Source organism: Cupressus sempervirens, unplaced genomic scaffold, assembly GCF_028749045.1.
Source record: "Cupressus sempervirens isolate cs-2001-9-10 unplaced genomic scaffold, ASM2874904v1 CseChr00s100001_01, whole genome shotgun sequence".
Taxonomy (NCBI): Eukaryota; Viridiplantae; Streptophyta; class Pinopsida; order Cupressales; family Cupressaceae; genus Cupressus; species Cupressus sempervirens.
In genome coordinates, this window is record NW_028322205.1 from 7,543,804 (window position 1) to 7,832,161 (window position 288,358).

Below are 288,358 nucleotides of genomic sequence, written 5' to 3' on the forward strand. Positions count from 1 at the left end.
CACCTTTCTTTGATAAAAGACTACTTATATTCAAGTAGTAAATCCTATGGCAATTATTTTTTTATGACTTATTTGAATGCATCAATTTGTTGCTCCGCTAATAACCAAGGAAGGGCACTTGTATTTATGTAGTCTCCATCGCTATTTGATTCAATGAAAAATTTTAGTGCATGATTAGATTCATGAATGTTATTACAAATTTTGATTATTATTTTTCTATCACACCTTCCATCCAATATTTTCCATAGTGTCTCTGTCACATTCTTTCCAGAACACATAGCATCAATCCAATGCACAATTGGGAGATCCTTGTAGTATAGTAACCTATTAAATTGAGTAGTATAAATTTTTATTACTCTAGGAAGTTGGTCATTAATACCTTGATGACCTTCATGAGAATTAATTACATCATTACTAAATAAAAGATAATATCAAAATATAACTTTCAAACTTCAAACCACAAACTAGACATTACCTTGGTGATTTACTCGATCGTATTCCAATTTCCATATATGAGGTGTCATTCTTCATGGCCTTGATGTTGTCTCTTCTTCTCTATTAAAAAGATATTTTTTTTCAATAATTTGATACTTATGGTTATTGTGGAGAAAGTACATAAACTCATTGAACACCTACTTTCTTAAACTTCTTGAATGATGAGATTTCATTTTTGGACCACATACTAGACATGCAAATTTCCCCTTTGTTTGAATACCTAAAACATCATTTACAATTGGATCATATACAATTATCATGCACAACTTAAACATACAAAAATAATGTTTAAGCAATATAACAGACCAAAAATATGTGACCTAAAAAATATAACATATTGCAAAAATGATTTAGGCCATGGGCATGATGTATTGTCCATACAAGCGTTGCATAGAGTTGAAATTGTCTTTTTTCTATTAGTCTAGAGATGTCATACATAGTGACCCCATTCCATAACTTCAACAACTCATCAATAAGGGGCTCAGTTTACATATTCATATCTAACTTGGTACTTACCTAGTAATTGAATGAATAGAAACATTACATAATTATTATGACAAATTGATGCACTATTTATAAATTAATTTAGATAATTATTAAACTAAAAGATGCCTAGTACAATCATTGACAAAATTATGTGGTCCCTCTTTATGAACATTGAAGGAGGAATGCTATGTTTAATAAAAATACAAGCTACACTAAGTAAGCATATCTCATATCTCCAAATGAATTGACACCATCCACTAACAATTCAAGCTTCAGAGTATGAGTTTCTTCTTTAAAGTGTGGCCATATTTTTTCTATCTCTTTAAATGCTAAACCATTTTCAAGCATTTTTATAATTTCATATTGACCTCTATTGCATGCATGGTAATCCATAAATTGTTTCAAGCTAGTGCACCTGAATAATCATTTAAGATGTGGAATAATGAGAATGTACCAAAGAACTTTGTGAGGCACCCTTTTTCTTATTTGATATGACTAATATCTACTAATATGAAAATCAAGACATTTTTTTGCAAATTTATGTTGTTTATTATATAGAATGTGATCATTGGGAGATGCATATATTGTCTAATATTTAATTTCAATTTGATTCATAATGGTAGATAATTCTTGACATGAATGAGGCAAATTTTTTTATGGTAGTAATAAAACATCACCTATCAACCTACAAAAACAAATCTGAATTGTTAATGTAATGAATAGTAATGGTATGCCAACATTGAAGATGAAAAAAATGGAATACCTTGGCATACATGACATTGCTACGTTGGATAAACCATTCATAACCTTCTAGTAAAAGTACAAAGTTGTGTCACCTTTTAGGCTGACTTATTAGAACAACTGAATTTGAGTATTTCAATCTAAAAATCAATTTTGTGAAAACATATGATCTATATAAATTTATTCTAGCTAAGTTATATATGGTCTCACAGCTTTCCAATTGGAAATGGCTATTAAATGCATGTTTTATACTAGTTTGTATCCAATTACTAACGAAATAAAATTATTTCAGAAAAGTGGTGTTTTAATAGCTCTTACTATTTTTTATGATATTTTTTTAATAACATATAAAGATAATTTTATAGATCTTAGAGTCAATAATATTCTCATATAGAGTTTATAGTATTTTAATTACATTTAACATGTTTTAATTAAAGAATTCTACAAGCATGTATTTTAATACTCGAAAAGATGACATCTTTGAGAGAGAAACAAATATTAACTAATATCAAAAAAATCTAAAAACTATATGATGTTCTAGAGGAGAGAGTGCTCTTATAGAATGTATAATTTTTCTCTTGGTTAGAATAGATTTGTTTTGGAAAATGTGGTGGGAGATGAAAACTCTTGGTTTGAGGTTAGTTGAAATTTGAATCATTATAAAGGAGAAAATATAGGTCTAAAGCTAATTTTTATTTTTTATTATTTTAGATATATATGTTATCTATAACATAGTCTAAGATCAAAATGATATAAATTAATTTCCCTTTAGTTTTGTGGTGGGAACTAGACTGACAACTTTTAGCATTTTTTAGTAGCTATAAATTGTCTTTAAAAATTAAGAAAATATATCAATTCTAATTTTAAATAATTATTAAAAATTATGATCCTAAACTTCATCCATTTCAACACATTTCATTAGTTTACTTCACTTTCAAATTCAAAATAATAATACCAATATTATGTCATTGAAAGTGAACAATTGTGCTTTTACCCCTTCAAGTTCACCAATAAAACTATAGCAGAGAGAAGAGTTGTTTAGAAGCCTTGGTATAGTGGTTTGTATGCCTTCACAAGTATAGGTATATATAGACCATCTTCATCATCATTATTAGATGCACTAGTACCATCATCATGAGCATCAAGTCATCAGTTGTTTCAATATCATATTCTTTAATCCCGTCCTCTGGCACATTATCATCTTCTTCCATGGGAGTTTTATCCTTAGCTTGGATATTCACCCCTCCATGTTCCTCCAGTTGGAAATCCACATTCACCATTCAACAAAAATCATGGGCCCCTTCAACGTGACCATGTTTCCTATAATGACTTTGGGCTATTGTGATTACAATTCTTTGATTCTCTAAACTCTTTTTTTTTGCAATTAGAATTAGATTTATCAAATTTTCTTCGAGAATGAGACCACAATATAGAAATTTTCTTGTTATTTTTTTCTGGGTTCATATTGCTAGGCATGGTCTTTCTTCATAGGAAAATATATTTGCAAAATGATTTGACATGTTGTACTTAATGTTTATATATGTAGACATGGTTTTGAAACAAAAATTTGGTGTAATTAATGTGCATATCTGAAAAAATATTTTCAACATGTTTTAATTTATGTTTATATTTGTACATATGGTTTTGAAATAAAAAATTGGTTCAATCAATGAGTATATCTACAAAAATATTAGACATGCTGTACTTACTATTTATATCTGCACATATGGTTTTGAAAGAGAAATTTGGTCACCCCAATCAAATTCATCCATATTATAATCAATAAAAAGTTGTTTGCTTACAATGCATACTAAGGATACTGATTTTTGTTTTGGAATTTTTGGAATTTTTTATTATGAAATTTTGACATCAGCAACAAAATCTAGGCACAATGTGATGGACTTTAGACTTCTTCTTTTTAAAGTTCTTTTTTGGACTATTTTGATCAACTCAACCCTCCAACCCTAAAATAAGCATTTAAAAAACAATGAGTTATCCCAGGACTAGTAGATATGTACTCTCTAGTACAACATATTCATGATTAATTTACAACATATTGCAATCTAAATTCATGGATGATCATTGGAGAGAGGTCAAAATCTTAGGTTATTTGAAATATGATTGAATACATACAATTTCATTTAAATGTTTGATGGTAAGGATAAATAGAATTGAATCTGAAACTTGTTTGAACTGAAAGACTTGCTTGTTCCAAGATATCAATGTCTCAAGACTTGCAAGAAATGAAGGAAACCAACTTCCACTTGGAGGAAATCTATAATTAATCCATTCTAGCTCAATATGTAGTTCATTTCAAGATCCAATATGACTATTTCTGTGAAGCTTGAATTAATCCATGATCCAAGGCTTGTTTTGATACTAATGCAATGTAGTCCTATGAAAACATCCATAGTTTATCATTCAATAAAATTGATTCTTCCCCTCCTTGTTTTTCAATGTCAAAGATGTAGGGTCTAGGAGGTGGAAGATGGAGATGATATTACAAGCTCATGTCCAAGACTTCGAACAAGATCAAGCTACATGAGGAGTGCTTCAAGTTTCAAAATGTCCAAATGAGTGCAAGATAATTTATCAAAGTGCAATTTAGGTTCAAGATCAAGCCAGGTACAATCACATGAAGACATCTTCAAATACAATCAAGTTCAAATTAGATCGAGATACAAGTTCAAGATGCAAATTCCAGTTAAGGCATGAGAAAGATCTCAACATATAGAGAAGACTCCCAAGATGAGGCATTTGAGAACATGGGCCAACACATTCATCCTCAAGAAGTTGATAGTTTTAGAAAAGCTAATTAAAGTTAGAAATTTTGAGAGTTACTTTCTAATAATTAACAATGAAATATTTATAGTTTTAATAGCCACATTCCACAAACTAGCATTCAAAATACATCTTCTCAAATGGAGCTATAGGATAAGGATGACGAGATGGCACCAAGTTGTCTTCTCCAATCATAAAACTCCAACTCAAGTAGAGTTAATCAAATTATACCAAGTGTAATTATCTCATTAGCTGAAAAATCATTGTAATTTTTTTATTGGCCCGCAATGTAGTGTGCTCATTTAATTGGTTGTAAAAGATATGCATTGATAGAATCAAATATGCTTAGAGTGTCACTAGCTAGTTAGAAATAACTACTATATTTTCATGTGAGAGAAATTACCAACATGGATATCTCTAATATATTTATTTAAAAAATTTATCTTTCTTCACAATCATCGTAGCTATTTAGGGGTTATTTTAGCAAATGCTAGTGTTATTCTTCCACTCACCGAAGTTTGATTTTTGTCATGCTATCATTATTTTATGAATTTATCTATGAAGGAATGATTTATTGTTTAATCATATTTATATCATTAGAATATTATTTAAATAGTTATTCATTTAGGTAAAATCATATTTTCTTATTTATTCAAACATTGTTAATTATTTGTTTTTAGTAAATAGAATTTTATTTTTCATTTCATTAACTAATTTATTTAAAGAATCTTTAATATGTGATTATGATATAGATCATGTTAATTGAATCTATGGTAGATCATTATAGTATAATCCACACATGAACAAAGTTCCCATCCTTGTTCATGACACTCAAGTGACTTCATTTTTGCCAAGATCATATCATTGATAAGTAAATTCAAATAATCTAAATTCCCACTCTCTAGCAATCTATAATCACAAATATAGATAGTAAAATCACTTTCTATTCTTCCAATTTTGAGTTACACACCTCTTATAGAGTTTTAGGTGTTTTTGGTGCCTCCTCAAACAATCCTTGAGACTCAATAGATTCCTTACATATATAGGTGTATCTTTAGAATCTATTGCACCAAAATGGTATGTCTTGACTGCTACTCCACAAGAAACAATCTACAAAAAAGAGCAATCAATCTCATTCATTATTGAACACAAATCATAATCCCACAAATACATAGGCATATTTAAAGAAAACAAGAAAATTATATTCCTCAAAATCCTTCTTCCATTAAACATACATGAAATCTTTCTAAACTTAAAGTTGCTTGTACATTGCAAGATAAATTTCTTTGAATTCCTCTTTCCCAAAAAACAATACCGTCATCGAAGGGCACTGCACTGCTGATGTAGAGCAGCAAGGGTTCCCTAAAATTATATGGGGTGATGCTGGTGCATCTTGTGGTGGAAAATTTTTTCACTAAAAACTTGACTCTCACTATCCCAATGTTGCCCGACCTACCTCTGCTCCCGGCTTAAAACTTCATAGCATAGTCTCACAATACCAAATCATAATCACCAAAACTTTTGATGATCTTTCTAAGAATAATCATTCAAAGTATCATTCACTTACATTTGAAATCCTATAACTTATAATTTTCGTTTGAAATGGTATGGGGTCAATGACTTACCAGAGAAATGAGATTGATCCCTCCTCTCATGCCTATGAGTGATTAGCTCATAGTGAAAATTAAACCTCCTATGCTCTTTTCTCTCTTGTTTTGTTTATAATCCATTTTGGTCAAAATTTTGACCTAACATACTCATGTTGGTTGAATTTTTGACCAACTCAAGATCTTAACAAAAAAAAGTTAAAATCAAATGGAAAATGACATAAGGTCAAAAATTAACACCAAATCTACTAGTGTTCTCAAAAATTCTCTTTGAATCCATGCCTAGAAACAATAAAATATTGTTTCTCATGAATTAAATTCTCTTTCTCATTAATACATATCCTTCATGGACTTTGACCAATCTCAAAATTTAACTATGGTAATCAAGAATCTCAATACCTTCACAAACTATGTTCCTTGGACTCAGTCATCACTAGATAACTTAATCAATACTAACTTCCTTACTCATCTTATATTGTCTTCACTCTATTTAACTTCTATGATACTTATTATGTATTGGTGCTTGATCAACACTATATTTTCTTGGCTTCTACTATTCACACAATCAACATTAGCACAACTCGATTTAAACTTTAAGCTCTATAATCTTACTCTTTGTTGCTCATTTTATCCTATGTACTGTGTCTTCTATTGATTGTCACTACTAGGATTCAACTCAACTATCTTCTCCACTTACTATAATGATTAAAAAAAACATTATCTTGCCAATCTAATAAATAATGATGTTCCCATTGTAGTTTCACATAACTCAACCTTTCCACTAGGTCTTCTTGTTATCTCTTCTTTTCAAATCCTCTTCATCAATAAAATGTTATGGAACTCTATTGAGGTACAAAATTATCTCACCAATAAGGTTTGACATCAATAACAATATAACAATTGTCAATTGTAGTATCCAACAATCTGCCTCTTTCACCTTGATGGAAATGCCTCAACTTACCATGCAATCTAAAATAATTGACTTGCTTCAATCAACTCCCTCTATGTATAGTAATAGATCTTCTTTAATATCCTTAATTTCATTTAGACTCTCATCTTAGTGTCCAACAATCTCCCTGATTTCATGTTTTAGTTTCATTTGATTCTCATTTGTAGAGCTCTAATATGTAAGACATCAATTGTATAAATAGTTGTAAATAATTATTAACTCCTATTATTTTAGAACATGATTATGGGTACCTACAAGAAGCTAGGTCACAATTCCATAGAAGTCAAATCCATGGAATAGTTCTTCTTAGAAATGGGTACCCGATTTAAAACAAATTGGGTACCCATTTCTAAAATCATGATTTAGGTAGCCGAGCCATGATTCAAATATTAGGTACCCAAATATTGAAAAATGGATCAGGTGCCCAAACCACTTAAAAATTGGGCGCCCGATACCTTTACAAATTGGGTACTCGATTTCTAAAAAATCAAGTACTTGATTTGTAAAATATCGGGTACTTGATTCTTAAAACTTACAAATACCCAATTTCATGCATTTTGGGGGTCATTTTCACATCTAGAAAATAGGAGCCTAATTTGAGAGCGATACAGGAGCCCATTTTTTACCTCTATCGACTGGCCCCTACTGCTATTTTTTGATATACTAGGTATTTTAATTTGCTTTGTACTATTTTACTTAATTATTTTTAGTTTTACATTTTATATGTATGTCAATTTTATTTTTTTTCAGTTTTAATATACATAAAATTATAAATTTACTTTTTTAATGAGTATTATTTTATCTGTTAATTTAAATAATAGTTTCATAGATGTTCATTTAAAAATTATTATTTTAGATGTTTTGAAATGTATTTAATTTATGTATTTATTACAATGTTGAATGATTAGATTAGGTGTAAATTCATTGTTTAAACATTTAATTACAAATAAATATTGATTTTAAATAACTAGTGATTAATTATCTAGATTTGTTAGTAAACCATTGTAACAAAGAAAGTATTCAAACTAACTATAACCTCAACCTAACCATATAGTTATGTACAATAAAACCCTAAACATATAACTAAGTATTTAATTATGTAACACTCCGCCAAGGGATCCAAACACAAAAGTTAGTATTTAATAATTTTACTTATTGTATTGTACTTTGTTTAATGGATTGAAAATGGATGATGTAAACTATTTTATAAATGTATATTCTTTCAGCCTTTCATACCCTGTGACATGTACAATGGATGATTGTGCATTCCAAATTAATTTTCCAACTGACATTTGGAACAAATGCATATTATTTAAACGGATTGAACTCAAGTAGTTATTCTTTTATGTGGATGTGTTATTTATTTTATTTCTAGTACTTATAATTATTTAAAAATGAAATATAAATGTGCTCACTAAGGAATGTAATCTCTTATGTTTTTTATGTAAATTATTGTACATGTTATTGCTTGCTTATTAAAACTTTAGATTAGTTCTTTGATCCCTTGGTTGGGTGTCATTTAGGATTAACTATAATACCAATTTTAACCAAAACTCTAATCATAACCCTTACTGTCATCCTAACCATAATCTTAATTTGCTAAAACCTACACCCTTAATATATAAATAATTGAATAACTATCCTAAGAACCAAGTACTAATTATAAATGTCAAACCATAATCATAACCTTAAATGATAAACTATTATCCTAGAGGAGCATCATATCTACATCTACATGTCATATGAATCTAAAAACATTTACATATCTAATTACATCATTTATTGCATAGGAAGGATTTAAATTTTTTATTATATTATCCATACATATCATATCAAAACAATCATATAGAAACATGTCATTTACTACATTTATCATAGATAATCAAGAAGGGTACTTAGGTAAATTTATATATAACATGATATTATAAGAAAAGAAAAATGCCATATAGGAGCATCTCATGTATAAATTGGAAAAATTGATCATGACACATGTAGTGATATCAAATAATATTTTTAATAATTGCCTATACTATTAATGCATGGGGGTGATATAATCAAAATATTAAAAAATGAGTGATATTGGAGCATTATCAATATCAAGGTCTCAAAATGATACAAAGACAATAATACATCATAAAAAAATTAGAAGAGAAGAAGGAATCATACATCTAATTAAATAATCCTCCCTCACCATCAAGAGGTGGAGTTGGAACATCAATGTGAGTAGGAGGGACTATACACCCTTGGATGCCTAAGAATATATAGAGAAGTGAATAACTTGTTCTTCTACTGGAATAGTTTTTGAGTATTCATCATAATAGTAACCCTCTCTAGAGTTATGATAAGTGGCCTCACCCTATGTAATCCTCAATTGAGAAGTTAGCTTTGCAATCTGCCTATCATGATCAATTACCATGCTAGCTCAGATGACCACCAATGTCTAGACTATCACCTGGTACTGTGATACTCTCAATATTTTCTAGAGTCCCCTAATGACATCTTTTTATGTGGGCTCTCCTTTGGCTTCCTACTCTAGAGGACCATTATAAAACATCAATAATTTAATATAAAAATCAATTTTAAAATAGGGGCATTGATTCATTAATTAATTCTAACATAATTAATCAAATCTAGTTTTTAAATCCTATGGGTAGAACTATTAATTAGATGAATTAATTAAAATGATCAATTATCCATATCATCACTAATAGAAAATGAAATTAATTCCCACCAATAAAGCTTAATCATGTATTGATCAATCAAGGATTCAACCTCCACCACTCATGGAGAATGAATCCAAACCATTGAACTCCCAGAGATTTCTATAAATGTGCCATCAACTCAAGTTTTTGAGATATCTAAATTTTTTGTAATAAGGTTATGCAAATCATTATAGGTGATTTGCAAGTGCTTTTGAGTGAATTATGGGCATCTGAGAGCTAATCCATCTATTACAAGATCATAATCTCATTATACTTTATAGCTTTCTAGCATCATGTAGGGTTTATTTAGTGTGACTTGAATTCATGATTACATCCATTTTATGATTACATGCGCCTAATTTAAAAAATATTAAAGCTTGACATTAAGTTCTAAATTATAATTATGTCAAGTCTAACCCTTATCCTAAACCTTTATATCCTAAACTCTTAACCCTTAGACTAACTAAGCTATGGACTAAATGTTAAACCTTTTATCTATGTCTCTTCATACATACTTCTATCTACCTCTATATCAAATAATATATCTCAAATTCTTTAAATTCAATATACTATAATATTCACCATCTAAAATCAAATAATATATCTTAGATTCACTTGTGAATTGAAATCATTTAAAAAAAATAAAAATACAGAACAACAACCAACTTAGCAAACATATAGGAATTTCTCATTCTTCTTTGATGAATCGAAAAGTATAATAATTCACCAACATGCAATTACTTTCCTTTGCCAATCCATTTTTCAAGAGTGTGATCAATTTATCTTATGAAAATGCCTAATAACCTTCAGGAGACTAATCTTGTGTCAATATGGAAAGTGGAAAATATTTCCAATCTTTGGAAGTTGTGAAGACTGCACAAGACTATATCAAGGTGCATTTTGTAGTCATTTAAGTTAGGAATATAAAGATGAACATGCTAGTTGGTCATTATGGAGAAAATGGAAGAGTGATAGGAAATAAGGTAATGAGTCCACCTCAACATCTTCCAAAGGGAGATCATTGTCATTGGTATTATTTTCTATAAAATTAGCAATATTATTAGTTTCATGACAACAAAGTTTAACATTGTATTGAGATAATTTATGGAGATGAAAAGTAACCTCATCCAAATAATATTAAAGCTTATAAGAATAATTTATTGTATAAAAAAGTGCATGATAAATGACCATATAATCTCCCTTGATGATAAATATTTGATATATGATGCAAGAGAAGATGAAATAGCTAATATTAAAGCTTCTTATTTTATCCACATTATTAGAAATTAACTACATGAAGTTTATTAGAAATTACTTTAATGATTGAGCTGGAGAAATCCATTTTTACAAGATGATCACAAGAAAAACTAGGAAAAACCCTGAAAGAATCATTCAAAAACTTATAATTCCCTACTGGGGAAGGAGACCAAACAACTTGGGCCAAAGATTCATACTTATTGACTTGTTTTCTAGACCATTGAGAAGGTTTGGATTTTAAAGAAGAAAATTTTTGTGAGTAAAGTTATCTTAATGTATGGATGTCTTAGGATGATTAATATTTTCATATACATATGTCGTGACAACCTTAAAGATATATTGCTCAATCCTATGAATGACATTAGATATTGTTGATGATATTTTCCTGAAGAAACCTATTGTTTCTATCGAGCCAAATATTCCAAATAACTATGGAGGGACTTAGCTCCTAGATAGAAACAACAAATGACACCTTATACAAAAATGGTCAACTCTTAAATAATTACATAAGGCTAGTTGTCATAGCTGATGACCACCCAAATATAAAACTAATTAGTAGTAGTTGTCCATTGAGAAGGAGCAATGTAAGAATTTGTTTTTCTAGGATTCCATTAAGTAGCCACCAAAAGTAGGCATACAATGCCCATAATAAACATAATGCCCATAGTAATCTAGAGGGCTACAAGTCAACACAATTCATCACCATGTTGAACACACAATTATATTTGATTGTATACTTCTTCGAATGTTATTGGATGGAAACAAGTTCATTTTCTAGAGGGTTTAAAATAACCATGTTCTCTCATTTAATTCTAATTCTAAGGCACATGTAAGCTCATAAGGAAAATTGAGGGCATGAAAACTATAAACATAACAAAATTGTAAACCATAACCTTGCCATAATCTTAACTTTGTTTGATCCTAAGATGAAAATATAATCCATAATGAGAATGCAATTCCTCAGTGTCACAAAATAAGTGTACATGAAAGCAATTAGCTAGGTGGCTCTTGTTTTTAGAAAAGAAACCTTGAAGTAACCTATATAGTTTTTATGGAGTTTTATTTTATGATTAGACTTAAATTTGGTATTTAATGTTCAATTAGACTTAAGTGTTTAACTTTATTTATTTAATTGATATGATTTTAAGGATCTACACATTTATATTTAATTGATATTTCAGATTTAGATTTCATTAAATAGTAATTTTGTCATTTTTTATGTTGTTTAAACATATATGCAGATTATATTTGATGGACCCGCCACCACCCCCTCCCCCTCCCCCACCCTGACCTCTGCTCCCTCCATCTCCACCTCCACCTCCAACTTCACCTCCACCACCCACCATAGATGAAATCCATGAGAGCATCAGGCATAACCTTAACAACCTCATGCATGATATTGAGGCTATCTGATGTGAGACCCACCCCCCTCCTCACCTACTACACCTTGCAGATAGCATGCAAGGCATCATTCACTCCTTACAACATTTAGATTCTGATATTGGTTCATTTAGATTATGAAGGAAAAATATGTGTGGCTTCTATTCTGAAGGCTTATCATATAGAGAGGTTCATAACCTCAATATATGTAAAGGAAAATTTAAAAGCTATTTTCTAAACCCTAAAATAGGTGAGGAGATTAATGAGAAGAAGCCTCACATTTCTATTAAGTGGTGCACACATCCATGTATAGTAGCACCTTTTTTGGAGTGGTGGTGGATGGTATTTGACCATCCACCACATGCTAATCATGAGGTACCCATGTACTTCCTTAGGAAGCTATGGGTTGAGTTTGAATTGGGTTTCAAACCCAATTATTTTGATATGAAAGAATTTTAGGGGGTTAGTGGAGGGAGAATTTTAGGGGGTTGGTGGAGGGATGCCTCAAGATAGGCTTGGGGAAAAGTTGAGTGATAGAATGAGAAAAAATAGGCAAGCTTAGCCCCTTGTACCTCTTCCTCTGCCTATTGTACTAGCTCCACACCATCACCAAGTAGTTTCATCTTCTCTTACCTCTTTGAGTGCCCTTTTGGGAAATTTAGTATAGTAGTGGATGCATGTCTGACATGTTTGTCCACTTGGACATATTTGTACAAGCTGTGGAGGCATATGCACATGCACTCAAAGTGATGTTGATGCAGTGCATGATGACCATTATGTTGAGGGTGCTGATTTTGATGATGAGGTATACATTGCCCATGGTAATGGTAGTGATGAGATTGATGTGTCATCATTTGTTGACCTCATGCAGTAGGGAGAGCTGGGAGAGAGTCAAGATCTGCTAGTAAAATTTTAATTTTAATTTAAATATAAAGTACACATAGTTATTTACTTGCTACATACATGTGTAATTTTACTAACCATATTATTTGTACTTTTGAAATAATAGAGGATGGATGATATTGTTACTCCTAGGAGGCAGTATAGTCTTTTTTTGAGACCTACAGACATTGGCATCCCTCATATGGTATGCACTTTGAATTACACTATAAAATGTACATTCGAACTTGAATTTAATGACATGTTCTTATATGTTCTTTTTATCTAATTTTGGAGGGATTGTTTGTAGCTACACAGTTTGATATCAGTACAAGTCCTGGTCCAGTTACCACTGAGGCACAACCTCAAATACATATATTATGAACTTTTGATTGAAGACAAATAATTTGTATGATTTTTATGTATGCACATTGTTATCAACTTATAATCTGAACAATTTTGACTCATGTATATATATTTTATGTGTTTTAATTTGAAAAATAGGAGATGGACCTATTGGAATTATAGATGGAGTAACTGAGAGGGGGGGTGAATTAGTTACCACAAAAAAAAATCTAGATCCCTTAGATATCTTAAATAACCAATTACTGTTGAAACACGGTAAACACTTCACAAAAATGTTGTAACTCGGTAGATTAACTTGTTACTGATCTTTAAGCATTCATAATTATTAACATGCATGCAAAAGTAAATAACATGAACACAAGAGACACTAGATTTAACATGAAAACCCAATATGGGAAAAACCACCAGGTAACTAGCTACCAATTTTCACTCTTTTGAACTGAGCCCTATTAGGATCCAACCTTGTTAAAGGTTACAAACTAAACTATTATGTGTGACCCTATTAGAGGATTTAATCACCCTGTTAAGAGTGGCCTTACTAGAGGTCTTTAGAAAAATTCAACTAAATTTTCATCTTGTTAGAGGATTTATAAAATGGCTATTAAACCAACTCTATTAAGAGATTTTGAAATCACTACAATGGTTAGAAAGTAACATTGAATTGACCTAAATAAGATGCAACAAATTTTTTTAATTACAAATCTCTATTTTCTACCATTAGATCCTCCTTGATCAAATATAGCTTGGCTACTCAATGATCTTTGGTCATCCTTCAAAATTCAATTTCACAATAATCAATCCTCCTTCACATTCACATCACATAAAATCCATCACACACTTAGAATTCACAATTTGACCTCTTATATATACCATTTAGATTATCAAGTTAGCTTATTCACAAGTTACATTTACCAATAAACCATACATCAATTGGCTACAAATATTATATTAAACAAATAAATTGTATTTCACAAAATAATGAAATCCTTCATTTGCCAACCCTACTTGGTAAATACTGCTCTAGAAACAATTTGTTGAGTTAACCATCTCAACTCGGTTAACACTAAAAAATCTACCAAATGCTTTGGATGCCAAGTGAACTTAGTAAGAACTGAATTTCCTCCGCTAACCATGAGAGATCGATAAGAACTGTTCTCTACCATATTTCTTTTGATGACCAAATAAGCTTGGTAGACACTAAATTTCCTTTATTAACCTTAATAGCTTGGTAACAACTGTTTGCACAAGGTAAAATCTGAGAACACTCAAGAGACACTGTAACCATTCTTCCAAACCTTTTAAGCTTGGTAGACTCTATCTTTTACCTTGCTGACCAACTAAGCTTGGTAGACTCTATCTGATAACTAATATGACATTTGTGTAATATCAAGGACAACACACAATTGAACAATTGTATCCAAAAATCTCCCTCTTTGGCATTGATGTCAACACAACATGTCATAGCAGAATGAAATTTGAAAATAACTCTTTTCTATCAAAATGCTACTCCCTCTTACACTTCTTTGCACAAGACTACTCAAATATAGTAATCTCCCTCTTTTATAGTAATCTCTCCCTCTTGCATAAACTCTCTTTTTCTTGCAAATTTTAGAAAGATATGATAGTAAATTGTCACTCTTTGACAACATATGCCAAAGACAACACAACTCAAAATGAATTTCATTGTACCTTAAGTACTGATTCATATGCAATGTCTTCATTGCTTTCCTACATCAACTGATATATCTTCAATTATGTTCCTATTGATGCATCACTAAAACTATATTCTTGTGAGCTTTTGATAGGGGAATGACCCCTAACTTACCTCTTAGATACAAGAATGCATCCTTAGGTAAAGGCTTTATGAATATGTCAGCAATTTGTTCCTTTATATGGACATATTCCAATATAATCTCCTTATCTTGCACCAATTCTCTTACAAAGTGATACTTTACAATAATATGCTTGGTTTTTTAATGCATCACTAGATTCTTGGATATGTTGATTGCACTAGTATTTTCACAAAACATAACAATAGGTTCTTTGATTTCTTCCTTCATACCTTCTTATAACTGTTTGAACCAAACAATGTTTGAACAATTTATTGGTGCTACAACATATTTAGCCTCTACTGTGGACTGGGATGTACAATTTCTCTTTTTACTTGTCCAAAAAACTAACCTTTTTCCAAGGAAGAAAGCTCCTCGACTTGTACTCTTTCTGTCATCAACATTTCCTGCACAATCTACATCAGTAAACACTTTTAAATCTAGATTTCCTCCTCGTTTATACCATAATAAATAATCTTTAGTTCCTTTCAGATATCTCATGATCCTTTTGATTGCCATCATGTGATTTTCTCTTGGTTTTGCTGAGCATCTTGCTACAATACCTATTGCAAGAGCAATTTCTAATCTTGTATGCACTACATACTACAATTTTCCAATCATATATCTATACAATGTCTGATCCAGTTCTTTTGATTCATCATCCTTGGTAAGTTTCAATCAAGTATTCATAGGAGTCCCAACTAGTTTGCAGTCTTCCATACCAAACTTTTTTAGTATCTCCTTGATTTATTTTTATTGAGTGATGTACATGCCATTCTTATTTTTTTGAATTTGAAGACCAACAAAGATTTTGATCTCACCAAAAATTGACATGTCAAATTCCTTTTTCATTTGTTCTAAAAATTATTTGCAAAGATCATCATTTCCTATGAACAAAGTATCATCTAAAAATATTTCTACCAAAACAATCTTATGATCTGGTCCTTCCTTGATATATAAGCTACTAATATCATTAGTCCTTTGAAAACCAATCTGAATAAGATAGTTGTGCAGTCTTTCATACCATGTTCTAGGGCTTGCTTTATACTATACAATGCTTTATGTAATTTGTAGACCATGTCCTTCTTGTCTATATCAACAAAACATTTAGGCTATTCAATGTAAACCTCATCATCTAGTATACCATTGAGAAATGCTGACTTGACATCCATCTGATAAACTTTGAATCCTTTACATGCAACATATGCAAGTAAGGTCTTGACATCTTCCAATCACACAACAAGAGAAAAATTTTCTCCATAGTCTATTCCTTCTTCTTGAGAATATCCTTTGCATACCAATCTAGCTTTGTTCCTTGATACCTTGCCATCTTCATTTAACTTGTTTTTGAATACCCACTTAGTTCCAATCAAATTTTTTTCTTTAGGCCTAGGTACATGAGTCCATGTTTTTTTTTTCTCTATCTACTCTATCTCTTCATTCATAGCCTCAATAAAACTTTCATTTTCTAGTGCATCTTTGACACTTCCAGGTTCCAAATCAGCATGTAAACAAATACCATTTAACTTACTTCTTGTCATAGCTCTTTTAGATTTATCTCCAATGATCTAATCTAGTGCATGATGCCTCTTGACATACTTGGCTAGTATAGGCTCCTTGCCTTTTGAATGACTTGCATTGTTATCTTCTTCTGTTTCAATTTCTGGTCTTGGTTTTTGAGGCTCGGTAGTTGTTGATTTGGTAGCTTCTGTTTGCAAATTAGATCCTTACAGCTTGGTAGGTATTAGCTTAGTTTGAACTTCCTATAACTTAGTTACTAAAGACTTTGGAGTAGAATATTTTTGATTCACAGGTGTATCTGGCACTGTATCAGGTTCAATGAAAACAAATCTCCTGTAGTCTTTTGGTTCCCTTTTACATTCTTCTTCAGTTCTTTCTATAAACTCATCAACTTTCACATGTGCACTTTCTATGACTTTGTGAGTAGAAAAATTCAAACATCTATATGCTTTACTCTTACAAGAATATCCCAAAAATATTCCTTCATCACCCTTCATATCAAATTTACCTTTTCTAGACTCTTTCAAAATGTAACATTTGCTTCCAAATACTTTTAGGTAACTTACATTGGGTTTGTAGCCATACCATAACTCATAGGGGGTTTTGAATGAGTCCTTCTTTACCTATACTTGGTTCAAGGTATGAATTACAGTGTTGATAGCTTCCTTCTAGTATTTGATAGCAATGCTCTTTTCAATCATTAAGGTTCTTGCATAGTCTATGATAGATCTATTCATTCTTTCAACTATTCCATTTTGTTTAGGAGTACCAGGTCCTACAACCTATCTTTTGATTCCCCTTTAAATGAAAAAGTTATTGAAATCATGTGAAATGAATTCACCACCTCTGTTAGACCTCAAGCATTTTAGTCTTTTTCCTATTTCCTTCTCTACTCTGGCCAAATACCATTTGAACTTTTCAAATGCTTCTGATTTCTCTCTTTGATACATGACAGTTATCATTCTTGAGTAATCATAAACAAGAAGAATGAAGAACTTTTCACCATTATAACTTTCAATTCCAATAGGTCCACACAAATTAATATGAACAATTTCTAAAACTTCTTTAGACAGATAGTTTTTACTTTTAAAGCTAGTCTTTCCCATCTTACCAATTTGAAAATTCTTGCGTAGACCAACCTTAGGTTTCTTTATGTTAGGAATGCCTCTTACTGTCCTAAATTTACTTATTTTCACCAAGTTATCAAAGTTCACATGACATAACCTCCTAAGCCATAACCAAATTTCTTCAACTTGAGAAATAAAGCACACACATTCACCAAGTTCAAGATAAAATAAGCTACCTTTTGTTTGGGTGCCTGATCCAATTAGCTTTCCTTTACCATCCAATAGTCTTGCTTTTCCATGCATGAATTCCATTTTGAATCCATTATTTAGTAGTTGTGCCACACTTAATATATTGTGTTTTAGTCCTTCTACCCAATATGCATTATCACATACAAGTTCTTTGGTTAGTGAGATTCTTCTTTTTCCTTTTATGCAATAAGTTTCATTATTAACAAACCTTACACTGCCACCATCATAGTCTTCAAAATGTTCAAACTTAGTTTTATCACTAGTCATGTGATGAGATCAACCACTATCTATAATCCATGTATCATTTCTATTCACATGAGAAATAAGTTCCATTTCCTCATTATTATCAGACTCATCTTTTATAGCAATGTAAACTATTTCATCTTCTTCTTCATGATCAGAATCATTAGAATCTTTAGGCATGAAACATGTTTTCTCACCTTTGTCCTTGAATGATTTGAAGTCTTTCCTACCATTGCACTTGTGACCTTTCTTCTCATCCTTTTTCTTCTTATTTGGGCACTTAGCAACAATATGTCTAATTTCTTCACAAGAAAAATAGATTAGAGGAACCTTACTTTTGTATTTCACTTTGCCTCTTGAATGTTTCCTTGCTAGCAAAACTTCAACCACCTCAAGATTAGTCTTTGAACTTTGTTGTGATTCTTCATCACTATCTGACTAAGAATCCTTTATCTTCTTGACTTTCTCCTTGAGTGAAAGCTTGGCTTCAAATGCTGATTCAATGTTCTTGGTAGCTAGAACATAATTATAATAGTTGTCTAGCTTGAATGCAGTCAATCTTCCAACTATGGCCTCTAAATTTATCTTATGATTTGCTTCACATCTTCTTTCTTGAATTGCAGAAACTTTGATTGCATAAATGGGAAGTAGTGTTCTAAGAGCTTTACTTATAACTATTTCCTCCTTGATATCTCCTCTAGATGCTTTGATTGCACTAACACATTCTTTAACTCTTTCAACATATTTTGCAATGTTTTCATCTTCTCTCATCCTCAGTTGATCAAATTGACCTCTCAAACTTTCTTCTTTGGCTCTTCTCACATTATCATCACCTCCATAGATCTATTTCAACTTGTTCCACATTTCAAAGGTAGTTTTGCAATCCTTGATGTAATCAAATTTTTCATAACTTAGGGCAGATGGAATATCTATCATCATGTTGTTGTGAGTCTTTTTTTCAGCAATATGATTGATAGATGATGTACAAGGAGCTTTTGTATATTTTTCATCAAGGTACTTCAACCCTATATCACCAATAGAAGCAAGATGAAGTCTCATCAATCCCTACCATGCTAAGAAGTTGTCCATGTTAAGTCTTGGAATTTCCCTCTTGTAAGACATCCTAATCTTTATCTTAGATCCTTGAAATCTTTCCCTGCAAGTACCAAAAGCTCTAATACCGATTGTTGGAATTATAGATGGAGTAACTGGGGGTGTGGGGGCATGTTAATCAATTATCATAAAAATAAATCCAGATCCCTTAGATGTCTTAAATAACTAGTTATTGTTGAAACACAGTAAACACTTCACAAAAATGTTGTAAGTTGGTAGATTAACTTGTTACTGATCTTTAAGCATGCATAATTATTAACGTGCATGAAAAAGTAAATAACATGAACACAAGAGACACCAAATTTAATATGGAAACCCAATATGGGAAAAATCACCAAGTAACTAGCTACCAATTTTCACTCTTCTGAACTGAGCTCTGTTAGGAGCCAACCCTATTAAAGGTTACAAAACACACTGTTAGGTGTGACCCTGTTAGAGGATTTAATCACCCTATTAAGAGTGGCCTTGCTAGAGGTCTTTAGAAAAATTCAATTGAACTATCACCTTGTTAGAGGATTTAGAAAATGGTTGTTAAACCAATTTTGTTAAGAGATTTTGAAATCACTATTACAATGGTTAGAAAGTAGTAATGAATTGACCTGAATAAGATGCAACTAAATTTGATGATTACAGATGTCTATTCTACACCATTAGATCCTCATTGATCAAATATAGCTTTTCTACTCCTTAATGATCTTTGATCATCCCTCAAAATTTATTGTCACAATAATTAGTCATCCTTCAGATTTGCATCACATCAAATCCATCACACACTTAGAATTCACAACTTGACCTCTTATATATACCATTTAGATTATCAATTCAGCTTATTCACAAGTTACATTTACCAATAAAACCTTCATTAGTCAGCTACAAATATTATATTAAACAAATAAACTTCATTTCACAAAATAATGAAATCCTTCATTGGCCAACCCTGCTCGGTAAATACTGCTCTAGAAACAATTTCCTGAGTTAACCATCTCAACTAAGCTAACACTGCAAAATTTGCAAAATCCTTTGGTTGTCGAGTGAACTTGATAAGAATTGAATTTCCTTCACTAACCATGAGAGCTCAGTAAGAACTATTCTCTGCCATATTTCCTTTTATGACCAAGTAAGCTTGATAGACACTAAATTTCCTTTATTAACCTTAAAAGCTTAGTAACAACTATCTACACAAGGTAAAATCTGAGAATGCTTAGTAGACATTGTAAACCTTCTTGCCAACCTTCTGAGCCTCGTAGACTCTTCTGTTTGCCTTGCTGACCAACTGAGCTTAGTAGACTCTATCTAATAACTAATATGACATTTGTGTAACATCAAAGACAACACACAATTGAACAATTATATCCAACAGGACCATACTCATCCATATAGGCCTCGATATAGTCTATTTTTGACTCCATCTTATGATTATCATGCTAGCATACCTATAAACACATCCATGTCATTGGCTAGTACTCAGCTATGATATATATACATGTTAAATTTATAGTGTATAAGAAATGTAGTGTACAAATTATGTACTTTTTATTTTTCATAATTTGTAATTATTCATGTATATATAATTCTAACTCAACATTTATGTATCCATAATTTTAGGACTATTCCACCATGAGTGTTGCTGAGAGCATAGGACTTAGCTAGATCGAGGTACCTACATCATCATTTGAGATCAATATTGTGATTTATGTACATAATGTATAGTTCACTATGCTCTAAAATCAAATTTTAATAATGTACGTATTGTAAATTATAGGACCTCACTACTACTGCATTTGGTAGTTTCCATAGTGCACCTCCTCCTATTACCGAGGGATACCCATCTCATGTGGTATTTATTTTATTATGTAGTGAATATTTAATTTATTTGAAAGCTAGATTTTGAAACCCATTTCATTTAAGAATGTACATGATGTGAAATGCCTCATGTTACACAGGATGATCCATCTGCCTGACAGGATGTCCCACATGATGAGATGACTCGTATTACACAAGATGATCCGTCTGAGTGCTCTTCACATGGAGTAAAGAGGACATTCGATCAGATAGATTAGGTCTTGTTGGCACTTGTAGATTTTCTTTTTATGACACATTGTATATTTTGATACATTTTGTGTTAGGATAGTTAAAACTATATTATATATGTATTTTTTAACTTTATAGATCATGTTATGATGTATGTTAGACCATGTACTATTTTTTTAATCACTTCTTATCATGCTTGTGTATGTAGTATATATTATTATGTTTCATCATGTTTTAAGTATTCAAACCATTTCTTGTATTGCAACATATTTTTTTCATGAACATATGACACATTTTGTAAGTATATATGCTAGATGAACAATAATTTTAACTATTTATAGAGCATTAGTACTGATATAAAAAATATTATTGGATAAATATCACATCAGATTTATGCATTGACATTCATACAAATAAAATTGACCTCCTATTAAATAAATATTTTTCATCCTAAAAATTTAAATTTATAAAATTTAGGTAAAGATTGAATTTTTTTTAATGAAATGATAGATGGTACCCTTCCTTTCGCACATTATTAACCCTTATGATACATTACAATCATTAACATCCCATTTGTCTATCCTATAATAGCTAATGTGTTCTAAGGGGCTCTAATAGGCCCTAAGATGTCCTAGGACCACTAAGAACCCATTATGACCCTTCATGATATATTAAGACCCCTTAGGAACTATTATAATTCCTTTGGACATTAGGACCTAGTAGGACTTCCTAAGTCCTATTAACACATATATGAATCAGAGTACCTAGAAATGTATCATAAGGAGTCCTTATGTGTTTTATGTTAATGTAAGACTAATCATTATGTACTAAGACATGTTAAGACCTATTAGAACCTATAGCACATATTAGGACTGAGTAAGACTCTCTAGGTCCCCTTAATACAAATATGGATCTAAGTACCTAGAAATGTATCATACGGGGCTCTTATGTGTTGTTTCGTAATGAAAGACTTATTATTACCTAATAAGACCTATTATATCCTAATAATACATTTTAAGACTTATTAGAACCTATAAAAAAATATTATGACCTGTTAGGACTCCTATGTCCCCTTATGACACACATGTATGGATAATGTACCTAAAATTAATCTAAAATTAGGACCTAAAGTACTAATCCTAATTGACATAATTTTAACTATTTATAGAGAATTAGTACTGATATCAAAAAGATTCTTGGATAAATATCACATCAAATTGAGGTAGTTTTAATGTGTCCTAATTGGTCCTAATATATTCTAAGGTTTTTTAATGGGTCCTGGGGCCACTTACAATCCATTATGACCCCTTATGATACATTAGAATCATTAACATCCTATTTGTGTGTCCTATTATAGTTAATGTGTTCTAAGGGATCCTAATAGACCTTAAGATGTCCTATAACCACTAAGAACTCATTATGACCCTTCATGATATATTAAGACCATAGTTTAAAATCCAAGAGGAAACATTAGGACTGATTACAACCACTTAGGAACTATTATAATGCCTTCAAACATAGTAGTGTATCATATGATGGTGAATGTGTCTAGAGGGCTTATAATTGGTTCTTATGAGTCCTAATGGCCCCTAATATATTATAAGGGTTCCTAACGGGTCCTAAAAGGTCATGGGATCACTTAAAACACATTAGAACCCCTTAAGACACATTAGAACCCATCAGGGCATATTATAACCCATTAGTGTGTCTTAAATGCCTATTAAGATTATCTAAGAGGCATTAATGGACTTTAATATGTTTTAAAAGGTCATAATGTGCACCCTAAACAATATTAATGGGATTTCAAACCACATAGGACCAATTGTGATCCGTTGTGAGATATTAGGACCACTTAGGGCACATTACTATGTCTTGCAATGGTTAATGTGTTATAAGAGGTTTTAATGGGGTCTAATGGGTCCTAATGCGTGTGAGTGGATCCTAATGTGTCCTAAAGAGACCTAATGTGTACTAATGAGTCCTAAAAATCCCCAATGTCCCTTTAGAACATATGACTAATATGACTATAAAGGCTCATAATGAGTCAGAATGGTTCTTAGGAGGTTGTAATTAGTCTCAAGGATTCCTACAACCACTTAGGACCCACTAAAACTCCTTAGGAAAAAGTAGGATTGAATAGGACACATTACAACCCTAAAGTGTATCCTATGATGGTTAATGTGTTCTAGCGGTCCATAAAGTGTGTTAATGGTATGAATGGGTTCTAAGGAGTCATAATGGGTTCTAAGGTTTCTTATGACCACATATGACCCATCAAAACCTCTTTGAAATATTAGAGTGTACTAGGACGCATTAGAAAAGATTACTTTTAGGACTACAATTATAACTAATGTGTTGTAAGGGGTCCTAAGAGGTGCTAATTTGTCCTAAGGTTTCGTAATGGGACCCCTTTTTGATAAATTACAAGCACTTATAACCCTCCCCATATCCCTCCCTCTCTCTCTCTCCCTCTCTTCCTCCTTCCCTCCCTCTCACTTAACATGGTTAACATGGTTAAATATACATGTCAATTATCAACATAATAGTAGCATATAATCAATACAATGAGTAATGATCTTTAAATTATCATGTAGAAGTGAAGGGTTATTAATTACAATCAATAGTAATTTGAAACTTCAAACAAACATTAATTTAAATATGCTTGAATATTAAATTAATGGAAAAAAATAGGAGGCCATTACTTAAATTGACAATTAATTTATAATATAAAGTGCACACATTTAACTTTCAAATAGAAGTAAACTCTTGTTTTTAAATTTGTTTGTACAACATATTTCAAACTATATGTAAGACAATGTCAATGATAAATATATAGAAGCACGAACTCAAAATATAAAATTGGTTCAACACATCTCTTCAAATGAGGTCCTGTAAAATAAAATTGTAAAACAAAAACATGTGTTAATAAACACATAAATTAATATGAGCTAGTTGAACTATGTAAATATATGTGTAATTTTTATGTACTCACCACATGGAATTGCACAAGATGTTGATGCTCAATCCACTTTAACACTTAAATTTGCATAAATTGTAATTGAGACCTAAATTTGCATAAATTTTAATTGAGACCTAAATAAAGGGAATATATATAAGTACATATATAAAAATAACACAATAAAGAAAAAACTTACGTGTGTTTGATTTAAATGTAGTCATCCCACTGTGCCATCTTTATCCTCTCTCTTTTGCAATGCATCTATGATTGTCTCATGCTCATCCATTGAAATTATCCATAATACCTTATTGGCGGGTCTCCCTTTGTATCTTTCTAATTTTATATTCATTTCCACAACCAAATAAGAATAGTGTAAAATCGTATTTTCAGTTTGGTAGTCTTCAAATGTTGGTAAACCATTTCTTCTTGTTAGGTATCTACATAGCTAGGTGCTAGCTATAATGACAAACTCAACTGGATACTCAAAACCATCATTGTCTACTTGATGACATATCAATTTATCCTTAGGTTCCACACATCTAGCAAGCCAATACTTAGTATGTTCATCATTATTACTAGGCACAATAACAACATAAACATGTCCAACAAGATAAGATAAAGTATAGAAACACTTTAATCACGATTACATATGCAAATTATATAAATTGAAGCATGAGATCACAACAAAATCTAATTAAATTGTGCATAATAGGTTCTATGACATCTAAAATATGATCATAGTCTTCTAATGCAAAAGTAACATTTTGGCCTTCATTTAATATATCATCTTCAAAATGTATGTCAGTAGGTGCTAATGATCTTTGTTGCCAATCTTCAACCCATTCTATATTCTCACATTCTTCCCATTCACCTACAAGACAAAATTGACAAAAACAAGCAAGATCCCTAGTCCATATAGTCCAAGTGTTAGAATCTATACTCCTAAATGAAGGCCATTTAGTTGACCCACTAATTGTATCATAGTCATATCTTGAAAGGATATTCTTTTCTTCAACTAGGTAGAAGAAACATTTGATTGTAGAGTTCTAACTTGATCTCGTGTATAAACATTTGTTACACCATTTGACAATCTTATGTGCATTTTTGAATTTAGCTTTCTACTCAAATTTTAATTGTTCTCTACTAAGGGCTCTCTTCACACATGCACCAGCACCATCATGTTCTCCTTTACCATGTCTAGCCTCAAAAAAACTTCACACATGTTGGATGTTAGTTTGCCTATGTGTCCTACTCAACCAATAGAACATTCTAGAATTGTCGTATACAATTATTTGACCATATCCAATGTTGTGTCATTTGAATTTTTCTCTCTTTTAAATTATTATAAAAGACCTTGAAACAATATTGGAAAAAATCACATGAATGTAGTTTATTATCACTCACATAAATATGGTACTATCTCAATATTTTTCGATCCTCCTCTATACTATCAGATGCATGCCTATAAACTATATGAACATAAATTTTTACTTGGACTAAATTGTAATATTGTGGTTGTACCTCTTCCTGTAGTGCAAGTGTGTAGTTCTCTGCAAAGTCAACAACTGAAAGTATAGTACCAATTGGAAATTTATTCTTACATATGTGAAATTATCCATCAAGTCATCTAGAATATTGAGAGTGTTTAACATATTTTGGTATGATCACACTCTTAAAATCATTCATAAATGCATGACAACTAACTTTATTTGTAACTAGATCACATCTTCTTTCAATGTTCCCATCCTTCAATGGATTTTCAATATTTTTGAATCTTTTTACCTCAACTAATTGTTGTCCAAAGGTAGTCAAAGCATTTTCATGCAAATACTCATCTAACAAAGAAATATTACTGCACATATCACATGTACTAGAAAGACATGCATTGAAAAGAAAGTATTGATCATTAGGTGGCTTATAAAACAAACCTGATATGAAAGCCTTTATATTTTGAGGTGGCATTTTTATACCATATTCCTGCAAAATTTATTTACTATGCATGGTACCATGTATAGATTGAAATACATCATAATGGCAACAAAATTGAATATGCATTTTACAATAACATGTGATTCTTTTCTTGTTAATCCTTACATAGCATGGTTTACACTTTTCAAAAGATCTTTGACTAATGGTAATATTTAATTCCTTACCATCTACAAATTTTTTAAACAATTCAATTTGAGTCATGTCCAAAAGGTCTTTAGGATGTGGATCATGCATTGTTGACCTAATTCTCAATTTAATAACATCTCTTGAATTAGGTGATACTCTTGTATTATCATGCCAAAAAATTTCAATCAAACTTTTGACTTCATTAGTAAGTTTCATATCACATCTCGGGAGTCTACCACTAGAAGTCCATAAAATATTTGTTGGATCACATTCAAAGTTATCCCTTCTCTTTATAGCTATTTCTAAAGTCTTATGATTCACATTAATATATCCACTTATGTTGCTAATCAATCTTTTGTAAGATGTTGATTTGTTAGCTAAAGCTATTGTTATTACTTGTCATGTTGTATTCTTATCTTTAGACCGACTTCTCTTTTCAATAACATGAAAGGCACTAGCAACAATGGATACAACTTGTTTTAAAGACTCATTTTTATTCTTGAGTTTTTCATACATTCCCAAACTTCTCATTACTTCTCGCATTTTAGACATTTTAATTAGTTGTAACATTAACTGACATTGAAACCCAAATTTCTTATTATAAAAAAATGTCTATACAATCTATTAGCGTGTGTCCTAATTTTTCTCCATGAAACCAATCCCTCGAGATTATCTAACACATCATTAGGAATATGAAAACTATATTCAAACACTTTACTATCATTATGACATGTTTGTTCAATAGTTGGTGTTTCTATGTCTACATTCATGCAATTTTTATTTTCAATTGACATTTCATTTTAACTATTATTTGGGATTTGAATCTCATTTTAAATGTATCCTTGTATTTTTTTTAGGGAATGCATTTCAATTGGAGTTTTTTGTGCATGATCATTTGACAACTACTTCTCATGAAGAAAATCTAAATCATTTAAATTGTAACCTGCTTTTAAAAAATGACCAATTTCATCATGAGAGAAAATTTGAGGGTTTGGAGACACAACTATATTGAATGAATGATTAGAATGTGCACCTGAATTTTCTTTTATTGGGTTCTCTTCTTTGACCTCTTCATCCATTGTGGTATCCTCAATGTCTTTCTCCTTTGAAACATTGTTCAAGTCTCTGATTCTATGTCTTCTCTCTCATTGATGTCATGCTTCATTATCTTTATTTGCTGCAATCTCCTCATCTATCAGAACATTTTCTTTCTTCTTTCTTCGTTGTTTTGATCCCATGTTTGCACCAATTTTGAATTTGAATCAATAGCTTGAAAATTGTATAAGAAGACAAGAAAACATAATAACTATGACATAATTTGTTGTTGCATATCAAAATTGTTATTCAATCATTTCAATCATTGAAAGCCGGTCTATGGGGTAGCTTTTAGGGCCCAAAGGGTATATTAGAAATGGGTACCTGATTGCTTAAAAATTGGGTACCCAATTTTAAAATGAATTGGCTATTCGATTTTTAAATAATCAGGTACAACGATTGAAAGCAATCAGGCACCTAATTTTTGAATTACAAATCGTCTGCCTAATTCTTGAGACATGAGAGGGAATTTGATATGGTAGCTAACTGTTGCATGGGGTTTTGCCTTAGGGAAAGGCATGGCATAGGCTTGGTCCCACCAAGACATGCCTTTATGATCTTTTTTTTTAAGGCATTTAATCAATAATTTCTAGTATTGTCGTAATTTTTTTATAGTCGTCCCCATTGAATTTTTTGATGAAACAAAAACCCATTATATGTCTTACCATTCTGATTCCAAAAATGTAAATTTTGTAGTGTTATTTGCTATTTTTGTATTATTTATTAATCAAAAATATTTCTTAAATGTTAAAAAATGACATTCACTAAAATTTTAATAACTTTTTTATTTTATAATTTTTCTTAAGTTAATTTATATGTCATCAATCCACACACAATTCTTTTGAGGTTTATTTTTTTTCTTTTTTCAAAGCTGTGAGATTTTGATCAAATTATGTGGTCTGTAAATGAGAGGTTTTAAAATTTACATTTATGGCTAATTAATAATTATTAATAATAAATTATTCAATAAAAAATTAAGGAAAAATATTGTCATTAATCTTAGGTGTATTAGGTAACTCCCTTTAAAAGGATTTGCAAAAATTCATTTATCTGTGTCAAATTATGGTGTCCATACATGACTGTGGTATGGTCCTGAAACATGCATTTTGAAAAAGTGGTTTTTAAAGATCCATACCAAAAGGATAATTTATCATATGGGTACACAAATAAATTACATATTCAAAAACTAGATTCTGAACACTAAAATTTTTAAATTCGGAGTTTTTTTATATTTAATTTCTAAATGCTTCAAATTTGACATCAATTGACAAAAAATTGCAAAAATAGGAAAAACACTTCCACTTTTTGGCCAAAAGTGAGACCCAACTTCTTACACTGACCCTTATGTTCTTATGTGTTAAATGCTTGACTTCTCTTATGCTATATGGTGACTATACATATACTCCCTCTTTCTCATTATTGATGGTAAGTACTTAACTTCTCTCCCTCTTTGACAACAATGCCAAAGACACTTCAATCTATCTCATACATCTTCAACATGTAGACAAATCTTTATCTTTTCTATGAACTAGATGATCCCTGTATCATCTTTCTTATGAATGATTCAACATCTAGTTCTTATCTTTTCATATCTTTAGCAAGTTCCAAAAGTGTGAAATCTTTGAATCAAGTTCTTGGATATTCTAATCAAAAGATTTCATGCAATTATCCATCTATAGCTAGGTAGCCTTAGTTAAGGGTATAACTCCCAATTTACCTCTTAGATATTCATGTGCATCCTTAAGTAAATTTTTTGTCAATATATTAGCTATTTGTTCCTTTTTATTCACATACGTCACTCTCACTTCTCTATCTTGTACTAATTCACTCAAATAATGATACTTTCTAGAAATGTTCTTGGTCTTTGTGTGCATGACTAGATTCTTATAAATGTTTATAGAACTTGTCTTATCATATAATATAACAATAGATTCAATGATCACTTCCTTGATTACTTTCAATAATTTCTTGATCCACACTATATTTGAACAATTAACTACTAGTGGTACATATTCAACTTCTGTTGTAGATTGAGAAATATATTTTTGTTTCTTGCTTGTCCATGAAACTAGTCTCTTTCCTAGAAAGAAAGCTCTACCACTTATACTATTTCTATCACCAAAATTTCTTGCCTAATCTACATCAGTATATACTTTTAGTTAAAGCTTGTCAATCTTTTTGTAATGTAATCCATAGTCCTCTGTTTCTTTTAGGGATCTTAGTATCCATTTTACTGCCATCATGTAATTCTCCTTAGGATTTGTAGATAATCTAGTAACAATCCCAACTACTAGTGAAATATCCGATGTGTTATGAACACCATATTGCAATTTTCTAATCATTGATCTATACAAGTTTTGGTTCACATAAGAAAAATCATCACTATTTGAAAGTTTATGTCTAGTAGCCATAGGTGTATGAACTGGTATTGAGTCTTCCATTCCAAAAGTCTTCAATTTATCATTAATGTACTTGGATTGAGTAATGTATATTACCTTCTTAATTTGATACACTTGCAAACCAAGAAATTTTTTTATCTCTCCAAACATAGACATGTCAAACTCTTTCTTCATTTTATTTGCAAGTAATTAACACAATGAATCCTTTCCTCCAAATTTGATATCATCCATAAATATCTCAGCCAACAGTATCCATGTTCCAAATTCCATCTTTAAATATAGATTACCATTATCATTAGTCCTTGAAAAACCAATATTTACCAAATATGTGTGCAAGGTATTTCATACCATGCTTTGGGGGCTTCTTTCATACATTCTCACATATTTTTCTAGCACAAGTTCTTGTCTTCTTATTTTTTGGTGTTTCTATTTAGCTTCATCTTCTATAGTCACTTCAAGTATCACTTCATGTATCTCACCTTCTCCTTCTTGTTGTTCATAAATTTCTTGTTCATGCTTAGCATGCTCTTCCTAATGCTCGACACATTGCTACTCTAACTCAAAATTCACTAGCTAATGATGGTCGATAAATTTTTTCTGAGGTTAACATAAAGTGATGGGATCTCTTTCATCAGCTTATATGATCTTTTTGTAATCTTTAGGTTCCTTCTTACATTCAACTTCATTATTTTCTATATATTCATCAACTTTCACATTTGCACTTTCCTAAACTTGCGTAGTGCTAGAATTCAAAAACTTGAATGATTTTATTTTAGTTGACTAAACTAGGAATATCCCTTCATCACTTTTTGCATCAAGTTTTCCATGTCTATTGTCTTTTAGTATATAACATTTTCTTCCAAATACTTTAAAATAGTTCAAATTTGGTGTATATCTATACCATAACTCAAAAGGTCTGATAGTTGTACCTTGCTTCACTTGTACTTAGATCAAAGTAGAAACAACTATACTTACAACTTCTCTCTAGTAGTTTGGAGCAACATTCTTCTCCATCATCAATGTCCTAGTATAGTCCAAGATTGACCAGTTCCTCTTTTCAAATATACCATTTTATGGAGGGGTCCTAAATGCAAACACATGTCTCTTGATTCCTCTATCATTACAAAATGTGTTATATTCCTTAGATATGAATTCACCTTCACTATCAAATCTTAAGCACTTCAATATTTTACCCATTTCCTTTTTAATTCTATCCAAATACCACTTAAATATTTGAAATGTGTAATATTTCTTTAATAAATATCACAGTCATTGTTCTAGAGTAATCATCAACAAATGGAATAAAATAATTGTCATCATGGTCTCTTTGCACTCCAACAGGTCCACTAAGGTTAGTATGAACCAACTCTAAAATATCATCGTAAGTATTAGCCTTTCTCTTGAAACTAGACTTTGTCATTTTTTATAATTAACACTATTTACACATCACATTATTAGGTTTCTTCAATTTGGGTGATCCTCTCACTCTTTTCATCTTACTAATGCTTACCAAATTATCAAAGATTACATGACATAGTCCCTTATTCCATAACTGAATGTATTCATATTGCACAAACAAACATGTATCATCAGATAGGTCTAGGTAGAACAAGTTACCTTTTGTTTGATCTCCACTTCCATTAAGTTTACAAGAACCATCATCAATCTTAGCTTTCTTGTGTCAAAGTTCAACTTTGTAACCTAAAGTGTTTAAATATGCAACTCTCAAAAAAATATAGTTAAGTGTTGCAATCCAATAAGCATTATCACATATGTTCTTCTCAGCCAATATTATTGATCCTTTCCCTTTCACAATACAAGGTGCATCATTACCAAAATTAACACAAATTCCTTTAAAATGTTATAAATTTTCAAACTTATTTTTATCACCAGTAATGTGATGTGGGAAAAAACTATCAATCATCCATCCATCACCTTTACTCACATATGAAATAAGTCCACTTTTGTCATCTTCATTAGAATCATCTTTCATTGGAAGATAAACAACTTCTTGATCATGACTATCAAAATCATTATTAGTTTCTTCTTCAAGAATGTAGCAAGATTTCTTACCTTTTCCCATGTAATATTTGTATCCTTTATTGTCTCTTCCATCTCTTCTTACAATACGATCAACTTTTTTGCATGAAAAACAAATTATAGGAAGTTTACCTTTGAATTTTCCTTTGCCTCTTGGTAGTCCTCTAGCCATTAATGCTTAAAGATCCTTAAGATCATCATTAAAAGATTTAGTATCACTAACCTCATCCTTTCCTTTCTTCTTCTTAGACTTATGAAAAACCAATTTTGTCACTTAAAACTAGATTCAATAGAAGGGGTAGTAAAAAATTTAAAACATGATAATTAAAAACTAGTAAGTCTACCAACCATACTATCCTAGGTTAGATCATTACCAAGAGTACATCTCAGTTCTTGTATTCCATAAACTCTAATAGAATAAATATGAAGTAAAGTTCTTAGTACCTTGTTGATCATAGTCTCATCACTGATATTTCCTTCAGCTCTTCTAACAGAATTCACCACTTCTTTGATTCTTCCAACATATTGAGAAATATTCTCACCTTCTACCATCTTCATGCGATCAAACTTTCCTATCAAGATTTGTTAGAAACAATAGTCCACCAATATAATTGAGTGCGGGTGGGGGTGAATTAATTATGTGACAATTAAAATGATTATCCTCTTTAAAAAATCTTGATCAATCAACTATTGTAAAAAATAACCATAAAGAGATGCTCATACACAATTACACCAGATATGTTGACTAGGGAAACCCTTGATCAGAGGGAAAACCCCATCAGGAATGATGCCCACAAATTGATGTACTAATATGAATATACCTTGTTAGATGATGGACCCTGTTAGGAGTCTATTAAAACATTTAGTACAAAGAGTCCCTATTAGAAGACATTGAATCCCTATTAGTAGTTGTGCCAACCCTGTTAGGAGTTGTGGAAGGTAGTTGAACCCACTATCCAAAAAGCTTCAAGATCAGATCAATGAACCCACTATACAATTAAAATCGGTATTATTACTTTCAAAATAATAGATGTGTAATAGGATTTTACTTCTTCCTCTATCTATTATGTTAGACTTGTTCACCTTTAGATCATACAATCAGATCTAAAACTCTGTGATTAGTAATAGTAACCCTTAAGGTCACTTGTATGCATTAGTATGTCACTCTTCTCGGCTTCTTATTAATTCACAAGTCAACTTCTCTTCTATATCTAAAACATGGAAAACATCGTTCCTTTATACCACACTTAATTAATAAATCCTTGAGTCAGATTTATACTTCATTGTCATATGTTAATTAAATGAAATACACATTTAATTAATGTTATCGGCTCATAGTTATACACAAACTTTCACACATGCAACTTCCATACATGTGCACTCCCTAACATCATTATGTTGGAAGTATTCAAGATATGACAAGCTACTGAGAGGGGAGGGGTGAATCAATAGCTTTAAAACTTTCCATTAAATTTATCACACATCCATCTATACTACTGCATACATTAGTACTAAAGGATAAAACATTGATCACACAAAAGAACACAATATTTTGGTGACCCAAAAACCTTCCAAATAGAAAGTAAAATTGAGGTGGAGATGATACCCACAAAACTTCAATATTGCAGCATAAAGTTGGCCTATTAAGGCTTACATTGACCACTTCTAGTGATCTTCCTTGTTAGGAGCACAAAGGACTGCTAGGTCCACCTTGTTAAAGGATTTACAAACATACAATAAAGTATGCAGTTGGTTAAGAGATTTATACAAAGACTATTAAGTCTACCCTGTTAAGATGAAGCAATGGTCTACTTACAACTAATTGCTGATAAGATCATTTATGCACTGATCACCTCGTGTGATGGATATAACTTTTTTACCTCTGTACTGACCTTGTTATATTCCTTGAACTGTTGCTGAAAATCCTTCACAAACACTTTTCAAGATTACTTCACATTACTTTTCTATTTCTTCTTACATGTGATATCTTACACTACACCTTACATATATGCCTTTCAAATTTACAAAATAGCAATGTCATCCAAAATACAAGTGAACAAATACATCACAAATTTGACCCAATAGTAAATAACTCGAGTTCATTGAACTGACTCAGTGACCTTCTAATACATGGTGTCCACTTCATTACTTAGCATCATCATGCACTCGATAGATGTGAAGGCTCAATCCATACTAATCACTCGATGTAGTTCTGAACTTAGTAAACACGAGTGACTCAGTAGATGTAGTGTCACTCGGTAGATACTGCATACTGAGTTTACCTTACTTCACTTGGTAAAAACTAGTTAGTCCAATGCTCATTTTACACTGAGTCTCCATGACACAAGCTTACTACTCAGTAGAAATTGGTTAACTACTAAGCTTACAAGGTAACCACCGAATACTTGGTATAAACTATAGATAGAGTGATGACCTTGGTAAGCATTTAGAATTGAATAAGTGTTGTTACTAATGAAAAATACAACATAATGCCAACAATCTCCCCCTTTGGCATTAGTGACAAAAACACTTATGTTAACTGACATTCTGATTTGGATTTTTCAAAATTGATCTTTGTAAAGTTGTTGTATATACATATCTTTCATATCTCCCCCATACATATGGCATAATATATACATAGCTTTTATTTGTACATATGTCAATTTATTATCTTTCCTATTTATCCACAAGTCTCTTTTACTCCCCTTTCTCTCTTCTCTTGTTCATCTCATACTCCCCCTTTTTGACAATAATGCCAAATAGTATATACAATAATTTCAAATAGAGACACTAAAATTTGAGAGAAATTCAGAGTGTACCTAGAAAATAAGAGACAATGTCTTATCCCAATTATCTTGCAAAATTTTGCAGGTGGAGAGTGCCACTTGAACTTCTATAGAAATTTCAATCATATGATCTACTATAGAAAAATTGTTGTCTTGGATTAATTTTTTTGAATAAGCAATATGTTTTTGCATTTGGTCCATGACTAGAAAGATCATATTCAAGATGTCAATTAGTGTAGACCTGATCCTGGCTTCTTCTCTAAGTAGTTTTGCCTGCATTTCTGACAAAAATTTCACTTTCATGTGATGTGATGAGCTTGAACTATGGTCAAGCTATAACTTTTGAGCACCAACCTTAATGTCCACATCAACCTTATTTAATTTTTCTTTAACATCCTTGGTATACTCGATAACATCACAAAGTTTTCCAAAAAGTAATGTTACATTTGTAAAAGATTGCTCAAGGTTGCTCAAAATTATGGATAATTCTACCTGCTTTATTGCAATGTGTTGAGCAATGTGCTCAAGCACCTTATTATCAAATTTCTTCTCTATCTTTTCGATGAGCTTCTCTTGGCCAGCAGTGTCCTCATTGAACTTATTTACAACCTCTTCTACTCGTAACAAAATGTGTTGAGATGGATCAACATCAACACTTATAGCTTCAGTAATTATGTTTTTGGCATTCTTGGTTATTGAGAATTCTCTGTCCCTCTCTTCTCTTAGTTGTTTTTGCCTTGCCTTTTTCTCTAAAAGCTTACTAACCAATCTCATTTCGTTGGCTAAGGTAGTGTCCAAATCTATCTTGGGAATAATAATTTCTTTATCCGATCCTATATATTCATCAATTTCCTTACTAGTAAGAAATTTTTTTAGAGGAGTCTTTGGTTTTACTTCAATGCTTACTTCCTTGGATTTAGAAATAGATGCAATAGTTGATATAGATGGACGAAAAAACTTGAATTGGTCCAAGTGGAAGAAAATTGAGAGTACCAACTGTATCCAAAATTGATGTGCTTCCCAAAAATGATGTACCAATAGGTAATGTCCAAGTCCATTCTCTCCTCTTTTGCTCTAGCCTTGGGCATCTTATTTTCTTATCTTTGATGCCATGCCACTTGCGGCATCACATCAAAGAGAGGCAAAATGTAGACACCTAAAATCCTTTAGAAAATAAAGTTTTTTTTTTCTTTTGAAAAATCCCTGATGACACCATCATTTATTAATTAATTAATTATTTTTTTAATTAATTTATTTTTATGCCATTAAATACCTTTATCTTAATTAAAAATATTTAATTAAGGAATCCCTCCCAAAAATGTTTAAATCTTATTTAAACATTATTTCCTTATTTATTAATTATTTAATTAATAAATTGACCAAAAATCACAAAATAAATAATTTATTTATTTTTTGTCCAAAACTTGGCCAATTTACTTAAGACCACTAACCTCTTTCAAAATCTTCTAATCCTTCTTTAATTTTGATTAAAGGCTAATCCCATCATTTCCTACCCCTAATCTCAACTGAAAATATTTAATTAAGATTAAATATTAATCCTCATATTTATTAAAAATATTTTAATAAATATCTCCTCAACCCAAACCCTTGAAATAAATAAAACTTTATTTATTTCCTAAAAACCTTATTTATCATCATCCTAGGAAGTTCTAGACTCTTCTAGAAAGTCTTCATCCTCATCCAAAGCCTAGACTCTTCTAGAAGATGTCAATCCTTATCTTTAATCCTAATCCTAGTCCCCTCCTAACCTTGTCACATTCCCTAAACATGGGTTAAGACTTGCTAACCCAAGCCAAAGTTAAATAATCTCTCCTCCTTCACACACCCTCATTAAATGCCATCCACTTGCCCAACTCTAACATCCCTAATCTAATCCTAAGCCATCTATAATCCTACCCTTAATCATTAGCACAATCTTAAACAAGCTTAAGACTTTCCTAAGCCAAGCCAAAGTCTATCCCCTCAAAATATCCCAACCATAAAACTTTATGAAGCCCACAAAGCCATAAATGACTCTTACAAGCCCACTCATTTCTCTTACAAGCCATTATGAGGGTCTTTATGAGCTTTGAGCCTCCTTTGTTGACCCCTCACCCTCTCTTGCTCTAACCAATGATCCTGTGACATGTGTCACTCCTTGATTGGCTATAAGGAAGCACAATCCATGTGCTCTCCTCTCATTCAATCTAAACCTTCCATAAGCTTTCTCCCATCCTTGCATCTTAGCCCTTGGTACCTCAAGCCCTTTACCTATTTAAATAATCCTCTCCCAATCCATTTTAACACAATCTAGAAAGTAAAGCCATAATGCCATTTTGAGAAACCATTTTTACATCAAATCCATTCACCAAAATCTATCAAAAACCCTCCATTGAAGCCCATTTGAGCATTTGAGCATACATACATAATCAAGCCATCTTAGCTACTAGACACACCTCTACATCAAGTGATCATCCTCATTGAGAGAGCCTATCCATGGCTTATATTCTCGTTTGAGGACTTCACTTTGTCTCTCATGAAGTTATGTTAAATTAGTATGCAAATGCTTTTGATTGTTTTAATTTAGTGTTTCTAACATACTAAAGTAGCATATACAATGTACAAGCTAGAATATTTACAATTGAAGAACTAACAAAAATTGGTGCAGTTAGAGTTGTGGTAGAAAAAATTGTGGAATGGGCTAGCGGACTTACTATACATGAAGTAGAAGATGTTGACACAGCTGTGGAACTGATAGTTGTGCACATTGCTATGATGGATTGCTTAGGTTTGATGAAGAGGGTTGCAACTCGGTAGATGAAGTAACTAATACTTCAATAAAAGATACTTGGAGCTATGAGGTGGTAGGAGTAGATGATATTTCTGATGTAGATGTAATCAATCTTATTGAAGCTTACTCGAACCCTAATGATTTTTCTAGCTTAGGTGGAGAGTGAGGAAGGGAAGCAATGACTTTTGCTGAAATCTTCATTGGATCATCTTCTTCATCCACTTCCTCCTTGTCTTCCTCTTCAACTTCATCCCCTTTCTCTTCATCATCAGTCCTTAATGTTTGATAATCTTCAACATAAATAATAGCACATGGAGTGTTGTCATCTTCTTCATCATCTCTATCACCATCATCATCCTTGATCACAACTGGATCATCACTAGGCTTATGCAGATGATAGATATTCTTCTAAATGTTTGTTGAATCTCTTACAACATGCTCAATGTCCTTAATTAGAATCAAACATGTGTGAAATCTAATCATCATTTTACCTTCATTATTCTTTAAGGCTACCTTTACTTCTACCTTAGTGAGATTTGGCAATAATTTCTTCAAGGATTGTTAATAGATGTCCTTGGCTATTTGTGTGGCTGACTCCCACATCTTCTCAACATCAGTTCTAGTTTCAAACTTTAAAGCCTTGAAGTTTGTGATGCTAGCTCCTTCTTCCATCTATTTTAGCCTTTCTTTGAGGGTAAGTTGGGGCTTTTTGAATACTACTTCACCTTTATCTTTTCCTTTGCCTCTCTTGGTAAAAATAGCTATGGAGGCCTTTAGAGATTTAGTAATGATAACACTCCCTTTCTTATTTGCTAGCTCTACCTCCTTTTCTAATTCTTTCTCTTCATCTTCTTGTTCTTGTTCCTCTTCTTCATCCTCTCCTTCTCCCTCAGTAAGCATTAAGGGACTGGTGGTAGTTTTCATCTTAGAAATCTTCCTCTCACATTTGCTAATTGCTTCAGGAAGCTTAATTTACAATTCAATTCTTTCTTTTACCTCATCATAAGTGCCAAAGATTGGTTGCTTGGGATCTATAGGCTCATTTACCAGTGCATCAATGATGTCCCTAGTTTCATCAATATTGACCTCATAAGGGAGAGGTTTCACCCATACAACTTGGGGCTTGACTGCTTGAATGTATATTCTATCATAGTCTATTATGAAACGTACATCATCTTTATAGTCTTCAACAAGTTTAGGAGGAATCTTGAACCTGTTGTTTATTCTTTCTTTGAAGTCCTCAAAATAATTATCCATTATACTATCAAAATTTACACCCATTTCTACTATAAACTCATTTATCTTATTCAAAATAGGAACACCCTTTCTCCATACAATAGAACCTTTAGATGGAAAGAATTTTTGCACAAAAAAGAAGAGACATGTTAATAAAGAACCAAATTTGCAAGGATTTTTCTTTGATGACCTGAAGCTATCCATATTCTTGTTTAGTTGCTTCAATAGTAGCTCTGATAGGTCAAATTCCAAGTTTTTCTTCACAACTCTTAATGGTAACTCTACTACCTCACATGGCACACTGTTTAGATGTCTGGAACTGTAAATATTGAGGGTAACTACATGAATTTTGAACCTTACTCCACATCAATAATGGTTCTAATTTTCAAACCTCTGCCATCCCACTCAGCTAGGGTTTTCTTCTAGAGTTCATCCTGGCCTAGGTTTTTGGTGGATTTAGCTTTTCTTAGAATGAGAACGCCAGTAATCTTGTGAATCATCTTTTTGGTGATCAATACAGGTTGCTCCAACCATAACTGACCATTATGCACACAACTAAGAATATACCTAATCAATTTTATCTGAAAGCTTCTTGGTAGCTGTGACATGTGTGTCAACCCTTTTCTTTCCAAATTTTTGTGCTCAGGTTTCAATGAGCCATAAACACACATTTCTTCTAAAGCACTATCCATTTCTAGGGTTCCTATCTATTGAATTGAACACTTAAAATGAGTGTGGATATTGTTAATCAGAAGTACCTTTGGTGAAATTTTTGATTGCATGCAATTAGGGTCGAGTGCCTCTGCCACTGCTAGAACTAACTCAAAATTTGGTGCTTTCCACTCTACACCCTTGACACTCATCTCTGATCCTCTTTTTGCTTTGATAGTGTTGGTGCTTTTGGATTTTGTTGCTGCTCAATAAGTGATGGAAGTCTTCAAACAAATTACCTAAGTACAAATTCACTCAAAATTGCTTGGAATTGCTTGAATGCACTTGGAAATCTCTTTTCTCTCAAGACATGGTGAAAAAAGGAGTTGAATTTTGCCCTTTTTGATGAAATTTTTTCCATTAATGATAGGTACCATACTGACATAGTGCATGACAGACTTTCATTCACTGACCTAACTCAACAGACGAACCAAATTCATTTTACTCCTAACCTCCCTCGATAAGTTCTACTACCAACTTTCCTTGGTGGAGTTTGATGCAAATCAGTGAAAGATAACCTTTTGGTGATCCTAGTGTATCTAGAATACTAATTGGGTCATTTTCTTTCCTCATATTTCTTGGAACTGCTTATGATTTTCTTGCTAAGTATAGCTCCAACACATGTTTAGGAATTTAGTTTGAGGGGATGGAGTCACCCACTTCTTGAGTGACTTCACTTCCATGATTTGAGCTTGTATCTTTAGTAGATTTAGGAATCCATTGCTGCTTCATTTTTTTTCTTATGTTGTCAGCCCTTTCTTTTTTTTCATCTTCAATTTTGCCTATATTCATGGAGTTTTTAGCTATATGATCAAGTTCAGCGCATGTGTAACACCTTATAGTAGCATCCTTCTTCCTTAGGTGATGCCTTGCATAATTTATACCAGTGTGTCCATATTCTCCACAATAGTGACATTTGCACTAGGTATTGTAGTCCCATCCAAATATTTCCTTTACAAATTATTCAGCTGGATTAAATGATTTGGATATGCATTGAACCATACTTTTTACATTTGTGATATTTACCTTCAAATTTTGATTTCTCCTTGCATTCATTGGCTTTGCAACCATGTTGATTGTTGTTGTAGCACTTTCCATTGAATTTTTCTTTTCCATTGCTCCAACATCTATTTGATGTATGACCAATTTTCCCACAGTGATTACATGAGGGTTTGTGATTCCTTTTTGTACCTTGCTTGGAAAATTCACCTTGTTCTTCATTGTATCCAAGTCCTACTTTTCCTTTTTGCCTATGAAAATTCTGCTCATTTTGTTGATTCAATTGATTCATATCTTCTTGTGATTTCAACATTCTTTCATTGATTTTTTTTAAGAATTTAAATCATTCTTCAAATTTTCAATGATTTTCTTTTCACATATTAGTTCTCTCATTATTCTTTCATTGATTTCCCTTTCATAATTTCGATCACTTCTTATTCTTTCATTTTGTGCTTTGAGAATTCTGATTTCTTCATTTTCTCTAGTTAAAAATCTCATGAAAACTATGAGTCCTAAATGGTAGCACTTTCCATTGAATTTTTCTTTTCCATTGCTCCAACATCTGTTTGATGTATGACCAATTTTCCCATAGTGATTACATGAGGGTTTGTGATTCCTTTTTGCACCTTCCTTGGAAAATTCACCTTGTTCTTCATTGTATCCAAGTCCTACTTTTCCTTTTTGCCTATGAAAATTCTACTCATTTTGTTGATTCAATTGATTCATATCTTCTTGTGATTTCAACATTCTTTCATTGATTTTTTTAAAGAATTTAAATCATTCTTCAAATTTTCAATGATTTTCTTTTAGCATATTAGTTCTCTCTTTGTTCTTTCATTTATTTCCCTTTCATAATTTAGATCACTTCTTATTCTTTCATTTTGTGCTTTGAGAATTTTGATTTCTTCATTTGCTCCAGTGATTTGATCAATGAGGTCTTCATGCTAATTGGATTGTTTTCATTCTTCATTGTTTCTTACCTCCAAGTCTTCATTTTCCTAATTTGTTTGTTCCAAAATTTCACATAGTCTAGTTGATTGGATTTCTTATTCTCTTTTGAGTTTCCTTACTTCTTCATGCAGAGAGCCATTCTTTGCTAGGAGTTCTTTGATTGCCTCATCAGCTTCATCTTAGCTGCTTTATGGGAAAAAGTATTCAATCTTTTCTTCAACATACTAATGGTCTTCCATTTGTCTTTCAAGTTTGTTTCTTCTTTTTATGGATTGGGAAGGATGCTCCTTTCCTTCTTTGAGTTGAGCTATGGCCATCTCCAGATCTAGCTTTTCATTCTCAATTGCCTTGTCAAGTCTAAATATCTCCATTTGTCCTTAGATCTTTACTCAAGCTACCAAAATTTTATCCTAAGAATCACAATGCTCTGATACCAATTGTTGGAAGCATTCAACATATGACAAGTTACTGAGAGGAGAGGGGTGAATTAGTAACATTAAAACTTTCTATTAAATTCACCACACATCCATCTATACTACTACATACATTCATACTGAAGGATAAAACATTCATCACACAAAAGAACATAATATTTTGGTGACCCATAAATCTTTCAAATAGATAGTAAAATTGAGTTGGGGATGATACCCACAGAACTTCAATACTGTAGCATAAAGTTGGCCTATTAAGGTTTACATTGACCGCTTCGAGTGATCTACCTGTTAGGAGCACAAAGAATTGCTAGGTCCACCTTGTTAAAGGATTTACAAACATACAATGAAGTATGCACTCGATTAAGAGATTTATACAAAGAATATTATGTCTACCCTATTAAAGGATTTAGAAGTTGATTCACCTATTAAGATGAAGTAGCAGATCTACTTACAACTAATTGTTGATAATATCCTTTATGCACTGATCACCTAATTTGATGGATATAAGTTTTCTACCTTTGTATTGACCTTGTTGTATTCCTTGAACTGTTGTTGAAAATCCTTCATAGACACTTTTCAAGATTACTGTACATTACTTCACTATTTCTTCATACATGTGATATCTTACAATACACCTTACATATATACCTTTCAAATTTACAAAATTGCAAGGTTGGCCAAAATACAAGTGAACAAATACATTACAAAGTTGGCCCAATAGTAAATAACTCGGGTTCACTAAACTGACTCGATGACCTTCTGATACATGATATCCACTGCATTACTCATCATCGTCATGCACTTGATCAAAGTGAAGGCTCGGTCCATACTAATCACTTGATGTAGTTCTAAACTCGGTAACCAGTAGCGACTTAGTAGATGTAGTGTCACTCAGTAGATACTGCATACTGAGTTTACCTTACTTCACTTGGTAAACATTGCTTCTTCCAATGCTTAGTTTACACTGAGTCTCCATGACACAAACTTACTACTTGGTAGACATTTCTTAGCTGCTAAGCTTACAAGGTAACCACTGAATGCTTGATATAAACTATAGATAAAGTGATGAGCTCAATAAGCATTCATAATTGAATAAGTGTTGTCACTAATGAAAAGTACAACATAATGCCAACACATTAATGGTCAATAACCTATCTCCAGTTCACTGCGAAATCCTTCACTACAATTGTAATGAGCTATAGCAATCATGCAATAGGAACTACTTTCTTGATACTCTATTTCTATATTGTCCTCTATAAATCAATCATATCTTCTATAGATTGTTGATTCAGGTTTTGCACACTTGTCCATGTAGTGAATACACAATGTAGTATGTGCTAGTAATTGTGCATAAGTAGATAAGTTATATAATGTTCTCAATAAAAAAATCATAGTTTTCTACTCTATTAGTCTTTAATAAACTAATTTTTATGTTTTCATCTATGAGAAACACAGTTATAAATACATCATAATAATATTCTCCAATGCTCAACCATAGCATTAGCATTCATGCTAACAATCTTTCCCTTTGGCAATGATGGCAACATAGATGAAAAACATCTAGTTCCAAGAATAACAACAAGTCCTCTTTACTAATCAAATATTGCTTCATGTAAATTCTTCTTTGCAACACTTTTACCCCATAGTACAATGTTTTTCATGCCATACTTCTCTCCCATTGACATAAATATCAAAGATAGTACAAAAATGGTTCAATTTTCTTGAACATCTAATCAACATGACCACAAGATAGTCTGTTGCTTTACAATTCTATATATAAATCCATAAATAACTTAGGTGTCTAAAAACACTTCTATATACCAATTTTGAAGAGTCCTTTCTTGACTCTGTTCACCATAGACACTCCTTCATTAAGGAAGCATCAACATTTACTCCAGTCTAACAATGATGCTATGTACCTTGGACTGATGCACTTTTGCATCTTTTATTTTGAAATAGGTAGGGGCATAACCACAAGCATACCTCTTAGGCACTCAAATGTATCCTTTGGTAAGATCTTTGTGAAAATATCTGCAATCTATTCCTTAGTGTCAATGTACTCCCATGTGATTTCTTTCTCTACAACTTTCTCTTTCAACACATGATACTTTATAGAGATGGGCTTAGTCTTAGAAAGAAAAACATGATTCTTAGATATGTTAACTGTGCTTGTATTATCACATTAAATAATAATAGGTTCTTTGAATGTAATTCCAATATCCTTCATCATCTGCTTCATCCATATAACTTGATTACAAATTTTTGCTATTGCAACCTTTTTTGCCTCTATAGTACTTTGTGAAGTGCAATCTTGTTTCTTGCTTAGCCAAGAGACCAATCTTCCACCAAGAAAGAATGCTCCTCCATTTGTGGTTTTTTTGGCATCTGTATCTCCATCCCAATCAATATCAGTATAAGTGTAAATGGTGAAATTATTGCTTCTTTAATACCAAATGCCATAATTAGATGTCCCTTTTAGATATTTGAATATCCTTTTTACTGTTGTGTAGTGATATTCTTTAGGATCATCCTAAAATCTTGCCATAATTCCAACTGCATTTCTATATTAGTTCTACTGTAAGTTAGACACTACAATCCTACAATCATAGATCTATACTTCTTTTGTTCAATAGTAGGTGTCTCATCCTTGGTTGATAACTTGTGACCATTTACCATAGGACTTCCAAGAGGTTTACAATTTTCTAGTCCAAATCTTTTCAGAAAATCCTTCAAATACTTGGTTTGAGAAATAAAGATTCCTTCTTTTTTTTGAACAATTTTCAATCCTAAGAAGATTTTTATTTCTCTGATCATGCTCATCTCAAATTCATTCATCATACCTTCTGAGAATTTTTTATTGGCTTCATTATTTCCTCCAAACATGATGTCATCAACAAATACAATGATTATGAAAAAAATCATTTTCTATTACTTTGAAGTACAAGTTGTTATCTATTGTTCCTTTAGAAAATCCAAGCTTTGCTAACTATTTATCTAACCTTTCATACTAGGTTCTAGGTGCTTGCCTCAATCCATACAAGGCTTTATTTAATCTACAGACCATATAATTCTCTTCTATCAAAGGAAAACCTTTTGGTTACTCAATGTAAACTTCTTCTTCAAGTTCTCCATTCAAGAATACTAATTTAACATTCATCTAATATACCTTGAATTTTGTTTTGTGTTGCATATACTAAGAACTTTCTGACTACTTCCATTCCTCCAACAGGTGCATATGTTTCCTCACTGTCAATTACTTCTTGCTGAGAGCAGCCTTTGCAAACTAGTCTTTCTTTTTTTCTTATTACTTCACCTTGTTCACTCATTTCATTTCAGAATACCCATTTTGTGCCAATCACATTATTGTCCTTACTTCTAGGGACTAGTTCCCATGTGTCATTCTTTATTATCTATTGAAGTTATTCTTTGATTTCTTTCATCCAATGAACACCCTTGATTACTTAATTTGCACTTTTTGGTTCTACTTGAGATATTAGGCACAATTCCTCATTGATTCTACTTCTTGTCATTACTCCTTTTTCTTTACTTCCTATTATCTAATCAGCAAGATGATTACTTATCACATTCTTATTTGGGGTAGGAGTTGCTGCTTCAATTCTAATTTTAGGTATTACGCTTTATTAATTCTCTTACTTCTTTAGTTTGCACATTATTTTGCAGGTCATTGTTAGTCTTGAGAAATAATTCATTGCATCTATTGGTCATCCCAGAATAATCATCTCCATCAGAGTTATAATCCATCACTTTCTCTTTGGTGCGAAACTTTTTCATCTATTCTCACATTTGCACACACTACTAAAGTTTTTTTTCTATAGTTGAAACATTTGTAAGCTTTACTTTTTAATGAATAGCCAAGAAACATACCTTCATCACAGCTTGGATCAAACTTACCAACATCATCATCTCTTCTAATGTAACAATTTCTTCCAAATATTCTAAAATATTTGACTGATGGTGAGGATCCAAACAATAACTCATAAGGTGTTTTTCCATACATTTTATGATCTATACTTTTTTTAGAATGTATACTATTGTATTGATTGCTTCTCTCTAGAAAGTCTTTGGTACATCATTTTTGAATAACATAGCTCTTGTTTCTTCAACAATCGATCTATTTCTTCATTCAACAATCCCATTTTTCTTAGGTCTATGTGGTGAAGATAGCTGTCTCCTGATTCCATGCTCTTCATAGTAGGTATTGAATTCTCTAGAAGTGAATTCTCCTCTTCTATCAGATCTTAAGCTCTTGATTTTAACTCTAGATTCATTTCCTGCTTTGTTCTTGAATATCCTAAATTTCTCAAATGCCTCTAATTTTTCTTAAAAAAAGCTACTGACATCATTCTGGTAAAATCATCAAAAAAAAATCATAAAATACCTTTTCTCCTTAGAATCCTCTTATTCTTATAGGACTACTCAAATCTGTATGAACCAATTCCAACTTTTGTGTAGTACCAAACTATTTGCTAGGAAATGAAACTTTCTTCTACCTAGCCAAGATACATTTCTTACAAATAATGTTAGTTGGTTTAGTGATCTTAGGTAAATCTCTCACAAAAAGTGTATTCCTAGCTTTCACAATGTTATCAAGTTTTATGTGATAAAATATTATGTACCATAACCAACCGTTGTCAACTTTAGCTACTAAATATGTAATTTCAGTGGTGTTTAATTGATATACATTACCTGTAGTTTTTGTGCTAGTACCAAGCAATTTTCCTTCCTTGTCCTTGATGATGCATGTGTTATTACCAAACTATAATTGATAACCATTGTCCATAATTTGTTAAACAATTAACAAGCTATGTTTTAGCCCATCAACAAAATAAACATCATCAATATTTGTTTTACCATCAAGTGTGATAGATCCAAATCCTATAATGTGACAGGCTACATTGTTCCCTACTCTGACAATTCCTCCATCATTGCTTTTGAATTTGACAAATTTTCTCATATCACCAGTCATGTAATTTAAACATCCACCATCAATGATCCAGTCTTTCCTTTCAACTTGTGAAATCAAAACACTTTCTTCTCTAATTTATCTATCAAGATCATCCTCCTTTATAGCTATGAATCCTAATTCATCTTCACTTTTTTATTTATTAGATTCCTCTTCCTCTTCTTCTTCATTAGCATATAAACAATTTCTAGGTCTTCTAGATTTGAATCTTCCCTTATACTTTCTTTCTCTTTTGGGACACTTAGATGCATAATGACCATATTCATTACATGTTCAACATTTAAAGATATTCTTACCATCTTTTTCTCTTTCCACAAGAAGAGCCACCCCTTTTTGGATATTTTCCTCAATAGACTTGTTGTTGCTAGCTATGTCTCCTTTGTTAGGATAAACCACAAACAGAAATAAAAACTACATGCAAATATAACCAATAACAAAAAAATAATAGAACACACAGAAATGAACACAAGGCACCAAGATTTAACGTGGTTCACCCAATCCCTGGGCTACGTCCACCAAACAGCAAGTCCGATCTTATTACAATCTAGTGATTACAACCTGATTACAATCCGTAATCCCTTACAGCTCAATACCGCCGCAAGAACCAATTTCATATCACCACACATAAAAAATACCAAACCCTGAGCCCTTTTTATACAAGTATTAAACCGCTTTAGGGTTATAACATGTCAGCCATATGTCGGCCATAATATGTCGGCTACCATGTCAGCTACCATGTCGGCTACTTCCAAAAATATTTATGAAGTATGTACAGTACTTTCCTGATCAGTCACCACAATCTAACAATCTCCCACTTGGGGACTGATCAGGCTCCACACTAAACAACAATCTCCCACTTGGAGACTGATCCTGTAGCAATACAACTACCGCATGGGGCTCCCACTAGATCAAACCACCCTGGACTCTATTGTTCTTTTATTCACATTTAGTCTAAAAGACCAACTGAAGCTGAAGAGGAGTTCAACTTCTCCCTTGTGACAACCTTTGTCAACATATCTATTGGATTTTCATTTTGGTATGTATCTTCTCCAGCTTTAACTGTCCATCCTCCAAAATTGACCGAATGAAATGGTACCGCAACTGTATGTGTTTGGTCTTAGAATGCAGAGCTGAATTCTTAGCAAGATGAATGGCACTCTGACTATCTATGAACAAATAATTATCCTTCTGAGGATGTCCCAATTCTTCCAAGAAGAACTGAAGCCATATCATCTCTTTGTCTGCCTCTGTAGCAGCAACATACTCTACCTCTGTAGTGGAGAGAGCATTAATCTTCTGTAGCCTAGAAACCCAGCTCACGGCTGCCCCACCAACAGTAAAGACATAACCTGTAGTACTCTGCCTGGTATCAATATCCCCAGCCAAATCTGAGTCAACATAGCCTTTTAAATCAGTAGTATAGCCCCCAAAGTGTAAACACTTATTGGATGTTCCTCTCAAATATTTGAGAATCCACTTGATAGCATTCCAATGCTCAAAACCTGGATGACTCATATACCTGCTAACAACTCCCACTGCATGTGCAATATCTGGCCTAGTGCATACCATAGCATACATCAAACTTCCTACAGCTGAAGCATAGGGTACCTTGGACATCTTATCCTCCTCTTCCTGTGTCTTGGGACACATCTCCTTAGTCAATTTCAAATGACCAGGTAAAGGTGTGCTGACAGCTTTAGCATTCTCCATAGAGAAACGTTGCAACACCTTCTCAACATAATCAGCTTGAGATAGCGTCAATGTTCTATTCTTCCTATCTCTGCAAATATTCATACCAAGGATTTTTTTTGCTGCCCCCAAATCCTTCATAGCAAATGCATGTGCTAACTGGCATTTTAGCCCCTTAGTATGATGCATGTTAGACCCAGCTATAAGCATATCATCAACATATAGACATAAAATAATGTAGCTATCATCATCCAACCTCTTAAGATAAACACAGTAATTTGAATGACACCTGTTATATCCATGCTCATGCATAAAACTGTCAAATTTCAGATACCATTGCCGAGGTGCTTGCTTCAGGCCATATAAACTTTTCTTCAATTTTCACACTAAGTTCTCCTTACCTTTGACCTCAAAACCCTGTGGCTGAGCCATATATATTTCTTCATCCAAATCACCATGAAGAAGGGCTGTTTTAACATCCATCTGCTCTAAATGCAAATCTTCAGTAGCCACAAGACTTACAACAGTACGAATAGAAGTCATTTTAGTAACAGGAGAAAATATCTCATCAAAATCAATTCCCTTTTTCTGTGCAAATCCTTTTACAACTAACCTGGCCTTAAATCTTTTCTTACCTCCTTCCTCTTCTTTCAACCTATAAACCCATTTATTCTGTAAAGCCTTTTTACCTGCAGGCAACTTGCACAAATCCCATGTCTTATTTTTCAACAAAGAGTCCATTTCATCTTTCATTGCAGACTCCCACTGAAGCTTAGTATCCACCTGCACAGCTTCATCATAACTTTCAGGTTCACCAGCATCAGTAAGTAAAATAGAATACAAAGAGGGAGAAAACCTTTGTGGAGGTCTAATTGGCCTTGTTGACCGTCTAACATTCACTGGTGTGTGTGGTATTTGTTGTTGCAGTTGTTGCACATCATGAGGAATGGCTGGAACATCAGCTTTTGGAGTATCATCCAGCACTACATAATCATCTTCTTTCTTCTCATGTTGCTGCAACAGATCTTTGTACAACACTTTTTCATTGAATATGACATCCCAGCTTCTTATAATTTTATGATTTTCAAAATCCCAAAGCCTATAGCCAAATTCATTAATGCTATATCCAAAAAAGACACATTTCTTTGATTTTGCTTCTAGCTTGGTTCTATTTTCAGAGTGTATATGAGCAAAAGCTTCACAACCGAAGGTCTTGAGAAAAGAATAACTCACCTTCTTACCAGTCCATGCTTCCTCTGGAATACCACAGCCCAAAGGAGTAGAGGGACCTCTATTAATCAAATATACTGCAGTATTGATAGCCTCCGCCCACATGTGTAAGGGCAACCCAGCATGCAACCTCATGCTCCTTGTGCGCTCCATTATAGTCCTGTTCATGCGTTCAGCCACTCCATTTTCCTGTGGAGTTCTTGGAAAAGTTTTTTGTCTATGAATACCATTAGTGGAGCAATAATCTTCAAATTCATGACTGCAATACTCACCACCATTATCAGATCTGAGACATTTTAATTTCTTACCAGTCTCATTTTCAACCAAGCATTTCCATTTCTTAAAAGTTTGAAATACATCAGATTTCTGTCTAAGGAAATAAACCCATACTTTTCTAGTTGCGTCATCAATAAATGTAACATAATAATGAGACCCACCAAGGGAAGATACCTGAGCTGGTCCCCATACATCTGTATGCACAAGCTCTAATTTCTCCTTTTTGTTTTCCTTCCCTGTCTTTACAAAACTCACTCTCTTTTCTTTTCCATACACACAACTTTCACAGAAATCCATATTCACTTATTTTTGACCTGGTAAAACTTTCCTTGAATGAAGTACTTTCATACCTTTCTCACTCATGTGCCCAAGTCTATTGTGCCACAGCGTTGTATTAGAATCTACAGCAGCTATTTGTTCTCCCTGCTCAACTGCAGTAATTGTTCCTGAATATTCATTTTTCTCTGAAACAATCAAAGTAGAAGGAACAATATGACCTGTACAAAGATATAAGGTGCCTACTTTCACACCTTTTTCTACTACAAGGGAACCTTTTGAAACCTTCCAATTTTTATCATTAAAAATAATTACACAACCCTCATCACCGAGTTGCCCTGCTAAAATTAAATTCCTACTCAACTTTGGAACATGTCTTACCTCATGTAGTAGCCAATGATTCCAATTCTGCAACTTAATCTTAATTTTTCCCTTTCCAACAATCTGACAGGGTTCATTATCCCCCAAATAAACAAGCCCAAAATCCCCTTGGACATAATCAATGAAATAACCTCTATGAGGTGTAGCATGAAAAGAAGCACCAGAATCTAAAACCCATGAATCATCAACACTCTCTAAAGACAGAAGCAAAGCATCCTCTTCAGATTTATTACTTACCACATTTGCCTCTTTGTCTCCATCTGATTTATCTCCTTCATTTTTCTTTCGAGTCCAGCAATCTTTCTTTTTAAGCCCTGGTTTCCCACAGTACCAACAATCATTTGGTCCTCTCGATTGAGACCTCCTCCCCTTTGACTTTCCTCTTGATTTCCCACGATTTCCAGAGTTACTTCCTCTTTCAGTCGTTCTGCCCCTGCTTTGTGCATTTAAAGCACTTCCTGATGTAGATCCACCTGAGGATTTTCTACGAGTTTCCTCACTTAAAATAACACCGATCACATCATCATATTTTAGGGTACTTGATCCAGGAACAGAATTACTCACCGCCATTACCAAGCCATTCTAGCTTTCAGGCAAAGAACACAAAATCAAGAGAGCCCTAATTTCTTCATCAAAATTTATACCCATAGAAGATAATTGACTAGTAATAGTATTAAACTCATTTAAATGATCTGCAATAGATCCACCTTCTGCCATTTTCATATTAAATAAATGCTTCATGAGAAATACCTTATTTGAAGCGGAGGGATTTTCATACAGTGTCGCTAGGGTTTTCATCAAATCTTTTTTCATCTTTGCTTTTGTAATATTAAATGCCACCGATGGTGCCAAGCATAACCGAATGCTTCTGAGTGCCTTTCTGTGCAAAAGATCCCATTCAGCCTCTGACATAGTTCCCTGATTCTTGGCTTTTCCTTCCAACGACTTCCATAAATCCTTCTGATATAAATAGTCTTCCATTTGCATCTTCCATAACTGGAAGTTTTGCCCATTAAACCTATCAACCCTCAGCTTACCATCATCTGCCATTGCTCCCACTCAACCGTGAGACTCCCACTTAACCGTGAGACTTTCCTGCAGAGGATAACTGAGAAACAACTAAGCTCTGATACCACTTGTTAGGATAAACCACAGACAGAAATAAAAACTACATGCAAATATAACCAATAACAAAAAAATAATAGAACACATAGAAATGAACACAAGGCACCAAGATTTAACGTGGTTCACCCAATCCCTGGGCTACGTCCACCAAACAGCAAGTCCAATCTTATTACAATCCAGTGATTACAACCTGATTACAATCTGTAATCCCTTACAGCTCAATACCGCCGCAAGAACCAATTTCGTATCACCACACATAAAAAATACCCAACCCTGAGCCCTTTTTATACAAGTATTAAACCGCTTTAGGGTTATAACATGTCAGCCATATGTCGGCCATAATATGTTGGCTACCATGTCGGCTACTTCCAAAAAAAATTATGAAGTATGTACAGTACTTTCCTGATCAGTCACCACAATCTAACATCCTTGGGCTTTTGTGTTCCTTGCTAGACCATGTTTAATGTTAAATGTATTAAATGCTATCTTAAATTTTGTTAACTCTCCAAATTATTTCAGATTGAATTCTTCAGCTTCTAATCTACCAAGCAATGTTTCTTTGGTGAAATTAGTGGTACAAGGTAACATTGCCCAAATCATCTATCTAATTGTCTTGTAAGGTGGTGTCATACTTTTCAAGATCTTCCATATGACTTCATCATCAGATTTTTGATGAGGAGAGGGCATATTGTAATCTTCAAATCTGTTTAAACCATTTCCATTACCATTCCTTCAGACTGTCATGACATAAAACAAATCATTTACATTTCTTGCAAATAACAATGGAGAGAAACTGATTTATGTTCACTATTATAACCTTCTTGATAGAGATCAAAAGCCAACACAAGGAAACATAAAGACTTAATAAAAATACATTTCATTTAATGTCAAAGTCAACAAAACATCAATGGCTCTCTGGTTAAAACTACAAAGCCCAATTTCCTCTCAAAACATATTCCTTTTTCCTCTAACCACTCTTTCAATCTCTTTTCGCTATTACAATAATGTCTTTCTTTTAAAGACAACCTAAAATAGTTACAACCGTTTACCTTCCCGTGTCCCTTCCTATCCATATTCAGATTTTCATTACAAATTTCATATGATCTTTGATTAAAATAACATAATAAATAAACCATTTCACATTATGGTTCCAATGACTTAATAAATAAATCATTTTAGAGATGAATTTAAACAATATAAAATTAATAAAGGGAGGTGCCCCTGCACCATACTCCCAAACTTCAATGTTTTCCTTGACCTCATGGAAATGCATCGATGAGAATCTATGCCTCTTCACCATCATTTCTTCAATGCCTCCTCTACTTTCTTTATCTCTTTTAACTGAATTCTATCAATGGAGTTATGTTAGTCATCTCCAATGGTGTCTAAGCCATTGCACAATCCACTCGTCCATGCTACATCACAACCTCCTATCCCTCACCTGGGATTCCCATCATGCTCTCTCCCTAGTCTATTATGAACACACAAAGGACCATCCTATTTGGCCCTGGATCATCTCCTATGATACTTTGGTAGACCTCTTCTATCCACCTAGTGCAACTGAGCGAACCAGTACCATTCTATAACCACAAACCTCAAAACAAGAATCCAAAACAATCCAAAACTAATTTGATGTAGATCATCTTCCATCTACATGCTTAGAACCTTTTGAGCTCTGATACCAATCTAATAAGGAGAGGGCATATTGTAATCTTCAAATCTATTTATCACATTATCTTTTTATATAAAACCATTTCCATTACCATTCCTTCAGACTGTCATGACATAAAACAAATTATTTACATTTCTTGCAAATAACAATGGAGAGAAATGGATTTGTGTTCACTGTTATAACCTTCTTGACAGAGATCAAAAGCCAATAGAAGGAAACATAAAGACTTAATAAAATACATTTCATTTAATGTCAAAGTCAACAAAACATCAATGGCTCTTTGGTTAAAACAAGAGAGCCCAATTTCTTCTCACAACCTATTCCTTATTCCTTTAACCACTTTGTCATCTCTCTCCACTATTACAACAATGTCTTTCTTTTAAAGACAACTTGAAATGGTTACAACCATTTACCTTCCCATGTCCCTTCCTATCCATATTTGGATTTTCATTACAAATTTCATATGAACCTGACTACAATAACATAATAAATAGACCATTTCACATTATAGTTCCAATGACTTAATAAATAAATCATTTTGGAGATGAATTTAAACAATATAAAATTAATAGAGAGCGGTGCCCCTGCACCAATTTCTTTCCACCAAGAGATGTGATTCCTACAAGAATCTCAAATATTTTGCCAATATAGCTTCTTACAGATTCATCTTCCATCAATTTAGCATCTTGGAATGTAAAATATAGATTTTGTAATCTAATTCTTTTTGCATGAGTATCACCCTCATAATTAGTTTCTAAGGTTTTTCAAATTTCATGAGATGTTTTGAGTTGTTTTACCTAGTGATACTCACTTTCAAGTAGGGCTAACAATATTGCTTCTATTACCCTTACGTTGCACATGAATACTTCTCTTTGTTCCTTGGTACAACTTTCAAGATTTTCTTCTTCTATAATATTTTTAGATGTCCTGGTTACGAGCCAATGACCTAGACCCATGCACAAAAGATGAGTCTTCATTTTATCCTTTCATTTATCATAATTTGTGCCATCAAATCTCAGATTTTCTTTTCTAAACACATTTTTCATGGATCTCCCAAAGTTGTTAGACTTTGTCTTCAAGGACATGATGCTCTAATACCAATTGTTAGAAACAACAGTCGACCAATATAACTGAGAAGAGTGAGGGGGTGAATCAGTTATATAACAATTAAAACAATTATCCTCTTTAAAAAATCTTGATAAATCAACCAATGTAAACAATAACCATAAAGAGATGCTCATACATAATTACACTAGATATATTGACTAGGGAAACGCTTGATCAGAGGGAAAACCTTGGTGGGAATGATGGCCACAAATTGATGTACTAATATGAATATTCCTTGATAGAGGATGGACCTTGGTAGGAATCAATTGCAAAATTTAGTACAAAGAGTCACTGTTAAGAGACTTTGAATCCTTATAAAGAGATTCTAACCTTGTTAGGAGTTGTGTCAACCCTGTTAGGAGTTGTGGAAGGTAGTTGAACCCACTGTCCAAACAGCTTTAGGATTAGATCAAGAAACCTATTATTAAATTGACCTTAGTACTATTCCTTTCACAAAAATAGATTTGTAATAGAATTTTACTTCCTGTTCTATCTAGTACATCAGAATTCTTCACCTTCAAATCATGCAATCAGATCTAGAACTCTGTGATCACTAATAGTAACCCTTAAGGTCACTTACACACATTAGTATGTCACTCTGCTCTATTTCTTAGTAATTCATAAGTCTTCTTCTCTTCTATATCTAAAACACATAAAACATCTTTCCTTTATACCATACTTAATTAATAAATCCTTGAGTCAGCTTCATAGTTCATTATCATAAATAAATTAAATGAAATGTACATTTAATTAATGATGTCAACTCATAGTTATACACAAACTTGCAAATGTGTGACTTCCATACATGCACACTCTCTGACATCATCAATGGTTAGTAACCTATCTCCAATTTACTGCACAACCCTTCACTACAATTGTAACAAGTTCTAGCAATCATGGAATAGAAACTGTTTTCCCAATACTCTATTTCTATGCGGTTCTCTATAAATCAATCATATCTTTTGTATACTATTGAGTCAAGTTTTGCACACTTTCTCATGTAGAAAATTCATAATGTAGTATGTGTTGGGAACTATGCATAAGTAGATAAGTGATATAATGTTCTCAATACAGAAATCATAGTTTGTTGCTCTGTTAGTAGTTTACAAACTTACTTCTATGTTTTCATCAATGACAAAGGCAATTAAAACTTCATCATAACAATATTCTACAATGCTCTGCCATAGCATTAACATTCATGCTAACAAGATTTCTAATTTAGGGCTTAGTTGATTCTTGTCTCCTCCATGAATTTTTCTACTATTTCCCACATTTGCTTTGTAGTAGTGCACTCTTTTATATCATCAAACTCTGATTAACTTAGGGAAGATGCAATCTCCAACATTTCATGATTGTGTTCCTATTTCTCCTTTATCTACTGGGCTATCATAGGTGATGGTACTACTATGTAGTTATATTTTAAGAAGTATCTTTTTGAAAGGGGGAGGGAGTGAATTAGTTATCTTTGGGTCTACTTGTTCCAAACAAACTTTTAATCCCTTTTAACAACTCAAATTTATTCATTGGTCAACTTGATTTCTATAACAGCTTATCAGTAACATAAACTTATAGTTCATTGTCTGAACAGTAACCTACTTCCATAAATTTAAACATTAAACATCTCGAATAATACGAACACACGTATAACACTAATATTTAATATGGAAACAAATTTTGAGGAAAACCACTAGTAACATGCTACCAAATATTTATTTTTCTAAAGTGAGCTCAGCTACAAACCAACCATGTTAAAGATTACAATACATAATGTTAGGTGTCACCATGTTAAGGGATTTATTCGCCCTATTAGGAGTGACCTTTTTAGAGGACTTAAACTCACTGCATTAGAATATCAACTTGATTAAAGGACTTATGAATAATTGTTAGGTCAACCTTGATTAAAGGATTTTAACTAATATAATGGTTAGAAATTAATAGTAGGTTGATCAAATAAGGATAACTCTACAAATATAGATCAGAGTGTAGCTCATTTTTCTATCTACATATTGTCCTTCACTAATATCTCAATCATTGATTAAGTTGGAAATGCTTCAATAAATCACACTTCACCTATGCTTAGCTCTTGAAGCCTTTTGCTCAAGTTTTCTAATCAACAAAATTATTAAGAACTAATCAAACCCTTCCAACTTGTCATTATGCCTCCTTAAATATGTAGCTTCAACATTTTCCTTCTTAAACATCATTGTTGATCTTATGGCTAGGTGAGATTCATAAAATCCTTCCATCATTTCATTTTCTACTTCTCCTTGTAGATACTTCTCAAAAATTCTCTTTGAATCCATGCCTAGAAAAGCTTCAACATGGTTTATCATGAATTAAATAATCCATCTCATTAATAATTATCCTTCATGTACTTTTATGAATCCAACAATTCAATTGTGTTAGTTGGGAATCTCAATTCCTTCACAAACTATGAAAGACAAACACTTGAGCAAAATTGTGCTCCTATATCATCACTAGATAATTGGGATAATATTATCTTACTTGAATTATATTATCTTCTCTCGATCTAAATTTTCTAATATTTAGTCTTTATTGATGCTTGATCGATATTGCATTTTCTTTCCTTCTACTCTTCACTTAGTTAACACTAACAGAACTCAATTTCAAATCTAATATCCCTAATCTTCTTTTCTATTGCTCAATTTAGCTTATGCATTATGTCTTATATTGATCATCACTACTAGGATTCATCTCAAATATCTTCTCCACTTAATGTAATGATTAAACAACAAATTATATTGCCAATATACCAACTAATTAGGTTCCCATTTTAGTTTCACATAACTCAACGTTTTCACTAGGTCTTCTTTTTATCTCTTCTTTTTCAAATCCTCTTAATTAATTAAATGATTGGTAGTATACTTAGGTAGAAACTAGATCACTACTAATATTTGGCATCAATGAAAACATAACAATTGTTCCAATTTTAGTTTCTATTGTAGTTTCACAATGCACGCCCCATTTTTAGATAAAAAATGGGGAACCCCCTAGTTTTTTGAATTCCTCTTTGGGGCTTGTAGTCAAGAACACTACTCACTTTTGACCTCCCCTATGTCTAGGTTAAATCCCAATCTTAGATAGGGAAAGATTGGGTAGTTAGAGAGAGGGAGAGAAAATCAAGATTTGGAATTAATAGTGCTTTATGTGCACACATGTGCACTTGCCTACATGCACACATTAGCATGTCCACTAAGTGTGCAAATATGTATTACACCTTACTCTGTAGATGTGCACATGCACATGTGCACACCCTCAGAGGGTGCATAGCTTCAAAGGTTTGTACCCATTGGGGTACACATTTTCCACACCATTGGAGTCTATTTATAAACCTCAACCCCTCTCCCTCTATTACTTCATTCTCTCTCCCTCATCTAACCAACCTCCTCACCTCCTCTAATTGCAAAACTCCACTATTACTCTTGCTCATTCAAAGACAATATAGACCTTCATGAAGGCGTAAACATGTGTTCCCCCATGAGGTGTGCATGCACGCACATCTGCACTCAAATAAAATACCCTAATTCATAATCCACTTTCCGATGTGCATAGTTATGCATAGGCAGATGTGTGCACCTTACCAGGAGTGCATGTGCACTGGTGTGCAACTATGCACCAAGCCATTTCCAAGGCTAATTAAGCACACTAGAGAACCTATAAAGATGCACTAGGTGTGCTAAGATGTACAAAAAGCTATTTTGGGGGGGGGGGGGAGGTGGGGGGGGTGGGGTGGGGTGGGAGAAACTACATTTTTGTCTCTTCCAACAGATTATTACCTATTTTGGAGTCAATCTAGGTTCTTTTTAGGTCCCATTATTGTTCCTTTTTTATATTCATAAGATTAATGCTTGCCTCTTTCATGCAGATGAAATTACATCATCATCATCATCTTCCATGTATGAGAAAATGGGATTAAAACTAGTTGCTTTCAAATACCAATGAGCACCTAAGAAATCAAGATTCCAAGATGGACACATAGAGATCTGAGACACTAAGTTCAGCCACATTGATTGGAATGCTAACCATTTGCAACAAACTAAGGGAGTATTCAATGATGGTATCTTCATTAATTTAGAGTGAACTAGTTGACATTGTATCACATCCCACATTAGTTCAATCTTCTAAATTCATAATGACATTGGTGGAACATTATGTGACTAAGGAGAAGGTCGTAAAGAGTGTCACCAGAGAGATAGATCTAGACCTCTAACCCTAAAACATAGAGAAAGTGTTTCACCTTCCAAGGGGGGAAAAGTACCTTAAAATATCATATGGAGGATTAGAAAGGTGGTACAAAGAGAATGAGAAAGAGGTGAATGAACTAATACATACCACATTTTTTATCAATAGGACACCTCTAGGCCGAAAAGTAAGCAAGGTGGATATGACTAGAGGATATATGAAAGATTACATCGGATACTCAATTATCCTCCTCAGAAAAGTAATGGGCCTTCCTAGAGTGGGTAACCTTCAAACATCGATGGTTCATTTCATTAAATTCATAATGGCCATATAGATGCCCATTGATTGAGCCTCTATCCTAAGTGGTAACTTGGAAGAGTAGCTAGTTGTGGTTAAGACTAATCCTCATTTCTACATGATCTAATACATGGTGTATCTCCTAGTGGCCCAAACCATTGACTATTTAGGGTTATATAGAAAAGGAAGCATGCAAGATGAAAATGGTTGTCCTTATTTGGTATATCTAGAACTAGTGAAAAAGAAGCTCCCACTATAGAGTTTGAAATATAGAGTGGTCAATGATGGATTCATTTTTTCTATCATTCAATTCATTGAAGAATATTATGTAAAAAGAATTTTAGTAGAGGTGGCAGCCAGAATCACAAAAATAGGAGCATACTAAAGTCAATTCATGACATTCATGTATTTTTTCGTAGCTAGTGCTTTTTTGTAGCCCAAAAATATCCTAAGATAATCTTTGGATCAATTAATGCTCCTAGAGATAGCCCACCAATTCAATTCTTTTTATGATAGAGTGAGGAAATAACATAAGAAGTCATGGGTATGGAAAATCACAATTCGTAGGTTTGAGGTAAAGAAAAAGTAGGAAATTGCTACTTTTCACTCTCAATGGGAGCATTATCTTTTGGAAGAATACAACTCCCCTCGCCCATTTTTTGACAACATTAGCATGGTTTATCATCTAGTAGAGAAATAATTTGTACATGTTGAGGCCCTAGAAGATCATTGGATGAATTCAATAGATGACTATGATGTCTATATAAGGGACTATTTTAGGTTGAGTCTATATCTAGCTGAAAATGTGCTAAAAATGAAGATTCCTCTAAATTTTGTAGTAAAGGGTACCCTAAAAGTCATGTATCCTTTGTATACCAATGATAAAATCTATGATAGGTCAATAATGAATGTTGAGATAAGGCAAGAGAAAAATTCTTACATAGATTATCGAGCTAGTCATATAGTAGAGCTAATAGGGAATGGACGTAGAAGCTAGTTTTGATGGATCCAATTCCCTAGGCCATATCTCTACAATCCATGACCAAACCTTTAACAGGTAAAGGTGTTAAGGTTAGTGTACCAAAATAGCCTTCTCAATCCCTAGTAAGGATGGAAATGACACATAAACATGAGTGGTAAGTTGAGTACTTTGAGGCAGATAAGGGTAGAAAGAGGAAAAAGAACTACCTAAAGGAAAGAAATAAGTGATTGAGGCCCAAATATTACTAGCTCAACATGAGAAAGGGAAAGATGAAAATCAATTTGAGTAAGAGAAACCTATTAAACAAGTGCAAATAGAGTAAAAAAATGAGGAACAAATAGAGGGACAAAAGTTCCCACTACTAATAACTTTAGAGGAAGAAGCCTCCCCCTTAGCTCTGAAGAGAGCGAGAACAAAAATGACTATGGTGGTTGCTCAGAGGAGAATATTGAAAAAAGAGGAATACTCCCTCCTGATAGGTTCTAGAGACAATCCCCAAGCCTCAAGAGAAGGAAGAAGGGGAACAAATAGAGTTTTTCCCCTTGAGCTAGAGAACCCGCTTGACCAAAAGCCATAAAGGAAGAGACAATAAGAACCTCTACATAGACACTTTGATCCACTCCAAGAGAGCTTGTCCAAGTAGAAACTTTGGAAGATAAACAACAAAAGTGGATAATCGAGATGGAGAGGGAAGGGATATATGTCTTTGACCTCTCAAACTTGACCAACACCGCCAAATATAGAGGCCCAATCATTATCCAAATAGATAACATAAACTCCTTCTAAAGATCTTCCTTGACATGAGAAGACTCCAAAAAGAAGTAATAAGGGAAAGGAGCCTTCATTAGGACCAACCTCTTTAGCCAAGTACATGTCACCTATGGGGATCACACATTCATGTATGAGGAGGAAGGTCATGTTTTGATTGAAGAAATAGTCAGAGATGACTGAAGAGAAGGGAATGGAGGAATTGATCAAAGTGATAAAGTGGCCCGAGCCACCTAATGGTAATGCTAGAACACTTTCCTTCATAATGAAGATTAAAGACCAAGAGATTCTTTCTCACATAAAAATTCCTCCTCCTATTGCTAAAAATAAAGAACTAACTCCCAAAGAAACCAAATCAAGGAGGTCATGTTGGGAAAGCTCACGGTGGACATGACCAAAGTGATAATCAACAAAAACATGAAGGAGGTGTTTTGACATATGAATTAGGAAGAATCAAAGTTGATAAAATTGTGGAAGTTGAACAAGCTATTCAAAGGCTACGTCAATATATAAAATCTAGAGACCATTGTTGGAGCTTCATTGGGTAGATAATAGACAGGCCTATAGATGGAGTCATTTTTGGAAGCATGTCTACAATGGCATGATAATTTTGGGGAGAAAGGAGTATATATAATATAGTGAAATTTGAAACTATTGCACCAGATCTAGTCAAATTCTAGTAATTTAATTTCTATAGTGAACCAAGATTTTGAGTTGATAGATGAAGTATGTACATGGTCCAAGGACTTACATGCATTAAGATCAATAAAGGGTTAGAGGTAGTAGATGCTTATGGAGGTATACATTATAGAGCATCTTGATAAGCTTGATGATTTGATAGAGAAAACATTGACATATAATAAAGTAATGGAGGTATTGCGTGAGGAAATCCAATAGATTAAAGACAAAGCTCAAGAGAAATTCGTGGAAGTAGAGAGGTATTATAATGCCACTAGCCTTGAGGAGTTTGAGGATGAGTCTAAGACCAAGCTTTTTCTGGTATAGTTAGTAGTCCAACAATTCAATGGAACATTTGAAGAAGCTTCATCAGATGATGATGTAAGATAAGCATTCAAAACCAAAGAAGCATTATTGGACCTAGACACCAAGCTTGAAGATTTTGTGGAAATGAGAATAAAAGTCAACAACTACTAGTAATTAGTAAAGAATAAGTCTGAGGATTTAGATTTCCCAAAAGTTATTCAAGTAGTACATATGATAGATAAATTTAGGAGCATCCAAATATCATTTCAGTGTAAGGAGGGAAAAACCTAGATGCTAGAAATCTAGTTTTGACACTTAGAAGATTTTTTGGTTTTTTTAACCCTATCAAGCAGGTGCATAGGTGCACTTTTTACAGAGGTGTACCAAAATTTTTGATGAAGAAGTAGTGCATTGATAGTTCATATCTAGTTGCTATTTTACATAATTCCATGCATTAGAAATGCATTTTGATGGTAGTTCAACTCCTAGAAATGCCTAGAAAAGGATGACCTTCCATTTTTAGAGCTCCTAGAGACTTCTAGATCATCTCACATCTTCTATCTTTTAATATTCTCATTATTTTTTGTTATTTTAGCCATGCAAAAGCCTATGAACCCATTATTTGGTATAAACATGGGCACAGATGTACTTATCACCATTTAGAGAGTCAAAACATGCATATAATTAGACTTTTTAAATTAGTTTTTAGAATAAGTTTGCATTTCAAAAGCTCTCACTCACAACACAAATGGAGGAGATGAATTATTTTAAATACATGGATGTAATATGTACTCTAGGCCATTATTTTAATGCAATAATATATGCTATTTGTGCTCTCATTCTGAGTGTAGTTATTCTTGTTAAAGTTTATTATTTTTGTGATTGTATGTTCATGAATTATAAAGGAGCCAATGGTTTTTATTGTGCAATTTTTTAGTTTTGGTGCTCATCTTGTGTTAATAAATTCTACTATTGTGACGAATTGAAGAAAGGATTAATATTTTTTCTTACACAGTTTCTTGTCTTGCATGAGTGCACTTTTTGTGGCCTAGTGATTTGATGAAACATGAAAAATCTTTTGGTTATTATTGAGTTCCCATCAATGATTACATCAACGAGGTTTAGGAAGTTTTTCTCCTAATTTCATTAGCTTTGTACTTAATCCTTTTGATAATTGAATTCATAGACATGTTGTTACCTTGGATTATGTCATTTAGGAATTTCACTCTCAATTATTTGATTTAATATCTCATTACTTTATCTTTGTATTTATTTTCTAACACTTGGTTAAAATAGGAATTCATATAGTTGCATCAATAAACTGCATTCATCATAAAATAGAAAATAAAAATATATATCTCATTTGTGGTTACATTTTTTACAATAAAATATGTCTAGATTGATTTGAACCAGCAAATGTATCCTTGTGAATATGCACATTTATCCTCAGATTGAGTTATCCAGTCAGTTCAGAAACCCACCCAAAACCTTGGAGTTGGTCCTCGATGAGATTTTCAAGAGAGGGATTCAAAAGGATCCCTACTATTAAGCATCATGAAAAATGATAGCTCAACACAAGTAGCACTATAAGGAGGTCATGAAAAACCATTACAATTAACAAAAACAATTCTCTATTTGAAAATTTTGCAGTTTTTTAACATTCCCAAAAAAATTCATCCATTACTATTAGAAGCTGCACATGTGTACTTTTCAAAATGTACATTTTTCAAAGATGCACTTTTCTAGAACCACCACAAATTGGAATATGTTGATCCATCTCGATTTCAGTGAGCTTTATGGTCTTCACCTAGTGGACAAGAGTTCCTAGAATTGACTCATTTTTGCAAGCCTCAGAGTGATAAATGACTACCAAGAATTATACCACTTCCATTGAAAATTTCATCATCTTCTTGAGTTCCACCTCCAAACTTAGCTCCACCTATCATTCCACCTAATCCTCCAAAAATTGCCTTTTTTGAAAATGTAGTAGATTCACCAATCAACTTATAAGGTGCACTCAATGAATTTCTAAAGAACCTTTAGAAATTTTACCTAGGGTTCATCTATGGAGAGACACAAATTATTGAGGATCATATAAAGCTCTTCAAATAAATATGCAATCAAAAATATCTTCAATAGGAGAATGTGGTTCCCCATTTATTTCCATACACATTGGGAGAAGTTCCCTTTAACTAGTATGTGAATCTACCACTAGGATGTATCCAAAATTGGGAAGCCTTTGAAAAATTGTTCTTAGATCAATTCATACCATTTTTATCCTAGTTGTGATACATCATCAATTTATGTCAATCAAAAGGGATCCAATGGAGACCATTTCATGTTTTATTCACTTCTTTCACATGGCATACAACAAATTGAAGATACCCTACACTATACTAGTTGAAGTTGTAATGCAGATATATCTTAATGCTATGGACCACCTCACTACTAACTTCCTTAATAGATTTCCTACTACAAACATTGATACATTGGAAAATGTCTTTGAGGAAACAATTACCTTTACTAAAGAAGGAAATCCTAATATAGCTGGACTGATGGTTTCAACTCAAGCTAGTGCAATAGTGCTAACATATTCTACTAGAGTACAAGTAATGCCTAGTCAATTCATTCTAATGACTCCAACTCCACTACATGGGGAACTAGTTGTGCTAGTTTCAGCCATAACCTATCTAAGATATGAACCTCCAAAAGCTGTTTTCTTTGAAGAAAAAGGCAACAACATTTCCTAAAGAAAAAACTAACATTACAACAGAGTTAAGCAAAATGAATAAGACCATGTCTCATATTACCAATGAGCTAACTCGATTGAGGTTGTCGCAAGGGAAAAGTCACAAATTTCAAACAATGAACGTAGATCCTTACTACAACAACTATGGTCAGAATTAAAACAATATTTTTATTAGAAATAACCATTCAGGAAATAATTACAATCCTTAGGATTGCAACAATGGTTTCCAAAGACAAAGTCAACAATGGAATATCTGTCCAAACAATGGAAGCATCCCTATAAAAAAACAATAGTACTTAGTTTTTGGACATCAACCAACTTGGTAGTAGTTAAAATATACCCAGCAATGATGACTTAATATTTTAATGGAAATCAAGAAGTCAACCATAATTCACAAGGTGGTGACAATGAGCCCCATATGCGGTTCAATACTATATTATTAGAGTCTTATGATTATCCATAGAATTTGGGAATGGAAGAACAAGTCAATGAAGATTTTATTATTCCATTTAGTCAAGAATCAGATCCTTGACTAGAAGACATGATCACTTTTTGAAATGATAATAGAAGTACACACAACTTATGGAATAGAAGGGAACCCATGATAGATGAAATTCCTCCTAGCTTGCAACCAACTCCTCTAGATCCAAGAGTGAATAATAATCTAGTCCCTACTAGACCACCTTATGTTAGATTAAAAAATTAGAACCAACAAAATATATCAATAATAGAACCCTTCTTGTTCAACTAAAACATACAGTACAATTAAGGATTGAAAAAGGGAAAAGAGAAATATATCCTTGTTTGATATGCTACAAAATTATCCTAATCAGAGGGAAGAATTTCTGAAGACTCTTGATCATATCAAGGAAACTCCTTCTACAGGCCACCACAAGACAATATCACAAGAAGTTAACATTTTTGTGGAAATGCCCACCATGTATAATGACAAGGTCGAAGTGCCTCCTTTCTTGCTCAGTCTTAGAATTTTTGGGAGAAACCTTCGTAATTGTCTCATAGATTTAGGATCTTCCTGTAATGTTATGTCACTTTTGATAGCTCAAAGGTTGGGAGTCACCCTCAACCTATGAATCAAGTAGTGATTCAACTTGATAAAATGCAAGTAAAATTTATTGGTGGTATTGAATGATGTTCAAATATAGTTAACTATAGAACCCAAAATTTAAGACAAAATAGATATAAATGTGGTGGAAATTCTTGTTGGGAGTTCATTTTGCATGAGGTCAATGGTAGGAATCCATAATGTAATTCCTCTCTTGAAAATAAAATATTTTTAAGGATCCACTCCAAAGTTCAGTATTTGTCTTGCGACATACCAAAATCTACTTAGTAGAAGATAAATGTGAGTGTTCATGAGGAGGCCTTTGCTGGTTCTTTAAAAAAAAGTCTTTTATCTTGGAATTGAAGTAAAATTTGTTCATTGTCTCAAAATATCACACCAAAAGAACAATATTTTTGTATTTTTTTTGTTTTTCAATGTATGCAATTCTAACAATGCAGCTACTATGAGGTCCTATTCTAACAAGGGGTTAACAAAGAAAATAATGAAATTGAAAGAAAATAACATGAAATCAAATAACTTGAAATTGAAATTCGTAAATTGACATAAGCTATAGAACACAACACGCTGCAAGTTAAACCTTTGAAGAAATCGGTAGAAAGGAAATGAAAATAGGAGCAACACTTCCTAGAATCCACTAATGCAATCGTCAATGAGAATCTTTAACAAATAAAATGATGTTTCACTCTTCATCAAATGAAAAGGCCACAAAAAGTGCACTCATGCGAGACAAAAAGCTATGTAGACACAATCGAGTGATCTCTTCTCAAGTTCATTACATTAGCAAAATTCATATATCTATAGAAAACACCAAAACTAAAAGATCACACATCTAGAAACAACACAAAAAACCTTTGGCTCAATCACAATATTATAATTAAAATCCACAAAACAATGACACATTCAGGAAAGAATAACTACACTCCGAATGCTAGCACCAAAAGCATAACTTTATTACATAATAATGGCGGCCCTTCTTACATTTTACAATGGGGTATATATAAGAAATCATCTCCTCAATTTGTGTTGAGAGTGAGAGATATCTTGATGCAATAAAATGCTTTAAAAACATTTAAACAAACTAAATATATACAAATTGATAATCTGACTGGTGCTTAGAGGGAATCCATCCATATTTTATTCATTAATTGGATGCATGAGTCCTTTACACATCAAAAATAGAGAAACCATGAGAGAGAAAGTAGGAGGAAGCCATCAATGGAATTGGAAGTGCTTGGAGGCATCAAAAATGGAAAATGGCCCTTCACTAGGAGTGTGTCGGAGTTAACTTGCCATCAGAATGTGCTCTTGATGCATGGAAAGTGCAATTTTTGGAACTAGTAGTCAACTGTTGGTGCACCTTTGAATTACAGACCTATAGACCTATAGAGTTGGTGACCTATGGATCTACAGAGCTACAGACTTGTGAAGCTATGAACCTCGACTAGGTCAATATTTCAAAATTTTACTAAGTATAAAAATTGAAATTTTGGGATCTGGGTTTTGCTCATCTTAATCCCAAAGCTATGTTTGGACGTTTTCCCTTGAATTTCTCTATAATCTCAGTAATCTTAGCAAAATCCAAAAGATCCAAAGCCTCATACTTGTCTTTGACCCTCTATCTATAGTTTTCCATCTCAATTCAAGTTTTTGCAAAATCTTCGAATTTGGTGTCCAACTCTAACAGTGCTTCCTCTATCCTAAAGGCTTGTTTGATGTCTTCATCACTAGATGATTCCTCTAAATTATTTCTAAAATTTTCCACAACTACCTCAATTTTCAAAAGCTTCTCTCACTCTTCATCTTCAAAAATGTCCAAGCATGCATCACTATACAACTTTTTTGCTTCCAAAATTTTCTCGCAGGCTTGGTCCTTGAGCCTGTGTATCTCATCATGCAATGTTTCCATCACTTTATTTCCATCCACAATCTTTTCTATCCAATCATCTATCATGTCTAACTCCTCTCTGGTATATACATCAATCATAATGTGGTACCTTTTCCCTTTTATGGCTTGTCGAGTTTGTAAATCCTTGTTCCATACTTGTACCTCATCCATGATGTTGAAGTCCTGCCTCAAAATTGCCACGATCTTGTCAACATTCTCTTGTGTAGCATGCAATAACTTCAAACTTCCTATGATTATAGTGACACCCTTATCCTCAAGGCTATCTCGCTAATCTTGACAAGCTCTCAAAAATGAACTGAGTCATACACCTTCCTCTTCTCTAAGAATGGTATTCAAAGTCTCCTCAGGGCATTCGGAATCAAGACGACCAATAACTTCAGCTAGATATCCCTTTAAGATCTCAACTTGCCTTCAAAGTGTTTTGATTTCAATCTCATCCTATTCCATATGGGTGAGAACCTGCTTGACTCCCATATTCATCATCTATTGGGATGTATCCTGTGTAGGTTTTCCTAACATGATATCTTTCACTTCATAGTCCTAAAGGCTAACAACTTCTTCATCTGTACCTTTCAGAGGGTGAACCACTTGTGCAAATAAGTCTTGGTTTCGGGTAGTAGTAATGAATGCAAATGGTGTTGCATAATGTAATAGAGACTTAAGCTTGTTCAAAATCTCTACAATGTCACAAATATCATCCTTTGAAGCACGAAATTGATGCTTGGCACTTCTCATTATTTCCTTCTGAAACTATCTTGGAATATGTCTTTCTATAACCTTGACTCTAGATGATGAAAGGATGTGTTCAACTACCTCCTTCCCTCTATCACTCTTGCTTGGAGTATCCTATTGTAAGGATTCTTCTTCTATAGTCTCAATTTTCGTAGATCCTATAGTTTGATATGCAACTTCCTAAGAAGGTTGTTGTATACATTCTTCTATCTGTGCCTCTTTTGATGGATCATCGGTAACCCTCTATTCTAGTTGCCCTTGTAATGATGGTTCCTTTTGAACATATTCTTCTAAACTCAAAGGTGGAGGCATTACTGAAACCTTATCTACCATCATAACCTGAGGTGAAGATGGGAGAGTGAGATGAGGACCTTGTATCTTGGGTGGCATCTGCATCCAATCTTGCTATTGAAATTAACTTGTAGGGGTATCTCTGATCTTATCTCCAACTAATTCTATACCCACTGGCATGAAATAAAAATTTGGGATGGAGAGAACATCATCACCTAGCTCCCTTTGCTCATTTACCCATCATTGTACTTCATATTTTGAAGAACAGAGTTCTATTGTTTTAGCTTGGGTGGGTGGTGGGGATTTGTGACACTCTTCCTTCTTTCCAATTCTGTGGCTTTGGCTAGCCAAGTTCTCCTTTGTAGAGGCACTTGCTCCTCCTCTTCATCTGATTTTGTTTCCCCCTCATCTAATTCTTCCTCTTGAATGGTTTTAGGAATAGATGGATTAGGCACTAATATTTTACAAACTCTTTGCCTCTTGTTCATTCTAACCTTGATCCTCTTTTGTTTTTATGGAACCATAGAGAAGTGGGCTCTTTATGTGCTAGATGAATGGATGTCTATGGAATCTCTCCCTCTTCTTGTTGACTTGACAAAATAGGAGGCAATGGAAATTCAACCTAAATATGAGGAGCTCCACCATCTTGGGGCTCTTGGGGACTAGATTCCTATCACTGGGAAGGGGCCTATTCTTCATTATGCTCTACCCGAAACCTCTAAGGAGAGGCTTTCTTCCTCTTTCCCTTCTTCTCTAAAGGATGGTAGTATCCCACTAGATGATCTAGCTAGTAGACTATTTTTGGCCTAATAGGATATTGGAGCGCAAAGATAGGAACTGTGACTTTCTTTCCCTTTCCCCTTTCTGGGCGAGCATGTGCATGGAATATCACTGTATCCAAAATTGGATCAAGTGAAAAGGGTTTCTTGATCCAACTCTTTGTCATTCAGATGACATGTCTCCCTCAATGATTAATATCATCTCCTTTCTCTCTATCAATTTTTGCATTCAAAATGGGCCTCTCACCAACTTTATCTATATTGAATAGGGGATCCAATAGCTCCTGCTAGTCCTATAGCCTTATCTCATCTAGGATGGTCAAATGGAGAGCCTTCTCTACTAAATACAAAGTCATTCTACAATAGTCTCTAATATGAACATCATAATCATTTGTGGCATTCATCCAATGATCTTCAATGGCATCCTCATGGTAGAACTCTTTTCTTGCCAAGTTTTCCACTTTACCAACATTGTCGAAGAATGGTCGGGGAGAGTTATATTCTTCAAGAGGATAATTCTCCCATTCCCACTTGAAAGTCAAGATATCTTGCTTTCTCTTTACCTGGTATGCTCCTATTACAAAAGGCCAATCCCAACAAGGCCTCCATTATCTTTTGATCCTCTCATAAGCTAACTCAATCTACCAGGATATTTCCATCATAACCAACTTGTCACTTGGGTACTTTGGGAGTTTCTTTGGATTGATGCATGCACCACTAGCTTGAATGTATTTGAATATCTAGAACTAGATGAAATATGCATCGAGAGATATGATCTGCATCTTGGCTTCATTGAACAATCTCTTCCCATAATCCCCTTCAATGAATCAAATGATGGCAAAGAAAAAGGCATCATTCACAATTTTGTACTCCTTTCTCTGTGGTGAGAGCTTCTTCATCACTAGCTGAGGATAAACTATATATGGCCATGGATTAGAGTCCTGCATACTTCCCTTCTTGTACAATTTGGGATAGTTGGTTGCCCTTGCTGCAAGTAGATACACCACATAAGAAGTCATATAGAACTTCTTCTTGTCCTTTACTATTTGCAAGTGGTCACACAAGTTCTCACTAGGTGTGGTGGCCCAATCTAGTGGCATCTTTGCATGTCTAATGGTCTTAATTAAGTTGACCATGAATGGAGTGAGATGACCTGCTACATGCAATCCCATAACTCTAATCAGGAGAATGATTGAATATCCAATGTCATCCTTCATGTATCCTCAAGTCATATCGACTTTGGTAATTGTCTTCCCCTAAGGTGGCTTCTCAATGAAGTATGAGGAATATATGATGTCGATGACCTCCTAGTAATGATTTTTATGCCACCTCTCAGCTGCTTCATATGAAAGTTTGATGAACTGATCGACTCTGGGTAGAAGAAAAACAATCTCAAGATTATTAGGTCATAGATCCAAGACCACTTCCCTAGTTATGCTCTTTACCTCCCTTTCATCAAGAATGAAATGCCAAGATAGGGTCATAGTCAATTCAACTGACTGTACGATCCTAGGATGTGATGTTGTATTTACTAATCTAGAATAGATTAGGGTGGATCTCAAGGATGATCTTTTAGTTGGATTGTTACAAACTCTTAAGAACTCTCCCAAGTCCATGTGTCTGAGGTCTGTGTCTTTGATCTTAGAGTACTCATTGTGTAATTATAATTTTGTGATTACACCTTGGAACTTGTAAAAAACTAATTTTACTGCTGATCTAGATGTGGATGCCATCTGATTATATTACCTGCACATCACGAGAAAAAGAAAACATGATTTAATATTGTATATCAAAAAATGTAAAAAATAAAAAAAAGTCCCACTTAGGGACTTATTATTATTTTTTATTTTTTAAAAGGTTGACAAAGTGGATGCGGGTGCAAGGGTTTGTGCGAGGGCACAGGTGCCTTACATGAGCCTAAAAAGGGGCATGAGTGGTGCTACCATGTAGGTGTCACATGACCTAAAGGGGCACACGCTAGGCCATGCAAGCGGCACCAAGCGAGTGCCATGCGCACACCCAAATAGTATGCATGTGGTGTCGCATGAGTGGCACCGAGCGGGCGCTACACTACATACCCAAAAAGGGTGCGCGAGTGGCACTACTTAAATTTCTTATTTTACTCTAAAATTATAACTAGAATACTAATTTTTTCTCCTGACTCTCAAATAGTGAGTCCGAGAGTTGAAACAAGTAGGTGGTCCTAATTTCTAGTAAGGAATGGGGTGTGTGTTGTGGACACCACAACAATTCAAAAAACATATGGGTTTTTATTGAGTAGAGAATGGACCTAGTGCCTAAGAGGACGTTTCTTGACTTAGTTTACTCAACTATGGTTACCATGGAAAGGGTTGAATAATTAGATCAAGATAGACATTGAGCCAAAGCTAAAGATAATGATCATAGAATAAAGTGTCGCAAATGAAGTAGCATTTCTTCAATTAGACCTAGGTTTTTACAAGGTGATGACTCTTGATATAGCTCCAGTTAAAAGAATAAGAAATATGAATAGAGAATACATGAACCCTACCCAAAGGAAAGATATTGTGACTTAGTTTATAGATAGCATGGTTGCAGATTTTCTTTTTTTAGGAGAAGTAGACCCAAATTTTTTACACCTTCTAGGATTTTGCAAGTTTCACAAAGAAAATTCAAAATTTGAGTGCTCACATTGCCAAGAAGAGATTTCTCAGGTATTGACTCAAATAATGCACATAAAAAATGGTTAAAATCCAAGTGAGATACAAAAAGAAAATTCAAGTCCCACATGTGTATCTAAAGTCATGGAAAATGACAAAGAGGAGAAAGAAGATCTAAATGTAACATATAGTGATACCTCTTTGGATGATGGAGCTTTTTCATATCCTCCACCAGTGGTGATTAGAATCCTAAGGAGAAGACACTTTGTAAATGGCCAAGGCTAGACCTCAGTGGTTGTTCATCCTAAACCACAAATTGATAAAATCATAGAATTGATTGAGGAGATTCAAGATCAAAAAGAGAAAGAGAGAAACCATATATCAAAGATAAAAAATGGAAAATCAACAAGTCCACCACATGAAATATTATAATGGATCCCTAAGAAATAGTACTTTAAAGTTCAAGTGAAAGAAAGGCTTCAAAAAAATAAACACAAGTTAGGAAAGCCCAAAGAACAGTCGATATGGACACTTAGGTTTGATAACTCTAAATTTTTTTTTGGAGGTGGTGTGGGTATAGAACTAATTAATTCCAAAGTTAGGTCCTTTTATACTACATATCATTTACAATTTAGGTGTACTAACAATATTGTAGAATATGAAGCCTTGATCCATGGACTTCTCTTAACAGTAGAGAAGGACATCAAAGCTCTCATAGTGGAAGGAGATTCTAAATTGGTGATTACATATTTTGAATCAATCTACTCTTGCACTGATAGAAGACTACTTACTTACTAGAAAAGAGTTTGGGATTTGACAGAAGATTTTGGGGCCCTAAACATAAGGTCTATACCAAGAAGGAGAAATATGGTAGTCAATGCCCTTGCAATTTTAGTCAATGAATTACAACCCATTGAAAGGACAAAACTCAAAAGTTTTTTAGTTGAATTGGTTGTATCCCCATCTATTCTAGACAAGATTACTAACTTCCACGTCTTCCAAGATGATTAGCATAATCTTGAGCTCATTATGTTCAATGGTCCATTCAGAGGACAAGAAATTAAAGATACACTGATAAACTTCAAGATGATGAGTTTGAAGATGAAGATGAGATTATAAATTTGAAAACTAATACCATTCCTTAGGGAATGATAGAGTTGGAATGTATCTTTGATCAAAATGAATCAACATGAAGTAAGAGAAGTGTGGAAGAAAAAGGGATTGAAGATTTTGATTCATATAATGTAGGCAGGGAAGATTATCCTAAGTATTGGAAGGCATGTAATCCTTAGGAATGAGAAAGTATGCTTCAATTTCTTACATAATATGAAGATTTTATTGTATGGAGTTATGAAGAACTAAGGATGTATGATCTTGAAATTATTACTCACAATTTTTTGGTAAATTCAGATGCTTAACCTTTTTGACAAAGATAAAGACCAATGAGCCTTATAATCGAGCTATTAATAATGAAAAAGGTTAAAAGGTTTCTTGATGCTAAAATAATCTTTCCAATCCAACATTGTATATGGGTTGCTAACTTGTTATAGTAAGGGAAAATATAGGAGAGATATGCCTTCCCATGGATTATTACAATTTGGACCTAGGATCCTAGAAGGATAACTCCGCTTTTCCCTTACTTGATGAAGTATTAAAAATTATGAATAGATCCAATATGATAACTATTCTAGACAAGTATTTATGATACAACCCATGCAATAGAAAATGAAGGAGATAGGTTAAATATTGTCTTTACAACAAAATGGAGAATATTTGTATATATACATGAGAATTCCCTTTGGATTAATTAGTGCATGAGCCATATTTCAAAGAGTGATGGGCAAAGAATTCAAGGGGATAATTAATAAATGTATAGTTATCTATATAGATGACCTCATAGTCTTTTCAAAAGATTAGAGTACTTATATTGTTGATTTCAAGCAAGTTTTCAACTGATGTTAGAGATATGGCATATCACTTCATCCTAAGAAGTGTTCATTCAGGGACACCAAAGGGAATATATTGGGTCACATTATTTCCAAAGTTGGGATATCCATTGATCTTGAGAGGATAGAAGAGATTCAAAAATTGTCAACTCCCATAGTCACAAATAGCTTAAATCATTCTTTGGAAAGATTTATTTTTTTAGAAAGTTCATTAGTGGGTTTTTTGAAATATTGTGTCCCCTTAATGATTTTTTGAAGAAGGGATTGAAGACTCAATGGGTTCTTAAAATCAAGAAATGTTTCAAAGACATCAAAGTAGCTATCTCCATAACTCCAGTACTTGTAAGTCTAGATTATGAATTTACTTTCAAAATTTATTTGTTTGCTTGTGAACATTCATATGCATGGATTCTCACTCAAAAGATAGATAAGGAAGATAAGAGAAGTATCACATTCATGAGTTGTCCACTAAAGAATGTTGAATTGAACTATTATGATCTTAAAAAACAATCATTCACCTTGATAAAGGTAGTCAAGAAACTTCTCCATTACATACTCTAGAGAAAGGAATATGCTACTGTGTCAGATCATGTAGTGAAAATCATTAGTCATGTAGAATGAATTACAAAAAAGAAGTCAAAAATAGATGGCCATATTACAATATTTTGTTTGGGAGATAAAACCAATGAAGCTAGTGAGATGATAAGGATTGAACAAGATGATAGCTAACAATGAGATCAATACTAGCAATGAGACCAGATTTGATGAAAAAATCAACATTGGCAAGAAAGAAAATATCATATTTTCTCAAGTTGACATGGATGAGGGAATAATCATAGATATGTGGTATCAAGATATCATATACTACCTCTTGTAGAATAAATACCCTCACTAGATGAATAGTTCTCAACACAAAGGAATCAAGATAAAATGTGAATCCTATATGCTTTGAGATATGAAACTTTATAAAAGAAACTATGATGGAATTCATTTGAAATTTTTATGATGTGAAGAAGTGAAAAATATATTGGAATAGTATCATGATAAGTATCGCATGGGACACGGATCAACAGAAGTACAACCCATCAGATTTTAAGATCAAGTTACTTTTAGCCTACAATTTTAAAGGAAATATTTGAATAGGTATGCTCTTGCCATAGTTGTCAAACAAGAACTAATAGGGAGAGACATCCAACTATGTCACTACAACAAGTATTCTAGATACACCTTTTTTCCAAGTTAAGGTTGGATTTTATTGGACTAGTAAACCCACCATCATTAATAGGACATATGTTATCATCAGAGCTACATATTGTTGCATATGCTAGACTAAAGCTGAAACTTTCTAAAGATGTAGAACAAAAGTGGTTACTAATATCTTGGAAGAGGACATTGTCACTAGATTTGGATTGACATTTTTCCTTCTATGCAATAATGGGTTATCTTTTGCATTGATTTTCCTTACTCAATGGGCATTGGAAAATCAATTTATAATCAAGTTCTCATCTAATTACTATCTCCAGGGGAATGGTGTGGCTAAGTCCACCAAAAGGAACTTTATTATGGTGATAAAGAAATTTCAAACAGAGATCCAAAAAGATTGGTACACTCAATTGAACTACACATTATTGACAGATAGTGTGAGGATTAAGAATACTTTAGGGACATCCCCATATCTACTTGTCTATGGATAGGAACCATTATATCTACTCAATCTCAAGATTCTAGTGTTGAAATTGATGAGAGGGTATGTTGAGGATGCTGACAGAGTTTAGATAAGATTGATGAATCCCTTGGAATTGGATGAGAAAAGGACAACTTTAGAGCACATGTCAAAACATTGGGTTGTCATAAAACATTGGTTTGACAAGTGAGCCACAATCAAATCTGTCAAAATCTCATATCTTGTTCTCCTATGGGACAAGGCAAAAGAAAAACTAGACAATCACACCAAGTTTCAATGCTTGTGGATTGGCTCATATCAGATTCTAGAGATTTTGGAAGAAAATACTTTTAGGATAAGTACCTTAACAGGGGAAATGATTCCCTTGTTGTTAAATGTCCAGTTCTTGAAACATTATTTTAAAGCCTAAAATGAAATATATTTATTAAAAATAAAAAAAATTATGCATGTGTGTTTACTTTATGCAAGTGTGTTTATTTTCTAAAAGTGTGTTTACTTTCAGTTGTGTGTTTTCTTTAAAGTTGTGTCTATCTTTTCTTCTCAGTCTAGGGGTTAGTTGCAATCAAGATCTTTCCTTGATGCATTAAATAGATCACTCCATTTAGTTTCAACTTTAGGGAAGATGTATTTGTTTATCAAAGCATTCAAGTTATTTCATTTCTTTTATCAATATAAAACAAGTGTTTCTTGTAGTTATAGAGGACTTCTAGACTCAAAATAAGAATTGCATATTGAATTGACTATCTAGGTGATTTTGGAATCAAGGTTGATAGTAGAAAGGTATAATTCAAAAATTTTTGGTATAGACAAAAGGTCTCTTCAAATAATTTCTATGATCATCATTTGGCATTAAAGTTTCTCAAAGTTCATCAAAAGAGGAATACAAGAGTTATCAAACTAAAGAATGTATCTAGAAAACAACACCAATATCTTAGCAATGTAGTTTAAGTGTAGCCAAAGTAGAAAAGAAAGAAAAATAATAACAAGAGGTGTTACGTCTAAAGATTCCATATGATTCTTAAAGGTAATCAAATAAAGGGATATACTCTCCAAAAATACTATCATATTATACACAAAACACTTCAAGGAAGAATCAAATGGAAACATGCAAGATGTGTGAAGAATATTAAAAAAATATTACCTACCACTCAAAATGAAAAATTGATAACTCACTAGCAGACCTTAGAATGCAATTCTCTCTTTTGGACAGATAGTGATTGATAGAAATTTTTTACGAGGATTCACTAATGAATGGTCGATCAAGCCAAAGATTCTCTCCGAGTTTCTAGATACTCATGATAGACCACACCTTCAAACATCAAAGAAAATTAATGTTAGCATATATAGTCCACTAATATAACTAGGAGGGGGGGGGGGGGGGGGGGGGGGTGGGGTGAATTAGTTATACATCTATTATCATAATCATGTGAGTAATATAAACTAAAATGACAACAAGATATTGATACATAATTAACATCAGATATGTCAACTGGGGAAAATCTTGATCAGAGGGAAAACCCCAATGGGGATGGTACCCACAAGATGATACACTAATATAAATATTCTTTGCTAGATGATAATCCCTATTAGGACTTTGTTACAACATTCAGTACATATGAGTCCCTATTATTAGACTTTGAATCCCTATTAGAAGATTCCAACCCTATTAGGAGTTGTGCCAACTTAGTTAAGATTTTTGGAAGGTAGCTTCAAGGTTAAGATCAATGAACCCACTATCCAAATGATCTATACTATTCCTTATAAAATAATATAACTAAAATGTACTTCCTTCCTCTATCTCTATCCTATCAAACAAACTTCTACTCCTTCAAATCTTGTAACTAGATCTCATACTACACATACAATCATCCCTTAGATTGCTTACACATATTAGGTAATCATTATTCTCCTTCTTGATATGTGCACTAATACTTTGCATCCCACTTGGTCCTATAATCCAAGTTCTCCCACACATATAAGGAAAACATCTTTCCTCTATATCATATCTTCATAGTAATTCATTGAATCAGCCTTGAGGCTTTCTCAAATAATTAAAATAAGATAATTAATTAATTCACAATTACAATAGCATTGCCAAACTACATGACTATCCTCTATCACTATGTAACTACATCTCTCTTCATTACATCTTAGATAAAAGATAGTGATAGATCATTAGAACACTAGTTTTAGGTACTCTCTTTCTACATTGCTTCTAGTAAATCTAGTGTAACTTCAATACACCACTGACTTAGACTTAGTCCTCTTAACCATGTCCTTAGGAAAAAATTAGGAACATGTCCTTCAATGCACATTCTCTAAACCTTCCTCAGTTTCTATGCATCATAAGATTACTAATTGCTATTCTTCCAGTCTTTATAGAATTACTACTATGTTGACATCAATGAAAAATATAGTCATGAATGCAAGATATCAATACTCTCTAATGCTTCAGATGCTTTGTCAATGTAGTATCATCATCATTCATTCTAATAATTGATATACTAAGCATGCATTGAGCTTGAAGATTTAAGATTCTAAAGTTTTGACTCCCAAGGGAATTGAAAACTTCTTGAAATATTTGAAATTCAGTTGTTACTCAACACATATTAGAAGTATGCTTAATGATTAAGAAATTCCTTTATCATTTCTTCCCTTTTTAGTGGGCCTATTTGATGTAGTTTCACAATGTACACCCCATTTTTAGACAAAAAATGCAGATCCCTACTTTTTTATATTCCTCTCCATGGATTCTAGTCAGGAGCATCAATCATTTTTGACCCTTCCTTGGGTCTAGGTTAAATCCCAGTCTCTGACTAGGAAAGATTGGGGCATCAAAGAGAGAGAGAGAGAGATAGAGAGAGAGAGAGAGAGAGAGAGAGAGAGAGAGAGAGAGAGAGAGAGAGAGAGAGAGAGAGAGTCATGTCCCCTTTTCAAATAATAAAAAAATAATAATCTTTGCTAAGGCAGGCAGGCCCAAGAAAGTGAAGTTTCAGAAAAAGGGGGTTAATCTTTGGAAACCGTTGGACTAATAAATGAAAATTATTATTAAAATATGTTTCATTAACCTCTCTTGGATGTGAGTTACATTTATGCCCTCTTTTAAGGGGTTTGGAGGCATTTTGGGCTGATTCCAGAACTTGATTTTGCTCATTTCTTTGTTATTCTTCAGAGGCTGCCAAACCTGTGGAGAAGGAGACCCAAAAATAGGAGTTTATAGGTTTCCAGGGAGACCCAAGAATGAGATTTTGCAGGTTTCTAGGAAGGCTAAGGATGGGAGTTTGAAGCCATTCCATGTGCATGCTCATATAGATTTTGCCTTTGTACTGAACAGTGCTGATTTGTGGGTTTTCGGGTGTGTTTTTTGTATGAGTTTGGTGTTTTTAGTTGAGTATTTCATATCAATTTGGGTTGCTGCTATATTTCAGAATTTAAGGTGTTAAAATAGAGCTGAATATATGTATTGGGACGTGATTAAACTTCTGAGACAGATTATTAGTTTTTTGTGGTGTTTCTGGGCATTTTTGTGTTAATTTCGAGAGCCTGATGAGCATAGTTTTTGTCCTACATTTGAGAAATGTTGTGTAAAGGTTATACGGATCTGGAAATGTCATTTTTTAGGCTGTTATGCTACTGAAATTTTTGTAAAAATTTCCACTTTCAGATTTATTAATAATAGGTGAAGCTGTGAAGCTTTTGGCACAATTTCTGGCATACCCGATTTGGGGTTTCTTGAGAAATTTGGTGGATCTTTGTGATATTAGTTGTTTGATCTTGAAAATCTGATTAGAGGTTGGAAATATCATAAAAAATCAGAAAAGGGACATTTCAGTGGTATCAGAACCATGATCTTGCCAGCCTGAGGGTTTGTAGAAGTTACATGCCAGTTTTGACAACTATCCAGATCTTGCATTTCAGTTTTGAGAACTACGCAAATCTTGCATGTCATAATTTATGGTTGCATGTTGCTTCTAATCAGCTACATGTCAAAATTCATGGTTTCATGCTACTTATAATCATTTTCATGTTAGTTCTTAGTGAATTTGGTGGTTGTAGAAGTTTGCATGTCAGTTTTGACAACTACCCAGATCTTGCATGTCATAATTTATGATTGCATGTTGCTTCTAATCAGATGCATGTCAAAATTTATGGTTGCATGCTACTTCTAATCATTTTCATGTTAGTTCTTGGTGAATTTTGTGGTTGCATGTTGCTTCTAATTAGTTGCATGTCAAAATCTATGGTTGCATGCTACTTCTAATCATTTGCATGTTAGTTCTTGGTGTTTGAAGAAGTTATATTCTATTGGGGTTACACTCTACTTTATCCAGAATGGACAGGTATAGTACAGAGTCTCAGAGGACACGATCTTGGACAATTGATAACCAGAGTCAAAATAGTAGAAAGGATGGTTATTTAGACATTCGAGATAAACTTATGAAAATAAGCCATGACATGTCTGAACAGTTGATTGAGCACCATCGTATAATGAATGACATGTTGTCTGACCCAACTAAGGTGGATAAGTTGACTGGATTTCTATTTGGCAGATTTTCTCATAAGACAGATGACACAATTCCCAAGAACTTGCATGAGAAGTTTGAGAAACTAGCTGATAGCCAGGTAGAGGTCTCAGATTCTACTCTGCCACAGGAGGTGGTGGGAAAGGATATTACACTGATTGATAGTAACGGTCAACTTGATACTCAAATTGAGACATTTGTTTACAGGTCGTCAAAGGGTGATGCCACAGGTATTCAGGATGATATAGTTACAATAGGCAGTGACTACAGTGTAGTGGGTTCAGATGATGATTATGCGGATGTTGTTGTGCAGGATGGTGAGATACCTGGTAGAGATGAGTAGACATTGTGCATTCATGACTTTGCTGAGAAAGAGTACCAGGCACAATTAGATGCTTCACCACATGAGGTTGAGGTTGGTAGTACTTCACATGATTTGTCCAGCCAGCTGAAGGTGAACAAAGATAGTATTGTGACTTCATTATCTCATCATGACAGGTATGTGGAGTTAGTTGGTATTGGTCATATTACTCAAGTGAGGAGTTTTCTTGAGTTACTAGTTGATTCTAGTTTACTGATATGGACTCGAGATTGTTATATTGGCATTTGGGATTCAGTTGACTGGAGATCTTTAACACTTTTTGGTAGTAGTGTTTGTTTGGGTGCTATCATGGATTTGATTAGCAGATTACATGGTGTTGTCTTTTCTTGTGCCAGTATCTTGTCTGATGTTGGTATTCATTTTTATACACCAATGTTGGGCTTTGTTCATATATCCAGTCGACCATACTTGCTGGAATGTGTTGATGATATTTCATATTTGGCAGTGTGTATAGATGAGTCCCAGGATCATATTGGCATTGATGACATCCAGGAGGATGTAGTGGGCAGTTTTGAAAACTTAGTTTCCTTGGGTGCAGAGGAGTTGGACAGCAGTGCTAATGTTTTTGATACTCCGTATGTTGATATGAGCTTTAGATTTGATTCACAGGATATGGATTGTAATACTCTAGAGACTAGTGACTTTGATTATACTCCTTTAGACAGCATCAGAGGAGGTTTGTAGGAGACAGTCAAGCCAGTGCCATCATGTGTCTAATCAGTTGAGAGTTAGTGATCAAGACATTGCTATAACTTGCCAACATTTTGATGCTACTCATCAGTTGTTAGCAATTTATGGATGGGGTTCTCCTACTAGTGATGAGCAAGAAGGAAGTTATCTTTCCTTGACAGAGATCCACTCTTTATGGGAGGCTATTCGGATTTTGAGACAGAATTATATGCAATTGGTAGCTGACAGAGATTATCTTATGGAGTGGGGTAGTACAGCATATGATGCATTGTTGGCCAAGGAAGATAAGGTGAGTGAGCTTACTGAGCAGCTTGAGGTGACTTCTGAGATTCTTGAGAGTACACAATTGGCTTTCAAGAAGTCACAGTTTCATTTGGCTAAGGTGACCATGGAGTTAGAGTGACTATAGTCTTTACCTGATTCTATACAGTCACAAGCTGTGGTGTTTGGTGATCTGAGGATGACCATGGCCGAGATTGTCAAAGACAGTGGAGATGGGGATGCATCCATCCTTGATACTAACATTGGCATATCAGGTTCATTCCCACTAGAGTCAAGTTTAGTTGAGTTGGGTGTTGTAGCAGATTGTTGTATGCCTGACAGGGTGGTGGCCTCTAGTACTGATGGCACAGAGACTAGAGATGTATCAAAGATCATGTATGATGTTGGTGAGTCAGCAGTTGGCATGGTTCCTGCTAGTAATACTACTCCCTTGGTGATCTCTTCAGAGGTAGTAGTTAGTTCCAACATGGTTAATGATAAATTGCAGTTAGTTTCATCTAGATTACAGTCTGAGCCACTAACTAAGATTGGTGCATTCTATCAGCATTACACTATGAGGTACACTCATCAATTTACCTTTGATGACCATGTTGATGAGATGATGATACAAAGATGTACTTTAGTTCCTAGTGCTTGTCATTAGTTATGGGATAGTTTGACACCTCAGGATGAGGGTTGTGATGGGCATGACATGGCGATAGGTTCTACAGTTGACAACTTGATAATAGATGACTTAGAGCAGGAGTTTCAGAGTGATGCTTCAGCTGGTGTTGTTATTGATTCTAATCCTTTGGCTATGACATCTCCTGACTTAGCTGGTGATAAGTCACAGTGGGTTGTATCACTTGTTCATGGTGAGCTATTGACTAAGGTTGGTTTTTTTTATCAACATTATAATACAAGGTATGTACATCAGTTAGCATTTGATCCTTGTATTGAGGAGTTGATGGCAGGAAAATTTGGTTTGGGTTCCAATTCTTGCTATTTATCTTGTGATGGGTTTTCACCATCAGGGGTGCATGGTAATTATGGTTATGAGATAGTGGTCGGTGATCTACAGAGTTGTGTTGACTACAGGCATTGTATAGTGTGTAGATTCTCCATACTTGGTACAGTTTCATTTGGGAGCACTCACCATTGTTGCAGAGTTGGATTGTACATTCCAATAGGCCAATGGAATGCATTGATGGTATTTATTGTGTTGGTAGTCCACTTTACTTAGGTTTTGATGTTCTAAGAGTTTTTGTCTCATGGGTTTCTAACTGTGGAAGTTGTGATTTTGGAGTTTGGTGGAGCTATAATTGTCAGTTTGATTATGGATTCCTCTTGGTCATATTGCAGAGGATATTGTAGGAGCCTGTGTTAATTGGTAGTAGTATAGTTCATGACTACATTTGGGATCCAGGTGGATTGATTGGTTTATTGTTTAGCCATTGCTTGAGGACAAGCAATGTTTTGGAGGGGAGGACTTGTCATGTCCCCTTTTCAAATAATAAAAAAATAATAATCTTTTCTAAGGCAGGCAGGCCCAAGAAAGTGAAGTTTTGGAAAAAGGGGGTTAATCTTTGGAAACCGTTGGACTAATAAATGAAAATTATTATTAAAATATGTTTCATTAACCTCTCTTGGATGTGAGTTATAGTTATGCCCTCTTTTAAGGGATTTGGAGGCATTTTGGGCTGATTCCAGAACTTGATTTTGCTCATTTCTTTGTTATTCTTCAGAGGCTGCCAAACCTGTGGAGAAGGAGACCCAAGAATGGGAGTTTACAGGTTTCCAGGGAGACCCAAGAATGGGATTTTTCAGGTTTCTAAGAATTATAAGGATGGGAGTTTGAAGCCATTCCATGTGCATGCTCATATAGAGTTTGCCTTTGTGCTGAACAGTGCTGATTTGTGGGTTTTCGGGTGTGTTTTTTGTATGAGTTTGGTGTTTTTAGTTGAGTATTTCATATCAGTTTGGGTTGCTGCTATATTTCAGACTTTAAGGTGTTAAAATAGAGCTGAATATATGTATTGGGACGTTATTAAACTTTTGAGACAGATTATTAGTTTTTTGTGGTGTTTCCGGGCATTTTTGTGTTAATTTCGAGAGCCCGATGAGCATAGTTTTTTTCCTACATTTGAGAACTGTTGGGTAAAGGCTATATAGATCTAGAAATGTCATTTTGTAGGCTTTTATGCTACTAAAATTTCTGTAAAAATTTCCACTTTCAGATTTATTAATAATAGGTGAAGCTGTGAAGCTTTTGGCACAATTTTTGGCATACCCGATTTGGGGTTTCTTGAGAAATTTGGTGGATCTTTGTGATATTAGTTGTTTGATCTTGAAAATCTAATTAAAGGTTGGAAATATCATACAAAATCAGAAAAGGGACATTTCAGAGAGAGAGAGAGAGAAAGAGAGAGAGAGAGAGAGAGAATCAATATTTAGAATTAATAGTGCTTTAATTGTGTGCATTCCTACATGCATATGTGTGCTAAGTGCACAAATATGCATTGGACCCAGCTACATGGATGCACACATGCATATGTATGAACCCTCAGAGGGTGCACACATTCAAAGGTGTGCACCTACCAGGGTGCACATATGCCACACTGTCAAGGTCTATAATTAGACCTTGACCCCTCTCCCTCTCACTTTTCTCTCACTCCCTCATCTAACTACACCTCTACATCTACTCCCACTACACAACTCTGTTATTCTTCCTACACACTCAAATACAAGGTAGACCTTAATGAGGGTATGCACATGCACACCCCCATGAGGTGTTCATGTGTGCAACTCTACACCCAAAATGATAGAAGAGCATAGTCCCCCCCCCCATGCAAAAGCCACTTGAACATGTGTGCAATTATGCACATGAACATGTACACACTTGGCTAGGGTACCCATGCAAAACTTTACACCAAGCCATTTACAAAGATAATTGAGAACACTAGTGTACCTATAAGGGTTTACTAGGTATGCTAAGATGCACAAACAACTATTTGGGAGGGAGAAACTACATTTTTGTCTCTTCTGACTAATTTTGACCTATTTTGGAGTCAGTCTAGGTTGTTTTTAGGTCTTATTTTTCACCTTGTGTTATCCATAATACTAAAATTTTCTTCTTTCATGTAGATCAAATGGCATTTTTATCATCTTACATGACTGAGAATATGGAACAAAAAATAGTTGCTTTCAAATACCAATGAGCATCTAAGAAATGAAGATTCCAAGATGGACATATAGAGATCCAAGACACTAAGTTAGGTTTAGGTTACAATAATTAGAATTCCTTTCTAGCCACTTGCAAAAAACTAAGGGAGAGGTCAATGATGATATCCTCATTTACTTAGAGTGGGCTATTTAACATTTCATTAAATCCCACATTACTTCAATCTTTTGAATTGATAAGGACATTGGTAGAAACTTATGTGACTGGGGAGAAGGTTATAAACAATACTAGAGGAGAGATAGTCCTAGACCTCTAACCATGAAATATAGAGAAAGTGTTTCACCTTCTGAGGGCAGATTGATACCTTCAAATATCATATGAAGGATTAGATAGGTTGTACAAAGAGAATGAGAAAGAGAGAAAAAAAAACTAGTGCAAACCTTATTTTTGATCTACAACACACATCTAGGCCAAAGCATGGGCATAGTAGATATGACTAGAGGATATATGAAAGATGACTTTAGATACTCAATTTTCCTCCTCAATAGAGTTATTGCCATTCCAATTTTTGGTCACCTTCAAATATGGATGGTTCATTTCATTGAAATGATAACAACCAAAAAGATGCCCATTGATTGGGCCAACATCATAAGTGATAACTATAAGAATTTGTGTTAGGGAAAAATTCACCCAAGACCATGAGGCACAATAACTAGCATAAAATAAACCAATAGAGTATGATTAGAATAAAAATATGATATTCAATTGATTGAAATTTATTGATTTAATTGTACATTAGGAGTCTCTATACATAAAGGCCTCTACCATGCTTCTAGAATTACTAGGAGTTAGCACACTAATAGTCTTACAACCTAACACATGTTCACTAGGAATGGGTTATCCTCCATTAAGCACAAGAGTGCTTGTGATGATGAGAGGATAAGTGTACAAAGGTGTGTCACGTAAAATTATGTTGTAGACACCATGTGCTAATTGAGAGTTTCTTACTCCTTCTCGTGTTGTCAACATGACAACTCATATGAGTATGCAAACTCCTAGGTGTGTACCCTAATAAATAATAAAATAATGCATTTATCATAAGTACACTTAAGTAAAGTGTAAGTAATAATTATTTACACTAACACCCTGCCTAAAGTGTAACTTAGGGGAATGGACTTAAGCTCACAAAAGCTATGATGAAATGCATAATGGGTCTCAATTGCTAGGCCATGTTAGGTACCTAAGTACAAATGTAATGCTGAAATGTAATGAAATGTCTCTACAAACAAAGAAAGATGAAACCTTCATGGGAAAAATCACCCCCCAAAAAGAGAGAAAAGTACAATAAAGAAAGATGCATGAATGGATGGAGTAATTAAGACCCCCCCATGATGACATACCTCTTGCATATACAATAGAGAATCCCTCTATGAGATCCCCCACTTAATGAAGGATCTTGTAATGATAAGTTTATGAAGATAAAAATAAAATCCAATGTTGAAAAACAATATTTCTCCCTTTAGGAAGAAGAAACACCAAGTATTGGTGTGTGTTAGCTTCCCATTGTGGATAGGAAGATGGGAGAGGGATCCATATGTAGTATCCTATCGGTGTTTTCTTTGAAGTCTACTCAAATGTGGATAAGTCCTTGATGAATGAGGATGCCATGAACCAATCTGGTGGATGCCCAAAAGATGGTGGCAAGCAAGGTAACATGTCCATGCATGAAGTTCAATCATCTTCCAAAGATGATGAAGCATCCTTATAGGAAGATGGAGGAAGAGAAGCAATGTTTCCTCCCCTCAATATGTAGGGACACCTATGCTACAATCTCCTTGATGATTGAAGAAGTTGCACAATGAAATTTGAATGATGGTTCTCCTTGTAGGAAGAAATGGTGTCATAGGTGTAGTAGAGAATGGTCCCCAACTGGTAGGAAGAATCCTTAGAAAATAGGATGTCTGAGGAAATTGGAGTACAATCTCCACAAAATAATATGTCTCCTCATAAGTGAAAGAGTCCTCCTCCAACTACTATAAAGAAGGCACAATCATGTCAGAATGATCAAGTGGTTGAGGGTCAGAGTGTGCCCTCACAACAAGTGAAGAAGTCTCCTCAACAAAGAGAAGATTGATGTTATCAATGATGTCTCCCACATATTCATTGTGAGACTCCATGAACAACCCTGCAATGTTTGGAAGGAATTAATCCAATGAAACTAAAGTAGGAAGACATGGTATATCCTATTACACTAAATCATGAGCATCTATGGCTGGAATTGGATCAGTAGAAGCAACAAGAGTAGTAGGAGGTGGGATCTCATCTGAAGTTGGAGGTACCATAACTGGAGTGACTAAAGATAGAATGTCCTCTAGAAATGGAGGGACTTGTGGATCTCCATATCATTCCCAAAGAGCCATCCAAACATCATGAGGAAAACTTTCCATACTAAGAGGAGAAAAAGTTTTTGCACCAATACTCTTATGTAGAAAGTGAAGAAGTGTGGAAAGATGTCTCCAAGTAGGATTAGGTGGCCATATCTTCAAGGAGAGATAAGGAAACTCTTCCTAATGTTCTCTTAGATGACCAAGCATCAGAGCACTCCATTTGTGATAGTTCCTCATTTTCAACTTCAATCTTAAACCAAATTGACATATGTGACAAGACTCCATGAGATCAATGAAAGTATGCACCCCCCAAAATGCAAAAATAATCAATCAACCCACCCTACTGCATGATTTGGAAATTTATAGGTAGTGCAATTACAATGGACCACTTTGTCAATTTTGACCTTAGTAGACTTCTAATTTTTTTCTTATAACCTCATGTGATAGTTCAAATCTAGAACTTTACAATGTAGCTCAGAAATATAATAATTTTGAAGCAATACAACACAAAGAAAGAACCTATTTCAAAAAATGTTATTTTTTCCACACAAGCCTATAATCTAATTTTAGATATAGAAAGTAGATGAAAAATGATTCACTTTCAAAAAAAATAGAACCTATTTATGTGTCCAAATGAGCCTATGCAGAGTGTTTGAAGGTGCAAAATGCAGGATTGGACAGGTACAATCACCAAAAATTACAATTTCTAACAAACTTATGTACCAAAACTAGAAAATAATAGCACCACTAAAAATTTTAGTAGATTCTACCAATTTTTTTTTTTAAAATTGCACCTGATTTAGAGTCTGGATGACTAAGTTATGGCCTCCCAAAGTCAGATTGTCAAATCAAAATTGAATCTAGAGAGGGGTCTGAGAAAAACAAGCAGTTAAGTTTGATGTCAAAGCGGTCGTAATAGCAGTTCAATCTGGCCTATGAATGACAATTAGATGGACGTCAATTTTATGCTAGTATTTTGATGTCAGTAGTATGGAATGATGATGCCAGTTATATGGGTTTTTATAGAAAAATGATGTGTAAAGTTGACTAGGATGACATGTCTACTGACTTGGATGCCACTTGGTGATGACATCACTACCAGGGTGTGCTAATGTGGCATTGAGCTATCCTAGTTTTCTACTTGTCACCTTGTACACTAGTCAATGTGGCATATGGCTATAGGTGATGTGTCATGTTTAAAATGGCATTGGAGCTGAGCTAGCATAGTCATAGTATCGAGTCACAATGTGTTGGCTATTTGGAGCCAATGGTGCAAGAGGTCCGCATGGCATACATTGAGTGGGCAGGACTATCTAGATGGCAATTGTGAAGTGCACTACATCGTGTGTTCGATGGGATGCAAAAATTTATGGTGACTGGGTTTTGTTTCACATTCTTGTGGATGGGGAATACCAAAGTGTATGAATACTAGGGGCCTCGAAGAATTCAAACAAAGCCAAGGTTGTCTGTGTGTATATCACCTACCATGAGTTATGAAGGTAGGGTCAAATTTGTGGAAGAAACCACTAGTTTGTAAGGAATATTCTTTATAATCTATGGTAAAGGCCACTGATAAATGGAACTGGCCATGATTTCAGCACCTAGTTCCTGCAAAAAAAAATTCCCTATAGGATGGCCAAAAAATAATTATGAAAAATTTCAAAAAAATTACAAAAAAATTCCAAAAATGTTGAAGCTGGAAATTGTAGAGAATAAATTCAGATCTGAAATATAATTTAAATAGATCTAAGAATGATCATACTAAATTTTCAAATCGAGCATTCAGGTGCCAATTTTATTCAGAACAAAAATGATACATTCTAGAAGAAGACTCTCTCCTTCAGAATGTCATATAATTTTTGTATTTTTATAATATGATTTAATATTTTTTTCATTCTTAAAATTGACATCTTTTTGAGTGTTAAAATACATGCTTGTAGAATTTTTTAAATACAATATACTATATCTAATTAAAATACCATAATCTATATATGAGAATATTCTTGACTTTCAACACTATAAAGTGGTGTTTATATGTTACTAAAAATATATCATAAAAAATAGTAAAAGTTATTGAAACATCAATTTTCTAAAATAACTTTATTTCTTTAGTATTTGGATACAGACTAGTATAAAACATGCATTTTATAAACATTTCTAATTGGAAAAGTGTAAGACCATATATAAGTTAGCTAGAATGAATTTATCTAGATAATATGTTTGAACAAAAATGATTATGGATAAAAATACTCAAATCGATTTGTTCTAATAAGTAGCCTGAAAGGTGACATAGCTTTGTACTTTTACCTATTATAATCAGGGGTCCTTCACCTTTATCTTGTGTGCCTAGTTTTGTTCAAACTATAATTGGTACAATTGTTGTATTGTCATTGGTGTCAAGGAAACTAATGAGACATGTTTCTATCTGATCTAAATGCCATATATATTTGATTGATGAAGAGGATATGAGAGATTTCTCATAACAAAAGCACCTAGAGGGAAGGTTGAGTTATGAAAAAGGAAGTTATAATGGACATTTGATTAGTTAGACTTTGATAAGACAAAATGATTTTTTATATCATGTTGATGTTCAAGTCTTTATATCGCAAGTCAAGATACATGACTTATGTAAATCTTGATTGAGTTATAGAGTAAAATATCAAATAATTTTGAAGTCTATTCTAAGTGATGCTAGTGTCAACTGAGCTCCAGTACAAGCTAAGTAATTTTAGTGTTGACCAAGCATTAGTATCAACCAAGTGATAATTGATGGTGAGCTTTAAGATGACCAAGAAATTTGGTAATGACCAAGTGTCAACACTTAGTGACAATATTTCAAATGCATATGAGTAATCATGATGTCCAGCTAACTCAATTGATATTTTTGGATATGTAAAATGTGTTGAAGATAATATTGATGAGTTGGATTATTTAATTCAAGGAGAGGATTCGGTATTATCTCTATTGAATGAATTCAATGAGAAGTTTATATAAAAGAGGGAAGATAAACATATACAATGAACATGATGAATCAAATCATAAACCCTAAGATCTACAATGATCATAAAATTTGAAAAGGACCACAATGATCTATTTAAGAATGTGAATAGCCAAAATTTAATAGAGGATCAAGGAGAGTGAGAGAGAAAATGAAGAAGGCGATATAAGCATGAAGTGTGAGATGCAAAGGGACATAATAGAGAGTTTGTGTGTGTTTCTAGTAAGAGAAAACAAAAGTTGTTGAGGTTGATAAGTGAATCTAAGTGGCATGCTTAAGTTTTATTTGAAGATAAGGATGATTGATTCAAGCGTTTTGAAGCAAAGAAGAGATAGAGGTGACAAGTAAGGCTTATCATTGAATCGCCATATGAACCAAATAGAGATTTGAAATTGAAAAAGTGACTTGTAATCATACAGATCAAACCCTACTATTTTCTTTCTAATCACTGTAAAAAAAATTGTATTGAAATCCTTTTAATAAAAGTTTGACCTAAAATTCATTGAAGGACTTAATAAAATATGTAAATCCTTTAGCAAGGTGAGCTTCTAATGGAATGATCAAAGTCCTCTCATGAAGCCACTCTTAATAGGGTAATTAAGTCCTCTAACTAGGTCACATTTAACAATGTGTGTTGTAACCTTTATAGGGCTCACTTCAAAAGAGTGAAAAGTGGTGATATGATGCTGGTGGATTTTCCAAATTGGGTTTCCTTGTAAAATCAAGCTAGTTTCAAAATTGTATTGAAAATTTTTATGGTGTTTTACATTTTCATGTTTACATTTAGCAAGTCTCTTATATTAGGAAAGTGGAATACAAGTTAATTTTGTTTATTAGTATTCAATAGAGACTGAGCTACATTGAGATAAGAAGAACAATTAATGTTTAATGTTGGATTATTCAAATAGTACTTATGGACCCTTAGTAGTTGACTCACTACCCCCCCCAGCTCCCCCCCCTATAGATATTCTAAAAAATTAGTATTAGAACACAATGCCTATAAGGAGAAGATTGAAGGTAGATAATGCTAAAGATCATGACTCACAAAAGAGTAGTACCAAATTTTAAAAAGAACTTTCCTTCATGGAAAACATTGATGTCGCTACATATATCTAGTATTATTGATGTTCTAATTAAGTGTGTGGACAATGAATATGTAAAGATAATTCTTATTCCTTTGAATGGCCAGTAGTTGAAAGAAAATAAAGACAATAATCAGGCAATGACGGAAATCACTTCAACCCTAAGCTATACTAAGTTTGATGATATAAAAGAATGTTATAGTGCAAAGACGATGTTGTAAAAACTTAGACCATATATCTTGGAGGTGGAAATATCTTGAAAGCCAATTTAGAGAGCCTCAAAGGTAAATTTTATGAAATGAGAATGATGGAAGGTGAGAACATAGAATTAAGAACTCTACTTGCTATATATTCCATTAGGGTTTTTGCAATATAAGTGTTGAGATGCACTCAAGGTAACAAGTTTTACTTTGGAAGGTGTAATTGGTAGAATTATTTATTTTGAGATGTCTAATATTGATAACACTTACTATTATTGAAATTTCTTTTAAGTTGCAATTGGTTCTTAGCAAAAGAAAAGACAAACACATGAAGAGTGACAGTGATACTTCTAATGATGAGCTTGATGAACTTAAAGAACTTATTGAATTTTTTTTAGAAGAGGAAAAGGTAAATAGAAAGGTAAATTACCTATTTATTCTATTTTCTCATACAACAAGGTTGGTCACTGATGCAAGATCATCCTGGGTTGCTCTATTATCCTGCATGTTTTTCAGTTTTCCTACTTTTGTCAAGTTGCAATGTCTTATATTTCTAAGCTTTTAGTAGTTTTTAAGTGTTGGAGATACACTATAGAACCTTTTCCTATGTGTGCGAAGAGATTTTAGTTATCATTTTAATGTTTGAGTCATTTTTACCTTGATGTTGGAGTTGTGTTTTACTAGTTTTTGGGTGCATGTTGCATGCTGTGTAACTAATTCTATGCAATGAGTTAGATGCTGAAAATTTCAGGTATTGAAGAGGACTTAGATTAATTACTTTATTCAAAGGAAAAATTCTTAATTCATTATAAGTTGGAAGACATGGAGATTCCCCTAAAGTATTGATTTCTGGTAGTTTGTGCAATGGGTTTCTATGCACAACTTTTGGTATGGATGCATACATATCCTTAATGAATCAACCTTTGCATCCTTATGGGATTTTAAAGGACCTAAATTTATACCTTTATTTTAAAGAAAAATTTCTAATTCAATTAGGGATAGGAGATATCATGATTTTTCTTGGGTATCAATTTTTGGACATTTAATTTCTATTGGACACTAACTTTCCCTCTTCAAGTATTTAGTGATAGGTTTATTTAGATCTTAGCATTATGGAATGACTTGTGGCTTAGATTAGTATAAATAGGGGTTTGGTGAAATCTTTATGGATTATTTTTGATCCATCTTGAAGGAATAGAGATGATAGAAGTAGGATAGGAAATTGAAAGTATGTGTGTCTAGAAATTAGAACTTGAAGCTAGATCTTGGATTTGAGTGTATTTTGTATTTGGTTGTAACCCAGAAGGCCTTATAGCTAGGCATGTATGATGAAATTTTCATGAATCAGTAAAGAAATTTATTTTCTCTCTTTGTGGTATTTTTCTCCTTTCTATTTTCTTTTGTTGTGTTAACCCTTGCATGGTGGTTTAGGTAGCTGAGTGTGCCAATTAGCTTTAGCTACTCACACCTCCCTATGTCAGGTGGTATTAGAGATTGGTTGATCTTAAATGTGAAAGAATATAACCAAAGTGTGAGGAAATTTTTACTAGGACTTTGGATCATGTAACACCCTAATTTGGACTTATTTGCAAGGTTAGAGATTTGTGGATTTGACCTATAACTTACAAAGGGTTACAATCTTGTAGGAACCTAATCTATAAAGATGGTTCATGGTAGAGGAAATGTTGATAATGCAATATTAAATGCATTGAGACAAATTGAAACAAAATTAGATGCTATGGAGATAGCCTAGAGGAGAGGGGAACATCTTGATGTTGCAAGTGATGATGAAGTAGTAGCACCAAACCCTAATCTAGAACTTGAAGAAGACCAAGATGAAGCAAGGTTGTTGAGAGTGTTGTCTAAGGAAAATTCAAAGCTTATTGTAGAAGTAGTTCCTTATAATGGAAAATTGCATACAAATATGATGTTAGATTAGATCTTGGATATGGAGATGTTCTTTGAGTATGAAAACACTCCTAATAATAAGAAGGTGAAGATTGTAGTTACTAGGTTGAAGGGTCATGCCTCACTATGGTGGGAACATTTACAAAGTAATAGACAAAGGAGAGGAAAGGAGAAGATTAGAAATTGGATAAAGATGGTGAATAAGGTAAATGAAAAATTCCTTCCTATTGATTACTAAGTTAGCTTGATAAGGAAGATGCAAAATTTGAGACAAAAGGACATGACTGCAAAAGAGTATACCAAGGAATTCTATAGACTGGACATCAGATCTAGACATGTGGATGATGATGTTGAGAAATTGCAAGGTACATAAATGGATTGGGATCTATAATTCAAGATGAAATAAGTTTTTTGAAGTTGGAAAGTGTGGAAGAAGCATATCATTATTCCTTGAAAGCTAAGGAGATCTTGATAAATGAAGCATGAACAAAAACAAAGAGGTAGAGGTGGTAGATTCCAAAGAGGCAGAGGAAGATCTTATGGTGAATGTGGAAAATCTAACAATACTATGCACAATAAATGAAAATTTGAATCGAAGAATGATGAAAAAGACTTGACCAAATGGAAAGGTGGTATTTCTTATCGAGGAGGTACTGGTTCATACCGAGGAAGAGGTAATTCATATTGTAGAGGTAGTTTTCATGGTAATTATTTTGAATGTGGTAAAGAAGGGCATAGATCTTTTGAATGTAGATATTTTGAAAGTGGGAAAAAAAATATAAATTTTGTGATTGAAGGAGACATTGAGAGTTCACCAAGTGGACCTAAAGATGGAGAAAATCTAATGGTGATAAGAACCTTATGTAATAAGGGAAGTGATGAGGAACCTATTTTGAGAAGATGTATTTTCAAGACCAGATGTAAGATGGCTGGAAAATGCTACAAAGTGATCATTGATAGTGGAAGTTCAACAAATTTGGCGTTAGTAGAGCTGGTTACAAAGTTTGTAATTGTAGAGACTAAAACATCCCAAACCTTATCATATTTCATTGATCAAAGATGAACATAAAAGATTGGTAAGTGAGAAATGTATTGTGAAGTTCAAGATTGGATATTACTTTGATAAAGTGTTGTGTGATATTATGCCTATGGATTTCTATCATATTTTTTTTGGTAGACCTTGGAAATATGATTGATATTTTGTACATGATGGAAGATTGAATCAATATAGTCTTTGGGTAAATGGGAAGAAGCAAATATTGTTGCCTTTGATTTAAAGTCTAGATGAGGTTAGTTGCACTACAATAAAAGTTTTAATGGTTAATGGAAAGTAATTTGAAAAGGAAGTAAAGAAGAATTAAGTTTATTTTTCTATAGTTCCTAGAGGACTGAGTGCTGGTAGTAATTATTCGGCAACAAAAGCTAGTAATGACCGAGTGATAGCAGATAGTGGTAGCTAAGTACCAAAAGAAATTGTTGAATTGCTAAATGAGTATAAAGAGATTATTGTAGAGGATATACCTAATGGTTTACCTCCAATAAGAAGTATAATTCATTGTATGGATTTGATTCCTAGAGCTATTTTTCCAAACAAAGTAGCATATAGATTGACACCTATAGAGAATGAGGAACTTAATAGAAAAGTGCATGTGTTGTTGCAGAAAGGTTTGATTAGAGAAAGTTTGAGTCCATGTGTTGTACCTACTATATTAGTACCTAAAAGGAATGGAGAATGGAGAATGTGTATTGATTCTAGAGCTATTAACAAGATTACAGTGAAATATAGGTTACCTATGCCAAGGATGGATGACATTATGGATTGTTTGAGTGGAGCAAAGTATTTTACCAAGATTGATTTAAAGAGTGGCTATTATTAGATCATAATTAGAGAAGGTGATGAATGGGAGACTACTTTCAAGAAAAAAGATCACATAAGTATGATGAGTATTTCATTCAAGAAGGTATGTTGTTCAAAGGTATTCAATTATGTATTCCTAGAGCTTCTATGAGGTTGAATTTAATTAAGGAAAAACATAGTGGTGGATTGGCTGGATATTTTGGAATTGATAAAACATTGAATTTGCTATAGGATAAGTATTATTGGCCAAAATTGTATAATAATGTTTAGAAATTTGTAAAGAGTTGTGGATTTTTTCAAGTTGCAATAGGAGTAAGTCAAAATACTAGTTTGTATACACCTATTACTGCTCTTGAGAAACCTTGTAGTGACATTAGTATGAATTTTTTTCTTGGATTACTTGAGACAATGAAGGGGTATGATTCCATATTTATTGTAGTGGATAGATTTTCTAACATAGCTCATTTCATCCCATGTAGGAAGACATTATATGTTGAGCATGTTGTTCAACTTTTCTTTAAAGAGATTGTGAGATTGCATGAACTACCAAGAAGTATTATTTCTGACAGAGATGGTAAGTTTGTTGGTTATTTTTGGAAGACTTTATGGAAGAAGATGGGTACTGAGTTGAAGTTTAGTTTCACATTCCATTTATAGATAGATGGACAAAGAGAGGTTGTGAATAGAAGCTTGGGTAATTTAATGAGATGTTTAGTTGGGAATAGGCCAAGTAATTGGGAGATGGTATTGGGACAAGCTAAATTTTCATATAATAAATCTATGCATTCAAGTATGGGGAAGACACCTTTTGAGATTATTACTACAATGCAACCTAGAGGTATATCAGATTTAATAGATATTTTTGGTAAAGAAAAGAGAAGTGTTGTAGGAGAAGAATTTTTTGATTTTATGGAATCTTTACATAAGGAAGTGAAGTTGAGGATAGAAAAAAGCAATCAAAAGTATAAGGAGAGTGTTGATCAGTCTAGGAGACATCATCATTTTCAAGTTGGTGATGAGGTGATGGTTCATCTAAAGAAATGAAGATCTCCTATTGGAAAATATAGTAAGCTAAAGATGAAGAATTTTGGACCTTGTAAGATCTTGAAGAAGTTTGACAGTGGAAAAGCTAATGAAATTGAGTTACATGATGACATGGATATATCCCCTATATTTAATGTTTCTAATTTATACAAGTCTCATGAGTTAGATGATGAATTTTTTTTATCAAAGGACTAACCTAAGAAGTAGATTTAAGGAGTTGAACAAATAATTGATCAGAGAATTGGTAAGAGCAAAAGGGGAAAATATTATTATGAATATCTAGTGAAGTGGAAAAAGAGATCTATGCAAGATGCTTCACGGATCTCTTGATCTGAGTTGGATTCAGCTCAGGTTGTGACATCTCAATGATTTAGGAGAATCATTTCTTTCAACCTTGGTTCTCTGACATAGGAGCATCCTGGGTTGCTCTCCTATCCTGCATGTTTTCCAATTTTCCTAGTTTTTATGAGTTACAATGTCTTACATTGCCAAGCTTTTAGCAATTTTTGAGTGTTGAAAACATAGTATGGAACCTTTTCCTATATGCACAAAGAGATTGGAGTTATTATGTTAAGGTTTGATTCATTTTTACCTTGCTGCTAGAGCTTTGTTTTTCTAGTTTCTAGGTTCCTATTGCAGGTTGTGTATCTAATTCTACACAATGAGTTAGAGGATAAAAATTTTAGGTGTTGAAGAGGACCTAGTTTACTCCCTTTTTTTTAAGGTGTAAGTCATACTTCATTATAAGTTGGGAGATATAGTAATTCTCCTAGAGTATCAATTTATAGAAGTTTACGCAATGGGTTTTTACGAGTGACTTTCAGAATGGATGTGCATATATCCTGAATGAATTAGCCTTTGTAGCCTTAAGGCCTTTTAGAGGACCTAAGTAATACCTTTAGTTTATAATAAAATTTCTAAATTAATTAGGGCTAGGAGATATCACAATTTTCCTCAAGTACCAATTTTTGGACATTTAATTTCTGTTGGAGGTCAAATTGTGGCTCTTCAAGTATTTAATATTAGGTTTATTTTATTCTTAGCATTCTGGACCAACTTATGCATTAGATTGGTATAATTAGGGGTTGTGGTGAAGTCTTCATGGATTATTATTTATCCATCTTGAAGGAATAGAGATTATAGAAGGAGGATAGGGAATTGGAAGTATGTGTCTAGAAATTCAAACTTGAAGCTAGATCTTGGATTTGAATGTATTTTATATCTAGATGTAACCTAGAAGGCCTTACAAATAGGCATGTATGATGATATTTTCATGATTCAATAAATTCTCTCTCTCTCTCTCTCTCTCTCTCTCTCTCTCTCTATGGTGGTGTTCTCTTTTGTATTTGCTTCTATTGTGTTAAATCTTGCATGGTGGTTTACATAGCTGAGTGTGCCAATTGGCCTTAATCACTCACACCTCCCTACATTAGTCATATAGCTACAAGATGTCCTAATAGAGAAGACAAGGATGAGAGAAATGAAAGAAAGTACAAAGGAAGAAGAGATGGTCAAGACTGCAAGAAGAACAAGGATGATGGAAGTAAGAAATATTGTGATATTGCTGAAGAGGAAACTAAATCTGGATCTGAAAGTAATGGCGATGAAGTTGTCTATGTTTCTATGAAAGAAAATTTAGATGAAGATGAGAAGATTTCTTTAATTTCATATGTGAACAAAAGTGAAAGATGGATAATTGATAGTAGTTTCTCTAATCATATGGCTGGTGATAAAAAATTTGAGGATATTGGACCTACAAAGGTGCATGTCTTAAATTTAGTAATGATATTCCATATTTTGTGAAAGGTAAAGGAACTATTCCATAAACAAAAAAACTAAAGTGTGATAATGCTTACTGGGTGGAAGGACTTAACTATAATCTGTTAGAATTATTTAGAATAACTGAGAGGGGGGGGGGGGGGGGGGGGGGGTGAATTAGTTATTCAAGGTCCAAATTCCCTAATAAAACTTTTTCTCAAATTATAGTGAGCCCATAAACTTTTCATCCATCCAAGCTTAAAACAATCATCCTTAGCAAATTACAGTAAATCAACATGCAGAGATAAAACATGCAAGATCAACACATGACACAATGATTTACGAGGAAACCCAATTTGGGAAAAACCACCAGTAACATGCTACTTGATTCTCACTCTTCTAAAGTGACACCCTGTTAAAGGCTTACAGCACACTATTAAATGTGACCTTGTTAGAGGATTTCACCAAATTGTTAGGAATGGGACTAGTCAAAGGACTTTAGAACATTCACTTGGAATGTCACCCTATTAAATGATTTACCTCATGGCTATTAAACCAACCTAAGTCCATAGGATTTAAACTAACTATTACAATTTCTAGAGAGTAATGATAATGACTTACAACATACTTTACAGATTTCAGATCACACTTTCAGTTCAATCCTTTTGCTTGGCTTTAATCACTTTAGCTCCGACTGCTTGTCTTCCTCTCAAGCTTCGTCTCCTTGAGTCTCCTTACTCATCATACCAATGCATCCATATCTAGGGTCTTCTTATTGAAACAGAGTAACTATGCTCTCTTTCTCCTTAGCAACTCCTTCAGCACTTTATGCCTTCATGCTTGGCCGCCTCTCTCTTTTTTCTTCATGACCTTATGACTCCTTAAATAGAAATCTGGTTTGCCTTTTCTGCTAAATTCTCCCTCTCCAATTTTAGGGTTTCAAATGGATTAGGTAGAATACAATGTATCTACCCCATATCTTGCTCTTATCTAAAAGCTTCATCTAGAGTCTAGTTATATTCTCCAAAAACATTCTACATGGTGTTCTGTGTCACTGGCTCATCATTCTTATCTTCCATTTAATTTACAAACTTCTAGATAACAACTTTATTGGCTTAGATCTGGTGAATCTTTGATTTTTGAAATAATGCAACAACTTGACACTATTATTTTACTAATGCTCAGCATCTCTATGTTACTCGACACTATTGGTTTACTAGTGCTCGAAACCTCTATATTACTCAGCACTTGTATCTACTTACCACTTGGTTCTACTCGACACTTGTATTTGCTCGGCACTTGGTTCTGCTCGGCACTTGTATTTTCTTGGCACTTGGTTATGCTCAGCACTTGTATTTGCTCAGGACTTGGTTCTTCTCAGCACTTGTATCTACTCGGCACTTACTGGCTTGCTCAACTTCCTCTCTCTAATGAACTTAGTTGGGCTTTACAAAAGATTTAGCTAAAACCTTACATCTTTGATATGTTTCAGTGTGCCCATTCTTTGTGTCTTATAGTATGTCATCAATACACTTTTTCATCAATGGCTTAGCTAATCCTTGTACTTGATTACAACATCATAACTTCAACCTTTCTCTAGGTGTTCTAGTTACATCTTATTGATTGCCTCCTTCTTGTCAATCAACAAATTGATAGTATTTGGATCACTAAAGAAATTGTCATTCCTGCAAGTAGCAAGTTTGACATCAATGATAAAACAATGATTGAGAACATTCTTTTACCAGTTCCATATACATTTTCCCTCATGCTCTTTTCAATAATTTCCAACAATCTCCCTCTTTGGCATTGAATGCAAACCAAACTGATCAATTGATCAACTTGGTTACCACCAAGATTGTATACGTTATTTACTACTGCATCCTTACTACTGATCTACTAATCTCATATATCTCCCTCTTTCATATATATCTCCCTCTTGCTTTGTATTGATCAGGTTTCTACATATTTCTCCCTCTTTGACATAAATGCCAAAGATGTAGCATCTTTATTATGCAAAATATAAGCTTTGGCTTCTTGATGTCTTCTCCCTCTTTCACCATGCTTGTGACTGATTTGGAGTTTCTGCTCCCGCTGTACTCCTCTGCATCATTCTTCTAATATTTTAATGATTTAATATTGTTGATGCAGCACAACTTCCTTGTTATTTTATACTACTTCAGTTAGGGGTATTACCCCCAACTTGCCTCTAAGATATTCATAAGCATCCTTGGGCAATGGTTTGGTGAAGATATCTAGCCACTATTCCAAATGCTAATGCTATGTCTGGTCTACTATATACAACATATTGTAGTTTTCCAATCATGGATCTATACATTGTTTGATTGACTTCAACTAATTCATCATTTTTGGATAGCTTATTTCCTATTGCCATTGGTGTGTTGACTGGATTGGACTCCTCCAATCCAAACATTTTAAGAATCTCTTTGATGTACTTTGATTGTGTCACAAATATACCATGTTTGAGTTGATATACTTGCAATCCAACAAAAAATTTGATCTCACCAAACATAGACATCTCAAATTCATGTTTCATTTCGTCAACAAAGCCTTTGCAAAGCACTTCCTTTGCTCCAAACACTATGTCATCCACAAAGATTTTAGATACAATAATATCCTTACCTTCTTCTACTTTGATGTACATGTTTCTATTATCATTAGTTCTTTCAAATCCTATTTGCGCTAGATACTTGTGAAGTCTCTCATACCATGCTCTAGGTGCTTGTTTCAAACCATAGAGTGCTTTATGTAGCTTACAAACCATATCCCTATTGTTCTCATCAACAAATCCTTCTAGTTGTTCAATGTAGACTTCTTCTTCTAGTATACCATTTTAAAAAGTAGACTTTGCATCCATCTGATAGAATTTAAAATCTTTATATGTAGCATATGCAAGTAAAGTTCTTACTCCTTCCATTCTAGCAACAGGGGCGAATGTTTCCCCATAGGCTAGTCCTTCTTCTTGAGCATAACCCTTGCATACTAGTCTAGCTTTGTTTCTGGTAATCTCACTATTCTCATCTAGCTTGTTTTTGAATACCCACTTGGTGCCAATCACATTCTTGTCAACTTGTCTAGGAACCAAACTCCAGGTTTTGTTCTTCTTTATTTGATCAATCTCTTCTTCCATAGCTTTATACTAGTCATCATCTTGTAATGCACCATTTACTGTCTTAGGTTAATGTTTTCTGATTAGACATGATTCATGTCTCAGCCTGTTCCTTTTCATTGGTCTTGCATCTTTGTCACCAATTATCTGTTCAGTAGGGTGATGTCTTTTTACATATTTGGATAATCTTGGCTTTGTCCTTGTTTCCATGTTTGATCTTTCAAATTCAGGCTCAATATGCACTTCACTGTTAGGTTGTTCTTCATCTCTTTCATGTGTACTGACTTTAGGATTAGATTATGCATTTTCTTCATTTTGCAACTCAGCTTCTGAATGCAACTCGGCTTCCATTGGTTGTGACTCGTCTGAAACTAAAATTTGTTGTTGAGTTTCAATTTGATTGACATTATCCTCATCAACAGGCATTCCATCATAAAAATACACAAAGGTTTTGTACTCATCCATTTTCTTTGGTTCTTCAGCTTGGACTTCTGTATGCTCATCAAAGTTTACATTTGCACTTTCCACAACTTTGTTAGTGTTAGTATTCAAACACTTGTATTCCTTACTTCTAGTGGAGCAACTAAGGAATATGCCTTCATCACTTTTTGCATCAAATTTTCCATTTCTAGCATCTTTAAGGATAAAGCATTTGCAGCCAAACACTTTGAAATGTTTTACATTAGGTGAGTGACCATACCATAATTAAAAAGGTGTTGTATTTGTACCTTTCTTGACTTGTACTTGGTTCAGTGTATGAACAGCTACACTTACAGCTTCTCTCTAGTATTTTGGAGCAACAGTCTTTTCCATCATTAATGTTCTGGCACAGTCAATCACAGATTTATTTCTTCTTTTAGCAATTCCATTATGTGGGGGAGTTCTAGGAGCTGACATTTTTCTTTTGATTCCTCTATCATTACAAAATATATTGAATTCATTTGATGTGAATCCACCACCTCTATCTGATCTTAGGCATTTCAAGCTCTTTCCTGTTTCCTTTTCAACTCTAGCCACATACCACTTAAACATTTGAAAAGCATCAGATTTTTGTTTTAAGAACATAACATTAATCATCCTAGAATAGTCATCAACAAACAACATTATGTATTTATCTCCTCTATAGCTTGGTCCTTCCATTGGACCACATAAATTAGTGTGAACTAACTCAAGTATTTCTTTAGATGTATAGTTTTTGCTTTTGAAACTTGACTTTGTCATCTTTTCTAGCCGACATTGTTTGCACATGATATTATCAGCCTTCTTCAATTTTGGTAAACCTCTGACTTTCTTCATTTTACTGATATTGACCAGATTTTCAAAGTTGACATGACATAGCCTTCTATGCCATAACCATTCACCATCAAATTTTGAAATAAAATAAGAAACATCATCCATATCAAGGTAAAATAGATTACTTATTGTTTGATCTCCTTTTCCTATCAATTTACCATTAGTATCATAGATTTTTGCAATTTTGTTTCCAAATTCTACTTTGCATCCTACATTGCCTAACTGTGAGACACTCAACAAATTGTAGTTTAATCCTTCAACATAGTATGAATTATCACATGAAATTTTCTCTATGATCTTAATGGAACCTTTTCCTTTAATTTGACATGGAGCATCATTACCAAATCTAACACTATTTCCATCATATTGAGTAAAGTTAACAAACTTACTTTTGTCTCCTGTCATGTGATGTGGGCATCCATTGTCTATGATCCACCTATCATTCTTGTTCATACATGTTACTAGTGTTGTAGCCTCTTCTTCATTAGATTGGTCCTTCATGGCTACATAAACAACTTCATCATCATTATCATTAGAATTTTCTTCAACAATATAACACTTCTTGCCTTTGTCTTTGTAATCTTTCTTGTCATCATCTCTTTTGAATTTGTTTTTATTTCCTTCCTTGTAATCCTTTTTCTATGTACACCTGGCAGCAATATGACCTACTCCAATGCAATTGAAACAAATTATATGCATCTTACCTTTGAATTTTCCTTTACCTCTGTGAAATCTTCTAGCAAGAAATGCTTCCAATTGTTCCACATCTTCCTCATCAGTGCTACTGTCACTGGATACATATTTCGTTTTTCTTTTTCTTTTTTATTTCACCTGTTCAGCATCTTTTAGTGATAGCTTGGCCTTGAAAGTAGATTCAACATTCTAAGGTCTGTAGTTGTTAAAGTTAGATAACTCAAATGCAGTGAGTCTACCTACTATACCTTCAAAACTCAGATTGTTTCCTGGTACACATCTTAGTTCTTGTATTGTTGATACTCTAATAGTATAGATAGGGAGAAAGGTTCTTAAGTACTTACTATTAACAATATCTTCATCCAATTGACCATTCAAACATCTTATTGCACTTACCACTTCCTTTATTCTTGCACCATGCTGAGCAGCATTCTCATTTTTCTCTATTTTCATATCATCAAACTTTCCTTTGAGACTTTTTCTTTTTGCTCTTTGTACATTCTGATCTACTCCATAGATGTCTAATAGGGCTTTCCACATTTTGAATGCAGTATCACATCCTTTGATATCATCCAATTCAGCATAGTTGACTACAGAAGCAATCTCCAGCATTGTCTGATTGTGTTCCTGTTTGTTTTTCATATCTTCTATAGTAAGAGTACCAGTTGGATCAACATGTTTAGTAACAATTGAATTTTGGGCATAATCTCCTATGGATCCAAGATGTAGCTTCATCAAAATTTTCCATGTTTCCATGCAACAAAGTTGTCTTTGTTGAGCTTGGGAACTTCTCTCTTAGGCATTTTGATCTTTTCTACTTATAGTCCCTTTAAACTGAATCAACAGTTTAGCTTTGATACCAATTGTTAGAATTCTTTAGAATAACTGAGAGTTGGGGGGGGGGGGGGGGGGTGAATTAATTATTCAAGGTCCAAATTCCCTAATAAAACTTTTTCTCAAATTATAGTGAGCCCATAAACTTTTCATCCATCCAAGCTTAAAACAATCATCCTTAGTAAATTACAATAAATCAACATGCAAAGATAAAACATGCAAGATCAACACATGACACAATGATTTACGTGGAAACCCAATTTGGAAAAAACCACTAGTAATATACTACTTGATTCTCACTCTTCTAAAGTGAAATGTGACCTTATTAGAGGATTTCACCAAACTGTTCGGAATGGGCCTGGTCAAAGGACTTTAGAACATTCACTTAAAATGTCACCCTGTTAAAGGATTTACCTCATGGCTATTAAACCAACCTAAGTCCATAGGATTTAAACTAACTATTACAATTGCTAGAAGGGTAATGATAATGGCATTTTAATTTGATATCACTTACAACATACTTTGCAAACTTTAGATCACACTTTCAGTTCAATCCTTTTTCTAGGCTTTAATCACTTCAGCTTTGACTGCTTGTCTTCCTCTCAAGCTTTGTCTCCTTGAGTCTCCTTACTCATCGTACCAATGCATCCATATTTGGGGTCTTCTTATTGAAATAAAGTAACTATGCTTGATCGCCTATCTCTTTTTTCTTCATGACCTTATGACTCCTTAAATAGAAATTTGGTTTTCCTTTTTCGCTGAATTCTCCCTCTCCAATTTTAGGGTTTCAAAAGGATTAGGTAGAATACAATGTATCTACCCCATATCTTGCTCTTATATAGAAACTTCATCTAGAGTCCAATTATATTCTCTAAAAATGTTCTACATGGTGTTCTGTGCCACCAGCTCATCATTCTTATCTTCCATTTAATTTACAAACTTCTAGATAACAACCTTGTCAGCTTAGATCTGGTGAATCTTCAATTTTTGAAATAATGCAACAACTCAACACCACTATTTTATTGATGCTTGACATCTCTGTGTTACTCAGCACTATTGGTTTACTAGTGCTCAACACCTTTGTGTTACTCGACACTTGTATCTGCTTAGCACTTGGTTCTGCTCGGCACTTGTATTTGCTCAGCACTTGGTTCTGCTCAGCACTTGTATTTTCTCAGCACTTGTTTATGCTTGACACTTGTATTCTCTCAGCACTTGGTTCTGCTCGGCATTTGTATCTGCTTGGCACTTACTAGCTTGCTCAGCTTCCTCTCTCTAATGAACTTAGTTGGGCTTTACAAAAGATTTAGCTAAAACCTTACATCTTTGATATGTTTTAGTGTGCCCATTCTCTGTGTCTTATAGTATGTCATCAATACACTTTTTCATCAATGGCTTAGCCGATCCTTGTACTTCATTACAACATCATAACTTCAACCTTTCTCTAGGTGTTCTAGTTACATCTTATTGATTTCCTCCTCCTTGTCAATCAACAAATTGATAGTATTTGGATCACTAAAGCAATTGTCATTCTTGCAAGTAGCAAGTTTGACATCAATGACAAAATAATGATTGAGAACATTCTTTTACCAGTTCCATATACAATTTCCCTCATGATATTTTCAATCATTTCCAACATAATCTATTAAGTGTTTCATAATTAAAAAAATTAGGATACAGAGTTGAATATCATCATAGAAAGGACAAGATATATGATGTTGTTGGTAAGCTGATTGGAACTGATGATTAGAGAAGAGGTTACTTGTTCTATCTAGATTATCTAATAAGACATGTTATTTTGCACAACAAAGTGATGTTTGGTTATGACACAAAAGGTTATTTGATGTGATTTTTTATAATTTGATAAACATTAGTAAGATGAAGAAAGTGAGAGCAATTCCTAAACTAAAGAATCTTCACAATGCTATGTGTAAACAATGCGAATTGGGAAGTTTAGTTTCAAAAGGAAAACATACACATCTATTAATATTTTGGAATTGGTTCATACTTACCTTTGTGTTCCTATTGATATTCAAAGATATTGTGGAGATAAGTATTTAATTATGTTTGTTGATGACTACTCTAGGATGATGAATGTGATATTTCTCAAAGCTAAATCTAATGCTTTTCATCTATTTAAGTGGTATTTGGTCACAATTGAAAATGAAATAGGGAAGAATCTAAAGTGTTTGAGATCTAATAGATTTGGTGAATTCATCTCTAATTAGTTCAACATTTTTGGCAACGATAGAGGAATCAAGAGATAGATGCCAGCAACAAGCACCCCTCCTCATAATGGAATGGTTGAAAGGAGAAATAGATCAATAATGGACTATGCAAGAACATTTATGATAGAAAAGAATGTATCTTTGAAATATTGGAGAGAAGCTATCACTACTTCTATCTATACCTTAAACAAAGTACAAGTCAAGAAAGTTACAAATGCTACAATTTTTGAAATATGGTATGGATATGCTCCTAATATGAAGTATTTCAAAATCTTTGGAAGAAAATGTCATATATATAAAGATAATAGGAATGGAAAACTTGATGCAAAGAGAGATGAAGGTATATTCTTAGGATATTCTATCAAGAGTAATGCTTATAACTGTTTGAACTCTAACACTAACAATGTTGTTGAATGTGCAAATGTGAAGTTAATGAATTTATGGAAAGAAATGATGTTGAATATAAAGAAGAACCTAAAGATTACAACACATTCATCTATGTTGATGATGGTGCTCCCAACACTCATATTGATCAAGGAAACCAAGCTATAGTTTCCCAGTAGGCAAGAAATAATGAAGTGCAACAACTACTTGCCAAGTAGTACATAATGGATGCCATGTCATAGACAAGAAATATCAACCATTAGACAGACAATTTGTAGCATGTAGAATTTGAACTAGAACCTAAACAAGAGAGAATTAATGAGCCTAAAATTATTTTTGAAGATGAACTTATTGTAGAACAAAGAAGGAGAACACCTATGATAGCCAAATATTTAAGAAGACATCATAAACCTAAGCAAATCACTAGGGATGCATAAACAAGTGTCATGAAAAGAAAAAGGCTCAGTGATGACACATGCTTACTTTATGAAGTTGAACCCAAATAAATGAAGGATGCTTTACAAAATAAATATTGGATCTAGGAAACGAATGAACAAATTAAAAAATTTGAGAAGAATAACACTTGGAACCTAGTACTAAGACCAATAGAAAAAAATGTAATTGAAACAAAATGGGGTTTCCGGAAGAAGCTGAATGAAAATGGTGAACTTACAAGGAACAAGGTGAGATTAGTGTTCAGAGGATATGCTGAAGAGGAAGGATTTTACTATGGAGAAAATTTTTCTTGTGCTACAAGACTAGAAGGAGTTTGAACTTTTCTTTCATTTTTAGCCTACAAGAATTTCAAGCATATCAGATGGATTTAAAATCTACATTTTTAAATGGTATACTTGTGGAAAAAGTGTACATAGAACAACCTATAGGATTTTTCAACCCAGATAAGAAGAATATGGTATGTAAACTAAAAAAAGCTCTATATGGATTGAAACAAGCCCAGAGAGCATGGTATGAAAGAATTCATAATTACTTAATGAATATTGGTTTTGAAATGACAAATGATAACTTTAATCTATACTTAAAGATAGGTAAGAATAATGAAGTATTGGTAGCTAAATTTTTTGTTTATGAGGTTATATTTGGAGGAAAAGAAGCATTATACAAGTCATTTTCTGATGAAATGAAGAATGAATTTGAAATGTCAATGTTTAGTGAAATCACTTTGTTTGTGGGATTGCAAGTATGTCTAATGAATTTGAGTATTTTTATTACTCAATCTAGATATATCAAGGAGATACTAAATTTTTTTGAATGGAAGAATCAAGACCAGTGAGTACACTTATGTGTACATGACGTAAAATATCTAAAAGTGATGAATTTGCTAATGTGAACCAAACACTATACAGATCAATGATTGAAAAATTATAATATTTTGTTCCTAGAAGACTGGAAATTGCATTAGCAGTCGGGATAGTTTCTATATTTTTTGCAAATCATAAGGAGAATCATATGATGGTAGTGAAAATGATATTGAGATATTTGAAAGGTACAAAAAACTATGGATTATATTACAAGAGAAGTGATAGATTTGAACTAAATGTATTCACTGACTCTAATTGGGCAACAAATATTGATGAGAGAAAAAATGCTAGTGGAGGTGCTTTCTTTCTAAGAAAGAGATTGGTGTCATAGTCAAAAAATAAACATAACTATATTTCCCAATCCATAACCAAGGCTGAGTATGTGGCAGCTCCAATGAAGTGTTCAAACATTTGCTAAAAAGAATGAAGGAAGAAATTATAGATCCCATGATTATCTATTGTGATAACACAAGTTCTATTAACATATCAAAGAATCAAATGATGCACACTAAGAAAAAGAACATTGCTATCAAGTATAACTATCTGAGAGAACCAGTTGAAGAAAAAGAAGTGAAGTTAGAATATGTGCATAGAAAAGAATTTTTTTTAGACATACTCACTAAATTCTTACCCAAAGATGCTCATGAATATCTTAGAGTTAAACTAGGCATGATTCCCCTAAGAAAAGAAACTTAAGGTGAAATGTTGAATTTCACCAAATGTGCTAATCAAAATACCTTACACATTAATGAAAATAGTTCTACTTTAGATAATTCTTGAGGTAGTCAAGTCAAATAAAGAAGATGAAGGAGATGAGTCATAGATAGATGACAAAATTCAGCCAGACATGCAAATATCTACATGATCAAGATATATGAAGTATCAAGATAGTGTCTTTGGCATTGTTGTCAAAGAGGGAGAGATATCCTATAAAAAGCACAAAATTACTAAAGAGGAGAAACTACATCCTGAGAGAGTGAGAGAGAGATATTTGTATAAGAACATAGAGGGAGTTTCTAAAAATTAAAAGATGAGAATAAAAATGAAACTAAGGATATTGGTCACTCATGAAAGTGTAATCTTTCAAATTTTTGGCTAACGAAGAGGGAGATTGTATATTTTAAGGCATTGCCATCAATGGTGAAGAGGGAGATTGTTGAAACTACAATTGGAAAATTTTTTGTATTGTCATTGATGTCAAATATACCAATGAGACATGTTTCTATTTGATCTAAATGTCATTTCTATTTGATTAATGAGGAGGATTTGAGAGATTTCACATAACAAAACAACCTAGTGAAAAGGTTGAGTTATAAAAAAGGAAGTTACAATGGACATTTGATGTTAGACTTTGATAAGAAAAAATGAGTGTTTATATGATGTTTATGTTCAAGTATTTATAGTAAAAGTCAAGATACATCACTTATGTAAAAGTTGGTCAAGAAATAGAGTAAAAGATCAAAGAATTTTGAAGTATATGTTGAATGATGCTAGTGTCGACTGAGCTCTAGTTCAAGGTGAGTAATTTCAGTCTTGGTTGAGCATCATTTTCAATTGAGTGATAGTTGATGCTAATCTCTACAATGATCAAGAAACCTATTGATGACTAAGTGCCTGAACTTAGTGATGGCTGAGTGAAAATATTTTGAATATGTATAAGGATTTGTGATGTCTAGTTGTCTCAATTGAGTTCTTAGGATATGGAAAATGTGTTGAATATACGATTGATGAGTTGGATCATTTTATTCAAGGAGAGGATTAGATATCATATCTAATGAATGAATTAAATGAGAAATTTCTAGAAAAGAAGGAAGATGAAAAGAAATAATGAACTTAATGAATTGAATTGTCAACTTGAAGATGTATGGTGATCATAAAAAATTAAAAAGACCAAAATTATCTATTTAAGGAGGTTCAGAGCCAAACTTTAAAAGAGGAGAGAAGAGAGTGAGTGAGTGCATGAAGAAGGTGATATAAGGGTCAAGTGTGAGATTCAAATAGATAGAACAAAGAGTCTATGTGTATTTTGAATAAGAGGAAAGAAAAGCTACTAAGGTTGATAAGAGAATATAAGAAGAAGGCTTAAGTTTGATGTGAAGATAAGGATGATTTATTGAAGGGTTGCCAAAGAAAGAAGAGATAGAGGTGACAAGGGAGGCTTGTCAATGAATCAACACATGAATGGAATAAAGATCTAGAATTGGAAAAGTGAGTTATAATCATACAAATCAAACCCTACTATTTTGTTTCTAATTATTTTAAATTGTTTCTATTGAAATCCTATTAATGAAAGCTTGACCTAAAATTCATTGAATGTCTTAACAGACTATATAAGTCCTTTACCAAGGTGATACTCTAATGGAATGATCAAAGTCCTTAGAAAATGATGCTCCTAATAGGATGATTAAATCCTCTAACTAGGTTACATATAATAGTGTGTATTTTAACCTTTAACAAGGTTGGCTCCTAAAAAGCCTCACTTCAAAAGAGTGAAAAGTGGTGACATGTTTCTAGTGATTTTTTCCAAATTGGGTTTTCGCAATAAATCCTAGTGTCAAACTTGTGCTGAATGTTTTATGGTATTTTACATTTACATGTTTACATTCAACATGTTTGTTATTCTAGGAAAGTGAACTACTAGTTAATTGTGTTTATCAGTATTCAGTAGAGACTGACATATAATAGGATAATCAGAATAGTTATTGTTTAATGTTTGAATGTTCAAATGGTACTTATGGACCATGAGTAAATTATTCACCACCCCCCTGCTCTCGCCCTACATAGTTATTCAAAAAATCCTAACAAGTTTATCTATTAGGCCCTTTATCATCGTCTTCCTCTTTCTATCAGATGAGACAATCTTCACAAAAATTATCATCCTACCATTTTCTACCTTATATTTTCCAAAAGGCTCAGTCTTTGTATCAATCTCCTTGGTAAGTAATGTAGTGATTATAGAACTCACCTCATCAGTTTCAATTTCTTAATAAAATGGTTTAAGCCAAGCTATGCTTAGCTTTAACTTCTTGAACATATGTGTTATTAGTAGGCACTAGAAAATACATGTCATTGTAGTATATGTCTACGAGGGATTTAGGAATCCTTGTCATTTTCCTCATCATTTTCTTCAACTTGTTAGAATAAAAATCCTAAATACTTTTGAAACTGTCTCCCAAATTCTTAATATATTGACATATTTGTCTTGTAATAGGCTTCCCTTGCTCCTAAAATTTTTTACCAATAATAGGAAAACAATTTTGGACATAAAAGAAAATACAAATTATCAAAGATCTAAACTTACACAAAATTCTTTGCCTCATGAATGATAAAATATTTTTTGCTAATTGTAACCATTGGAGCTTATTAAAATCATACTTAGGATCTTTTTTTACAATCCCCACTAAAAACTTTATCAATGGATCTATGATGTTTGATATTGATAGGCCATGACTATTTCATTCAACATTAGTATTTACCTCAATAGTATCTTCCAAAACTCCTTCATTGCATAGTTTCTCATATACCATATGAATATCACAATCTCCAAATTCACTAATTTTAAACATATAACAACAACATACATCGTGTATCATTATAACCCTAGGTGATATCAATGATAACACACCCATAGGATCACCTTTCATAGAAATATCTAGAACAACTCAGTATTTAGGTAGAGGACAATGTCAGTCTTTACTAGTTGAACATTACTAACTTCTTTGCCTTGATTCTTCACTATGGATGTTGATCAAGATGTAATTTCTTCATTTAGGGTTAAAATTCTCGTTCTGAGTAAGTTGACACTTCTGTCAATTGACACTCGATCACACTTTACAAAAAAACTTACTCAAAATTTCTTTTGGAATTATTTCACAAATCTTTCAAGATCTGAATGCAAGTTATCCAAAATTTATTGAAATCCCCCCTATATACCTTCATTTATTCAAACTAGGTAACTCATAAATCTTGTGTACTTTGTTAGGTGGAATCATGATGTCTTGTCAAATTAGTCATCAATATAAAACTCTCACAATACTATCTTCCTTTAACTTAGCCAACACGTCAGCTCGGTCTAAATAAGAATTTTGTCTCACCCTTTTGGAAAGGAAAAGGCTAACAAAAGTATAACTATTCATCTTAAATGACATAAAATTAGTATTAGTATTTTGAATTTGAAAATGAAGTAAACTAATAAAATTTGCAGAAATGGATGACGTTTAGAATTATAATTTTTAATAATTATTTGGAATAAGAATTGATATATTTTCCTAATTTTTAAAGATAATTTTTTAGCTACTGAAAAATGCTAAAAATTGGGGGTCTAGTTCCCACCACAAAACTATAGGGAAAATTTTCTATTTCCTTTTGGTCTTAGACTATGTTATAGATAACATATATAGCTAGAACATCAAAAATAAAAATCAGCTTTAGACCAATATTTTCTCTTTTATAATGATTCAAATTTCAACTCACCTAAAATTGATAGTTTTCATCTCCAACCACTTTTTTCAAAATAAATCTATTCTAACCAAGAGAAAAATTATGCATTCTAAAAGAGGAATGTCTCCTCTAGAACATCATGTAATTTTTAGATTTCTTTAATACAATTTAATATATTTTTCTTTCTCAGAACTAACATCTTTTCAAGTGTTAAAATACATGGTTGTATAAATTATTTCATAGAAATATACTATATCTAATTAAAACACTATAAACTATATATGAGAATATTCTTGACTCTGAGCTCTATAAAATGGTGTTTATATGTTATTTAAAAAATATTAAGATTTATTGAAACGTCGCTTTTAAAAAATAATTTTATTTCTTCAGTAAATGGATACAAACTAGTATAAAACATGCATTTATTAGCCATTTCCAATTGGAAAAGTGTGAGACCATATATAAATTAGCTAGAATAAATTTATCTAGATCATATGTTTTAACAAAATTGATTTCTAGATAGAAATACTCAAATACATTGATTTTGATAAGTCAACCTAAAATTTGACACAACTTTGTACTTTTACCTATCTATATTGTAGTGCTCTATCAATATAGACATTGTTGGAGTTGATGAAATCCAACTCTGAAGACACCAAAGATCACCTGCATGCGAAAACTTGTCAAAGAGAAGCCAACGAGAGAAGAGCGTGGAGCAAGGAAAAAACCCTAAATGGACATGAGAGAGAAAGAATATACAAACACAACAAAAATTTATTTACAATAGAATGCGATATGAGATGTGAAAATACAATGAGGGAGCCCAAATATAAAGAGCACCAAGAATCTTCCAAAATGAGCTAGAAGATGCTAGGAGATAAGTGTGACAACTAAGCATACATCCACTTGAGGTGGGAAGTCTTCGAACAATGGTGAGAGGATAAGTATGACTTAGAGAGAAAACACTCTCGTATTGTCAACAACTTATAACAAACTCCTAGACTACAACTAATAAATAAATGCATTACCTAAGTAAGCTTAAGTAATAGAATAAATAATTAATAAATTAATTATTTACTCTAACACCCCATCTTAAGTGTAACTTAGGGAAATGCCTTAAGCTCACAAAACTAAGATGAATGCAGAATGGGTCCTAGCAATGAGGTCATGTAAGGTACCCATGTACAATGTAAAAGAGAAACCTCTAAAAATGGGGAAAGAGAGAAAACCATGTGGGAAAAACCCTCTCCCAAAAAGAGGTAAGAACCTAGTGAAGAACTGAAGAAGCCTCCAACTAGGGAAATGTCCCCTAAAACATGAACAAAGAGTGATCGTGTAGAAGCATCACTGAAGAATGTAGAAGCTACAAAATCTACCAAACTGCTAATCTGAAGAACCTCCATGGAAGAAGAATGCATGAACCAAGCATGTCTATATGGTAGATGATCAATCTCACCAAAATGCATAGGTAGCGAGCCAGTGTAATCGCCTTGTACATAGACCAACCACTAAATACATAGTTCACACTATTGAACCATCAAACCATGGATGCATTAGAACAACAACATAACCCCCCCTAATGTAGATGGGGTGAGATGATAGGCAATTGAGAAGGTGGGCCAAAGTCTCCTACAAATGAACCAAGAACGACGAGAGAGGGAAAGAGGTACAAACACCCATAAAGACACGGTCAAACTGACTCTGCATGGGCTAATGTCATGGAAGGGACACTCACTTGACAAAGGGAGAATGCCTAAAATAGTAAACAACTATCCCCCCCATGGTGCTTTATGAAAATAGTGCACGTACAACTGACTCAAAACAATGTTCATGACCCCCCAAATGCAAAAGTGACACTTTATCTGAGTGTGATAAATAAAAATGCTTCAAAATGGTAGCTACAATGATCAAAACTAAAAATAACCTACAAAAAAAGTAGTATATCCCAAACCAAAGGAAACCATGCCAGGAAAATGATCCTTGGGCCTAAAACACTCAAGATATCCACCATAGAGAAAAAATGCCAAAAATATGATAAAAAGAGCATGGGCCAAAAACTGAGAAAAATGACCACATTTCTGAAAAGGTGATAGAACCAACTTTCCAAAAATATAAAGTTTTCAAAAAACTGACATGAGACACAAAAGAAAAGTTTGCCGGAGTCAAAAATACAACTTTAGACTTCAACTAGAAATAGTGAATAAAAAAGAATCAAAACCTAAAAATACCTCCATCAATTTCTCCATCTTGGAACCAGCTTTTCAGGGCATCTTTTGGATTGGAAAAATACCTCCGTATGCAAAAGTTATGGCCAAAAAACCAATAGTAGGTCAAAAATTGACCTAGGAGAAGAAGCAGGCAAGGTACTGATGTAGTGCTGATTTCATGCTAACATCAAAAAACAACGAGTTTAAATTTGATGGCCCAGAGCCCATCAATGCAAAAATATGACACATGGCTGCCATGTGGCAGTGCGACGTGGATGCCACATGGCAAGCATGTTGATACGGTAGGCACCATGTGGAAACCCTACCACATGTTAGGTAGAAACTACGCTGACTATGTTCAACTACCAAATGATAGACTACTACGTACATGATGATGTAGCAAAGAGCAACTAATTGGGTAGAGTGGCAGGAAGTGGTGGTGCGCTGATTTATAGTGCTGGCTGAGCGGACAGAATGGGTGTTGCTACCAGGAGGAGGAGACACCGGAGTGGCTTGCTGGCGGAGGCTGGGTAGTGGTTTTATTATAGTAGCACTATTAGCTGTGAGAGCCTATGGGCTACACCCTAGTAGGGCTACAGTGGTGTGTTAGTTGCAGACTAGCGGCGTGGCAACACTGTTCTAAATTTTTAATTTTATTTTCCACTGTGCATCTGTATGATCCGTACAGAAAAGCCCTCAACTAAAATTTTTTTGCCTCCTGGAGCTTTGTCTACAAAATTGACAAATTTTATATGGATCCTAGCTAAAAAGCACCTTCTGGATCTAATGGCAACATCTGTTTGGGCTGAAAGTGCTCCAAAAATTCACTGTTCCCCTGATTTGAAAAAAAAATTCACAAATAAACTAGGGTTTGTGACTCCAAATGATGACTTCAAAATTCTTCAATGAAGTAGCAGTAGGGAGGCTTTGATACCATGTTGGAGTTGATGAAATCCAACTCTGAAGATGCCCAAGATCACCTGCATGCAAAAATCTATCAAAGAGAAGCCAAGGAGAGAAGAGCATGGAGCAAGGGAAAAACCCTAAATGGACATGAGAGAGAAAGAATGTGCAAACACAAGAAAAATGTATTTACAATAGAATGAGACATGAGATGTGAAAATACAATGAGGGAGCCCAAATATAAAGAGCTCCAGGAATCTTCCAAAATGAGCTAGAAGATGCTAGGAGATAAGTGTGACAACTAAGCATACATCCACTTGAGGTGGAAAGTCCTCAAACAATGGTGAGATGATAAGTATGACTTAGAGAGAACAAACTCTCGTATTGTCAATAACTTATAAAAAACTCCTAGACTACAACTAATAAATAAATGCATTACCTAAGTAAGCTTAAGTAATAGAATAAATAATTAATAAATTAATTAATTACTCTAACAGACATGACTATTGATGTTAGGTACAAAGGGTGTATTTTTATCTCTTTGCTCAGTTCTTTCCAAAAAAAATTCCTAATGCACCTTATCTTATTGAAGTATGATCATTAGCACATTTTATATTAAGAATTGATATATGATATGACATTCAAATTTATAGTTCCTTACAAATCTTTCTACATCGATTTGATGTAGTGTGATCACCTTCTCCATTTGATTGGGTGATCTTAACTTCACTTATTCCATTAGTTCTAGATTTTACCTTCCTCTTATAGGTTTTATTTATCTCATCAAAATTTCCTTTTACTTAGATGCATTCATTGCTTGGCGTTGGTGCTCAAGTCCTACAGTTCTTGCTTACATGTTTAGTCTTATGATAACTAAAGCAAACTAAGCTTCCATTCAACAATTTATTGTATTTGCCTCTAAAATGTGTCCTGATGTAGTTTTCTAGGATGTGACCATATTCTCCATAGTAGTGACAATTGTACCATGTGTTGTAATCCCAATTGTAGAAGATACCTTTCTTTGGTGCATGTCCTTGCCTTTTGCATATCTAGTTAGAATTTTACTTTATTCTAGATTCTTTTCCTCCATGTCCATACTTCCAATAGTTGTAGCAATATCCCCCATATCTAGGTGAAATTTGTATAATACTGGCCTTTGATGTACATTCATGTTCTTCATGACCTTGTTTCTTGTAATTAAAATAGTTAGTAGTAAACTTGGGGTTAGGATTTCTCTTAAAAATCTTACTTCTATAGATGTTTTCTCTATGTCAAGGTTTTCCACAATGATAGCATGTAGATTATTTCCTTGGGTTTTCTTTTCTTTTCTCTCCACTCTTTGATGATTCTCCTTCTTGAGTAGATGAAGTGTTCTTGATATTTCCTAATCAATAGGTGTCACTAGATGACCTTGGTGATCTCATTAGTTCTTAAAAGTACCTGATACCTTCACCAGGTTTTTGATTCTCTCCAGTAATCCTTTCTTAGATCTTAACTCATTCCTTAGCTTCTCATTTTGTGATCTCAAATTTTCAATCTCAATGTCTTTTTTTTTTAGCTCTTGATTTGTATGTAGCAATTGATTCATTGTATCCAATTGATTGTTTGTAAGATTTCGTACATTAGATGTTCTTTCATCAAGTCTAGAAGCTATTTGTCTCTTGTCTTCTGCTACCATGAATTTGTCTTCTTTAACTTTCTTTTTTGATTCAATCACTTCATACAACCTTAATGATTCAATTTTTTTTTATCTCTTCAATCCTCTAACTTCTTCATTAAGAATTGTTCTTCTCTAATAGGTCTTCTATAGTTGCAGCACTTTCACTAGAATTACCATTGTCAAACTATCCTTTATCATCCACTTCTTGATAGATTGTATCCTTTTGTTTAATAACCATCTCTTTCCTTTTCTTTAAAGATTTCTTCAGCTCCTCTCTTGTTACTTCAAGCTACCATAGTATGATCTAGATGTCAAGCATCTAATTTTGAATTACCATTCCCAATATGCAAGCCGCCATCTCCAAGGTCTCAAATCTCAAGTTGTTAGACTTATTCTAAGAGAAAAAAGATCTAATACCAATTATTTGAATTTTATTGGGAAAGTGAGATGTAGAGAGGTGAGTGAATTAGGATTAGTCAGAAAAATATCCTTTAAATAAAATAACAAATTAAATGCATTCACCACTAATCCATCTCATATCTAGATCATGAACCATATAACTTTAAACTTGTAATGCTTAAATAGATCTAACTATCCATTACATCCATAAGCATAAATGTAAAGACATAACACAAATATTTGGTTACCTAGAAATCCTTCAAGGTGAAGCTAAAACTGAGATGGGGATGGCACAAAAAAATCTTCACTTCTATAGTAACAAAGTTTTTCTATGAGGGCTACAATTGTGATTATTTTTTATGATCTACCCTATGAGGGGACTTCTCTTTTAGTAGCTTACAAGATTGTTATGTATACCTTCACTAAAAGATTTAAAACTTATAATTAAGTAAGCACTCTATTAGGATATTTACTTAGTTCTATTAGGACCACTCTCTTAAGAGATTTACCCTAATCTACTTCCTAGAATGTATCTATACCTAATCCATTGGTTTGAACTCAAAATATTGATTATAGATCTTCTCTTTCCAATCTCTGATATCATCTCCTATCATATATATCTCTTCTCTTATTTTCACTACTCTTGGTTAGCACAATGGGATTCTTCAAAACTTTGCTTCCAACATCCAAAACACAATCACTTTGTGTATTGCTTTATATCACATCACATCACACAAAATAGGGTTTGTTTCTTCCCATAAATCACCATCTATAGAGTTTTTGAGAACATAATCAATGGTCTGGATGCTTTGCTTTTTGCCTCCTAATTTGATTGGCTAACTTTCTGTCATAGAGATCAATGATCCATGCCAAAATGCATAATCACCTCTACAAAAAACTCTATGATAATTAAATGTCATCTTTGTGTTAGTCAAAAGTTTTTAGCTCATATTTTGTGCCACTCCAAACATTCTTTGTTCAAATAGTGTTACTTGACACATATGGTTCTAAATGGTTGGTCAAAATAATTTTACCTATTGACATCTGATGCAGGAGCATCTTGCATGGAAAAATTAAATTATTAGAAAAAAAATAAAAATAAAAAAAAATAAAAAATTTGGAGGAGAGAGAAAGTGACGAAAATGGAAGGAAAATAATTAAAAATAGAAATAGGAAAAGTGGAGAAAAGAGGAATCTCTATTTTCAAGGTGCATGGGTGGCATAAATAGAAAATAATAAAAATAGTTGTCATCCCATTAATCGAGGTGTGTAGGTGGCATCTTAGAAGTTTGTGGAAAGTTCCTTAAATCATGCATTTAATATTTGTTGGGTGCTTAGTTGTATTTGGGTGGGATTTAATATTTATTTAAAGGTAGTTGTATTTACCTTTTATCCCACATTGGTTGTGTTTGTAATGTCTTGGGTTAGAAGTGCCTATTTAAGAAAGGCCTATTATCATTTGTAATCAAGTTCAAGGAATGGAAGCTCTTCTAAAGGAAGTTGGAGAAATAGAAGCTCTTCAAGTGTAAGCTCTTCTAGTGAAGCTCTTCTAGTTGGAAGTTCTTAGGGAGGAATCTCTCTTATATTGTAAGAATTTGGAGTCCTTTCATTTGGAGAATATTTTAATGGATTTCAAGTATTAATGGATGCTTTATGAAGCATTTTTTTGTCATCTCTCTATCTCCATCTTGTTGCATTTGTGATTTTGGTCGTGAGTTGGTATGGGTGGTGTTGGCCCGTCATCACATTTAGGCTCTATTAGCCCATCCTCTTCTATATGTATTGGTGCATCCTTACTTTTCTTTATTTTTCATTCACTATACACTAGATAAATATGCTTCCATAGGGATATTGGGTGGCCATATAGCTACTCAGCTCCTATAGAGCTTGACATATACATGATGATTTATAATTCTATCAAATACATAACTTAGCCTATATAGATTAACTCAGTCCTAGTGATGACCGACCAACTCTACCTTCTAAATGACTAACTATTATACACTAATAGACAAAAAACCTAAAGAGATCAACAATTGGGGAGGTGGGGGGGGATTTAATCAGTTATCATATTAGTATATATTTTACCAACCTTAATAAAACCTTAAGTAGGAGAACAATATAATCAGCAACTATAAGAAGATACACATACAACATAACACCAGATATGTTAACTAGGGAAAATCTTGATCAAAGGGAAAACCTCATTAGAGTTAGTGCCCACAAAATGATGTACTAATATAAACATTCCTTGTAAAAAGATGGAATATTTTAGGAGCCAATGAAATACATTCAGTACATATCAATTCCAATTAGGAGATTTTGAAACCCTGTTAGGATTTCTAGCGACCCTTTTACGAGTTGTAGAAGGTAGAAGGACCCACTATCCAAATAGTTGCAAGCCTAAGACCACCAAACTCATTATAAAACTAGCCTCTATATTATTCATTTTAGAATAATAGAAATGAAATTGATCTTCACAACTGAAACTCTTTCCCTATCCTCTTATTATGTCAATACCACACCAAATACCCTCTTTGATTTCAATAAAAAATCTTTAAATTATCATCAAACTGATCCCTTTTATCACTTGCATGCATTTAAAAAAATTTCATATCACTTGTCCAATAGAAAATTGCATGCCTTTCATCACAGGGAAAATAACCTACCTTTTTACCATGTCCTCAAAATAATCCTCTGAGTCATCCTTGAGAATTTCCCAATTAATTATAATAGGAACTTATTAAAACATTACAACTCATTACATTTTCTAATAAATGCAAAACATTGTTGGCTCATAGCAGTTACAAATTCTCATGTGTGTGACCTCTAACCTCAAACACTTGTTGACATGTTCACTAGGTTGTTTATTGTCACTAATTAAATTTTCTCATCATTATTCTATCAATCTTAAGAGATAAAATCCAAAAATAAAAAACTACTTCTCAAGTGCTCTCTTTGCAACTTTCTTCTATGAAACTTCTATAACTTTCACATGTCTTTGACATTCTATATGTGCACTTATCCATGTAATCAATACATGATGTTGAACATATCCTCAATTGAGCTTGACCTGATCTTCAATACTATGTGCACTTGTCCAGTGAAGTTAACAAACTTTACAATTTTTAGGATACCCCCCTAAAGGAACACCAACAAAATTAATGGTAACTGTCTTTCCCTATTGAAAAAGGCAAGGAACAAAAATTCCAAAAGAAAAAGTAGAACTTCACATTTATCTTAAATTTATTTATCATAGAAAAGTGATGGGAATGGAAATATTTATACCTTCCTTCTCAATTGAAAAAATTGATGAGCATAGTGGCCAAAACTATTCACTTCCCTAGAAGATACTCCTTGTTGAAACCACTATCAAGTCTCAATATTTTCTTCATAAGGTCCAAGAATAGATTGAATTCCTCTTTAAAATATAATTTAGTCATGTAGGGTATTTTTGTTGACCTTATGGTCAAATCATTTTTCTATTAGTGAATTAACATTTAGTCAGTTGATTACATTTCTACCAACCTCCATATGCATAAACGAGAGTCTCTCGAGCATCTAAGATAGAATCTAGTGTAAGTCATGTTTCATAATACTCAAGCTATTGAGTGTTACCCGAGCTAGAAGTATTAAAAAAGTGAATGAAGGTAGTGCTAGCTGAGTCATTCGGTGTCAATTAAGTTTACTAAGCTCTTTAGTATTCACAAAGTCACCTAATGCTAGTCAATTTCCTTCTAGTTTGAGTGATCAATGTGGATTGAGCACTGGTGTCAAAAAAATGCTAGAGTTTGTTGATTTGATAGTGTTTTTGAGTGTTTGAATATCACCCAAGTGTTTTTGAGTGTTTGAATATCACTATTAGGTGATCATTATATTTTAAAGGGATCTAATTTAGCAAACCAAGTTATAGATTAGAGATCAACTACTGATTCACCCTAATAAGTGTATTAACCAAATCCTCTAACAAGGTGAACTTAACATTCTTTTCTAAAATCAACTAATAGAGTGCATACTTTATTCTATGTTCTAAATCCTTTCACAAGGTGGACCTAATAGTCCTTATTGCTCCTAGCAAGGTAGATCACTAGAAGTGATCAATGGTAAGCTTTAACTAGCTAAGTTTGTACTATAGTAATAAAGCTTGTGGGTATCATCCCCATCCCAATTTTACTTTCTATTTAGAAGTTTTATGGGTTACACAATATTGTGTCAAGTATTATGAATGTTTTACTGCTTTCAGTGTTTCATGTATGAAATTAGATCAAATTATAATTTGAAGGTTTAATTGGTGAATTTAGAGGTTAAAGTTTTATTGGTTCCTAAGTTACCCCCTCACCCTTTCAATCACCAAGTCTATACTACATTTCCAACAATTGGTATCAGAGCATTGGCTCTCACATCAAAAGTTTAGTATCTTGAGAAAAGATCAAATACAATGCAAGTATACAGATTGGAGAAAGCTATTGAAAATAAAAAGATGGATCTACAATTGGCCATGCAATAGTTCAAGAAAATGAAGGAGAAACTCTTTTAATCCCTATAAAGAAGAAAAGACCTTGTGGCATAGATGAATGGAAATATCTACATTGAAGAAAGAATTGAAGACATTTGTGAAGATAGAGGTTAGAAAATTGAAAAGAGAACAAAAAATTCGATCAGTCAGAATGTGTGAAGTCCTCAACCAAAAGGAAAATACCAAACAAAAAATAAAAGAAAAGGACAATGAAATTCAACAACTATCTCTTCAACAAACATATCTGATTGATCAACTTAATGATGCAAATCAAGAATTTATCAACTTAAGGATAGAGAATGAAAGATTTTAGAATGATCTCTACATAGAGAAGCAAACCAATGAAAGGATGATGAAAAAAAAGAAGAAGCATGAATTAATTGAATAAGTAAGCTCAATTTAGACACAAAGGAAAAAATGGATTAGGATTCATAGAAGAAGGTGAATCATCTCAAGAAGGAGCTCAAAAGTAAAACAAAGCATTTTCTAACATAAAATATCAAACCTTCTCTATTTACATGTCCTAAATCTTTACCATCTCAAAGGCCCCTCTCATAACTTGCATTCCACAAAGTGGCATTAAAATGTCATGGTGGGTTTACAAGTTAGGAGGTCATCTTGCTAAAACCCTCAAATTTGGAGTAAATCTAACCTACCTACACTAAAACTGATATAACTTTTGTTGTATAGAAGATAAAGACTTCAAAAAAATTGAAATAGAATATTGACTCAATTTTCTATCCAACCATATAAGACTTGTATCACCACCAATCCGTATAGGCCATACAAAATTGAAAAAACTGTAAAAAAGGCAAAAAAAAATTGAGTTTTTTATTCACCAATTTTGTCCACTGTCTGTACAATGATCTTTCCCATGTGTGGGGATCTGAAATACATGCCTTCCAATATTTATAACTTCCATCTAGATGGTTGGAAGACCATACAACCTCATTTTTAGTTTGACAACAAAATTTGCAAAAAATGCTCTTTAGTAACTTTTTGCATTTTTCAATTTTTGCACTTTTTTTGTAATTTTCAAAAACCTTTAATGTCATGGTATCTTAATGACTCAAAATGATATAAAACACCCTAAAATCATAGAAATTCTCAAAACTACTTAAATTATTACTCTTTGGTTACAAATGGTCACTTGGCTTATAACCACACCAAAGTGCCAATGTACCTTACAAGTGAGTCTTTATTACAAATAAGAACCAATACTCATTCCTAATGATTCTAATCTATCAATCAACTTTGAATTCATGCCTTTGGGCCTTTTGTGTGATTAACTTTTGGATTATACAAAAATTGTAATAGAAAAAGGCGTAAAGTGCACAAAAGGTTGTGAAAACAAATACATAATGTTGTAAAGGGCTAAAAGAAAGTAATAATTTGGTTTAAAAAGTGGTTGAGAAGTTGTGAACTACCAAAACCACTATAAAAACATTTTAATAGTGGTTCAAAGGTAGAGAGAGAAGGAGGATATCAATTTGGAAAATTTGAGTATTCAAAACTTGTTATTTTGATTGGTTTCTTGCATTTAGTCTCTATTTCCAGGCCTTGTACATTTGTGTATAGCCTAGACACTCTATAAATTAGAAATGGATAGATAGAGTAGTGAATCTTCTTTTTCATTCTCTTGGTTTGAATTAATTTTAGTAAGTTTTGAAAAATATATGCAAGTTTTGGCAAAAGTTTTTATTTTAAGATTTAAGGATACCAAACTACAGTCAGATTGAAATGTTTGGTATAGGAATATTGTTATGAATAAAGACCTAAATCTATATGAATTTGAAATATATATGAATTAGATTTCATTTCCAATTAATTTGGGTCTTTTTGACTCATATTTGTAAAAGTTATGTGTGTTTGAGTGAAGACTAGTTTTTTACAGATCTCTGTTGGAGTTACAATCAAAGATATGTTATTGTAGAATGATTTATGGATTGAAAAAATTGATGGTTTATAGTTTCAAAAAATTATTCATACAATATTGAGTGAAAATTGGTTTGTTATGATTTTGAATTATCTTGAAAAAGTTATTTGATGCCCTAGGCAGGGTTACTAGTTTTACATCTAGTTTTTGATAGAAAATATGGGTCTTGGTAGAGAGACCATAACCTCTCATTTGTTTATTTTGTTTGAATAATCTTGGGATATGTTTGAGAAAAGGTAATTTTAGAAAATTCTTCCAAAATTTTTTGAAAGAAAATCTTAGAGTTGAATTTTATGAGTAATTTATTTGGATATAGAAATTAGATTGTGTGGATGGGGATATTGACTTACACACCTAAATGTAAGGGTTATGTATTAAAGTCTTTGAGATGTACTTAGTTCCTTGAGGTGTTACATCCTATTATGAAGCCTTTGAGTTGAATTATGATTTCTTGAAGGTAAATATTGTGGTTGTAGATTGGTATTAGAGCTCAAAAAATTTTGAGTGTGTAGATAGAAGGAAATCTACACCAAGAAGTGGTTTGGTTTATTTTGATTCTTGTTATGTAAGTTTTTTGTTGTAAGTATATGTTCACTTGATGAGAGGAGGTGGACATTAAGATCTACCTTAAGGATCATAGGAGATGATTAAGGGCCTAATGAGGAGGTCTAGTTATTTTCCAAAAGTCTTGGGGAGAGAGGCATGGAAGGGACTCCCAAGTGAGGAAAAAATTTGTTGGTTGTGGAGCAACATGAAGGAGTGGACTTGAGATTGTCAAAACACCTTGGAAGCAGCCATATCAACTTCATTAATTAGAGTCATTTTCAAATTAGAGTGTGCAGTAGAAGCATGGAACCAAAGTTTTTTGCAGATCACCAAAAGTACATTTCCAAGGGATTGTCGAGTATGGTGCAGAAGAACCTAATATACAAGAAATGAGGAGGTTAATATTTCTAATGTGAGATATATGAATTCATTTGAGTCCTCTGAGTCAAGATGTAAAGTCTAGAAAAGGCATTTGTAATAAGGTGTCAAAATTGTTTGAGGAGGTCTTAATATGATCAATAATATAAAAATGGTCATTTAATATGGAATGGAACTATATGTATCCATATAAATTCATTTGAGTTATAGGTGTGATCTAGTTTGGGCTTATACAAAAATTGTAATAGAAAAATGTATAATGTTGTAAAGGGCTAAAGAATGTAATAAGTTGGTTTAAAAAGTGGTTGGGAAGTTGTGAACTAAGAAAACCACTAAAAAAAATTTTAATGGTCATTCAAAGGTAGAGAGAGAAGGAGGATATCAATTTTGGAAAATTTGACTATTCAAAACTTGTTATTTTGACTGGTTTCTTGCATTTAGTCTCTATTTAAAGGCCTTTTATAGCTATTTACAACCTAGAAACTCTATAAATTAGCAATGGATATATAGAGTAATGAATCCTCTTTTGCATGCTTTTGGTTTGAATTAATTTCAGTAAGTGTTGTAAAATTTATGTATGTTTTGGCAAAAGTTTTTATTTTAAGATTTAAGGATACCCATCTATAGTCATATTGAAATGTTTGGTATAGGAATATTTTGATGAATCAAGAACTAAATCTATATGCATTGGAAATATATATATGAATTAGGTTTCATTTCCAGTTGGTTTGGGTCTTTTTGATTCATATTTGTAAAAGTTATGTATGTTTGAGTGAAGACTAGTTTTTAAAAATCTATGTTGGAGTTACAGTCAAAGATATATCATTGTAGAATGATTTATTCAGTGAAAAAAATTATGGCTTATATTTTCAAAAACTAGACTTATACAATATTGAGTGGAAATTAATTTTATATGATTTTGATTTCTCTTGAGAAAGTTATTTGATGCCCTAGGCAAGGTTACTAGTTTTACATCTTGTTTTTGATAGAAAATATGGGTCTTGGTAGAGAGAACATAACCTATAATTTTTTCATTGAGTTTAACTCATCTTGGGATATGTTTGAGAAATGGTAATTTTAGAAAATTATTTCAAAGGTTTTTGAAAGAAAATCTTAGAGTTGAAACTTATGAGTAATTTATTTGGATATAGAAATCAGATTGTGTGGATGGGGATATTGACTTACTTGTCTAAATGTAAGTGTTCTCTATTGAAGTCTATGAGATTTACTTAGTTCCTTGAGGTGTTACAACCTATTGTGAAGCCTTTGAGTTGAACTAGAATTCATTGAAGGTAAATATTTTGATTTTTTGGATTCTTGGTATGAAGTTTGTGGGTGCAGATTGGTATCAGAGCTCAGAAGATTTTGAGTGTGTAGATAGAATGAAATCTACAGTAGGTAGTGGTTGCATTTATTTTGATTATTGTTATGTGATCTTTTTTTTCAGTTGTATGTTCACTTGCTGTGAGGTAGACATGAAGATCTACCTTAAGGATCGTAGGAGATGATTCAAGGCCTGATGAGGAGGTCTAGTTATTTACCAAAAGTCTTGGGGAGAGAGGCATGGATAGGACTCCCAGGTGAGGTAAAAAATTGTTGGTTGTGGAGCAGCATGAAGAAGTGGACTTGGAATTTTCAAAACACATTGGAAGCAGCCATATCAACTTCATTAATTAGAGTCATTTTCAGATTAGAGTGTGCAACAGAAGCATTGAATCAAAGTTTGTTGTAGATCATCGAAAGTACATTTCCAAGGGACTTGAAAAAACTTCAAGTCATGGAGTATGGTGCAAAAGAACCTAATATACAAGAAATGAGGAGGTTAATATTACTAATGTGAGATATTTGAATTCATTTGAGTCCTTTGAGTCAAGATGTAAAGGCTAGGAAAGCCATTTGTAATAAGGTGTCAAAGTTGTATGAGGAGGTCTTAATATGATCAATAATATCAAAACGGTCATTTTATATGGGAATGGAACTATATGTATCCATATAAATTCATTTGAGTCATAGGTGTGATCTAGTTTTGGATTAGACATATATTGTAATATCAAAATGCTTAAAGTGCACAAAATCTTGTGAAAACAAATGCATAATGTTGTAAAGGGGTAACATAATGAAATAAGTTGATTTAAAAAGTGGTTGGAAATTTGTGGACTACCAAAACCACTACAAAAACATTGTAATGGTCATTAAAAGGAAGAGAGAGAAGGAGGATATCAATTTGGAAAATTTGAGTATTCAAAACTTGTTATTTTGATTGGTTTCTTGCATTTAATCTCTATTTCTAGGCCTTGTATTTCTCTGTATAGCCTAGAAACTCTATAAATTAGTAATTCATAGATAGAGTAATGAATCCTATTTTGCATTCTTTTGGTTTGAATTAATTTCAGTAAGTTTTGAAAAATTTATGCAAGTTTTGGCAAAAAAAATTATTTTAAGATTTAAGGATGCCCAACTACAGTCAGATTGAAATGTTTGGTACATGAATATTTTGATGAATCAGGAACTAAATCTATGTGCATTGGAAATATTTATGAATTATTTTTCATTTCAAAAAAAATTGGATCTTTTTTATTCATATTTATAAAATTTATGTGTGTTTGAGTGAAGACTAGTTTTTACAGATCTTTGTTGGAGTTATAGTCAAAGATATATTATTCGAGAATGATTTATGAATTGGAAAAATTGATGGCTTATATTTTCAAAAACTAGACTCATGAAATATTGATTGAAAAAAATTTTGGCATGATTTTTACTTCTCTAGAAAATGTTATTTGATGCCCTATGTAGGGTTACTAGTTTTACATCTGGTTTTTGACAGAAAATATGGGTCTTGGTAGAGAGACCACAACCTATAATTTATTTATTGGGTTTGACTCATCTTGGGATATGTTTGAGAAAAGGTAATTTTATATAATTCCTCCAAAGGGTTTCAAAATAAAATCTCAGAGTTGAAATTTATGAGTAATTTATTTGGATATAGAAATCAGATTGTGTGGATGGGGATATTGACTTACACCCCTAAATGTAAGGGTTCTGTATTGAAGTCTTTGAGATATACTTAGTTCCTTGAGGTGTTCCAACCTATTGTGAAGCCTTTGAGTTGAACTAGGATTCCTTGAAGGTAAATATTATGGTTGTTTTTTATTCTTGATATGAAGTTTGTGGTTGTAGATAGGTATTAGAGCTCAGAAGATTATGAGTGTGTCTAGATAGAAGGAAATGTACACCAGGCAGTGGTTGGATTTATTTTGGTTCTTTTTATGTAAGTTTATTTTTATTTCAGGTGTATGTTCACTTTCTAGAAGGAAGTGGACATGAAGATCTACCTTAAGGATCATAGGAGATGATTTAGGGCTTGATGAGGAGGTCCAATTATTTGCCAAAAGTCTTGGGGAGAGAGGCATGGGAGGCACTCCCAAGTGAGTTAAAATTTTGTTGGTTGTGGATCAGCATGGAGGAGTGGACATGAGATTGTCAAAACACCTTGGAAGCAGCCATATCAACTTCATTAATGAGAGTCATTTTCAGATTCGAGTGTGCAATAGAAGCATGCAATCAAAGTTTGTTACAGATCACCAAAAGTACATTTCAAAGGGACTTGGAAAATTTTCAAGTTGTAGAGTATGGTGAAAAAGAACCTAATATACAAGAAATGAGGAGGTTAATATTTCTAATGTGAGATATTTGAATTCATTTGACTCCTTTGAGTCAAGATGTTAAGGCTAGAAAAGTCATTTGTAATATGGTGTCAAAGTTGTCTGAAGAGGTCTTAATATGATCAATAATATCAAAATAGTCATTTAATATAAGAATGGAACTATATGTATCCATATAAATTCATTTGAGTCATAGTTTTGATCTAGTTTTGGCTTATAAAAAAAATTGTAATAGAAAAATGCATAAAGTGCATAAAAGGTTATGAAAACAAAAGCATAATCTTGTAAAGGGCTAAAAGAATGTAATAAGTTGGTTTTAAAAGTGGTTGGGAAGTTGTGAACAACCAAAACCACTATAAAAACATTGTAATGGTCATTTAAAGGAAAAGAGAGAAGGAGGATATCAATTTGGAAAATTTGAGTATTCAAAACTTGTTATTTTCACTGGTGTCTTGCATTTAGTCTCTATTTCTAGGCCTTGTATAGCTTTGTACAGCCTAGAAACTCTATAAATTAGGAATGGATAGATAGAGTAATGAATCCTCTTTCTCATTATTTTGATTTGAATTAATTTCAGTAAGTTTTGAAAATTTTATGCAAGCTTTGGGAAATGTTTTTATTTTAAGATTTAAGAATGCCTGACTATAGTCAGATTGAAATGTTTGGTAAAGGAATATTTTGATGAATCATGAACTAAATCTAGATGAATTGGAAAGATATATGAATTAGGTTTCATTTCCAATTGGTTTGGGTCTTTTTATTCATGTTTGTAAAAGTTATGTGTGTTTGAGTGAAGACTAATTTTTACAGATCTTTGTTGGAGTTACAGTCTAAGATATATTATTGTAGAATTATTTATGGGTTGAAAAATTTTATGACTTATATTTTTGAAAACTAGACTCATATAAGATTGGGTGGAAATTAGTTTGGTATGATTTGTACTTCTCTTGAAAAAGTTATTTGATGCCCTAGGCAGGGTTATTGGTTTTACATCTAGTTTTTGATAGAAAATATGGGTCTTGGTAGAGAAACCATAACCTCTAATTTGTGTATTGGGTTTGACTCATCTTGGGATATGCTTGAGAAAAAGTAGATTTAGAAAGGTCCTCCAAAAGGTTTTGAAAGAGCATCTCAAAGTTGAAATTTATGAGTAATTTATTTGGATATAGAAATCAGATTGTGTGGATGGGGATATTTACATACTTTCCTAAACGTAAGGGTTCTCTATTGAGGTCTTTGAAATGTAGTTAGTTCCTTGAGGTGTTCCAGCCTATTGTGAAATTTTTGAGTTGAACTAGGATTCCTTGAAGGTAAATATATAGGGCTCTGCATCACTCATGAGGATGCAAATCAGAGTAATGTAAGTGTTAAAACCCAACTCAATGTGTTAGGTCACTTAAACATTTCAACCTAGTTATTTATGCAGATTACTAGAACTATGATTCAAAAGGAGATATCTCACATCAGTTCCAATTGGCAAGCAAAAGATCCATATCAACATTCTAGATGCACAAGGATCACCAAGTTAAGATCTTATTGAGCATGGTTGGGATGCAAGACCTAACTTAGCTTGGATATAGATGGTGATTTTAAGACATTTCCAAGTTGAAGACCCTTCTAAGCTTAGAAAACTTACCAAATCAAAGGTATCTTCTAAGAAATGAAGGCATAGTTGAGTTGGATAACCTGTCACTAAGCCAACTATTGTATGACATATTAATGGTGATATTAAATATGAAATTTGGTTAAAAAGGAAAAATTGAAGATTATTGTTTCACCACAAATTCTCAGAGCTAAGAGTAAAGAGTATTCTAGATCCCCCAAGGGATTTAGAGAAATTTTATCAAAGTATATCTTGTATTTAAAGCAATACTAAATAGTATGGCATCTTCCAATAGAAAAGTAAAGAAAGGTTTAGAAATGTTGGTCTAAGGAGTCAATTATATAGCCCAAGCATTCAAATTGAGTTGAGAAATTGTGGAAGAACTTGACCCAACTAGAGCTCAATCAAAAATTCCTCCTAAGGTACTTGTAATTCATTATATTTGGTCAGATTTACACTGTTCTATTCAAGAATTAGGAACCTTAGAGATGAACTGGGGATATAATGAGCTGTGTATGGATGGGAATTTGAAATTCAACCATGGGAACTTGGAAATGAAAGGTTCAACACATATCCTACAAATGCCTAGAGATTTTCAAGGGAAGTAGTTTAGGTTTATTCTAAGCCATGTTCACGACATGCATTTATGGCTAGATAAACCAATTTAGATCACCAAGAAGATGATTCATAAAATCATATGGTTGTCAATGTTTAACAAGGAAAAGATCACCAAAACCCTAGGTCAACCGAACTTACAAAGAAGACTCTATCCAAATGGAATGGCAAAGGTGTGAAGATAAATAGTGTAACTGACATGGAGATCAAATTTGGCACACATGTTATTGAGTACAACATATATAGCTCAAACCTTCTGAGAAATGTTTCGTGTAAAGTTGTGAAGAACAACTTGTCTTTCAATCTTGATGAGTTGAAACTCAATCAATAAAGCAAGAACATGGAGAGAATTATGTCATTAAAGAATAATCCATGTAAGTTTGGATCTCTCTTGACCTATTTATTATTTTATGTACAAATGTTTTTCCCTTCCAAACGAACTTTGACATGGAAGAAGGATACACCAATTGTGTATAAAATTAATGAGTTTATAGCAAAAGGGTAAAAGCACAAACCTATGTCGCCATTTTGTAAAGGAAAAGGCTACAAAAGTATAACTATTCATCTTCAATGATATATTTTCCTAATTTTTATTGACAATTTTTTAGTTGCTAAAAAATGCTGAAAATTAGGGGTTTAGTTCCCATAACAAAACTATATGGAAATAAACTTATTTCCATTTGAACTCAAATTATTTTATACATAAAACATATAACTAGAAAATCAAAAATAAAAATTGACTTTAGACCTATACTTTCTCTTTTATAGTTATTGAAATTTCAACTCACCTAAAAAATTGATAGTTTTCATCTCCCACCACATTTTCCAGAGGAAATCTATTATAACTAGAAGAAAAAATATACATTCTAAAAGAGGACTTTCTCCTCTAGAATGCCCTATAATTTTTTTTAAAAAATATATGATTTAATATTTTTCGTATTTCTCAAAATCAACATCTTTTCACATGTTAAAATACATGGTTGCAGAATTTTGTAATTAAAATATACAATATCTAATTAAAACACTATAAAATCTATATGAAAATATTCTTGACTTTGAGCTCTATAAAATGGTGTTTATATTTTACATTAAAATTATCATAAAATATAGTCAGAGTTATTGAAATGCCAATTTTCTAAAGTAATTTTATTTCTTTAGTAATTAGATACAAACTAGTATAAACCATACATTTAATAGTAATTTCCAATTGGAAAAGTGAGAGACCATATATAACTTAGCTATAATGTATTTATCTAGATCATATGTTTGAAAAAAAATGATTTTTGGATAGAAATACTCAAATTCAATCATTTTGATAAGTCAACCTAAAAGGCAACATAGCTTTGTACTTTTACTTGGAAATGGGTGATAATTTTGAATGAATTATGGATGTGTAATTTGAAACTTTTAAGGAGAAAATGAAAAGTAGATACAAAATTCCAAAGAAATTAGTTCAAGACTATGAAAAAGATATATATTTACTTATGGATTGTGACAAAGTTCATATCCAGACAATTAAGCCAAGAGTGGAATTGGTTAAGCCTCTAGGATATGAGGTCAACATTGATGATACAAGGTATATAATTTATGCTCTTTTGAATGAGCTAGTGAACCTCAAGGTATCACATTTTGATACTTATGAGGAAGCCAATTCTAGGATTTCATTGGAGATTATGCTTCCTCAAGCTATGAAGAGATGAAGAAAATAGGTTGAGAAAATCTTGAAGGAAACCAAGAGGTCCATATCTCCTCTCCTACTAATAGAAGGAAAAGGACATAACATTCAGGTAGAGGATAAAGTTAAGGAACCTAAAGAGGAAGAAGAATTCAAAGAGGAGGAACCAACCAAGAAGAAAGGGAAGGTTATCATAATGAGAACTAAAAATTCCCCTCCTACTGTGTTCACAAGGTGATCTACAAAATCCAAGAATAAATTGAAACTATAGGATGAAGATGAAGAAGAGTAAGTAGTCTTGAATAGGTCTACCCCTACCTTCCAAGATAGACTAAAAAGATTAAATAATGGAGGAGGCATGGCAGATTTCAAATCCCTCGAGTATTAAAAAAGAACCAAAGAGGAGAAGAATTAAATTGAGGAAGCCATAGTGGCTAAGATGGAAAAGTGGAAGTACTCTCAAGAGAAACTAACCAAGAAAGTTCCCTATGTCTTATTCAAGGAAATTGCACCACAATAGAATAAGGCATTAAACATTGCCAAGGACATCAGGGATAAAACTCAGACAAATAATTTCAAGTCTATCTAATAAGGTAGTGGAGGAATCATTGAGGAAGAATGAAAAAAATTTGACACCTAAATTCAATGCATTCCTAATCCTATCAAAAGTCATTGAATTAGCTCTAAAATCTAACACAACTACATGGAAGAATATCTATGGTCTGCACAAGCCTAGTGAGGAGGTTGTGCAAATAGATGATGAAAAATATGATTAAGAAGGTGTTGAGGAAGATGATAAGGACATAAATGATAATGAAATTGATAATGTGGATGAAAATTCAATAATGAAGAGGATGAAGAGGATTAGACTAAAGGAGGAGATCTTCCTAAAATTTAGACTATTGAAGACTCAGATCCTAGAAAGATAGTATCAGAGATAGTGGCATCCCTCCTAATCTCTCCAACCGAAGCCTTAGTGTAATCTAGCTTAGAGAAGGCCACTACCAATTCAATTGAGGTAAACACTATTTTATCAAGCACCCAATTGATAGTTGGAACAATACTACCAAATGTTATGCTGACAACTTCATCTACTAAACAACAATATCATGTTGCTACAGTAGTGGATCAAACTAAGTTATAGTCAACATCAATAATTTTTCCTATTATAACTTCTATTGATATAGTTTCTACTATTGATTCTACTATGGAAAGTGAAATGATAGTTGAGGTTAAGCCTCAACCAAGCACTAAATTTTTTATGAAAGAAAAGGAAATTATTTCTTCTTCTATAAAGAAAGAAAAGGGTAAAGAGGTTAAAACCTCTATTGAAGAAATTAATCTAGAGGAGGACATTGTAATACCAAATTGGTTTCTTTCCAATCTGACTCCTGATCAAATGGATACCCTCGATGAGCTATGGAAGAAGAGGGGAAAATAAAAAAAGGTTTAGAGAGGAGAAGAAAAAGAAAAACCAAGTTCTTTAAGATATCAAGAGCATATTTATTGATGCATTAAATATTGAAGTTGATGAAAAGAAACCAATATTGGATTGACTTGTTGAATTAATTTACAAGTATAATGAGGAATTGAATGGGAAAGATAAACTTCTATGGAGGGTAGAAAGGAAATTTGAAAGTAATTTTTTGGAGAAAGTAGCCCAGAAGATTGCTATTGGCCAAGTTGAGTTGTCCACTATTCTTGCTACATTTGGAGATTTGGTAAATAATGTTGTTACTTTATTTGTAAAGTTAAGTGATACATCAAATTTCACTAAGGAAATTAAGGATAAGTTATCTAAGATGGATACTTATATGAAAGAAAGTGCAAATCATTTTTCATTACATCCTAGTAGTAGTTTTGCATATTTTGTGAAGATCAGATATCTGGCAGTACTACAAGTAGAATTATTGAGAGAACAAGCTAGGGTTAGGTCCACCCTAGTAGAAATATAGGGCATGATACTTCCTAACATGGATGCAATGCAAAAAAATATTCCACATGGAAAAACATAGGTCCATGATAACAATTTCTCTATAGCTAATCACATGATGGAATTATCAATAGAGGTGTAGATAGCTTTGCACTATTTAAAATTTTTTTAAGAGAATTGGGAAAAGACAATGACCATAATTTTAAACGTAGATAGTTATTTCCATTCACATTTTGGCATTACCTTGTAGTTATGCATTTGTGTCAAAAATGGAGGAACATAGAATGTATATATCATATGTAAATCAAGGGGAATATATATATATATATATATATATATATATATACAAGAAGGAAATATATGTATAGTATGAAAGATGTATATACAAAGCAGAAAATATGCTTACAAATGAAATATTGAAAAATTGAAAAAAGGAGTTAGAGATTACCGAGCAGTAGTAGGAGATAACGGTCCAAATCGAGTCACAAAACCAGACATGTTGATAGGGGGAGTTTTAACTTGTATTTTGAGTGTTTAGATTTTTGGTATGATAAGTGTTTTTGTCACTAATGCATGCATGTTGTGTTAGAATTCTTTAGAATAACTGAGAGGGGGGGTGGTGAATCAGTTATCCAAGGTCCAAATGCCCTATTAATACTTTTTCACTACTTTTAATGAATCCATACACTTTTCATCCATCCAAACTTTAAATCAACCATATTAGCAAGTTATAGTAAATCAACATGCAAAGATAAAACATGCAAGATCAACACATGACACAATGATTTACGTAGAAATCTAATTTGAAAAAAACTACTAGTAACATGCTACTTGATTCTCACTCTTCTGAAGTGATGCCCTATTAAATCTGTTAAAGGCTTACAACACACTGTTAAATGTAACCTTGTTAGAGGATTTCACCAAACTATTAGGAATGGGTCTGGTTAAAGGACTTTAGAACATTCACTTGGAATGTCACCCTGTTAAAGGATTTATCTCATGGCTATTAAACCAACCTAAGTCCATAGGATTTAAACTTACTATTACAATTACTAGAAAGTAACGATAATGGTCTTTTGATCTGATTTAACTTACAACATACTTTGCAAATTTTAGATCACCCTTTCAATTCAATCCTAATGCTTGGCTTCAATCACTTCAACTCTGACTGCTTGACTTCTTCTCAAGCTTTGTCTCCTTGAGTCTTCTAACTCATTGTACCAATGCATCCATATCAAGGGTCTTCTTATTGAAACATAGTCACTATGCTCTCTTATCTCCCTAACACCTCCTTCAGCATTTCATGCTTTCATGCTTGACTGCCTCTCTCTGTCTTTTTCATTAACTTATGACTCCTTAAATAGAAATCTAATTTTCCTTTGTCGCTCATTTCTCCCTTTCCAATTTTAGGGTTTTGAATGGATTAGGTAGGATACAATGTGTCTACGTCATATCTTGTTCTTATCTTCAAACTTCGTCACTCGTAAATCAAAACATTTTACATGGTGTTTTGTGCCACTAGCTCATCATTCTTATCTTCCATTTTGATTCACAAACTTCTAGATAACAACCTTGTCGGCTTAGATCTAGCGAATCTTCAATTTTCAAAATAATGCAGCAACTTGGCATTATTGATTTACTAGTGCTCGACATCTCTGTGTTACTCGGCATCTCTATGTTATTCGACACTATTGGTTTTACTGGTGCTCGGCACTTGAACTTGCTCGGCATTTGAACTTGCTCGTCACTTGAACTTGCTTGGCACTTGAACTTTCTTGGCACTTGAACTTTCTCGGAAATTAAACTTGCTTGGTCAACTTCTTCTCTCTAATGAACTTAGTTGAGCTTTACAAATGTCTTAGCTAAAACCTTACATCTTTGATATGTATCAGTGTGCCCATTTATAGTATGTCATCAAATACGCTTTTTCATCAATGGCTTAGTTGATCTTTGTACTTAATCATAACTTCAACCTTTCTCTAGGTGTTCTAGTTACATCTTATTGATTTCCTCCTCCTTGACAATCAACTAATTGATAGTATTTGGATCACTAAATCAATTGTCATTCCTACAAGTAGCAAGTTTGACATCAATGTCAAAACAATGATTCAGAACATTCTTTACCATTTCCATATATCATTCCAACAACTTTTCTCATGATCTTTTCAATCATTCCCAACAATCTCTCTCTTTGGCATTGATGGCAAACCAAACTGATCAATTGATCAACTTAGTTACCACCAAGATTGTATACGTTGTCTGCTATATTTCTTTGCTATTGAATTTTACTACTAATATCATATGTCTCCATCTTTCACATGCATCATCTTTACTAGTTGATCTCATATATCTCCCTCTTTCATATATATTTCTCTCTTACTTTGTATTGATCAGGTTTCACATTTCTCCCTCTTTGACATAAATGCCAAAGATGTAGCATCTTTATTATGAAAAATATGAGCTTTGGCTTCTTGGTGTTTTCTCCCTCTATCACCATGCTTGTGACTGATTTGGAGTTTCTGCACCTACTATCATCCTCTGCATCATTCTTTTGATATTTCAATGATTTGTTTCTGTTGATGCAGGGCAGCATCCTTGTTAGTTTAAACTACTTAAGTTAGGGGTATTACCCCCAACTTGCCTCTAAGTTATTCATAAGCATCCTTGGGAAATAGTTTGGTGAAGATATCTATTTTTTGTTCCTTTGTGTGAATGTATTCCAACTTCACTTGTTTGTCTTCTACCAATTCTCTGACATAATGATACTTGATTACGATATGCTTGGTTTTTGCATGCATCACTGGATTTTTGGATATGTTTATAGCACTTGTATTATCACAATATAATATCACAAGTTTTTTTACCTCTTCTTTCATTCCTTTCAATAGATGTGTGAGCCATACAATGTTTGTCCAATTGATTGCAGCTACTATATATTCTGATTCTGTAGTGGACTGGGATGTACATGTTTGTTTCTTCCTGGTCCAGGTAACTAGCCTTTTGTCTAAAAATAATGCACCTCCACTTGTGCTTTTTCTATCATCAATGTTGCCTCCCCAGTCTGCAACTGTATATGTGTTGAGCTCAAATTTTTCATTCTTTTTGTAGTATAGACCAAAGTTATCAATTCCTTTAAGATATCTCATTATTATTTTTACTGCTATGAGATGATTTTCTTTGGGATTAGTAGAGAATCTGGCTACTATTCCAACTGCTAATGATATGTCTGGTCTACTATGTACAACATATTGTAGGTTTCCAATCATGGATCTGTACATTGTTTGATTGACTTTAGTTGATTCATCATTTTTGGACAGCTTATTTCCTATTACCATTGGTGTGCTGACTGGTTTGGATTCCTCCAATCCAAACATTTTAAGAATCTCTTTGATGCACTTTGATTGTGTCACAAATATACCATGTTTGAGTTGATGTACTTGCAATCCAACAAAAATTTTGATTTCTCCAAACATAGACATCTCAAATTCATGCTTCGTTTTGTTAGCAAAGCCTTTGCAAAGCACTTCCTTTCCACCAAACACTATGTCATCCACAAAGATTTCATATACAATAATGTCTTTACCTTCTTCTACTTTGATGTACATGTTGTTGTTATCATTAGTTCTTTCAAATCAAATTTGCACTAGATACTTGTGAAGTCTCTCATACCATGCTCTAGGTGCTTGTTTCAAGCCATAGAGTGCTTTATGTAGCTTACACACCATATCCCTATTTTTTTCATCAACAAATCCTTCTGGTTGTTCAATGTAGACTTCTTCTTCTAGTATACCATTTAAGAAAGTAGATTTTACATCCATCTGATAGACATTAAAATCTTTGTAGGCAGCATATGCAAGTAAAGTTCTTACTCCTTCCATTCTAGCAACAGGAGCAAATGTTTCCCCATAGTCTATGCCTTCTTCTTGAGCATAACCCTTGCATACTAGTCTAGCTTTGTTTCTGGTGATCTCACCATTCTCATCTAACTTTTTTTTGAATACCCACTTGGTGCCAATCACGTTCTTGTTAGTTGGTCTGGGAACCAAACTCCAGGTTTTGTTTTTCTTTATTTGATCAATTTCTTCTTCCATAGCTTTACACCAGTTATCATCTTGTAATGCACCATATACTATCTTGGGTTCAGATTGGTTGATCAGACATGATTCATGTCTTAGTCTATTCCTTGTCATTGGTCTTGCATTTTTGTCACCAATTATCTGTTCAGCAGGGTGATGTCTTTTTACATATTTGGATAATCTTGGCTCTGTCCTTATTTCCATGTTTGATCTTTCAGATTCCAGATCACTATGTACTTCATTGTTAGGTTGTTCTTCATTAGGTGTACTGTCTTCAGAATCTAATTGTGCATTTTTTTCATTCTGCAACTCAGCTTCTGAATGCAACTCGGCATTCACTAGTTGTGACTCGGCTGAAACTGATACTTGTTGTTGATTTTCAATTTGATTGACATCATTCTCATCAATAGTCATTCCTTCATAAGAATACACAAAGGTTCTATACTCTTCCATTTTCTTTGGTACTTTATCTTGGAGTTCTATATGCTCATTAAAACTTATATTTGTACTTTCCACAATTTTGTTAGTGTTAATATTCAAACACTTATATGTCTTACTTCTAGTAGAGTAATCAAGAAATATACCTTCATCACTTTTTGCATCAAATTTTTCATTTTTAACATCTTTAAAGATAAAGCATTTACAACCAAACACTTTGAGATATTTTACATTGGGTCAGTGACCATACCATAATTCAAAAGGTGTTGTATATGTACCTTTCTTGACTTGTACTCGGTTCAGTGTATGAACAACTACACTTACAGCTTCTCTCCAGTATTTTAGAGCAATAGTCTTTTCCATCATTAGTGTTCTGGCACAGTCAATCAAGATTTGTTTCTTCTTTCAACAATTCCATTCTGTGGGGGAGTTCTAAGAGCTTATGTTTGTCTTTGTATTCTTTTATCATTACAGAATATCTTGAATTCATTTGATGTGAATTCACCGCCTCTATCTAATCTTAAGCATTTCAAGCTTTTTCCTATTTCCTTTTCAACTCTAGCCACATACCACTCAAACATTTGAAAAGCATCAGATTTTTGTTTTAAAAAACATAACAGTCATCATCTTGGAATAGTCATCAACAAACAACATTATGTATTTATCTCCTCTATAGCTTGGTACTTCCATTGGACCACATAAGTCAGTATGAACTAATTCAAGTACTTCTTTAGATGTATAGTTTTTGCTCTTGAAACTTGACTTAGTCATCTTTACTAGCCGACATTGTTTGCACATGATATTATCAGGCTTCTTCAATTTTGGTAAACCTTTGACTTTCTTTATTTTACTGATGTTGACTAGATTGTCAAAGTTGAGATGACATAATCTTCTATGCCATAACCATTCATCATCAAATTTTGCAATAAAACAAGAAACGTCATCCATATCAAGGTAAAATAGATTACTCCTTGTTTGATCTCCTTTTCCTATCAGTTTACCATTAGTATCATAGATTTTTGTAGTTTTGTTTCCAAATTCCACTTTGCATCCTATATTGCCTAACTGTGAGAAACTTAGTAAATTGTAGTTTAATCCTTCAACATAGTATGCATTATCACATGAAATTTGTTCTGTGAGCTTAATGGAACCTTTTCCTTTGATTTGACATGGAGCATCATTGCCAAATCTAACACTATTTCCATCATACTGAGTAAAGTTAACAAACTTACTTTTGTCTCCTATCATGTGATGTGAGCATCCACTATCTATGATCCACCTGTCATTCTTGTTCATACATGTTACCAGTGCAGTGGGTTCTTCTTCATCAGATTGATCCTTCATGGCTACATAAACTACTTCATCATTACTTTCATCAGAATCTTTTTCAACAATGTAACACTTCTTACCTTTTTCTTTGTAATCTCTTTTGTCATCATCTCTTCTAAAATTTTTTTTGTTGCCTTCCTTATAATCCTTTTTCTGTTGGCACCTGGAAGCAATATGACCTACTTCATTGCAATTGAAACAAATGATAGGCATCTTACCTTTGAATTTTCCTTTACCTCTGTGAAATCTTCTAGCAAGCAATGCTTCCAATTGTTCCACATCTTCCTCATCAGTGCTGTTGTCACTGGATACATACTTCATTTTTCTTCCTTTGTTTGATTTCACCTGTTCAACATCTTTCAGTGATAACTTGGCCTTAAAGGCAAATTCAACATTTTTTTCTTTGTAGTTGTCAAAATTAGATAACTCAAATGCAGTGAGTCTACCTATTAATCCTTCAAAACTTAGATTGTTTCCTGGTATACATCTTAGCTCTTGTATTGCTGATACTCTAATAGCATAGATAGGAAGCAAGGTTCTTAAGAACTTACTATTAATAGTATCTTCATCCAATTTACCACTCAAGCATCTTATTGAACTTACCACTTCCTTTATTCTTGCACCATACTGGGCAACGTTCTCATTTTCCTCCATTTTCATGTCATCAAACTTTCCTCTAAGACTTTCTCTTTTTGCTCTTTGCACATTATGATCTCCTCCATAGATGTCTGATAGGGCTTTCAACATTTTTAATGCAGTATCACATCCATTGATATCATCATATTCAGCATAGCTGAGTGCAGAGGCAATTTCTAGTATTGTTTGATTACATTCTTGCTTTTTTTTCATATCTTTTGCAGTAGGAGCAACAGTTGGTTCTACATGTTCACTGACAATTGAATTTTGGGCATAATCTCCTATGGATCCAAGATGTAGCTTCATCAAGCTTTGCCATGCAACAAAGTTATCTTTATTTAGATTGGGAACTTCTCTCTTAGGCATTTTGATCTTTTTTGCTTATAGTTCTTTTAAAATGAATCGGCAGTAAACCTCTGATACCAATTGTTAGAATTCTTTAGAATAACTGAGAGGGGGGTGGGGTTGAATCAGTTATCCAAGGTCCAAATGCCCTATTAATACCTTTTTACTACTTTTAATGAATCCATACACTTTTCATCCATCCAAACTTTAAATCAACCATATTAGCAAGTTATAATAAATCAACATGCAAAGATAAAACATGCAAAATCAACATGACACAATGATTTACGTGGAAACTCAATTTGGGAAAAACCATGAGTAACATGCTACTTGATTCTCACTCTTCTGAAGTGATGCCCTGTTAAAAGCATGCCCTGTTAAAGGCTTACAACACACTGTTAAATGTGACCTTATTAAAGGATTTCACCAAATTGTTAGGAATGGACCTGGTTAAAGGACTTTAGAACATTCACTTGGAATGTCACCCTATTAAAGGATTTATCTCATGGCTATTAAACCAACCTAAGTCCATAGCATTTAAACTTACTATTACAATTGCTAGAAAGTAACGATAATGGTCTTTTGATCTGATTTAACTTACAACATACTTTGCAGATTTTAGATCACCCTTTCAGTTCAATCCTAATGCTTGGCTTCAATCACTTCAGCTCTGACTACTTGACTTCTTCTCAAGCTTCGTCTCCTTGAGTTTTCTAACTCATTGTACCAATGCATCCATATCAGGGGTCTTCTTACTAAAATAGAGTCACTATGCTCTCTTATCTCCCTAACACCTCCTTTAGCATTTCATGCTTTCATGCTTGACTGCCTCTCTCTCTCTCTCTCTCTCTCTCTCTCTCTCTCTCTCTCTCTCTCTCTCTCTCTCTCTCTCTCTCTCTCTCTTTCATTAATTTATGACTCCTTAAATAGAAATCTGATTTTTCTTTGCCGCTCATTTCTCCCTTTCCAATTTTAGGGTTTCGAATAAATTAGGTAGGATACAATGTATCTACCTTATATCTTGTTCTTATCTTCAAACTTTGTCAGTTTTAAAAAAAAATGTTTTACATGGTGTTTTGTGCCACGAGCTCATCATTCTTATCTTCCATTTTAATTCAAAAACTTCTAGATAACAACCTTGTCAGCTTAGATCTGGTGAATCTTCAATTTTCAAAATAATGCAGCAACTCGACATTATTGATTTACTGGTGCTCGGCATCTCTGTGTTATTCGGCACTATTGGTTTTACTGGTGCTTGGCACTTGAACTTTCTTGGCACTTGAACTTGCTCGGCATTTGAACTTTCTCGGCACTTGAACTTGCTCGACACTTGAACTTGCTCGTCACTTGAACTTTCTCGGCACATACTAGCTTGGTCGGCTCCTTCTCTTTAATGAACTTAGTTGAGCTTTAGAAATGTTTTAGCTAAAACCTTATATCTTTGATATGTATCAGTGTGCCCATTTATAGTATGTCATCAAATACACTTTTTCATTTATAGTATGTCTCTAGGTGTTCTAGTTACATCTTATTGATTTCCTCCTCCTTGACAATCAACTAATTGATAGTATTTGGATCACTAAAGCAATTGTCATTCCTACAAGTAGCAAGTTTGACATCAATGACAAAACAATGATTGAGAACATTCTTTATCATTTCCATATATCATTCCAACAACTTTCGTCATGATCGTTTCAATCATTCCCAACATGTTGACCTTATGGTCAAATAAATTTTCTATTAGGATAAAATCATAAACCTATGTCACTTTTTACAAAGAAATTAGATATCAAAATGTAATGATTCAACATTAATGACAAAAAAAATGGTATTTGTGTTTAGAATTTGAAAATGATATAACTTGATGAAATGTGTATAATGGGATGAATTTTTTCCTATAATTTTTATAATTATTTTGAGCAAGAATTTATTCATTTTATTTTATTTTGAAGTCCCTTTTTGAACTGTAAAAACTATAGGGTGTAGTTCCTCTCAAACAAGTATATGCAAACCATCTTTTGTTCTAATTTCAAAATATCTTATAGATGACATGTATAGCTAGGGAACAAAAAAAGAAGTAAATTTTTTTAATCTATATTTTATTTTTGATAATTAATTGGTGCAAGGACAAAAGGACTCAAAAATCACATAATCACAACTCCATAACTTATCATGACAATATTGCACATTTTGCAAACTTATAACCGAATGAACAAACTATGACAAAGTTTTCCACTTGAGAAGAGATGATCATAACTTTCACAAACGAAGAGATAAAAATAATTATTTTTATGAGAGGGTATGCATATTAGTTAAATTTTTTTTACAAAGTTATAGCTCAAAATGATAAATGGAATAAAAGTTATTACTCTTTTCCCAAACTACTCACATAAAAATCAAGTTCAAACCAATCTACACTCAAATGTTCATAATTTCTTCAAATCACAATGAAATTCAACCAAAAAAAAACAAAAGGAAATATAACTCAAATATATTTCCTAAAATATAATTTTTAGGTTTTTATCATTTAATATAAATTTATACCATCAGAAATAACAGTTGGGTTTCTGGAAAATTACATAGAAAATTAACATAAACTTGTAAAAAAATATAACTCCATTCATTTCTATTCTTCTAAAAAATATTTCCAACCATTCTCATTTGTAAATCATGATCATTACATGATATTTTATTGTCTTTTCAATTTCTCCAACTATTGGATACATCCTATGACTCTTTACCTTCCTCCTTACATCAACTTTTCATATTATCAATTTTTTGTGACAATATTTTATTAGATATTTGAAAACTTTTACATTTTATCATAAATGACCTATGAAATTTATAAAACCCCTACTAAAATATAAAAATAGAATATACATGATATTTTATGACATTTTAACCTTCCATGAGTTTATTTATATAATTTGACCATACTAGACAACTTTGACAATCTATTACAAATTGATTCCAAGGATTAACTTAGCCTTACATATTGACTCAAATATATTGACAAATATTAACTTGAAATTTTATAAAAAATATTAGTGATACATGTAATCTTTAAGTCCATTTTTCTAGGTGCTTCTACCCCATACTCTTGACTTTCAAATATTTCCAAGTCCCTTGGAAAAGGGTAAATAGAAATATTATCTTCATCTTTACTTTTGGTCTCTCAAACCTCTTTCTTAAGAATACAAACTTTTCATGAAAACATTTATGCCTTTTACAACCTAATTTCTCTATCACATACATTGAAAAGAACATAATGAAAAATTCATGAAAAAAACCAATTAGAATAGTATCAAATTCAATCATAAATATTGCATCTTGTCTCTCAAGTCTTTTTGGGAACTCTTCACATTTATCCTCACTTTCAACAGTTATTCAATCATTGTCTAGTCTTTATTCATCCAAAAACTTGATTTTCTCTTTATTTAATATAAATCTCATCATGAGATTCATCAACAATGGTACCATCCTATTGGTCTTCAACCATAACCATATTATCAACACTAGTATTTTCTTGTGTAAGTTCCATAATGAATAAATAAGTTTGTTCATCATCTTTCACAATTTCGATAATAGGTACATGATTTATCTCTTCCTCTTGAGATTAAGTCATTTCTCCCAAGGCTTGAGTTTTCTCTTCCATATTCTTTAAGTTTACTCTCAAGTTCATTAATTCCTCCTTTATCTCCTTCATTTCTTCTTGTTTTCTCTTCCTTCTCTCTTCATTTTTCCTTTTATTTTCTTCTTCTTCTTCTTCTTCTTTCCTTTGATTTTCATCCTTCTTCTTCTCCTTTTGTGAATCCTTACCCAAAAAATACTTCCTAAATAATCCTAACCTGCCAAGAAATATTATATCTTTTTGCCCCATCTTTTCTTGCCTCACCTAGGTTTTCCTCTCTTTTCCAGTAGCTAGTTTCTTGACATCTAGGTTCTCTCTTCAACTAGCAAAAAGGAAACACCAACCCCACAAAATTTCCTTTTACTTGACCTTTAGGTATCTAATAACAATGCGATTCAAGGATACAAGGAATCAAAAATCACATAATCACAACTCCATAACTTATCATGACAATATTGCACATTTTGCAAACTTATAACCAAATCAAACAAAGTAGGTCAAAGTTTTCAACTTCAAAAGAGATGATCATAACTTTCACAAATGAAGAGATAAAAAAAAATATTTTTATGAGAGAGTACACATATTAGTTAAACATGTTTTTCCAAATTTATAACTCAAATGGTAACATGAATAAAAGTTATTACTCTTCTTCCAAAACTACTCACATAAAACTCATGTTTAGACCAATCTAGATTCAAATGCTCATAATTTGTTGAAATCACAATGAAATTTGACCAAACAATAAGAAAAATAAATCTAATTCAAATACCTTACTGAAAATATAAGTTTTGGGTCTTTATCAAGATTTCAAATGAATTTATACCAATAGAAACAACAATCAAGTTTCTAGAAATTTACACATTTAAAATTAACATAAAGTTGTAAAACAAAAAACTTTTCTCATTTTCATTCTTCTCAAAAAGATTTCCATCCCTTACCATCTATAAATCATGATCATTACATGATATTTTATTGTCTTTTCAATTTCTCCCAACTATTGGATACCTCTTATGACTGTTGACCTTCTTCCTTGCATCAACTTTTCATATTGTCAAATTTTTGTGAAAATATTTTATTACATATTTGAAAACTTTTGTATTTTCTCATAAATGACCTCTTAAATTTATATAAAACCCCTACTGACATATCAAAATAGACTATACATGACATTATATGATATTTTGCCCTTCTATGAGTTTATTTATATAATTTGACCATACTAGACAACTTTGACAATCTATTACAAATTGATTCCAAGGCTTAGCCTTACATGTTTACTCAAATATATTGACAAACACTAAATGATAATTCAAAACAAACATTAATGACATGTAATATTTATATCCATTTTTCTTGGTGCTCCTACACCAATACTCAAGCTTGACCTTATTAGAATCCAATAGTTTTTTCCTACTATCCAAACTTCCCTATCAAATCAACACATTCTTGAAAAAATTACATATTTGTGAAGATGACTCTCTTTTATTAGAGATAAATACTTTTTTTCATTTTATTGATATCATTTACTATTTCTCTTCCTTTTTCGAAGGAAAATCTTCTAAATTGTTAAAATATCAACTTATATCTAAATATTATAACATATTATAACTAATCAAAACACTCAAAAATTTATATAATGATGATACTAAATCTAATATCTCTCAAAAATCTTTTCTTTTTATTTAAAATAGAGTTTTGATAGAGAAATGAGATTTGACCAAAATAGGCTCTTGTATCCTAAATAGTAAAACATATCTATGCTTTTACCCATTAGTGACTTAACACATAGTTGTTTACATTGCTACCTATTGTGGCCTTACAACACATGCCACATTTTGAGTCACAAAATGGGGACCCCCTACTTTAAAAATTCCCTATGAAGCATCTAGTCTAAAGCGTATATCACTTTGGATCCTCCCTAGGTTTAGGTCAAACCCTGATCTCTAATCAGGAAGGGTTGGGTAGTCAAAAATAGGTAAAGAAAGAAATTTTAGTACTTTATTATGCTTAAAGTGTGCACATGAGAACTTATGCATCTACGCTAAGTGCACACATGCACACTTTACCCCTACTCTAGGGAGGCACACATGTGCATGTGCTCACCCTTGGGGGTGCACACTTCAGAGGTGTAAACCTATGGAGGTGTGTACTCTGGTCTTCCTAGGGTGCCTATATGATGGGGACACAACCCAAGAACAAAATGGACACAACAGAAAGGAAAAATTATATTAATTGAGAAAATAAGCTAGTACAACAGTACAGAGAAAATAAACTTCAAAACATGCCCTAAGGGCTTACAATAGCATAAATCTGGAGATAATTTCTCCTTACAGTACCTCCTCTCAAACTCCACTCCAAACTGCCTTTTACAATGCCAGAAATCTCCTTAAATAGACCTCGGAGGGTTAAGGACTAGGAGTACATTCTAGAAAGTGCTAGTAGGCATCCACCAACAAAATAGAAGGTTCCAAAAGCTGCGTTAGAAGTCGGTGCTAATCTAGAAGAATCCAGAAACGGTAACCGAACTTTCGGGAGGCATAACTTTTGAACTGTAGCTCCGATTGACAAATTGTTTACATTTTCAAAAAGCTCTCGAAGCGCTCTATAGCCCTATGGACCAGCTTTTCTTGTTCCCCAATTTTTTGACCCTTTTTGAGGTCATTTAATACCCCAAACCTAACTTTGAAGCATTCTTAGGAGGTCTCCAAAACCCAAAAAACTACAATAACTTTCAAACCATGGGGCCTTTTGACCTAATTCTTTTTTTGGAATGCTCTAAATCACAATTACATTCATCTAGCCAATTCACTCCTTCTAGGTCACCAAAATGATGGCCAAATTGCATGCTCCTATTTTTTCAGGATTTTCTAGCACACTGATAGTTGAACTGTGAGAGTTGGAACCTTTATTTGACCCAAATGGGTATCCAAAAATGTAAAGACATGAAACAGAAACTAAGTCTAAGTATATTTTTTTTGGTGACACAAGATTACCCTTATACCTCTAGATGCTCCTGCATCACTATATAAGAACCCCCCCACCCCCCCACCCCCCCCCTCACTTGCACAAGGCCATAATGCACATGTTCATAGTTGTGGATAGGCACACCATGTGCACCTTGTCAAGGTGTGTATGTGCACTAATGTGCAACTATGCACTTTTCCATTTCCAAAGCAAATCGACACACTAGCACACCTACCAAAGTGTGGTAGGTGTGCTAGTGTGCAAAAATGGAATTCAGGGGAAAAATCAACTATATTATCTATTTGGACTAGTGTTGATCCATGTTTCTGTTAGTTTGAGTCTTGTGGAGTTCTTTTTTGGGTCTTTCAGCATAAGATGACTTACTTTTTCTTATTTGTGTAGATAAAAAGGCATCCTCATTATGGGATTTTAGATAGAAGAAGTAGGAGTTCAAGTATATGATAATGTTGGGATATAAAGAGGGTATAAATCATCAAAAAAGGAAAATAAGTACACTAGATTGTTCTAAGATCTCGTCAGAGAAAAAGCCAAAAATCATTTTCAAAATTGAGAAATTTATTTTTTGGTGAATTGAGCAACTTACAGAATTCCCTTAAGGTGAAAAGATGTGCATGTGGCTAGGTGAAAAATTTGAAGATTTGGTGAATGAATTATCTCTAGAAGGTTCCTAGTGTGAAGGTTCTTAAGTTGAAGAACTCTAGAAGGTGTGCATGTGTGAATGTGTGAATGTGCACAATTTTACAAGTTTTGAAGAGCAAAGAACATAGGTGTGCAAGCTATGTAAATAGACATAAATCATCAAAAATATTAAAATAAGTTCACAAGAGTGATCTAAAACCCCATTTGAGAAAAACAATGAAACCATTTTCAAAATTGAGAACTTTGATTTTTTGGTGAATTGAGAACCTTGCACAAATTCCCTAAAGGTGCACAAGTGTGCAATTCCCAGAGGTGTGGTGAAATTTTTGAAGAAGCAATAGTGCACTAATAGTTAACTGCCAGTTTCTATTTTAATAGCACTCCATGCATTAGAAATAGAGTCTGACTACAGTTCAACTCCCAAAAAGATTTAGAGAAGGTCAAGCTTCCATTTATAGAGCTTCTAGTGACTCTTAGATCCTCTTGCAACTTCTTTCTTCTTATCTACTTCTTCATTCATTTCTTTAAGTCATGTAAAGGCTCAAGAACCCATTAATTAATATAAACAAGGGTGGAGACCTACTTAGCAACATATAGAGAGTTAGTTTGGATATAATTAGATTTTTTTTATTAGTTTTTAGCATGAGCTTGAATTTTAAGAGCTCCCACTCCTAATACAAAGGGAGGAGAGGATATTTTATAAATACAAGAAAGTAATATGTACTCTGGCCCATTATTTTGATGCAATAATATATTGTATTGGTGCTCTCATTATGAGTCTAGTTATTATTGATAGAGTGTGTTATTTTTGTGAATGTATGTTCATGAATAATAATGGAGCCAATGGTTTTATTGGTTTTTTATGATTATGCAACCTTTTAGTTCTGGTGTTTGCCTCATGTTCACAAATTTTGCTGACATATTGATTTGGAGAAAATATCACCTATTATTCCTACATAGCTTCTTGACTCGCATGAGTGCTCTTTCTATGGTCATACAATGTGATGAGAAGTGAAACATTGCTTACTTATTATTGAGTTCCCATTGATGATTGCATCTATGGAATTAAGGAATCACTGCTCCTATTTTCACTGCTTTCCTACCCAATCACTCAAAAACATATTCTTACCATGGTTAATGTCTATTAGAAATTTCCCTTTCAAATAATTTTCTTTAAACCTCTTGTTACCTTATCTTTGTTATTTTCTTTGCTAATACTTGGTTAAAATAAGAATTTATATACCTGCATCGATAAATTACATTTTCATCAAACATAAAATACCAAAAATATATCTCTTTTGTGGTTACTTTTTAAAACAAGAGATCAAACATCTTATCTGAAATTGGTCAAACTAGTAAAGGCCTCCTTGTAAACATACACATTTATCTTCAATTGAGTGGATTCCAGTAGAATCTTGGAGTTGATCCCAAATTACTTTTTCAAGGGAGGAGTGTGAAAACATTCTTGTCATTAATCATCATGCAAATCAACAACCCAATAGAAGTGACATTAGAAGAAGGGCATGAAAAACATTCGGCTCAAAAACCCAAGTTGCTATTTGAAATTTTTGCATTTGTTTGAAGTTAAAAAAATTTCCAAGTCTTTTACTATTAGAAGGTGCACTGGTGTGCACATGCACACGTGTTCTTTTTGAAGGTGCACTTTTTAGAGGTGTGCTTCTCTAGAATAAACATAAGTTCCTAAAACTCAATCACTTTCACAAGCCTTACTGTGATAAAGGGATACCAGTAACTCCAACCATTCACATTACAAATTCCATCATCATCATCCACTATATATTTTACTTCACACATTCCCTTTTAGTATTTTACTTCACACATTCCCATCACTATGCACCATGCATTTCTTCAATGCCCAAGGTTCACCTTTGAATCTAACTAGTTGATTACATGGCTTGACAAAAAATTCTAATTATTTTTCCCATATTTCATCTATGAAGAATCCTTAACAAAAGAAGATCATATTAAAAAAATTCAAGGAAATCTATAGTCAAAACTAGATTCAACATATGGAATGGTTTGTTTCCTTTTCCCTTTTACTTTGGGGGAAATATCATTCAATTAGTACCTCAATCTCTCACCATCATCAATAAGGGATTGGAACTCTTTTTAGAGAAAGTTTCTAGAAAAATTCAAGATCTATATTGATCCATCTATCATACATCATTAGTTCATCTCAATTAAGATGGAACCCCACACGGCTATTTCCTAGTTTAATCATCTCTTTTATAGGATGTATTAGAGAATGGAGTTTCCTTACACTATAAAAAGAGAGGTTCTCGTCTAGATCTATTTGGGGAAAATGGATTATTTAACTTCTATTTTTATAAGAAGGCTCCCAACCAAAGACATTAATACCATTGAAAAGGTTTTCAAAGAGATTGTTACATTCATGAAGCAAGTAGATATCCATTGTGGAGAAAACTTTGTGTCATCCTTCATTTTGAATAAAATAATAGCCATACCACCATTTCATACAGGAGAATCTAGTATGCCCAATCAAATTACCTTGTTGAGTCCAATACCTTTACTATAAAAAGTTCCTACTACTCCAATGCCAACAATTACATATTCAGGGTAGGATCCCCAAAAGATTGTATTATTTGAGAATGAGACTTCTCCACCTACTAAACTTAAAAACAATATGGCTAGTGAGGTTAAGGACATGAAGTAGACAATGTCTCTTTTACCTAATGAACTCATCAAAAGAAATTTGAATTCCTCAAGAAACCAATGGAAATTATCCAAGACAACTTGCTGCCCAAAATAATAATTCTCAAATTCACAACACAAATTCTAGCCTCTACAATAACATCAACAATGCGAATAATGGTATTATGGTATAAGTCTAAGTGAAAATGGATATGGATACAATTATGTTTCACATCAGACTCCCCAAATCATGGAGGAACAACCTTTGAAGTTTAGTACAATGGTGTTTGAATCATATGATAAATCTATAGGAGTGAAAAATGATGAAGATGATCAAGAAAGTTTATGTTCCCATTCAATGAAGAGAAAGAGCATGCACCCTCTAGGATACATGTTTATTGTAGCAATAATATGAACACACAAATTTTGAAAATAAGAGAAGAGTCTCTAATGGATGATGTATCTCTATGGTTATATCCCACTCATTTAGACATGGAGGTCTGTAATACTCAAATACATTATGAGGTTCCAACCAACATTACCCTGATAGCTTAGAAGGAATTATATGTAAAGGATGTTTTTTTGAAAGGTTTTATGGATAGCATAAAAATAAATTTGAAGTATCTTGGAGAAGGTTAAAATCCAAACATCATTTTTCTTCCTAACTATTGTTGCCTCAATCAAAGGATTCATTTAGAGTTGAAATGTGTTAGTGCAAACAGATTGGCCTATTGAAATTTTTTGAAGTAATGAAAATATTTCAAGTTTTGATGTTTTAATAAGTGTGGATATACCAAGAAATTTTGACGATGCAAAAAATTTTGAAGTTCCAAAACTCCATGGCATTGAAAAAAATAATGCAAATGCAGAAGATGTTGAGGTTGGTGAGATTTTTGAATCAAGAAGTCATCAAGAATAAGATACCAATGCTTCCTTTTGTGATATTGATTCCCCATTGAATAATGATAAGGTACCTCTCTCACAACATGATATGCCATTAGAAGAGATGGATAGAGCACTTAATTTGGTCTCAAGCTTGACTAAGGAAATGTCTATTTGTGGGTATTCTACACATATATCAAACCATGCAATAACATAGTCATGTAGAATCTATCCATTTGGGTTCCATTCAAAAGTAAGTTGTCCTGATCTATTGTTAGCTTGGGAGATCGCAATGGAGGGAAAGTATGATTTTGAAAAGGCCTCTTTGGGACATGAGCGAGGAAAAACCTTGATTAATGACATTAATAAATTGTGTAATTTGAAAGGAAGGCTTGTGTTATTGATTTCTCTAGTCCTAAGGAGCCTAAAGGTGAAAATTCATTATTTAAGGCTAATGATGGTGATAATAAGGACCATAAAAACAATGTTCTATCTTTTGGGTCTTGTTCTGATAGCTATATTATATCATTGATGCTAGTGTTTCCATGTGCATGTGGATTTTTGTCCCATAATATAAGACCACCAGAAGGAGAAATTACAATGTGTGGGTGTACCCTATGGTTGGAAATTTGCTAGACTAGGTAATATGTTCCCATTATCCCTCTTATTTTCATGATTTTCAATTTGAATATGATGTTGAAGGTAAGAGAAATTGTTCATGGATTACTCATGGCCATACAGATTTACCAAAACTTCTAATTTTGTGTGATTTTTACTTAGATTTTGAACCAAGATTGTCCAAGTTTTATTTTTTTGTGTACAAAGACAAGTCAACTATATGGGGTGGTTCACTACTATTGCACATAATGAGAAATCTACTAACAAAAACCACACATTACTTTTATGCAGAGTTTTCTCGATATATGATTTTTTACTTTTATTTTTTTTGTGTCTCTTTAGTTAGGTGTTATTTTCTTTGAGTTGAGTCTTTTTGTTTGGTTTGGGTTTTCTTTTATCATTTTTCTTTATTTCTTTTTCTTAGTCTTTGAGTTGGGCAGTTAGTGTGTTTTGTCAAGGTTATTCCCAATATGTGGTCCATCCAAACTAGTCTTGACTTTAGGGTAGAGGTATTTCTTTGTCAAAGAATTTAGATGATTTCATTTCTTCTAGTTGTAGAGGACTTCTAGTCTTAAAATCAAAATCATAGATTGATAGCTCTCAACACTTTAAAAATTAAGAATTTGATTGTCTAGGTGTTTTTTAAATCTAGGTTGATAGTAGCGAGGGATAATTCAAAACTTACTTGTTCAAACAAAGGGTTTCTTCAAAGGGCTACTTAGATTACTATTTGACATGAGAGCTTATAAAAATTTCATTAAAAGAGGAACATAAGGGTTATCAAACTGAAGAACAAATTTGGGAAATGAGACCAATTCCTTGGCCACACAGTCTAGCATGGTCAGGGTACAAAAGAAAGAAAAGTTCATTAAATGTGGTGTTAAATATAAAGAGCCTAGACAATTCAAAAGGGTAATTAGATAAAAGGAGATATGCATTCAAAAGAAGCTATCTTATTCTATCCAAAAAAGGTTTAAGGAAGAATCAAGTGGAAACATGCGATCTTCACAAATAATGTTAATGAAGATACCAATTAATTCAAAAAGAAAAGAACTAATAACTCACCAAGAGCCCTCAGAATAGATTCTCTCAACTAGTCATATAAGTGATTGATAAACTAGTTTTATGAGGACTCCTAATGAATGGACCAATAGAGAAAAATATATTCTCCAAGTTGCTAGATACTCATGATAAACTGCACCTCAAGAATTTGAAGGAAATGAATACACTAAGCACACATTGAGCTTGAAGATTTCAAATTCTAAAGTTTTCACTCCCAAGGAACTTGAAAGCTACTTAAGTGTTTAGAATTTAGTTATCATTTGAAACATGTCGAAAGAATTCTTGATGATGAAGAAATGTCTTTTATCATTTTTCCCATTTATTAGGGCTATTTCTGGTGGCCTCATAATGCATGCACCATTTTGAGTCACAAAATGGGGACCCCCTAGTTTCAAAATTCCCTATGAGGTATCTAGCATGAACCCTCAATTATTTTGGATCCTACCTTGGGTCTAGGTCAAACCCTAGTCTCTGATTGGAAAGGGTCAAGTAGTCCGACACAAGTAAAAATAGAAAGTTAATGACTTTATTGTGCATAAAGTTTGCACATGTGCATTATTTAATTGTACAAGAAAGTGGGTGTGAGGTGTTTACTCTAGTCCCACTAGGCACCTATATAAGACCCTCCCCCCCTCGTTTGCACAATCCCATAATGCACATGTGTGCACATGTGCACCATGCACATGTTGTCAAGGTGCGCATGTGCACTAGTGTGCAACTACACACTTTTTCATTTCCAAGCCAAAATTAGTGTCTTAGCACACTTGCCAGGGTGTGCTAGGTGTGCTAGTGCACAAAACTTTCTTTTGGGGGGAAAAATACACTATCTTTTCTATTTTGATTGGTGTTGACCTAGTTATTTTGTTAGTGTAAGTCCTATGGAGTCCCCTTTTTGGCTCTTTTAGGATAATATGACTAATGTTTTCTTCTTTGTCTAGATAAAATGGCATCATCATTATGGGATTTTAGATAGAAGAAATAGAAGGAGTTCAAGCCTACGATAATGTTTCAATATAAAGAGCATACACATCATCTAAAAGGAAAAAACAAGTATGCTACAGTTCTCCAAAACCTTGTTTGAGAAAAACCCAAAAACCATTTTCAAAATTGAGAACTTCAATTTTTTGGTGAATTGAGTGTTGGAATATTCAAATGGGAAGAATACTTTTGAAGGGGGCTGGGTTGGGGGGGGTGGTTGTGGGGGGGATGAATAAAATGTAATGCATTTTATCCTTTTTAAATCCTTTAAAACACTTAGCTAAAAATAAACATCATGCATGTAAACATATTAAATAAACATAAAGTAAACACATGTAAGTAAATACATGACACTAGAATTCGGTAACCTAGAAACCCTCCAATAATAAGAAGGTAAGACTGTGATGGGGATGATAGCCACAAAATCACTAGAGAAATTATTGTTTGACCACTTCTAATGGTCTACCCTATTAAAGGCCCACCTTGTTAAAGGCTTTACATTGTGTCAATAGTGACTTGGTTAAAGGATTTAAAATATTTTTCATGAAGTGTCACCTTGTTAAAAGATTCAATCATCTCTTCAAAGGATCTACAAAATAGTTGTTAATCTAACCTATCATCAGAGGATTTTCACTATCTAATACAATTGCTAAACAGTATTAGAAATCTTTGATCTGATTGCTTACAATCTTATAGTGCTGATTTTATGCACTTGATTTGCTCATTCTGACATGATCCTTGCTTGATCCAATATTTGTTCATACCCCTTGCTCTATTCTGATCAACTAGATATGCAACTATTTCTTTGTTCCTCTAAGTCTTTCACACTTCTCACTGAATTTTTCTATAGTTTACCCATACTCTGCTCTCATCCACATATGCAAATGGGTTGTACGTCCTCCTTTTAAAGATTATGAAGACTTAGGGTTAGGTATGGATCTACAGTCTATATTGAATCTTTTAATTCCCACTTATTCCTTGCATTTTTCTAATTGGTTGCATGTCTTCTCCATTTTTCTTATTGGCTACATGTTGATTGCATAGGAAATATAAAAGATTTGTTCTTATCTTTATTATCCTTTGAGATCCTACTATTTCGGCTCAAAAAAATGGTTTACATTTGAGTTTGTGAAGGCACAAATTCATATGTTGATTTCTATGTTACTCGACACATACTAGATTACTAGTGCTCAGCACATGTTTGATCCTATTTTGCTCGGTACCTATTACATTCTGTCTTGCTCGGCACATGCATAGTTCTGGCTCACTCAGAACATGAAGCATTTTGACTTTTTTAGCATCAAGTATGACTCATCACCTATATATCACTTGGCACTTTTATAATGCTCGGCACCTAAAGTCACTTGCCACTTATTGGAATTTATGCTTGGCACATACTGTAGCTTGGCATACATAATGTACTTAGCTTCTATGTAGAAAGTAGTTAAGTGTGTTGACACTCAAATGTCAAAAGTATTCTAAGACCAACAATCTCCCCCTTTAACATGAGTGTCAAAAACACTTAGCTAAACACTATTTATCTAACCTTATGAGTACATTAATCATTCTACTCTACATATGTACAAAATTTCAAAATTTGTTCAAAATACCTTATAACTCCCCCTGAGTTAATTGTACCTTTTCTATTCTTGTAACAAAAATTATGTCTTGAATGTACTTGATATTCTTTGCCTTTGCCCAGATTCTGTGATCTATACCTGTGTGCTAATTTGTTCTATCTTTTGGCTATATACAATCTTCCCCCCTTTATTCTTCAAAAGAATGTAATCAAAATGCTTAAAATTCTCCCACTTAGTTATATCTTCCTTGTTATTTCTCCCCCAAAACATTATATATATATATATATATATATATATATATATATATATATATATATATATATATATATATATATATATATATATATATATATATCGTATCTCCCTTGCTATTTCGTCCCCTTTTTGACACTTATGTCAAAGGGTTCTAAGGAGTAATACCATATTTAGCCAAAAATGTACTATTTACCTCCATTATCATTTTTAGAGCTGCATCCCAATTTTCCAAAGAAATTTCAAGTGACTTATGCTGAATGGTAGTCTCTACAGTAAGATATACAAGCCCATCAAGTGTAGAAAGATTAAGATCTTTCTATAAAATAGTTTCAGCATAAACTTTCTCTTTATGGAGTACTTCCAAATGTGGGGTTATGGAAGACTGAATCTACATTAATTTGGCCTTAATATTGGCCTCTTCACTTGTAAGTGTAGCTAACTCTTTTTGAGTGTGAAGCAATTGGGTAAAATGCTTCTCACTTTAAGCTAGATATCTTGGTATCTACATGCTAGAAATTTTTAGATTTCTCTCCAAGTTCATGATCCTTTGGCCTATCTCTTATGTGAAATTGGAAAAATCACACAACTTGTTGTACAATAAGAAGATATTCTCAAGTACAGTTTTCATTCAATTTTCTTGCCCAATTCAACTTGTTGAAGTGCTATACCACTTGATATATTTTCATTCACCTTCCCTTGAAACTTCCTCTCAGACCATTCCATGAGTTTCACATCGGTCTCTTGGTCTTCACTTGTCACCTAGTCAACTATATCTGATAATTGTTCCATTATAGGCTTTGACTCATTTGGTGATTGCAAGCTAAAGACATCCATAAAGATGTCCTTAATCTCAATTTGTGATTGCTTATGTTTATACTCTTTTTTGAGTATTTCTTGTATTCTCCTTCTATTTAATGCATCCTACATCTCTATAATGTGCTCAATGGTGATAGTCTTTGAGTCATAAGAAGGTATTACTATCTCTTCATCTAACTTAGGGTCTCCATACTGAATTACCCTAGTCACCTTGGTTGAGCTTGAGCCTAGTGTAGAGATCTGCAAAGGTATTGCATCTGTGCTCGGCTTCTAAAGAGTTTTTGTAGGAGTGCCTATTTTAGGTAACTCTACCAGTGTTTCTATTGTGGCTTCCTTGTATTATTTAGATTTATCCTCCTTTTCCTCATCAGACTTCCCTTGATCAATGACAATTAGCTAGGGTTACCTTGGAGTTGTACTGTAGGAATAGATGTATCAATCTGTCCTATTGGCACCATTGTTGTATCCTTCCCTTCTTCTACACTCAGCTTCTAAATGGTGTCACCTACTCCTGATGTGTCATTTTTACAATTGTTGGAGATGGTAGTGGAAGCATTAAAATTTTAGTACTAGTAGCTATAGAGATAGAAGGAGGTTCTTTCGAATTCACTTTGTCTCTTGAGGAGTCAACTACTACCTTTTGTAGCTCATCCACACTCACCAATACAAGATTTGTGTATAATTGTGCTTGTAGAGTTGATTGGTGATGGATCTTCTTGAGATCCTCTATAGTCAGTGGATTGATGTTCTGAGTAGAATTTTCAAGAACATCCTTCATATTTATAGAGTCTGTAAGTGTGATGGTTACATGAGGAGAGCTAGGGGGTGGCATTTGTGTGTCTTCCACACTTTGTTCTTCTTGCTATTGCTACTTAGCTATTGCCATTACATCTCCCTTTTGTGTTTCCTCCTCTCCTTTTTCCTTATCCTCTTCCTCTTTCTTCTCTTCTTCTCCTTTCTTCTCTTCATCTCCTTTCTTCTCTTCTTGTCCTTTTTCTATTTTCTCTTCGTCTACTTTCTCTTCTATTTTCTTTTCCTCCTCCACTACTTTGGCTTCCTCTTCCCTCTCACTAGCTTTAGCCTTATTTGTTTCTTCATCATTGTCATCAATCAATTTCTAAATTGACTTCCAAAATTTTGTGGACTTATTCACTACATCTTCAATTTTATTTTTCAGAATACTAAAGGCTCTATGTTTTGGTGCAAATTTGCCACCATGTTTCTTATTACCCTTAGTAATTTGACCTCTTGTTAGATCAGGCATCACTTGTGCTAGTGTTGATTCTTTGATTTCCTTCTCCATCTTGAGACAATAGTGACATTTTTTTTCAATAATCTCATATAATTCCCTAGGCATGGTATTGTCTAACTCTAGATGTGTGTTCTTAAACTCTACCATCATGGCATACACTGATTCCTCTATCTTGTTTTAGTCCTCTCTACTTAGCTTATTAAAATCAACACTTTTAAAGTCAGTAAAGTTTGCATTTTTCCTAAAATTATCACAAATTTTATCTATGGCTGATTTGGGAGGATGACTTACCACTCTCAATTGGTTGATATCCTCTAATTGAGTCTTTTCCTCCTCATCAGAATCTAGTTGTGCTACATGCTTTCTTCTTTTCTTTTCCACTTCACTAGTCTGTTCAATGGCCTTCTTCTTCACTTTTGTTTCCACCTTGGCCTTTTGTGGAGATGCCCTTGTGGCAGCTCTTGTTACTGGTGCTAGCTTGGCTTGAGTGGTTTCTATAGCCTTCTTTGCTTTAGGCTAGGTTTTAGCCTTTCTTTTCTTAGACTCAACTTGTGTTGGTACTTCCTTGGCTTCTTCTTCCTCTGCACCTTCCTCTTTATATCCACCTAAGCCTTGACTAAGTTCCATTGGGCCTTACCCTTGCTCTTCTTATTCACTCTCACCTTCTTATTCTTCTTCCTCTTTAGCACCTGCTACCCCTTCAATTTCTACACCAAATTTCTTCTTTATTTTCTTCACTAGTTTATCCTTCTTCTTTAAGGTGGAGATTATTTTTAGTTCCATATCTACCTTAGAATGCACAACATCATATGTTCCAAAATGAGGTGCATCCTTATCAATTTCTTTTGCAAGCAATGTAGTTATTTCTACTGATGCCTCATCCACATCTAATTCATAACCTAATGGCCTTAGCCATCTCACTCGTAGAACTGTTCCTTGGATATGAGTGTCGTCAATATCTACCAAGAAGCATATGTCATTGATATGTTTTTCAACTAGGGAAATTGGTATCCAAACCCTTTGCTTCATGGATTTCTTAAAATCCTCAAAATAGCTTGTCATTTGGGCTTCAAAGTTGTCACCCATCTATTCAATGTATTCATTGATTTGAGTGATAATAGACTTGTTTGAATTCTAGTTTACCTTTCCAATTGAAGGAAACTCTTCCATGACATAGAAAAATATGTAGACAAGGACTAAGACAAACTTTCATTGAGATCCTTTTGACCTTCTTATTTCTCCTAGATTCTCATTTATCTACTACAACATCACTTCTAACAGATCATATGTATGGTCTTTCTTTACAAGCTTATAGCCTACATCTACAAAAATGCATGGTACACTGTCTAATCTACTAGATTGGTAAAATTTATGAGAAATGATTCTCACAGCAAAGTCTAGAAGGGGATCTATGATTATGTCAATTGTCATGCCCCTTTTATTCCATTTAGCCTCTGTGTTTGTTTCAATAAGCTCTTTTGAATCATTTCTTAGGGTCTTAGGCCTATCCAGGGTTGGGAAACCTATAACCCCATGTACTATCCTCTTTTTTATCTTCACAAGTCCTCCTTCTAACCATAAACAACCATTATGTATCTTGCTCAAGACAATCTGTATCCATTCTATTTTGAAACTTGTGAAATAAACTACGGCTTGAATTAAACCGTTTTTCTTGACTATCTAAAATTCATCCTTCAGTATTTTGTAATCACATAGTTTATCATAGGCTTGAAAAATTTCCAAATCTCCAACTACACCTATTTTGTAGTTGTAGAATTTCCTCACATCCTCCACCATGACAACTTTGGGTGGAATAATGGACAATGCACCAGTAGGGTCATTTTTGTAGGTGACTTATGGGATTGGCCTAAACTCAAGTTGTTTGAGCTCATTTCTAAATAACTGAGCCTCATAACCTTCCTTATCCTTTAGGTTCTTGGAACTAGATGCCATTATACTAATCTAGGGTTTCAAAAGTTTAAGCTTTGAAAACAACATAACTCGGCACTTGATGAATACCTTAGATCGACAAAATTTATGCTAAATCACTATTGAAATTGGTGCAAAAAGCTTCAAGGTTTCTATTTGATCACTTATGCACTCTTTTCTTCTCTCTACATTTGAATGGCATAAAAATGATTGAAAATTGACCTTATAGCATTTAAAACCTAGCATTAAAAGCTTAATTCATACAGTTGTACACTCGGCTCTTGCGGGTTTCAACATGACTCAACGTCCATTGGTTTTCCATTACTCGGCTCCAACTAGATTTCCACTTCACTTGGCTTCCATTGACATTTCTCAACTTGGCACAAACTAACAACTCGGTCACTACTAGCTACTCAGCATCCATTGGAGCTTTACTTAGCATCTAAGGATAGCTTGACAATACTCTCAAAAATTTAGAGTTTTGACTTCGCATCTTTTCTCATGTTGTTTTCTTCTTTGTAGTCTTGTTTGTCTTGGAAGTGATGCACGATATAACTTTGTATATCAATCTCATACACCTATTCATGTTTAGTTGTATGAGGTATGATCACTTGACCTATTAGGGGAAGTGATCCCTTCATTTGATGTGTTGGCTCCATCCTTTCTCTTCCATGTCTTATTCATTTCTCCTTTGATTTGTTCAATATCTACATTCTCTTTTCCTTTATTGACTTCTTACATGAGTGCCTTTGACTTTGTTGGGAAATTTCTACTTATATGACCAGTCTTTAGGCAACTAAAACATGTGTTTTGACTTAACCATTTTTTGCAGTTTCATCTAAAATGTGTCCATATCCCTGACAATAATTATAGGTAGATACCTAGTGTTATATTCCTAATTGTAGTGATGACCATGGTTATTTCCCTTTGTAGGCTGATTAGGTGTCCACATAGGCTTTGATCGACACTCAAAAGCTCTATTTCTATACTTTTTGCAACTGTAATAGTGACCCTCAGATCTTGGTGTTCTAATAGTCCTAGTCCTGCATTCTTGTGCTTGATGTCCTTGTTTTTTGCACTTGTGAAAATAGCTTGCATTCTTAGGCTTATCATGCTAATTGTTATTCTTACTCCTACATACATTAGTGGTGTGTCCCTTTTTACCAGAACAATGACAAGTAGGTTTAGTCTTCTTACCTTTATTACTCCTTTTTTCTGCAGTTTTTGATGATTCTTCTTATTCAGTGCTGGTGTAACCAAGTCCTAAATTATCATTACTAGCCCTTGCTAATTTTAATAGCTACTCAAAGTACTTGATAGCCTCATTGGGTTTGTTCAAGCTTTCTAAAAATTCCTTCTCTCTTCTCAAATAATTTTGCAGTTGTTCATTCTATATCTTTAGTGTAGAGATCTCAATGTCTTTCATATTCAGCTCATGATGTGAATTCATCATCTAGCTTAAGGTGTCAAGCTACATGTTTGAGATTCTTTCAAACACAATTTTCTTTTCCTCTAGTCTATTTCTAAGATTTCTCTTGTCATATTCTATCATATCCTTGTCTTCAATGGCTTTCTTCTTCTATTTAGTTACTTCACAAAGTATTATGGCTTGTGATTCTTGTTCAAGCTTGAGTGTTCTGATTTTTTCGGCTTGAGCTCTATTCTTTTCCATCAATTCTGCTATTGCTGCATCAAACACTTTGGAATCCCCATTGGTAAATACATTTGTGGTATCAATCTCCTTGTATTTATGTGTTTTTCAGCTATGGCTATATCCTTCATTTTGTTCAAGGATTTTCTCAATTCTTCTTTGGCTTGCTCCAAGTTGTGTAGGGCAAGTTGCACATCAATCACCCAATTCTCTATAATCTTCCCAAGTTTGAAGACTTCCATCTTCAAATCTTTACTCTAATTTGTTAGGCTTCTCCTTGTGAGAACCTTGCTCTAATACTAATTGTTGGAATATTCAAATTGGAAGAATACTTCTGAGAGGGTGGGGGGGGGGGGGGGGCGAGGTGGGCGGTGGTGAATCTAAAGTAATGCATTTTATCCTTTAAAACACTTAGCTAAAAATAAACATCATGCATGTAAACATATTAAATAAACATAAAGTAAACACATGAAAATTAACACATGACACCATAATTTGGTAACCTAGAAACCCTCCAAGAATAAGAAGGTAAAACTAGGCTGGGGATGATACACACAAAATCACTACATCAATAATTGTTTGACTATGTCTGATGGTCTGTCCTTTTAAAGGCTTTCCATGTTAAAGGCTTTACACTATGTCAATAGTGACTTTTTTAAAGGATTTAAAACACTATACATGAAGTGTCACCCTATTAATGGATTTAATCACCTCTTCAAAGGACCTACAAAATAGTTGTTAAGCTAACCTATCATCATAGGATTTTCACTATATAATACAATTGCTAGAGAGTATTAGAAATCTTTGACCTGATTGCTTACAATCTTCAATTGCTGATTTTAGGCACTTGATCTGCTCATTTTGATGTGATCCTTGCTTGATCTAATATCTATTCATATCCCATCCTCTATTCTAATCAACTAGATATGCAATTGCTACTTTGTTCCTCTAAGTCTTTCACACTTCCGACTAAAGTTTTCTATAGTTTACTCATACTATGCTCTCATCCACATATTCAAATGGGTTTTACATCCTCCTTTTAAAGATTACAAAGACTTAGGGTTAGGTATGGATCTATAATCCATATTGAATCTTTTAATTCCTACTCATTCCTTTCACTTTTCTCATTGGTTGCATGCCTTCTCCATTTTTCTTATTGGCTTCATGTTGTTTGCATAGGAAATATAAAAGATTCATTCTGATCCTTATTATCCTTTGAGATCCTTCTATATTGGCTCAAAAAAATAGTTTACATCTGAGTTTGTGAAGGTAAAAACTCATATGTTGATTTCTATGTTACTTAGCACATACTGGATTACTGGTGATTGGTACATGTTTCATCCTAGTTTGCTCGGCACCTATTACATTCTATATTGCTCAGCACATGCATAGTTCTAGCTCACTCAACACATGAAGCATTCTAACTTGTTCAACATCAAGTGTGGCATAGTACCTATATATCACTTGACATTTGTATAATGCTTGGTACCTAAAGTCACTCAACACTTGTTGGAATTCTAGCTTAGCACATACTATAGCTCGACATACATAGTGTACTCAACTTCTATGTAGAAAGTGGTTAAGTGTGTTGACACTCAAATGTCAAAACCATTTTGAGACCAACATTGAGCACCTTGCACAATTCCCTGAAGGTGTGCGGGTGCACATGTGCACAAGTGTGCAATTTAAAAATTTGGTGAATGAATTGTCTCTAGGAGATCCCAGGTGCACAAATAGACCAAAATCATAAAAAATATTAAAATAAGTACACAATAGTGATCTAAAACCCCATTTGAGAAAAACCCTGAAACCATTTTCAAAATTGAGAACTTAAATTTTTTGGTGAATTGAGCACCTTGCACGAGTTCCATAAAGGTGACTAGGTCAACACATGTGAAGGTGTGTAAGTGGAAAATTCTTAGAGGTGCGCCAACAATTTTGAAGTAGTATTGTGTCGATAGTTAACTATCAGTTGCTATTCTAAGAGTATTCCATGTGCCATAAATGCATTCTGATAGCAGTTCAACTCCCAAAAACATTTAGAGAAGTTCAAGCTTCCATTATTAGAGATTCTAGAGACTCAAATCCTCTTGCAGCTACCTTCTTCTTATCTATTTCTTATTTCATTAGTTTAACTGATGTAAAGGCTCATGCACCCATTAATTGATATAAACAAGGGTCGAGACTTACTTAGCACCATATAGAGTGTTAGTTTGTAACTAATTATATTAGTTTTATTAGTTTCTAGTATGAGCTTGTATTTTAAGAGCTCTCACACCTAACCTAAAGGGATGAGATGATTTCTTATTAATACATAGATGTAATATGTACTTTGGGCTGTTATTTTTATGCAATAATATATGCTATTGGTTCTCTCATTCTAATTCTAATTATTCTTTCCAGAGTGTGTTATTTTTTTGAATGAATGTTCATGAATAATAATGGAGCCAATGGTTTTATTGTATTGCTATGATTTTGTGACCTTTTAGTTGTGGTGTTTTCCACATGTTAACAAATTTTTCTGATGTACCAAGTTGGAGAAAAGATCACCTATTGTTCCTACATAGCTTCTTATCTCACATGAGCGCACTTTCTATGGCCTTGTAATTTGATGAGGAGTGAAACATATTTATGTTATTATTGAGTTCCCATCAAAGATTGCATTAGTCCAAGAACATCAAAGATAGAAATGAGGAAGTGTTTCCCCTATTTTCATTTGTTTTCTAACCGATCTTTTTGATGATTTAACTTTTAGATTTGTTGTTTCTGTGGTTTATGTCCATTAGGAATTGCCCTTTCAAGTTATTTTCTTTAAATCTCTCATTACCTTATCTTTATTATTTTCTTTGCCAACACTTGGTTAAAATAGGGATTGATATAGTTTCATTGATAAATTGCATTCATCATAAAAAAAAAAAAATCAAAAATAAATCTCTTTTGTGCTTACTTTTTAAAATAGGAAATCAAACATCTTATCCAAAATCGGTCAAACCACTAGATTCCTCCTTATGAACATACATATTTCTCTTAAATTGAGTGGATCCTAGTAAGTTTCAAGATCACTCAAAACCTTAGAGTTGATCCCAGATTATCATTTCAAGAGAGGAGTTTGAAAGGATTCCTATTGTTAAGCATCATGGAAAATGACAGCTCAACTCTATCAAGATCAATATGCAGATAGATGAGTCACCTGAGCTTCATAGTGTCTAATAAGCATCTAAGAAAAAATAAAGTCTAATTCATGTTTCACATTTGCTACCAAGTGAGTCTTTTAGGTTGTAGTGTTTACTAAGCAATACAGAGTCTATCAATCTTCATAGAATCTACCAATTTCATGAGTGCAAACCATATGGGATGTAGTGTTGACCAAGCTTCACAATGTTCCCTAAGCTAATATGTGTTACACAATCTAGAAGTGTAAAGAACTGAATGAAGGTAGTGTTGACTAAGCCATTTAGTGTCAACCAAGTTTACTAAGTTCTTTACTATTCAATAAGTCACCCAATGCTAACTGAGTTCCTACTACTCTGAGTGACCAATGTGGACTGAGCACTAGTGTCAAATTAATGTGAAATTTTGTTGAGTTAACAATGTTGTCGAGTGTTAGAATATCACTTGAGTTGTCTTTAAAACATGAGCTACAATAGTAAGCTGACTTAGTGAAGATTTTTTGAATTAGGTGTTGTAGCTAACTCTAGAAGGTAATTTATTAGATTGGTACATATATGTAATATATCTTTTCATATCCAATGTAACATAGAAATGAATCAATCATGTAATATAAGTGAAAATTAAGAAGGCTACATGAATTATAAGAAAAAGTAGAGTTTTATCTATCATAGCAAGGTGATCATTTTATTTCATAGGGATATCATTCAAAATTCCAAATCATAAATCACCTCTAATTCATCCTAATAGGTGTATCAACCAGATCCTCTAACAAGGTGGACTTAACAATATTTTCTAAAATCTCCTAATAGAGTGCATACTGCGTTGTATGTTGTCAATACTTTCATAAGGTGGACCTAATAGTCATTATTCCTCCTAACAAAAGAGATTACTTGAAGTGATCAATTGTATCCTCAATAGGCTAACTTTATTCTATAGAAATAAATCTTTTGGGTATTGTCCCCACCCCAATTTTACTTTCTATTTGGAATGTTTTTGGGTTACCAAATATTGTGTCAAGTGTTATGAATGTTTTATTGCTTTCAGTATTTCATGCATGCAATTAGATTAGATTATATTGTGAAAGTCTAATTGGTGAATAGAAGTTAAAATTTAGTTGGTTCCTGATTCACCCCCTCCCCCTCTTAGTCACCTAGTCTATACTACATTTCCAATCATTTTAATCTCTTTTATACTCCTCCTTGTAACAATAGAAAAGGATTCTAATGTTACAGAAATAAATTCCCACAAATAGAATATTGTCCTTCCTCCTAAGAAACCACACATTTTTGGGAAAGCTTTCAAATGCAACTCTTGATTTCTTCCACATCCAATGCCATTTTCCTTCACTCCATAATATTCTATACCTTGGAGTTTCTTTTAAACTCCTCACAAGTATCTAATTCAATTTGATAAAGTTTTCCACCTATCGTAGCCCTCCATATACCATTATGAAGAATCAGATAACTAGAAAACCAAAACCTATAATAACCAATAGACCTAGACTGCTCAATGTTGTATATAAGAAAGCTTAACTATAAATTAGGAAAGGAGAATTCACATAAGGAAATATGTTAGATGAGGCAAGAAATGGCAAGATTAAATTCCATTCATTGCATTATAATTATTACTCAATACAGAAAAATCTTACCAGATCACCACACAAGCCTCAAAGGGAATAGACTGTATGTGTTCCCATATTCTTAAAACTCATTGTACATCCTTAGTGAATCCATCCTATTTCTAGTGTTATTTCCCTCCCAATAGATGTTATGGTAGGTTACCTCATCTATCATAGCAAGTAGTTTCTTGAACTTAATGAGACTATCCTTGTCATGTCATCCCACATTAACTTTGTTGTGATGTGAAGCTTAATTAGACTCAAAGGTTTATTTGGTGTAGTTTCCCTTTAGATTATTTCTACAAGTGTTTGGTGGTAGTACCCCCAAGATTGGGTAAAGTGGTGGCACTCCTACGGGGTCTTCGAGTAGTGCCCTAGGTGCACCCCTATCCTAGTAAGGGTGGGGTCAAGAGGCAATGCTCCCACAAGGATTTTTGAGGGCAGAGCCACTGAAGCCAAAAATGAGCTTATATTGTAAAATGTGTTAACTACTATTTTTTATTATTATAGCTCTAATTTTGAAAGCAACAAAAACCTTGTACAAAAATTCTTAGGGTTAGGGATTTTCATAGTGTATGATGCAAAAATTGGTTCTTGTAGTGGTATTGAGCTGTAAGGGATTACAATTTGTAATTAGGTTGTGATCACTGGGTCATAATATTATTGGACTTGCTATTGGTGGATTTAGCCTAGGGATTGGGTGAACCACATTAAATCTTGGTATCTTGTGTTTTCTTATGTGTGATCTACCATTTTCTAATATAGGTTATATTTGCATGTAGTTGTTATTTCTATCTACAATTAATCCTAACAAGTGGCGTCTAAGCTAGATGGTCATATTTTTTTTAGCAAACCTCTGTAGGAAGGTCTCATAGCTGAGTGGGAGCTATGGCAGATGAGGATAAGCTAAGGGCGGAGAAGTTTAATGATCATAACTTTTAGCTGAAGATGAAAATAGAAGATTATATTTATCAGAAGGATCTATGGAAGCCATTGGATGGAAAATCCAAGAAACAAGGAACTATATCAGATGAGGAATGGGAGATTTTAGATAGAAAGACACTTGGAAGCATTCAATTATGCTTGGCACCATCAGTGACATTTAAGATTACAAAAGAAAAGATGATAAAAGAGTGGATGGAAACCCTAGAAAAATTGTATGAAAAGCTCTCTACTTCAAATAAGTTACTTCTCATGAAGTATTTATTTAATATCAAAATGGTAGAAGGTGGATTTATTATAGATCATTTAAATGAGTTTAATACTATTACTAGTTAGTTATCTTCTATGGGTATTAGTTTTGATGGAGAAATTAGGGCTCTCTTGATTTTGTGTTCTTTGCCTGAAAGTTGAAATGGCTTGGTAATGGCTATGAGTAATTCTATTTTTGGATATAGTACCCTAAAATTTGATGATGTGGTTGGGTATGTGCAGGATCATGGTGTGCCAAAAAGTGGTGATGTGAAAAAAAAGAGTTTGAAGACACCTAAGAGCACTTCAAAATCCACTCTGACTTTTTTTTACCTATCCAGGAACCAAACTTGGAAGGTTAAGCTGAGCCTTATCGGATATCTGATTTGACATCAGATATCTGATAATATCGGATATCCGATTTTAAATCAAATATTTGACTAATAATTATAATAGTATGATATATTATTTAATATTAATATTTTCTTAATGATATTATTATTATTTAATATGATATTATTATTTAATATAATATTATTATTAAATAATAATAAGATATAATAATAATATAATATAATATTTCATATATTATAATATATAGTAATGTAATCTAATATATATATATATAAGATATAATATAATAATAAAAAGTAATATCTTATAATATAATATATAATAAAAAAGTATAATATATTATAAATTATAATAATATAATATAATAATAATATTATTATATAATATAATATTTTATATTATAATATATAGTAAATTAATATAATAAATATAAAATATAATATAAAAATATATAAAATGTAATATATATTATATATTATATGTTATATTATATATATTGTGCTCATTTTATGTTATTGTGTCATGTCAGATATCCGATACCTGTACATTGGATTAAATAAAATCACAGACCCGCGGGCCCTCATTTTACACAAATTTGGGGCAAGTATTGCCATCACGGACCAGATATCAGATAGGAAATCGGATATCAGATATCAAGTATGTTCCCCCCCCGACTCATTTTTAACCTAAATTTAATAGATTTTAACATGATTTTGTTTGTTTTAGTTGAATCTAAGGTTTTTTTGACAAAAATGGTTAAAATTTAGATTTTTTTTTAATATATATTACGTTTTGCAATTCAATAGGGATGGCTGATCAAAATGATGACACTGAGCCAGGGAATAATATTCCTTGTAAACCACCACCAAACTATCCAGTATCCCCACAAAACCCTCCACCAAATGATCCTCCACCTCCTCAAAACCCTCAACGAATCGAGGATTTGATAAATGAAAATCTCACTAAGTTGAGAGGTTTGCATAGAACATACAATAGTGTACTTGCACTGGCTCCTATGTTATCCATGTTAGACACCATAGCGGATAACATTGAAACCCTTACAAACCAACAAAATGCCATTCTTTGTTGGCATGATGAAATGCACCAGATGTTTGATGATGGTTTGGATTATGATGAGGTTGCGGCCCTCAACATAACCAAAGACTATTTGGCTAGCCTTTTTGCTAACCCAAAAATGGGTATACCAGTTGACCCAAAAAAAACCAAACTATCGATTAAATGGTGCACAAATGATGCCATACGTGCAAATTTTTGGGACCATTGGTGGATGGTCTTTGATATCCCTCCACATGGAAATTTAGACATACCATTTTATTTCCTTAAAAAATTATATGCAGAATTTGTGTTGAAACTTAAAGTGAACTATTGGAGCATGAAGCCCAACATGAGCTTAGGACTAGGAGCTCCTCAGGATAGACCCTCTTCCTAGCAGAAGAAACTTGGCACTTTTGTCTCCCCCCCTGATATCTCCCCCCCTCCTCGAGTGCAGCATCTAGATATTATGGCAGAGGCTAGCTCTCAGACCATCAAAGCCATTCATAGGCTGAGTAGCCTAATGATATCTCAGGCTAGGTCAGTCCTGCCTCCTCGTGTTGATGATGTTGGTGCCAGTTCACCATCGGGTAGCTCATCACATGTTTGTGTCCCTCACACTTGCATTACATGCAAGAATATTTTCCTGGGTCACATAGGTGATCTTCCTAAGTATCATTTTGTATTAGACGAGGATACACCAGATGCATATACAGAGGCTACAGACCCTGATGCGAGAGAGGAGGGGAATGTAGAGGCATGGACTCCTTTGGTGTCAGTACATGTATACATTTTTTTGTTATGACATATGTGATTTAAAGTTAATTTTTATAATAGAGTAATTTTAATTTTTAAGCCATACTGACTTTTACATGTATGTAATCTTCATTCATGTTTAGTTCATGACCGACGAGGAGCTCAGACAGATAGATGATGCTACACTCTCAGCCATTTCATTTGGCCTTGAGACATCTATGGTACATTATGTTGTGTTCGGATTTTTTTTTTTATATTTGATATTGTAGCATATATGGTTGCTAATCTTTCTTTTATCTTGCAGATACCACCTGCCCCGTGGGGACAAAGTGCGGGGGGTGAGCCAGCATGCATTGACAAAGGAAAGGTAATTAGATGTTTTCTAATTGATTAAATATTGATGCATTATTGTAAAATGTTTGTGGTAATCTCATTTAATTACATTATTTATTGTATATAGGGTGTGGCTACTGGCGATGAGCCTTTACAGATTTGGCGTCCTAGATCATCAAGGATTTTCATTCGCACAGAGAGCCCCATTGTATGTATAAGTATCATTTATTTTTTATTTTTTTAATTGATGCAGAGGAAAGTATGATTGTTGTTCTATACAATTTTTGTGATTTTTTTTGTACCAATAATGATTCATGTCTTGCATATGTTCATTACAACTTAAATAGGCTTATATGCACCTGTCCAACCGACCAAGTTGGTTACAAAGTTTTATTTAATCAAACAAATACCAAATTACTACTTTCCCTCCAAAACTAATATGACCGTTTGAATTTGAAATTAAAATTTCAAACTATAGTTTTTATGCATTCCCTAACTTTCTAAACTATTCCATTGACTCAAAATTGGTCATATGGATTTATTAAATGCAACTAAGTATGAAACTATCCTAAGACTACCCCATATGGCTCTTTTGGCCATTTTACATCATGTTGCCCTTAGGTCGTTACTAGGACTTTTATGAATTTTGTCTTTCAAAGTACATTGTTTATTACATAATTCTATTATTGGTTTTAATATATCCCAATTAACAATCAATGATGTCTTTGATCCTCTATCTTCATCTGGTACCAAGGCTCTCTTAGATGATTTAATAGGTGCCCCTGCACCAAACACCCCACCTTCAAAGAAACTCTTGTCCCAAGAGTTAAGTGGTACTATCTTCTTTCCTCCCATCCTTCTAGAGGGATGTTTGCAACTTTGCACATGCAATGTATTACCCTACACACCTACATACAAATCATTAGAAACAAAAAGTATTGGATCCTTGTTACCAGTCATGGTAACCTTACTGCCTACTGATTGTGAACAATCATGTTTTATCCTTGACAAAGGCTGAATAACTTGTTGTCTGAGGTCATGCTGACCCTATCTCTTATCCTCCATGGATATGTTCACTTATTTTTTCACTCTTTTCACCAAAGGACACCATACTATTCCTATATTCACTACTTTTGATGTCACTGTCTGCTTATAAGTAGAATTCTGAGTTTTGTCTTGAACAATCTCATCCTTCATAACCAAAAGAGATGGCTTCAGTGGCAGATCTATCATATCATGTTTACTCTCCCTCTGCTCTTGCAAGTCCACAAACTCTTTCTTGCCAAAACAAATAACTCTTTCCTCATCATGACTAGTTAAAGGATTTAGCTTAAACTTCACACCATCTTTGTGTACTATATAAACATTTGATGAGCCAAAATGAATAGTGTTCCTTGAGGCTTTCCAAGGCCTTCCAAGGATTACATGGCAGCATGTCATTAGAATGTGATCACATATAGCTTGATCTTTTATATTCTCCTATAGAGAATCCACTATTGCTTGCTCCCTTACAACAATATTTTGTGCATCACTGACCCAAAATGCCCTATATGGTCTATCAATAGGATACTTCTTCAATCCTAGTTTATTTACCATTTCATAGGACACTAAATCATCAAAGGAACTAGAGTCCATTATCATCTTACAAATCCTACCATGGCTCATGCAATTTGTCCTAAAAATGGATGGTCTAGTCTCCTTTTGCTGCTACATTTGTGGTCCTCTTCTCACCATCAAAGATTCTCCTTCAAGTTCAGGGTCTGCATTATCATACTTCTTTTCTTCCTCTTCTCCTTGGGTCAAGGTGACTCTCCTCTCCTCCTTCTTGAAATCCACACCTTTCTTAGGGCACTTGTAGGATTGATTGCCTACTCCTCCACATGTGAAGCATTTACCTGTGAAAACACTATTACCTCTTCCACTTCCAAATCTTCCTCCCCTGAAACTTCCTCTTGTCTCAGATGTAATCTCTTTTCCTTTATCTTTGTCTTGATTGTTTGAAGTGTCAAACTGACTTCTTACACCTCTTCCTCTCATTGTTCCACCTCCTCTCTAATTTACTTGCCTCTCACTCTTTCTTTTCAACTTCTCCTCTGCCCGGATTGCCAATTGAAAACATTCTCCTAGTGTCCTTGGTACATTCAATCCTATTTCATCTTGAATATTGTACTTGAGGCCATTAATGTATCTAGCCACCTTCTCATCTTCATCTTCCAGTCCTCCCCTAATACTCAGGGTATAGAATTTCTCAGTATAGGACATGACATCCATATCCCTCTATTTCAAATTGTTCCTTCTTATCTTTAAATTTGGATTGCTAAATCAGATGGCAAGAATTGATTTCTCACCATGGTCTTCATTCTCTCCTAATTTGAAATCTTATTCAATCCCATTTTGATGCAGAGTCTGTAGCAACTACCTTCCACAAGCCAATAAATAGTTGTCACAATCCAACTTAGGATTCTAGGACTTCTCACAAGTCCTCTTACCCACTTCGGGTATACTCAACCTCCAAGCCAAACAAGGAAATCCCACTTCAAAAGCCTCACCAACTGTCACCAAAAATGGAGACAATCATGGACATACTATTCCAACCCAAACTCATCAATTTTTTTGGTTCCACCAAACTCCCAACACACCTTTGCACTTCTAGGCCTACAAACCTTGTAGCCTTCCAATTAGCTTCTTTGCACTTTTCTCCCAGTATCCCTTAATAGCATAGGGACTTCTCCATAGGTCCAAACACCCTTCTTGGCACCTACTAAGAATCGAAAAGCTTTTGGTTTGATCTTGCTCTAGAACCCTTCAAACTACTTCTTGGTACCTAGGCCTAGTTGATCAAGTTAGGCTGGGGCTTCAAGGAAGAATGGGCAAGGTGGGTTCCCAAGACCCAAAACACTTAAGGAAATCTCCAACATAGTCAATGCATCCAACTCTAGCACTCAAACTGATCAAAAGTGCTTGCAACCATGACTGTCACCAATTATGTTGCAAAAATCAGTCAAGCACATGGGCTTGCTTGACTTAGGGCCAACTTGGAAAAATAGTTGCCCTTCTCTCCAGGTCTCCAACCTCTGGCATTATGTTTCCTAGTCTCCTAACTTGCATATCCCTTAGTGTTAGAGGGTGCCATTGGTGGGAATGCAAGTTAGGGATGCATTTGTGGAAGGGTCTAAGAAACAAGGCTTTTCAGACCACCTTCTACTAAAATGCAGATAGCTTTTAAACCCCAACTCCTTTTTGAGTCAAACCAAAACCAAAAAGTTTCCTAACTCACCCCTACAACTATTTCATAAACTTAGCAATCATAAAAGTTCCATACGGATCTGTACCAGTGTAACAGCTGAGCGATTACCAATAAATTTCCAAAAAATTGAAGTTTTTATTGTTTTTTCTCCAAACCACCGTACACTCTCATCTCACCCTTTCAACTGACATCACATATGACATAAATAAAGGTCTACATGAACATTGGAACAACCATATAGGTGTTCCCAACCATAAAACAAACAAACAACAACTTTTTGCTAATACTGTTTAGACTCTAAATACCCTATTCTAAGACCTTTTGGTCCCATGGAGTCACTTGGTTTATAACCACACAAAAATTCTTTTGGGCCTTACATGTGCCTTTATTAAAAAAAATAGACCAACTTGTAAAATATGGACCAAACCTTTATTCCAACTTCCTAATCTACTTGAATCCTCACTTTCATGGAGTGGCAAGGTGTCTAGCATCAAAGATACTTGTTCCCCCCTACCACATAGGTTAGGTGCCCTGCACCACCTTTCCTCTCTCTCATTCTGAAATCCCTAGACACCAGTTATGTACCTTTCAACTCTGGGACACACAAGGAGGAATTAGACACACCAAGGCTTCAACAAAGGGACCAACACACTAAGGATTTTCAAGATTATAGGTCTTGGTCACACTCCTAAACACCCAAACTTCAAAAACCTCCTTAAAATGGCTTAAAAACTAGGGCCTGCTTGTTCAAACCCCAAAACTCAATTCTAGAACGTTTTGACTTGTCTAATGACAAGATATGATCATGACAACCTACATGAACATATCAAATGATGCATCTACCATATGAAATCCTAAAATCCTATCTCATGCCCAATTACAACTTTCTTCCACATATGAGTCCAACATTATAACTTTGTATGCTTCCATGAGCCATAATTGGTGCAAGGATTTCCTAATTGACTTCAAGAGATGTTCCATGACCTCTGTAATGCCTTGGATCTTCAATGTTCCCCTGATGAGCATGGGATGCTCCTACATCACTTATCTTCATAAATAAATTCAAAACTAATTTTCATGATATTAACAACTACTATTTTGTATCTCATAGGAGACTCCTAATGCACATGAGGTTCGATGGGTTAGTTATGTAGATTTGATGACGTGGCCACTCACTCCTGAGGAGGAGCCTACAATAGTAAGTTTTAGTTTGAATTCATAATTAAATATGTTATAAATTTAGCATGCTATGAATTATAATGTTATAGTTTAAATTGTAGATTCATTTGACAAAGGTATTTGAACATATACAACCCACAATCAGAGAGGTACCAGCATTGCCGAGGACATAGGAGAGGACTCCTGACCGACGCAGGAGGTCGACGAGAGAGGTATTTATTATGAAATTTTGATAGTATTAATCTCCATTATGGAAAATATCATTATGCATTTGAGTAATTAAATGTTAGATACATAGAATCATATAAATTTAGTGGTCTAACTTTGGGTTTTCCTTTTTTGTTTATGTAGGAGGTATCTGATACACCTAGTGTAGTGAAGAGGCTGCATTTTTATCATCCAGCAGCACCCTAGGATAGTATAATTTTTGTAGGATGCATCATGAGACATTTTGAGATGGCATATGCCACATTGTATACAGAAACATTGATATTATACACATTTTCATGGCAAGATCAACCACATTTTGTAAATGGATCTATCTATTTTGATATATATATATTTGAGTACTTTGTCTATGGATACATGTATTTTGATATATATTTTTCTCATTTACATGCACAATGATATACATATTAATTTAGTATCTAGTATTGTTCAATTTATCGTGGATCATGTGTCATGCCCTAAATTTTACTAGTAAAAATACAACAATTTTTTATTTTTTTTGTAGCTTATGAAGTTGCATAAGAAATTACATATTGTAAAACAAGGTTATCATTGAATAGTAGTTCAAGACTCATGTGGATAGTGTGAAAGTGTTAAAATTTTAGTCACAGGTGGTTTTCAAATAGATTGGATGACAGTCTAGCTCAAGTTAGCGTCACGAGTCAAACGAGCAGGTTCAAGATACAACACTCATAAATTAGTGACCTATGAACCTCTTTGACCCATATTACCCATTTGAATATGTCCCTAGGGGTTCTAGGACCCCTAGGGACATATGATGTTTTTTAATGGGTCAAAGAGAGTTATAGGTCACCCTATGACCCCCTTTGACCCATATTACCCATTCGAATATGTTGCTAGGGGTTTTAGAACCCCTAGCGACATATGTCATCGTTTAATTGGTCAAAGGCCACCTTTGACCCATATGAACGATTCAACTATGTCCCTATGGGTCCTAGGACCCCTAGGGACATATGTCATCATTTAATGGGTCAAAGGGTGTCATAAGGCACCCTATGATGCCCTTTCACCCATATGAACAATTCGAATATGTTCCTAGGGGTCTTAAGACCCCTAGGGACATATGTCGTCATTTAATGGGCCAAAGAGGGTCATAGGTCACCCTATGACCCCCTTTGACCCATATGGCCCATTCGAATATCTCCCTAGGACCCTTAGGGACATATGAAGTCATTTAATGGGTCAAAGGGGGTCATAGGGAACCCTATGATCCCCATTGACCCATATGAACAATTTGAATATGTCCTTAGGGGTCCCAGGACCCCTAAGGACATATGTCATCGTTTAATGAGTCAAAGGGTGTCATAGGTCACCGTATGACCCCCTTTGACCCATATGAATGATTCGAATATGTCCCTAGGGGTTATAGGACTCCTAGAGACATATGTCATCATTTAATGGGTCAAAGGGGATCATAGGTCACCCTATGACCCCCTTTGACCCATATGACCAATTCGAATATGTCCCTCGAGGTCCTAGGACCCCTAGGGACATATGTCATCGTTTAATGGGTCAAAAGGTGTCATAGGTCACCCTATGACCCCCTTTGACCCATATTAACGATTTGAATATGTCCCTAGGGGTTATAGGAACCCTAGAGACATATGTCATCGTTTAATGGGTCAAAGGGGATCATAGGTCACCCTATGACCCCCTTTGACCCATATGAACAATTTGAATATGTCCCTAGGGGTTCTAGCGCCCCTAGAGACATATGTCATCATTTAATGGGTCAAAGGGGGTCATAGGGCACCCTATGACCCCCTTTGACCCATATGAACCATTCGAATATGTCCTTAGGGGTCCTGGGACCTCTAAGGACATATGTCATTGTTTAATGGGTCAAAGGGTGTCATAGCTCACCCTATGACCCCTTTTGACCCATATGAACGATTCGAATATTTTTCTAGGGGCTTAGGACCCCTAAAGACATATTCGAATCGTTTAGATGGGTCAAAGGGTTATGTCATCATTTAATAGGTCAAAGGGGCTCATAGGTCACCTTATGACCCCCTTTGACCCATATGAATGATTCGAATATGTCCCGAGGGGTCCTAGGACCCCTAGGGACATATGTCATCATTTAATGGGTCAAAGGGTGTCATAGGTCACCCTATGACCCCTTTTGACCCATATGAACGATTCGAATATGTCGTTAGGGGTTATAAGACCCTTAGAGACATGTGTCATTATTTAATGGGTTAAAGGGGATCATAGGTCACCCTATGACCCCATTTGACCCATATGAACAATTTGAATATGTCTGTAGGGGTGCTAGGACCCCTAGAGACATATATCGTCATTTAATTGGTCAAAGGGGGTCATAGGTCACTTATGACCCCCCTAACCTATATGAATGATTTGAATATCTCCCTAGGGGTCCTAGGACCCCTAGTGACATATTTGAATCATTCATATGGGTCAAAAGCCCCTTTGACCCATATGACTCATTCGAATATGTTCTTACGGGTCCGAGGACCCCTACCGACATATGTTATCATTTAATGGGTCAAAGAGGGTCATAGGTTACCCTATGACCCCCTTTGACCCATATTACCCATTTCAATATGTCCTTAGGGGTTCTAGGACTTTTAGAAACATATGTTGTTGTTTAATTAGTCAAAGTGAGTCATAGGTCACCCTATGACCCCATTTGACCCATATTACCCATTCGAATATGTCCCTAGGAGTCCTAGAACCCCTAGGGACATATGTCATCATTTAATAGGTCAAAGGGACCTATGACCCCCTTTGACCTATATTACCCATTCGAATATGTCCCTAGGGGTCTTAGGACCGCTAGAGATATATGTCATCGTTTAATGGGTCAAAGGGGGTCATAGGTCACCCTGTGACCCCCTTTGACCCATATGAACAATTCAAATATGTCCCTCGGGGTCCTAGGACCCGTAGAAACATATATCATCATTTAATCGATCAAAAGGGGTCATACGTCACATTATGACCCCCTTTGACCCATATTAACCATTGCAATATGTCCTTAGGGCTCTTAGGTCCCCTAAGGACATATGTCATCATTTAATGCGTCAAAGGGAGTCAATGGTTGACCTATGACCCCCTTTAACTCATATATATTAATAATATACATATCTATTAATAACATACTTATATATATATATATTACGTTATTATATATAGATTAATAACATATATATATGTATTACTTTATTATATTTAATGAAAATACTATGTTATTATATATATATATATATTAATAACATACATATTAATATAATAATATATAATACGTATTATATATATATAAATTAAGTTATTATATTTAGTAAAAATAATAATAATATAAATTATATTTATAGATTGTAATAAGATTAACATAATATATTAGTATATATTGTTAGATTATATCTTATATCTTTTCATTATGTTATTATATATATAATATATTAAAATACATCTTTACATAGTAATATAAGTGAAATAATTTAGAAATAATAAGTTGTGACGTTTAAATTCAATTTTCCCTCCAAAATGGGTTGAGATTTTAAATTTGCCCACCTCAACATATTGGATATTCGATTTATAATCGGATATCTGATTAGGCTTGGTAAATCCCAAGCCTACCCAGTCAACCCAAAAGACATGTTTGAAGAGGGTTTTAGTGATACTCAGACTTCCGGTAGCCGTCTGACAATGTTATTTTGATCGAAATTGAATAAAACAAAAAATATTTTTTAATATCGATCTCTAGATTCCATAAATATAATTTCTGTCAAATTCTGAGTTTGATAAGTATTTATTAGTTAATTATCAATGAAGATAATTGTAAAGTGCTGATTGACATACTGATTGAAAAATAGCTATAACTTTCAAATGGTATAACATTTTTTAAATCTAAAAGTTGCGTCACATTCTATATTTCGGCTATTATAAGAAAAAAAATAAAATTTAAATTTGGTAAAATTTTCTATTACTTAGGGTGGTCAGACACGGGACTTTTTTTTTCTAAAAAATTTTTGGTAGAAAATTCATAGTTAATTATTTATTTGCAATAAAAATATCTAAAAATGTGTGTCACATCCGGGCATGAGTCTACTTTTCATATCTATAATTATATTAAAAAAATATTATAATTTGGTTTTGATTAAGGTGGTCAGACATACACCTACTTTTTATTTTCGCCCTAAAATTTTTTTAGTACTGCATTAAAATTCAAACTTTTGACCAATTAATTATTTTTTTCTCCTGATAAGGCCTGGTAGTTTAGAAACTACATTCAATTTCTTATAGATTATTTTCTTACAAATTTTTGATATAAAGTCCATAACCACTTCAAAATTATGTGTCAAGTTGACATAAACCTGATTTGCTGATTTTTCACTGCCACTTAAGGCCATAGTTTGGTACACCATGATCCTGCACATACTCGATTGGTGTTATTTTTAGTGAGGAAACTCATAGAAAATCCTCAAGTGGATCTACATCAAGAAGTGTTTTGAATGCACAAAGCAAAGGTGAAACAACTGAGGGAAGAAATAATTCTAGAAATCATCATAAATCAAGAGGAAAGTCAAAAGAGAAGAAGTCTCAATCCAGAGGTCTGAGAGATTGCTAGTATTGTGGTAAAATAGGGCATAACAAGAAAGATTGTTTGACTCAAAAGAACAATGAAGGAGATAAACTAGAATAGAACAAGGAAGAAAATGTGGTAAGTAACAAATCAGAAGAGGATGCTTTTCTTCTATCTTTAGAAAGTGTTGATGACTCTTGGGTTTTAGATTGTGCTACTTCATTTCATGCTACACCTCATAGAGGTTATTTCATTAATTATGCCTAAGGGGATTTTTGGCTTGATTATTTGGGGGATAATGAACCCAGTCAAATTGTTAAAAAAGAAAAATTTAAGATTAAGTTGCAGAATGGGAATCATTGACTACTACATGAGGTAAGACATGTTCCAAGGCTGAGTAGAAATTTAATTTTAGCAGAAAAACTTGGTGGTGAGTGTTGTGTAGCTACTTTTAGTGATAAAAATTGAAAGGTTTCAAAAGGTTCCCTTGTAATAGAAAAAGGTGTGAAAGTAGGAACCTTATATATTGTATAGGTTATATTGTTCCTTTTATTTTGATTGCTTTTGAGAAAAATGAATTCCCAAGAAAAATTGTTGTAGTTGAGCAAAGAGAAAAAATAGCTACTATAGATTCTAATACAGTGCTATGGCACAATAGACTTGGGTACATGAGTGACAAAGGTATGAAAGTACTTCAAGTTTTACTAGGTCTAAAATGTGTCAATATAGATTTCTATGAAAGTTGTGTTTATGGAAAACAAAAGAAAGTGAGTTTTGTGAAGATTGGTAAGGAAAACAAGTGAGTGATTAGAGCTTGTGCATACAAATGTATGGTGACTAGCTCAGGTATCTTCTCTTTGTGGTTCTCATTATTATGTTATATTTATTGATGATATAACTAGAAAAGCATGGGTTTGTTTCCTTAGACAAAAATCTAATGTATTTCAAACTTTTAAGAAATTGAAATGCTTGGTTGTAAATGAGACTAGAGAGAAATTAAAATGTCTCAGATCTAATAATGGTGGTAAGTATTGTAGTCATGAAATTTTGCTAATGGTATTCGTAGACATAAAATTATTCAAAGGACTCCACAAGAAAATGGAGTGGCTAAACACATGAACATGACTATAATAGAGTGTGAAAGAAGCATGAGGTTGCATGTAGGGTTGCCCTTAAACATGTGGGTGAAGGCTATAAATAATATTGTATATTTGATTAATAGAGGTCCCTCTACTCCTTTGGGTCATGGTATTCTAGAGGAAGCATAAACTGGTAAGAAGGCGAGTTATTCTTTTATCATAACCTTCGGTTGTGAAGCATTTGCTCATATAGATTCTAAAAATAGAACCAAGCTAGAAGCTAAGTCAAAGAAACGTGTATTTGTTGGATATGGAATTAATGAATTTGGTTATAGGATTTGGGATATTTAAAATCATAAAATTGTAAGAAGCAAGGATGTTGTATTCAATGATAAAGTGTTGTACAAATATCTGTTGTAGCATCATGAGAAGAAAGAAAATGATTATGTAGTGTTGGATGATACTCAAAAGCTTATGTTCTAACAATTTCTCATGATGTGCAACAACCACAACAACAAATACTACACACCCTAGTGAATGTTAGATGGTCAACAAGGATAAGTAGACCACCAAAAAAATTTCTCTTTGTATTCTATTTTACTTACTAATGCTAGTGAACCTAAATGTTATGATGAAGCTATGCAGGTGGATACTAAGATTCAGTGGGAGTCTACAATGAAAGATGAAATGAACTCTTTGTTGAAAAATAAGACATCAAATTTATGCAAGTTGCCTACGGCTAAAAAGGTTTTACAGAATAAATGGGTTTACAGGTTAAAATAAGAGGATGGAGGTAAGAAATGATTTAAAACCTGGTTACTTGTAAAAGGATTTGCATAGAAAAAAAAGGAATTAATTTTGATGAAATATTCACTCCTATTGTCAAAATGACTTCTATTTGCATTGTTTTAAGTATTGTGACTACCACAGATTTGCATTTAGAGAAGCTTGATGTTAAAACAACCTTCCCTCATGGTGATTTGGATGAAGAGATATATATGAAATATCCACAAGCATTTGAGGTCAAAGGTAAGGAGAACTTAGTATGTAGATTGAAGAAAAGTTTGTATGGCTTTCAACAAGCACCTCGACAATGGTATTTAAAATTTGACAAGTTTATGCACAAGCATGGATACAATAGGTCTCACTCAAATCATTGTGTTTATTTTAAGAGGTTGGATGATGACAAATATATCATTTTATGTTTATATATTGATGATATGCTTATAGATGGGTCTAACATGGATCACATTAAGGGGCTGAAATGCCAATTAGTGCATGCATTTTCTATAAGGAAACTACAAGAAGCTTAATGTATGTTATGGTATGTACTAGGATAGATATTGCACATGTAGTGAGGGTTGTTAGAAAGTATATGAGCCATCCAAGAACTGAGCATTGGAATGCAATTAAATGGATTCTTAGATAGTTGAGAGGAACATCAAGTATGTGTTTACACTTTGGGGGCTCTGCTACTATTTTACAGGGCTATGTTGACTTATATTTGGCAAGGGATATCAATACAAAGTAGAGTACTATAGGTTATGTATTTACTGTTGGTGGGGCAGTAATGAACTAGGTTTCTGGCTCACAGTAATTTAATGCTTTATCAACTAAAAAGGTAGAGTATGTTGCTACTACAATGGTAACCAAGGAGATCATATGGCTTTAGTTCTTCATGGAATAATTGGGACACCCATAGAGGGATAATTAGTTGTTTATAGATAGCCAAAGTGCCATTCATCTTGCAAACAAATTAGCATCATATAGTTTAAGTTAGTTTGTTAAAACACAACCTTCCTTCATGGTTTAACAAACTAACTTAAACCAACTGTTTTAAGTTAGCTTGATGCAAAGAATTCATCTTGCAAATAGTTTAGCATAATGTTAAAACATATATTTGTGGTACCATTTGTTTAAGTTAGTTTTGGATGATGGATAGTTAAAGCTGGAGAAGACACATACAAATGACAATCCAACAGATATGTTTATAAAGGTATTGACAAGGGAGAAGGGTATGTGCAGGATCATGGTGTGCCAAAAAGTGGCAATGTGAAAAAAAAAGAGTTTGAAGACGCATAAAAGCGCTTCAAAATTCGCTCTGACTTTTTTTACCTATCTAGGAACCAAACCTGGAAGGTTAAGCCGAGCCTTATCGGATATCCGATATCATACCGGATATTCGATATCATATCGGATATCCGATTTGATATCGGATATCCGATTTTAAATCCAATATCCGACTAATAATTAAAATCATATAATAGTATGATATATTATTTAATATTATTATTATTGATATAAAATAATAATAATAATATTAAATAATATATCATACTATTACATTATAATAATAATATTATTATTATAATTATTATTATACTATAATATAATAATATTATTATACTATAATATAATAATATTATTATAATTATTATTATACTATAATATAATAATATTATTATTATAATAATTATTATACTATAATAAAATAATATTATTATAATTATTATTATACTATAATATAATAACATTATTATTATAATAATTATTATACTATAATATAATAATATTATTATTATTATACTATAATATAATAATAATATTATTATTATATTATAATCATATAATATTATACTATAATAATAATATTATAATAACATATTATATTATAATAATATAATATAATATTTCATATATTATAATATATAGTAATGTAATATAATATATATATATAATATAATATAATAATAAAAAGAAATATCTTATAATATAATATATAATAAAAAAGTATAATATATTATAAATTATAATAATATAGTATAATAATAATATTTTATATTATAATATATAGTAAATTAATATAATAAATATAAAATATAATATAAAAATATATAAAATGTAATATATATGTTATATTATATATATTATAATATCAGATATTTGATACCTGTGCATGGATTAAACACAAAATCACAGACCCACGGCCCTTTATTTTCACGTGAATTTGGGTCAGTCAGATCGGATATCAGATAATAAATCGGATATCAGATAGCAAATCGGATATCAGATATCAGGTATGTTCCTCCCCCCCCGACTCATTTTTAACCTAAATTTAATAGATTTTAACAAGATTTTGTTTGTTTTGGTTGAATCTAGGATTTTTTTGACAAAAATGGTTAAAATTTAGATTTTTTTAAAATATATATTATGTTTTGCAATTCAATAGGAATGGCTGATCAAAATGATGACACTGAGGCAGGGAATAATATTCCTCGCAACCCACCACCAAACGATCTAGTATCCCCACAAAACCGTCCACCAAATGATCCTCTACCTCCTCAAAACCCTCCTCGAATCGAGGATTTGATAAATGAAAATCTCACTGAGTTGAGAGGTTTTCATAGAACATACAATAATGTACTTGCACTGGCTCCTATGTTATCCACATTAAACACCATAGTGGATAACATTGAAACTCTTACAAACCAACAAAATGCCGCTCTTCGTTGGCGTGATGAACTGCACCAGATGTTTGATGATGCTTTGGATTATGATGAGGTCGTGGCCCTCAACATAACCAAAGACAATTTGGCAAGCCTTTTTGCTAACCCAAAAATGGGTATACCAGTTGACCCAAAAAAAACCAAACTATCGATTAAATGGTGCACAAATGACGCTATACGTGCAAATTTTTGGGACCATTGGTGGATGGTCTTTGATATCCCTCCACATGGAAATTTAGACATACCATTTTATTTCCTTAAAAAATTATATGCAGAATTTGTGTTGAAACTTAAAGTGAACTATTGGAGCATGAAGCCCAACATGGGCTTAGGACTAGGAGCTCCTCAGGATAGACCCTCTTCCCAGCAGAAGAAACTTAGCACTTTTGTCCCCGCCCCCCCCCCCCCCCCCCCCCCCCCTGATATCTCCCTCCCCCCCTCCTCGAGTGCAACATCCAGATATTATGGTAGAGGCTAGCTCTCAGACCATCAGAGCCATTCATAGGCTGATTAGCCTAATGATATCTCAGGCTAGGTCAGTCTTGCCTCCTCGTGTTGATGATGTTGGTGCCAGTTCATCATCGGCTAGCTCATCACACGTTTGTGTGCCTCACACTTGCATTACATGCAAGAATATTTTCTTGGGTCCCATAGGTGATCTTCCTGAGTATCATTTTGTATTAGATGAGGATACACCAGACGCACGTGCAGAGGCTACAGACCCTGACGCGAGAGAGGAGGGGAATGTAGAGGCATGGACTCCTTCGGTGTCGGTACGTGTATACATTTTTTTGTTATGACATATGTGATTTAAAGTTAATTTTTATAATAGAGTAATTTTAATTTTTAAGCCATACTGACTTTTACATGTATGTGATCTTCATTCATGTTTAGCTGATGATTGAGGAGGAGCTCAGACAGATAGATGATGCTACACTCTCGGCCATTTCATTTGGCCTTGAGACATCTACGGTACATTATGTTGTGTTCGCATTTCTTTTTTCTATTTGATATTGTAGCATATATGGTTGCTAATCTTTCTTTTATCTTGCAGATACCACCTGCCCCGGGGGGACAAAGTGCGGGGGGTGAGCCGGCATGCATTGACAAAGGAAAGGTAATTAGATGTTTTCTAATTGATTAAATATTGATGCATTATTGTAAAATGTTTGTGGTAATCTCATTTAATTACATTATTTATTATATATAGGGTGTGGCTACTGGCGATGAGCCTGTACAGATTCGGCGTCCTAGATCATCAAGGATTTTCATTCGCACAGAGAGCCCCATTGTATGTATAAGTATCATTTATTTTTTATTTTTATAATTGATGCAGAGGAAAGTATGATTGTTGTTCTATACAATTTCTATGATTTTTTGTGTACCAATAATGATTCATGTCTTGCATATGTTCATTACAACTTAAATAGGCTTATATGCACCTATCCAACCGACCAAGTTGGTTACAAAGGTTTATTTAATCAAACAAATACCAAATTACTACTTTCCCTCCAAAACTAATATGACCATTTGAATTTGAAATTCAAATTTCAAACTATAGTTTTTATGCATTCCATAACTTTGTAAACTATTCCATTGACTCAAAATTGGTCATATGGATTTATTAAATGCAACTAAGTAAATTTCCAGAAAATTGAAGTTTTTATTATTTTTTCTCCAAACCACCGTACACTATGATCTCCCCCTTTCAATTGAGATCACATATGACATATATAAAGGTCTACATGACCGTTCGAACAACCATATAGGTGTTCCCAACCATAAAAAAACAAACAACCACTTTTTGCTAATACTGTTTAGACTCTAAATACCCTATTCTAAGGCGTTTTGGTCCCATGGAGTCACTTGGTTTATAACCACACCAAAATTCTTGTGGGCCTTACATGTGCCTTTATTACAAAACATAGACCAACTTGTAAAATATGGACCAAACCTTTATTCCAACTTCCTAATCTACTTGAATCCTCGCTTTCATGGGGTGGCAAGGTGTCCGGCAACAGAGATACTTGTTCCCCCCTACCACATAGGTTAGGTGCCTTGCACCACCTTTCCTCTCTCTCATTCTGAACACTAGTCCACCAAGTGAGTGATGTTCCTCTCAGTCTTGTTGTTGCTACTTTTACCTTCTTATCTACTTCTATTTCTTCAAGATCAAAGTAGTTCTCAAGGGCCTCTATCCACCCTAGCACTTCTTCACTATCCATTTTACCCTGGTATATTGGAAAATCAATATGGTTCTTCCCACCATTACCTTGTACTGCCTTAATGATTCTCATAAATCTCCTTTCTTCAGGATCATCTGTTGTCTCATGCTCTTGCCTTGCATTACCAACCTCTTCTTCTTCATGGTTCTCTCCATGATTTCTTCCTCTAACCTCTTCTCCTCTAGGTTCTTGCCTTTCCTTTTCTAAGGATTCTATCCTTGCAATAAGCTTCAGCCTCTCTCTTCTCATCTGTCTTTCTTCCCTCACTCTAGATGCTTCAAGTTCTCTCCTCTCTCTTTTCTCTTTTGCCAACTCTTCTCTCAATTCTTCAAGTTCTCTAGCCATTTGATTTTTAGGAGGCATTTTCACAACAAGTTTTCTTCCTTCCCAAGGGCCAACTCACTGATTCTCTTTCTTTCCTCACCAAGAAATCTCTGGACACCACTTATGTACCTTTCAACTCTGGGACACACAAGGAGGAATTAGACACACCAAGGCTTCAATAAAGGGACCAACACACTAAGGATTTTCAAGATTATAGGTCTTGGTCACACTCCTAAACACCCAAACTTCAAAACCCTCCTTAAAATGGCTTAAAAACTAGGGCTTGCTTGTTCAAACCCCAAAACACAATTCTAGAACGTTTTGACTTGTCTAATGACAAGATATGATCATGAAAACCTACATGAACCTATCAAATGACACATCTACCATATGAAATCCTAAAATCTTATCTCATGCCCAATTACAACTTTCTTCCACATATGAGTCCAACATTATAACTTTGTATGCTTCCATGAGCCATAATTGGTGCAAGGATTGCCCAATTGACTTCAAGAGATGTTCCATGACCTCTGCAATGCCTTGGATCTTCAATGTTCCCCTGATGAGCATGGGATGCTCTTGTATCACTTATCTTCATAAATAAATTCAAAACTAATTTCCGTGATATTAACAACTACTATTTTGTATCTCATAGGAGACTCCTAGTGCACATGAGGTTTGACGGGACAGTTATGTAGATTTGATGACGCGGCCACTCACTCCTGAGGAGGAGCCTACAATAGTAAGTCATAGTTTGAATTCATGATTAAATATGTTATAAATTTAGCATGCTATGAATTATAATTTTATAGTTTAAATTGTAGATTCATCTGACAAAGGTATTTGAACATATACAGCCCACAATCACAGAGGTACCGGCATTACTGAGGGCATACGAGAGGACTCCTGACCGGCATAGGAGGTTGACGAGAGAGGTATTTATTATGAAATTTTGATAGTATTAATCTCCAATACGGAAAAGAACATTATGCATTTGAGTAATTCAATGTTAGATACATAGAATCATATAAATTTAGTAGTCTAACTTTGGGTTTTCCTTTTTTGTTTATGTAGGAGGCATCCGATCCACCTAGTGCAGCGAAGAGGCTGCATTTTGATCATCCACCAGCACCCTAGGATAGTATAGTTTTCGTAGGATGCATCATGAGACATTTTGAGATGGCATATGCCACATTGTATATAGAAACATTGATATTATACACATTCTGATGGCAGGATCAGCCACATTTTGTATATGGATCTATGTATTTTGATATATATATATTTGAGTACTTTTTTTATGGATACATGATCTTTGATATATATTTGTGTAAAATTTTGTCTATGGATACATGTATTTTGATATATATTTTTATCATTTACGTGTACAATGATATACATATTAATTTAGTATCTAGTATTGTTCAATTTATCGTGGATCATGTGTCATGCCCTAAATTTTACTAGTAAAAACACAACAAATTTTTTTTTTTTTTTTATAGCTTATGAAGTCGCATAAGAAATTACATATTGTAAAACAAGGTTATCATTGAATAGGAGTTCAAGACTCGTGTGAATAGTGTGAAGGTGTTAACATTTTAGTCACGGGTGGTTTTCAAATAGATTGGATGACAGTCTAGTTCAAGTTAGCATCACGAGTCAAACGAGCAAGTTCAAGATACAACACTCATAAATTAGTGAGGTAATTCATATCCTAACAAGCCTCTGATACTAATATTCCATTAGGGTCTGTCAGTTGTATCATATGGACTAGGTCGTGATTCTAGCATGTAAGGGAAGGGGATCAGAATTACTTATTATCCTCATTACCAATGTACACACATTCATTGATCATTACAATATATATTAATGTGACAATTTGTATATTACTATATCCTCATTATCTATCAACATTGCTTCCTCACCAAATTATTGAGTGCACAACAAGTTTGTAAGCAATCTACTAAGTTTTAAATTTATACAATCAATGGTATCACATAACATCTATGGATTGTTATTATCAACTAGTTATTTACAATACCACAAGGAGAAAACTTTCTTTCACATTTTCAAATGATAACAATGATGTCAAAGCAAATCTGTGACTCGTACCAATGCTTTCATAACAATATAAACTCCAAATGAAACATGCATATACAACCTTATCAATATTTTCTTCTACACGTACATTAGGTAACAATGATACAATCTCCTTCCATCACAATGGGGCAACATAAGGCACTTTTCAAAATCATAAGGAACATGGACATTGAAAGATATGGACAATGAGTAGCATGAACATTGTCCAACATGATCGTTGAGGACATGAACAAGCTGGTGAATCCTCCTTCACAAATGAGGGCACAATGTCAAGTTTTCTCATCCAACATCAATCTGCAAGATGATCATTCCAAGCCATTTACATTGCTCCCTTGGACACAAATCTGCATATGCAACACAACAAAATAACAAGGACCATGGGTGCTTTCCACCCAACCATAGGCCTCAAAGAGACCACCCCCACACTAGGGAACAAGGCTCAAACTAGGATACACATACAATCTTTCAATGCATAAACATTACATTTCAAACTTGAACAATTTCTCCCCAAGACTATTTCACAATGGCTTCACAGATGGAACCATAAACATAGGGTGAAGGTGTGTTCTAAAATGGAGACTTTCCATACCAAACCATATTTGCAATAAACAATTTTCATGCCCTCTCGGGGCTATCATAATTCACCAAATTTCATGCCCTCTCGGGGCTATCATAAATTAACCATTTAATGCCCTCTCGGGGCCTCCACATTTCCTCCTCCAAACCCACTACCATCAACTGTAACTCCTCAAACTTCATTTCTACACCATACTTTCCTTATCACCCCCAGCAAGATATGAAATGTTATGGCATACAATGGAGCCCATGCTCCAAGGTTCTCAATACATTTTTCGAACCCAACTTAAGCCCTTCACCCTGGACTTCTCTTCCCTTCCCACAAGGGTGAGTGTAAGTCCTAATCCCATAACAATACTCAAGCACAAAACAAGAAAACAAAACCAAGTAGAAATAAAACAAGAAATTTTGGCAAACACCCCACTAGTTTGGCCAAGACCCTCTAATAAAGCCTTCCCACTAACTTATTTTAGCAAAAACACTAAGCCACTCCATCCTTACAAACTTGTCTCCTCTAACGGTTCATCGATAGCCCTCACGAGCTCTGAGTTATGACCCTCGAAGGATCGACCTCAAAATGCACTTAGAGCACCTTGAAGACTCCTTAGTATGGGGTGGCCGCAAATGATGGATGGTCTTTTTGGCCAGAACAAAGGTGTGACTAGGGTTCACCCACTCATCTGGAGCTAATGGGACTGACGATTCGATGTCAAGATCAGCGGTTTCAAAGTTACGTTGTGGTGCACCTATGAACTGAGGCACACTGTGAGTTTTGGCATCGAGCGAGATCGTTGTGTTGAATCCAAACATAATGTGATCTCTCAAAAATGAGATAGGTTATTTTAGGCCTCAGGATCACTGTCCTGTAGCATTTGACAGTTCGTCAATAGCCCTCACGAGCTCTGAGTTATGACCCTCAAAGGATCGACCTCAAAATGCACTTAGAGCACCTTGAAGACTCCTCGGTACGGGGTGGCTGCAAATGATGGATGGTCTTCGTGGCCAGAACAAGGGTGTAACTAGGGTTCAACCACCCATTCGGAGCTAATGGCACTGATGATTCGATGCCAAGATCAGCGATTTTAAAGTTACACTGTGGTGCACCTATGAACTGAGGCACACTGCGAGTTTTGGCATCGAGCGAGATCGCTGTGCTGAATCCAAACGGAATGTGATCTCTCAAAAATGAGATAGGTTATTTTAGGCCTTAGGATCACCGTCCTGTAGCATTTGACAGTTCATCAATAGCCCTCACGAGCTCTGATTTATGACCCTCGAAAGATTGACCTCAAAATGCACTTAGAGCACCTTGGAGACTCCTTGGTACGGGGTGGCCGCAAATGATGGATGGTCTTCGTGGCTAGAACAAGGGTGTGACTAGAGTTCACCCGCCCATCCGGAGCTAATGGGACTGACGATTTGATGCCAAGATCAGTGGTTTCAAAGTTACGCTGTGGTGCACCTATGAACTGAGGCACACTGCGAGTTTTGGCATCGAGCAAGATCGCTGTGCTGAATCCAAATGGAATGTGATCTCTCAAAAATGAGATAGGTTATTTTAGGCCTTGGGATCATCATCCTGTAGCATTTGACAGTTCATCAATAGCCCTCACGAGCTCTGAGTTATGACCCTCAAAAGATCAACCTCCAAATGCACTTAGAGCACCTTGGAGACTCCTCGGTACGGCGTGGCCGCAAATGATGGATGATTGTTTGAAGACTACTCCATGTGTCACTATCTTTCTTGGAAAAAAAATTGCTTTTGAACATCAAGCTTGCAATATTATCAATTATTGTCAAACTTTTTCAACCAAGTCAAAATGTCAAATGCAAATATTTGTTTGCATTTTTTGCTAAGGGGAGTTTCATAAATTGACTTTGATTTTCTATGTCTCTAGTGCTTGAACATACTTAAAATGGCTCTTTGGTCTTAGAGCTATTGGTATTTTCTAACTTCATGGTCTATGATATGCATACTAAGAATTTATTTCACTAAATGGTTTCTTTGATCTATTGACTACACTTAAATTTGTTCACTTGTCATCTCTCTTTCTATATGTTCAATACAAAGAGCTAGAAGAGACAAATAATCTTTCTTACCTTCATCTCTCTAAGAACATGATAGAAATCAATTCTAAACTTGAGAAAAGGTTAGAGGAGAATATTGCATTCTTAAATTAATCTCCCTTAAGACCTTTACATACACACGGGGCATTCTTAAATTAATCTCCATGGAAGAAAATTTCATAAAACTAAAGATTCCATAGTGTTGAAACATAAAATCCAAGATCTCATTTATGATGGGATTGTTGATACCTCTAATGACTCATCCACTCATAGCCTTCATATCCAACTTCATATCATGTCAGTATGCATGTGCTATCTTGCTTATTGGCTTTAATTGCTTATCCTACATGCTATCTTCTTTCATGGATTTTATGGCTTATCCCAAATGTGCTTCATACAACTTTTCAATATGAAATTCTTTCAAAACATTATACAATATTATGACTCTTTATGCTTTCAAATGCTATGATTGGTTGTAAAATGGAAGAGATCAAGTATTCTAATTGTTCATCTGTACTTTATGGATTTTTCTTATTTTATTAGTTTGATAAAAATAGTTCTAATAATCATAATGTCAGCTTTATGTCAAATAAGGAAAAAACCAAATTTGTAATAAGATATCCGCATGCAATTATCTTTCATATAGTTATAAATGCTCTTAAAATTGTCGTTATAGCCTTGTATCATATGCAAATATGATTTGGAAGAACTTGTTCAATATCTTCCTCTTATAATTCCTTACAAAGAACCTACCAAAATACAAAAAACCATATACAAAAAACTACACATTTTACATCATAATACATCATAAATTTTAGAAATTCTCCCCAATACCACCCCCTCCAACTCTTCATGATGTACCTACATTCCAATATCATACAAAAATTAGTAACTTATTGTATTAAACAAGATAATCATCAATTCATTAAATCATTATGAAGAAAATAACATAAGAAGTATATATACCTAGTCAAGTATTCCAATAGGGTCCTCTCTCTGTTTTAGGGTCTCCAACAAGGCTTCATGATCAACATTAGCAATAGTAAAAATTTCTTTTACTTTTGGTCTTCCTTGATGCTTCAATAACTTTACATTTGTTGCTATAATAAGATGCGAATATATGAGAATTACTTTGTGCTTCTGATAGTCTTCGAATGTAGGAATTCCATTCCTTCTAAGCATGTATGTCCGCAGCCATGTTCTAGCAACAACCACTGAACCAGTAGGATACGTGAATCCATCATCATCTGTGATCGGTTGTGCAAGTTTTTGTTTTCCTCTTACACAACGTGCTAACCAATAATCGGATTTTTCATCATTCCCCTGTGGTGCAACCAATGCAAAGACATGTCCTGGCTGAAGTAGATCTGATAGATGATTATGCTCAAGTGAACTTTCCATGTCATCATTTTTGATAGAGGGTATGATAGACAATGGAGTAAGATAATGTGGAGCCCATGTGTCCACCCACTCACTTGACTCATAGTAATGCCAATCACACTGAAAATAAGTACGACAAAAACAAGCTAGTTGTCATGTCCAAATGGTCCATGTACTAGAATTAGAGCTCCGAAATGAATGTATTTTTGATGAGTCTGTTACTATAGCACAATCTGATCTATCACCTATGGACCCTTCCTCAACCAACCAAAAGAACCTGCGTACCACTGAATTAAGAGTCCCCCCCTGTGATAATGCTAAACTACACCAATCAACAATGCTACGAGCATCAAGAAGCTCTGTTGTTGAAATCTTCAGTTGCTCCTTAACTAGAGCTCTCTTCACACATGCCCCTGCTCCATCATGTTCCCCTTTTCCATGGCCGGACTCAAAAAAACTCAAAATATGAGGCACCCCTCTCTCTACGTGCATCCTACATAACCAATAAAACATGCGAGCATTCTTGAATTGACCTGTACAGTTATCTGACCAAATGATATGTCTATCCATAGAAATTGCATGCTCGTGTAAGAAATAAAAAAACTTCTCGAAATAATGTTGCACAAACTCGTGAGAGTGAGATCTATCATCACTCATATAAAAATGATACTCTCTAATAATCTTTCGATTATCTTCCGCACTATCAGGGGCATGTCTATATGTTATGTGAACAAAAATTGCAATCTGAATAGAGTTGTAATACTGAGATTGTGTTTCATTTTGAGGTTGCAATGTGTAGTTTTCAGAAAAATCAACAACTGATATAATAGTGCCAATGGGAAAAGTCTCCTTACACATTCTAAATTGTTGATCCAACCACTGAGACCTATGACTATGTCTTGCATACTTGTAAAAAAGATTTTCCTTGAAATCTGAAATAAAATTAGCCACATTGATATCTTTTCCAACCAATTCACATCTAGAGCTCTCACTCCCACTCTTCAATGTGAATTTCACCATTTCATAGACCCTTTTTTTCACTATTGTCTTTCCAAGATCTTGTTCACACCCCTCATAGAAACATGTGTCAAACTTGGATAAGCCACCACATTCTGAACACTTCTCATTTAAGCAAGCATTTTTATAAAAGGAACAACCATCAACTCTACGACATAAGAGTTGATCTAACAAGTCTCTTGATGATTTTGGAAGCCCACTAGCCCCCACAATCTTCCAAAATTTCTTTACTATGCAAAGTAGAACAGATGGAGCATAATAGTTCATGGTGCATAGAAAACTCAACATGATATTTGCAACAACATGTATTTCGAATTTTGAGTGGCACAAAATAAAATGGCTTCAAAGATTCAAAAGCCCTTTGTGATATATGAACACTTGGATGACTCTCTCTAAATTGTTTGAACAACATAGTTTGACTTACCTCCAAATAGTGTTTAGGATGTGGCATGCGATCTCTGATGCCAATTCTCAACTTTAAGACATCTTTAGCATTGGGTGATACTCGTGAGTTAGAGTGCCAAAATTGTATAATTTCTTCCTTCACATCGTCGGATAGCTTCTTATCAAAATGTGGAAGTCTCCCACCAAATGCCCATGTTTCATTTTGAAGAGGATCATCAATTTTCTCTCATCGACTAAGTGCTCTTCTCAAAGTAGTACGATTTAGATTCAAATCAATACAAGTTTGTTTCATATATCTACCCTTTCTCAAATGATGACTTACCAAAGAGGTTGTAATAACCCTTCGATCAGCTCTATTATCCTTCTCTCTGCTATTTTTCCCAATGCTATTGAGAGCACTGAAAAGATTCTTCACAATAATGGCATTTCTTTCCAACTTTTTATTGACACGAATTTTCAATTTGGAAAGCATAGGTCTCATCTTTTGCATCTTTAATAAGTGCATGAAAAGCTGACATTGCTCTACCACTGTCTTGTTGCTGAAAAACATCTGATATAGTCTTGAAGCCCATAACCGAATGGTTCTTTCTGATTTTTTTCCTTCCAAACTAGTCATAATCATTTCATCAATTTCAATTATCCATTTTGGTGTTTTAGAACCTTCATGTCGATTATAATTAGGAGATATGTAAGGTTCTTGTGCATTAAGTTCCTGTGCATTGTCATCTTCGACATGGTCAATTATGCAATTTGGATTATGACTTGGTGGCATTTCTTCTTCAAAATTTTCAATCTCTACATTTTCAATTTCCACATTATCATTTTCAATAGGTACATTTTGATTCCCCAACTGTACATTTTCATTATCTGACTCTATGATTTCACCTTCTATTAATTCATCGTCAACTTGATTGTTATTTAGCATACCTTCTCTTTTTTTTCAGTGTTTCATTTTGTCCTTTTTCCTATATGCTGCAATGTCTTCATTGGATATCTTCCTTTTACGTTTATTCTTTCGACGACTACTGCTCCTCATTCAGATGACAAATTCGAACACCTAAAGTTATATTTTCGAATTATTTTTGATTGGTTGGGCCCCAAAACACGACTTTTTACAAATCCCGTGAAAAAAGAAGTAAAAAAGTAATGTTGTCGGGTCTGTAGGGACAGTTAAATATTTGAAATTGATGCCAGTATAATCGGACATCCGATAATAGATCGGATATCCGATCCATGATCGGATATCCGATATAGGAAAAGGACTTTTGGGGGGAAAACTTGCTAAGGTTTCCCTCCTTTGCCACAATAATATTAATATTATGAAAATATTTGGAGGCAAATGACTTTAATTTATAACTAAGTTAATAGTATATTAGTATTAGTATAAAATATCAATAATAATAAAATAAAATAGTATTAATATACCTATAGTATCAATATTATTATTATACCTATAATAGTATTAATATTATTAATATAGATATAATAGTGTAAATATATAGTGTTTATTTATATTAAGCTACAATATATAGTATTAATATATATTATTATTATAGCTATAATAGTATTATTATTATTACTATACATATAATAATATTAATATTTAGTGTTTATTTATATTATAATTATTATCCTAAAATAGTATAAATAGTATATCCTAAAATATTACGTTATATGCACTAAAATATTATGTTATTATATAGATATATTAATAACATATATATTAATATAATATTATTTATAATATACATTATATTAAATAAAAATATTATGTGGTTATATATATATTATATTATTATACATATTAATATAATAATATATAATACAAAGAGGGTGGTCATTTAATGGGTCAAAGGGGTTCATACGTCACCCTATGACCCCCTTTGACCCATATGAATGACTCGACTATGTCCCTAGGGGTCCTAGGACCCCTAGGGACATACGTCATCATTTAATGGATCAAAGGGGATCATAGGTTACCCTATGACCCCCTTTGACTCATATGAACGATTCAAATATGTCCCTAGGGGTCCTAGGACCCCTAGGGACATATGTCATCATTTAATGGGTCAAAGAGGGTCATAGGTCACCCTATGACCCCCTTTGACCCATATTACCCATTCGAATATGTCCCTTGGAGTCCAAGGACCCCTAGGGACATATGTCGTTGTTTAATGGGTCAAAGAGGGTCACAGGTCACCCTATGACACCCTTTGACCTATAATACCCAATCGAATATGTCCCTAGGGGTCCTAGGACCGCTAGAGACATATGTCATCGTTTAATGGGTCAAAGGGGGTCATAGGTCACCCTATGACCCCATTTGACCTATATTACCCATTCGAATATGTCCCTAGGGGTCCTAGGACCCCTAGCGACATATCTCATCGTTTAATGGGTCAGAGAGGGTCATAGGTCACCCTATGACCGCTTTTGACCCATATTACCCATTCCAATATGTCCCTAGGGGTCCTAGGACCCCTAGAGACATATATCATCATTTAATGGGTCAAAGAGGGTCATAGGTCGACCTATGACCCCCTTTGACCCATATTACCCATTCGAATATGTCCCTAGGGGTCCTAGGACCCCTAGAGACATATATCGTTTTTTAATGGGTCAAGAGGGTCATAGGTCACCCTATGACCCCCTTTGACCCATATGAACGATTCGAATATGTCCCTAGGGGTCCTAGGACCCCTAGAGACATATGTCATCATTTAAAGGGTCAAAGAGGATATTAGGTTACCCTATGACCCCATTTGATCCATATTACCCATTCGAATATGTCCCTAGGGGTCTTAGGACCCCTAGGAACATATGTCGTCATTTAATGCATCAAAGGGGGTCATAGGTCACCCTATGACCGCCTTTGACTCATATGAATGATTCAAATATGTACCTAGGGGTCCTAGGACCTCTAGGGACATATGTTGTCGTTTAATGGGTCAAAGGGGTTCATAGGTCACCCTATGACCCCCTTTGACCCATATGAACGATTGAAATATGTCCCTAGGGTCCTAGGACCCCTAGGGACATATGTCGTCGTTTAAGGGGTCAAAAAGGGTCATAGGTCAGCCTATGACCCCATTTGACCCATATTACCCATTCGAATATGTCTCTTGGGGTCTGAGGACCCCTAGGAACATATGTCATCGTTTAATGGGTCAAAGAGGGTCATAGGTCAACCTATGACGCCCTTTGACCCATAATACCCATTCGAATATGTCCCTAGGGGTCCTAGGACCCCTAGAGACATATGTCACCGTTTAATGGGTCAAAGTGGGTCATAGGTCACCCTATGACCCCCTTTCACCCATATTACCCATTCGAATATGTCCCTAGGGGTCCTAGGACCCCTAGTGACATATCTCGTCGTTTAATGGGTCAGAGAGGGTCATAGCTCACCCTATGACCCCCTTTGACCCATATTACCCATTCGAATATGTCTCTAGGGGTCCTAAGACCCCTAGAGACATATATCATCGTTTAATGGGTCAAAAAGGGTCATAGGTCACCCTATGACCCCCTTTGACCCATATGTATGATTCGAATATGTCCCTAGGGGTCCTAGGACCCCTAGAGACATATGTCCTCATTTAAAGGGTCAAAGAGGGTCATAGGTTACCCTATGACCCCATTTGACCCATATTACCCATTCAAATATGTTCCTAGGGGTGCTAGGACCCCTAGGGACATATGTCGTCGTTTAATGCATCAAAGGGGGTCATAGGTCACCCTATGACCCCCTTTGACTCATATGAATGATTCAAATATTTCCCTAGGGGTCCTAGGACCCCTAGGGACATATGTTGTCGTTTAATGGGTCAAAGGGGGTCATAGGTCATCCTATAACCCCCTTTGACCCACATGAACGATTGGAATATGTCCCTAGGGTCCTAGGACCCCTAGGGACATATGTCGTCGTTTAATGGGTCAAAGAGGGTCATAGGTCACCCTATGACCCCATTTGACCAATATTACCCATTCGAATATGTCCCTTGGGGTTCGAGGACCTCTATGGACATATGTCGTCGTTTAATGGATCAAAGAGGGTCATAGGTCACCCTAAGACCCCCTTTGACCCATATTACCCATTCGAATATGTCCTTAGGGGTCCTAGGACCCCTAGAGACATATATCGTCATTTAATGAGTCAAGAGGGTCATAGGTCAGCCTATGACCCCCTTTGATCCATATGAACGATTCGAATATGTCCCTAGGGGTCCTACGACCCCTAGAGACATATGTCATCCTTTAATGCGTCAAAGAGGGTCATAGGTTACCCTATGACCCCATTTGACCCATATTACCTATTCGAATATGTCCCTAGGGGTCTTAGGACCCTTAGGGACATATGTCGTCGTGTAATGGGTCAAAGAGGGTCATAGGTCACCCTATGACCCCCTTTGACCCATATTACCCATTCGAGTATGTCCCTAGGGGTCCAAGGACCCCTAGAGACATATATCATTGTTTAATGGGTCAAGAGGGTCATAGGTCACCCTATGACCCCCTTTGACCCATATGAACGATTCGAATATGTCCCTAGGGGTTCTAGGACCCCTAAAGACATATGTCATCGTTTAATACGTCAAAGAGGGTCATAGGTTACCCTATGACCCTATTTGACCCATATTACCCATTTGAATATGTCCCTAGTGGTCCTAGGACCCCTAGGGACATATGTTGTCGTTTAATAGGTCAAAGGGGGTCATAGGTCACCCTATGACCCCCTTTGACTCATATGAACGATTCAAATATGTCCCTAGGGGTCCTAGGACCCCTAGAGACATATGTCATCGTTTAATGGGTCAAAGGGGGTCATAGGTCACCCTATGACCCCCTTTGACCCATATGAACCATTCGAATATGTCCCTAGGGTCCTAAGACCCCTAGGGACATATGTCTTTGTTTAATGGGTCAGAGAAGGTCATAGGTCACCCTATGACCACCTTTGACCCATATTAACCATTCGAATATGTCCCTAGGGGTCCTAGGACCCCTAGCGACATATCTTGTCGTTTAATTGGTCAGAGAGGGTCATAGGTCACCCTATGACCCCCTTTGACCCATATTACCCATTCAAATATGTCCCTAGGGGTCCTAGGACCCCTAGAGACATATATCATCGTTTAATGGGTCAAAGAGGGTCATAGGTCACCCTATGACCCCCTTTGACCCATATGTACAATTCGAATATGTCCCTAGGGGTCCTAGGACCCTTAGAGACATATGTCCTCATTTAAAGGGTCAAAGAGGGTCATAGGTTACCCTATGACCCCATTTGACCCATATTACCCATTCGAATATGTCCCTAGGGTTCCTAGGACCCCTAGGGACATATGTCATCGTTTAATGCATCAAAGGTGGTCATAGGTCACCCTATGACCCCCTTTGACTCATATGAACGATTCAAATATTTTCCTAGGGGTCCTAGGACCCCTAGGGACATATGTTGTCATTTAATGGGTCAAAGGGAGTCATAGGTCATCCTATGACCCCCTTTGACCGATATGAACGATTCGAATATGTCCCTAGGGTCCTAGGACCCCTAGGGACATATGTCATTGTTTAATGGGTCAAAGAGGGTCATAGGTCAACCTATGACCCCATTTGACCCATATTACCCATTCGAATATGTCCCTTGGGGTTCGAGGACCCCTAGAGACATATTTCATCGTTTAATGGGTCAAAGAGGGTCATAGGTCACCCTATGACCCCCTTTGACCATTATTACCCATTCGAATATGTCCCTAGGGGTCCTAGGACCCCTAGAGACATATGTCACAGTTTAATGGGTCAAAGGGGGTCATAGGTCACCCTATGACCCCCTTTCACCCATATTACCCATTCGAATATGTCCCAAGGGGTCCTAGGACCCCTAGCGACATATCTCGTCGTTTAATGGGTCAGAGAGGGTCATAGCTCACCCTATGACCCCCTTTGACCCATATTACCCATTCGAATATGTCCCTAGGGGTCCTAAGACCCCTAGAGACATATATCATCGTTTAATGGGTCAAAAAGTGTCATAGGTCACCCTATGACCCCCTTTGACCCATATGTACGATTCGAATATGTCCCTAGGGGTCCTAGGACCCCTAGAGACATATGTCCTCATTTAAAGGGTCAAAGAGGGTCACAGGTTACCCTATGACCCTATTTGACCCATATTACCCATTCAAATATGTTCCTAGGGGTGCTAGGACCCCTAGGGACATATGTCGTCGTTTAATGTATCAAAGGGGGTCATAGGTCACCCTATGACCCCCTTTGACTCATATGAACGATTCAAATATTTCCCTAGGGGTCCTAGGACCCCTAGGGACATATGTTGTCGTTTAATGGGTCAAAGGGAGTCATAGGTCATCCTATGACCCCCTTTGACCCACATGAACGATTGGAATATGTCCCTAGGGTCCTAGGACCCCTAGGGACATATGTCATTGTTTAATGGGTCAAAGAGGGTCATAGGTCACCCTATGACCTCATTTGACCCATATTACCCATTAGAATATGTCCCTTGGGGTCCAAGGACCTCTATGGGCATATGTCATCGTTTAATGAATCAAAGAGGGTCATAGGTCACCCTAAGACCACCTTTGACCCATATTACCCATTCGAATATGTCCTTAGGCGTCCTAGGACACCTAGAGACATATATCGTCGTTTAATGAGTCAAGAGGGTCATAGGTCACCCTATGACCCCCTTTGACCCATATGAACGATTCGAATATGTCCTTAGGGGTCCTACGACCCCTAGAGACATATGTCATCCTTTAATGGGTCAAAGAGGGTCATAGGTTACCCTATGACCCCATTTGACCCATATTTCCTATTCGAATATGTCCCTAGGGGTTCTAGGTCCCTTAGGGACATATGTCATCGTGTAATGGGTCAAAGAGGGTCATAGGTCACCCTATGACCCCCTTTGACCCATATTACCCATTCGAGTATGTCCCTAGGGGTCCAAGGACCCCTAGAGACATATATCATTGTTTAATGGGTCAAGAGGGTCATAGGTCACCCTATGACCCCCTTTGACCCATATGAACGATTCGAATACGTCCCTAGGGGTTCTAGGACCCCTAGAGACATATGTCGTCGTTTAATACATCAAAGAGGGTCATAGGTTACCCTATGACCCTATTTGACCCATATTACCCATTCGAATATGTCCCTAGTGGTCCTAGGACCCCTAGGGACATATGTCGTCGTTTAATAGGTCAAAGGGGGTCATAGGTCACCCTATGACCCCCTTTGACTCATATGAACGATTCAAATATGTCCCTAGGGGTCCTCAGACCCCTAGAGACATATGTCATCATTTAATGGGTCAAAGGGGGTCATAGGTCACCCTATGACCCCCTTTTGTAGGGCCCATTTACCGTTGCACCAAAAGCCATGACTGTTAGTGAACATGGAACACCACATAATTAACCACCTGTGGGCAGGGGAGCGCGTCGCATCACCCAACAATCTCCCCCTCGACGCGCATACCAGGTGCTTACGCGGGTCGGGAAGGCACCGGGGAGATTTGAACCCATGACCAGGCCAAAACCAGGCTCTGATACCAATTGTTAGGATAAACCACGGACAGAAATAAAAATACATGCAAATATAACCAATAACAGAAAATAATAGAACACACAGAAATGAACACAGGGCACCAAGATTTAACGTGGTTCACCCAATCCCTGGGCTACGTCCACCAAACAGCAAGTCCGATCTTATTACAATCCAGTGATTACAACCTGATTACAATCCGTAATCCCTTACAGCTCAATACCGCCGCAAGAACCAATTTCGTATCACCACACATCAAAAAATACCCAACCCTAAGCCCTTTTTATACAAGTATTAAACCGCTTTAGGGTTATAACATGTCGGCCATATTATGTCGGCTACCATGTCGATGTCGGCTACTTCCAAAAAAATGTACAGTATTTATGAAGTATGTACAGTACTTTCCTGATCAGTCACCACAATCTAACAATCTCCCACTTGGGGACTGATCAGGCTCCACACTAAACAACAATCTCCCACTTGGAGACTGATCCTGTAGCAATACAACTACCGCATGGGGCTCCCACTGGATCAAACCACCCTGGACTCTGCTGTTCTTTTATTCACATTTAGTCTAAAAGACCAACTGAAGCTGAAGAGGAGTTCAACTTCTCCCTTGTGACAACCTTTGTCAACATATCTGCTGGATTTTCATTGGTATGTATCTTCTCCAGCTTTAACTGTCCATCCTCCAAAACTGACCGAATGAAATGGTACCGCAACTGTATGTGTTTGGTCTTAGAATGCAGAGCTGAATTCTTAGCAAGATGAATGGCACTTTGACTATCTGTGAACAAAAAATTATCCTTCTGAGGATGTCCCAATTCTTCCAAGAAGAACTGAAGCCATATCATCTCTTTGGCAGCCTCTGTAGCAGCAACATACTCTGCCTCTGTAGTGGAAAGAGCATTAATCTTCTGTAGCTTAGAAACCCAGCTCACGGCTGCCCCACCAACAGTAAAGACATAACCTGTAGTACTCCGCCTGGTATCAATATCCCCAGCCAAATCTGAGTCAACATAGCCCTGTAAATCAGTAGTAGAGCCCCCAAAGTGTAAACACTTATTGGATGTTCCTCTCAAATATCTGAGAATCCACTTGACAGCATTCCAATGCTCAAAACCTGGATGACTCATATACCTGCTAACGACTCCCACTGCATGTGCAATATCTGGCCTAGTGCATACCATAGCATACATCAAACTTCCTACAGCTGAAGCATAGGGTACCTTGGACATCTTATCCTCCTCTGCCTGTGTCTTGGGACACATCTCCTTAGTCAATTTCAAATGACCAGGTAAAGGTGTGCTGACAGCTTTAGCATTCTCCATAGAGAAACGTTGCAACACCTTCTCAACATAAGCAGCTTGAGATAGCGTCAATGTTTTGTTCTTCCTATCTCTGCAAATCTTCATACCAAGGATTTGTTTTGCTGCCCCCAAATCCTTCATAGCAAATGCATGTGCTAATTGGCGTTTCAGCCCCTTAATATGATCCATGTTAGACCCAGCTATAAGCATATCATCAACATATAAACATAAAATAATGTAGCTATCATCATCCAACCTCTTAAAATAAACACAGTAATCTGAATGACACCTATTATATCCATGCTCATGCATAAAACTGTCAAATTTCAGATACCATTGCCGAGGTGCTTGCTTCAGGCCATATAAACTTTTCTTCAATTTGCACACTAAGTTCTCCTTACCTTTGACCTCAAAACCCTGTGGCTGAGCCATATATATTTCTTCATCCAAATTACCATGAAGAAAGGCTGTTTTAACATCCATCTGCTCTAAATGCAAATCTTCAGTAGCCACAAGACTTAAAACAGTACGAATAGAAGTCATTTTAACAACAGGAGAAAATATTTCATCAAAATCAATTCCTTTTTTCTGTGCAAATCCTTTTACAACTAACCTAGCCTTAAATCTTTTCTTACCTCCTTCCTCTTCTTTCAACCTGTAAACCCATTTATTCTGTAAAACCTTTTTACCTGCAGGCAACTTGCACAAATCCCATGTCTTATTTTTCAGCAAAGAGTCCATTTCATCTTTCATTGCAGACTCCCACTGAATCTTAGTATCCACCTGCACAGCTTCATCATAACTTTCAGGTTCACCAGCATCAGTAAGTAAAATAGAATACAAAGAGGGAGAAAACCTTTGTGGAGGTCTAATTGGCCTTGTTGACCGTCTAACATTCACTGGTGTATGTGGTATTTGTTGTTGCGGTTGTTGCACATCATGAGGAATGGCTGGAACATCAGCTTTTGGAGTATCATCCAGCACTACATAATCATCTTCTTTCTTCTCATGTTGCTGCAACAGATCTTTGTACAACACTTTTTCATTGAATATGACATCCCGGCTTCTTATAATTTTATGATTTTCAAAATCCCAAAGCCTATAACCAAATTCATTAATGCCATATCCAACAAAGACACATTTCTTTGATTTAGCTTCTAGCTTGGTTCTATTTTCAGAGTCTATATGAGCAAAAGCTTCACAACCGAAGGTCTTGAGAAAAGAATAACTCACCTTCTTACCAGTCCATGCTTCCTCTGGAATACCACAGCCCAAAGGAGTAGAGGGACCTCTATTAATCAAATATACTGCAGTATTGACAGCCTCCGCCCACATGTGTAAGGGCAACCCAGCATGCAACCTCATGCTCCTTGCGCGCTCCATTATAGTCCTGTTCATGCGTTCAGCCACTCCATTTTCCTGTGGAGTCCTTGGAACAGTTTTTTGTCTACGAATACCATTAGTGGAGCAATAATCTTCAAATTCATGACTGCAATACTCACCACCATTATCAGATCTGAGACATTTTAATTTCTTACCAGTCTCATTTTCAACCAAGCATTTCCATTTCTTAAAAGTTTGAAATACATCGGATTTCTGTTTAAGGAAATAAACCCATACTTTTCTAGTTGCATCATCAATAAATGTAACATAATAATGAGAGCCACCAAGGGAAGATACCTGAGCCGGTCCCCATACATCTGTATGCACAAGTTCTAATTTCTCCTTTTTGTTTTCCTTCCCTGTCTTTACAAAACTCACTCTCTTTTGTTTTCCATACACACAACTTTCACAGAAATCCATATTCACACATTTTAGACCTGGTAAAACTTTCCTTGAATGAAGTACTTTCATACCTTTCTCACTCATGTGCCCAAGTCTATTGTGCCACAGCGCTGTATCAGAATCCACAGCAGCTATTTGTTCTCCCTGCTCATCTGCAGTAATTGTTCCTGAATATTCATTTTTCTCTGAAACAATCAAAGTAGAAGGAACAATATGACCTGTACAAAGATATAAGGTGCCTACTTTCACACCTTTTGCTACTACAAGGGAACCTTTTGAAACCTTCCAATTTTTATCATTAAAAGTAACTACACAACCCTCATCACCGAGTTGCCCTACTGAAATTAAATTTCTACTTAGTTTTGGAACATGTCTTACCTCATGTAGTAGCCAATGATTCCCATTCTGCAACTTAATCTTAATTTTTCCCTTTCCAACAATCTGACAAGGTTCATTATCCCCCAAATAAACAAGCCCAAAATCCCCTTGGACATAATCAATGAAATATCCTCTATGAGGTGTAGCATGAAAAGAAGCACCAGAATCTAAAACCCATGAATCATCAACACTCTCTAAAGATAGAAGCAAAGCATCCTCTTCGGATTTGTTACTTACCACATTTGCCTCTTTGTCTCCATCTGATTTATCTCCTTCATTTTTCTTTCGAGTCCAGCAATCTTTCTTTTTGTGCCCTGGTTTCCCACAGTACCAGCAATCATTTGGTCCTCTCGATTGAGACCTCCTCCCCTTTGACTTTCCTCTTGATTTCCCACGATTTCCAGAGTTACTTCCTCTTTCAGTCGTTCTGCCCCTGCTTTGTGCATTTAAAGCACTTCCTGATGTTGATCCACCTGAGGATTTTCTACGAGTTTCCTCACTTAAAATAACACCGATCACATCATCATATTTTAGGGTACTAGATCCAGGAACAGAATTACTAACCGCCATTACCAAGCCATTCCAGCTTTCAGGCAAAGAACACAAAATCAAGAGAGCCCTAATTTCTTCATCAAAATTGATACCCACAGAAGATAATTGACTAGTAATAGTATTAAACTCATTTAAATGATCTGCAACAGATCCACCTTCTGCCATTTTCATATTAAATAAACGCTTCATGAGAAATACCTTATTTGAAGCGGAGGGCTTTTCATACAGTGTCGCTAGGGTTTTCATCAAATCTTCTGTCGTCTTTTCTTTTGTAATATTAAATGCCACCGATGGTGCCAAGCATAACCGAATGCTTCCAAGTGCCTTTCTGTCCAAAAGATCCCATTCAGCCTCTGACATAGTTCCCTGATTCTTGGCTTTTCCTTCCAACGGCTTCCACAAATCCTTCTGATATAAATAGTCTTCCATTTGCATCTTCCATAACTGGAAGTTCTGCCCATTAAACCTATCAACCCTCAGCTTACCATCATCTGCCATTGCTCCCACTCAACCGTGAGACTCCCACTTAACCGTGAGACTTTCCTGCAGAAGATAACTGAGAAACAACTAGGCTCTGATACCACTTGTAGGGCCCATTTACCGTTGCACCAAAAGCCATGACTGTTAGTGAACATGGAACACCACATAATTAACCACCTGTGGGCAGGGGAGCGCGTCGCATCACCCAACAATCTCCCCCTCGACGCGCATACCAGGTGCTTACGCGGGTCGGGAAGGCACCGGGGAGATTTGAACCCATGACCAGGCCAAAACCAGGCTCTGATACCAATTGTTAGGATAAACCACGGACAGAAATAAAAATACATGCAAATATAACCAATAACAGAAAATAATAGAACACACAGAAATGAACACAGGGCACCAAGATTTAACGTGGTTCACCCAATCCCTGGGCTACGTCCACCAAACAGCAAGTCCGATCTTATTACAATCCAGTGATTACAACCTGATTACAATCCGTAATCCCTTACAGCTCAATACCGCCGCAAGAACCAATTTCGTATCACCACACATCAAAAAATACCCAACCCTAAGCCCTTTTTATACAAGTATTAAACCGCTTTAGGGTTATAACATGTCGGCCATATTATGTCGGCTACCATGTCGATGTCGGCTACTTCCAAAAAAATGTACAGTATTTATGAAGTATGTACAGTACTTTCCTGATCAGTCACCACAATCTAACAATCTCCCACTTGGGGACTGATCAGGCTCCACACTAAACAACAATCTCCCACTTGGAGACTGATCCTGTAGCAATACAACTACCGCATGGGGCTCCCACTGGATCAAACCACCCTGGACTCTGCTGTTCTTTTATTCACATTTAGTCTAAAAGACCAACTGAAGCTGAAGAGGAGTTCAACTTCTCCCTTGTGACAACCTTTGTCAACATATCTGCTGGATTTTCATTGGTATGTATCTTCTCCAGCTTTAACTGTCCATCCTCCAAAACTGACCGAATGAAATGGTACCGCAACTGTATGTGTTTGGTCTTAGAATGCAGAGCTGAATTCTTAGCAAGATGAATGGCACTTTGACTATCTGTGAACAAAAAATTATCCTTCTGAGGATGTCCCAATTCTTCCAAGAAGAACTGAAGCCATATCATCTCTTTGGCAGCCTCTGTAGCAGCAACATACTCTGCCTCTGTAGTGGAAAGAGCATTAATCTTCTGTAGCTTAGAAACCCAGCTCACGGCTGCCCCACCAACAGTAAAGACATAACCTGTAGTACTCCGCCTGGTATCAATATCCCCAGCCAAATCTGAGTCAACATAGCCCTGTAAATCAGTAGTAGAGCCCCCAAAGTGTAAACACTTATTGGATGTTCCTCTCAAATATCTGAGAATCCACTTGACAGCATTCCAATGCTCAAAACCTGGATGACTCATATACCTGCTAACGACTCCCACTGCATGTGCAATATCTGGCCTAGTGCATACCATAGCATACATCAAACTTCCTACAGCTGAAGCATAGGGTACCTTGGACATCTTATCCTCCTCTGCCTGTGTCTTGGGACACATCTCCTTAGTCAATTTCAAATGACCAGGTAAAGGTGTGCTGACAGCTTTAGCATTCTCCATAGAGAAACGTTGCAACACCTTCTCAACATAAGCAGCTTGAGATAGCGTCAATGTTTTGTTCTTCCTATCTCTGCAAATCTTCATACCAAGGATTTGTTTTGCTGCCCCCAAATCCTTCATAGCAAATGCATGTGCTAATTGGCGTTTCAGCCCCTTAATATGATCCATGTTAGACCCAGCTATAAGCATATCATCAACATATAAACATAAAATAATGTAGCTATCATCATCCAACCTCTTAAAATAAACACAGTAATCTGAATGACACCTATTATATCCATGCTCATGCATAAAACTGTCAAATTTCAGATACCATTGCCGAGGTGCTTGCTTCAGGCCATATAAACTTTTTTATGAAGTATGTACAGTACTTTCCTGATCAGTCACCACAATCTAACACCTTTGACCCATATGAACCATTCGAAAATGTCCCTAGGGTCCTAAGACCGGTAGGGACATATGTCTTTGTTTAATGGGTCAGAGAAGGTCATAGGTCACCCTATGACCACTTTTGACCCATATTAATGATTCGAATATGTCCCTAGGGGTCCTAGGACCCCTAGCGACATATCTTGTCGTTTAATTGGTCAGAGAGGGTCATAGGTCACCCTATGACCCCCTTTGACCCATATTACCCATTCAAATATGTCCCTAGGCGTCCTAGGACCCCTAGAGACATATATCATCGTTTAATGGGTCAAAGAGGGTCATAGGTCACCCTATGACCCCCTTTGACCCATATGTACAATTCGAATATGTCCCTAGGGGTCCTAGGACCCCTAGAGACATATGTCCTCATTTAAAGGGTCAAAGAGGGTCATAGGTTACCCTATGACCCCATTTGACCCATATTACCCATTCGAATATGTCCCTAGGGTTCCTAGGACCCCTAGGGACATATGTCGTCGTTTAATGCATCAAAGGTGGTCATAGGTCACCCTATGACCCCCTTTGACTCATATGAATGATTCAAATATTTTCCTAGGGGTCCTAGGACCCCTAGGGACATATGTTGTCATTTAATGGGTCAAAGGGAGTCATAGGTCATCCTATGACCCCCTTTGACCCATTTGAACGATTGAAATATGTCCCTAGGGTCCTAGGACCCCTAGGGACATATGTCGTTGTTTAATGGGTCAAAGAGGGTCATAGGTCAACCTATGACCCCATTTGACCCATATTACCCATTCGAATATGTCCCTTGGGGTTCGAGGACCCCTAGGGACATATGTCATCGTTTAATGGGTCAAAGAGGGTCATAGGTCACCCTATGACCCCCTTTGACCCATATTACCCATTCGAATATGTCCCTAGGGGTCCTAGGACCCATAGAGACATATATAATCATTTAATGCGTCAAGAGGGTCATAGGTCACCCTATGACCCTCTTTGACCCATATGAACGATTCGAATATGTCCCTAGGGGTCCTAAGACCCCTAGAGACATATGTCATCCTTTAATTGGTCAAAGAGGGTCATAGGTTGCCCTATAACCCCATTTGACCCATATTACCCATTCGAATATGTCCCTAGGGGTCCTAGAACCCTTAGGGACATATGTCATCGTGTAATCGGTCAAAGAGGGTCATAGGTCACCCTATGACCCCCTTTGACCCATATTACCCATTCGAATATGTCCCTAGGGGTCCGAGGACCCCTAGAGACATATATCATCGTTTAATGGGTCAAGAGGGTCATAGGTCACCCTATGACCCCTTTTGACCCATATGAACGATTCAAATATGTCCCTAGGGGTTCTAGGACCCCTAGAGACATATGTCGTCGTTTAATGGGTCAAAAAGGGTCATAGGTTACCCTATGACCCCATTTGACCCATATTACCCATTCGAATATGTCCCTAGGGGTCCTAGGACCCCTAGGGACATATGTCGTCGTTTAATCGGTGAAAGGGGGTCATAGGTCACCCTATGACCCCCTTTGACTCATATGAACGATTCAAATATGTCCCTAGGGGTCCTAGGACCCCTAGAGACATATGTCATCATTTAATTGGTCAAAGGGGGTCATAGGTCACCCTATGACCCCTTTGACCCATATGAACCATTCGAATATGTCCCTAGGGTCCTAGGACCTCTAGGGACATATGTCTTTGTTTAATGGGTCAAAGAGGGTCATAGGTCACCTATGACCACTTTTGACCCATATTACCGATTCGAATATGTCCCTAGGGGTCCTAGGACCCCTAGAGACATATATTACCCATTCGAATTTGTATAGAGACATATATACATATACATATTACATTATTATATTTAATGAAAATATTACATTATTATATAAATATATTAATAACATACATTAATATAATAATATTTATAATATATATTATATTTAATAAAAATATTACATTGTTATATAAATATTATATTATTATACATATTAATATAATAATATATAATACATATTACATTTATTGAAAATATTACGTTATTATATATATTAATAACATACATATTAATATAATAATATATAATACATATTTTATATATATATAAATTACGTCATTATATTTAGTAAAAATAATAATAATATATATTATATTTATAGATTGTAATAAGATTAACATAAGATATTATTATATATTACTAGATTATATCTTGTATGTTTAGATTACGTTATTATATATATATAATATATTAAAATATGCCTTTACATATTAATATAAGTGAAATAATTTAAAAATAAAAAAACTAGAACGTTTAAATCGAATTTCCCTCCAAAATATGAAGATTTTTAGAATTTGACTACCGAGCCATATCGGATATCCGATGTCAAATCGGATATCCAATTTTGAATTGGCCTGGTTAACCCCAAAGATGTGTTTATATAGAGTTTTAGTGATACTCAGACTTCGGGTAGCCGTCTGACAATGTTATTTTGATCGAAATTGAATGAAATGAAATGGGTTTTTTAATATCACTCTCTAGATTCCATCAATATAATTTCTGTCAAATTCTGAGTTTGATAAGTATTTATTAGTTAATTATCAATGAAAATTATTGTAAAGTGCTGATTGACATACTGAATGAAAAATATCTATAACTTTCAAACGGTATAACATTTTTTAAATCTAAAAGTTGCGTTACATTCTATACTTTGTCTAGTATAAGAAAAAAACAAAAAAAAAGAAAAATTTGATCAAATTTTCTATTAGTTAGGGTGGTCAGACACGGGACTTTTTTTAATCCGAAAAAGTTTTGGTAGAAAATTCATATTTAATTATTTATTTGGAATAAAAATATCAAAAAATATGCATCACATCTGGGCATGAGTCTAGTTTTCATATCTATAATTATATTAAAAAAATATTATGATTTGATTTTGATTAAGGTGGTCAGACATACACCTACTTTTTATTTTCGCCCTGAAATTTTCTTAGTACTGCATTAAAATTCAAACCTTTGACCAATCAATTATTTTTTTCTCCTGATAAGGTCTAGTAGTTTAGAAACCACATTCAATTTTCTACAAATTATTTTCTTACAACTTTTTGATATAAAGTACATAACCACTTCAAAATTATGTGTCAAGTTGACATAAACCTGATTTGCTGATTTTTCACTGCCACTTAAGGCCATAGTTTGGTACACCATGATCTTGCACATACCTAGAAGTTGAACTCCTCTTTATCTTTGGTTGGTCTTCTTGACTAAATAGACTAAAAGAATAGTAGAGTCTAGGGTGGTTTAATATTCCATTGTGAGCTACAAGTTTACTAGTGCTACGATCAATCTCCACGTGGAAGGCTAAATTTGTGGACTCTAGTCTGACTCCAAGTGGGAGATTGTTGTGATGTGGAGTCTAATAAAACTCAGAGGTTTAATCAATGTGGATTTCCTCCAAATTATTTCTATAGGGTTTGTGAGTAGTGCTCCCAAGATGGCGTCAAGGGGTAGTGCCCCTATGGGATCTTGGGCCAGTGCCCCAGTGCACTTCCTGTCATAGTACAAGGTGGGGTCAAGAGGGAATGCCCCCATAGGGGTTTTTGGGGGCAATTCCCTTGAGGCAAAAAATGACCTTATATTCTAAAAGGCATCGACTACTATCTTTTATTATTCTATCCCTATTTTGTAAGTAGCAAAAAGCTTGTATAAAAGGTCTTAGGATTAGGAATTTTCATAATGTATGATGCAAAAATTGGTTCTTGTGGTTGTATTGAGCTGTAAGGGATTATGGATCGTAATCAAATTATAATCACTAGATCATAATAATATTGGACTTTTTGTTGGTAGATGTAGCCTAGGGATTGGGTGAACCATGTTAAATCTTGGTGTCTTGTGTTCTCTTATGTGTGATCTACCATATTTTCTGATATTGGTTATATTTTCATATAACTATTATTTCTATTTGAGGTTAGTCCTAACAAACTTTATTATTCAAGATGTTGATCATATTCAACATCTGCTTCCACCATCACTTCCTCGAACCCTCTTCCAATCACTTTTTAACACGTCGAGTCCTTAATGAGGCCACCTCCTCCCTAAATAAGATATTTGATGTGGTTTTAGTTTCATATCATTTTAGATTATTTTCTTCTAGGAATTTTTAAAAAATTGTTTCAAAATATTATGTAAATTGAATTTTTTTATTAGTGAAATATACAAATTTTTCAACAAAATGGGGCTAGAAATTTATTCAACAAAAAGATAAAAGTAGAACAAGAAAAATAAACATCAACAAGTAAAGAGCCACACAAAACCCTATCTTTATATATCTAGTGATCATCTAAGATGATTGAAAATATTTATATTATCATTGAAACAAAAGAACAAATTTAAAAGTGTATTTGAAATTTTTCCCATCAAAACTATATCAAAGCCTTATATTTTATTTTTTACTTTTATTTCAAATTAATGCATCAAAAAGATTAATATGATTATTTTCAAAATTTATAAAAACTCTGAAACAAAAATTACACTATATGGTCTACTTGTAGGAGGGGGGCCTTTTACCTTTTATGGAGGGCATGGTTAAACACACGAGGCCATCTCGATGTAGTTCTATCAATCTTGGAAGGATAGAAAAGTTATTGTCAATGGTATGAACTTTGAATTTTTTAAAGAAAACATTGTGAGGGATGGGGATTTTCTTTAAATTCATGGGTAGGGAAGCTTACCAAAAAGAGTTGGAGGCCAAAATGATGTCTAAAGTAGTCAAGTTTCCTCAAGATTCAACGATTGAAGGCATTTTGAATTGCATCAAACCAGGGGTGAATCTGAATGAACTATTGTGTGTAGCATTGCTTTCAAGTAAATCTTCATAATATGGAAGCTTGAAAAAGTTAAAGGTCATGTACTATAACATAAAAAATGTTAAAACACCAAATGAAGTAGACTTCAACATCCTAAAAAAAGCTAATTGAATCTTCAGTCATATCATAAGACATCCATAAGGCAGTAGAGTATCTATAATGTGACACTTGGAAAATGATTTTAATCATCTTTGTAGTATTTATTTTATTTCAATTTGTAATTGTTTACTATTTTAATGTTTGAACTTTATTTCTTGAACAAGATAAACATAGCAGAATTAAAATGCTATTTTTCTTACTAGGTAGAGGCCTATCAAATGAAAAGGCAAGAAAAGTAACTAATACTGAATTTTATGCTAGTCTAAGAGTCTAAGACTCTAACCATGAGGAAAAATGGACTAAAGCTATTGTTGCTCCCTTATTTTTATCTTTGTATAGAAAGGATTTCAGGGTCATTTGCAAAATGTTATATTTGTAAATTTAGTACTTTTAACTCATGATTATGAAATTGGGTGTTAAAAATTAACTTTTACAAATCGAAATCATTGAATTTTATCATTTGATTTTCTATATTTTCCCAAAAATCATCAAGGATTGTCATTTTACCATAACAATGTATCATGGAATATAAGGATAATAATGCAAATAAAAAATAGTAGTAAAGGTAAAATTTGAATGAATCTTGATTCATGAATCATGCCATCATCTAACTCAAAATGTACTTTTTTTTTAATGTTAGACATTTAAAAAATGATATAACTTGTTATGCATGATAGATGAATCATGATTATATTTAGATAATAATTCAAAATTGGCACATCACATCGTAACTGACAAACTTGCGACAGGTCATCTCATTATCAAATTCTTCTGATTCTTTGGTATCAAGTTCAAACAATCCATCATGCTCCATGTTTTCTCCAGTAGGCATACCTTCGTCATACTAATAGTAATCCTTAGCTTCAACATCAATATTACCATCTACCATTAGTAGCACCACTACCTAAGATATTGATCTAATTGTTTCAAACATTGCCCAAACCTCTTCTTTGGTATTTCTTTGTCCATAATTTTAGTTCCCTTTTCCAAGAAAAAGTATTGGTTTTGATATCTGGATGTATACACCCTCAGACAATTTTCCAAATTCTTGTCTAGTTTATTTATTACCTTTGATTTCCCAAATCACTAAAAACTCTCTCATCCTCCATAGACTGCAATATCATGGTCAAACATAATTCAACAAGCTTGAAAAGATTTGATATTGAATCTCGCAACAATTTTCTCTAAGCTATATTTTTCCAAAGTTTGGCTATTGATCCTTCTTCTCTAGGGCTCCACATAAGATCATATTGTTTCATAATTGTACAAGAAAAATGATAGGACTACTCTCTCAAAAAAGATTCATCTAAAAATCCATTTTTAGTCATCCCATTGATGTCTTTTCTTTTTTAAAACTACTCTATGAAAACCATTAACTTATCTCGAAAATCTTTAGCACTTCTTAAACTCCAGTCATGTGGAAACACAACACACATTCATTCAAGAAATTCATGTTTAGGAAATATTTCTCTAATTTTTTAGGAATGATTATAAGAAATATCCTTCACAAAATTCATTACAAACTCAACAATCTATTCAAACAATTCCTTTGTAATAGTTATTTTTTACTGTGTGGGTTTCTTTCCTTTTCTTGTGGACACAAGCCTTCCATAGTAGTGTGTTGGTATCTCAACACCCCGTATATTGGCACATAATTCCTCCTTTGCATCAATATTTTAAAAGTTATCAAGATTATCCAAATCTATGATTCTCATCCACCCTAAAAGTTTTTCATCCATAGAAAATGAATCTAAATTTCTATAGAGATTATCATAGGTTGTGCATGTCATTTTACACAGTGCATTATATTTTGCAATATACATATATCTTTATTGGATCTTCTTCACTATATTTTGCATTCCCTTTAGCATGGGAAGAATGGCTACTAATGTTAAGAGTGTCTCTACATTACTTAACCTTTCAAGTAGATCACCATATTTCTATTGACCACCCTAATCATCACAAGTTGATTCCATTATACCAAGAAATGATGAATATTCAAAAAAAAATTGATGAGGTGGCCCATCCAAAGAGATCCATTTGGTATCATTTTCCTTAATCAACTTTCTCCCATTAGTTAGGCCCTCAGCAAACTGTTGAAATTCCTTGAATTGTTTAAGACTTTGACAAAAGTGCCTATAGATCTCTTTGATTAAATATTCAATTCTATATATTTATGGAGAGTTGCTAACAATTCCAAAAGCTAGATTCATTCTGTGGACCATGAAATAAATGGCAACAACGTAAGGTGCAAAAAATTCTTTTAACTTTGTGACAAGACCATTCCTGTGGTGTCGCATTACTAAAGCTCCATCTGCTCCAACACACCAACTTTTGGGCAATCATTATTTCATCTATACCTCCATATTCAATTGGAGAACTCTTTAGTAGTTCAAATATGTTTTTTTCCATTGAATTATCCTTTATTTTATCAATAGTTAGTAGAATGGATGGGCAGACAAATATTTGTATAGTATAGACATGCATGCATACCCATGAAGTATTGTCTATTGTTGTCACCTCATCTAAAGATAATGCACTAAAATTTGACTCTTTAATTCTTGCTCTTATATCTTCCTTTTCAACCTCAACAAGAAAACTTGCCCATTCCAATCTGTTGTTTACAAACCAATGGCTCCTCACATAATAATGAACTTTTACAAAGTGCAATAAAGTACTCAATGATGGGTAGTCTATCATGGCACACCTTTTTCTTAAAATATAGAAGAAAACACTTAACTGAAGAACTTTTCCCATTTCTTGAATTTCCATTTCTTTTCCAATAAGAGATTCCATGGAGCCCTTTTACTTCAGTAGGATTCATCTCTATTTTCTCCTAAAAATCAAAGATTTCCACATTCTTAATATGAACTAACTTTCCTTCTTCATTTTCCATCTTGTAACTAATTTTTCCACTCCATCTATAATTTTCTTCTCATAAAATCTACCCATATGCTTTTCTATGTTGTCAATTTTTAGTTGCAAACTCTTTTCCTTTTTATTTATCCTTGAGCATATTGTACATCTACATTCTACTAGAGGCTGACCATTTTTTGATTTCATACAGGTTCAATGAATGGTTCCTTTAAGGCTTGGTCTATTTGAAAATTCTTGATTGATACATCCCAATGCCAATTTTTGTTGGATTTTGCACCATTTTTTGCATTGTATTTCCCTTTTCCCTTCCTAGGTCATGCACCATCACCATCTTTGGAATTATGATTTAAGTCTATTATATTATTCTGGGTACTCTAGCTGTTCACCTATAGATCTTGGCTACTTTGGATATTTACCTGAATATCTTCTTTAAGTTCATCGTGATCAAATATATTAGGTTCACCAACTTCTTCAATATCTACTAGTGGAACTGGTAGTGGCATTAGTTGGGAATCTTGTAAATGCACTTATGATGATGTTGCTTCCTAATTTTTTCCACCAAAATATGATGCCAAGGTGTAAGTGCACTTGCATGGCCTTTCTTGAATTCAACTACATGTAAGACTCTTAGCCTTGATCATGTTAGACATCTTAAAAGAAATCTAGGCTGCCATAAAATTCAAGCTATTCAAAAATTGACAATCAACTATAGTCTATTACATATATTTATCTAAATAGTATTCAGTAGTTGTTACATGACCTACACTTTAAAATATAGATGTCCCAAGTCTGCTTGGCTACTGTACTAGTCCCAGTTGATAATTGACCACTAACAGTCTAACTTGTATCTACTACATATAAAAACAAACTAAAAGTATAGAGAACAAAGAGATAGGGGTTTGAGTTATTTACCTTTGGCTAAAATGTAGTCATCACACTTGTGGCTTGGTCAGTAATGATCTTGGAAATATGAGAAATTGAGACTTCAAAACTGAATACTGATTGGAATTGAGACAACCTACTTATCTAAGAGTGTATTTATACCACGCTTTTGTGGTAAAATCCATGAGAATATTATAGGGCGTACCAAATATTTTGCAAAGCTTGCTTAAGAAAAACCTATATTCTAGAATTTCCATGGCGAATATGGTTCATCCATTATATGGCCATGCATAATATAGATGGTGAAACTAAATTTGTGTGAACACATGTCCGCATATTTAGGTGGTGAATTTCATTCCTCTCCTAAATCATTTTTCAAAACCAAGTCTAAATTGAGGCCATCCAAAAATATTGTGTGGGAAATCATAGGCAGAAGTGTTTAATTTGTTGTGTGCAAAATATATTTTTGATTGGCTATTTTGTTTCAAAATTCAATCTAATGGCACAAATCCTCTGGCAATAGGCCCAGGGGTTTGAATTTTATTTGGTAAACTTGGGGTGACACGTCACCCCACATATGTGTAAAAACATTGCCAAATTGACATTGATCACTGGGCAACAATTATCATTTTGTGATTATTCACCACTATAGTGAACCCTGATACAAAAAACTAAAAAGCACTAGAAGATAACTAGTCAAAAGCTCAAAGGTTACAACAAGAAAGTTACAATTATCACCTCATTTCTCTACAAGCAACTCAAAAGAAAAAACAAGCACTGGTCATAAGTCATCATAGAAACACATAACACGTCACCATGGTTAGGTATAAAAGATGATATACATAACATCATCACAAAGAAAAACAACCAAGCCTCTAGTAAACATCCTGATTTAGTCAAAGCACTAAGTCAAACCTAAAACCAAAATTAGTAAACCACACATCACATAAAGTACAAGATAATGTAACTTTCATAACTCATTAGGTTTTGAAAACACTAAAATTCAATTTTGACTTATAGGTTTTCAAGTTCATTTGATTTCAAAACACAAAGGTCTGATATGTAAATAGGGTTCCAGATTCATCTTTTCTAAGTATTATAATTACTAAGGCTTTCAAGTAATAAAATTTCCTTAGTATTATAGATCATTTTCATATAAAATTGTACCCTCAAGAAAAACTTGAGTTTGTAAAAGAAAATGATCACTTTCCCAATTTACAATTATTGATGTATTGTACATATACATTTTAATAATATAATAATTTTAAAACTTTAATTAAACATTACTAAGATTAAATCAATAATCATTAAGTTATATATATAGATTGGTAAATGGCCAAGGCCTTGATTAATTTTATTAATTAATAAATAATTACAATAGCTTGTCTCCATTCAAAAGGGCACAGGTAGGAAAGAACAGAGAAGAAAACCTCTAGTCTAGCTCGAGACATACATCCTTTATTATTACATTTTAAAAGGGGCATACCCCAATAAAGACATTACAAGATAATTTAGAATAATTTAGCTTTTGAATAGGGGCATAACCTTGGAGAGAAATAGATACCGAGTCTCATTTATCGGTACATTAATAACTTATATCATCGAAATATGAGAACCCTCAGTTGAAGATATCTTGCTCATGCCTTTCTCCCAAATTCTTGATCGTCATTGAGCAATCAATAGAGAAGTGCAAAATACCAAGAAGATTAACCTACCAGTTTTAAATCTGGGGGGGGGGGGGGGGGGGGGGGTTAGTTACCTGTCTGAGATAAAGAGTAAATCTATTTCATAAGTTAGTATATTAAAACAAAATCGGCACAATATTTAATATCCTACTAAGCACTAAATGAGGACCAAGAGTATACAATGAAATACTAAAAGAGGCACTATCTAAAATTATTGCAACTTAGAGTGAAACTATCCTAGTCAATCAATACTAAGAGATTATTGATTACTAAATAAATAACCAAAGTCCTTATCAGAAGTTGCTAAAACTGAGGAGAATCTAAGTAATGATTAGAACATGAGAGAATGGCAAAGCCATCATAGTTTGAAGCCCTCATGATCCTTGAAGTATAGGGGAAGGCTTAGTTGAATATATCTCTCACATTGCATGTTGAAGTGGTAAAAGGATTCTAAGTAGATGAATAAGTTCATGCCCTACAATTAATAAAGATAAATTAAGACTATGCAAGTAATAATACATTCTGAAATAGAGTAACCACTTTCTTCCATAATTAAATTCAAAACTTAATCTTAATTACTTCTTGAGAGTGGATAACCAATACTGTGTGTATATAGAAAAAATGAAAGGCTAAACCAAAACAAGATTAAAAGGCCATACTAGATCCTATCCTAAAAGTCTACATAACTAATTCAACAAAACACAATGCTAGGCACCATAGATCTAGATAAAAGAAACCATTATGGTAAGCAAACACAAAAATCATATAGCCTTCAAGTTATAGCATTAGAATTTAAGGCAAAGATCTTTGAGCAGCTGAATTAATCCTAAACAAACCATAATTAATAGCCTTCAAGCTAATAATATAACCAAACCAAATAAGTAGGTCCATACCATCCCTCACCATTTATCAAAGTAGCTTAAACATTTCCAACCATATTGATACTCCTTGCATCCATATTGTTTTAAATGAGGGGCTTTCCAAAAGAGGGAAAGCCAACAACAATTTTGATAAAATTGAGATAGCACTAAGAACTGAAAGCTGAAATGCCCTCCATTATATTGGACAATCATCCTCGATACTAATATCAACACTAAACCAACACCAGACTTAAATTCGAGTCCTCAAGCATGGATTAACCAACCTATCCATTAATAAACAGGGAAATAAAAGAATTTAAAATTCACATGTTATCAAAGTCTCAGGGTTTCAATAGATTAATGTACATCACAATTATTATTATGCACAAAGCCATAATAGTGCAAATTCTAATTAGAATGGCTCAAATTCATAAACAATAATAGCCCAAACTAAGAAACTTATCAAATCCTACAATACTGCTTGATTGCCAAGAACTAATTATAGCCCAAAGGGAACCAACCCAACACACTGCCCTAATTAGGAATATGAGAGCAAGAACCAAATACTAAAATTTAGGCATTATCCATCAAAAACCAAGAACTAAATAGATCATAGTCAAATACTATATGTTATATATTTCAAAATGTTCATAGTGTAAATAGAAGATAAGTCTTAGAGATTATAACAGTGATTTATAGAAATTACACATATGGTTGAAGTCGAAAGACAAGAAACTGAAGATTAATTAAGCATAATAACAAAACTGCTAGGAATATTTAGACTGAGGAACCCTAAGAAACTAATACTATACCCTAAAAAGCTATCAAATATCAAGCTGGGGCTTTGCCCTCCTTCTAGGTGACCATAATTGTGTATGTGATATCATTGAGCTGCTCCACCTCATAATTAGGAGGGAACTCAAAGTCGAATTTCACTCTGCTAGTCTTTTCTGCATTTGGGGTACAGAAGTCCAGATCATCCAAATTGTTGAATGTCACCCCTGGCTGAATGTAGGCTTTGAAGAGGTAAAGATAGTTGAGGAGCCATTCTATACTCTCTTTAGTAATGATACCCCACCAACAAAGGAGAAAGTACAAAATGACCTCCATTTTAGGCTATTCATGGTAGAATGAAATATTTTCTTGGATGACCAAGGATGGATGGTGAGGAGTGATGACGAAATCTAGATGTCCCAAGGGAAGATTCATATACTTTTCAGGAAAGGGAATCCTAAATTTGGTATCTATGTTGTAGACCACTTGTTCTAATCCCTTTCTCCAAGTAGGGACAAATAGGTCCTGTGAAATCCTTACTATGTCATCCTCTTCCACTTTGGCTCTTACTAGGCAACCAATAAATGACTCGATAATGTCATTATTGGTTCTCCAAGTATATTGGTAGTCAAAAACTCCCTCACCTAGAGCTCTATTTATTGAAAATTGAGACATGTCATCCACCAAGTATAGAATCTGGTTCCACTTCTCTGGTTTCATTAACCCATAGAAAGCCATGGTGTGATTTTCAGAGGCATGGAAAAGTGAGACATTGGATTCCATGCTCAACAGTGCAAAATAAATGAAAGGCCTAGATGAATACACCCAAAAGTAGCACATGGAAACTTCTAGACTAGATAATTTAAACTATAGACTCCAAAACACAAAAGCATGACAATAGATAACAATAAAAAGAAAAGTACCAAGGCTAGTGAAACACCATAAGGAAGGAATGATTACACGACACACCAGACAACCTAGAATATATGGCTAATGAGAGAATGATGAGAGTGGTACCAAAACCATTCAGAGCATATAATTAATGTGCTTATGTTATGTCGAGGGTGAACCAAAATGGAGAACATAAGATAAAGAAGGAAATACCTAAAAGATCAAACAAAAGGTGCAAGAGGTGACACAAGGGAGAGAAATAAATAAAATAAAATTAATGAAAATTTGAAAAGGAAAATAATAAAAAAGAAAAAGAAAAAAGATAAGTGAAGCTATCAATGAGAGAGGGAGTAACCATCATTTAATAATAAAGAATTGACTCCATCTGCTCCCAAATTTGCTAATTGATCTGCTAGTTGATTGCCTTCCCTATAGATATGAAAAATCCTATAATCATCCAACTTATCAATAAGGGAGAGGACCACCTCTAATTGAGAATTAAAGATCCAATTAAGAGTGGAACTTTTTCTAATAGCTTTTAAAATAATTGGAGTCTCCTTTGATGACGACTCTACATAAGTTGAGTTGAATGCATAACTTGATCCCTTGAGAGAGAGCCTCAAGTTCTACAAGATTGTTGGAGGTAGGATGGATTGAAATTTCTTTCTTGGCAATTCAAAGGCCAACCTCATTGTGTATTATATAGCCAATTATGGCTATACCTAGATTACCACAAGCTGCACCATCAAAATTCAATTTGACCCAACTAATTGGTGGTGACTCCTGTTTGCATTTTAGTCTAGCCTTTCTATTAATCTTTGAGTAGTATAAAGTTGGATTAATCAAATTGGGCCAGAGTTTCTTTATGAGGCCATCCCAATTTGAGAATGTGCCTTCCTCTAGCCACACATTTCTTAAGTAAGAGTTGATCATTTCTACAATGCTAGCTTCTATTTTGGTAATGGGCTCTTTAGGTTTGAGTTCCAAATTTTGAAAAATATGATGATTCCTTTCCTTCCAAATTTCCCATATTAGGATAGAAGGGGAGATATTCCAAAGTTTACTATATACACCCTTACCAAAATTTGAGGGCCATCCCATAAGAAAATCATACAAGGATTTTGGGAAAGGGGTAGACCAACCCAACATCTGCCTGAGCCATTCCCAACAATATTGGGAGTAAGGACTGAGGTACAATAGATGATTCGAGTCTTCAATGCTTAGAAGTCAAAGAGAACACCTAGAGGGGCCCTGAATGCCAAGAGTGTTTAATACATCCATAGTCAGAATCCTATTTTGAATAGTTAGGCATAAAAAAAACCAGCTTTTAGAAGGCAAGCAAAATCCAAGCAAAGCTTTAATGGGATATCCATTGACTCCAGCCTATGAGCTTCTAAAATAGCCCTATAACCACTTTTGACATTATATTTCCCATCATTAAATGTAGCCCAAATTAGAGTGTCACATTTATTGGTTTGCTTCTGTTTCCTATCTTCCAAAATCTTTTCAAAATAATCAACTAGATCATCATCAAAACCTAAACCTTTAAGAGATTTCCATGTCCAAATTGGGGAGTCTTCTAAAACTGTCAAAGTTTTATAATCCTTGACTTTGTTTCCCCAAAGATTAGTCGATCAATTGTTGAGAGTTAGAAGAACATTGTAGGAAGTAGGTGGTAGTTTACCATCCCAAAAATCTTCCCAAAATAAGGCCTCATCACCAAAACCTACATGCCATGTTAGAAATTTACAAATCAAATTGTGACATTTAATCAAGAAGTTCCAACATTCTAAACCTTTAGGAGGAGAGATAATTCTAAAGATCAAAACTATATCATCCGCAATAAGATATTTGTGATAGAGAATCTTAGCCTATTTATGATTACTTTCATTATAGAGGCACCAAATAAGTTTCGCCCCTAGGGCTTCATTTTACTACTGTAAGTTTTTGATCCCTAAACCTCCTAACACTTAGGGTTTACAAATGCTCTCCTATTTGATGAGAACCAGTTTATAATCCTCATTTTGATCATTCCATAAAAAATTCCTCATCTTAGATTTAAATTTTTTTTAAAAAATCTTAGATAGAGGGAGGCATGAGAGGGGATAAGTTGGAATGGCTGAAAGGACTACATGAATCTTAGTGCATTTTCCAACCTTTTTGAGCCATCTATCCTTCCAAGAACATAGCTTGGAGTCCAAGTTTTTGAATGTATTGTCCCAAACCTTTCCTGATTTTAAACCTTTCGCTAGGGAAATACCAAGATATTTATAGGGAAAGGCTCCTTTCTTAAAACCCTTTATCCTACAAATTTGCTGTTCCATTTGTGGCTTAGTGTTTATGAAGAAAATTTTAGACTTGGAGTCATTAACCTTCTATCCTGAAGCTTCCATATATATATATATATATATATATATATATATAATACGTTTAAGAGAGTGAAGCTATACTTTTCCTCAGAAGAATTATGTCATTGAAAAACAATTGATGGGTTATATTAGGTAGATTTTTTGTGATAGTGATGACCAAAATTCGTTGATTATTATATGCATCTGTCACAGCTCTCCCAAAGGCTTCTTCTATGATGATGAAAACAGAGGGGGATAAGGGGTCCCCTTACTGGATGCCTCTCAAAATGTCAAAAAAACCTTTTGGCGTACCATTGATAAGAATTGAGATTTTAGGCATTGAGATAAATTTAAAAATAAGATTAATCCATTGATGAGAGAATCCAAATACTTCTAGCATCTTGCATAGAAATCTCCAATCAACCATATCATATTCTTTTTAGATATCCAATTTCATGAGCATACAGGCTTCCTTATTGAGACATGCAGAGTGAATAGTCTCTTGAATGGTGATAACACCATCAAGGATAGGTCTAGCTGGCATGAAACTAGTTTTTTCCTCAGAGATAATCTTGGGTAGAATCTCTTTCATCATGTTTACTAGAACTTTGAAAAATATTTTGTAAATTGTATTGCGCAACACTATCAGTCTATAGTCACCTAGCAATTTAGGATCAGACTTCTTAGGGATCAAAGTGATAAAAGAATGATTAATTCCAGTGAGAAGAGAGCCTCCATTTTTGGATGCTTTGATCACTCTCCAAAGGTCAATACCTATAATGTCCTAGCACTTTTGAAAGAAGAAATCTTGGAATCTGTTTGGTCCGGGAGATTTATCCAAATTCATGTCAAAGATCACTTTCCCAACTTCTTCTAAAGTGATGGGTTTGGTTAGTTTTTTGTTGTCTTCTTGAGTAAAACCTTTAGGGATAACTTTCAAAAGATTAGATTGTGTAGCATAATTTGAACCTTTAAGTTTGTTTAATATAGCCTAGAAATATTTAACGAAGGTGTCTACTATTTCTCCTAGTTTTTCAGTTAAGATTCCTTGCCAATTTTTTATATGTGTGATTCTACTCTTAGCTTTGTTATATAGGGTAGAGTTATGAAAAAAAAAAAATTCCAATCACCTTTTGCTAGCCATCTTTCTTTCAATTTCTATCTCTAGAATATCTCCTCTTTGGAAAGAATATCTTCTTACTTAGTGAGAAATTTCTTTTCGAGAAGATAGTTCTTGTTATCCATGCCCTTATTGATTACTTCCGCGTTCAACTTTTTTACTCTTTAAGTTGGTTTTCTATTTCCAACTTTTCTTTGAAGATATTGTTAAATTGTTCTCTATTCCACCTAAGGATATGTTCCTTAAGCATCTTTAATTTGTTAATGAAGACAAAAATTTTGGACCCGTCGTAACTATCTTGTGCCCACCAAAGTTTGATGTTATTGAGAAAGTTTGGGTCTAGGAACCACATCTTCTCACACTTGAATGGGTTTCTAGCTGGTTTGAGGGGTTTAATGAATTCAAATCTAACAAGGAAGTGATCAGATCTGGCTATGGGTAAGATTGAAGATTGAATATTTAAATTGTTGATATCCAGCTCACCCTTTATCATAAATCTGTCTAGTTTCTCTATGATGCAAGGAAAGTCCTTTCTCCTATTGTTCCATGTATAAATGCCATTATTAGTGGGGGTATCAATTAAATTATGCAAAGAGCACCACTCTTTAAAGTCTTTGGATGATTGTGATAGCACCTGAGTACCTCCTATCTTTTCATTAATATCTAAAATAGTATTAAAGTCACCTCCTAGTAGAAAAAAATTATTCTTTTGGCTATCCAAGTATTGACAAATTTCATTGCAGACTAATTTTTTATTAGTATTATTAACCGGACCATACACATTTATGACTATGAAATTAAGATCTAATTTTAGACTTTGAACTTTACCACTTATCCAATTATTAGAACTATTGAGAATATTAATACTAACCTTCCTTGGATCTCAAAGGATGCCCAAACCTCCAGATGCTCCTGAGAATTCCTAAAATGCAGAACACCATACTCCAAGTGACCTACTTAACTTATTTATTTCTAATGCATTTAGTTTAGATTCTTGGATTAAGACAACATCTAAATTAAAAGATTTGAGGTTATGTTTTAATAACCTCTTTTTTCTAGGGCACTGAGGCCCCTAGAATTTCAATTAGTAAGCTTCATACATGATCGGGAAGGCCCTTATCCTTCCCATTGTAGAAAATTCGGTCTACCTTTTGCTCTTCATTACTGAGAACCTCTACTTCTCTAAGTTCCTTTAGAGACTTCCTACCTCTTTTTCCTTTTATCTTGCCCCAACATGGAGACTTAGGCCCTTCTTAAGACATGTGGATGCCTAGCTGATCTAGATTAACTTTTGCTATCTGTAGTATATTAATCTTTTCTGATAGAAAGTGATCGTGAACCTCTGGATCTACTTTTAAAATAATCTGTTTAGCAAGATCAGATTGATTGGAGAATGTTGAGGCTATATCTTCCATTTGAATTTTTAGTATATATCTTCTAAGATGTTCACATGAATAGTTTTCCCCTCCTAATTCGATGACCTTCTAAATAAGTTCTTCCTTCTGGGCCACCAAAGATTCCTCAATATTTTCAGGAGAAAATACTTGCGCTAAATCATCAACAAGCTGATCCATCTTCACTCTCTCTATCTCTACCATATCTAGTTTGGTATTTGAAAGATCTAGTAAGCTATCCTTAGTTAGAAAATCTTGAAATTCCTTGATTGGTAATTTAGCTATTTGTACACTATCTTTGACTTCCTACTAGAGCCTGCTACATGGAGTGAATGGTGAACTACTGGTAGCAGCTGGAGTCTACCAAAACTTATTAAGTTTGACAGGGGACTCCACCATACTATCTTCCACCCAAGGTAGATTTGACTATGGAGAGATTAGATCCTTATGAGTACTATTTTGCTACTTTTCCTACATGGAGTGAACAACATGAGGTTTTCAAGCTCCTCTAGTTGTCCTCCTTGATTATCCTCTAAAGAACTTGCTTGTTAAGGGGCTGAATGAGAATGTTCACTTACTGGATATACTAAAATTTCTAAGCCCTTCTCATAAGATGTTTCTACTGGTCTCTTTTGAGAGAGAGAATTAGCCTTTGGCATGTCCCCCATATTATCAGAAGGATCCTGGCCCTGAGATGTCTGTATTGATCTATCTCTATTTTTCCTTCTCTTTTTTCTCCTTTCATTCTTACTATCTTTTCTATTGTCCATAACGGTGCTCAATAACCTAGGCATGCTGGAAGAGTTGTCATATTTATTACCCTAACTATCATTATCCTTGGAAACTATCTCTTGGGAAGATATGTCTTTGATGCTCATTGGATTCTTATCCAAAGGGGAGAAGTTATCTTCTTTATTTTTTGATCTGTTTTCTTTGCCTTTGTAGCACATTACCCTTTGTCTTGTCCTATGATTTTCCTTGAAAGGAGTTGAATCAAAAAAAATGTACCAATTCTTATGAAGCATTCCTTGGGTGTTTGATCTCCTTGAAGCATCTTGAGATGTCTACTTCTGATTAGAGGAAGGGACTCACAAAGATCTATTGTTACATCCATCATATTGAAAGACTAACTTCTTTCATCATCTAGTCTGATGATATCCAAGATTTTTCCCTCATATTTGATAATTTCCAGATCATATTTTGATCTATTTATAATGATTTTTAAATGTTTGGTCTTGGATTCATTGATTTGGCCATTGATTAGGAGTTTCACATTATTACTTGTTTCATATGCCAAATCCACACTGATAAGGTTTCCTAAAAATATACCCATTCTTTTTAAAATGTTGATGTACTTTAATTCTAGGGGTAATGAGTGAACTGCATACCATGTAGGAATTACAAAATCTAAATCACTTATACTGCAATTAGGAATCCAATAAAAAAAATGAACAACATGGCCTTTGAACATGCATTCAGTGGCATTAATGAAATCTTTTTTAGCTAATTCATCATAGCAATGAAGATAAATAATTCTATTAGAAAATTTAGAGATAGATACCTAGGCACCATAGAACTCATCAAGCCAATCAATTAATTTGTGTAAGTCCGAAGCAGGGCCATTACAATAGGAGAAAAGGCCTACATCTTGAAATTCTTCCCATTATTCTTTACTAACTTGATCGCTAATGATGAGGACCATGTTGTTGATTTTTATTGAGGAATCATGCATGGAAGTGGAGAGTTTAGGGTTTAGATGGCAGTTTTTCTTAGCTCTGCAATGCAGAGGGATGTAGGGTGGAGATGAAACCATGGGGGAGCAGGTTGACGAATGAGATGGCATGGCTGAATTAAGAGGATGGGAAGAACCCTCAAACCCTGGGCAAGGCAAGATTTGGTTTATCCTAGCATACTTAGTTGAATTGAATATTTTAATCTACTTTTCTAAGTTTGAAATAGAGAAGATTTTGGGAGGAATATCTTGACAAGTTTTTCCTGTCGTATGCTCCTCCTTCTACAAATGCAAATTTGCTAAAGGTACATAGAAGTTTGAAGTGTGGATCTTCTCTATGACAGGGTAGCTGAGATCTCCTACCTTGCTTTGAGCATGAAGGTTGAGTGAAGACTTGCTAGACCAATTTGATGTTTGATGGTAGTGCCCCATATGTTTCCTTGCATTGATCGTAGTTAAGGGCTTAGGGTTTTTTGCCTAATGTCTGCTTTTCACATTTTTTGTAATGTATTTTTTGATCACCATTTTTTTCCATTAAGTTATTATTATTAATAATAATTTATTAAAATAATAATTATTAATAAAATAATTAAGATTAAATTATTAATAAAATTAGTTCTTATGTATTCATAAAATAATGATGATGATTATTATTATTATTATTTGATCTATAAATGGTTGAAGCCTTGTATTATATTACATGACAAAAAAAATTTACATAGTTCTTCATTTAAATGAGCACTAATAGGAAAGAACAAAATAAGAAAGCCTCTAGTCTTGCCCAAGACTGAAGTCCAATATTATACAAATTGAAAAGGGGCAGACCCCAATAAAATATAAATTATTTTCTAACAAATTTATACAAATTTGATGAAAAGGGAACAACGTGCTTGAGGAAAGACAATAAATAAGACTAAAGTATCAAATGTCCTCCCAAAAGGTAGAGATCGGTCATGCATATGCAAGTCCAAACATGAAAACATTCCAATTGGGGATCAATAGCTAAAGTTATAGAGACAAGTGATAACCAAGAGAGGAGAAAATTAAACCAAAAAACACACTTCAAAATCTCTGCAAAATAGAGCCCTTTAAACATATAGCCCTTTCCTTCCTATGTTGTATTTACCATATTTCCAAACTCCACATTAATATTTAGTGCACAATATAATTATCATTTAATACTTAAATTTAAACTAACTATTATTAGGCATCAAAGACAAACAATATTTGTCCTACTCTATACTAAAAATCTGCCAAATATGTTTAACATTATGCTTATAATTATGTGCTTGTCTTATATCTGCTATGCCATTTTTATCAACATTCTACTATCCTACCAATTTATGAGGATAATTTGATTATATTATTGGATAATCATTAACTTTTAGTGGTGCTTAAATGTTATGAGACATGTTAATAATCTACAATTTCTTTCCTATAATTGATATCCCTTGAGATCCATTGAGTTCCTATTCTTAACTAAAGATTAAGATTACAACATAAGTTTATAAGAAAAGTCTAACCATACAGACAATGCATTAAAGTTGTGAAACCAACATCTCCAAGTAAGTTTAAAAGATATGTTTAATATTCTATTTCCCTCTATAGTTATTAAGGAACCTTGTAATCTAAGTGAAATCTTGTTGGGCCTATGCCAACCTCATAATTGTGAAACATTAAGCTTCTAAACCAACTATAAACATAAGACACACAGAGCCATAATCATACAAAAAAGAACAAACTCAAAAAAGAGAAATATCAAAGTCCCAAAGAAAAAGAAAAATGATAAACCAACAAGAGGGGCAATAGGGAAAAGTAAATGAAAGAAATATATTCATAGTATATGATATATATATAACAAAAATATATACAATAACCCAATGAGCACAAAAGCTACACATAGCATTGAAGAAACTAAAAAATTGCCCAAGTTAAAATGTGAAAAAGCCTAGAAACTGAGAATATACTAAGACAGGGCACCATTGTTTGGAAATCCCTAGTAGAATATAACTTGAAAAGCTGGCAGAAAAAAACCACCCAAAAGTCCCACCATAGAGAGGGAGAGAGATTCACCATGATCACAAGAGAAATAGGAACACTAAAAAGCTACTGGAACTAGAGCATTGACCATAGCTATGTACCGACATCCTCTTTCCAAAAGACTATGATGATTTTAGAAGCTTCCCTAATATCTTTGGCCCAAGACCTAGGAGGAAACTCATAAGTGCTTTTGGCCCTACTCAACTTGTTTAAATTAGGAATGCAAAATTCTACAACTTCCAAGTCTGTAAAGTCTACTCCTAGATGAATGTATGCATCAAAGGCATTCAGGTAATTCAAGAGCCAATCCTTAGTAGGATCCTCTATAATGCCACTCTAGTGTAGCAGAAATTGAACATTGGTTTCCATCCTGGGCCATTCAAGAAAAAAGAGGATATTATCCTAGATGACAAATGTGGGGCACCTAGGAATAATTGCTACCTCAAAAATCCCTAGCAGGTGAGCCATGTATGCTTTTGACAAGGGGATTTTTAGCTTCTGATCAATGTTAAATACCATTTTTTCTAGACCTAACAACTAGATAGGATCAAATATGTTATAGTTGAGCCGAATAATATCCCATTTCCTAACTTTGGCCCTAACTAGGCATCCAATCTAGGTACCTATAATGTCACTATTGGTATGCCATGAAAATTCATAATTAAATATGCCTTCATCGAAAACCTTACTAATGGAAACCTTGCTCATATTGTCTATGGGTTTAAGAAAATGAGTCCATCTCTTAAGCTTCGCATTACCTTGAAATACCATAGTTCATCCTTCAATAGCATGCCACAAATTAATATTAATATCCATGTTGACACCTACCTAGGATAAAATTTAGGCCATTAAGAAAATGTAGAGATGAAATGACCCATCCCAAATATATAGAAGCTTTAATGAAGTTGGGAAAGATCTAGAAAGAATAAGACAATGAAGCAATCATTATACAACCAAGTAATGATTCATATGTCATGGAGGGTAATAAAAGGGAGTGCCAAAGATCACAAGTACTCAAAGCAATGAAACCACATAAACTAAAAAATTGTGATCCAAATTTGCATCTAATGGGATAATGAAAAAGCCAATTGTCAAAGGGAAATACTAAAGAAGTCTAAATGTCATGATTACCTCAGCCATCTAAATTTGATTAATCAATTGAATATTTTCTCCATTTGTTCCTTTGTTATCTAATAGATTTTCTTGTATATTACCTTCTTTGTAAATGTGTGTAAACCTTACTTCTTCAAATTTATCCAAAAGCCTAATAACATTTTCTAGTTTTGAATTTAATATCCAATAAGGGGTCTTCCCTTTTCAAAATGCATTAAGGATGATCTATGAGTCTCCTTTGATTATAATCTTCTTTATTTTTAAGTTTATACTCTATTTTATCCCTTCGTGTACTACTTCTAATTCTGCCATGTTATTTGAGACTATTCCCAAGGCCTTAGCTCATTTCATGAGCTAATCTTTGGATTCCTCCCTAATTATATACCCTATTCCTGCTACTCCTGGGTTACCTCTAGAGGCTCCATCAAAATTAAGTTTCTTCCATCCTTTAGGTGGGGGTTCCCATTTGCAGTCTTTTTAGGCTTTAGTATTCTTGTTTTTATAGATGAGGGGTGGATCAATTTTATGTTTCCATCTCTTTTTTATTTTTGCATCCCATTCTGAGAAGGAATTTTCTTCTTTTGAGCATTTTTCTAAGATTACAATTTATAACTTCTCTAATACTTGCTTCAATCTTGTTAAGGAGAGATGATATATTGAGTTCTTCATCATTAAAGATCCATCTGTTTCTTTCCTTCCATATCTTCCATGCTGGGATTGTTGGAGTAATGCTACAAAGTTTTTTGTATACTTAGTTATTAATTTTTTTGGGTCATCCTATTAGGTGATCTTGCCATGCCCTCAAGAGTGAGGCTGACCAATTCATTTTGAATTTAAGCCATTCAAAAAATTCCTTAGCATATTTACATTGGTATAAGAGATTATTTGCCATTTTTGAGTTTTCTATGTAGATGATACATCTCGAAGGACCTCCAAATCCCATTTTCCTAATTCTATCTGCCTTTAGTATTCACTTTTGAGAAGCTTCCCATAGAAAGATTCTTCCTTTGGGTAGGCCTGTCAAGTCCCAACAAAGATTTAAAGGAATTTTTATTGCTTCCCATCTTTGTGAATTAATTATTTTATATTATATCCCTCCTTTGTAAGCATGAATGGTGATGCTATCACTATGGGGGACCATTGCAAAAAATTGATATTATATATTCATGACTATTCTTGTCATTGATCACAACATAGTAGTAAGTTTGTGAAGATTGGTAGAATACCAGACTATGATTTTTGTATTAAGAACAATACATTACTCATCTATTGATGTGTAGTTGTCAAAGTACACTAAAGTATGTGTGGGACAAGTGTGCGGAACCTAAATTCACAACATACCAAAGATATTATTGATCTATAGAGAATCGTATGGAACTAGAGTATTAGGAAAGTAGTTCCTATTGTGTGATTATTGTAGTTCATCAAAAATATAATGAAAGGTTGTGCAATTAACTAGAGACAATATACTGGTTGGTGATGATGTTAGAGAATGCACATGTATGGAAGTTGCATGAGTAAAAGTTTCCTTATGACTATGAGCCAAAAAAATTAATTAAATGTGTATTCATTTAATTGACATAATTTACTTAACTAGGAAGCTGACTCAAGGATTTATTATTGGTCATGGTATAAAGGAGAGATATTTTTCCATGTTTAACATATATAAAATACACGAGACTTGCAAACTATTGAGGAAGTACAGTGTTGAAGAAGCAAAGTGATTTACCAATGCATGTAAGTGACCTTAAGATTTATTTTTATTGAGAACTGAGTTCCATATTTGATTGCATGGTCTTAGGGAGAGGAAGTCCAATGTACTAGATAGAGGAAGAAGTAGAAGCTTGTTTCACATCTATTATTACAAAAGGAATAGTACCAAGGTCAATTGGACAGTGGATTCATTGATCTGATCCTGAAGCTATTTGAATAGTGGGTTTAGTTGTCTTCCACAACTCCTAATAGGGTTGGAATCTCCTAACAGGGATTCAATGTCTCCTAATAGGGACTCTTTGTACTAAATGTTTTAATAGACTCTTAATAGGGTCCATCCTCTAACAAAGAATATCTATATTAGTACATCATCTTGTGGGCATGATTCCCAGTAGGGTTTTCCCTCTTATGAGGGGTTTCCCTAGTCAACATATCTTGTGTAATTGTTTATATGCATCTTTATGGTTGTTGTTTACTTTGGTTGGTTGGTTAAGTTTTTTTTTATAGAGGATAAATATTTTTGAATGTCAAAAAATTGATTCACACCCCCCCACTCTCAGTTATCTTAGTGGACTATTGTTTCTAACAATTGATATCAAAGCTTCAGGTCCTCTAAGAAAAAGTTTAATAGCTTTAGGAGATTCATGGAAAACATGTTTAGAAAGGAAAGTTTGAAATTTGATGGCACCAATTATGATATATGGAAGGATAAAATGAAGACTCATATTTTGTGCATGAGTTTGGGATATTGGCTTGTAACCAAGGCATGTAAGAATATTGTAGAAGAATAAAATCTTGAAAGTTGTACTAAGTAGTAGAGAGAAGTATTTATGTACAACATAAGGGCAAGAGAATCAATATTTCTAGTTGTACCTGAAAGTGAGTATAGTTAGGAAAAACTACTACAAATATCTCATCAAATTTGGAAAACTTTAGAAGCTAATTATGAGGGTGATGCACATGCAAACAGAGTTAGATTACAAAATTTCCATTATGCATTTCAAGATGATAGAATGATGGAAGATGAATATATAAGAAGCTATATAGCTAGAATATCTGAGATTGTTGCAAGAATCACATCTCATGGTGGAAAGAAATCAGATGATGAAATAATATGGAAGATCTTGAAAAAGTCTAACACCATCATTCAAAACGATAACACATATGATTCAATTGATGATACCTTGTACTAATAATTTAGCAAAGAAACATTTCTTAGTAGATTGGAAGCTACAAAATTTGATCCGAAACAATCTGGAGAATTAGCAAAGTTGAGATAGCATTTAGTGCATTAAATATTAAACCTAGTCTAGCAAAGAACACAAAAGCGTAAGGAGACATTGCTAGCAATAGCAAGACTATTGAGGAAAAGTTCAAAGAAGGAGTGACTCTTTTTGTGGAAAGAGAAAAATATGGCAAGAATATCTTTAAGTGTTGGACATGTAATGAATATGGTCATTATGCATCTAAGTGTCCTAAAAGAGAAAAAAAGTATAATGGAAGATTTAGACCTAGAAAATCTAGAAATTTCTTATACTACTGAAGAAGAAGAAGATGATGATGAATCTAATCAAAGTATAAGTGAAAATGAATTGGGATTCATAGCTATAAAGGAGGATGATCTTGACAAATAAATTAGAGAAGAAAGTGTGCTAGTCTCACAAGTCAAAAGAAAAGATTGGATCATTGATAGTGGTTGTTTGCACCACATGACTAGTGATATGAGTAAAATTATCAAATTCAGAAGTCATGATCAAGGGATTGTCAATGTAGGGAATAATGTAGCTTATCACATTACAATAATTAGATCTATCACACTTGATGGTAAAACAAATACTGACGATCCTTACTTTGTTGATGGACTGAAACATAACTTGTTAAGTGTTGGACAACTTATGGACAAGGGTTACCAATTATAGTTTGCTAATGACACATGTATCATTAACGACAAGGAAGGAAAATTTCTTGGTACTGGCACAAGAACTAGAGGCAATGTATTTTACCTAAGATCACTAAACCTAGTAACATTATCTATAAGGAATGTATCTTGGTTAAGGAGAAGAAAGTTTCATTTCCTAGCAAGAAGTTTGGTACTATAGAGAAGCTAGAATTGGTCCATACATAATTGAGTCATCCTTCAAGAACAAGAGGATTCTATGGAGAAAGCTATTCTATGATTTTTGTTGATGATTTTACCAGAATGATGTGGGTAGCTTTTCTTAAAGAAAAATTAGAAGCATTTGATAAATCCAAGATATTCAAGAACATAGTTCAGAATGAATTTGGAGTTAAAATCAAGAGCTTAAGATCTAATAGAGGAGGATAATTCACTTCTAGAGAATTCAATATCTACTATGAAGAGCATAGAATTAGGAGATAGCTATCTTCACCTCATTCACCAAAGTAGAATAGGATTGTTGAAAGAACAAATAGATCAATTGTTGAAGCAACAAGAGCTATGTTATTAAAAAATGATGTACCAAAGAAATTTTGGAGAGAAGTAGTCAATACAATATTATACACTCTAAACAAGTACAAATAAAAAAAGGTATGGGGAAAATACCTGATGATTTATGGTTTGGATACTCACCATCAGTCAAATATTTCAGAATATTTGGAAGCAAATGTTTCATTAAAAGAGATGATGATATCGATAAGTTTGATCCAAGGAGCGATGAAGGTATGTTTCTTGGCTATTCATTTAAAAGTAAAGCTTACAGATGTTTCAACTATAGAACAAAAACTATATTAAAGTGTGCAAATGTGAGACTAGATGAAAAGTTTGGCACCAAAGAAAAGATGATGGATTATAACTCTGATGAAGATAATTATTCTAGGATGACTAACATATGTAATGAATTATTTCTCAAGACTAACATTGACATGCAGAATAATGTGCAAATTGAAGAAATAAGAGGAGAATGGAAAGCAGTACCAAAAATAAGAGTTGAAGTATCAACTCCTACCCCTAATAGGAATATGATAATAAATCATCCTACTGATCAAATAATAAGAAGTAAAGAACAAGGAGTAAAGAAAATAAGTAGAATCAATGAAGAACTATGTCTTATATCTCAAGTGGAACCAAAGAGTGTAGATGAAGCAACCAAGGATGATCATTGGATGAAAGCAATGGAGGAAGAACTTCAATAGATAATGAATAATGACACATGAGAATTAGCCCCTAGACCTAAGAACAAGAATGTGATTGGCACGAAGTGGGTATTCAAAAACAAAATGAATGAACAAGGAACAGTAATAAGAAACAAAGCAGGACTAGTATGCAAAGGCTATTCTCAGCAAGAAGGAATAAACTATGAGGAAACATATGCACCTATAGAAAGAATGGAATTAATTATAATGTTCTTGGAATATGTAGCAAATAAAAACTTCAAGGTATATCAGATGGATGTTAAGTCAACATTCTTGAATGGAGAACTTGAAGAATAATTTTATATTGAGTAGCCAGAAGGTTTTCCTTTGAAAAAAGAGAAGGATATGGTTTGCAGATTAAAGAAAGCCTTGTATGGATTAAAGAAAGCACATAGAACCTGTTATGAGAGGTTAGATAAATACTTAGCAAAGCTTGGATTTTCAAAAGGAATAATAGAAATCAACTTGTACCAAAAAGAAATAGAAAATGGTTTGTTGTTAATCATTGTATTTGTTGATGTTATCATTTTTAGAGGAAACAATGAAGTCGATAACAAATTCTAAGAAGATATGAAGAATGAATTTGAGATTAGTATGATAGAAGAAATAAAAAATTTCTTAGGTTTGTAAACTGTTGAAAACAAGACGGTATCTTTATTTCTCAGACTAAGTATTTGAAAGATTTTCTAAAAAGATTTGGACTAGAAAATTGTAAACCTATTGGAATTGCTATGGTATCTAGTCACAATATATCTAGCAAGGATGAGACACTTGTTGTTGAACAAAAGAAGTATAGATCTATGATTGGAGGATTGCAATATCTAACTCATAGTGGATCATATATAGCTAATGCATTTGGAATTGTGGCAAGATTTCAGGCTGATCCTAAAGAATATCTCTATGCAATAGTAAAAAGGATATTCAAATATCTGAAAAGGACATCTGATTATGGCATTTGGTATGATAGAGGCAATAATTTTACTCTTTGTACTTATATTAATGTTGATTGGGTAGGATATATGGATGATATAAAAAGCACCAATGGAGGGGCATTCTTTCCTCATGGAAGATTGGTTTCTTGGCTTAGCAAAAAACAAGATTACATTTCACAAAGTACTGCAGAGGAAGAATATGTTGCAGCAACAAACAATTATAATCAAGTTATATTAATGAAGTATATGATGAAGAATATTGGAATTACTATTAAATAACATGTTATCATTTATGTGATAACACAAGTATAGTAAGCATGTCTAAGAATTCATTTTTGCATTCTAAGACTAAGAACATCTCTATAAAGTATCATGTGTTGAGAGAGAAAGTTGTAATGAAAGAAATTAGACCGGAGTATATTAACACTAAGGAATAGATTGTAGACATTTTCACAAATACCTTATGAAAGGACACATTTGAGTACCTAAGAGGTATGCTTGGGGTTATACGCCTGCCTACTTCAGAATAGAAGATGCAAAAGTGAATCAGTCTAGGGTACATAGCACCATTGTTTGACTGAATTAAATGCTAATGCTTCCTTAATGGGGGAGTATCTATGATGCATAGAGTTAGCAAAGGAATTTTGATAATTGGAAATTAGCATGCAATAGTGTCTCTAGACAATTGAGCTATTTATGGATTTATATACAAAAGTTGTAAAGCAATAGACCATCTTGTAGGCATGCTGATAAGTTATTGTATCTTTGAGCAATTGAACTATTTGTGTAAATTACACCTTAACCGTTGACATTGATGTCAATGGGGGAGAGAGTGACATTAAAAACAATCTATGTGGAAGAAATGAGAGCATTATGCATCATATTTACTTGAGAAAATGAAACAAGAATTGATTGATCTATTTATTTGGTATTCTTAGAACTTAGATTTTTTTCATCTATGTTGCCATCAATGGAAAAGGGGGAGATTGTTAGCATGAATGTTGATTCTATCACTATGGGGGAGAATTGTAGAACATTGATATGATGTATTCATGATTGTGTTTGTCATTGATCACAACATAGTAGTAAGTTTGTGAAGAATGATAGAATAGTAGATTGTGATCTTTGTATTAAGAATAATACACTACTCATCTATTGATGCATAGTTGTCAAAGTACAATATAGTATTTGTGTGTTACAAGGGTAAATGCACTGAACTTGAATTAACACTATATGAAAAATATTATTGATCTATAGAGAACCATTTGGAACAAGAGTATCAAGAAAGTAGTTCCTATTGTGTGATTATTATAGTTCATTAGAAATGTAATGAAAGGTTGCACAACTAATTGGAGATAGTATACTAGCCGGTGATGACATTAGAGAATGTGCATGTATGGAAGTCACACAAGTAAATTATTTTTTATGACTATGAACCAATACCATTAACTTAATGTGTATTCATTAGTTGACATATTTTAATTAAGTGGTAAGCTTACTCAAAGATTTATTATTCCGAATGGTATAAAAGAAAGATATTTTTCCATGTTTAACATTTATAGAATACATGAGACTTGTGAACTATTGAGGAAGTAGAGAGCTAAAGAAGTAGAGTGATTTACCTATGCATGTAAGTGACCTTAAGGGTTATTGTTATTGAGAACTGAGTTCAAGATCTAATTGCATGGTCTGAAGGAGAGGAAGTCTGACATACTAGATAGAGGAAGAAGTAGAAGCTTATTTCACATCTATTATTCTGAAAGGAATAGTACCAAGGTCAATTGGACAATGGGTTCATTGATCTGATTCTAAAGCTATTTGAACAGTGGGTTCAGTGGTCTTCTACAACTCTTAACAGGTTAGTAGAACTCCTAATAGGGTTGTAATATCCTAATAGGGGTTCAAAGTCTCCTAAGAGGGATCCTTTGTACTAAGTGCTATAATGGACTCCTAATAGGTCCATCCTTGAATAAGGAATATTTATATTAGTACATCATCTTTTGGGCATCATTCCCACCAGGGTTTTCCCTCTAATCAAGGGTTTCCCTAGTCAACATATCTTTTGTAATTATTTATGTGCATCTTTATGGTTGTCAATTACTTTGGTTGAATGGTTATGTTTGTTTAAAGAGGATAAATTTTTTAACTATTGGATAACTAATTCACCACCCCCACCCCACCCCCTCAATTATCTTCGTGGACTATTGTTTCTAGCATCCTTTAACTTATAAATTCTATCTTTGGTAGTTGTCAAGATAAGCTTGTCCTCCCTATTGTAATAGTTGATTGGATTCTCTCTAAGAATAGCCTCTAATATCTCTTGGTCAGTAGGGTTGAGACCTTTATTTTCTAAGGATTTCCATTTCCATGAGGCTTCTTTATTATAGGGATCATGTTGGATATCATCCTCTACCTTGGTTCCCCATAATAGTATTAATAGTGTTTTTGCATTGTTAGTAATATTAGATTGATCAAGAGGGGGGTTCCATTTCCATGAGTCTTCCTAGAATAGGGCTTTATCTTCTCTACCTATGTCCCATGTTGCATATTTTGTAATCAAGGGGGGGCATTTTAGCATAATATTCCATGTTGTAGACCCTTTGGGGGTTTTCTTGTTCTCAATAATGATGTTCTATATGATGCATTCAGATATTTATTATACAAAATTCTATCCCATTTGTTGTCTCTTTCTTGATGCACTCTCTAGACTTGTTTTGCACCTAATGCTTCATTTTGCCAATCTAGATTTTTAATCCCTAGCCCCTCTTCTTTTTTAGGCCTACAATTTTTTTCTCATCTTATTAAAGTTGTCTTTCTCTTATCCTCTATGCTTTTCCAAAAGAAATCTCTTAGTTTCATTTCTATTTTCTGATTGATATTCTTTGGTAATTGTGAGCATGTTAGTTGATAGATGGTTATTGCTAATAGAACTGCTTTAACTTTTGTAGCTTTCCTAGCTTTGGTTAACCATGTTCCTTTCCATGCTTATGTATGACAATCTATTCTTTCCAATGTTTACTCCCATCCTTGGTTCTTTTTTACCCCTTTATCCAACTATATTCCTAGATATGTACAAAGAAAGGTACCTTTCTTGTATCTTATTTCATTATAGGTATATTCTTCTTTTAACAATGTTGCATTCAGGAAAAAAAATTCTTATTTTTCTGAATTAATTTTTTGTCGTGATGCATTTTTATACTTGTTTAGGATTGTCTTAATGTTGTCTCTTTCTTTTTTAGTAAGTACTAACTCTAGCTAGTATTGTGTAATCATTGAATCACTGATGTGTGGTATTAGCCACATTCTTTGTGACCTTATTTCCTTTAATTTTCTTCTCAATCTCTGCTATCTTAATTGATGTAATGAAGGTTTTAGCCATGATGATGAAAAGGAAGGGGGAGATAGGGTCACCTTGTTAGATCCCCCTAGATATACTAAAGAAACCTTCTAGGGTTCCATTTTTAAGAAGAAAATTTTTAGGGGTAGATATACACTAAAAAAAAATGTTAATCGGTTGATGTGAAAATCCAAATGCTTGTAATGTTTTACATAGGAATCTCCAGTCCACTTTATCTTAAGCTTTTTGAATATCTATTTTTAGTAACATGCATGCTTCTTTATTCTTTGATGTTGAATGGCTTGTTTTTTGTATGATTGAGATGCCATCTAGAATAGATCTCCTAGGTAAAAACCCTGTTTGTTCTTCTGATATTAATTTAGGGAGATATTATTTTAATCTATTTGCTAAAGCTTTAGAAAAAAATTATAGATAGTATTGTAAAGAGAAATAGGTCTGAATTCTCCTAGTTCGCTAGCCTTACTTTTCTTTGGGATTAGAGTTAGAAATGTGTGATTAATTTCTGCTAGTAATTTTCACCCCATTTCTTGATGCTTAGACTATTTCTTTCTACAAATCTACTACTATAATTTCCCAACATTTTTGGAAGAAGAATGCTTGAAATCCATGTGGTCCAAGTGATTTATTTGGATTGATATTAAAGAGAGTTGTTTTAATGTCTTGCAAAGAGAGACGTTTATTGAGAAATATAATATCTTCTATTGTGATGACCTTAGGAATTTCTTTCAACATTTCCTCTTGTGCTACTTGGTTAGATGATTCATAATTATTAAGGATGCCTTTATAGTAATCTACAAAAATTCCTATGATTTCAGTTGGATTATCTATTGAATTTCCTTGTATATCTTTTATTTTTGATATATTATTAGTAGCTCTGTGTTGGAAGGCACTAGTATGAAATTATTTTGTACTGTGATCTCCTTTGGCTAGCCATTTCTCCCTAGATTTTTGTTTCCAAAACACCTCTTCTTTAGATAAAATTTCTTCTTATTTTAATAGGTATTCTTTTTCTTGCAAATATGTTTCATTATTCATTCCCTTTTTGATAATTTCTTTACTTGATTTTTCCAACTTTTCTTCTATATCCCCTTTTTCTTTAAATATGTTGTTGAATTATTCTTTATTCCATTTTAATATTCTTTCTTTTACCATTTTTAATTTAGATACAAAGTAGAACATTTTTTAACCCTGAACTTATCCTTCTTGCCACCAATTTTTTACATTGCACATGAATTTTTTTATCAAGGAACCACATATTTTCTCATTTAAATGGTTTTCTAGTGGGTTTAGATGGTTCCTTGATATCTATTTTTACAGGAAAATGATTTGAACCTACCATTGGTAGAAATTTTGCCTTGATTTCTCTCTCTAGGCTGCTTAAGCCTTCTTTAAAAAGGAATCTGTCCGACCTTTATACTATATAGTTGATATTTTTTCTTCTATTGTTCCATGTATATGTTCCATTTTTAGTTGGTATATCTATAAGTGATTTTTTCTCTACCCATTATTTGAAATCCTTTGTTACTCATGGAATTGTTTGAATCCCCCTATATTTTTCTTCCCTTTTTAATATTGCATTGAAGTCTCCTCCAACTATAAAGTTCTAATTCTAATGATTAATTAGAAAAGAGTTGATCTCATTGCATACAACTAATTTATCTATTGTTTGGGTAGGCCCATAGACATTTATTACTATGATCTAGAGATTACCTTTACTACTTGAGACCCTACATCCCATCCAATTAGGATTAGTGGATTTATTTCTAGATCTATCTTCCGATAATTCCATAGTATTACCAATCTACTTGAGGCTCCATTTGATTCTTTAAATTTAGATTTCCAAATTCGTAAATTTTCTCCTAACTTAGCTCCTTCTTCTTTATTTAATTTTTTTACTTGAATTAATATAATTTTTGTTTCAAATAATGTGATGTTATGCTTCAAAAAGCATGTCCTACTAGGGGCATTTAGGCTACTAGCATTCCATGTTTTTATTCTCATTGATCATTGGGAAAGTACTTCCCCTTCCCACCTTGTAATATTTCACTAATCTTAGTTTGTCCCTTTTCTTGCCTTGTTGTCTCCCTAAGCTCTCTTAGTTATCTCCATCTTGTTTTAAGTTTTGGTTTTCGATAATTAGGTGTTTTCAGACCTTCTTGATTGATTAATATTCCCATATTTTCAAATTTTAATTGATGTTTGGCCTTTGTTGATATTTCTGACTCTTCTACTTCATATTCACCTTCTAATAAAAGCTCTTTAATTATTTGATCCTTTAATGGATTTTCTTCTTCTTCTACAATCTTCCTTTCCCCCTCAATTCCATTATTTTCTACTCCTTCTTCCTTGGAAACATTTTCCCTTAGGAAGCCAAACTCTTCCTAGGTTGTAGTGTTTCCTAGCTAATTTTCTTAATCTTCCCTAGGTTTTCTTCATTTATGTCACTACTCTATTCTACTTCTCTAATTAAATTTTCTATCTCTACTAGTATCAATGACTTTGTAGATGTCTTGTCTTCTATCCTAATTACCTCTTCAAGTTATCTAGATCAAAAATATCCATTCCATTATGGGTGTCTACCAAAACTTATTGTTGGAAATATAAGATAGGCTAAGTTACTGAGAGGGGAGGGGTGAATTAGTAACCAATAAAACTTAATCTTAATTCATGAATTAATTCTTCATATGTATTCTGATCTAATTGCTTACATGAAAAATTGAAAGCATTAAAACATTCATAACACTTTGACACACAATATGGTAACCTAGAAACCTTCCAAATATAAACTAAAAGTAGGGTGGGGATGATACCCAAAAAATTTAGTACTACACTATAAAGTTGGCCTATTAAGGCTTACAATGATCACTACTAATGATCTTCCATGTTAGGAGCAATAAGGACTGCTAGATCCACCTTGCAAAAGGATTTAAAAACATATAGTAAAGTATGCACTTGGTGAAGAGATTTAAAAAAGACTGTTAAGTCTACCTTGTGAAAGGATTTAACTATTCCACATGTTAGGATGAACTAGTGGCTGATCTCTAATCTGCAACCTTAATTTGTTAAATGAGATTCCTTTGGAGTGTAATAATCACCTTGATGTGATAGATAAATCTTTACTGCTCCTAATACTGCTTGTAGCTTTCTTACTTTGTACTTCTACTCTTAGTGTATCTTATTATTATTCCATTTCTATTCATTCATTTGGATGTGACACAATACTCTAGTTCTAAAGACAAACTCGATGATGTTCTGACATTGACCACCTTTGGCAATGCTCAACATCGTCATGCACTTGGTAGATGTAGAATCTTGACTCATACTAATCACTTCCAAGTAGTCTGAACTTGGCCTACACTGGTGACTCGGTGAACACCATGAAACTTAGTATATAAATTGAATCACTTGGTTGACACTTCATATCTTAGTCAACACTATCATTGTGAGCTTAATATAAACTGAATCACTTGGTTGACACTAAATAGCTTGGTTAACACTAGATTCACATTGTTGATGCTATGAACTTGGTAAGCCCTTTCTCTTGGTCTCCTTTATTTGGTGAGTCTTTGCCAAATTTGCAACTTACATTATTTTTTCATCTCTTGCTCTCTCATCCCGATGATGGATCACGTAATGTGATTCAAAATGTTGATGGCAAAAATCTTTACACAATCTAATCCAAAAACTAAGAATCATAAATATTATAGATTTTTGAAATCTAATCATGTTAATTGAAGAACTTAGTTTGCATTGAGAAATTCAGTAAACACTATGAATCTTAGTTTACACTAATAATCACCAACTTGGTAGATATTGCTCAGTGTGAACTAAATATTGTTCTTAGAACATGGTAGAGCTTGAAATACTTGATTAATAATGTAAACTATATTATAAGCATAGTAGCTACTAACTAACTAATTGTGTGTACCATTAATAAAAAAACTTGATTGTAATATCAACAATCTCCCCCTTTGGCATTAGTGAGAAAAACACTTATGAAACAAAACTAAATTCTCAAATAGTTCAAAAAAATCTTTAGTCTCCATCCAATGTCTTCAACTCTGTAACATACTCTATTTTTGATAATTTTCAAAATTTCTTCTGTAAGAGATGTTTATCTGAATATCTATACATGTATATGTATAATATTATGATGCTCCCCCATACATATATATTCAATATACTTTACATATTGTATACATCTTCTCATCTTCTCCCCCTTTTTGAAATGAATGCCAAAGGTGTATGTAGTGGAATACTTTAGAATAACTGGGAGGGGGGTAAATAAATTATCCAAGGTCTAGATATATAAATAAAAATTTTCACAACTCAGTGAACCCATAAAACATTCATACCCATGCATTCAACTTACTAGATTATACAATTACTAAAACTTGTATGTTACTGTCAAATCAATTTGCTGAAATGTAAAACATAAAATACAACACATTCATCAACAAACTTAACACAATGATTTATGTGAAAACCCAATTTAAGAAAACCATTAGTAACATGCTACTCCTTTTCACTCTTTTGAAGTGATGTCGTATGAAAATCCAACCATGTTAAAGGTTACAATACACACTATTAAATGTGACCTGGTTAAGGGATTTCAATCACCCTGTTAGAAGTGAGCCTTGTTAGAGGACTTTATGCCATTGACTTGGAATCCCACCCTATTAAAGGATTTATTGATGATTGTTAGGTCAACCTTAATCCAAAGGATTTAGCCTAGATTGATACAATTGTTAGAGAGTAACAATAGAGCTTTGATCTTGTACAACTTACAATTTCTCTTGTATATTACAGATCTCTATTCAGTTCTACATTCTACTTGGCCTTTATACTTTGTAGCTCTGATAGCTTTTTCAGCCTTCAACCATTCATCTCCTTAATCCTTCTTGCTTAACATACCATTGCAAACTCTTCTCTTGTGTCACTTGATGAAGCAAAACCCTTAACTACTTCTCCTCACTAGGTACTCACATATGATAACCTTGCTTCATGACCAAACATTCCTATAAATAAGAAATTAGATATTTTTTCTGCTCACTCTCCATTGTCCATTTTAGGGTTCAAATGGATTAGGTAGGATACAATGTATCTACTCCATATCTTGTATCTCTTCTTGAAACTTCTCCTAGAATCCATCTGAATTCATCAAAAAAAGTTCGCATCAAATTTTGTGCCACCATCTCATCAACCTTATCTTCCTCCTAGTTCACAAGTTTCAAGAAAACAAACTTGTCAACTTATATTTGGTGAATCTTTAATCTTTAACATAATGCAGTAGCTTGGAATTATCAATCTTTTGATGCTCAACACACACTGTGTTACTCACCATCAACTACAAATTTGTTGAACATTAGCTAAAGTTTATTGGTGCTCAACATCAATTGTCTTGCTCAGCATCCACTATAATTTTCTTTTACTTGGCTCCAACTAACTTTTTTCTTGGCTTGCACTAACTTTGTTTAACTTGTTCTTCTAAAATTTCTTAGTGTAACCAAAATTTGTAACCTTAAGCATATTATCAATTCATCATGTCATCATTGTCTTAACTGATCCTTATACTTTATTACATAATCATAACTCAACCTTTTCTCTAGGTGCTTTTGTTACATCTTATTGATCAAATCCTTCTCATCAATCAACTAAGTGATAGTACTTGAATCTTATAAGCAGTTGCCTTACCTACAAATAGTAGGTTTGACATCAATGACAAAAAAAAATTGAAAGACATAATCTTCTTTAACAATCTCTCTCTTAGCGATCTATTTTCAATTACATTTCAATAGTATGTTACATGGTAATGCCAAAATGTGACAAGAAGTCATACTATACTTTTAATATCAGTGACATTGTCTTGTCCCAATTTTCTTGCAACACCTTGCTTGTATGCAATGTAATCCAAAATTCTATTGATAATTCTGTCGTGTGATCAGCTATGGAGAAGTTGTTTTCATGGATGTTAGTTTTGGCATGTGCAATATGTTTCTGCAATGCAGCCATGTTTTGATGAATCATGCCATGTATGTTTACAAGTGTGGCCCTTACCCTAGCTTCTTCCCTTAGTAATTATTCTTTCATATCAGTCAGTAATCTAATGTTTGTGTAATGAGAAAAAATTTAGCTCAGATCAAGTGACAACTGGTGTGCACTTGCCTTTAGATCTTTGTCTATCTTGGAGAGTTTATCTTTGATTTCTTGAGTAAAGATAGATATATGGCATAGTTTACCGAATATAGAAGTGACATTGTTGTTAGAGGTTTACAAAGAGCTTAGAATAGTAGATAAGTCTCTTGATATATTACAATCTTTTGTATAATTAGCTTCAATACTTTTCTTTCAAATTTCTTCTCTACTCTTTCCAATAGTTTTTATTGCCCATTTAGATCTTCATTAAATTTCTAAACCACTTTTTCTAATTGACCCAAAATAGGTTAAGAAGTTTCAACCTCGGTGCTAAGTGCATTTGCAAGTACATTCATTGCATTTTCTAGCACTTGATATTATTTGTTTCTCTCCTCTCTAAGCCTCTGTTGCTTAGCTTTCATCTACAAAATCTCACTTACTATATGAATTTGATTAGGATTCAGAGTAGAGATATCCCAATTCAAGATAACTATATCCTCATCAAGATCAATTTCTTCTTCCTTATCTTTGCCTTTGCTAGAAATTTTGTGTACTCAGTTGAGGCTTTCTCTCAACTATCTTTTTACTTATTATTTGCATACTTGGTATAGTAACAATGGTGGAAATGAAAGGACTAGCAAAAAAAGTAGATATTGCACTTATTGAAGAAATATCTTGTTGTTGAGTAGCAACAATTGATGAAGGAGGAAGCACCAACTACTCATTAGATGAAGTGTTGATAACTTTAGTCAATGAAGTATTGAGTTGAATAGGTGTACAGATTGGTTGAGTTCTTAGATTTGTAGTGTTTGTCAGAACCAACTTGGCAATAGCTTTCTTGGAGCTTGATGGCTTTAAAGCTTTTCTAGGAGAGTGAGGAAGTGAGGCGATAACTGCTACTACAATCTTTTTAGGGTTGGTTTCCTCAATGCTCTGAATCTTAGGGAGATTCTCCTCAATGACTTCTTGCTCTTTTTCGTCATCATCTATATTATCATCATTTGTTTCTTATTCATCAAAATTGTCCATTTCTTCCTTGTCATCTTCGTCGTTATCTTTATCACTAACATGAATGGAAAAAAAACTTTTCTGATGAAGCTTGTAGATATGCTTCCATGTATTAGTGGCATTCCTCACCACATGTTCAATGTCATTTACCAGTATCAAGCAGGTGTTAAATTTCAAAGTGAGTTTTACTTCATTCTTTTGGACTCTTTTACTTCTTTTTCATTTAGACTCGGCATGATTTTCCTTAGAGTCTACTCATGAATATCCTTTTTAGTTTGCTTGGTGTGTTCCCATCTTGGCTTGATTTTTTTCATTAGTTCATTGGGAATTTACAGTGCAAGTTGGTCAAGTGATTATTTCCATTTTCCTAGCTTAGACATAACCATGTCTTCAACTTGTTGCTTGTCTTCTACATTTCTAGTTTCATACCTCAATGATTTAACATTTTCCCTGCCATCTTTAGAATCAATCTCTTTTGTTTCTCTTGAAATGTAGGTGGAGGCTGCTTGAAAATCACATCCTCTACTTCTTCACTTAATTTCAATTTCTTTATAGATGTTCTCCTTGTAAATACTATAGTAGATGACTTGATAGGTTTGGTTATGATAACCTTATCTTTCTTCTTGACTGGCTCTTCTTCTTTTAACTTTGTTTTATCTACCTCATCTTCTACATCATCTTCAATAACATCATCTCCTTTACCTTCTGTCAATAGGAGAGTAGAACTAGTTTTTCTATCTCGTTCTTTCCTTTGCTGAAAGCCTAAGTAAACTTTATCTCTAGTTAAATTATAGCTTTGGCTTCATCATATGTACCAAAATATGTGGCCTTTGGATCCATGGGTTCATTCAACAATACCTCAATAATGTCCCTAGTTTCATCAATGTTAACCTCATAGCCTAGAGGCTTAATCCACACCACTCTTGGTTTGATTTCTTGTATGTACACTTTGTCACAATCTACCATAAAATAGACATCATCCTTGTAATCTTCAATAATTTTCTTGGGAAGTATAAATCTATTATTCATCTTGTCCATGATACTAACATAATTCTCACCTATCTCTGCTATATACTCATTGATCTAATATAGTATAGTTATATCTTTTCTCCATACAATTGTATCTTTTGAAGAGAAAAAATTTTGTACAAAGAAGAATAAACAGGTTAAAAGTGATCCAAACTTATATGGGTTATTCTTTGAATTTATTATGTTCTCCATGTTTTTGTTGAATTGGTTCAACATCAACTTGGCAATGTCGAAGGATATATTGTTCTTCACCACTTTGACAACAAGATCCACTACCTCACATGATACATTGTTCAGTTGACTTGAGCTATATATTTTGTGTGTAGTTACATGAATTCCAAACTTCGGCTCCATGTGAGGTACATGGCTGATCTTCATACCTCTTCCATCCCATTTGGCAAGAATTTTCTTCTCCATTTCTACCAGAGTTAGGGTTTTGGTGTTGTTTTCCTTGGCCAACATTGGGAGCCCTGTGATTTGATGAATCATTTTCTTCATTATGGGTATAGGTTGCTCCAACCATAACTGCTCATTCTGCACACAGCTAAGGATAAACCTTATCCATTTTATCTGAAAGTCTTAGGGCATGAGTAGAATGTGGGTTAAACCCTTGGTTTTGAAGTGTTGATGCTAAAGTTTTAGCACACCATTCATACAAAACTTTTCTAGAGTTTCATCCATTTCTAGGGTTCCAATGTCTTGAATTGAACGATGAAAATGTGAGTGAATATTGTTAGAATTCTTTTGGAATAACTAATAGGGGGGTGAATCAGTTATTCAAGGTCAAATAATGTCCAATACAAAAATTTTAATAAAACTGGGGTGAATTAGAAGTACTAGCCTTTTTACTTTCTTGTCAAATCCTTATATAATTGAAATTATCATTCATGCATTTAAACATTAAACAATCATGAAAAGTGAACATGCATCACCACATAGCATGAAGGATTTTGGTGACCCAAAAACCCTCCAGGAATAAGAAGGTAAAACTGGGGTGCAGATGATACCCACAAAATTACTGTGCAATAGATTTCAACCACTTCTGATGGCTTTCCCTGTTAAAGGCTTTACACACTGTCAAATGTGATCCTATTAAAGGATTTCTACACCCTATTAGGAGTGTGCCCTATTAGAGGACTTAAGAACGTTCAACTTAGAATGCCACCCTATTAAGGAATTTACATAGAGCTATTAGGCCCACCCAATTCCATGGGATTTAGAGTCACCTTATCAAAAGAATCTTTTATCATTCCATCATTCTTCATTCATGATCTTTTCAATCATTTCCAACAAATATCATTAACCAAAAGTACTTTAGGTAGAATCTTTGATTGAGATCAAGTAGGATCAAGTGTTTCTACAATTGTCAAACCCAATTTGAAGTCAGGTGCTTTCCACTCAACTCCTTGAACTAACATTTTAGACCCTTTCTTGGTTTTGTTGTTGGAGGATGCCATCGCTTGGTAGAATTTATGAAAACATGGAAAGCTTCAACAATAAATCACTTAGATCACTTGGATGCACAAAAATTGCTCTTTGTATATAGCTCTTGAAAATTCATGGTGGCAAATGAATTTGATTTTACCCTTTTTATCAAATTTCACTTTCCAACCACCATAAATTCTTGGTACATTCACTTGCTTGATACACATTGTCTTCCACTTGGTTCATTGTAATCGCTCGATCGAGTCATTCATGACTTGGTATCTACATAATGACTTAGTTTCTCCCAACCTTGCTCTGTAAGGGCCAGAATTTCATTGATACTTGGTGATCCCTTTGCATCTTGAATGTTGATATGGATCTTCCCTTCTTTCTTGACTGAAACTAATGTAAGATGTCTCCTTCAAAATCGGTGATCCCTTTGCATCTTGAATGTTGATATGGATCTTCCCTTCTTTCTTGACTGAAACTGATGTAAGATGTCTCCTTCAAAATCTTAGTTCCAGTTATCCTTGTGGGAGATCAAGTAGAAATGTTTGAGTCACCCAATTCTTGAGTGACATTTTCTTCATTGCTCAGAGTTTTATTCTCAAAAAATTTTAGAATCCACTATTATTTCATCTACTTTCTAATGTTATCAGCCTTGACTTTCTTTTCATCTTCAATTCTTCTAATGTTCATATAGTTCTTGGCAAGATGTCCAAGTTCTACACAAATAAAATATGTTTTGATGGTGTCTCTTGTTGTCATGTGATTTTTTACACAATTTATTCCAATGTGTCCAGATTCTCCATAGTAGTGACATCTACACCAAGTGTTGTAGTCCCAACCAAATATAGCTTTTACAATCTATTCTATTTGATCCAATATCTTGATTCCTCATTCTAAATATTTGTATCCATGCTTCTTGCATTTGTGACATTTGCTTTCAAATACAAGTTTCTGTTTGCATTCATTAGCTCTATGACCATTCTTATTTTAATTGTAACTTTTTCCATTGAATTTGGCTTTACCATTACTCAAACATTTTTTTGATGTATGATTTAGCTTACCGTAGTGATTGCAAGTAGGTCTTTGATTCTTTTGAGCTCCTTGCTTGGATGATTCACCTTCTTCTATATATCCAATTCTTGCTTTCCCTTTCTATCTATATTGGTTTTTCCCATTCAATTGATTCATGTCTGCTTGAGATTTCATCATCCTCTCATTGGTTTTCTTTTTACTGTTTAGATCATTCTACAATCTTTCATTCTCTAATCTCAAATTTATGATTTCTTCATTTACATTAGTAAGTTGATCAATGAAGTCTACCTATTGAAGGGATAGATACTGAATTTCATTATTCTTTCCTTCGATCTCTTCTTTTATCTTATTTTTGCCTTCTGTGATTTCACACAATCTTACTAACTAAATGTCTTGTTCTCTTTTCAACTTTCTAACTTCTTCTTGAAGGTTACCATTCTTTTCTAATAATTCTCTGATTTCCTTTTTAGCTTCATCTAAATTACTTTTTGAATTGATATCTTGAATTATTTCTTCAGTGTAGAGTTTTTCATTCATCTATAATGCAAGATCTTTTCTTCTTTTTAGAGATTGAGAGAGTTGTGCCTTTTCTTTCTTAAGTTTCCCAATAGCCAATTCCAAATCCAAATTTTTATTATCAATTGCCTTATCAAGTCTCAATAGCTCCATTGCCTCTGATCTTTGCTCAAGCTGTTAAAAATTATCTCTGAGAACCAAAATGATCTGATACCAATTGTTGGAAATATAAGATACACTAAGTCACTGAGAGGGGATGGGTGAATTAGTAACCAATAAAACTTAATCTTAATTCACCAATTAATCCTTCATATTTATTTTGATCTAATTGCATGCTTTATGGAAATATAAGATAGGCTAAGTTACTAAGAGAGGAGCTCCTGGGTGAATTAGTAACCAATAAAACTTAATCTTCATTCACCAATTAATCTTTCATATGTATTTTGATCTAATCGCATGCATAAAAAATTTAAACCATTAAAATATTCATAACACTTTAACACACAATATGGTAACCTAGAAACCTTACAAATAGAAAGTAAAACTAGGGTGGGGATGGTACCCACAAGCTTTAGTACTATAGTATAAAGTTGACTAGTTAAGGCTTACAATGATCACTTTTGATGATCTACCCTATTAGGAGAAGTAAGTACCATTAGGTCCACCTTGCAAAAGGATTTACAAACATACAGTGAAGTATGCACTTGATAAAGAGATTTAGAAAAGACTATTAAGTCTACCTTGTGAAAGGTTTTAACTATTACACCTGTTAGGATGAACTAGTGGTTGATCTCTAATCTTCAACGTTGATTTTTTGAATGAGATTCCTTTGGAGTTTAATGATCACCTTGCTATGATAGATAAATCTTTGTTGCTCCTTATACTACTTGTAACTTTCTTATGTCACACTTTTCCTCTTAGTATATCTTCTTATTATTCCATTTCTATTCTCTCATTTGGATGCGATACAATACATTACATATATACCAATCCACTTCATAATTCATCAAAGTTGGCTATAATACAAATTTAACCAAAATACACAAAGTTAGTCCAACTGCAAGTACTAGGGTTTTGAAGGCAAACTTGGCGAGGTTCTAACACTTGGGAACCATTGTCAACACTTGGCATTGTCATGCACTCAATAGACATAGAAGCTCGACTCATACTAATCACTTCCAAGTAGTCTAAACTCAGTCTACATTGGTGACTCAGTGAACATTGTGAAACTTGATATATAAATTGAATCACTTGGTTGACACTACATAGCTCAATCAACATTGTCATTGTGAGCTCCATATAAAATGAATCACTTGGCTGACACTGTATAGCTCGGTCAAAATTAGTTTCACATTGCTGAAGCTACAAACTCGGTAAGCACTCAAGAACTCAGTTTGCACTAAGAAACTCAGTAAACACTATGAAACTCAGTTTGTACTGATAATCACCAACCTGGTAGATACTGCTTAGTGTGAGTTGAATATTGATCCTAGAACTCAGTAGAGCCTAAAATACTAGGTTAGCATTAGAAACTGTATTATAAGCTTGGTAGCTACTAACCAATTGATTAAGTGTGTGTGTTTTGATTAAAAAAACTTTACCATAATATCAATGCTTATAACCTTTCTCTTTGATTTTTTATTGATAGTAACATTACTCCATTGTGTTAATTCAGTAGCCAATATGCATGGATTTTGATTTCCTTTTTTAATTATTACTTCCTTCGATTCTATAGGACTCTATTCTTGATTAATATTTTCCTTTTCTCCCATTGGTTTGTTTTTGTTTATTGTTGTCTCTCCATTGCTATCCACTGCACTATGATTTGTTACTATTTTCTCTTCTGATACTTTTGTCTCTATATTGCTTTTTCTTTCTATATTCTTTTTTTATTGTGTCCTCATGACTAACTTGCCTTTATGTTCTATATGGTTACAGTCTACTATAGTCAATTGATCTTCTAGATCATTTTTTAGGAGCAACACCTCATGAGAAAGCATGTTCATTTTTTTCATATTGAGCTCTATTTCTTCTAGGGTTTCCTTATCTTGTTTGTACTCTTTGTAGTTTCTATATTTTTCCATTATGAGTTGATAATCCATATTTTTCTTTTTTATCTCTAGATCTTCTATTTTTCATATGTTTTCCCTCTAATCTTCTTGCTTTACCTCTTTTTCCTTCAATATTTGACTATTTGTGTTCTCTTTGTCCTCTGATTTTATTTTTTCCTTGTTGTCTTCTTCCTCCTTCTCCCTTTTTCTAATGTTTCTTAAGGCTTCTTTTAGACTGTTCTTTTTGTTTTTCTTTTCAAAGTTTGCTCCAATTATTTCATTGATTTCTCCTTCATATTTAATAAAGGTTAATTTATATATTGATACTTTTGTTTTGATTTTCTTTAGTATAGGTTCACTCTATTTTTGTTTTCATTAAAACTAAGAATCTTATCTCACTTGATTTATAATAGTTTACTTCAAAACCTATAAGATCTCCTAAAGCTTTCTCTATTATTTTTATGATGTTAATGCCATTTACTTCTAGGGGAATATTTACATATTCCATCCATTTTATTATCTGTATCTTCTAATTAATATTTTCATTAAAATTAGGTTGCCATGTTATGAATTTAATTGGGTACCCTTAGAAATAATAATTTGATATTTCTACCAAATCGTTCCTAGTCTTTTGATCTTGACATTGCAAATACGAAGAGTGATTATCAAAAGGGGTTATGCTACTAACTTTTGCATGTAGATCTTTGTTAGGTTATTTTCTAAGTTAGCTCTCTATCTTGTTGGGCCATTCCAGATCGCATATATTCTAAGATTAGAGCATTCTTGTCCTTTTGCTTCACTATATTCATTGCTAATTATAATTGTTTCACTATTTTCAACATTTTTTATTTCTCTAAGAAGATGGTTAACAAGTTTCATCCACTTGTTTACTACAAGTTGCTTCTTCTTATGCCGGGTGATATAAACAACTAGCTTGGGTGTCGTTACTATAGTCTTAGTCGATTTATCCATAGGTTTTTTGGGTGGGGGTGGAAGTGGTTTCTTCTTCATCACTAGGGCTTTAGACTAGTGAAGATAGTGTTTAGTGGTTCCTATAGGTATATTGATTTCTTTTAAAACCTTTGTGGGTCAAGAAAAAGTACATAGGCTTGGGGTGTTAATGATAGAGGTAGAATTCTTCCGTTTACCTCCATCTTTAATATATTTGATATTTTTGAAAAAGGCTTCTTTGTTCTTCAGTCGTTGATCTGAAGAATCTTCAATGGCGCTTGGTTTTGAGATTGGCTGAACATAGCTATGGTTTTAGTTTTTCTGATTTTTTACTAGCTCCCATCCATCTTCATCTTTGTTCTTTTGGTTATTGATGATGTCTACACTCTGATTTGCATGGAGCCAGATTAGGGTTTAAAAATTACTAATCATTATCATGGTTTTACTTGTTCATTTTTCTTCCTTGTTTGTGGATAAAGCTTCAAAATGATTTTGGGTTAGAAGTGAGCTATTTCTTGTAATATAGTGGTGATTCAATGCCTCTTTAGGGTGATTCTAGAGTATGGAATTATTTTTGGGGCAAGTGAATTATTTTCCCTTTTGTTATCAAGTCTTGTTGAGTGCCCTACTTTTTTCGTCATTATCACTAGACAGATATTTTGAAATAAGAAAAATATATATAATAATAATTATTAATATTTATAACATTAAATAACAATAATAAATATATCTAATAAAAATTAGTATTTTTAGTAATATATAAATACATTACATATAATTTTAAATATTTAATAATCTAATAATTATTATTTTAAAAAAATTTAAAAAAATCATAAAGCTAAATCCCAACTTACCTACATAGTGTACTGCATAAGGCAGCTACAGGGTATCCTTTGCATCTATGTGCTCCAAAGCACTACAACTTGGTAGGGAAAAAGAAAAGAGGGGAGGTGGGGGTGATGACCCGCCTCTCAAAATAATATAATATTATTATTTTTATACATAATCATACACAACCCTCCCCCTCGATACAAAATCATAGAGACCAAAATAATTTATTTCATGTTTTTATTTCAAACTATTTTTATTATATAAAAACAAAGAAAAAACAATGCCCTCACAATAATCTTGGAAAATTCTATTATATATATATATATATATATATGTATGTATGTATGTATGTATGTATGTATGTATGTATGTATGTATGTATGTATGTATGTATGTATGTATGTATGTATGTATGTATGTATGTATGTATGTATGTATGTATGTATGTATGTATGTATGTATGTATTAAAATGAGCATAGATCTGATAGAAAAATAAATAAGAACCATCAAATCTATAGATTTTTATCTTTGATATCTTCTTTTTAATTTAACCCCAACCTGAATTCTACAAACTGGATATGAATTCCCAAAATATATAGAACAAGAGTTTTAATCATCAATTGAGATTCTGAAAATAGATCCACAAACATGGAGAAAATAGAATTCAAAGAACTAAAACTACTATGCAAAACCCACAAGATCCCATCTAGATTTGATGCTAAAACAAGAAATGCAGGAAGCCCACAAGCAATTTTCTTTTTCTTCAAAAAACGATCTTCCTAGAACTTTGCTCCTCCAAATCTCAGTATGGAGAAATAGACTATAATTTCCTATAAAAGAGTTTTTCCCAAATTAGGGCTTTTCACACTAAATCCCTTTTCCCCCTTTTATTATATTTCAATTTAATGCACAACCTTTTTGCAATTTAATTCCTTTCTCTCTTTTATAAAATCACAAGACATTTTTTAATAATATATTTAATAATTTAGCTAATAATATTATTTAGAGTTTATTATTAAGTGAAACTTCTAAATAAATTATTACTAAAACAAATAAATATAAATATGCCAAAAAATTTAATTGATTTATTTAATCAATTAATTAATTAATTATAATTAAATATTGCATTTTCTTTATAATTTTTTCATTAAATTAAGTCATTAAATTATCTTTAATTTGATTTAATTATAACTAAAAGTCACAATAGACTCACAAGACTAAATACGACAACTCAACTATAATAAAAAGCACATATAAAAACTCCAAGGTTGAAATCATGAATTCACTTCACTTGATGAATTAGGAAGGGTAAATAGTTTAGACCTTATCCTACTTACTAGGACAATTGGCTTAAGGTTAGGATTTGTACTCTAGAATTATCTCGCATCTTTTACCATTGAGATACTATGATAGGGCGCGCTCATCTTGGCAATTCAAGGAAGTCAATCCCTAGTACCTACAATCTGCTTAAAATCTAAGCATGTACATATACATATAATCTAAACTAAATAGAAAATGGTTGGGAGAGGTGCATTGTATAGATCTTGACTAGCAGGTGACTATGAATCCCTCCATCAACAACATCAAAAATGTCAATTATAAAGTAAAACATGTACAAGTACACCATACACATGCTAGTATGGGGTAGGTAGCCATGGAACTACATATACATCACACATCTATCATCATGAGATAAATGAAATCATTGTATGAACATACATGTGTCATCATAGAAATAATCTTGAATACTGTAATAATTAACTCATCACATATATAAACTGAACATGAAATAACATCTAATCCAATCTGATGTAGCACTAATCATAAAACATGATCATAAAAATGCCCTGAAAGAATTTCATAATACGACATGAGAAGTCAACTAGGGGTGGGCATTACACCTAATCCATTGGTTTGCATGCAAAACATTGATTATGGATCTTCTCTTTCTAATCTCTGATATGATATCCTATCTAATATATCTCTTATCTTCTTTTCACCACTCCTCTTGGTCGCTATAATTTGCTTCTAACATCCAAAATACAATCCCTTTACATACAATTTTATATCAAATCATATCACACAAATAGGGATTGGGTTTTCCCTTAAATAATGATCTAAAGAGTTTTCTAGAACATAATCAATGATATGGATGCTTCTCCTTTTGCTTCTTCATCTAATTGGATAATTTTCCTTCATAGGAATTAGTGATCCATGCCAAAATGTGTAATCACCTCTATAAAAACCTTTACAAAATTTAAATTTTGTCCTTATATCATCCATAATTGTTCAACTCATATTTTGTGGCATTACAAAAATTCTTTATTTAAATAGTGTTACTCAACACATATAGTTCTAGATTCTTTGTCATAATTATTCTACCTATTGACACTCAACCTCTACTAGCTTGGCCTTTTATGTATGACTCAACACATACTTACTCTTATTTATTCACCATTCACTATACACTAGATAAATATGCTTCCATAGGGATACTTGGTGACCATATTCTTACTCGTCCCCTATACAATTTGACATATTGATGATTATTTACAAGTCTAACAAATACATAACTCGGCCTATATAGAGTAACTCACTCATAGTGATGACTGGCCAACTTAACCTTTTAAATGACTAAGTGTTAGAAACTAATTTAAAAAAAAAAAAAAAACTAAAGAGATCAACAACTAAGAGGGGGAGTGAATTAGTTATTAGATCAATATGTACCTTTTATCAACCTTATTAAACCTTAAACAAGAGAACAATATAATAAACAACCATAAGAAGCTACACATACACAATAACACCATATATGTTAACTAGGGAACCCTTGATCAAAGAGAAAACCATGGTAGAGTTGGTATCCACAAAATGATGATTTAATATAAAATTTCCTTGTAAGAAGATGGAATATATTAGGATCAAATGAAACACATTTGGTATAGATCAGTTCCAGCTAGGAGATTTTGAATCCCAATTAGGAGTTCTACCAGTGGTCTTATGAGTTGTAGAAGGATGAAGGACCCACTATACAAACAACTTCAAGGCCAAGACCAACAAAATCACTATAAAATTTGCCTCTGTGTTATTCTATTTAAAATAAGAGAAATAAAATTGATCTTTACAACTTCAACTCTTTCCCTATCCTCTTACTATGTCAATACCACACCAAATACCTTCTTAGATCTCAATACCTATTCTTCAAATTAGAATCACACTGATCCCTTTGATCACTTACACTCATTACAAAATTTTCATATCACAGGCTCAAAACAAAATTATATATGTTTCATCACAAAGAAAGTAATCTCCCTTTATACCATGTCCTCAAAATAACTCTTTGAGTTGACCTTAAGGCTTTCCCAATGAATTATAATAGGAACTCATTAAGATATTACAACTCACTACATCTTTTAAAAAATACAAGATATAGTCGACTCTTAGTAGTTACAACTTTTCACATGTGTGACCTCTAACCTCAAGCATTCATTGGTGTTATCGCTAGGTTGTCTATTGATGATATCTAACTATTCTCATCATGATTCTATCATTGCTAAGAGACACAATCCAAAAATCAAAATCCACTTCTTAGGTACTCTCTCTACACACTTTCTTCTATAAATCTCCTATAACTTTTAGATGTCTTTGACATTCTATATGCACACCTGTCCATGTCATCAGGACATATTGTAGAACATATCCTCAACTTTTCTTAACCTAATCATCAACACATAGTCTGGATTACCTCGTTCTCTGTCAGCTACTCTAGATCCTGCACTTTCTCATCCTGATGAAGGATCATGTATTGTGATCTGAAAGGTTGATGATAAATAAATGCACACAATCGAATCTAGAAAACAACTTATTTTACAAATGGATTGTGGAAATCTGTTATTATTACCTCTAACAGTCTTTATAGGGATAATACTATGTTGACATCAATGAGAAACACAATCTCAAATTCAACATGTCAATCATGCTAACAAACTTTGTAATGCTTAGGATACTCACCCAAAGGAATATCAAAATAATTCATCCTAAAAATCTTTCCCTATTGAAAAATGCAAGGACAAAATATTCCAAAAGAAGTAGAACTTCACATATATCCTAAATAAGATGTTTGATGTGGTTGTAGTTTGATATTTTTATAGATTATTTGTTTGTAGGCATTTTTCTAAAATTATTTTGAAATATTATGTAAATCATATCTTTTATTAGTCAAAAATATAAATTTGTCACAAAAAAGGGGCTAGAAATTTATTCAACAAAAATATAAAAGTAAAACAAGAAAAATAACCATCAAACAAGTAAAAAGCTCCACACAACCCTATCTTTATATATCTAGTGATCATGTGAGACAATTGAAAACATTTATATCATGATTGAAGCAAAAGAACAACTTTAAAATGTATTTGGATTTTTTCTCATCAAAATGATATCAGAGCCTTATATTTTATTTTTATTTCAAATAAATACATCAAAAAGATTAATATGATAATTTTAAGATTTTATAAAACCTTTGAAAAAATGATTACTCTATTAAAAAAATATAATTAAAAATTATTTATAATTTTGAGATAAACTTCCCATACCATCAAGGCAAGCTGATTGGCTACATGTGCTTGCTACTTCTATAGATGATTGTTGTAAACACCTAATAAGGAGAATAAAGGGAACTTAAATTTTTTTTATAATTTTGAGATAAACTTCCCATACCATCAAGGCAAGCTGATTGGCTGCATGTGCTTGCTACTTCTATAGATGATTGTTGTAAACACCTAATAAGGAGAATAAAGGGAGCTAGATGCTTTGTCCAAATGGACTTATGATTTTTACTTAGTTGCATTCAGCTAGATTATAGTTATGAGCTTTATTGTTATTCTAGCTGTAGACATTGGGACATGTTAATGTGGAATTTTTGATACTAAGAAAGGAGAAGAATGAAAATGTGGTAGAAGTGACTTTCTGAGTAAGCCTCCATCCCTAACTGGTACTCAATATCTAAAACACAAAAGAAAAAGTAGTACATTATGACTCACAATGTGAAAGGGATATTACACGAAAGAAAAATTCAGACATTATAACTGTCAATATGAAAGAGGTATTGAACAGGGTGCTCCCCCATAACACCCTTTCTGTAGTTATAGGGTGGTGTTTTTCATGCAGCAGAGTTGCGTATGCAGAGATTACTTAATATTTTTTATGCATACGACTAGAGCTGAGACAAATGGATACTTGAGCACTGAAATACTAACGATACAACAGAATAAGCTAAGCACCCCCTCAAGAGAAGCTGGTATAGGATCAGACTAACTGTACATTAGCTTAATTGTACTCGTTCCTAATCAAGCACATAAGCCAATATAAAAAACCTAAAGGATCACAGTTATCTTAGGCTCAGTGGTCGACGCAAAAGAAAATCAAATTTTAAACAATAAAGGCAGTTGCAAACAAGTAAACTTTTACAGTCTTACGGGAATAAAGGAAATCTAAGCCATGATCTCTCTTTTCACAACGCAAATATGAAATCTTAAGTAATATCAAGCCATCTGATTTGTCAACTAGATGTTCTGGACGTGCCATTACCAGTTAATTTACTATAAAGCAATTTCATTGCGCATCAAGAGTAGGTCCAATTTTGCAAGAGTTTGTTGAACTTCTACAAAGCTATGGAATGTAGCCTTTGTTTGTTGAATCAACGAGAAAATAAAGTGTTCAATTTTCTGTTACTCATACAATAAACTGATAATACTAGCAGTTACTTTATCTCAGATAGACTCATAAACCAAATTCATTTGCGCAAGAAAATAAAAAGAAATATGAACTGAACAGATCGTTATGAACCAAACAAAAAAATGCCATATCGATTCGATGCTATATAAGAACGAATCCTTTCAACATAACAATGAATCCTTACAACATTCGCGTGTTCAGTGCTCTCTAGAAACTATCTTAGTGCATAAGACTAAAAGTTAAAATAAGGTATAACTCTACTATTCTGTTTAATTATATTTAACTAGGAGAAACTGCGTTGTTCATAGCAAATAAGATACCGCAATCCTACAGCATTGAGATTAGAACGTCTTAATCCCATCCACTGCCTGACTATTAACAGTAGGAATATTTTAGAATGCTTTTATTTGGTCGACAATATACCTTAGGATCCGTAAAGCTAAATGGATAATCGAAGTTTGGTACTTATTTGTTCTATATATGTAAACCTTTGAAATTATGATAATATAAATAATTTCAATACTATTTAGCAGTTGCTAGGTATTAATGAATACAGCAGTTATGTTCCTCTATAAATGGAGGGTTCTATTTTTGTTTCTTCTTTTTCTTGGTATGTTGGGTCATGGGCTTTATGTCTGAACCGAATAATAAATCCAAATCTGGAAAATCAAAAGGAATGTAGATTGTTCCACAAGGTATTGCAGGCTTTCTCTTTCTGTGGGTTAATCTGGGCTTGCGTGGTGCTGGAGGGCAGCATTTCATTGCAGGTATCTTGTGCTTATCCGACCTAGGAGTCGTGGGGAATTCTTCTTCTTCTTCTTCCTGAAGAGCAAACAAGCCTCTTTCTGTTGTGTCATTAGGGTTTCTTCTTTTGTTTGTTGCAATAGCCACTTCACTGTTTCCTGCCTTTCTTTTCCCTGGCGAAATGGACAACGCATTTTCACATGCCATAACTGTAATAGCAACAACCATGTTTTGTATAAGGTCTCTATAGAATGCTATTAACACAGTAAACATAATCTGTATTTTTCAATATTTCCAATTGCATTTGAGTGCAATAAATTACTAATACATTGATATAATTCAGACCGATCTAAAAATATATGTGTCAAGGACCCAGACATTAAGACGGAATAGATCGCTTTCATAAATTCGGAGGAAACAGAAAAGTAGTTCCCGAATACATTAAAACTTTATCTTAGGAGTAATCAGCTGAAGGAAAAAATTATTTATCCGTCCAGGGTAGTGGTCCCAAATAGTTATCGAAAATCAATATGCAGTCTTCGGATGTTCTGGAATGAAATTTTATTTTGCCTTTTATATTGTTATTTCTGTGGTTGCAGATAAAAGCAGTGTGATAGAAGATTTCAATTCCGGCTTACGTATTTGAATCTTGGCATCTGATATATATTTAATTTTGATAGCGTTGTTTTCATCTTGTGATCGTAATTACTATGTACATTTTAAAATATTATTAGATAAGAATTTTACTTTCTTGAATAAAACATTGAAGGTTATCTAAGATACTGAATCAATATATTCTATAACTCTAAATTTAAATTTTAGAACTCCACATTAATTTATATAAATCATAAAATTTATTGTTAATCTTATACATTAGAAATCTAAATAGATTAAAATAAATGGATAATTGAATTTGTGAATGTAAGGACAACGTTAGTTCAATTGATAATTTAATAGTAATCTGGAAAAGGTATAATTTAATATAATTTGTAAATGCCAAATTAACGAAATGAACTTGAAAAGTTTTGCATGGTTCAGATTGTTTTCAGATAACAAAACATAGTTGTAAGAAAAGTAATGGTGGATTGCTCGTCGGTTCAATTTTTTCCTGGGCTTAACGAGTAACGGTCCGCTAAAATGGATTAACAATTAACTGTAAAGAACGAATTAGTGGAACAGTTTGTATATGGCTTAATTTTTGTAAACATTTGTACATAAAAATAATTTGCGTGAGGATATAATTTTGTACCAAAATAACTTCAATGAAAGAAGAGGTTCGTGCTTTTGGGTTGGTGTTACGCAAATATTGAGTGATTTATTTATTGATTTTGATAATTTGCGTGAAAGAATTTGGGGAACTTTTAGTGAAAGAAAAAGAATTTAATCTTAAAAATGATTTAATCAGAATTTGGAGCTTTAACCTGTAAGAACAATTTAGTAAAATTCAATAGTGGTTTAATAAAACAGCGAACTCATTTAAACTTCACTATAACCATGTCTCTCTTTTTACGCGGTTGATTTGCAAAACAACTACTCTAAATTGGGGCTATCTGCAGAAAGTATTTTCAACTATATACTGGTATAGATTTACATTTTAATCGTACAATGATAATCATCTTATTGTTTCCTCATACTTTCCTTGTGATTTTCATTGTCTGTAACACAAATTTCCAAAATTCTGATTTCCAAACAAGATCCTAGTATTAACCTAAAATAACAATAATTTTAACCTAATCCTTGAAACTGGGAGAAAAAAGTCGGTTGCATAGTTAGTCGATTCTATTCTAATTCTAATTACTTCCAATGGAATCATGAGAACCAGTAAACCCTAACTTCAATGGGAATACGCTAACTATATTACCTATAACATCTTTCCTTTTCCGTAAATATGAACACATCGAACATCAGCTAGGGAAATATTTGCAATATTTACAAATGATGATGGAGTATCAAAGTATTTTACCTTGGAAATCTGTATTCGAAATTCTCTCTGAGTATCGAAATTGTCTCCACAAATAGATGACTCCTCTTTTTCGAATCGCGTACCAAATCGATTTTTCTTTCGAGACTTGTTTCCGGCTCGCAGAAGGTATAGAGAGAGAAGGACGTTCAGAGCAGTGTGAGGGTTTTGGGAAGGCGGAGATAAAAAGGGTAAGGTCTGAAATGTGCGAGGGAAGATTGGAAAGAGGACAAAGATGAAGGGAAGACTGCGAGGAAGACAAACATGTGATGCGTGAGAGGGAAGATTGCAGTAAGGACAAACAAGTGGGTGAAGGATGGCTACAATAATAATAAATTTTTGACCTATTCCATGTATCTTTGGCCGTCTCTTTTTATTTGTGATATCTTTCATCAATGAAAGGAAAAAAATATCAGAAGACTGAAGTCACTGATGATATTGTTGGAATTTACAATTTTGTGATTATCAAATGACAAGAGTTATGGTTGAAGTAAGAAAACGGAAATTTTAGTTTATTTCATTCGGTCTTTTATTTCTTTTAATAAATCTATAGAATCTAGCATGGTTCAAATTAGTGTATTATTAAAAGATTAGAACTTTATTTTGTTATAAAATCAGTAATTATCAATAGGTTGGAGAAATAAAGATAAGTTTTTTAACAATCTATTAGCCCACTATTGGTCCCCAAATTAACTTGTTTAAGTCAAATCCCTCCACTTCCATTTCGTGCTTTGGCAAGCATTTTCTTTTCTGATTTGCTTGCTAAATTTAAATAATGAAAGAAAAAACCTATAAACTCTTTTGAACTTGTTCAAATTGGTTCAAAACTATTGAGGATAGGTTTTAAAATGTTTGTAGCTTCAAAATGCTCGAATGCTCAAGGTTTAGGTTTCAAGGCTTGATGTATCAATTCAAATGCATAGTTCTATCGTTCAAGTTTTGTAAAGATCCTCTTGATTCAGCATAGTTCAAATGGGTTCAAGATGGTTTACTAGAGTTCATATCAATTCAATGGTTCAAATGATTGTAATAGGCAGATTGAAATTGTCTAAGGTTTATAATTTCAGATTTTCTAAATCTAATAATTTCTCTTAGGTATATGAAACGTTGTTGATAGAGTTCACAAAATATTCTATGCATTTAAGATCAACAAGTGTTGTGAGAAGTACTCCATAGTTGGCTGATATCTTATGGACATTTAAATGACATTCAAGTTTAAATCAATGGAATACAAAATTTGGGTTTCTATTAAAGATCAAATTAAGATCTGGGTGAGTTACTCCATTTACTATGATGAATCTCTCTTAATATCAACTAATAATGGTCATGATAGTAAGAGTAGCAAATACTAGTGCCAATATTGGTAGGAATAATAATACAATGGATAATTTGGCTAATGATTAACCAATTTATGTATGGGAAATATTATAAAGTTCTACCTTCTCAAAGGATTGTAAAATATATGATAGTTTTCAATGCAACCACCAACCATGAGTTTTTTTTAACATGGAAGAATTAGTCTCTGTGTGGGGGCATAACTCTCAACCCAACAGTTAGATCAAGCTAAAATTTGAAATATTGTTTCAAAAAACCATCTAAATTCTCTCTAAAGCATTTTCTAAAATTCTTTATTGATTGAAACATATGATCAAATAAATGCAATAATGTCAAAACTACCATGATAGTCACAAAATGACAACATTTCTCACCTGTTATCCATTACAAAATTACACCTATCCAAGGGCCCATGTGTACATCTTTTTGTAAAGAATTCAACATCACAACTTAAAACTTTTCTCAAAAAATAAGGATGCCAAGTGAGCTCGGTCACCAAAGGAAGGTGGAGCTCAACAAGCTCAACACTCAACCAACACAAAGGTCGGGTGAACTCAGTCAATGAAGGCACAGAGTGCACTCGGTAAGGGTGACTTGTGGCTATTCAGTGGACTTAGTAGAAAAAACAAGTCTTTATACAAATTGAGTTGACATAGAAAGAGCTCAGTGAAGGAGTGAGGAGTGAACAAAGTGAGTTATCTATAGACTTACAATCTGAGCTTCTCTACCATTATAACACAGAAAAGGTAACAAAAAAACTTGCAAATACGAACTTCTCCAACACCAGGGACCATGCAATAATAAATAGAAAGGAGACAACAATGAACCAACAGAACTGGATTGATTAGTATGCCTACTTTCTTTCTTTCTATTCAACTAGGTTAAACTATTACAAAATTTGGGACCATTTGTCTTCAACTAGAAACTACTAAATACTTTAACTAATAAAGCTAATCTTAAACTTGCAACACTAAAGTCAGCATACAATAACATGCCTAGAGAAATCACTACTTTATAGCACAAACAAGAATGAACTTATAGATTGACAAAGAGATTCAAACATGTGCAATTGCATACACTAAAATTGAACCTTCCTTCTATTCTCTAATCTCTATTCTGAATATTCTTTTTCACCTCAACTGTGATATATTGATGTTCTTCCTATCACTACTTTCTTATCTTCTTCTTCTCCTCTGTCTTAATCGAATGAATGAGCTTCATTCCTTTTTATATGGCTTGAAATCATTTTTCCTCTCTTTTTTATTTCAAACTCACCTACTGAGTCAAATGTTGTCAGGTAGGTATGTGTTCATTTGGCTCCAAGAGAAAATGACCATTTGAAAATTTTGACACTCCCCCTTTGTCTAGAGCCAAACAAGGCAAGGATCACTCTTGATCCAAATTAACTATGCCAAGAATCTTTCTTATGTGCAATAAATTTGATATTCCCAAAGGCTTAGTAAATATGTCTACTAGCTACTTCTAAGACTTACAAAACTCCATTTTGATATCTCATTTCTCCACTAACCCTTTGACAAAGTGATATTTGATTTCTATGTGCTTGTTTCTCCCATGGTCTTAAGATGAGATTCTTGGATAATAGAATTGAGAAAATGATGTCACAAAATATTACAGTTCCATCCTCTCACCTTTCATTCTATACACTTCATGTTTTTCACTTGGGACTTCATAACTAGGTGGTTACTCCACATAAATCTTTTCTTTCAATACACCGCTCAAGAAGGTGGACTTCACATCCATTTGATATATCTTCCATTTATGTTGGGCTACAATTGCTATGACAACACACATAGTTTCCATTCTTGCAACCAAGGCATATGTGTCATCATAATCTTTGCTCTACTTGTACCCCTTGACCAATAAACGTGCCTTATGCCTTTCTATTTTTCCTTCAATATTGCTCTTGGTCATATAAACACATTTCACTCCAATTACTTGCTTCTTGGGAGACAAAGTAGTTAACTCCCATGTCTTATTTCTTTCAATAGCATTTATTTCCTCATCCATGGCATTACACCATTTCTCTTCCTACATAGCTTCTTCAAAATAAATTTGATCACTATGAGAAAATAATGCCAAATTAACACTCTCACCATAATCTTCCTCATATCTTTCATCTTGGTATATCTCCCTTAGACTCTTAGTCTTTCTTGGCAATAGGGAGGCGAGAGTGGGATATGAATTCTTAGTATTGCCATTGTTAGTATTTTACATACTAGCTTAGGGTTGTCTTGAATTGCTTGGAGCTATCACTTGACATGTAAGAGACTACTTGACCTTTTGCCTTTGTCTTCAATTTTCCAGATTTTCTGCTCCATCATCTTGCTAATCACCAATGTCTTCTTCTTCTTCAATGGTTGAAACTTTACTTGAAGTACTGGAAGATTCATCTATCGAGCCATCTCATGACTAATTTTCAAGAAATTTCACATCTCTTGAAATGATGATCTTCTTGGTGATTGGATCATAAAATCTATAACCCTTTGATTTTGAGTTATAGCCTATGAAGATACGCTTCACACCATTGTAATCCAACTTTTTCCTTTTGTTCCTTTGGCACATGTGCATATGATACACATCCAAACACTCTCAAGTGCTCAACTATCCATCTATTCCTTGACCATGCTTCAAGAGGAATCTTTTCATGAACTAACTTCATAAGGCATGTGTTAATCAAATATAATTTTTTTTCTATAGCGTATCCCCAATATTTAGTTGGGAGTCCCTTTGCTTTCATCCTACCTCTTTCCATTTCAACAATGGTCCTATTCATCCTCTTAGCCACTCAATTTTGCCATAGAGTATAACTAGCTATAAGCTCCTTCTTGATGTCATTTTTCCTGCAAAAATTTATAAGAAAATTGGAGGTATACTCCCCTCCTCTATCTAACCTAAGGAATTTTACATAGCGTCTAGATATTCTTTTTCATCCAAGGCTTTAAATTCAACAAATTTGTTAAAAGCTCTAGATTTTCTTTTCAAAAAATACACCGATGTCCTATGACTGAAATCTTCTATAAATGTCATAAAATAAGTACTCCCCCAATAGAAGTAGTTTGCATAGGGTCAACTAAATTAGAATGCACCAATTCTAATGGTGCTCTAGCCCTTCTATAATTTCCAGGATTAAAGGGAAGCCTATTTTGCTTACCCAAAATGCAAACCTCCCACTTCTCATATGAATCTAGAATTTTTAAAAAATCATCAACCATTCTTTCCTTAGACAACAAATTTATACTAGCAAAGCCAAGATGTCCATACCTAAGATGCCATAGCTTGGAGGGGTCTTCAATCACACTCCTAAGAGCTGATTACTGATGTACTAGTGTACATGGTTTCTTGGGAGGTGCAACACTAACTTGGGAAAAGAAACATGTTTCTATCCTCAAAGGGAATTTCTGATTCTTTATCATTTGGACTGTTGCAAGTAACCTATTATTCCCATCCTTTTAATGAATGACACAATTGTCATTTTCCATCAGCACCTTGTAACCATTTTGAATGAGTTGTCCAACACTCATCAAATTGTGCTTCATACCAAGGGAAAAATATACATTTTGTATAACCTTCTTATTACCTTACTTGGTGAGGACCATGATAGATTCTTTGTCCACTATGGGAATGCTTTCATTATTTCCCATCTTCATTTCAGACTTGAAATTCTTGTCAATGAAAGAGAATAAAATTTTATTACCACTCATGTGGTTGCTACAACCAATTTATAAGTACCATACATCAGGGCTTCCTTCTTCACCAATGTTACACATGATGAAGGTTGTGGAATTGGTTGCATTTCCCATGTTCACATCAGCCACATTTGTATTCTACTTTGACTGATCATCCTTTTTCTTGCAACATTCACTAGCATAATGGCCATAGATATGATGGTAGTACCATTCTACATTTCTCTTATTGGAGTTGTAATTCTTCTTACCTCCTCTAGAGGTTTTTTGAGAGGTTCTTTCTCCCTCTTGGTTACTTGCTCATTTTGAGATTTCTGCACCAACATTCCTTTGACCATTCCTTCCACAACTTCTCTTTCTTGAGCCTCTACTAGAGCCATTTCAAACCCTCCCCCTTCCTCTTAAATTCTCTTGAGCCTTGAAAGATTGCTCTTGGAAAGTTGTTGCTGATCTGTTGATCTGGTGCTCATGGGTTTGAAGAGTTCCCATCAACTCATCCATGGCCAATGTAGTGAGGTCCTTTGCTTCCTCAATGGTCACCACAAGATTGTCATATTTTTGAGGTAGACTCCTCAATATCTTCTCTACAATAATTTTCTCTTCACACTCTTCTCCATTTGATTTTAGTTATTTTATCAAAGTGGAGATTCATGAGGTGAACTTTGCAATAGGTTCATTGTCATTCATCTAAAGGTTCTCAAACTCTCTTCTGATAATCTATAAATTTACTACTCTAACCTTATCAGTACTCTTGAATTTCATCTCAAGGATGTCCCATGCTTCCTTTGAGTAATTTTTTGTTGCAACATTGGGAAAGACTATCTCTGTCATTGCTACCTCAATCAAATTTAATTCTTTCAAATTCTTCCTTCTTGAGTCCTTCAACTGAGTCTTTTGTGGGCTTGTGAGGGCAACATATAGTGTTGGGATGGGCATCGTTTTCATCTTCTTTTCCCATGTATCATAATTTTGTCCATTAAAGGATGGTGGTTGCTGCCATATCTATCTTGCATCTTGTACCATGTCTAATACCTAGAAAAAATGCCCTATCTCATTGTGGATATGGGGCCTCAAAGCTCTAATAACATGTAATTAATTAAACTTCACAACTTAAAAAATTTCTCAGGCAAACTAAGGATGCCAAGTGAGCTCAGTCAACAAAGGAAGGTGGAGCTCAAAAAACTCAACATTCAACCAACACGAAGGCTGAGTAAACTCAGTTCACGAAGGCACTGAGTGAGCTTGTTAAGGGAAATAGGTAGATGTTTGATGGACTTTGTAGAAACAACATGCCTTTACACAAATCGAGTTGATAGAGGAAGAGCTCAACTAAGGAGTGAATCGAGTGAGTTATCTACAGACTTATAGTTTGAGCTTTTCCACCATTAAAACATCGAGAATGTAACAAGAAAACTTGAAAGTATGAACTTCTCAAATACTAGGCACCATACAATAATGAATACAAAGGAGATAACAATGAACCAACACAATTGGATTGATAAGTATGCTTGCTTGCTTTCTTTCTATTTAACTAGGTTAAACTATTGCAAAATCTAGGAGGATTCAACTTCAACCGGAAACTACTAAATACTTCAACTAATAAAACTAATCTTAAACTTATAGCACTAAAGGATACATACAATAACACCTAGAGAAATCACTACTTCACAAGCCAAACAAGAATAAACTTATAGAATAATAGAGAGATTCAAACACGTATAGTTGCATACACTAAAACTAAACCTTCCTTTTGCTTTCTGATCTCTATTTTGAATATTCTTTTTCACTTCTACTTTGATTTGTTGAGCTTCTTCCTATCTCTACTTCTTCTCTTCTATCTTAATTGAATGAATGAGCCTCATTCCTTTTTGTCTAGCTTCAAAAAAATTTCTCTCTCTTTTGGTTTTCAAACTCACCTACCGAGTTGAATGCTACCGAACAGGTAGATAGGCATTTGGCTCTAGGGGAATTGATCATTTGAAAATTCTAACACTCTTGATATGAAATATGATTCTTGACTTATTTATACTTCTAATGTTTGTAAAACATTGAAATCCTATAAGATGAGGGGAATCGTATTTTCAAAGAATCAAAAAATTCAAATTGATGAAGATTACTGGAAAGTAAAAGTGATAAATAGATTATAGAAAGAAAGATAGAGGGTTTTGCTGCTATAGGGAGAGAGGGAATCATTTTTTTCTAAAATTTTGATTGTAAGGTGGGGAATTTCCCAACAAAAGATTGTAATAGCAATTAGTGGTCTTTGGTTTTGAAGATAGAGAATATATTATATTTATATTTGAATAGAATAATATAAATAACATTTTGGAGTTGATTCTTGAAGAAATTATGAATCTTTGCATCTTTGGAGTGAATTTTCCTTTGTGAGTGATGTTATTGTTATAGAAATCAATTCTAAGTTTAAAGTCTATGAATATAAGAATATATTCTTTTTACTAATAATTGGGATTAGTTGCTGAATTTTTATATGATGGAAACTTTATTTTCCTTCAAATTTTATCTTCTTTTATTTATGTTACCATAACCTTTCAAATCATATAGATGATTGAATATCAACCTTTATTTACGTTCTAGTAAAAATGATATCCTAGTATTTTAATTTATTGCAAATATTTAAAGAGGGAGTTGTACCCCACAATAAAGTATCTCAAGGGGTTTTAGAAATAACATCAATTTGGAAATTGATCCTGCGTCTATTCTCTTGTGGAGAACCCTTTGGGAAATATGTTACAAACTAAAATATCTACACAAATGTGAAAGAAAAGTAGTAAGTTTGAAAGAAGAATTAATGTTTGATGATGAAGAGCTAGTGGTAGTATCATCTCATTTCATCTCTCACATTTTTTCAATCATTCATGATCATGATTAAACAAAACTGCCTATGGGTAGAGATGATAAAGGTGAATTTAATATTTTCTTCTCCTCGTACACAAAAAGTTCTAGGTTTGAAGGCCATGGTCATTATCTTGATTTGGAATATCCTATTTGTGAATTTTTTTTAGAATATCATAAACCAAAACTTGAAGTTTACTCTTTTGATAAAGAGGTGAATATCCACACATTCAATCCTCAACTTGACCTTATATTTATATCTTACACATTGTCAAGTTGTCTTGAATACAACTTAGAATAAATAATATTCATCTTCTCAGTTGGCTAGAACCAACAAACAATTCAATTGAACTATATATGCCAAAACAAGAAAATCCTTTATTAGCCGACCCTACTCGGTGGATACTAACTCAAAGAAATATTCCTTTGTTAACCAAGTCAACTTGGTTAATGCTACATATTCACAAAGTTCCTTTGGTAACCCAATGAGCTTGGTTAAAACTAGTTCCATCTAACATTTCCTTCATTAACTGAGTGAGCTTGGTTAACACTCAACTTCTACAAACTTTCCTTTGTCACCCAAGTGAACTCGGTAGACACTATTTTCTGAACTAGGAAAACTTGGGAATGATCGATAGATACAAAAATATGTCTTCAATGCAAGAGTGAACTCAACATATATTGACTAGTAATGATATAAGATGTTGTGTTACATCAAAGATAATACACAATTAATCGTTTCCAGCAATCTCCCTCTTTGGCATTGATGGCAACACTCCATGTCATAATGCAATAAAATTTTAGAGAAAGATAAAATAAGGAACATATCCTTAGTTTCATTCAGACTCTCATCCATGAGAACTCCCTCTATTAGTGTGAATTCAATCTTCATTTAGTTTCTCCCTCTGTTACTAAAAATCTATCTTTGATATCAAACCAACTTTATTTTTCCTCTTTGATATCTCTCTCTTTATCTTTATAAAATAATTCTATGAGATATGACAATAAACTTCTCCCTCTTTGACATCTCATGCCAAAGACAATATTTAGTGAATATCAATGTACCTTATGTACTGGTTCATTTGCAATGTGCCTATGTCAATACTGCATCAACTGACTAATCTTCAACATACTCTCGTTGATGCATCACTAAACTACATTTAGTGATCATCAGATAGGGGAATCACCCCTAACTTACCTCTTAGATATATAAATGCATCCTTAGGTAATGGTTTAGTGAATATATCTGCAATTTTCTCTTTAGTATTCGCATATTCCAATCTTACCTCTTTATCTTGTATCAATTCTCTCAAAAAATGATATTTTATAGCAACATGTTTTATTCTAATATGCATCATAGGATTCTTTGATATATTAATTGTTATAGTTTTATCATAGTATATAAACACTGGATCCTTGATCTCTATCTTCATACCTACCAATTTTTTCTTGAACCAAACAATATTAGAACAGTTAACTATTGTTACCACATATCCTACCTTCGTAGTGGATTAAGAAATACAATTATGCTTCTTGCTTGTCCAAGACACTATTCTTTTACCAAGAAAGAATGCTCCACCACTTGTGCTCTTTTTTTCGTCAACACTTCCTTCCCAATCAACATCTATGAATACTTTCAAATCTAAATTGCCTCATTTTTTGTACCATAATCCATATTCTTCAGTACCTTTCAGATACCTCATGATTATCTTGATTGTCATTATGTGACTTTCTTTGGGATTTGCTGAGAATTTTGAGACCATTCCGACTACTAATGCAATATCAATCCTTGCATGTACTACATACTACAATTTTTCAATTATTGATCTATATGTGGTCTGATCTATTTCCTTGGATTCATCATTTTTGGAAATTTTATGTCCAATAGACATAGGAATTCCAACTGCTCTTGAATCTTCCATTTGAAACTTCTTTAGTGTCTCCTTTATATATTTAGATTGAGTAATTTAGATATTGTCTTTCTTCTGCTGGATCTACAATCCAAATTTTTTTTTTATCTCTTCAAACATAGACATCTCAAATTCTTTACTCATTTCTTTTGAAAATACTTTGCATAAGTTAGCATTTTCTATGAATAAAGTGTCATCCACAAATATTTTTGCCAACACAATCTTCTTTTTTAGTCCATCTTTAATATACAGACTACTGTTATCATTTGTCATTTGAAAACCAATATTTATCAAGTAGTTATAAAGTCTTTCATATGAAGCTCTGGGAGCTTCCTTGAGACCATACATTGCTTTGCATAATTTACAAACCATATCTCTTTTTCTAGGTTCTATAAAACCTTTAGGTTGCTTTATGTATACTTCCTCATCAAGAATTTCATTCAAGAATGCAAATTTTACAGCCATTTGTTAAAATTTAAAACCTCTATGAGTTGCATATGCTAGAAAAGTTCTAACACCTTCTAATCTTGTAACAATAATAAATTTTTTACCATAATCAATACATTCTTCTTGAGAATAACCTTTACATACTAATCTTGCTTTGTTTTTGGAAACTTCTCCATCTTTATTTAGCTTATTTCTAAATACCCATTTTGTGCCAATTACATTTTATCCTTGGGTCTTGGAACAAGAGTCCAAGACTTATTCTTCTCTATCTATTCTATTTCTTAATTCATAGCTTCAATCCAACTTTCATTATCCAAAGCATCTTTAACATTTCTAGGTTCAAATTTAGCAAGCAAACATGTACAATTCAATTTATTTCTTGTCATTTTCCCATCTAACTTGTCTTGAATGATCCGATCAAGTGCATGATGCCTTCTAACATATCTTGTTAACATATGTACTTTGTATTTGGATTTTGTTCCACTAACCTCTTCATGATCTTCTATATTAAGCTTGGGTCCCACTATCTATGACTCAGGTCCATCATACTCAGTTTTCTCTAACAACAATTGAGTAACTACAGACTACAACTTGGGTCCTTTAGACTATGACTTAGGTTGCACTGGTTGCAACTTGGTAGCCTTCGAAGATTTTGGGGACTCGAGTGGTGATGCCTCCTAACTTCCAAATAAATTAAGCACTGTATCAACTTCATAGTAAACAAATCTTCTATAATCCTTAGGTTCTTCGTTGCTCTCTTCTTCACTCTTTTCTACAAACACATTAATTCTCACATTTGCACTTTCTATGATTTTATGAGTAGAAAAATTTAAACATTTGTATGCTTTACTTCAATAGGAGTATCCAAGGAATATGCCTTCTTCACATTTGACATCAAATTTACCCTTCCTAGAATCTTTCAAGATATAATATTTGCTACCAAATACTTTCAAATAACTTACATTAGGTTTGTAGCCATACCATAGTTCATAAAGAGTTTGATTTGAGTCTTTCTTCAACTGTACTCTATTTAAGGTATGCATTGCAGTACTAATTTCTTCCATTATTTGATTGCAACATTCTTTTCTATCATCAATTTTCTTGCACAATCCATGATGGATCTTTTCATTCTTTCAACTATACCATTTTTTTGTGCTATACTAGGGGTTGATACCTATCCTTTAATTCCTTTTTCAATGTATAATTCATTGAGCTCACTGAAAATTAATTCACCACCTCTATCTAATCTCAAAGATATTACTTTCTTTCTAGTTTCCTTCTCTACTCTTGCTAGATACCACTTAAATTTTGGAAATGCTTCAAACTTTTATTTTATATATATTATAGTCACCATTCTAGAATAATCATCAACAAAAAGAATGAAAAACTTATCTCTGTTTTAACTCTCTATTCTAATAGGTCTACATAAGTCTATATGAACAAGCTCTAACACTTCTTTAGAATGATATTTCTTACTTTTGAGACTAGTTTTTTCATCTTACCAGTTTGACAATTTTTTCATAAACCCATGCCAAGTTTCCTCAAGCTAGAAATACCTCTTACTCTTCTTTTTTGCTTATCTTAACCAAATTATCAAGAAGAAGACTCAAAAATTCTGAGAAGTCCTTCAACTTTACAAAATACTCAAAATAATCCTTATAAGGTACATTGATATTTACTATACCAAATACTCAAAATAATCCTTTCCTCTTGTTCTTTTACAAAAACTCTGATATAAAATATGTTCTATGTCATCAATCTTCTTCTTAGGATAATCCCTAGCTACTATCAACTCATCATCAACTTAATAATACGTGTGCAAATCTATAACATTGAATACATGAGGTATATCCATGTCATCAGAAAAAACAAATTCATATGCATTACCACTAAAAAAATTGCTCAAGATTCTACAAGGACCAAATTTCTTCATCTTTGTCTTACTATAGGTGCCAATAGTAAATCTATCTTTCTTCAAATGAACCATCACCTTATCACAAAAACCAAAACTCATATGTCTTCTAGAATTATAAGTATACTTCTTGTAGTTTTAATTAATCTATTCTAACTTATGTTTCACTTCCCCATACAAATACTTCATGAATTAGGAAAATTCATCACCTTGGGTGCTTATTTTCTCTTCTCCAACAATATCCCTCAAATCCAAAATACCTCCAGGCTACACCCCCAAAACAATCTCAAAATGTGTCTTCCCAATACTCATATTATAAAATTATTGTATGCAAATGATTCTTGTTCCAATGCTAAATCCCAACAACTTTTATTATCCCCAACTAGGAATCTCAACAAATTACACACGATTATGTTCAAAAGCTCCTTTTCTCCGTCATTATATGGATCAAATGTAAAACTAAACCTAAACTTGGTATACAACTTCTTCCCAAAAGTCTTCCACAAATACCTAACAAACTAACTATCTTGGTCAGATACAATACTCCTCTGTAATCCATGCAATCTAACAATTTTGTTAAGGAAAAGCTCAACAATATGCACTACATCAAACTTTTTCTTACATGGTATGAAATGTGTTATCTTAGAAAATCTATATACAACAACAAATATAGAATCATGTCCTCTTGACGTGCTTGGTAAGACAAGAACAAAATTCATATGGATATCACTCCAACATTTCTCTAGTAATGAAATAGGTGTTTACAAATCATATTTTGACTTACTCCTTTTGCAAGTTGAAAAAATCCACAACAGCTTACAAAATTTTAAATATCCTTACACAACTATACCCAATAATACTTCGCATTAAGAAAAATCGGAGTCTTATCAATACAAAAATTTTGAACCAATCCATCACTATGTTTTTTCCTTAATCAAACTAACTCTCATAGATCCTCTTAGTATATAGGTACAAACTCCTTTAAGAAACATATCCTTCCAAATGAAACAATATTCATACTTACTTGGTTGATTAATTAGTGGTATTTTGCATTCTCTTGATACCTTAGAAATACTAGGGTCAATTTCATACAAATCCTTCATCTCATCAAATAAAAGAACTTCAACTCAACAAATATATTCTTTAATCAAATACATTTACAACTTGGTTAGATACTCAACTCTTATGCTTGATCACAAATAATAAATTCTAGAAATACTCAACCCACTTCAAATGTCTTTGATTCAACTGATGTTGAATTTTAAAATACTATAAAGCCTTATGATCGGTGTAATAGAAAAACTCCTTAGGAATAAAATAATGTCTCTAATTCTTCAAAGCTTGAGCTATTAGAATATATAGTCCACTAATATAAATCGGGGGGGGGGGGTGTACGTTCAATCAGTTATACGATGATTATAACAATTATCAAACTTAAACAAACTTAACCATAAAAGAAATATAAACTAAAAACATAACAAGATACTCATACACAATAACACCAGATATGTTAACTAGGGAATGCTTGATCAAAGGGAATACCCTTGTAGAGATAGTACCCAGAAGATGATGTACTAATATAAATATTCCTAGTTAGAGGATGGAGCCTCTTACAAGTCTATGAATACATTCAGTACATATGAGTCCCTATTAGGAGAATTTGAATCACTATTAGGAGATTCCAACCCTATTAGGAGTTGTGGATGGCACCTGAACCCACTACCTAAATAGCTTCAAGGGAAAGACCAATAAACCCACTATCAAAATGATTTTTGTATTATTCCTTGTAGAATAATACAAATGAAATGCACTTCCTTCCTCTTCCTCTTTCATGTCAATGGTACCTTTTCTCCTTCTAATCTTGTAACCAAATCACATAACTTGCATTCAATAATCCCTTGGATCACTTACATGCATTCTGTAAGAATGATTCTCCTTTTTCGCACTTCACACTTCATAGAATTTTTACATAGACACACACTCTTACAAACAAGGATTTTATCTTTCCTTTATATGATATCTTCATAATAATTCCTTGAGTCAGCTTTGAGACATTCCTAATTAATTATAATAAGGTAAATAATTAATTACAATTACAATAGCATTGCTGACTCACAACATATACAAAACTTCACACATGAGATACTAGGGCTTGGGAACTTGCTAACATCACCAATAGACTATCCTTTGTCACTGCTTGAATATGTATCTTCTCATTGCATCTCAGATGTAAGATAGTGAACAAACATCAAGAATTTCTTTTCCAATACTATGTCTCTAAACTGCTCTCTGTAAATCAAGTACAACTTCTAAAAATATTTGACTTAGACTCTATGCACTCAACCACATCATGAAGATATTGGGCCAAACATATATCCATAACTACACATCACTAGAAAATCAAACCATTGTAAGTACCATTAAGATCACTAACTGCTACTCAACTAGTCTTTACAAAAATCATGTTATGTTGACATAAATGACAAAAAATAGTCATAAATGCAACATGTCAATACTCTCGAATGCTTAGGATAGTCCCCTAAAGTAGTATCATAAGCATTCATGCTAACAATCTCCCCCTTTGGCATTGATGGCAACATAGATGAAAAACCATCCAAATATCAAGAATATGAATTATTGTTTTGTTATTGCTACTGACCGACATCAATTTTCCATATGTTAAAAAGTCTCAATACAACAGGTGCATACTCTAGCTTCTTAGACATCAATAGTTTACTTTACACTAAGAAATTCACAATACATCACATGCATATTCCTGCTTCATTTCATGAATCTTTCTAAATCTCTCTAAAGAGATATATCTCCCTCCTGCATTTTCTCTCTCCCATTGACATCAATGTCAAAGGTCTCAATCTGAGTATTACAACATACCAATTGTTGAAGAAATTTTTTTAATATATTGCACCAAGTCTTCGACCAGCTTGAGTGTCCAAAGGCACTATTCAAAATCAAATGCCAAGATTCCTCGTTGACTTTTCTCATCACAAGTACTCTCACATATAGGAAGCATCAACATTCAGTCCAGGCTAACAATTGTGCTCTGTACCACTCGACTAATGCACTCTCTACATCATCTACTTAGACATAGGTAGGGGCATAACCCCAAGTGTACTATTGCAGTTTCATAACGCATGCCCCATTTCTCCTAGAAATGGGGACCCCCTAGTAAATTTTTTGTCTCCCAAAGCCCTAGTCTAGGATCTAGGTCATTTTTGGAACTTCATCTAGAGTTTGTGTCCTACATTTGTTCTTTAATTGGGAGGGGGGTGGGTGGGGGTCAATCAGTTATACAATGGTTATCACTATTATCAAGCTTAAAAAAACTTAACCATACAAGAAATATCAACTGAAAACATAACAAGATACTCATACACAATTACACTAGATATGTTAACGAGGGAACCCTTGATCAAAGGGAAAACTGTGGTAGGGATAGTACCCAAAAGATGATGTACTAATATAAATATTCCTAGTTAGAAGATGGAGCCTATTACAAGTCTATGAATACATTAAGTACATATGAGTCCCTATTATGAGACTTTGAATCACTATTAGGAGATTCCAACCCTGTTAGGAGTTGTGGATGACACCTGTACCCACTACCTAAATAGCTTCAAAGGGAAAGACCAATAAACCCACTATCCAAATGATCTTTGTATTATTCCTTATAGAATAATAGAAATGAAATGTACTTCCTTCCTCTTCCTCTTTCATGCCAATGGGACCTTTGCTTGTTCTAATCTTGTAACTAGATCACATAACTTGTATTCAATAATCCCCTGGATCACTTACATGCGTTTTGTAAGCACAATTCTCCTTTTTTGCACTTCACACTTCATAGAATTTTTTCACACACACACACACACACTCTCTTACAAACAAGGATTTTATCTTTCCTTTATATGATATCTTCATAATAATTCCTCGATTACGCTTTGAGACTTTCCTAATTAATTATAATAAGGTAATTAATTAATTACAATTACAATAGCATTGTTGACTCACAACATATACAAAACTTCACACATGAGGTACTAAGGCTTGGGAACTTGTTGATATTGTTAGGAATAAGGTGTCTCAACCTTGTATAATTCCTATTCTTATTATTTATTTTGTAAAATGTATTTCTTGCAAATAATGTTGATGTGTCGACATCTTGAATTGTGTGTAAGGAGATCATGACTAAAACGGTTATGACGAATTCCTATGACACGTAAGAGCTATGTTAGGAAGATTCAATGATAGGTGAAGACATGTGGCAACTAAGATATTTGAGTACTAGACACTCTACCCCAATAGTGGAGTTCGGGGCATTGGCCTGAAAATTTTTTTGGGGTTCCTATTTTCTCGGAGAATGGTAAAACCCTAATATGGTTTACCTTTTGGGAGTAGCCCTAAACTGAAGCGCATGTTATAAGAATTTTTAGGGTTGCGAAGAGATGCGATGCAAACAAGGTGTATTGTTGGTACTGTGAGTAGCTACTAGAGTCTTCTATTGTTGATGTTGAGCTTGCACTGCAAGTGTATTGTAACCTTTTGTTGAAGATAATACATTGTGCAGGTTCTTAAGGGATGGGGTTGTTTTACCGAAAGGTTTTTCCCCATCGGAAAATCCTTGTGTTATGTGTTTCTTTCTCTGTCTATTTTTTGTATGCATGGTTGGCTGCAATATTGTTGTTTACATAATATTAAATCTGTAAGTGTAGAAGATTTTAATAGGATTTTCATCATATTTTCCTTATGAGATTAGTGTAGGAAGCTATTTTCGCACCTGATTTTCCTTACAAACATCACCAATAGACTATCCTCTATCATTGCTTGAATATGTATCTTCTCATTGCATCTTAGATGTAAGATAGTGAACAAACATTAGGAATTTCTTTTCCAATACTATGTCTCTAACCTACTCTCTATAAATCAAGTACAACTTCTGAACATCATTGACTTAGACTCTATGCACTCGACCACATCATGAAGACATTGGGCCAAACATGTCCAAAACTACACATCACCATAAAATCAAACCATTGTAAGTATCATTAAGATCTTTGAGTGGTACTCAGCTTGTCTTTACAAAAATGATGTCATGTTGACATAAATGACAAAAATAGTCATAAATGCAACATGTCAATACTCTTCAATTCTTAGGATACTCCCCTAAAGTAGTATCATTAGCATTCATGCTAACAATCTCCCTCTTTGGCATTGATGGCAACATAGATGAAAAACAATCTAAGTAACAAGAATACCAAATAGTTTTTTGTTGCTGCTATTGACCAACATCAATTTTCGATATGTTAAAAAGTCTCAATACAGTAGGTGCATACTTTAGCTTCTTAGACATCAATTGTTTACTTTGCACTAAGCAATTCACAATACATCACATGCATATTCCTACTTCATATCATGAATGTTTCTAAATATCTCTAAAGAGATATCTCTCCCTCATGCATAATCTATCCCCCATTGACATCAATGTCAAAGGTCTTAATCTCAATATTACAACATACCAATTGTTAAATAAAATTTTCTAATATATTGCACCAAGTCTTCAACCAGCTTGAGTTTCCAAAGGAACTATTCAAAACCAAATGCCAAGAGTCCTCACTAACTTTTCTCATCACAATTACTCTCGCATATAGGAAGCATCAACATTCAGTCTAGACTAACAATTGTGCTCTACACCACTTGACTAATGCACTCTCTAAATCATCTACTCAGACGTAGGCAGGGGCATAACCCCAAGTGTATTGTTGTGGTTTCATAATGCACACCCCATTTCTCCTAGAAATGGGGACGCCCTAGTAAATTTTTTGTCTCCCAAACCCCTAGTCTGGGATTTGGATCATTTTTGGAACTTCATCTAGATTCTCGGTCCTACCTTTGTTCTTTAATTGGTGTGTGTGTGTGTGGGGGGGGGGGGGATGGGTGTCAAACAGTTATATAATGATTATCACAATTATAAATCTTAAACAAACTTAACTGTACAAGAAATAAAAACTAAAAACACAATGAGATACTCATACACAATAACACTAGATATGTTAACTAGGGAACCCTTGATCAAAGGGAAAACTCTGGTAGGGATAGTAATCAAAATATGATGTACTAATATAAATATTCCTACTTAGAGGATGGAGATTGTTACAAGTCTATGAATACATTCAATATATATGAGTCCCTATTAGGAGACTTTGAATTTCTATTAGGAGATTCCAACCCTATTAGGAGTTGTGGATGACGCTTGAACCCACTACCGAAATAGCTTCAAGGGAAATACCAATAAACCCACTAACCAAATGATCTTTGTATTATTCCTTGAAGAATAATAGAAATGAAATGCACTTCCTTCCTCTTCTTCTTTCATGTCAATGAGACCTTTTCTCCTTTTAATCTTGTAACTAGATCACATAACTTGCATTCAATAATCCCTTGGATCACTTACAAGCATTCTGTAAGCACGATTCTCCTTTTTTGTACTTCACACTTCATAGAATTTCTACGCACTCACACACACTCTTACAAACAAGAATTTTATCTTCCCTTTATATGATATCTTCATAATAATTCCTTGAGTCAGCTCTGAGACTTTCCCAATTAATTGTACTAAGGTAATTAATTAATTACAATTACAATAGCACTGTTGACTCACAACATATACAAAACTTCACACATGAGATACTAGGGCTTGGGAACTTACTGACATCACCAATAGACTATCCTCTGTCACTACTTGAATATGTATCTTGTCATTGCATCTTAGATTTAAGATAGCGAACAAACATTAGGAATTGCTTTTCCAATACTATGTCTCTAAACTACTCTCTATAAATCAAGTACATCTTTTGAACATCTTTGACTTAGACTCTATGCACTCAACCACATCATGAAGACATTGGGCCAAACATGTCCATAACTACACATCACCAAAAAATCAAACTATTGTAAGTACCATTAAGATCTCTAATTGCTACTTAGCTAGTATTTACAAAAATCATGTTATGTTGAAATAAATGAAAAAAATATTCATAAATGCCACATGTCAATACTCTCTAATGATTAGGATACTCCCCTAAAGTAGTATCATTAGCATCCATGCTAACAATCTCCCCCTTTGGCATTGATGGCAACATAGATGAAAAACCATCTAAGTAACATGAATACCAAATAATGTTTTGTTGCTGCTACTGACCAACATCAATTTTCCATATTTTAAAAAGTCTCAATACAACAAGTGCATACTCTCACCTCTTAGACATCAATTTTTTACTTTACACTAAGCAATTCACAAAACATCACATGAATATTCCTGCTTCATTTCATGAATCTTTCTAAATCTCTCTAAAGAGATATCTCTCCCTCATGCATATTCTCTCCCCAATTGACATCAATGTCAAAGGTCTCAATTTCAGTATTACAACATACCAATTGTTAAAAAAAAATTTCTAATATATTGCACCAAGTCTTCAACCAACTTGAGTGTCCAAAGGCACTATTCAAAATCAAATGCCTAGAGTCCTAACTAACTTTGTTCATCACAAGTACTCCCACATATAGGACATGACAATATTCAGTCTAGGCTAACAATTGTGCTTTGTACCACTTGACTGATGCACTCTCTACATCATCTACTCAAATGTAGGTAAGGGCATAACCCCAAGTGTACTCTTGTGGTTTCATAATGCATGCACCATTTCTCCTAGAAATGGGGACCCCCTAGTAAATTTTTTGTCTCCTAGATCCCTAGTCTGGGATCTATGTCATTTTTGGAACTTCATGTAGAGTTTGGGTCCTGCCTTTGTTCTTTAATTGAGAAAATCTATCAATCAGAATTGGGAAAGTTTGGGAAAAGAGAGTGTTTATCTGCTTAAGAGCTCAAATGCACACTTAGCACACATGCACATCTATCTATGGTGTGCAAGTGCACTAAATTTTTATGTGTGCCCTTATCTCCTTTTGGAGATGTGCACTTGTGCACCTATGTAGGTGCGCACCCCAAAGGGTGTACACTTACCTAAAGAGCTAAAATCTTTAAAAAGCTATAAAATCCCTAAGATGCACACCTTTTCATTCTTGCAACCTAAGGCTTAAAACAACTAAGCCTAAATGAAAGGTGTGCATGTGTGCACCTCCTTAAGGTGCACGCTTGTGCTTCTTTCACAGACCCTAAGACAAACATAAGGGTGTGCACATGTGTAGGTGCACAACTACACCAAAATGGCCTTAAAATGACCATTCAATACAATTAACGGACCTATCAAGGTGCGCTAGGTGTGCTATTTAGCATTTCAAGACTTATGGAGGGGATTGTAATTGGTTTTTGACTGTTTTGCAGCATTTAAGCTAGCTCTTTTATCAGTTAGAGTTTGTTTTGGGTTATATTTTCAACTCTTTAGACTAATGTTTGCTTCTTTGTGTAGGTAAAATGGCATCCTTAACTAGTCGAGGTCATAACTTTTGACCTATAGCTTAGAATTCAAAGTCATTTACACCATTGAAAAGAAGAACTAAAAATCTAAGTTTAATCCCTAAAATAGAGAGCCTTTGGTTACCTAGTTTTAGGGACCGATGAAAGTTTCAACTTGAAATTTTGAGCAAAAGACCTCTAAGAGAGCCAATTAAAAACACCTAGAAAATCTTGTTTAAAAAATATGAGAAAGTTTCAGACATTTGATCATTTTGGATCAAATGAATGAGCTTCATTCCTTTTTGTTTGGCTTCAAAATGTTTCTTCTCTATTTTGGATTGCAAACTCACCTAGCGAGTTGAATGCTATCGAGTAGGTAGGGTGGCATTTGGCTCTAGGGGAACTGATCATTTGAAAATTCTAACACTTTGTATATGAAATATGTTTCTAGACTTATTTATAATTATAATATTTGTAAAATATTGAAATCCTATAAGATATGGGGGGAGCATATTTTCAAAGAATTGACAATTTGAAATTGATGAAAATTACTAGAAAGTAAAAGTGATAAATAGATTATGGAAAGATAGATGCAAGGTTTTTCTGCTACAGGGAGGGAGGGAATCATTTTTTATTTTTTTTAAATTATTGGAATCAAGAAATTTTCCCAACAAAAGATTTTAATAGAAATTAGTGGTCTTTGGTTTTGAATGTTGTAAAGAAGAAAGTTGGTTGATAAAGAATGTTTTCAATCATTTTTTTGTCACTGATGTCAAACCTACTATTTGTTGGAATGAAAATTTCTTATAAGATCCAAGTATTATCAATTGGTTGATTGATGAAGAGGATTTAATCAACAAGATGTAACAAAAGTACCTAAGGGAAAGGTTGAGTTATGGTTTTGTAATGAAGTGCAATGTTCAGTTAAGACAATGGTAAAATGATGTATTAATAATATACTTCAAGATGTAGACATTGGCCACACGCAAAAAATTTAGAAGTATAAGTTGTAACAAAGTTGATTGCAAAGCTTAACTAAGCTCATTAGTGAGTGCCAAGCAAGCTAGTTTGAGCCAAGCAAATTTTCAATTAGTCTAAAGAAAATACAAAATTCAGTGTGTGTCGAGTGATACAGAAAGAGCTGAGAAAACTTTAGGTGCTGAGCACTAGTAAAATGTAGTTGATGCCAAGTAACATAGTATGAGCCAAGCACTAGAATTTCAAAAGTGACAGGCTATTGCATTATTTGAAAAGTCAAAGATTTTCCAGATCTAAGGCAAAAAGTTTGTTACCTTGAATTTTGTGAACCAGATGGAGGATAAGGATAATGAGTTGGAGGCATAGAATTATAAGTAAACTATTTTTGAGTGAATTCAAGAAGATTCTTCGTAATGTTTCTAGAAGGAACAACATATGGGTTAGATTCATTGAATCCTACCTAATCCATAAAACTAAAATTGAGGGAAGAATTGAGCGGGAAAAGCATTTTGCAGACTTCTATTTAAGGAGTCACATGCCAAGAAGAAAGAGTTGCTAGAGGTGCCAAAATTACAAAGTGGTTGAAGGGTGTCAAGGAGAAGACATCAAGAGGAAAAGAAGAATAGAGCATAAAGAATCTAGTTTGATAAGTGGTCATAAAAGGAGATTGCACTAGTAATTGAGCATGAAGACTCAAGGAGACAAATCTTGAGAGGAGGACAAGCTGTCAGAGATAAAGAGATTGAAAGCTAGAAAAATGTTGTGAGCTAAAAAAAGATCCGAAATCTACAAGATAAGGTGTGAATTGTAATCATGCCAAAACCCCTTATTGTTACTCTCAAACAATTGTATTAGTTAGGGTAAAATTTTATGGACTTAGGTTGGTTTAATAGCTATTTATAAATCCTTAAGAGGGTGACATTTCAAGTGAATGTTCTAAAGTCCTCTAACTAGGTCCGCTTCTAACATGGTGGTTAAATTCTTTAACCAGGTCACATTTAATAGTGTGTTGTAGCCTTTAACAGGGCAGGCCTTTCAGAAAGCATCATTTCAGAAGAGTGAGAATTGAGTAGCATGTTACTGGTGGTTTTTCCCAAATTGGGTTTCCACATAAATCACTGTGTTATGTGTTGATCTTTCATGTGTTATGCTTGCATGTTGATTTATAGTAGTTTTGCTAGGTAGAAAAATTTAAGCTTGGATGAATGAATAGTTTGAAGGGCTCACTTTACTTGATGAAAAAGTTTTAATTAGACATTTGGACCTTGAATAACTAATTCACCCCCTCCCCCCCCCCCCAGTAATTCTGAAGAATTTCTAACAATTGGTATCAGAGCCTTCTGCTAGTTTAGTTTAAAAGTACTAGAAGAAGGAAGATCAAGATTTCCAAGAGAGAAGTTCCCAAGCTTAATAGAGACAACTTCACTACATGGAAAATGTTGATGAAGCTACATCTTGTATCAATAGGTGATTATGCAAAAATCTCAATTCAACTGGAACACGTAGATCTAGCTGGAGCCCTTACTGCAGATGATTTGAATAAAAGGAAGGAGCACAATTAGGCAACGCTGGAAATTGTCTCTGCCCTCAACTATGCTGAATTTGATGACATGAAGGGAAGTGACTCTGCATTCAAGATGTGGAAAGCCTTGATTGATATCTATGGAGGAGATCAGAATGTTCAAAGAGAAAAAAGAGAAAGCCTCAGTGGAAAGTTTGATGACATGAAAATGGAGGAAGGTGAGAATGCTACTCAATATGCCTCTAGAATGAAAGAAGTGGTAAGTGCAATAAGAAGTTTGGGTGGTCATTTGCAAAATGATAGTTTCAATAGAAAATATTAAAGAACCTTTCTCCCCATTTATACTATTGGAGTTTCAGCCAGCCAAGAATTAAGATGTGTCCCAAGAAATCAGTTAACCTTTGAAGGTATAGTGGGAAGACTTACTATAGACGTGAGAATCTTGAATTTTCTTTCAAGGCCATGCTAACATTGAAAGACACTAAGGAGGTGAAATCAAAGAAGAAGAATAGGAAAGGAAAACATGCATCCAGTGATAGCAGCATAGATGAGGAAGATGTGGAACAATTGGAACCATTATTGGCCAAAACATTTCATAAAGGTAAAGGTAAATTCAAACGTAAGCTTCCAATCATTTGTTTTAATTGCAATGAAGTAGAACATATTGCTACAAGATTTACATGAAAGAAGAACTACAGAGAAGGCAATAAGAATAAGAACAAGAACAGAAGAGAAGATGGTAATAGAGATTACAAGGACAAAGGCAAAAGATGCTACATTGTTGAAGAGGATTCTGAAGAGAATGATGATGAAGTAATCTATGTAGCAATGAAGGATGAATCAGATGAAGATGAGGCAATGACACTAGTAACCTATGTCAACAAGAATGACAAGTGGATCATATATAGTGGATGCTCACATCACATGACAGGAGACAAAAGTAAGTTTATTACCTTTACTCATTATGATGGAAATAGTGTTAGATTTGGAAATGATTCTCCATGTCAAATCAAAGGAAAAGGTTCTATTAAACTTAAAAAAAAAATTCATGTGACAATGCATACTATGTTAAAGGATTGAACTATAATTTTCTAAGTGTATCACAATTAGGCAATGTAGGTAGC

The 288,358-nt window shown here is 33.7% G+C and overlaps 1 protein-coding gene across 1 annotated transcript; it reads right to left on the reverse strand.

Moving 5' to 3' along the window:
• Positions 1-261,548: 261,548 nt before the first annotated feature.
• Positions 261,549-264,376, reverse strand: LOC149527894 (uncharacterized). Its single transcript, XM_089812044.1, has 2 exons — positions 264,149-264,376; positions 261,549-262,394 (listed from the first exon to the last, which is right to left on the reverse strand). Exon 2 carries the CDS (start codon positions 262,390-262,392, stop codon positions 262,027-262,029), a length of 366 nt encoding a protein of 121 aa, XP_089668170.1. The 5' UTR covers positions 262,393-262,394; positions 264,149-264,376; the 3' UTR covers positions 261,549-262,026.
• Between the last annotated feature and the right edge of the window lie 23,982 nt (positions 264,377-288,358).

Bases quoted from the DNA above. Each gene is read 5' to 3' on its own strand.
- LOC149527894 (XM_089812044.1), bottom strand. From the start codon at position 262,392: ATGGCATGTGAAAATGCGTTGTCCATTTCGCCAGGGAAAAGAAAGGCA.